This window comes from Gorilla gorilla, chromosome 9, assembly GCF_029281585.2.
Source record: "Gorilla gorilla gorilla isolate KB3781 chromosome 9, NHGRI_mGorGor1-v2.1_pri, whole genome shotgun sequence".
NCBI lineage: Eukaryota > Metazoa > Chordata > Mammalia > Primates > Hominidae > Gorilla > Gorilla gorilla.
The window spans coordinates 74,399,387-74,662,716 of record NC_073233.2 but is presented as its reverse complement, the minus strand read 5'-3'; the positions used below and the strand labels follow the sequence as shown (position 1 = coordinate 74,662,716).

The window sequence follows — 263,330 nt, the reverse complement described above, 5'->3', positions numbered from 1 at the left end:
GACCCTTCCCTCGGCCGGGAGGGGCGACGGTGACGGCGCGGGGCTTCCAAGCGGATTCGTGACCCCTCCAACAGCCTTGCCTGCTGCGGGGGCTGCCCCAGGCCAAGCCCCGGGTCCCAGACTTAGCAAGGAAAAAGACGGCCAATTAAAATTGAATTTCATATAGACAGCGAATTTTTTTTATAACCATACACATATCTCGGCAATTTTGGGGACATATGCTAAAAAATTACTAATCTGAAATTAAAAACGACGCCCTGGGCCGGGCGCAGTGGCTCACGCCCGTCATCCCAGCACTTTTGGAGGCCGAAGCAAGTGGATCACCTGAGGTCAGGAGTTCGAGACCAGCCTGGCCAACATGGTGAAACCCCGTCTCTACTGAAAATACAAAAATTAGCCGGGCGTGGTGGCGGGCGCCTGTAATCCCAGCTACTCGGGAGGCTGAGGCAGGATAGTTGCTTGAACCTGGGAGGCGGAGGTTGCAGTGAGCCGAGATCGCGTCATTACACTCCAGCCTGGGCATAAAAAGCGAAACTCTGTCTCAAAAAAAGAAAAAACGACCCCCCGTCTTTTACCTTCCAACCAGCCCCAAGCATCTCCCAGCCTAATCCAGGGGTACCAGCTTCCCCTGCAAAGGTGGGACCTGGGAGTCGACCCCTCCATATCCAGGCCCCTTTCTACGTTTGACTCTGCACTGAATGTGCCAAGACCAGGAGCTGGCTTTTCTGGTCTCTGGCTGACAAGAGAAGCTCTGGGGTTTCCCAAGTGCATTCCTGGCTGGAAGAAGGTGGTCCTGCAGAGTCCCTGCTGCTGCTCTCTGCCAGGTTCCGGGAGGGGCATGGTGACAGGGGCTTAAGCCCATAACTGCTGGTGATCTGACAGCCAAAAGAAAACCCTGATGAGAGATTCCTGCCTGGCAAAGAGTTGCCCAAGGAGAAGGGTGGGACAGGGTGTTGGCTGCTTTCCTTCAGGAAAAATTCTTCCACCCCAGCTCTAAGACGCCAGGATTGGACAGAACAGGCTGGCGAGCTGGCAGAGTGCCTGCCCAGTACACAACCTTGGTGCTACTCCAAAGAACATTGTCTATCGAGACCTGAATCATACCCTTCTCGAGTCTATGCTCAGCGCTCCTCCCCATTCCTCCCCATCTCAGTTGCTCACAGGTAGACCTATTGGAGCAAGGTAGCTTTTATTTCTGGAAAATCCATCATAACCATCAAACTTGATAAACAGCTGGCATTTGAGGAATCATTGGAGTCTTCCTTTCATTCCCCCCACACCCCCCGCAGAGCTCCCCATCCCCACCCCCAGTCTCTTGTCCTTTTTCAGAAGAGGAGTTGCCAAGGGGAAGGGACCAGTAACATTATTGAATGACTGCTTGTTGTCGGACCCCACTAGCTCTTTACATAAATGATGTCATCCTCTCAACTATCTTGTAAGAAAATTGTTATCGTCACTATTTTATGGGTGAGAAACCAAGGTATTGAGGATGGTTCTTTAAAATATTTCCCATTGTAGCCGGGCGCAGTGGCTCACACCTGTAATCCCAACACTTTGGGAGGCCCAGGTGGGTGGATCATTTGAGGTCAGGAGTTCGAGACCAGCCCAGCCAACATGGTGAAACCCCACCTCTACTAAAAATACAAAAATTAGCCAGGCGTGGTGGCATGTGCCTGTAGTCCCAGCTACCTGGGAGGCTGAGGCAGGAGAATTGCTTGAACCCGGGAGGTGGAGGTTGCAGTGAACTGACATCACACCACACTGCACTCCAGCCCGGCTGACAGAGTGAGACTCTGTCTAAAAAAAAAAAAAAAAAAAAAAAATTATCATTGTGAGTGTTGGCCCAGCAGAAAATGCTCCACCTTGAGAATGGCATTGAGAATGAAGATGAGTTGGTTTCCTAGCTTCCAGCCCTTGTCCTTGGAAATGAGCCTCTAGCTTTCAGCCCTTGTCCTTGGAATGAACTTCAGAGATAAAGGTGTAATGGAGCACCCAATACCACCCTAGAGGCAGTGGAGGCCTCTCAAAGGTAGCCAGGGACACAGCTGTCCTCCCTACTGGACATAGGGAGAAGCAAGGAGGGAAGCCTTCGATATGAGGGTTTGCCATCAGGACTTCCGTAGCGTAAACCCATGTATTCAGGCAGCATGCAATATAGGCTTGATATATGGTGAGAATCCACTCTGTGCTAAGTGCTCCTCACTTTTTCTTATTCATCTTAAGCAGTTCTCCCAATTTTGTAATCTTGTAAGAGAGATGTTATCTTTGTTTTAGAAATGATAAAAATGAGAATCCAAGAAGAAGTTGTATGAATAAATCAGGCATGGTGGCTCATGCTTGTAATTCCAGCACTTTGGGAGGCCAAGGCAGGAGGATTGTTTCAGGCCAGTAGTTTGAGACCAACCTGGGCATTATAGTGAGAGCCTGTCTCTACAAAAATATTTAAAAATTAGCCAGGTACAGTGATGCATGCTTATAGTTCTAACTACTTGGGAGGTTGAGGTGGGAGGATCTCGAGCCCCTCGAGTTGGAGGTTGTGGTGAGCTATGATTATGCCACTGCACTCCAGCCTAGTGACAGAGCAAGACCCTGTCTCAAAAAAAAAATTAAAATTTTAAAAACGGTTTTTTGCTCAGACCCCATCCTCAGAACACTAGAATGTTAGAGCCAGAAGGGACTTTGGAAATTATCAGTTATCTATTAAGATGAAGAAATTTGAAGCCCAAAGAAACTAAATGACCTGCCTTTGGTTAAGGTCACCTTAGTTAACTAGGCCAACCAAGGAGGCTTTGAGTATGGCTCTCAATATTTTCAGCCCTGGCCTTCCAGGTCTCATTTATTGGCAGTGTCTGTAGGGAGCCAGTTATTTCCAGTCCTTAGACTGGGTGACATATTGATTCTGCTTCCATTTCTGCACCCACCTCAGAATTTAGATTACTGTTTCATGTTGTATTAGTTCATTCTCATGCTGCTAATAAAGACATACCCGACACTCGGTAATTTATAAAGGAAAGAGGTTTAATTGACTCATAGTTCATCATGGCTAGGGAGGCTTCAGGAAACTTAGAATCATGGCAGAAGGGGAAGTAAACAGATACTTATTCACATGGCAGCAGGAAGGGGAAGAATGAGTGCCCAGTGAAGGGGGAAGCCTCTTATAAAACCATCAGATCTCTTGAGAACTAATTCACTATCAGAAGAACAGGATGGAGGAAACTGCCCCCATGATTGAATTATCTCCACCTGGTCCCTCCCATGACACATGGGGATTATGGGAACTACGATTCAAGATGAGATTTGGGTGGGGACACAGCCAAACCATATCACATGTCTACTTTGGATATCCTGTTTATTCCAAAAAGAAACCGTCTGTCTGAGACACGCTCCCTGCCCTCCATAAGAAGAGCCCAAGACTGATTCTGACCCAAACTCAAGGGTTTGAGTGGAACCAGAACATCCTAGGGAATGCTGCCAGATGAACAATGACATTTTAGGGACTGTTGAGCTTTCTTTCCTTTTGAATGTGCCCTCTCTGTGTCTCCTAGACACTTCTTAAGGCCCCACCTTGTTTCTTAGGCTCCCCTAGAGCTTTCAAATGCCCTGAAGAGGCTGACCCTAGGAACTTAAGTAGGAAATATCCTTGAGGTCCGCCTTCCCAAGCTGATGCAAAAGGAAGTCCATTTGAAGACTCCCTCCCCTGGGAAAGAACCAAGCAACTATTAAGCTGTTTCCCATCCAGACAGTAGGAAAGGGTTAACTGCTTCTCTCGGGTCCTGAGCAAAGTCTGTCCCCTACCAGTTCCCATAACCGGGTTTCCTGAAATGGAGCAGGTCCCAGGTGACTCTCCACTAATCACATCCTTGGAAATGGGGCCATGAGGCTCAGATTAGCTCATCCCTTCACCTTCTTGAGGCCTTCTCCACCTGGAGCACAGAATCTGGGGCAGCTTCACCACTCACCTCCCTCTGCTTTCTTATCAGGGGTCAGACAGGGATGTTCTAGCAGAGGAGTATTATTGGGCTAATGGGGGCAACTAGAGGCCATAATGGTGCTGACTTTTGTGCAATTCTTGGACTACAGCATCTGTTCTTCCCCTTTCTAAGACTTAGGGGAAAAGAGAGATTCTTTTCCTGGGACAGTACCAAAGTTTATATAACTAGAGTATTTCCTTCTTCACCCCCATTCCCTGTTTTCTTCCTCTCCTTGAATAACTGACTATGATACTGACTAACTTCCTGTTCTTCCTGGCCAAGTCACCCTTTGCACAAAGTCTGATTTCTCATCCACCAGTAGCAGGTGCTGGGCCAGCCCAGGAGATTTCATTCCTTTCCTATTATTGTCCAATTTTTCCTCTGCCTAGATAGCCAATAAAATCTACATCACAAAGTGGTTCTGCCCTGTGTAACTGGCTTTATTTTGAAGGAGTTTTGTTCTTGTTGCCTGGGCTGGAGTGCAGTGGCATGATCTCGGCTCACTGCAACCTCCATCTCCTGCGTTCAAGCTATTCTCCTGCCTCAGCCTCACGAGCAGCTGGGATTACAGGCATGCATCACCATACCTGGATAATTTTTGTATTTTTAGTAGAGACAGGCTTTCACCATGTTGGCCAGGCTGGTCTCGAACACCTGACCTCATGTGATCTGCCTGTCTCAGCCTCCTAAAGTGCTGGGATTACAGGCGTGAGCCACTGCGCCCAGGCTATAATTGGCTTTTTACCTTATCTCTAAGTAGGGCTGGATTTGTCCTGCCAGCTGATGTCCACTGGAAGAGAAGTATTCTTTGTGACTTAGAAACCTTGGGAATGCAAACAGCAGTGTAATGTGGTCACATATGGCCAAGTAAACCTATTGATCCAAAGACCAGATGATCAACTGTATTTGAAAGACAGGTAGGCTAATTGAGACAAAAATTCTTCCAGCAGCCTCATTAAAGAGGACATTGACTCCACATATTCTAAAACTCTCAGATTGTTTCATAGACATTATTTTAACTATATTCCTGGGAGAATTTTCCTATTTTAGCTATGGAAAACTAAAATATAACACCTAAAGAGAGGTAAAATGGGAAAAGAATTGAGACATTCTGACTGTGTGTGATTACAGTACTCTGAAGCACTTTGCCAGGGATACAGGTGTACAGTCTTTAAAGCTAGTTATCTGGAACCTTAGTTGAGCTGATTTTTCACCGATCTCTAAAAGTTGACTTGGCTGTGCACAGTGGCTCACGCCTGTAATCCCAGCACTTGAGGAGGCCTAGGCAGGAGGATTGCTTGAGCCTAGGAGTTGGAGACCAGCCTGGACAACATAATGAGACCCCATCTTTAAAAAAATTAAAACTTAGGCCCGGCACGTTGGCTCACGCCTGTAATCCCAGCATTTGGGGAGGCCAAAGTGGGCAGATCGCTTGAGCTCAGGAGCCCAAGACCAGCCTGGCCAACATGGCAAACCCTGCCTTTACAAAAAATAAATTAGGCAGGCATGGTGGTGAGCGCCTGTAGTCCCAACTACTCATTAGGCTGAGGTGGGAGGATTGCTTGAATCTGGGAAGCAGAGGTTGCAGTGAGCTGAGATTGGGCTGCTGCACTCCAGCCTGGGCAACAGAGTGAGACACTGTCTCAAAAAATAATAATAATGGCCAAGCGCAGTGGCTCACGCCTGTAATCCCAGCACTTTGGGAGGCCGAGGCAGGCAGGTCATGAGGTCAGGAGATCGAGACCATCCTGGCCAACATGGTGAAACCACATCTCTACTAAAAATACAAAAATTAGCCGGGCATGGTGGCGAGCGCCTGTAGTCCCAGCTACTCAGAAGACTGAGGCAGGAGAATTGCTTGAACCCGAGAGGCGCAGGTTATAGTGAGCTGAGATCACACCACTGCACTCCAGCCTGGCGACAGAGACAGACTCCGTCTCAAAAATAATAATAATAATAATTTAAAAATAATAAAGTCAACTTGATTTTCATCTGTTCTGGCATTAAGGCCACTTCTGACTTCTGTTTCCCCAACTTTCATTCTCACCAGTTGGAAAGAGACTATGGGATCAAAGGTCTGAAAGGGTCAGGATGTCTCTATTCTTTTCCCATTTTACCTCTTTCTTTAGGTGTTATGTTTTAGTTTTCCATACCTAAAATAGGAAAATTCTCCCAGAAATATAGTTAAAATAATGTCTATGAAACAATCAGAGTTTTAGAATATTTAAATTAGAAGAAATCTTTTTTTTTTTTTTTTTTTTGAGACCGAGTTTTGCTCTTATCGCCCAGGCTGGAGTGCAGTGGCGCGATCTCAGCTCACTGCAACCTCTGCCTCCCGGGTTCAAGTGATTCTCCTGCCTCAGCCTCCTGAGTAGCTGGGATTACAGGCATTTGCCACCACACCCGGCTAATTTTTGTATTTTTCATAGAGATGGGGTTTCACCATGTTGGCCGGGCTGGTCTCGAACTCTTGACCTCAGGTGATCCACCTGCCTCGGCCTCCCAAAGTGCTGGGATTACAGGCGTGAGCCACCGTACCCGGCCTAAATTAGAAGAAATCTTAAAGGTCATTTAATCTAGTATTTCCCAGCCAGAGAAGCAATATTTTTTTCAACTCATTTCCTTTCTCCCCACCTCTTCTCCTGATTAGCTTCTCTCTACCTCCTTCCTCAACCTCTTTCTAGTATCCAAGGTAGAGTGTTGGTCCAGTTTACATAGTATATTTAGTGTGTTTAGGGTTGGGAAACACTGACCTACTTCACCTCTCTATTTCATGCAGTAATCAGTCTAACAGTCATAACAAGTTGGTATCTAGCTTTTACTTGAATATCTCGTGTTGGGAAATTTGCCGCCTCAGAGGCAACCCATTCCAGCTTTGGGCAGCAGTGGTTTTGTAGAGAGTTTTTCATTATATCAAGCTAAAGTCTACTCCCTCTCTCTGCCCCATGTCTTCCACCCATTGGTCCCAGATCTGCCCGTTGAACCCACAGAGAATCCATCTAATCCCTTTATAAAGGGGCGTGGAGAATACCCAGGAGTGTAATTGTTAACTTGTCACAGTGGCTCAGACCTGGCCTGAATGATTGTATTATAGATATCCTGTGCTTTGTATGCTAGCTGTGTTCCTAAAACATTGTATAAGCCAAGTTTTGTATGAATCAAATCATTTTAGACATACTGGGAAGTTGACTGTTTAAAAGAAACCCTGTTATCAGTTCTTTCATAAACTGAAGAATCCTTTTGTAATGCAAATAATCTCCCCCTTTAACATTTTATGCAAATCTAGATTTTCGTACATTATGCTTTACCTAAGGCAAGGTTTGCCTACATACAAAACAAGTAAAATAATGATAACAGTAATAGCTAACACTTATTGGGCCCTTATCTGGTACCAGGTGTCATGCATCTGACAAGCACTATTTAATTTCTCATCACAACTTCCTTCTGTAAAATTATCCCTGATTTACAGATGAGGAAGCTCATGCTTAGAGAAGTTAAATACCTTGTCCAAGTTCACACAATTAGAAAAAGATGAACCAGAATTCAAACATGGTCTGATATCTTCACACCCTGGAAGTTTCAGAAGCCATAGTAGTTGACATGACTAGCTATTAGCTGTGCGCCACAGCACAAGTAAATTAGGCTGAGATACAGAAAACTGACCTCAAATGTCTATAGCTTCAAAGATGTACACAAAACCTATTCTTCTCTGAGTGCCCTGGGTTTTCTAGTACAACTCAGTTTCTAGTGCAATTCAACTGAGGAACCCCGAAGCCTTCCCCTCAGTTATTAGTATTAAACAGATGCCATCAAGCAGATGAGTGTAATCAGACACTTTTTCTTTTCTTGTTTTTCTTATTGCTGCTGAACAAATTAAGACACTTTCTCAAAGGTCTGTGTATTCACAGGGGTTAGTGGCATGAGCTTCTTGGAAGAAAAAGTGGTTCGTTATTGACTGATAAAGTCAAAGGTATTGAGAATCATGGTTGGTCCCAGACTGCTCCCAGATGAGTCTGAATCATTCATATGGGCCCAGTTTTTAATGGCATTTAGGTTTGCAAGTTAAAAATAGTTTGAGAGGGATCGTCCATAAATAAGTGCTGGTTTGAGTCCCACCTGGAGAAAGATAAATGGATGTAATATTTCCATGTTCTCAAATCGGTTCTACTTTCTCCGATTTCATCAATAGCAGCATGCACTCACAGCATCGCTCAGCTTAGAACATCCCTTGGGGCTCTGAGAACCCACACTTTTCTACACTGTGTAAGGGAGCTCAAGGCATGATTGTCTTCAGTCCTCTGTACCCCACCTCCACCTACCCCCACCTATTAGAATTCCCCATCTGATGTGGCACTTTATCTTGGCTCATTTGCAGACTTTTGCTTTCGAATACTTGATTATCCTTTGCAAACCATGCCCCAAGCTGGCCAAGACCAAGCTGACTTCATGGTCTGAGTAATCACAGGAAATCAGGTCAGTCCTCGGAAGGTATCAAGCTCCCCTAGCAAGCCACCTTTCTGACCTTTACTTGTGCAGCATGCTTGTTTACAATTTCAAGTCATAGACTCAAGTGAGGAAATATGTCATTTTCTTTATTTCTCAACTTAGTTCGTCAGCTCTTATTTCTACTGATAGCTAAAAAAGAATTAACTTCACCAATCAAGATAACGCAATCTGACATTTTGAGCTGGATGATTAAAAAAAATAAATAATGCAATCGTTGCAAGTTTGGTTTTTTGTTTTTGTTTGTTTGAGACAGGGTCCCACTCTGTTGCTCAGACTGGAGTGCAGTGGCATGGTCATGGCTCACTGCAGCTTCGACCTCCCAGGCTCAAGCAATTCTCCCACCTCTACCACCCAAGTATCTGGGACCATAGGCATACGCCACCATGCCCAGATAATTTTTAAAGTTTTTGTAAAGATGGGGGTCTCACTATTATTGCACAAGCTGGTCTTGAACTCCTGGCCTTAAGTAATCCTCTTGCCTCAGCCTCCCAAAGTGCTAGGGCTACAGGCGTGAGCCACCACACCCAGCCGTCAATCATTGCAAGTTTTAAACTCAGTCTCTCAGTCTCTTAGGATTCTCCTCCCAGCCCCCTTCTCCTGATTTTTTTTTTTTTTTTTTTGAGACAGAGTCTTGCTCTGTCACCCAGGATGGAGTGTAGTGGCGCAATCTCGGCTCACTGCAACTTCTGCCTCCTGGGTTCAAGCAATTCTCCTGCCTCAGCCTCCCAAGTAGCTGGAACTACAGACATGCGCCACCACGCCTGGCTAATTTTTGTATTTTTAGTAGAGACAGGGTTTCACCATGTTGGCCAGGCTGGTCTCCCACTCCTGACCTCAGGTGATCCACCTGCTTCAGCCTCCCAAAATACTGGGATTACAGGCATGAGCCACTGTGCCCAGCTCTCTGCTATAGATTTTAAAGGGTCTAATAAAGGGTTCCAAAGTGAAGAATTTAACTTTGATCTCTCCGTATCATCCCTATGCAGAGGGCAGTGCATCTACAAAGCACTTACTTGCTGTTGCCGTTGCTGCTGCTACTGCTGCTGCTGCTTAAGTGATGGAGATAGATTAGGGATAAAAGAAATGGGAAATACATCATTTGATATGAAAACATTTTGTTTCATCTACTGACAATAAGGACTCCTCTTCTCTCCCAAGGTCTTTTCTTCCATTCATTAGTTTATTGCACAGATATCTATATGTTTGCTCTGCTGAAGATACAACTGTGAAATAATTGTGTTCTCTTCCCTCATGGCGCTTATGCTCTAAAAGAGAACACAACCAATGGGCAGCGACAATCCAGTATGGAGTGCTCTCAGAATGCCCCTGTCCCAGACTTGGAGCTCAAGGAAGGCTTTCCAGAGGAAGTAACATCTAAATTGATACCTGAAGGATGAGTAAACATTGAGTGAATGGAAGAGGAAGAGTGATTCCAACCAGAAGGAAGAGCATGCTCAAAATCCCATAAACATTGGGGAAACTCCAAGAGGTTCCTTATGGTGAGGACACAGAGTACCAAGTGCAGAGTGGTGAGAGACCAGGCTGGAGAGGTAAGCAGGGTATGCAAACTTTGTTAAGAACTTTGGACTCTGTCCCAAGGGCAGTGGGGAGCCACTGAAGGGTTTCCAGAAGAGGAATGATCTGTCTGATGTATTAAAGAGACTACTCTAGCCGCACAGTAGATAAGATGGCCCAGGAAGAGTGCAGAGAATAAGAAAAGGCCTAGACAAAACACCACCATCAACAACAAAATTAAGCGACAAGCAGAAAAGGAACTCACAAAAGAAACAGAGAAGGGACCACAGGGGTTGAAGGAAAACCAAGAGAATGGCAACCCCATAACAAAAGAAGAAAATTTCAAGAAGCAGGGCATAATTAGAGTCAATTGCTGCCAAGAGGAGAAGTAAGACAGCAATTGGAAACTAACAGCTGGATTTTGCAATAGGATTATTGACAACCTTGTTGAAAGCAGCTTTAGAGTGGAAGTTCTATTGCATTGGATTAAGTCAATTGTATCAATGCTCATCTATCCCCTTCAATTACCATCTATTTCTACACTGATATATTCCAAATGGGTATCTTAAGTCCAGACCTCCCCTTTAAAGTCCACGCCCATATACAATTGACTACTCAATATCTCCACTTGATTGGTTCAAAGATACCTCAAACCTAGGTTCCAAAACCAACAATCTCTCCACCCAAACCTGGTTTTCCTGGAGTATTCCTCATCTCAGCAAATAGTAGCTCCATTATTCCAGTTGCACAACTCATCCTTGACTAACCCTTTTTCCTCACCACCACCCCTGAATCTATCCCATCACCACATCTGGTTAATTCTTTCAACCTGTGCACTCCATCTCCACTGCCAGCAACTGAGTTCAAGCTACCATCTTCTCTGTCACCCTACCCACAGTGGTAGCCTCCTAACTGGTTTCTCACACGTCTTTGCACCCCTCCATAGCAGCTGGAGTAACCTATTCCCCCCATAGCAGCTACAGTAACCTTTTTAAAATACAAAGTTGATCCTATCACTTCCTTATTTCAACCTTTCAATAGTCTCTCAGGGCTCTAAAGGTGAAAATCAAAATTCTTTAAATAATGACATAAAAAGCTCTGCATGATCTAGCCCTTGCCTATCTCCCCAGTCGCAATTCTCTACACATTCCCTCTTCCCCTCTGTTTTCCCTGCACCCTGGTCTTTTCTCCATTTCTTTTGTATTGTTTTTTTTTTTTTTTGGTTGGTTTGTTTTTTGAAAAAGAGTCTCATTCTGTCCCCCAGGCTGGAGTGCAGTGGCACAATCTCAGCTCACTGTAGCCTCCGTCTCCTGGGCTCAAGAGATTCTCCTGCCTCAGCCTCCCGAGTAGCTGGGATTACAGGCACTTGCCACCACACCTGGCTAATTCTTGTATTTTTAGTAGAGATGAGGTTTCACCATGTGGGCCAGGCTAGTCTCGAACTCCTGACCTCAGGTGATCCACCCGCCTCAGCCTCCCAAAGTGCTGGGATTACAGGCGTGAGCCACCGCGCGCGGCCTCTTTTCTCCATTTTTTTTTTTTTTTTGAGAGACAGAGTCTTGCTCTGTCACCCAGGCTGGAGTGTAGTGGAATGATCTCAGCTCACTGCAACCTCTGCCCCCCGGGTTCAAGCAATTCTCCTGCCTCAGCCTCCCGAGTAGCTGGGATTACAGGCGCATGCCATCACGCCCAGCTAATTTTTTTGTATTTTTAGTAGAAACGGGATTTCACTGTGTTAGCCAGGGTGGTCTCAATCTCCTGACCTTGTGATCCGCTTACTTTGGCCTCCCAAAGTGCTGGGATTACAAAGGCGTGAGCCACTGCACCCGGCCTCTTTTCTCCATTTCCTATGTACACCATGTGTCCTGCAACATCAGGCCTGTTAGCCATACGCTCTGTGGCTAAGAACATGGGTTCAAGGGTCAGATTGGGTTAAAACCCCAGCTCTACCCTTGCCTGGTTTGATGACCCTGAGTAAGGTACTTAATCTCTCAATGTCTCCATTTCCTCATCTGTGAAATGGGGTTAATACTTACCTCTTGGAGTTGTTATAAAGGATTAAATGAAATGTTATGTGTAAAGTATTAGAAATACAGTTCCACGTTAATGTTATTAACAGCTATTATTATTCCCCACTCTGTCTGGTTAATGCTTCTCATATTTCAGATCTCAGCTCAGGTGATCTGAGGTTATGACTCTGTTCAATTCTCTCTTAACATCCTGAACTTTTCATTCATAACACTCATTATACTTTGTGGTTATATATCTGATGGGTTATTTTATTAATGTCTGTCAATCCCACCACAGGCTCTTCCAAGAGAAAACAGACAGTATCCATTTTACTCATCATTATATCCCCAGATCCCAGCACAGTGCCTGGCATATAATTAGCCATATAGTTTTTGCATAAATATTTGATTGAACAGGGGCGAGGAAGTGAAGCCAATGAGTGCAAATGACTCAGGAAGACTGTGAACATAAAGAGCAAGGGGAATGCATGGAGGGAGATCAGGGCTTCTTGATTATTTTTTAAGCTGGCAAATGCTTGAGCATGTTTAAATGCTGATGGGAAGGAGCCAGCAGAGAGAGAGCAGTGAGGGCCGTGAGGCTGCGGAAGGGGATGAGACTTAGCATAGGAGCCAGAAGAATCCATCTTAGGTGGAAGGAGGGACACCTCTTCCCTGGTATTGAAACAAGAACTGAGAATTCGGCTATGTATGTATGTTTGGTGGGCAGACCCAAAACCTTTCCATAAATCTTGGTAATGTAAGCAGCAAATGTGGATTCACTGAGAAGCTCAACAAACTTGGTGGATATCATTCCATTCACTTTTGCAACTCAAATAAGAAGGAACCAGATGTTTTCTTCATTATTGACTGTACTGGTTCACTACAGAGCAAAATAACAAGTTTCCAAAGCAACCCAGTCACAAAGCTGAGATAGGCAATCTCAGTGTTCTCTTTATTCAGCGTGCTTCCTCTCCAAATCAGGAAACAGTATGGGAAATAATATGGTAAAATCATAACAGCTGATACTGATTAAGTGCTTACTATGTGCTGCATATAATTCATTTACCTGCAATAATTCATTTGATGTTCCCCACATTATGGTGCCATTTTACATGTAAGGAAACTGAATCCTAGGGAGGTAACTTGCCCAAGGTCACACAGTCAGTGGGTGGCAGAACTACGTTTTAAACCCAAGGAGTCTGACTCCAAAATCAATGCTTTTAACCATTCTGCTATACTCCCTGTCTAGCAGAGAGGAAAGAACATATTAGGATTCAGAAGACCTGGAGTTTCTACCAGGAACTAATGCTGTGAACTTGTACATTCACTTAGGTGTCTGAACATCAGTCTATTCATCAATAGAATAAGAATGAGAATGTTTATCTTACAAGGCTTCTTGAAGGATTATGAAATGCTGAAAATAGGAAATTACAAAAGATATTATTTTGCTAATCATAAGACTTAATACCCTTGACTTCTAATTGGGTCACGATATTAGGCTGTCATTGAGACCCTCAGTTCCCATAACCAGTACAGCAGCAGCAGCTTGGTGGTTCCAGTTCCTTTGGCAGGGCAGCTGATTCTCTATTTTTTTTTTTTTTTTTGAGATGGAGTCTCGTTCTTGTTGCCCAGGCTGAAGTGCAGTGGCACAATCTCAGCTCACTGCAACCTCTGCCTCCCGGGTTCAAGCGATTCTCCTGCCTCAGCCTCCTGAGTAGCTGGGATTTCATGCCCACCACCACGCCTGGCTAATTTCTGTATTTTTAGTAGAGAAGGGGTTTCACCATGTTGGCCAGGCTGGTCTTGAACTCCTGACCTCGTGATCCACCTGCCTCGGCCTCCTAAAGTGCTGGGATTACAAGGGTGAGCCACTGCGCCTGGCCATGGGCAGCTGATTCTCATCCCATCGGCTTTAATGTCCCTGACCAAGTGTCCCTGATGACCGTCATGCACAGGTTGGTGCCTCCTTCCCCCGAACCAACCAACACATAATCCTACCTCTGGGAAGAGTTGCAGTTTATGCCCTTGTTTCTTTAATGCCATTGCCTGAAAGAGTGGCTATTAAAAATAATAAATAGCCTCAGGCCTGGCACGGCAGCTCATGTCTGTAATCCCAGAACTTTGGGAGGCTGAGGCAGGCAGATCACCTGAGGTCAGGAGTTCAAGAACAGCCTGGCCAACATGGCAAAACTCCGACTCTACTAAAGATACAAAAATTAGTCGGGCATGGTGGCATGCACCTGTAATCCCAGCTACTCGGGAGGCTGAGGCAGGAAAATTGCTTGAACCCGGGAAGAGGAGGTTGCAGTGAGCCGAGATCAAGCCACTGCACTCCAGCCTGGGTGACAGAGCACGACTCCGTCTCAAAATAATAATAATAATAAATAGCCTCAAATGCAGCTAACTGTGAGGTACACACCAGAAAGCCAGTTCCAGTTTCGTGGTAGAAGCACAGATATCAGAGCTAGGAGAGAACTTCAAAGTAATCTTTCAGTGGAACTCCCCAACCCTCCTCCCAACCCATTTTATAGACTAGGAAAACCAAGGCGAGGTAGATGACACCACTAGTTAGGGTTGTCAAAACCATATCTGGAAAGTACTTCAATTGCACATATTTGTTTCAGTATGCATACCTTTTCAGAAAGGAGCAAAATCCTAAATTACCCATAAATCTATTATAAAACCTTAAATCCAATAATTCACTCAAAGCCCATTCTTTGAGTGCCCTTACTTGGCCATTTCAGGCATTCCCTAGATAGAAACGGGCCCACATCTTCAGGGGCAGTACATAACCTAACGGCTCTGTACAAAGCTCACCCTGTTACCACTGGCTCATCTCTGAGCTGAGTTCTCTAATCTGGAAGAACAGCACCTACTTCTCAGAGCTGGAGTGGGGGTGGGAGTGTCACATGAGATGATGCGCTTTTAGCACCCACCTGGCACTCTGTGAGTTTGTCATGATTTGGGCATAATTCCTTCCTCTCCTAAGCAGGCAGCAGTTCACCTTGGTTAAGGACCTTGGACCTTAGACCACTCAGACGCTAACAAACCAAGGAGAAACCCAGCCGTGTCAGGCCTAGAAATGTCTGCCCCCACCCCCACCCCCCTCAAGACGGTGACTAGGCCGGAATTCTCCTGGTTGATAAATGAGAGGAGCTGAGAAGCGCTGAGATGCCTGTTTGGAGCATCTGATCTGTAGAAGGCGAATCTTCACTGTGCCATGGAGATGTTCTGGGAGGGAGAGCCGGCCCAGCTGCCTGAAGGAGGACGCGAGAGCGAGGGGACGGGTGAGAGGAATGCTTAGCGGAGACGGACTGGAGGTGCCCAGAGAGGAAAGGGGAACGGAGGCTGGATCTCGGGAAACCTCGTCGTCAGTGTCATTAGAGGAAGGATCGCGTGTCTCGGGGATACGGATTTTGGAGGAAAAGCAGAATAGGGACAAAGGTGAGGTGTCCGAACCGGGGAGATCAAGACCTGTAAGCTGTGGTGGGGGACCCAGGGACCAGCGAGGACGGGAAGGCGGGGTTTTGGGGGGAACCCGCACGGAAGGTGGCTGGGGGTCGGCAGCCGGCCTCGGAGCTGCCGCCGCGTTCGCCCCGGGGCAGGTCAACTACCCCGGGCGGGGAGCGGCGGGGAGCGGCGGGGAGCACCGAGAGGGGCCTCGGTTGCCATGGCGCTGGGCGGGGAAGGGGCGACTCGGGCCCCGCCCAGAGCCCCGCGGGGCCGCCGGCTCCAGATGGTCCCGGGCCTCCCGCGGGAGCCGGCGGCCTGCGGCAGGGGGAGGCTATTGTCCTCCTTCCGCGGCGCCGCAGTCCCGCCGCTCGCGCCCGCGCGCCGCCGCCACGCGCCCCGCCGCCGCCCGCCCCGCGCGCCCCCCGCGCCGCCTGCGCCCCGTGACAGCGCCCGCCCGCCGCCCGCCGTGCGCCCGGCCGCTGCCTGCAACCGCCCGTCGCGGCCGGGCTGCGGGCGCGGCAACTACCGGTGCGCCCCCGCCCGCCGCGCCCCCGCCCGCCCGGCCGCGGCTCCGCGCCGAGGTAGGTGCCGGCGCCCCGCCCGCTTTGTCCCGGCTCGCGGGGCGGCGCGCTTTGTCCGGCCGCGTGCGGTCGGCGGGGTCGGGGTCGGGGTCGGGGTCGGGTCCCGGCGGCCGGGGTGAGCCGGGGCGGGAGCAGGCGGGGACGGGACGGAGAGGGTCCCGTGCCAGCCACACAGGTACCGGGATGAGGGCGGTGGGGGCCAAGGCCGGGGGAGGGGGGGGGGGACTCGGGCCTCTCTGGAGCCGGGAGAAGAGTCTGGAACAGTTAGGGCTGACGGACACGTTCGCGGCGAAGCTGGGAACGGGTCTGACAGCGCCGGCCCCTCGCGTCGCCGGGGCTGCGGGGCGGACGGGCCGGCGCCGGGCCAGGTGCTGGGGGCGCGCTCGGCCGCCTCTGCCCGGCGGACTGCGGGAGCCCGGCTCCCTCCTCCCCGGAGCCGCGTGGGCTCCTCCTCGCCTCTTTGGCAGCTGGCTCCACGCGCTCCCTTCTGTTCCCCCACAGTGTGTGGGAGAGGGGCACGCGGTTGGCTGTGGTGGCCGGAACTGGCCCGGGGAGAACGCAGACGCTTCGGGCGGCGGGGAAGCGGCCGCGGGCGGCGGGGAAGCGGCCGCGTGCGGCGTTTCTGTGGCCAGGAAGCTGATAGGGCTGTGCGGTCCGCCCCGCACGGAACTACTCAGCAAGGCCTGCTCTTGGGGGTGTTCCAGCTCCGGTGCCACAGTCGTGATTTACCTTCCACTCGCTTGGAACTTTACCCCATTGACCCCAGGACATTGCATGCTTGTGTGAGGTGCAGGTTTGCCCCGGTCTTAACCTGCTACATGTCGTCTGCCCTCCCCCTCTCGGAGCAGCCACAGTTCCAACGCTGGAGAGCCCGGGGGTTTCAGGCATGGGCAGAGGTAGCAACAAACCAGTTTTCCTTGAAGGTGAAGAGGGGCAGAGTGAGTTCCAAATATGTGTCTTAGCTTGAGGTGTGGGGCAACCTCTTGGCTTATTCAGAAAGGCAAAGGATTGGCCGAGGAGAAGGTAGGATGGAGTTTACATTCTTCCCTTAGAGAAATTGATGTGACCCCGGGTTGGGGAAGGGAGATAGCAAGGGAGTGAAGAATCTGAATATTTGAATAAATCTGCCATAACTGGAGGATTCTAGAAGAGAAAATAAAATTTCAGTCCCCCTCTTCAGCCCAGTTCCTAACTTCCTCCGAGGGAATTGATCAGGAACACAGTCTGAGAGGTGGGTCGGGGTTTTGCTGTTCCTTCCTTCTGCCCTGGGCCCATCTTTCTCTTGCCTTCCTGGGGGCCCTGAGCTGATTTGTGACTTCTTTTTCGTTTTATCTCTCTGCCAGTCCACCCATTTATACTTAGAAGCAAATAAGATTTGAACTTTGCCGAAGTCACCATTTCTTCTAATCTATTATTCATCTCACTGTCATTTGTTCAACTCTGCCTTCCGGTGACTTCTCTAGCTCTGCCGTTCTCCTCCCGCATATCTGCGGTTCGCTGTTGGGGCATCTGCACTGTTTCTTTCATTACCTGTGGTACCTACTCCATCTTCATCTTCCTCTCCCATCGCCTGAGCTCCTGAGGGGAAGTGATATTTGAGTTTAGTGTGGGGTAGGGCCTGAGCAGACCTAGAAGCTAACCCTGGGTCACACTCACCCCTGAAACTTTGTGTCTTCTCAACACTCATGGCTCCTCTAACCAATTCCAGCTGCTTCTCATCTTTGGACAAGGGTGGCCCTCAAAGTGTGGTCCCCAGACCAGTAGCTTCAGTGTCACCCGGGAACAGGTTAGAAATGCACATTCCCAGGTACCACCCCAGAAGTACTGAATCGGAAACTGGGGGATGGGGGGGTGACCTGTGATTTAACAGTCCTCCAGGTTGTTGTGATTCATGGAAGTTTGAGAATCCCCAGACCTGAGCTGTTGAGCTCAACCCTGAAAGTATTCCAGCCCAGGAGCAGGTCTTCTCCAATCCCGTGTTCATTCTTTCCTTGAGCTTCTCTCTAGTCCTAAGAAAGACATTAATTCCATGGCCAAAAAAAATGAATTGTAGTCAAGTCATTCAATATCTCTTTATTGAATATCTATTGTACTGAGTCTGGAAAAACACCAAAACGAGTAAGACAGCCCTTGTCCTCAATGAGTTAAATGTGGAGCGGGCAGAGGGACACGTAAACAACTAACCGTAATGCGATGTGATAAGTACAATACTAGCTGCATGCCGAAGTGCCCTGGAAGCACAGAGGAGGGAATGATCAACTCTGAGGGAGGGAAAGAATTCATCAGGAGCAGGATGTGGTGAGAGGAAGAATTAGGATACAAGGCAGTCTGTAGCCCAGGGTATAGGATTTCTAGCTTAACATGTCAGCTGAAAGAGAGGAAAACTGCCCTGGAGGATCCGCACGGTGAGCCTAGTCTGCCTCCAGCAGCGCCTGGAGCACATTCCAGCAGGACCCCAAGCCTGCAGCCGGCGGGGGTTGGCATTCTTCTAGCACTAACAGTGTAAGCTACTTGGGCCTGGCCTTGAGGTCAATTGCTAAGAATAAGGTATGATGAGACTGTAATCTGGATTAGCTACTGCACCACCCTATTGCCAGACCTCAGGAGTCTGTGGAAGAGAGGACGATTGAGGATTCTCCGGCTTCAAGAGAGACAGGGGGTCATGAAGCTGGGGGTCTGCTGGCCGACTGAGGAAATGTGAGCATGGAGACCCTGGTCATAGGTGAGGAATGATCTACTCAGTGGCAAGAAACCAGCACTGGATATGTGTAGGAGAAAAGCAAATAGAAATCAGTGGGAATCTAGAGATGGCAGCAGGGGACACAAGCTGAGAACACAGCATATTGTCCAAAAGGCCAGGGAGCTACAGAGCCAGAATGCTTGGAAACCAAGACCTAGAGACACAAAGGTAGCAGAGCCTCAGAGCCACATGCTGAACAATGCCAGAGAGCACCATTCACATGGAAGGCTGTGGAGTTGCAACATGGTGGCCCTGTGGGGGTCTGTGATCTAAGGACACCAGTGCCAGCTTGGTTCCTGATCCATATCACAGCATTTCTGGAAACTCAGGACACACAGCATGCATGCTTCAAATTCAATTTGGGGAGAGGAGCATTTAAGTGGCTGAGGTTTTATTTGGGGGAAGAGGAGGTTCTAGCTCCATACTTTCTCCTGGTAATGGTAGGAATCCGCAGAGACATTCTAACAGTTGGACTTCCCTGGAGGGTCTGGCTCCCAGTTGGGACCCTTTCTAACTTTAACAAAACCCCCAATTCTGCATTTCTCCTGAGCCCTACTTCCTAGCACCAGGGCTGTGGTCTTGGCAGTCTCTGGTTCTGGAAAGGAAGGAGGTATGGAGAAGAGAGAAGTGATGGGTGGTGAGCCTCGGGTAGGTAGGGAGGTGTGTGCCCATGGACACACAAAGGCAGAACCTTTCTGGCTTCCATCATTAACTGGTTCCATGAAGCTGAACCTGACCTGCTTGAAGGCCAGGGTTGTCTGCCCCTCCCCTTGGGAGGACCAAGTTGGATCCCCAAAAATAAGCCTAAGCAGTCCATGTTTAGGTTCTGTGCAGCTTACAGGGGCCTCAGAGCTACTGTGGTTTGGAGACAGGGTCAGATGGTTAGCTTCTTTGAGTTTCTGCTGTTTGTGGAGTACAAAGATATGAGGCAGGGTTTGCAAACCTCAACAGTTGGGGCCAGGCAGGTAACATAGATATGTGAAGTGGCTGAGTCTGTAGACCCATCTAAAGGAATCCAAATCAGTCTTTTTTTTTTCTGAGACAAATTTCACTCTGTCATCCAGGCTGGAATGCAATGGCACAATCTTGGCTCACTGCAACCTCCACCTCCTGGGTTCAAACAATTTGACAGCCTCAGCCTCCCGAGTAGCTGGAACTACAGGCACCTGCCACCATGCCCAGCTGATTTTTTGTATTTTTAGTAGAGACGGGGGTTTCGCCTTGTTGGCCAGGCTGGTGTCGAACTCCTGACCTCAGGTGATCTGCCCGCCTTGGCCTCCCAAAGTGCTGGGATTACAGGCGTGAGCCTCCGCACCCGGCCAAAAAAATCAGTCATTTAAAAATAGCTTATTGGCCCAGCAAAACACTCCTGGGGGCTAGCCTTGGTAAGTTTGTGACTCCTAGTAAGGGGTCATGGAAACCGAAGCGGGGGCAGGGTGGAACTTGGGTGTAGGCATTTTTGTGGGCAGGTCTGTGCAGAGAGAGTTTGAGTGCTGGAGATGTCCATCCCAGAGCTGAGCTTAAGTGTGGCTGCTGGTTAGGAAGCACTAATCTGAGAGGCCGAGAGAAATGGAATTACACTTGGTCCTGAGGTGTGGACTATTTTCCCGTCTAGAAGCTGAGAGTATTAGGTGACGCTAGTTCAGGTCATGCCTTGCCCACAGCACTCTTTACTCAGGGTGATTCAACTCTGCCCTAGAATATATTTTTATATAAATATTTACAGAACAAATCCAGAGAATCTGTGGGGAGAAATGGTGGATTTTGAATGAGAAGAGTCCTAGACCTCGTAGAAATTAAGCTCCCTTTCCTTCTACGGGGAATTAAAGCCCAAATCTACAAGCCTTAGACCTTAGCTCTCTTGCATCTCATTAATGCTCCTCCCAAGAAAAATCTTTGTGCACGTTTTCTCTTTAGGAGAAAGGGGAGGGGCAGACAACCCTGACCTTCAAGTAGGTCAGGTTCAGCTTCATGGAATCAGTTAATGATGGAAGCCAGGTTCTGCCTTTGTGTGCCCATGAGTCTCACCACCTACATGAGTCTCACCACCTACCTGAGTCTCACCACCCAGCACTTCTCTCTTCTCCAGACCTGCTTCCTTCCAGAACCCGAGACTACCGAGACTACAGCCCTGGTCCTAGGAAGTAGGGCTAGGAGAAATGCAAAATTGGGGGTTTTGTTAAATTTACAGACCCAGTCCCCTCCCCCTCTCTTGAATGCTGCTGAATGCTAAATTACACAAGAACTTTGGACGGTAGAGGTGTTTTTTTTAATCCCCAGCAGATATTCTGAACCTCATTTTTTAGTTTTGAGGACAGAGTGTGTTTGCGTAAGTTAGAGCCGTAAGTAGTGCTGGTCCACATTTCCCCAGCCTGGGCCCTAGGCAGGAGCCACGGCTGCTCATCCGTCTGGGATGAGCCTCTAAGACGGTTGAGGAACCTGTGTATGTTCTATGTTCAAGAGGCTGCGATTAAGAGCGTGTCCCCCAGAGTCAGAAAGAAGTTTTCAAAACCCGGCACTGTTTCTTCCGGCTGCGTGACCTTGAACCAGTAACTTAATGTCTTTTTTTTTTTTTTTTTTTTTTTTGAGGCAGAATCTCACTCTGTCTCTCCCAGGCTGGAGTGCAGTGGCGCAATCTCAGCTCACTGCAGCCTCCGCCTCCTGGTTTCAAGTGATTCTCCTGTCTCAGCCTCCCCGGTAGCTAGGACTACAGTCGTGTGCTACCATGCCCAGCTAATTTTGTATTTTTAGTAGAGATGGAGTTTTACCATGTTGGCCAGGCTGGTCTCAAACTCCTGACCTCAGGTGAGCCTCCCGCCTTGGCCTCCCAAAAGTGCTGGGATTACAGGTGTGAGCCAATTCCCCCAGCCAACTTAATGTCTTTTTTTTTTTTTTTTTTGAGACAGTCTCATTCTGCCGCCCAGGCTGGAGTGCAATGGCGCGATCTCGGCTCACTGCAAGCTCCGCTTCCTGGGTTCACGCCATTCTCCTGCCTCAGCCTCCCGAGTAGCTGGGACTACAGGCGCCCACCACCACACCCAGCTAATTTTTTGTATTTTTTAGTAGAGACGGGGTTTCACCGTGTTAGCCAGGGATGGTCTCGATCTCCTGACCTTGTGATCCGCCCGCCTTGGCCTCCCAAAGTGCTGGGATTACAGGCGTGAGACACCGCGCCCGGCCAACTTAATATCTTTTGTGCAGCTTCCTCATCTATGAAATGAGGACAACAGTGGGCCCTCACCCCACAGGGAGTTATGGTGACGTGATGCATGTCAATGGCAGGGACATCTCACAGCCGACATTTATTGAGTACTTACTAACATACTCTGTGGCAAACCAAAGGAAACAAAGCGGAGAGAACCATACTGTGTCCTCCTTTGAACTCCTGGGCACTTGCCAAACAGCGTATCAGTCTTCCTGGTGTATCATAGCTTTTTCTTAACTCTAGCAGAATCTAGGTCTTTTTTTTTTTCCTACAAGTCTCACTCTAAGGTGCGCCCAGGTTCAAGCAATAATCCTGCTTCAGCCTCCTGAGTAGCTGGGATTACAGGCGACTGCCACTACGCCCAGCTAATTTTTTGTATTTTAGTAGAGAAAGGGTTTCACCATGTTGGTCAGGCTGGTCTTGAACTTCTGTTCTCAGGTGATCCACCCACCTCGGCCTCCCAAAGTGCTGTGATTACAGACGTGAGCCACCGCGCCCAACGAGTCTGGGTCTTTTTCTCTCAACTTGCCTACAGGGTATAGTAGGCCATCTTGGGTTGATCATGGGCTCAAAACAGTTTGTAGAAGGAAAGAATGCCACTTTCTAGTCATTATTGCCCACGGGGCCCCATATATGCTGCCTGCATTACCCTGGGCTGCACACTGCTGTCTGAAGCACTGAAGCCCATCACCCCTTTCCTCACCCCGCAAACCCGTCCCTCTCTGGCCCGAAGCCGTTGGAGCCTTTCCTGACCACCGCATTGCTCTGAGCTGCTGCTGCATTCCTCCTTCACTTTCTGTGCTTCTGATGTATTCCCGTCCCCAGGCTTCCCAGGTGGCTTCCCCTCTTCCCCTGGGGGCTGATTTCCACTGAGTAGCCAACCGCAGCCTCTGGCCACAAGGAGAGCGGAGCACAGGTAGGGCAAGAAGACAGAAGGCCCCGGTGGTGAGTGGAGGGCTTGGTGGTCCCTGGACACCCTTCACTGGCCACATTCTCCTTGCAGGAGCAGGAAGCCGCCTACCACCATGAGCAGCACACTGTCACCCACAGACTTTGACAGCTTGGAGATCCAGGGCCAGTACAGTGACATCAACAACCGCTGGGACCTTCCTGACTCGGACTGGGACAATGACAGCAGCTCGGCCCGCCTCTTTGAGAGGTCTCGCATTAAGGCTCTGGCAGGTGAGGTCAGAGGAGGGTCGAGGTGGGGGGATGCTGGAGGAGGCTTTGTCAGCTCGTCATGAAGAGCCCTTTAACTTTATGGGAAGACTGACTTTTCTTTCTAAGTGGGAGACCCAGAGCACTCTATCAATTCCCTGGTCCCCACATCCAGCCTCAAGAATAGGCTCCAGGCCATTCAGAACTTTCCCCAGCTCCTCCCCCCAAGCATAGAGACGCTTCACTGGCCCCTGGACTGGCTGAGCTGACTAAAACAGCTTCCCTCTCTGGCCTCAGCCCCCGGGTCATGTCCCTTCATCCTTCGGCACTCTCCACTCTCGCTCTTGCCACTCCTTTCTCCGCCCACCTCTCCCTTACCTGTCATGCCCTTGTTGTGTCTTCTTTGATTTCCACTGTCATTTCCCACACCTGTTCCCAGTCTATTATCCCATCTGCTCCCTCCCCACCTGTTCCTTCCACCTGCCGCCTGTTACTCCCATTATCTCATCTGCCTGTTCCCTGAAGCAGGTTCCCTCCACCCGCTGCTGCTGGTTTCTGCAGCCGCCCATTCTCCCAGGTGTGCTCTCTGCCTGCCTTGGCCCCTACTCTTCCCTACAGCCCAGGGCCTGGGCTCTCCGCTCTGAGCGGAAACTTGTCCAACGGCCTCCCTGTCTTCCGGGGGAGGAGTTGCCATGGCAACAAGAGTGTGGCTGCCACCTGACACCACCAGTGGCTGGCATGGGGCTGACTCACCCACACACCCCAAGGCCACCCACCCCGTCTGGCTTCCTCCTCCATCCCACCCTTGTCATTGCCATTGACCTGCCGGCTGCCCAGCCCAGCCCAACCCAACCCAGTCTGAGAGGCCCCAGCTACTCTCACCGAGAGGTGGTGCTCTGAGTGGGGGTGGGGGTTGGCCCCTAGAAGAAGAGAGACTCCAAGGGAGAGGTTCCCAAACCTGGCCACATGTTTTACAGGATCACCCAGGGATGTTTTTTACAAATACAGGTTTCCAAGCCCCTCCCTAGACACAATAAGTTAGAATCTTTGTCCAGAACTCAGGATTTTTCAAAAGCTCCCCAAGTGATTCTTTTGAGCCAGCTCAGCACCAGTCTGAGGACCCCCTTGTGGCAGCCATAGCTTCCCAGGACCCCTTCTCATTTTCTCCTGGGCCTCTCTGTCTTTCTGGTTGGGTCTTCAGGCCGGCTGTGAAACACTCCTACCAGTGCGTCTATACATCAGAGAAGACAGAAGGTGTGGGTTATGGAGAATGTCATGTTTGGGGAAAATGTTCCTGGCACTCTGGTTTTGGATTCATGTAGCCTCTAGAACTGTCATGATGTCTATGTGTGTACAACATGTGCCACCCACCATGTTTGCACACATGACAACTGCCATCCAGGACTGTCACCATGCCTGTGTACATAGGACACATGCCTTCCAGGACTGTCACCATGCCTGTGTACATAGGACACATGCCACCCAGGACTGTCACCATGTCTGGCTGCACATAACTCGGGCCACCCAGCACTGTCACCATGTCTGTGCACACATCTGTGCGACCTCGTGCTCTCATTGGGTGTTTATCTCCACCACTAAACTGGGCTCTCCTGAAGAGGCAGCTCTGCATGGGATTTGCCTAGCACTATGTCTCCAGCCAGTAGGTGTCAAATAAACACTGAATGAATGAAGATGGGGAAGGGCAAGTGTAGGCTGCACGTGACAAACGCTGAAGCCCAGAGGAAGGGCGCCTGGTATATGTGCCCAGCAACGGGGCGTCTGGGGGCAGGGATGGCCTGGTGGAGGATGGCCCTGGTGGGCCAGAGGGCAGGGAAGGGGCTGGCACTGGAGGTGGTGATAAGCAAGTGGAAAGGATGGTAACAGCCCCTGTTTCACAGATGAGGGAGTGAATGAAAATGCCTCGCACGGTGCCTGGCTTTTCCTCTTTGAGGATTTCCTCGTTTCCAGATTTCTCTTTGTCTGTTTCTGAGCTGGGGCTCAAAGCCCACACATCCTGGAGAAGGACCTCCCAGAGTCACCCAGAGAGGGGTCGCCCTCGCTGTTCCTGCAAACCTCTGGGAAACAGGAGTTTGCATTGGGGGCCCCTCTCGTGGGTCCTGTGCATTGTTAGGTAACTTGGGGCCTGATGGGCGGGTCTTGAAGGCGCTGGCAGTGCCCTCCTCCGCCGCCCCGCAGGGCCTGGCCCTGCCCCTGCCGGCCACGCTCCGCCTCTCTCCCCTCCCCAACACTGTCCAACCTGTTTGTCTGGAGCCGCCTGTCTCCTCTCACCGCAGCCAGGCGTGCCCCCACTCTCTGTCTCAGGAGTTCGGGACACCCCGTAACTCTTTTTGCCACTCCTTGAAATTCCCACCATTCTTGAATCCCCTGACCCTGGACTCCAGCCTGAGGTTCCACTGGGGAACAGAAACTGGCCCCCTGCCGGCAGGGAGCATGGACTCTGGGCCCTGGGCTCTGTAACTAGCAGCTGGCAGCATGAATGGGAACGGAGTGAGCAGGGTGCACGGGAACGGCCTGCACGAGGCCGGTGAGTTTTACTATGAGGCTGTGGAAGGGGCCCACAACCCCGGGGGCCTCCTGCTTTCACCAGCTGCCTTCATCAACCCTGCTCACTATGCCAGCGTGCTGGAAGGACGCTTCAAACAGCTGCAAGGTGAGGCCTGGGGGCCTCCTGTGGGGACGACTGCACCTGGGCGAGAGGGACCTGGGTGTGGGGAGAGTGGTCGGAGCTCAGGACCTGGCACGGGACGCGGTGTGACTCCAGTGTTTGTGTTGGGAGACAACGTGATGCAGCTTAGAGGGGATAATTACAAGAGGCCGGAAAATACACAGATGTCAACGGAATGGGGAAAGGCTTGGACCTGCTGGCAGGGACCGTGTATGATGGCATGGGTGGGTGTGACTGCCGGGCCTTGGGGTGCTGCATGGAGCAAAGGCAACCAGCCATGGAGGGCGTGGGGGTGCCAGCACCCGGGGAGGTGCCAGCAGTGCCTCTGCGGTGGATCCAGATCTGGCGGTGGAGCGCTCGCCAGGACAGTTAGGGAAGGCGGAGGGGTGAGCCAGGCCCAGGGACCTGGAGATTGTGTTTTCCAGGCTTCTGAGCGTGTGTCTGAATGTGTACAAGGGGGCAGTGTGTGTGGAAGCAAAGGGAGTGTCTCAAAGGAGAGGATCTGTGCAAACAGGCCCAGGTGGATGTCTGCGCAGGTGTGTGTTCACTCTGGCACAAGCACTTAGGTGTGTTTTTGGGAATCACTGTTGTGTGTGTGTGTAAGGATCTAGGGATGCTGTGGGCGTCTTGTGACGTGACACTTGGTTTCTGGTGCTTGGCTTTGCCCATTTTCCTCCTAGTCGCCACTAATTCTGTGTCTTCTGCCTGTGTGCCAAAATGGCCTCACCCTAGGGTGCCCAGCAGTAGGGCAGTGCCCCTGAATCCAGCAATGACCTGTGACCCAGGCTCCTCCTGGCTCAGATGGGGCCTGTAGACCTGCCGGGAGGCCCCAAGGCACCTTGGTTTCACGGGTGCTGGGGAGCATGGGGCTGTCCCATGTTATTAGGACCCCAGGTTTGGTGCCGGTATAGTGGCTGGAGGTGAAAGACACGGAGCGACGTGGGTGTGTTGCTGTGTCTTATGGGTGAGGTGCTTAGGAATGTGAGATTAAGGGATGAGTCTTTCCAGTTTCTGAGATGCTGGTGCTGAGACGGAAGCAAAAGTGACTCTTCAGACCCCAGCCACTTGGGTTGGGTCCTTGCACAGGGCTGTCTGTGGGAAAGTGGCAGAAATCCTCATCACCAGAGCAGTTTCTGATGCTTTCACTTTGTCACTTAGAACGTTCTTAATTTTTATTTTCCTACGGAACCTAGTACTTACTTCCCCTCTTCAGTAGCTCCCCTCCCCTGTGGGCTGGGCAGCAGGGCATTGCCTAACTTTTTTTTGAGATTGGTACCTAACTCTGCCTGGCTTTCTTCCCCCCATGTTTCCTGGCCTCACTGTTTTCCCAGTTCCCAACTCTCAACATCTTGTTCTTCTGAGCAATGGGGTGTTTATGTCCTGGAACTGGATCCCCTTGCAGCCAGCTGAATGTACCGTCCCCAACCCCCAGAAGCAGAGGAGCCTGCCTTTTCTTTAAGTTATCCAAGGACAGTAAGCTGACTCAGGAGGCCTGCAGCCTCTATACCATCAAGTCCTAATGACCGCTTGGAAGAGCCACTGCAATAATTTTAGCCCACACCCTCTCCTTTGTCCGCAACCAAAAGAGAACAGCCATACCTCCCACCGGCCTGGGCAGCTCTTGCTCTCCTTCGGGCCAGATCACACCACTTTATAACAGCAGCTCACCAAGGAGCCATTTTGTGCCAGGCACCAACTAGTTGTTTTATATACCTTATCTCATTTAATCAACACAATGACCTGTTGAAGTAGAAAGTGATGTTCCCATTTTACAGATGAGACATTGGGGCTCTGATGGATGAAGTCACTTGACCAGCATTCCACTGCTTCCACGACTGCCCCATCCCAGCCCCTCCCTGCATGTCCCATGGTTTCTGAGGATGAAAGGTCTTCATCCTTTCTTCTCAAAGCCTATTTTCTTTTCTTTTTCTTTTCTTTTTTTTTTTGAGACGGAGTCTCGCTCTGTCGCCCAGGCTGGAGTGCAGTGGCACAATCTCGGCTCCCTGCAAGCTCCCCCTCCCAGGTTCACGTCATTCTGCCTCAGCCTCCCGAGTAGCTGGGACTACAGGCGCCCGCCACTACGCCCGGCTAATTTTTTATAATTTTAGTAGAGACGGGGTTTCACCATGTTAGCCAGGATGGTCTCGATCTCCTGACCTTGTGATCCACCCGCCTTGGCTTCCCAAAGTGCTGGGATTACAGGCGTGAGCCACCACACCCAACCTTCAAAGCCTATTTTCTGTCTTTCATCTTTCTTCTTTACCTTGCTTATGAGCTCATTGCAAGTTACGGGCTTTCCTCCCGGTCATCTTCCTTCCCTTCCTCCTCCTTAGAGGACCCCGCTTCCCATCTCTCAGGCTTCTCCATCCCCCACCCCTGCCAACTGGTGTTTAGAAGCAGGCATACTGAACTTGAGGGACAGAAATAAACCCATGTTGCCACCACAGATGAACGAGAAGCCGTGCAGAAGAAAACCTTCACCAAGTGGGTAAACTCGCACCTGGCCCGGGTCACGTGCCGGGTGGGGGACCTGTACAGCGACCTCCGGGACGGACGCAACCTGCTGAGGCTCCTCGAGGTGCTCTCTGGAGAGATACTGGTGAGCTGTGGTCATGAAGGGAAGTGGGGGGCCTCAGAAAAGTGTCCAAGGGGACCAGCTGGAAGAACAGCCCTCAGAGAGAGTGACAGCACAGGGCGGGAAGCAGTGGCTCCCTCTGCTCAGAGGATGGGTTCATTTCGAGTGCCTTTGCCACTTAGATTACATAGGAGCATTGCTTCATGGAGACAGGAACAGTGGCCCCATTGAAAACATTTCTTTTCCCACCTACTCTGGGTGCAATTAATTCCCTTGGGAATCTTAATCTGCCCAAGCCTCATCTGTAACCTCAGCTCTGGCTCCAGCCCTGGGGCTGTGCCTGTGTTCCTGAGGTAGGTCATGGGGAAGGTGTGCAAAGCTGGGCCCTGCGAAGGCTGGGGAAGAAGGTGGAAGCCCACAGTCCCGTGCCATTTTGCCCCCGTCCCTCCACAGCCAAAGCCTACAAAGGGCCGCATGCGAATCCACTGCCTGGAGAACGTGGACAAGGCACTGCAGTTCCTCAAGGAGCAGAAAGTGCACTTGGAAAACATGGGCTCCCATGACATTGTGGACGGAAACCACCGACTGACCCTTGGGCTGGTCTGGACCATCATCCTTCGATTCCAGGTACCCCAGCACACTGTCACACAGGGTGTGGTTCCTGCCCTGGCTCTGCACCGCAAGCCGTTCCTGCTGGCCCATGACACAACAAACACAAAGATGGAGGATCTAGAACCTTATGTAGCAGCTGCCATGGCGGTGCTATCCAAGCACCAGATCAGTGGACTCCCCTCCTTCAGCAGGGTAGAAACCAGCTTGGGTGAATGTCACACCCCTGTGGCAAATTCCCTGTGTTCTGGTCTGTGTATTGGTCATGTGCAATAGGACCAGGACCACAGGTTGGTCTACAAGGGACTGGAAGTTTTACCTACTGGTCCTTCACCACAAGGGATTTGGGAACTTCTAGAGGGTCTGGTCACTGGCACCAATCCTCTGCCATAAACTCTGCCTGCCTCCCCCAGTGGAACAGTCACCCTCCTCCTCCTCATGCCCCAGTGTCCTCATGCCATCACAGCATTCCTGATCACCCCCTTCCTTCCCGGGTTCTGTCGGCTTCACCTTGGAGAGCCAGCTTTTAGAGACCTTGGAGAGCCAGCTCTCAGAAAATGTTCACTCTTCCGCCTGCAGTTCCCCACCTGGAGGGACCAGCACCCTCTACTCAGACACACCCATTCTTCAGCATCTTACCCTAATCTGCTGCCTCAAATCCCTTGCACCCAGTGTTTTGTGGTCCATGGCTTAGGTTGAAAGGACCTCAGGCTATGCCTGTCCACCCCATTACCACAGTCTAAAGAGCAGTTTCTTGCCATTTATCTGAGCATCTCTGATAACACCAGGAGTTCCTGTCCAGGGAGTGAGGGCCCTGCTTGCTTCCTTCCTAGATCCAAGACATCAGTGTGGAGACAGAAGACAACAAGGAGAAGAAGTCAGCCAAGGATGCCCTGCTTCTGTGGTGCCAGATGAAGACTGCAGGGTGAGGACACCCTGGGCATGTGACACTGGAGGGTCAGTGACCCCCAGGCTGTGCTGGGCTCCAGGAACCATAAGCTGGTGACTGCCCTGGAGTCATAGACCAGGGCTTAGCCCTACTCACCATTTTCTGAATCTCTGTTTATAGTTATCCCAACGTCAATGTACACAACTTCACCACCAGCTGGAGAGATGGACTAGCTTTCAACGCCATCGTGCATAAACACCGGTGAGAAGATGGGGTTAGCAAACGCAGCAGAGCTGCTGGGTCGGCTAATGACCTGGGGTGCACACATGGAGACAGAGATGAGATGAGCTGCACAGCAGTCAGAAGGAAGGAATAGCACTCGGAGCAGAACCAGAACATGGGGGTGCAGGGCTGCGCAGAGCACTTGTGATGGGAAGCAGGGGAGGCGGTGTGGGGAGGGGCTGTGAGCAGCAGTGTGGGTTTGGGATGCCTACTTCTGGACAAAATTGGGTCGGTGACTTAGGGATAAAGATTGGTGTGGGTTTCCTCTTCCTCTTTAAGATCTCACATGTTTCTGATCCCTTCTGTCTTGCCTCCCCACCCAGGCCAGACCTGCTGGATTTTGAGTCTCTGAAGAAGTGTAATGCACACTATAATCTGCAGAATGCATTCAATCTGGCTGAAAAGGAACTGGGACTTACCAAGCTGCTGGATCCCGAAGGTGGGGCCAGAGCTATGTGAAAAAGAGGTGGTAGGGTAGAGACAGGAGGTGGACCAGTGGTTGCCAGGGCTTGCGGAGGGGGAAGACATGGAGTAACCACCAACTGATACAGGGGCTTCTTTGGTGGGGGAAGAGAATGTTGTGGAATTAGAAAGTGGTGATGGTTACACAACCTTGTAAATATACTGAAAAACACGTGGTTGCTCACACCCAGCACTTTGGGAGGCCAAGGCAGGAGGATCACTTGAGCCTAGGAGTTTGGTACCAGCCTGGGCAACATAGTGAGACCCCATGACTACCCCTCCCCCCAAAAAAAAAATATATATCTTTACACTGAAAACCACTGAATTATATACATTGAAAGGTTGAATTTTATGGTATGACAATCATTTCTCAGGTTTTTTTTTTTTTAACAAAAGACTGTAGGTAGGAAGAAAGGCAGCCCAGTGACAGAAAGAGCCCTGGACTGTGGGTTGTGTCCCAGGCAGAGCACAGAGGAGCTCTGTGACATACAGCCAGTGGCTAGCCTCTCTGTGGCTCAGTTTCCTCATGTCTTAAAAGAGAGAATTGGTCTCTAAGGGCTCCTCTAAAATTCTAGGATTCTAAATTAAGCTACACGTTGCTGGACACGGTGGTACCTGCCTATAGTCCTAGCTGCTAGTGAGGCTGAGGCGAGAGGATCACTTGAGCCCAGGAGTTCTAGGCTGCAGTGGGTTATGCTGATTGGGTATCCACACTAAGTTCAGCACTGGTGACCTCCTGGGAGGAGGGGACCAGCAGGTTACCTAAGGAGGACTGAACCAGTCCAGGTCAGAATGGAGCAGGTCAAAACTCCCACACTGATCAGTAGTGGGATCACACCTGTCAATAGCCACAGTACTCCAGCTTGGGCAACAGCGAGACCCGTCTCTATTTTTTTAAAACAAATTTTTAAGAAAAAAAATTAAGCTGCATGACCTTCCACTCTCACCCAGAACTGGCCTGTGGTCAGCTGACCTTGCTGATTGGTTCCTGTGGTTCTGGTCATAATGCCGATGAGATCGATGAGACGATGAGATCAGTAACAGCGACTGGGCTCTTTTATTTATTTATTTTTTTTGAGACAGAGTCTCACTCTGTTGCCCAGACTGGAGTGCAATGGCGCAATCTCGGCTCACTGCAACCTCCGCCTCCTGGGTTCAAGCAATTCTCCTGCCTCAGCCTCCTGAGTAGCTGGGACTACAGGCGCATCCCACCATGCCCGGCTAATTTTTGTATTTTTAGTAGAGATGGGGTTTCACCATGTTGGTCAGGCTGGTCTCTAACTCCTGACCTCGTGGTCCGCCCACCTCGGCCTCCCAATGCGCTGTGATAACAGGTGTGAGCCCCCGCGCCCGACTGCGATTAGGCTCTTATTTGGTACCTGGTTCTGCGCTTGATGTGCTTTAATCTTCACAACACTCCTTTGAAATCAGTACTGCTGTTATCCTTAGTTTATGGAAGAGAAGATGGGGGCCTATAATGGGTAAGCAACTTGCCCAGGTCCTCCGGCAGATGGAGCTGAGATTGGCGTTCAGGCAGCCTGGCTCCAGAGCCTGTTTCCTCCGCTGCCTCTGGGAAAGTGGAGACGAATCTTGGTGCAACCAGAACAGGGAGGAGAGAAAGGCTTGCCTGCTGGAGGTGCTCCTTAAGTTCACTGGGTGGATGTTCACTGGTCTTGGCCATTTTCTCCCTGTTTTTCATTCTACCTGTAGCCCTATCACCTGGGCCTTTTTACTGCAGAATGACAAGTGTCAGCGAGCTAGCAACAGACATAGGCTTCATGCAGTGCTCCTTGGAGAGCCTCTGGGCAGCATGGCTGTAATTCAGAACCTGGAAATAAAGCTAAGCATTCTGTAACTTTCCGAGATGACTTCAGTGGCTCCTGCCTGCCCGTGTGTTTCCAGAAATAGGCAAGAGGCTTCTGGTCTCATAGTCTTACCTTTAGGATAAAATCTGGCCTATTTAAGAGAACCCACAGATTTCAAGTTATGGTCAGCCTCAGTTGTGCGCTGGAAGCCAATTCAGCTTGAAAGACACTCCCCTCCTTGGGCCCACAGCTGAGCTTTAGGATTGAGGTTAGAAACGGCGTGATCACACCTGGAGATGGTGCTGAGAGCTGGCCTCTGTCCCCACTGAGCTGCAGGAATCACAGGGCCCATCGCTCTGAGCATCCTAGGTTCAGGAGGCTTAGTTCATACCTTCCGTCCCGCTGCCCCTCAATCCATTGACTTCTTAAGCATTATTCCAGCCTAAAAGTCCATGATCCATCCCCACATAGCAATGCTGTTTCTTTTCTTGCTTTTCTTCCCCAAACAACTGATTTTGGTCTCCACGGGGAACTCTGGGTAAAAGCTTCCTTGTGCTTCTGGGGTTTGTGCTCTGCTTGGAGGGCCCTTCTTGTTTCCAGGAGAAGGGGAAAAAAAGATGAGCTTTTTGGTGCCCTTTTCATTTGAATGGCTAAGTTGTCATTTTGCTCTAAAAGGAGATGGAGAGATGTCAGCCTTGGAGGACTGGGCAGGCCCAGGGTTTGGGGTAAGTGATGCAAGTTATGGATGAACTTCTGGGAGGCCTGACCCAAATGGTCCTCTCTTGCAGACGTGAATGTGGACCAGCCAGATGAGAAGTCAATCATTACCTATGTGGCTACTTACTACCATTACTTCTCCAAGATGAAGGCCCTGGCCGTGGAAGGCAAGAGAATTGGCAAGGTACTGTCCATGGGCAGTAGGCATAAAGGCCAGAGGAGGCCCGGCTGAAGGGTCTTACTCCCCTAGTGCAAGGGCAGGGTGGAGCTGCAGGACTGGGCCAGGGACCCTGTGGCTGGGACTGTCACGTCCCTGTCTTCTGCCTCCCAGGTGCTGGACCATGCCATGGAGGCAGAGCGCCTGGTGGAGAAATATGAGTCCCTGGCCTCGGAGCTGCTGCAGTGGATCGAGCAAACGATCGTGACCCTCAATGACCGGCAGCTGGCCAACTCCCTGAGCGGGGTCCAGAACCAGCTGCAGTCGTTCAACTCCTACCGCACCGTGGAGAAGCCGCCCAAGTAGGTGTCCCTGGGGCCCCACCCTTCCCTGAGCTGTGCTCCCACGAGAGGAAGCCTAAATTAGCACAGCCTTCAGGGAGGGAAATTTGGCAGTACATAAATGCAGTGGAGATTTCCCTCACCAGAAGCATCCAAACAACATAGTTGATACAAAATAAAATTTTTTAATGATTAGTCGTTTTTAAAAATCATGCTGTGGGCCGGGCATGGTGGCTCACGCCTGTAATCCCAGCACTTTGGGAGGCCAAGGCGGGCGGATCACCTAGACCAGTCTGGCCAACATGGTGAAACCCCATCTCTACTGAGGTCGGGAGTTCGAGACCAGCCTGGCCAACATGGTGAAACCCTTTCTCCACTAAAAATACAAAAAAATTAGCTGGGCATGGTGGCACACGCCTGTCATCCCAGCTACTCGGGAGGCTGAGGCAGGAGAACCACCTGAACCCGGGAGGCAGAGGTTGCAGTGAGCCAAGATCACGCCACTGCACTCCAGCCTGGGTGACAGAGCAAGACTCCGTCTCAAAAAACAAACAAACAAACAAACAAACAAACATGCTGTGGAAATGATTGCTATGATGTGTTGAGTCAGTGCGATCCATCAGATAAGATTACTGATCAGGTGTCATGGCAACCCAATCCTAGCATAGGATAGAGGGGACTGGACCTGACAGGCAGGTCACAACTGGCAACATGAGTGTGGCTGGTAACGTGAGAATTGCAGAGGTCCTTATCATTTCAGTATTTTAGCAATTAACTGTTCCAAGTATGTGATTGCTGTTAGGCAATTCTGTTCAGTACCTGCCAAAATGTCTGTGTTTATGCTGTCATGGAGTTCTTTTGGAGTTAATATATATCAGCTCTGAAACTAATATTAGTCCAGAAAACAATTGTTTCTATACATTCCAGGGAATGATTTAAGGTGTACCCTTTAACCTAGGAAGTTGTCTTCTGGACATTAAACAAAGATGTAGCTTCAAGGATGTTCATCAACACAACCACTAGAAAAGAAAAATAAGTCATGGGCAGCCACTGAAAATAATATTAAAGAAATGCATTTATTGACATGGAAAGATGTTCGTGAAAAATAAGTGGGGGAAATAGGTTACAAAAGAATTATTTCGGCTGGGCACCGTGGCTCATGCCTGTAATCCCAGCACTTTGGGAGACCGAGGCAGGTGGATCACTTGAGGTTAGGAGTTTGAGACCAGCCTGGCCAGCATGGTGAAACCCCGTCTCTACTAAAAATACATAAACTAGCCAGGTGTGGTGGTGCATGCCTGTAATCCCAGCTACTCGGGACGCTGAGGCAAGAGATTGGCTTGAACCCGGGAGGCAGAGGTTGCAGTGAACCCAGATCACACCACTGCACTCCAGCCTGGGTGACAAAGCAAGACTCTGTCTCAAAATAAAATAAAATGATGTTCTTTTGGTTAGCCCATATTTTCTGGCTTCCACATAAAAAGTTTACATTGCTTTTGTAAGAAGAAAAGCAACACAGGACACCCATTTGGAAGAGTAAAGAGTCCTTGTGACCCTCGTGGGCTTTAATTCTGACCCCAACCCGGCCTCCTGCCTCAGGTTTACCGAGAAAGGGAACTTGGAAGTGCTGCTCTTCACCATCCAGAGCAAGCTTCGGGCCAACAACCAGAAGGTCTACACGCCCCGCGAGGGCCGGCTCATCTCGGACATCAACAAGGTCCGTGGCTGCCCACAGGCCACCCACCCTCAGGGCAGCCCCTGGCCCAGATGCCTTGCACACATCCCCAAACCCGGGGCCATGTCGACCTTCACCAAGTTCTACTATCTGCTGCCCCAACTGGAAACTCGAGCACTCTGCCCAGCTGCCCACACTGTGCCAGATGTGATTCTCCCATCCTCTCAGGCACACGGCTCCCTGTCCCTTTGTCTGACTCTCCATACGAGGTCACGTAAGGAAATTATGCCCCAAGTTCCTCAGCTTATTAAACCTGTCCCCAACTCACTATCCCTTCTTTTATTTTTTTCACAATATTGTAAGATTACTAAAAGTAAAAATAAGGTTCGCACACAGTCCTGCCAACACAAAGGAATCAGATGGTTTCCACTGTTCCTGCTCCCTCCAGTCCTTTTCCAGAAGCTTCTACATGGCTTCACAGACTCCCAGCGCTGCCCTGTTTCCTGTTTCCACGCCCAGGCGTCTCACCCACTGCATTCCACGGATCCACCAGACCAAGCTTCCATGGGACTTACCATGTGCCTCCAGCCCTACTGAGCCCTCCCCGCCCTGTCCCTTCCACTAACCCTGTCCTCACCCCATAGGCTTGGGAGCGGCTGGAGAAGGCGGAGCACGAGCGTGAGCTGGCCCTGCGCACCGAGCTCATCCGCCAGGAGAAGCTGGAGCAGCTGGCCGCCCGCTTCGACCGCAAGGCTGCTATGCGGGAGACCTGGCTCAGCGAGAACCAGCGCCTCGTGTCCCAGGTAGGACTTGAGGCTCCTAGGATGCTTAGGCTGGTCAGAACTGGGAGAGAGACGGGGTGGATAAGAAGCCCCGCGGGGTGGAGAGACAATGAAACACAAAATCCGTCACCTGGGTAAAAAGGCCTAGAGGTCTGGGAGCCAGGGGCCAGAGGCTGGGACAGGAGAGAGGGTTGGTGAGACAGGATGGGGGTGGGATAGAGAGGGAACTTAGAGCCACCGCATGGAGCTGGGATCTTGCAGGCCAAGTGCCCTGCAGGACAGAGGAGCAGGCAGAGGCACTGTCCCTTGGTCCCCACACCTCCTCTCCCTGCCCCCGACACAGGACAACTTTGGGCTGGAGCTGGCAGCTGTCGAGGCAGCAGTACGGAAGCACGAAGCCATTGAGACAGACATCGTGGCCTACAGCGGCCGGGTGCAGGCGGTGGACGCTGTGGCTGCAGAGCTGGCCGCTGAGCGCTACCACGACATCAAGCGCATCGCCGCTCGGCAGCACAACGTGGCACGGCTCTGGGACTTCTTGCGGCAGATGGTGGCCGCCCGGCGGGAGCGGCTCCTCCTCAACCTGGAGCTGCAGAAGGTGTTCCAGGACCTGCTCTACCTCATGGACTGGATGGAAGAGATGAAGGTACCAGTGAGGCGTGCTGGGTGGGGTAAGAGTGATCAAGAGTCGAGGGGGCCCCACAGTGGGTGCGTCCGCCCGTCTGCTCGGCTGATCTCTGTGGAGTGTGAACCAGCACAGGGCCCTGTCCCCAGTTGCAGGGAACAAAGTAAACAGGGCCCTGTCCACATGGGGTTCGTGTTCTAGATGGAGGAGGCTGATGACAAAACCCACGGACCTTTCCGTAAACAAAAGAGCAGGGGCCATAAAACCACTGATGAAACTGGAACAGGGTGGTGTGAGGGGCTGGTCAGACAAGGCCTCTGAGAAAATGCCATTTAAGCCGAGACCAGAATAGTGCCAAGAGCCAGCACAGAGAGCTCTCAGGAGAGAACGTTCCGGGCAGAAGGAACAGCCGGCACAGGCCCTCGGCCTGGATCAGCATGGTGTGTTCAGGATCAGAAGGAAGGCTGGTGGGCTGTGAGCATGAGGAGTGGGGGCCGTGGACTGAGATTTGGGAGGGCACGGCCAGCCCACTAGGGCCTTACAGGCCTGGTCAGGGAATTTGGATTTTATTCAAAGTAACATGGATCCTTTAAAGTGATTTGAAGGGGCCAGGCGCAGTGGCTCACACCTGTAATCCCAGCTCTTTGGGAGGCCAAGGCAGGCAGATCACTTGAGGTCAGGAGTTCAAGACCAGCCTGGCCAACATGGTGAAACCCCGTGTCTATAAAAATACAGAAATTAACCAGGTGCGGTGGTAGCGCATGCCTGTAGTCCCAGCTACTCAGGAGGCTGAGACAGCAAAATCGCTTGAACCCAGGAGGCGGAGGTTGCAGTGAGCCGAGATTGCACCACTGCACTCCAGCCTAGGTGATAGAGCAAGACTCAGTCAAAAAAAAAAAAAAAAAAGCAGATAGGCAAGGTGGCTCACGCCTGTAATCCTAAGACTTTGGGAGGCCGAGGCGGGCGGATCACCTGAGGTCAGGAGTCTAAGACCAGCCTGGCCAACATGGCGAAACCCCATCTCTATTAAAAATACAAAAATTAGCTGCGTGTGGTGGCACACGCCTGTAATCCCAGCTAGTCAGGAGGCTGAGGAAGGAGAATCGCTTGGACCTGGGAGGTGGAGGTTGCAGTGAACTGAGATTGTGCTACTGCACTCCAGCCTGCACTACAGGAGCGAGACTCCATCTCAAAATAAATAAATAAATAAATAAATAAATAAAGTGATTAGAAGGTTTTGAGAGGGGGAGAGATTTGATTGTACCTTACGTTTGTAAAAAAGTAACTTTGGCTACTCTGAAGAAGGCCTGTGGGCAGGCAGCATGACAGTGAGACCTGTTCGAGGTTGCTGCCGTCTTCCAGGCAGGCAGCAGCCAGGAGGGTGGATTGGGGAGAGATGTGGAAGGAAGGCTGCTGGGTGCTGGGGCGGAGCGGTGGCGGCAGGAGGGTGTCGATGATTCTGAGGCTGAGAAGATTAGTCACAGCAAAGCTTCCAAGAGCAAGAGTTAGTTAGAACATTGTTCCACAGCAGGGGAGTTCAGGATAAGGAGGTCGGGGTGCCAGGGCAGAACTGGGGTATCTCAAGTGTGTGTGAGCAAGCAGGTTTCTCACCTGGGTGCAACACCCGGGGCCGTGGAGAAGTTGGAAGAAAAATGCAGCCAGGTTAGCGCATGCGTGCTCAGGCGGGCATGTGCACTCCATGTGTGCCTGGCAGGGCCGGCTGCAGTCTCAGGACCTGGGCAAGCACCTAGCAGGAGTGGAGGACCTGCTGCAGCTGCACGAGCTGGTGGAGGCAGACATCGCCGTGCAGGCCGAGAGGGTGCGGGCCGTCAGTGCCTCTGCCCTGCGCTTCTGCAACCCAGGGAAAGGTGAGAAGTCAGCGAAGGCACTGGAGAGGGAGGGGCTGGGAAGGAGCACATCAAGAGCCGAGGTGGAAGGGTTGGGAAACCTGGGGACGGGAAAGATGGTGGCCAAACGATGGTGACTGAGCTAAAGCCAGGGAGGGAAGTCCAAGAGAGTGTGGTGGCAGGGAGCAGCCGGAGGGCTGGGTTAAGGCTCTGACCCTCTCCTGTGACTTTCTCAGAGTATAGACCTTGCGACCCGCAGCTAGTGTCGGAGCGGGTGGCCAAGCTAGAGCAGAGCTATGAGGCGCTGTGTGAGTTGGCAGCGGCGCGGCGGGCCCGGCTGGAGGAATCACGGCGGCTCTGGCATTTCCTCTGGGAGGTGGGCGAAGCTGAGGCCTGGGTGCGGGAGCAGCAGCACCTCCTGGCCTCAGCCGACACGGGCCGAGACCTGACCGGTGCCCTCCGCCTGCTCAACAAGCACACAGCCCTGTGCGGCGAGATGAGCGGCCGGCTGGGGCCCCTGAAGCTCACTCTGGAGCAGGGCCAGCAGTTGGTGGCCGAGGGTCACCCTGGGGCAAGCCAGGCCTCTGCCCGTGCAGCTGAGCTCCAAGCCCAGTGGGAGCGGCTAGAGGCCCTGGCTGAGGAGCGTGCCCAGCGGCTGGCCCAAGCCGCCAGCCTCTACCAGTTCCAGGCCGATGCAAACGACATGGAGGCCTGGTTGGTTGACGCACTGCGCCTGGTGTCCAGCCCCGAGCTGGGGCACGACGAGTTCTCCACGCAGGCTCTAGCCAGGCAGCATCGGGCCCTGGAGGAGGAGATCCGAAGCCACCGGCCAACCCTGGACGCCTTGAGGGAACAGGCAGCAGCCCTGCCCCCCGCACTGAGCCGCACGCCTGAGGTGCAGGGCCGGGTGCCCACCCTGGAGCGGCACTACGAGGAGCTGCAGGCCCGGGCAGGCGAGCGAGCGCGGGCCTTGGAGGCAGCCCTGGCGCTCTACACCATGCTCAGCGAGGCTGGGGCCTGTGGGCTCTGGGTGGAGGAGAAGGAGCAGTGGCTCAACGGGCTGGCCCTGCCTGAACGCCTGGAGGACCTGGAGGTCGTGCAGCAGAGGTAGGCCCCTCAGGCTCCTAGTGGGACCAGCCTTGGGAGGTGGGGGTGGGGGGGCCAGGATGTGGGTGGTGAGTCCCTCCATAAACTGCCTGCCTCACCCCTTTGAGTCTTAATGGTTGTCCATTTCTAGTTTTAACAAAAAATGTTAACCATACTCACAAGTAGAGACATTTCACCACAAACCCCTCTACACCCGTCACCCAGATTCAGTCATTGCCAACATCTTGCTCTATTTGGTTCTCTGCCCTTTTAAAAAGCAAATCCCCAAGATTAGCACGTCCCTCCTACCTTCTTCAGGGTGTGCCCTTTAAGAAATACAAGGAAGCGGCCAGGCACGGTGGCTCACACCTGTAATCCCAGCACTTTGGGAGGCCGAGGCGGGCGGATCACGAGGTCAGGAGATCGAGACCATCCTGGCTAACATGGTGAAACGCTGTCTCAACTAAAAATACAAAAAAGTAGCCGGGCACGGTGGGGGGCGCCTGTAGTCCCAGCTACTCGGGAGGCTGAGGCAGGAGACTGGCGTGAACCTGGGAGGCGGAGCTTGCAGTGAGCCGAGATTGCGCCACTGCACTCCAGCCTTGGCGACAGAGTGAGACTGTCTCAAAAAAAAAAAAGAAAAGAAATACGAGGAAGCATTCTTACCTACAATATATTATTTTCAAATTGTCTGTGTGGACTTAAAATAGCTGAGGCTTTGAAGTTATAAACCTTTTAGAGACACTAAAATAGTTTTATTTACAGAATAAATCTTCAAATCATTTATTCAATAATCTTAAAAATTTTTTTTATAGAACCACAATACCATTATCACATAGAACAAAATTAGGAATTTCTTTTTTTTTTGAGATGGAGTCTCGCTCTGTCACCCAGGCTGGAGTGCAGTGGTGCGATCTCGGCTCACTGCACGCTCCGCCTCCCGGGTTCCAGCGATTCTTCTGCCTCAGCCTCCCAAGTAGCTGGGACTACAGGCACCCACCACCACGCCCAGCTAATTTTTTGTATTTTTTTGTTAGTAGAGACGGGGTTTCACCATGTTAGCCAGGATGGTCTTGATCTCCTGACCTCGTGATCCACCCGTCTTGGCCTCCCAAAGTACTGGGATTACAGGCGTGAGCCACTGTGCCGGGTCAGGAATTTCTTGATATGATCTATGATCAATGTGTAATCAAATTTCCTGGTGTTTAAAAAAATGTAATTAGGTCAGGCCTGGTGGCTCACACCTGTAATCCCAGCACTTTGGGAGGCCAAGGCAGGAGTATCACTTGATTCCAAGAGTTCATAACCAGCCTGGGCAACATAGTGAGACTCCACCTCTACAAAATTTTTTTTTAATTAGCCAGGCATGGTGGCAGGCGCCTGTAGTCCCAGCTACTGGGGAGGCTGAGGCAGGAGGATTGCTTGAGCCCAGAGGTCGAGGCTGCAGTGAGCTGAGATCGTGCCACTGCACTCCAACCTGGGTGACAGAGTAAGACCCTGTCTCAAAAAAATAAATAAATAAAAATAAAAATGTAATTAAAGATTTTTTTTAGTTTTCAAGGTATCCTAATGTAGAGGTTAACCACACCTGGCAGAGACGAGGTTTCACTGTGTTAGCCAGGATGGTCTCGATCTCCTGACCTCGTGATCCACCCATCTTGGCCTCCCAAAGTGCTGGGATTACAGGCGTGAGCCACCGTGCCTGGTCTGTAAATAAAGTTTTATTGGAACAGAGCTACACTTGCCCTTTTGCGTATTGCCCGTGGCTGCTTTCAGGCTGCAGCAGCAGGGCTAAATAGTTGCCGTGGCAGCTGCATGGCTCACGAAGCCTATAATATTTACCATCAAGCCCTTCACAGAAAACATTTGCAGACCCTGCCCTATTAGAACATAAAATGTCGGCCAGGCAAGGTGGCTCACGCCTGTAATCCCAGCACTTTGGGAGGCCAAGGCGGGTGGATCATGAGGTCAGGAGTTCAAGACCAGCCTGGCCAAGACAGTGAAACACCCGTCTCTACTAAAAATACAAAAATTAGCTAGGCTTGGTGGCGGGCGCCTGTAATCCCAAGCTACTCGGGAAGCTGAGGCAGAGAATTGCTTGAACCCAGGAGGCGGAGGTTGCAGTGAGTCGAGATTGCACCACTACACTCCAGCCTGGGTGACAGAGCGAGACTCCATCTCAAAAACAAAAACAAAACATAAAATGTCCCTGGAAGAAGTTATCCTTCACATTTTCATCACTCAGACAAATATTTTTGGTTATTACTTCATTTTCTAACACATATTAGTGGGATGAGACCCAGATAGGCAGCTAAGGGGGAAGTCCCAGGAGGCTGAGCAGCTCTGATAAAGGGTTGGCCCCATGCCAGGGTCTAGTTTGACTTGTGTGTCTGTTCCTGACCTTTACCTTTCACCATCTTTTGAGCATTTCTAGCGATGACAGTTATTCTGCTTGTTTTGGGGGAGTTGTGGATTCCTTCCTTGACGCACAAATACTATGAACCTCATAGGAGGCAGAGAGACTCCTGCAGATAAGCCTCCTGGTGAAGGAGACACCCTCCTGGGTGTTTAAGAGAGGTGGACTTAGGTGGACTGGGCACATCGCTGCCTCCCACAGTTCACGCCTGGCTCTTCCACCCTCTCAGGTTCGAGACCCTGGAGCCTGAAATGAACACCCTTGCAGCACAAATCACCGCAGTGAATGACATTGCCGAGCAGTTACTGAAGGCCAACCCCCCAGGCAAGGACCGCATTGTCAACACCCAGGAGCAGCTCAACCACAGGTGGGTTTGGGAGGGCAGGACCGGGAAACTGACAGAAAAATGAAGCAATGGGGATGGCAGTGAGAGGCAGGTTTTGTAGGGCCTGGAAGGGTGGCTACAAAGGAGGAAGCAAACCAGTCTGGAATATGTTGGGGAAGGAAAAAGGATGAAAGAGATGAGAGAGGGAGTCAAGGTAGTCTGAAGCGGCTGCTGGCCAGAAAGGGAGGAGTGAAGGGGAGCTACCAAGAGAGAGAGAAGCAGGGAAGAAGCTTCCAAACAGGCCTGGCCAGGGCAGGAAGCTGAACCTTCCCCCTGCTCTCAGGTGGCAGCAGTTTCGGTCCCTGGCAGATGGCAAGAAGGCAGCTCTCACCTCAGCCCTGAGCATCCAGAACTACCACTTAGAGTGCACGGAGACCCAGGCCTGGATGAGAGAGAAGACCAAAGTCATCGAGTCCACCCAGGGCCTAGGCAACGATCTGGCTGGGGTGCTGGCCCTGCAGCGCAAGCTGGCCGGCACAGAGCGGGACCTGGAGGCCATCGCCGCCCGGGTGGGCGAACTGACTCGAGAGGCAAATGCCCTGGCTGCCGGCCATCCCGCTCAGGCAGCGGCCATCAACGCCCGGCTGAGAGAGGTGCAGACCGGCTGGGAGGACCTCAGGGCCACCATGCGGCGTCGAGAAGAGTCGCTGGGGGAGGCGCGGCGGCTGCAGGACTTCCTGCGCAGCTTGGATGACTTCCAGGCCTGGCTAGGCCGCACTCAGACTGCTGTGGCCTCTGAAGAAGGGCCGGCCACCCTGCCTGAGGCAGAGGCCCTCCTGGCCCAACACGCAGCCCTGCGGGGAGAGGTGGAGCGGGCCCAGAGCGAGTATAGCCGGCTGCGAGCCCTGGGCGAGGAGGTGACCCGGGACCAGGCTGACCCCCAGTGCCTCTTCCTACGACAGCGACTGGAGGCCCTGGGAACTGGCTGGGAGGAGCTGGGCCGAATGTGGGAGAGCCGGCAAGGTCGCCTGGCCCAGGCCCACGGCTTCCAGGGATTCCTGCGGGATGCTCGTCAGGCTGAGGGCGTGCTCAGCAGCCAGGTGAAAGTCCAGGGCAAAGTCCCAAGCAGGAGGAAGAGCAAAGTAGGGACCCGGGGAAATGTGAAGGAGCAGGATGGGCAGGAAGGACATGCTAGCAAAATGGGGCAGCGCAGTGGTTCACACCTGAAATCCCAGCACTTTGGGAGGCCAAAGTAGGAGGATCACTTGAGGCTGAGAATATCCAGACCAACCTGGGCAACATGGCAAGACCTTGTCTCTACAAAAAAAATTTTTTAAGAAAATAGAAGAATTTTTTAAAAAGAAAAATGGGAGCCAGACAGGATGGCTCACACTTGTACTCCCAGTACTTTGGGAGGCCGAGGCAGGAGAATAACTTGAGCTCAGGAGTTTGAGACCAGCCTGGGCAACATAGTGAGACCCCCATCTCTATGAAAAAAAAAAAATTAGCTGGACATGGTGGTGCGTGCCTGTAGTTCCAGCTACTGGGGAGGCTGAGGCTGGTGGATCACTTGAGCCAGGAGTTTGAGGCTGCAGTGAGCTATGATATGCCACTGCAATCCAACCTGGGCCACAGAACGAAACCCTGTCTCAAAAAAAGGAAAAAGAGAAAGAAAAATGAGAATGAAAAAGATGTGAATATAATTTACTAAAACTGACTAGAAGAAATAGAAAACCCAGTTTGTCATGTAACTGTTAAATGGAATCAGGAGCTAGAAGTGAGATAGAACAGGATTTGGGCTGGGGAATGGAAGGTCCTTCCCACCCAGCTTCCCTGTGACTTTCTGAGGCTCCCACGCTGGCTGGCAGCCTCCCTGTCTTCAGAGCTCTCTGGGCTACCCTCCCTGTCCGCTTGTTGGTCCCTACCTCTCAGATTTGCCCCTGAGTGGGTCCCTCCTAGGGGGGTGAATTGTGCTGGGGAAAATGAGCTGAATGTCATCCCTCCCACACAGGAATATGTTCTGTCTCACACGGAGATGCCGGGGACACTCCAGGCTGCTGATGCTGCCATTAAAAAACTGGAGGACTTCATGAGCACCATGGACGCCAATGGGGAACGGATCCACGGGCTCCTGGAGGCTGGCCGCCAGCTGGTATCTGAAGGCAACATCCACGCCGACAAGATTCGAGAAAAGGCAGACTCCATCGAGAGGAGGTCTGATGAGGACAGTCCATGAATTAGGGTTCCCAGGGGGGAATCGGAGAAACAGGGTGACTTCAAAGATAAACGTGGCACAGGAAACCCACAGATGGGGCAGGAGCTGACAGAGAAGTAGAGGGGAAGAACCAAGTGGTTGGAGAGGGCTGGGAGATTCCACCCCCAACAAGGGCCAAAAGGAAGTCAGGATTCCTGGGTAGCCTCATTGTGCTCCCGGAAGGCGTTATTCCCCTGGAAGAAATGGAGGCCCCTAGGTTAGCCAAAGGGTCACAATCCTTTCACAGCAAATTCTAGAGTTTCACAAGAGGGTGTCGTTCCAGGCACAAGAAGAATCAAGACGCAGCGCAGCAGTTTCTGGGCCGTCTTCGGGACAACCGGGAGCAGCAGCATTTCCTGCAAGATTGTCACGAGGTGAGGCTCCCTGGGGCCCCGGGATATTCCCTAGCCATCCCTTTCTCACCTTGAGCCTAGAATAAGTCCAGCACAAGGTACCGGAGACTGTGAGCCCCTTCATGGCTTCTTCCCAAGGCGCCCACTTCTCCTGGCTCACTGTGGCCCTGCTTTTATGCCCCCCTCTCCCCTCCCTTGGAAATGTCCCTTCTCCTTTGTCCCTGTTTTATGTTTGGTCCAGCTGAAGCTCTGGATCGACGAGAAGATGCTGACAGCCCAGGACGTGTCCTATGACGAGGCCCGCAACCTGCATACCAAGTGGCAGAAGCACCAGGCATTCATGGCCGAGCTGGCTGCCAACAAAGACTGGCTGGACAAGGTGGACAAGGTGAGCAGTGCTGTGGGGGCTGCCTCTGGGCAGAGTCCCCCACGGTACAGGGGAGGGCCTGGCTCCAGGACGTGGTTTTTGTCATGGTTAGAGATTGTGGGGTTCTGGTGCCACAGCTCCACGGTGGAAAGTTATGGCCTCTGGGAAACAGACGTCTTTGTTGGAGACAAACAGTGGGACAGTGAGTCCAGAACCTTGATAAAGTACAAATTAGCAGGTAGCGAAACTGCAGCCTGGATTTAACACCGTAACTGTTCTTGAGTTCAAAGCAGGATGGCGCTCTTCAGCAGGCTCTGCAAACCTTGTCTGGAAAGGGCTTGGGCTGGATGGTCAATATTTGAGGCTTTGCAGTCCAAACAGTTTCTACTACAACTACTCATCTCTGTCGTTGTAGTGCAAAAGCAGCCTCAGAGAATAAGTGAATGAATGAACATGGCTGTTTCCCAATAAAACTTTATTTGTAAAAACAGGCAGTGGGCCAGATTACCCCGTGGGCTGTATGTAGTCTGCCAATCCTTATTTTCGAGTCTTGCCATCCCTGGTTCTTGGTCTCCCACCCAGCTGCTCCTCAAGAGTCAAGGACAGATAAAGCTTTATATCTGCTCAGCAAGTATCCCTACAGAACATGGTACGTGCTCAACAGTCTGCGAGGCACTGCAAGGTCTACGAAAAGACACTTTCCTTCCCTCAAGGGCATGATGGTTGGGACAAAAGGAGACCAGTGTGCTTTCAAGTGTTTCCATTCGTTCAGCAAATATTTACTTGGTGCTACTATATCCAAAGCATTGTATTAGGCCCTGCGTGGGGTCCGAAAGGGATCCCATGGTAGGCTCCACCCTGAAGGAACAACACTGTAGCCAGGATATGAGGCATATATGCAGGTAGCTAAATCGAATCCAGAGCAGAATCTGATGAGTGCTGTGAGAGTGGCCCCGTTGAAGCCTGGGGAATAAGGAGAGAGGAGATATGGAAATTCTAGAAGCAGCAACATCCAGGGCAGTCCATGGAGGATGAGTAGAATTTGGACAAGTGGAGATATTGAGGAAAAGATGTTTCCAGGTAGAGAAAACCAAACAGAAAACCAGTGGTAGGCAGTGCCTGTTTGGGAGCAAGGGGGTGAGTGAGTCCAGCAGCAGCACAGAATGTGTGCAGGGCCCCATGGAAGAAGAGGTGGGAGAGAAGCCCCGGAAAGTCCTGACCACCACATGCCTGTGCTTCCAAGTGTGGATTGTGCTCAAGGTTGTGAAGCTACCCAGGCAGTGCTAGCCTTTGATGCTCTCCATCCTGATAGCCACAGCCACCTGCAAAATGGCCTGAAGGCAGTGTCTGGGTTTGTGTTCCCCTAGAAGCAGACCCTGAAACAATGATTCTAGGGAGGTGTCCCCAGGAAGCATCAGTAGGGGGGTGGAGCCATGAGAAGGGACAGAAGTCATGCCAGTTACCCCCATGGGCATCAGGAGCCCAACCCTCATGGGGCATTCTGCGGGGGTGTAGATGGAACACAGAACACAGCACTCTCACAGCCATGGCACAAGGATGCTGCGTGTTTATCCATCAGCTTCCTGTCTGTCACTGGTTGAGGGCTGCTTCTGGGCTTGTTAACTCTGTGGCTCTTCCAATTTGCCTTCCACACAGTTCAAGAGAGCACACTTCCCTCACCACCCCAGACACACAAATCCTCAAGCAGAAAAGCTGGAAGTGGGGAAACCAGGTGGGACTCACTTGCTATCACTGAAGTGAAGAGTAATGAGTTGAGAAATACAAATGATGGCAAATAACTCAAATGTGCAGTGTGGTGCCAGAAACCACAGGCACCAAGGAACCCAAACTAAAGAGAGTGCAAGGGCTTCCTCGTTGAAATGCTGTTTGAGCTGGGTCTTGAAGGAGGAGTGGGGTTCATCAGCAGTGAGGGAACAGCAGTTTAGAAGGGATTTTAAACCTCCGTGAAGAGTGTGTCGATAAGAACCCACAAGGACTTGGAATTATTGCCCACACTTCAGGTCTCTACTGCCCGTAAGGCCCCTGGTCTGCTCTCAGCCTCTAAAGTTCAGGCTAATTTGGGCACTTTGACATTCTCTGTCCTGCCTTCCAGGAAGGGCGAGAGCTCACCCTTGAGAAGCCAGAGCTGAAAGCCCTGGTGTCGGAGAAGCTGAGGGACCTGCACAGGCGCTGGGACGAGCTGGAGACCACCACCCAAGCCAAGGCCCGCAGCCTCTTTGATGCCAACCGAGCTGAGCTGTTTGCCCAGAGCTGCTGTGCCCTGGAGAGCTGGCTGGAGAGCCTGCAGGCCCAGCTGCACTCGGATGACTACGGCAAGGACCTCACCAGCGTCAACATCCTGCTCAAGAAGCAGCAGGTGTGCTGTGGGCCTTTGATGGGGATGGTGAACAGCAGAAGAAAGGGGTCTGCAGCTTTCAAGATTTAGGAGGCCAGCTAAGGCCTGGCAGTTAACACCTTCACTAGCATTTCCCAGAGTCATTTCTTTGGGCAGCCAGTATCAGAATCTCTAGGGATATGTCGCAGTCAGGGTTAGAGTTAGGAGACAGACCCCCTAATAATTTGACGTTGAGAACTTCAGTAAAAAGAAATATTAGTTAGGCCAGGCACAGTGGCTCACGCCTGTAATCTCAGCACTTTGGGAGGCCAAGGCAGGCAGGTCACTTGAGGTCAGGAGTTCAAGACCAGCCTGGCCAACATGGTGAAACCCCGTCTCTACTAAAAATACAAAAATTAGCCAGGCGTGGTGGCACACGCCTGTTATCCCAGCTACTTGGGAGGCTGAGGGCTGAGGGAGGAGGATAGCTTGAACCCAGGAGACAGAGGTTGCAGTGAGCCGTGATCATGCCATTGCACTCCAGCCTGGGCAAGACTCTGCCTCAAAAAAAAAAAAAAAGAAATATAAATTAGTAAAAGGTGGTAAAGAAAACTCTATAGCAGGGGTCAGAAAACTTTTTTCAGTAAAGCGCCAGATAGTAAATATTTGGGGCTTCATGGGTCGTAAGGTCTATGTCACAGCCCTTCAACTCTGACCTTGTAAGGTAAAAGCAGCTGCGGATTATATGTAAAATAAGGGGTATGGCCAGGTGTGGTGGCTCACACATGTAATCCCAACACTTTGGGAAGCCGAGGTGGCCAGATCACTTGAGTCCAGGAGTTTTGAGACCAGCCTGGGCAACATGGCAAAACCCCATCTCTACAAAAACTACAAAAACTAGCTGGGCATGGTGGTGGTGTGTGCCTGTAGTCCCAGCTACTCAGGAGGCTGAGGTGAGAAGATTGTTTGAGCCTGGAGAGTCGACGCTGCAGTGGGCTGTGATCGTGCCACTGCATTCCAGCCTGGGTGGCAGAGCGAGACTTGTCTCAAAAAATTTTTTAAAAAGGGGTGCAGCTGTGGTCCAATAAAAACTTTATAAGGCTAGGCAGTGGGCTGGACTTGCTGGTCCCTGCTCTGAAGAATGCAGAATGGGAAGTGTAGGGAGCAGCTGACACCTCTGGGGTCGAGGAGTGCCCCAGGAAGGAGCAAGATGGCTGAGTCTCAGACCTCCTTGGAGAGGGCAGAGGCCCACTGAATGGCCTGGAAATTTGCTGGGGTATCACAGGCCAGAGCATGTCTGAAGCCAGCAAGCCAAGGCTGGCCAGCAGGAAGTGGCCACTAGAGTGCAGCAAAACTTGCCAGAGAGTAAGAGCCACCGGATCTCTTGCGCACTGTGGACAGTTGTGCTGTAGGAGGAAGAAAAGCACCTTGGAACCGTGGAATGCCCCGCATCTGCTAGGCATTGTGGTGTCCCTCCAGCGCCCTCTGCTGACAAGGCCTAGATTGTGCCTGCTGGCAAAGGAGGAATGTTTCCAGGGGCCAGTTCCAGTGTCTCAAAGCAGGGCCACGATGGATTGGGGATGGAGAGACAATGAATTGATAACGGGCACAGTTATCACACTACCCTGGATTTTTAAATTTCAATCTTTTAGATTCGCGGGTGTGGGTGCAGGTTTGTTATAAGTTGTATTGTGTGATGCTGAAGTTTGGGGTATAATTGAACCCATCACCCATGTAGTGAGCACAGTACCCAATAGGGATTTTTTCAACCCCTGCCCTTGGATTCTTGTGCATATAAAGTTCGAGATCCACTGATCCAGCCCATGAGGGGATGCTCTCCCTGGGTGAGCTGCAGTGATGAGCAGCCACAGTGGGCTGGATAGAGACTGGTTGGTGTCTCTGCTGGGCATGAAGGCGGAAATGCACAGCTAACATGTCCTTCCTCCTGGTGGTTTGCAGATGCTGGAATGGGAGATGGCTGTGAGAGAGAAGGAGGTGGAGGCAATCCAGGCCCAGGCCAAAGCACTGGCCCAGGAGGACCAGGGTGCAGGGGAGGTGGAGAGAACCTCGAGGGCCGTGGAGGAGAAGTTCAGGGCCTTGTGCCAGCCCATGCGGGAACGCTGCCGGCGCCTGCAGGCTTCTCGCGAGCAGCACCAGTTCCACCGCGACGTGGAAGATGAGATTGTGAGTCACTGGGGGCAAGGACGGCAAGCCGCCCCCAGCCACGTGGCTCTCTAGCCTCCCTCCTGGATGCCAGGGAGATGCCAGCAGGGCTCTGTTCCCTCTTCTCTTTGGCATTGACCATCTCCCCTGTAGGGAGACTTGGAGATGCCTCCCAGAACCAGAGATGACCGTTCCCCACACACAGGGCGGTAGCCCCAGGTGTCCCCACTCCCACTAATCAGTCCCTGCTGCTTGCCTTGCCCTCTGGGCCTCCACTGACCCCCTCTTCCTCTTCCAGTTGTGGGTGACAGAGCGGCTGCCCATGGCCAGCTCCATGGAGCATGGCAAGGACCTGCCCAGCGTCCAGCTTCTCATGAAGAAAAACCAGGTGAGGCAGAGGCTGAAGGCAAAAGAGAAGTTCCCAGGAGCCTGCCCAGACTTGGACGTGTTTTTTCTTAAGACCAGGCCCCCCTCGATACTGAGTGTAACCCTGGACTTCAGTGGCTGTCTTTCCTCACCTCGGGAGGGTGGGTCCTCTCAGTGGGAGATAGTGGGGGCTGGGGGGCTGACGGGTGTTACCATCGCACCCCCAGGCTAGGAGAGGGAGCAGAGGACCCAGGAAGGAGAGAGGCACAGGGATGAAGGGTGGTCTCCGGGAGCACGTGGGGCTGGGGCAGGACTTTCAGCATTTTCTCTTCTGTGGTCACGGGCAGACCCTGCAGAAGGAGATTCAGGGCCATGAGCCCCGGATCGCGGACCTGAGGGAGCGGCAGCGTGCTCTAGGTGCAGCAGCAGCAGGTCCAGAGCTGGCTGAGCTGCAGGAAATGTGGAAACGCCTGGGCCACGAGCTGGAACTTCGAGGGAAGCGACTGGAGGAGGCCCTGCGAGCCCAGCAGTTCTACCGCGATGCCGCCGAGGCGGAGGCCTGGATGGGCGAGCAGGAATTACACATGATGGGCCAGGAGAAGGCCAAGGTGAGGGCCAGGACAGAGCCCAGTGTATGTGACCAGTTCTGCCCTCCCCCGACCTGATGCTGGATGCCACTGTCCCTTCCCCCAGGATGAGCTGAGTGCCCAGGCAGAGGTGAAGAAGCACCAGGTGCTGGAGCAAGCCCTGGCCGACTACGCACAGACCATCCACCAGCTGGCAGCCAGCAGCCAGGACATGATTGACCATGAGCACCCAGAGAGGTGGGTGCAGTGGCAGCCCGGCCCAGCCTGGGGGTGGAGCCGGCTGCAGGAACAGGAAGGTGCAGAGAATGTGGAGCCTTCAGTGCTGTGTGCACGGAGCCTTCTAGAAAGCTGGAACACAGGGTGGGCGAGCTGTTGGGAGACTCAGAGGGACAGGGCTCCACAGAACAGACCGGAGGTCAGAGCTACACCCCTAAGTCCCACAGTGCCTCCCTCATTCTTCTTGCAGCACTCGGATATCCATCCGCCAAGCCCAGGTGGACAAGCTGTATGCCGGCCTGAAGGAGCTGGCTGGAGAGCGGCGGGAGCGCCTGCAGGAGCACCTCCGGCTGTGCCAGCTCCGCCGCGAGCTAGATGACCTGGAGCAGTGGATCCAGGAGCGCGAGGTGGTGGCGGCCTCCCACGAGCTGGGCCAGGACTACGAGCATGTGACTGTGAGTGTAGGGAGGGCACCCAGCTCAGATCAGCCGTGGGAAGAGTGGACGACCCACAGGGAGACTAGGACCTCGTCCCAGGCAGAGCACTGAGGGGCTAAGGGGCAAGACCAGGCTGAGCAGGCACTGTCCTCCTGGTTTTGAGGTATATGATTTGAAGAGGCTGGGCATAGGCTCACACCTGTAATCCTAGCACCTTGGGAGGCTGAGATGGGAGGATTGCTTGAGTCCAGGAGTTCAAGACCAGCCTGGGCAACATAGTGAGACCCCCATCTCTACAAAAAAAAACTTTTTTTATTAGCCAGGCACAGCAGTGCATGCCTGTAGGCCCAACTACTTAGGAGGCTGAGGTGGGAGGATCTCTTGAGCCTGGGAGGTCGACACTGCAGTGATTGCGCCAGTGCACTCCAGAGCAAGACCCCATCATCTCTAAATATATATACACACACACAATTTGAAGAACTGTACAGAAAGGGGACATGAAGCTGAGCTGAGACAAGGGCAAACAGGAAATTATCACTCACACTTTTCAACAGAATTCAACAAAACGGAGTATGATCCCCCCCACCCACAGTTTGGGGGCTTGGACCCTCAGTCGTACAGAAATATGGACCATAGTTAGGGTATCCTTGTCTGAAGCCTAAGGGTCCCAAGCACCTCGAAACGCCTTTGCTGGGGGTGGAGGGAGTCTGTCAAATACAGGGTCAGTGGGAAGCAGCTGTACCTGCTCCTTAACCATGGGGAAGAAACCTGTCCCGGCCCCCGTGCAGTGGGGAGAGGTGGGTTCTGAGTTTGGAGTGGAGGACTCGCTCCATCAGGCGGGACCACATCCCCTAACATCACAGCATGGTCTGTCCATCTGCTTCCTCTACCAGATGCTCCGAGACAAATTCCGAGAGTTCTCCCGGGACACAAGCACCATCGGTCAGGAGCGCGTAGATAGCGCCAATGCGCTGGCCAATGGGCTCATTGCTGGGGGCCATGCCGCACGGGCCACCGTGGCCGAGTGGAAGGACAGTCTCAACGAGGCCTGGGCTGACCTGCTTGAGCTGCTGGATACACGGGGTCAGGTGCTGGCCGCGGCGTACGAGCTGCAGCGCTTCCTGCACGGGGCACGCCAAGCCCTGGCGCGGGTGCAGCACAAGCAGCAGCAGCTTCCAGACGGGACTGGCCGTGACCTCAACGCTGCCGAGGCCCTGCAGCGCCGACACTGTGCCTACGAGCATGACATTCAGGCCCTCAGCCCCCAGGTCTGACCCAAGCGTGAGGAGGTGGGGGAGGCTTAGAGGAGGCCATGGGGGAAATGCCGGGGAGAGTTCCCAGGAGCTAGGGTAGAGCTCAGAAATGCTGGGAGGATGGCACTCTTTCGAGGGCCATTTCGAGATGAGGAAATTGCTCCAAGAAAACATCTCTGTTTGGCCAGGCGCGGTGGCTCTCGCCTGTAATCCCAGCACTTTGGGAGGCCGAGGAGGGCGGATCATCTGAGATTGGGAGTTCGAGACCAGCCTGACCAACATGGAGAAACCCCTTCTCTACTAAAAATACAAAATTAGCCAGGCGTGCTGGCGCATGCCTGTAATCCTAGCTACTCAGGAGGTGAGGCAGGAGAATCACTTGAACCCGGGAGGCGGAGGTTGCAGTGAGCTGAGGTCACTCCACTGCACTCCAGCCTGGGCAACAAGAGCGAAACTCCGTCTCAAAAAGAAAGAAAACATCTCTGGCAGGGAACATCTAGCCACTGCATTCACACTTTTGATGACAAGCCCCCTTGAGAGCCCATGATGTCTTCAGGGGTTCCCAGTGGCCAGGAGACTCTTCATGCTGCGCTAAATCTGCCTGTTGGTGCTTCCCAGGCTTGAGCTCTAGGCCCACACTCAATAAGCATGGATCCTTCCTTCAACCACTAAAACCCATCAGCCCCTGCCTGAATCCCCTTTTCAGGCTAAGTATTGCGTTCTAGCAATCTCCAAGGTCTATCACATCCTAGACAGGCCTCTGAAAGTTCACCTGGCCAATGGCTCTTTTCCAGATCCTCCCCCAGTTAAGCCCAGGTGTCTAGATGAGACCCAACAGGGCAGAGTGTGGCCAGCCCCTGCCTTCATCTTTCCCAGCACCCCCACTCCCTGGCTCCTCCGCCTGCTTCTTTGGCTGTGAGACAGGCAGGAGGTGAGAGTGGCAGCCAGGGCTGAGGCAGGCTGCGGCTCCTTGGAGTCCCCCGCTCTGCCTGACTCTGACCCGGGGCTCCGCAGGTCCAGCAGGTGCAGGACGACGGCCACCGGCTCCAGAAGGCCTACGCTGGAGACAAGGCTGAGGAGATCGGCCGCCACATGCAGGCCGTGGCCGAGGCCTGGGCCCAGCTTCAGGGAAGCTCTGCCGCTCGCCGGCAGCTGCTGCTGGACACCACGGACAAGTTCCGCTTCTTCAAGGCTGTCCGGGAACTGATGCTCTGGATGGATGAGGTCAACCTGCAGATGGATGCCCAGGAGCGTCCCCGGTGAGAATCCCAGGGCCCAGGGCCTCCACGGGTTGTGTGGCTGGGCTGTGATGGGGCTGTGGGCAGCAGGTGATGCGGTTTCTGCCTCCCCCCAGGGATGTGTCCTCCGCGGATCTAGTCATCAAGAACCAGCAAGGCATCAAGGCAGAGATAGAGGCCCGGGCAGACCGCTTCTCCTCCTGCATCGACATGGGGAAGGAGCTGCTGACCAGGAGCCACTATGCGGCCGAGGAGGTGGGTGAGGCCTGGGTGGCCGGGCCATTCTCACTGTGCAGTGCTGAATGCTGACTTCTTGGCGGCTTTCTGCTTCCTCTCATTCTCTCTTTGCAAGAAACCTTTCATTCTCTCCCCTCAGTGCCATTCACGGGTTTCTCGCATTCTGGAAATCTCTCCCCAGAACCGTCTGCCTCTTGACATTAGAAATCACTGGTCCTGGGCCAGGCATGGTGGCTCACGCCTGTAATCTCAGCACTTTGGGAGGCCCAGGCGGGCAGATCACCTGAGGTCACGAGTTCGAGACCAGCCTGGCCTCCATGGGTTGTGTGGCTGGGCTGTGATGAAACATGGTGAAACCCCGTTTCCACTAAAAACACAAAAATTAGCCGGGCGTGGTGGCGGGCACCTGTAATCCCAGCTACTCGGAGGCTGAGGCAGGAGAATTGCTTGAACCTGGGAGGTGGAGGTTGCAGTGAGCTGAGATTGTGCCACTGCACTCCAGCCTGGGTGATAAGAGCGAAACTCCATCTCAAAAAAAAAAAAAAAGAAAGAAAGAAAGAATCTGTCCCCCTGGGTGACTCCCCAGGGGCCGTGGAAAGATCTCACATCCTGGTGCTAACTCATATCTCTGCTCCTCGCCCCCAGATCTCAGAGAAGCTGTCTCAGCTGCAGGCACGGCGCCAGGAGACAGCTGAGAAGTGGCAGGAGAAGATGGACTGGCTTCAGCTGGGTGAGCTGCCAAGGGGGCTCCAGGCTCTGTGGGGAGTGGGGGGCATCCTGCACCCTGTGGGTTCCAGAGTAGGTGAGACTAGGAACCCTGGGTGTGAAACTCACGATGCCCAATCTTCGCGCTGCCTGGCACAGCTCTGGGGCAGTGGCTTTCTCTGTGTCCCTGTTCTTGAGGTTGCCATGGCCACTGTGCCCTGCCAGTGGCCACTCTGACCCACCATCTTCCTGCAACCCCTGATCCTGCCAGTTTTGGAGGTGCTTGTGTTTGGAAGAGATGCAGGGATGGCAGAGGCCTGGCTCTGCAGCCAGGAGCCGCTGGTGCGCAGTGCTGAGCTGGGTTGCACGGTCGACGAAGTTGAGAGCCTCATCAAGCGGCACGAGGCCTTCCAGAAGTCAGCAGTAGCCTGGGAGGAGCGATTCTGTGCACTGGAGAAGCTTACTGCGGTGAGGGACACAGGACCCCGGATGCCCACCCCAACCTGCTCCCCCGACCCGTGCTGGCTTCTGCTTGGAGAAGACATGTCTTCTGTCTTCCCACTGCACCAGTGGCCCCCAGATGTGAGCTGAGAGTGCCATTGTCACACCTTTAGGAGGTGTCAGTTCCCCTGGGTGATGCTGAGACACCTTCTCCCGCTTTGTTTCTTGTCCCCACCGTCTTCTCAAATTCTGTTCTCCTTTTATCATATTTCATCAAATTAGAGTTGAGACATTTCACCTCTCCCTGTTTCCCTGGCCGTCTTACACGCGACCTTCTACACGCTGAATGCAGCATTTTTTGACAGCTAGAGGAGCGGGAGGAGCGAAAGAGAAAGAGGGAGGAGGAGGAGCGGAGGAAACAGCCGCCTGCTCCCGAACCCACAGCCAGTGTGCCTCCAGGGGACCTGGTGGGCGGCCAGACAGCTTCTGACACCACCTGGGACGGGTGAGAGCCAGGATGCCTGGGGTAGGAGGAGGCGGCTGAGCCCAGGCCACCCAGGGACTAATGATTCTGTGTTGCCTTTGGTCATCCCAGAACCCAGCCACGGCCACCACCATCCACACACGCACCCAGTGTTAATGGAGTCTGCACAGATGGAGAGCCCTCACAGGTGACCCCACTGTCCCTCTGTGCCCCCATCGGAGTCGTAGCCCCTCCACCCCGCACATCTTTTTACAGATTCTTGTCCTTGCAGCCCCTGCTGGGCCAACAGAGACTTGAGCACAGCAGCTTCCCCGAAGGGCCGGTGAGTTCCCCTGCAAGTGTGGTGTTGATAACTGTGAGGCGAAGGGCCCAGAGGGGGTAGTGAGTGCGGGTGGGGGAGTACTGGGGATGGGATGGGAGAGGGCAGAGGCTCACAGGCAGCTTGGGGGCAGGAAGACCAACTCCTGGACACGGAGCTTCCTGGCACCCAGGTTAGGGATCTCCCGTCTCATCCTTTGACACTGACACTGATTCCCCCCCAGGGACCTGGCTCAGGGGACGAAGCCAATGGGCCCCGGGGAGAGAGGCAGACCCGGACTCGGGGCCCGGTCCCATCTGCAATGCCCCAGAGCAGGTCCACCGAGTCAGCCCATGCTGCCACCCTGCCGCCTCGAGGCCCAGAGCCATCTGCCCAGGAGCAGATGGAGGGGATGCTGTGCCGCAAGCAGGAGATGGAGGCCTTCGGGAAGAAGGCTGCCAACAGGTACAGCCTCTCTGGAGCCTGCCCTCAGAGGGCACTTCCCCAGAGCCTCTGCCCAGATAGAGGGAGGGATGCCCTTTAGAGTACATCTTCTGGGCAAAGGGTAGGACTTAGGACCAGAGCGGGGCCTCAGGGGAGGACCAGAGGGTGTGAAGACCGTGGCCTAAAGATGGGAGCAGAACTGGAAGTCCTAGGACACCCAAGAGGGCTCCAGGTTGCAGGCGCCACTGAGGCCGGCCAGTCAGCACCGCGTCCCTCGCAGGTCCTGGCAGAACGTGTACTGTGTCCTGCGGCGTGGGAGCCTCGGCTTTTACAAGGATGCCAAGGCAGCCAGCGCGGGAGTGCCATACCACGGAGAAGTGCCTGTCAGCCTGGCCAGGGCCCAGGGCAGCGTCGCCTTTGATTACCGAAAGCGCAAACATGTCTTCAAGCTGGGGTAGGAACAGGGAACAGTGCTCTCGGGATGGGAGGAGAGTTGGGAGTGACACAGGTGAGCCATGAGTCAGGTCCAGAGGGAGGGGAGTTCCTGTAAGGAGCCTGAGTGGAGTAACCAGGCCAGCCACTTGGGGATTAGTGTAGATGAGGGAGGCGGAGATTCTGGTTGTCTCCACACCAAGGGGAGCAGGAGAACCAAGACCCAGGCCTGACGGCTGCCAATGTCAAGGTGAAAAATTACCCAGGGTGGGAAATCCAAAGGCAGGGATCTGGCAAGACCTCCAGGGGCCTGTCCCTGCCTGCCAGCAAGCAGCTGGAGCAGGAGGCCCGGGCTGGGGTGGAAGTGAGCTCCCCCTGCCTCTGCGGCCAGTCAGAAAGGATGTGCTTCTGCACAGTCTGGGGAGGCTGAAGAATGTGCAGAGCGTGTCTGGTCCGGCTCTGAGGGCTGCAGCCAGATGTCCCAGCCCGGTGTTGGGTCATGATTACGCTCTCACCAGCAGCTACCTGGCAGATCCGGATTCTCAGCTCTGCCCTGTGGCCTCTCTCTCCCAACAGCTTACAGGATGGAAAAGAATATTTATTCCAGGCCAAGGATGAGGTGAGCTGTCCTTCGTGTTCCTCTCTGTCCGTGCCATTCCAGAAGCTTCCAGCTGCAGACTCCCCTTCCTTCCCCGTCCTCCCTCTTTTTCCTGGTCTTGTCCTTTGTGGTAAGACTGGATGTGTGCGACGGCCGCACCAGGCCGCACTCCCTGTCTAAGCTGGCCACATTCTCCTAATAGCATGAAACAGTCAGCTCACTTTCTGCCTCCTCCTCTTACACTTCCCTGCTGTCCACTGCGGCCAACTCAGCACAGTGTCCTTGAAGCTGACTGAGGGTCTTTCCATCCACAGGCAGAGATGAGCTCGTGGCTACGGGTGGTGAATGCAGCCATTGCCATGGCGTCTTCTGCCTCTGGAGAGCCTGAAGAGCCGGTGGTGCCCAGCACCACCCGGGGCATGACGCGGGCCATGACCATGCCCCCAGTGTCACCCGTCGGGGCTGAGGGGCCTGTTGTGCTCCGCAGCAAAGACGGCAGAGAACGAGAGCGAGAAAAACGCTTCAGCTTCTTTAAGAAGAACAAGTAGTTGGGGGCAAGGTCCCAGGCCAACTCCCTCCCTCCGTTCAGGAAACTGCCAGGGACAGTCGACAGGGACCGCCCTCTTGTCAGGACAACTGCCTGCTGCTAGGGTCTGTTGCCAAGGTCAACCCATCACCAGGAACTGTCACTGGGGACAAGTCTATGTTCCCAAGGGCAGCCCTTCTCTTCTGCTGTTTAATTCCAGACTGGTGGTGGGACCCAGGCAACCCCCTCCCACCCCCGCCGACTTCTCCCCTTTCCCCAGCCTCGTGCCTCTGTCCCTCACGGTGTGGACAGTGCCGCACCCTCAACATAGGCCATGTGGGGAGTGGCTGCCCCTGCCTCAGGGTCATTCTCCTGCCACTGCGAGGGCACTCGCCTTCTGCCTTCTGGTTCCTCACCCCTCGGACCAGCCAGGAACCTCTCAGAGCTGAAGCAGGCCCTGGGGGCAGAAGTGCCAGATGACAGTCAGAGGCGCAGGAGCCCTCCCTCCCCACCCCCACCCTGTAACTCCAGCTGCCACTCCATCTCCAGCTGCTCTCAATGGCTTCCAAGGTGTGTTGTTCAGGGACAGCCACCGCCTTGAGTCTGGCCAAGGAGGTGATTAAACAGCTCAGCTTCTCTCACCGCCTCTGGGTGTCTTTGCTTTCCTGACCACAGCCTCTCTGCCCAAGCCTGTGTCCTCTCGTTCGGTTCTGGTCTCCTGCATCTCACGTTTCCCCAGCCTCCAAGCTCTTGAAGAGCCGTGTCACACTGAGAGCTTCCCTGACCTGGTCTCATTTCCCTCTGACAGTGACCTCCAGTGTGCTGGGTTGACCAATGCCAAGCCTCTTTTTAAACCAAAGTAGTTCACCATGGGTTGGGATGATGTCAACAAGCAGTATTCATGTTAAAAAGCAATGAGGGACTCCTTCCCTGGTGCACAATTTTCTTCACTTGTGATCTCTAAACTGTTTTCAAATTGGAAGACTGGGAAGCATTGCTACAGCCCCAGCCAGTCTCAGCCACTGCTCAGCCCAGTGGTGGAAAGCTGCGCACACAGCGGGTGCTTACTGCCCTCACTTGCCGTCTGCTCTCCAGTAGATCAAGGGACCTCAGACAGGGATCTGAGAAGTGGCAGGTTCCAATAAACTGATCAACAGAATGAAGTCACTCTGGGAAGCCATGAGGTGACTTTACAGCCCAAGCATGTAAATATACACACAGAGGATAATATATATTCTTTTTTTTTTTTTTTTTTGAGACAGAGTCTCACTGTCAGCCAAGCTGGACTGCAGTGGCGCAATCACAGCCCATTGCAACCTCCACCTCCCGGGTTCAAGCAATCCTCCCACCTCAGCCTCCCGAGTAGCCTGAACCACAGGCACATGCCATCACACCCGACTAAGTCTGTTTGTTTTTTGTAGAGACGGGGTCTCACTATGTTGCCCAGGTCGGTCTCGAATTCCTGGGCCCAAGTGATTCTCTCACCTTGGCCTCTCAAACTGTTGGGATTACAGGCGTGAGCCACCATGCCCAGCTGACACTACCTTCTGGATCTGAGGAAGTATTAGAAAGGAGCGGGTGCCTTCTCCTTTGTCTCTGGTTTGGCAATCGGAGCTTTCAGGGCACAGTGTTTGTCTCCAGATGTTGATGGAAGTGGGCACTCCTTGGTGGCCTCCAACAGGAAAAGCATGTTCTTTCATTGTTTCCTATACACACAGACAACTGTTTTTCCAGGAAGCCAGCCCCATCTTTAGTCATTGACTGCGGGCCTATCATCAGTCATGACGAAGACCGAGTCAGGTGTGTGCAGGCCCAGAACTAGCACATCACAGCCCCAGAGTGGGCTCCAAACCGGAGACCTGGTAGACCAGAGAGCCTGCAGGATAATTTCCCCCTTAAGATGGGTAGATTTACTGTTCCACAGCCAACAGGTGGATACATGTAACTAGAACAATCTGTCATGGGACTAAGTGGAAGAATCCATCAGCACTACACAGGCATCTTTTCTTCAAATACAACTGTAAAATCTCCACTGAAGAGACAGTCATACCTTGGGGGTGCTCAGGGAATCTAGGTATTTGCACTCCAAGCTGGCAAGCCTGGGGGCACTGAAGGGAAACAATAATTGGAAATGTCAGAAGGAAATGTATATGGAGAAATTAATGGAGAAATGATTATTTTAACATGACACGTAAGTGTAAATAGGACAGCCAATTGAAGCAGTCCTGCAGTAGGGGCAGGCATTGTGAACGGAGAGATGAGACTGAAGACTCCGAGCAGCATCTGCGTATGCGGCAGCAGGACTTCAGGGCATGATTCCTTAAGAACAGGACACAGAAGAGGGGAAGCATAGTGTCAGGAATTAAGTCAGAAAACACTTCAGCTGTGAGTGGAAGAAAGAAAAAATTCCAGGAAAGACAACAGGATGGAATGGGGCGGTGAGGGCTATGAGACAAGTTAGACACAAAAATACAATAAATGCAGGCAGCACAAATCAATGGAGAGAGATGGCAGATAAAAATGGATTACTTGGCCGGGCATGGTGGTTCACGCTTATAATCCCAGCACTTTGGGAAGCCGAGGTGAGTGGGTCACTTGAGCTCAGGAGTTCAAGACCAGCCTGGGCAACATGATGAAACCCCATCTCTACAAAAATTAGCCAGGTGTAGTGGCATGTGCCTGTAGTCTCAGCTACTTCGGAGGGTGAGGCAGGAGCATTGCTTGAACCTGGGAAGCAGAGGTTACAGTGAGCCGAGATCATGCCACAGCATTCCAGTCTAGGCAATAAAGTGAGACCCTGTCTCAAAAAAAAAAAAAAAATAGGATTATGTAGAGAAAAATATATTTGCATTCTTAACATCACCTACAAGAGTGGACTTTAGGTCCATGCTGTCCACAGCAGCAGCCACCCAGCCATGTGTGGCTACTGAGATGTAGCCAAACCAAGTGTGTCATGACTCTGAAACACCAGGTATGAAGCATGGAAGAGGACAACTTTAAATACCTTAATTTTTATATTGATTATGTGTTGAAATAATATTTTAGATATATTGGGTTTCAAAAGTATCATTAAAGTGAATTTCAACTATTTTGATTACTTTTTTAATGTGTTTGCTGGAAATTTTAAAATCGCATATGTAGCTAACATATTTTTATTGGATAGCACTGCTATAAATGGGCTCCAGACCTAAATGCAAAAGGTAAAAAATATAATGTTAATAGGCCGGGTACAGTGGTTCACGCCTGTGATCCCAGCACTTTGGGAGGCCAAGGCGGGCAGATCACCTGAGGTCAGGAGTTCGAGACCAGCCTGGCCAATATAGTGAAACCCTGTCTCTACTAAAAATACAAAAATTAGCCGGGCGTGGTGGCACACACCTGTAGTCCCAGCTACTCGGGAGGCTGAGGCAGGAGAATGGCCTGAACCTGGGAGGGGGAGGCGGAGGTTGCAGTGAGACCAGATCACACCACTGCACTCCAGCCTGGACAAGAGTGAAACTCCATCCCCCAAAAAAACAAAAACAAAAACCTAACGTTAATAGAATAAAATGTAGGAGAATATCTTGTGACTAAGGAGGCTACAAAAGAACATCTTATACAAAAGTTCAAAAGCAGGCCAGGTGCAGTGGCTCACCTGTAATCCCAGCACTTTGGGAGGCGAGATGGGAGGATCACTGGAGCTCAGAAGTTCAAGACCAGCCTGGGCAACACAGTGAAGTGAAACTCTATCTCTACAAAAAAAATTTCTTAAATTAGCCAGGCATGGTGGCATGCACCTGTAGTCCCAGCTACTTGGGAGGCTGAGATGGAAGGATTGCTTGAGCTCCGGGGGTTGAGGCTGCAGTGAGCCATGATCACACCACTGCACTCTAGCCTGCGCAACAGGCTGTCTCAAAAAAAAAAAAAAAAAAATTCAAAAGCACAGCTTTAAGATAAAAATTAATTTCATTGCACAAGAAATAAGGATTTCTGTTCAATGAAGGACACCATGGACAGAGTTAATAATTAGTGGAATGAGAGATGGTATTTGAGACCAATAAGAGATTAGAACATATGAAAAAGCCTTACAAATCAACAATAAAAAAGGAGTCTACAACCTGAAAAGAAAGATGGGCAAAAGATATGAACAGGAAATTTACAGAAGCATAAACTCAAAAATTCAAGAGGCCAGGTGTATTTGCCTCACACCTGTAATCCTAGTGTTTTGGGAGGCTGAAGTGGGAGGATCACTTGAGGCTAGGAGTTTGACTAGCAACATAGTGAGAACTCGTCTCTACCAAAAACAAAAAAATTAGCTGGGCATATAGTTCTAGCTACTTGGGAGGCTGAGGGCTGAGGGCTTCAGCCTCCTGAAGCAGGAGGATTCTTTGAGCCCAGGAGCTCGAGGCTACAGCAAGCTATGATCATGCCACTGCACTCCAGCCTGCATGACAAAGCAAGACCCTTTCTCAAAAAACAAGTCTGGGCACAGTGGCTCACGCCTTTAACCCCAGCAATTTGGGAGGCTAAGGTGGGTGGATCACCTAAGGTCAGGAGTTCGAGACCAGCCTGACCAATGTGAAACCCCGTCTCTACTAAAAATACAAAAATCAGTCAAGTGTGGTGACACGTGCCTGTAGTCCCAGCTACTCAGGAGGGTGAGACAGGAGAATTGCTTGAACCTGGGAGGCAGAGGTTGCAGTGAGCTGAGATCACACCACTGCACTCCAGCTTGGGCGACAGAGCAAGACTCCGTCTAATAAAAAAAAAAAAAAGGTTGTGCGTGGTGGCTTACACCTGTAATCCCAGCACTTTGGGAGGCCGAGGTGGGCAAATCACAAGGTCAGGAATTCAAGACCAGCCTGACCGATATGGTGAAACCTCGTCTCTACTAAAAATACAAAAATTAGCCGGGCGTGGTGGTGGCACACGCCTGTAATCCCAGCTACTCAGGAGGCTGAGGCAGAAGAATCGCTTGAACCCAGGAGGCAGAGGCTGCAGTGAGCCGAGATAGTACCACTGCACTCCAGCTTGAGCAACAGAGCGAGACTCCATCACACACACACAAAAAGACAACAAGAAGGGATGCTTAAAATCATTAGTAACCAGAGAAATACAAATTAAAGCAACAATGAAATATCACTTTATATCTATTAGACTGACAAAAATTAGAAAAGCGGATAATGTCTATCACTGGCAGGGACGTAGAGATACAAGGCCCCTCATATGCTACAGGTGGAAGAGTATGCTGGTGCAGCTTTTCCAGAGAACAATTCAGTGCTACTTAGACAGGTGAGTTCTACATATACTCTATGACCCAGCAATTCCACCTCTGGGTTTATATCCCCCTAAATTCTCACACAGAATTAGGGCACATACTTAAGCATGTTCACTGCAGCCTTGTTTATAATGACAGAGAGCTGGAAGCAAGCTGAGTGCCCTATGCCCAGAGATGAACAGGTACAATATGTGATTGTACACCACAGAGGACTGCGTTACTCACTAGTTAGACATCATGCGGCGACATAGCCCTTAGTGGAAAAATAGTAAGACACAGTCAGCTATACAACTCAAAACACACCATTTACATAATGCATACAAATGTACAATGTTTAAGTCCAGATTAGAAGAAATCAACTGTAAAAAGACATTTGTAACAATCCAGGAGCAATTTGGGCATAAACATTAGATGATATTAACATAGGATAGTGCTATTTTAAATTAGCAGCACATAGTAAGCCAGGTGCAGTGGCTCACACCTGAATCCCAGCATTTTGTGAGACTGTGGTGGAAACATCTTGAGCCCAGAAGTTTGAGACCAGCCTGGGCAACACAGTGAGACCCCCATCTCTACAAAAAAAAAAATTTAAATTAGCTGGATGGGGTGGCCCACACCTGTGGTCCCAGCTGCTCCAGAGGCTGAGATAGGAAGATCACTTGCGCCTGGGAGGTCGAGGCTACAGTGAGCCATAATGGTGCCACTGCACTCTAGCCTGGACAACAAAGTGACACCCTGACTCAAAAATAATAGTAATAATAGTTAAGGGCCGGGCGAGGTGGCTCACACCTGTAATCCCAACACTTTGGGATGCCAAGGCCAGCGGATCGCTTGAGGTCGGGAGTTCGACACCAGCCTGGCCAACATGGTGAAACCCTGTCTCTACTAAAAATACAAAAATTAGCTGGGGGGTAGCACACGCCTGTAGTCCCAGCTACTCGGGAGGCTGAGGCAGGAAAATGGCTTGAACGCAGGAGGTGGAGGTTGCAGTAAGCCGAGATCGCACCACTGCCCTCCAGCCTGGGGGACACAGTGAGACTCTGTCTTTAAAAAGTTAAACAAAAAATAAAAATAAAATAAAATTGGAAGGACAGTGCCTCTTCTGAAATGGCTGAGAAACAAAAAGAACTCAGGGAAAGAACATATCCAAGTAGCTGGGGTGGAAGAGGGCAGCCTGGGGAATGTGTCCCAGATGGTATCAGAAAGCCATTATGGAGCCACTACAATGAGGAATAGTGGCTGACAACCTCCCTGGCAGGCTCTACTAGGAGATAAACCCAATCCATCAATCTCCATAAAAGGCTACTCTTTGTTGGAAGGTGACAGTGGGGAATCAGGCTAAACTTCTTTTTTTTTTTTTGAGACCGAGTCTTGCTCTGTCACCCAGGCTGGAGTGCAGTGACGCCATCTCGGCTCATTGCAACCTCCGCCTCCCGCGTTCCAACGATTCTCCTGCCTCAGCCTCCCGAGTAATTGGGATTACAGGCGCCCGCCACTACGCCCGGCTATTTTTTGTATTTTTAGTAGACACGGGGTTTCACCATGTTGGCAAAGCTGGTGTCGAACTCCTGAACTCGTGATCCGCCCGCCTCGGCCTCCCAAAGTGCTGGGATTATAGGCGTGAGCCGCCGCACCCGGCCCGCCTAAGCTTGTTTTTACCGCCAGGAGGTGCCCTTGGACCACAGCTGAATTTTGAATGCTAGACAGTCGGGAAACTCAGCTGCCTAGACTTCCAGGTTGGTGTGTACGAGGAGACCCTGTCCCACCCAAAACTAGGGACCTCGCTGGGCCTCTCCACCAAGTATTCCTCTGGTGTGCTCACCACAGACCAGGACTGTGATGGACACACAATGAGTGAGAGAGAACCAGACCACGGATACTCACGAGCAAACAAAACATGACTAAGCGTAGCCTGGGTAGCAATACCTCTTAGGCCTGTCCCAGTTCTGCCAGGTTATCTTTCTGCCCCTTGGTTCTCAGTTTCCGTACCAATAAATAACACCTCTGCAATGACAAACTTTAAAATAATGTTTAAAGCGCTACAAAACAATGACTAGTTTTGCTTAAAATGTGGCGCACCTGTATTTTTGAAATGTTGCCCCAAGCTGCCACAGAAGCCGGCCAGCCCGCTACAAAAGCCCCTTTTTAGGGCCCTCGGGGAGATTCCTCTTTGTCACTAGCTCCCCGCTCCCCTCAAAGGGCCCAAGAGCAGGACCCATTGTGATGGTGAGTGACTCCCCAAGGCCTCCGCTTTTCTAGGCAGTGCTTGCGTTCAGAGCCCCTCTGACGCAGCAGTGGCGACCCTTTCCAGAGTGGTGACTGGCTGGCTGGGGCTGGGGGTGGGCTGACCTCCGCGGCGCCGAGCCGCCACCAACAGGCCCCGCCCCCGTGCTGCGCGGTCATTTGTATGCAGCCTCGGGATTGGTCACTCGGCTCCCGCGAGGGGAAGGGGAGGGAAGCAGCGCGCACTCGCGCGTGCGTGAGCTGGCGCGCGAGGAAGGGCCAGGTCGCGTCGAGGCTCGAGCGGCCGTCGCCATTTTGTAGGGTTCTCTCTGACGTGGGAGCCGCCGTCGCTGCCGCCACCCGGAGGTGCGAGGGGGTCGTGTGTGTGTGATGTGGGGAGCTCGGGGGCGGGTCGGGCCGGGCCTCCGGCAGACTGCACGGCCCGGATTTGGGTTTCTCATTTTGCAGCGGGAGGTCCGGGAAGACAACGGGAGGAGGCGGGGCCGGGTCTCCGGAAGGAGGCGGGGCAGGGGTCGGGTCGAGTCTTTGTTGGGGCGAAGAAGCTGGAGGGTGGGCCGCTGGGGGGCGAGGTGGTTGGTCCCCGGTTTTGGGGAAAGGGGACTTTTTTCTTTTTAGAGTATCTTGAAAGGCGCTAGTGCGCGCAGGAGAGGTACACAGATTTCCCTCCAAAACCTTGTTACCAGGCGCACTGCGATTGATGCCCCTTGCCTTTGCTTGGGCTTTTCTCTTTCCTCGTTTTAAGACATGAAGCAGCTAATTCTGGTATTTCATTGCGCCCCACTTCACGGAGATGATAGACTGGGCTATGCATGCTGACCCTCGACCTCCTGTTTGCATGTCACGCATAGCTCGCACTTCTCGAGAACAAACCGCCCTTCTTCTATTGAGGAAGAATAATGAATGTCTATACGAGGGTCTTGAAGGTGCAAGAACTTTGGAGGATTAGACGAAAATGCTGCAGTGCACCGAAATTTCCCACCACACCCCTGACTTTTGAAGTCTTGTTTTTCTCTCCCAGGCTCTTGTCAGAATGGTGAAGCTGTTCATCGGAAACCTTCCCCGGGAGGCCACAGAGCAGGAGATTCGCTCTCTTTTCGAACAGTATGGGAAGGTGCTGGAATGTGACATAATTAAGAACTACGGCTTTGTGCACATAGAAGACAAGACGGCAGCTGAGGATGCCATACGCAACCTGCACCATTACAAGCTTCATGGGGTGAACATCAACGTGGAAGCCAGCAAGAATAAGAGCAAAGCTTCAACCAAGTTACACGTGGGTAACATCAGCCCCACTTGTACCAACCAAGAGCTTCGAGCCAAGTTTGAGGAGTATGGTCCGGTCATCGAATGTGACATCGTGAAAGATTATGCCTTCGTACACATGGAGCGGGCAGAGGATGCAGTGGAGGCCATCAGGGGCCTTGACAACACAGAGTTTCAAGGTGAACTGCTCTGGGCCTGGGTAGTAGCGCCGAGTGGGGTCTAGCTCAAAACAGGCAAGAACACAAGACTATAGAACTTGCTGGGTGGTCTCTTCCATTCTGTTTTAGCTGGAAATAATAGATTATGTTTACCGCTCTTAAGCATAATTTACCCCTGGGGAAGCAAACACTTCCCCTTTTCAGGTTTGCTAAGATGTTGCTCACCGACTGCAGAGAATCACAAACTGTGGGTTACTTTATCCTGCGGGATTCTTGCATTGATTCGAGTGCTGTTGGAAGTGTAATCTGCTTGGGGAAACTACCTCATGAGAGAAGGGAGCATAAAGGTCCGTGGCTTACCTGCTTCTTTAGTGATGATCAGGAAGCCTTATATTTGAAGGTTTAAGTGCTTAAGATTTATATTCTTTACTGCTTTGGGTGGATACTGGTGGGAAAGAAGAAAAAAGACATCTAGAGGAAGCCCTATATTATAAATCTGGGTGGCAAGTCTGGATCTGCGGGAGTATCTTTTTGTTGCTGAAAGTTGTGCAGTCTCTTCAAGCAGAGTCAAAAAAACATGCCATGGAGTGTTCCGCTCCACCTGTTTATTTCACCCTCAGAAAAGGAAATTTCTAAATATATCAGACTCAATGGGAATGATGGTCCCGCTTCTGAAGAAATTCCAGTACAAGCATCGTAGAGCATATCATACTATTTATACCGATAATAAAGGTACATATGTTGTCATTAATACCACAAGAGGTTGTCAGAAGACTCTAGAACTGTGCTAATATGGTAACCACATGCGGCTTAGTAAATTGAAATTAACAGATTAGATAAAATTTAAAATTCAATTTTTCAAGTGTATACCAGACACGTTTCAAGCACTCAGTAGTCATGAGGCCTGTGGCTACCGTATTAATAGAGACACAGAACATTTCCATCATCATAGAACATTCTTTTGGATAGCACTGTTCTACAAGTGTTTTGTTAACAGTATCGTCTTGGACCTCATGTTCATAGCCACTTTTGTGGTTCCTAAGTCAACACCTTTTTTGCCCTGAGTGTCAGTAAAGGGGTTGTTAAGAAGTACTTTTGGGTCCTCTATTAAAACTAAAAAACAGAATGAGAAAAATAATGGGAGAAGAGGAAAAGTTGACCAGAGAAGGGTAAGAAAGTTTGCATAGTGGAGATTGGTAGAGGAGCACCATCAAGTATCTCTAGCTTCAGCCAGTGATGCCTTGGCCTTTAGCTGCTCTTTAAAGCATAGGGCAAAGGTTGCAGATACTTCCTACCATTAACTAGTGTGTGACCTTGGACAAGTGTTTTAACATTTCTCTGCTTCATTTTCCTCACTAAGATTGTCCCCACTTATGGAGTTAATGATCCCTACTGTACCTCCCTCACAGGATTGTAGTGGGGCTAGAATGAAGAAATCAATGTGAAAGTGTTTTGATAGTAAAAGCTCTATATGATGACAGGTGATTGCTCTTTGCAACCATGAGTGTTTCTATTCTGGTTAGAAAATTATTGAAAGTGTGATAGTGAAGCTTTCCTTATTCGTTTGCTTTTCTTACATTTGTTTTTCTTATTTTGGAATGTTGTTGCATTTTCAGCTTTTAAAAGTATCTTAACTGTTTTCATTTGATGGGGGAAATCATCATGATGGACAGTGGAGACTGGGGAAGGAGGGTTTTCTCCTGACAGGTGATGAGCAAAATGTAAAAGAATGTAAAGTTGGGTACAAACTGCAGAGGTATTCTAGTAATGTCATACAGAATGCCCTTGCCTTTTAAATATATTTAATACAGGCAGGGTGCGGTGTCTCACACCTGTAATCCCACCACTTTGGGAGGCCAAGGCGGGTGGATCACCTGAGGTCAGGAGTTCGAGACCAGCCTGGCCAACATGGTGAAATCCCGTCTCTACTAAAAATACAAGAAAACTAGCAAGGCATGGTAGTGTGTGCCTGTAATCCCAGCTACTCGGGAGGCTGAGACAGGAGAATTGCTTGAACCTGGGAGGTAGAGGTTGCAGTAAACCAAGATTGTGCCACTGTATTCCAGTCTGGGCAACAGCGAGACTCCTTCTCAAAAAAGAAAAAAAAGAAAAAAAAACCCATATATATATTTAATACAACTGAATAAAAGGAAAAGGACAGTCCGGGTGCTGTGGCTCACGCCTGTAATCCCAGCACTTTGGTAGGCCAAGGCTGGGGGATCACGAGGTCAAGAGATTGAGTCCATCCTGGTCAACATGGTGAAACCCCGTCTCTACTAAAAATACAAAAAAAAAATTAGCCGGGCATGGTGGCAGGCGCCTTGTAGTCCCCGCTACTCGGGAAGCTGAGGCAGGAGAATAGCGTGAACCCGGGAGGCAGAGCTTGCAGTGAGCCGAGATCGCGCCACTGTACTCCAGCCTGGGGGATAGAGCAAGACTCCATCTCAAAAAAAAAAAAAAAAAAAAGAAAAGAAAAAAAAGAAAAGCTACCTGAAGTTAATAAAAAAAGAAAAAAAAATCAGTTAATTGGGGGGAGTTGGCTTAGGATGAATATGTGTTTTAATAAGGCAGGTATAATTACTTTAGGATGTGAGTATCTGAATAATGCAGTGGATCCATAAGATTTTTAAAAACATCACTTCCTTAGAAAGTGCAAACACTAAAATGAATTGGAAAAGAAAAATCCTGTATTTGGTTTTCATGTTCTTAACTTGGCTCCTCTGGAGATAGCACTCTCCTCCTAGTTATAGAGACATTTTTATAACCAGCTCTGGTTTTTTTTCTCCCAGATGATAAGAGCAAGCTTAGCACTGGATAGTAAGTTGTAGTTTTACAGAAAATACAGTCTGGATACCAGTTTGACACGTTTCAATTTAAGTTATTTTCAGTTGTCTACTAATGAAGGTGGCCTCTTAAAAGGGCCACTTGAGCCCCGGTGAGGTGGCTCACTCCTGTAATCCCAGCACTCTGGGAGGCCAAGGCGGGGGTGGATCACCTAAGGTCAGGAGTTCAAGACTAGCCTGGTCAACATGGTGAAACCCTGTCTCTACTAAAAATACAAAAATTAGCTAGGTATGGTGGCACACACCTGTAATCCCGGCTACTCAGCAGGCTGAGGCAGGAGAATCACTTGAACCCAGAGGTGGAGGTTGCAGTGAGTCAAGACCGTGCCACCGCACTCTAGCCTGGGCAGCAGAGCAAGACTTAGTCTCAAAAATGAACAAACCAACAAAAAAGTGCCACTTGAACATCTTTTGAACCTTTATTTCTATATGTTAATGGCTGCCATTGAGGCTTTTTGCATTATATGACTTCTAAAAGGAAGTAGCGGAATCTGAGTTTACCTTACTCTTTCAGGATCTGTTTCCTTTCTACAGCCAGCAGTGAACTCAACTTATTTCCTTAGCACACATAGTTTGTATTGGAAGACCTAAAGAAGCTATTCCCAAATAACAATCAGGCAGCTTAATTGGGAAGAATATGTGAGAGTTCAGGTGTCTTGTTTTTTTTTTCCCTATATGTAAACAAGCATTAAGTCAGAATACTACTCTGTATTAGCTACATCCCCAATCTTATCTGGATCATGGCACTTGATAGGTGCTCAGAAATTAAGACCCCAAGTTTCCCACTTCTCAGCATTTTAATGCTCTTTTCTGTTACAGCTTTCAAAATAAAACACTTATTGGGCTGGTTTTCTGGAAAATGTTGGCAACAAACTTCAGTAACTTTTGGAAGTCTCAGGAAATCTTGAAGCTTTTGGCCTGTCCAAGTGTAGTAGAGTAGAAGAATTAATCTTTCATTTTTCTTTGCCCTGGTTCCTTAAGGTATTATAATAGAGAGGCATAGTCTTTTTCAATTACTATAAAAACTTTAGGGTATTTAAATTTAAAGGCTAGGCTGGATGTGGTGGCTCATGCCTGTAATCCCAGCCCTTTGGGAGGCCGAGACAGGCGGATCACCTGAGGTCAGGACTTTGAGACCAGCCTGGCCAACATGGTGAAACCTCGTCTCCACTAAAAATAGAAGAAATTAGCCAGATGTGGTAGCGTGCGCCTGCAGTCCCAGCTACTCGGGAGGCTGAGGCAGGAGAATTGCTTGAGCCCAGGAGGCAGAAGTTGCAGTGAGCCGAGATTGCGCCACTGCACTCCAGCCTGGGCGACAGAGCAAGACTCTGTCCCCCCCAAAAAAAAAAATTAATAAAAATAAATCAAAAGGCTAATTATAACCGTTGGAAAGACTGGTTGTTTTGTTTTGTTTGTGGGTTTTTTTTTTTTTTTTTTTTTGAGATAGTCTTGCTCTATTGCCTAGGCTGGAGTGCAGTGGCACAATCTCAGCTCACTGCAGCCTCCGCCTCCCGGGTTCAAGTGATTCTTGTGCCTCAGCTTCCCAAGTAGCTGGGACTGCAGGCATGTGCCACCATGCCCAGCTAATGTTTTGTATTTTTTTAGTAGAGAGGGGGTTTCGCCATGTTGGCCAGGCTGGTCTCGAACTTCTGGCCTCAGGTGATTGGCTCGCCTCAGGTGATTGGCTCACCTCAGCCTCCCAAAGTGCTGGGATTACAGATATGAGCTACCACACCCAGCTTGGAGAAACTGTTTGAAAATTTTTTTAAACCCGTCACCCCTATTATAGATTTGTTTAGTTCTAGGTTAAAAAATTGGGCCAGGTGCAGTGGCTCACGCCTGTAATCCCAGCACTTTGAGGGGGCCGAGGCGGGTGGATCACGACATCAGGAGTTCAAGACCAGCCTGGCCAAGATGATGAAACCCCATCTCTGCTAAAAATACAAAAATTGCTTTAAAACCACACCAATGGTGGCAGGTGCCTGTAATCTCAGCTACTCGGGAGGCTGAGGCAGGGAATTGCTTGAACCCGCGAGGTGGAGGTTGCAGTGAGCCGAGATTTCACCACTGCACTCCAGCCTGGGCGACAGAGCAAAACTATGTCTCAAAAATCAAACAAACGCAACAAAAAAATTGATACCTGCATCCTTTTCACAACTACACAGAGGTAGATTTTGCCACAGATAAACTTGATTTCCCACCCTCTAAATAAAAGCAGGAATGAAGATTGGATTTAGTTAAAAAACATCAAGGTAAAATTGCTTGGTTTTGTTTCTCCAAAAAATGGACCCAGAATCTATAAAAGTAAAGTGCAAATTTAATTGAATTTTTTTGTTAAAAATGTTACTTTTAGGTCTCTGGATTGGCTCCTTTTTAGACTGTCGTGGTCACTCTGACTTCACAATTGGAGCATAGTTTGTGTCTGTCACATAGCTTAATGTCACCATGTATATTTGAAAGCCAAGTCATTTATAATCTTTTAGTCTAAATTATAGGGAACTATGCATTTGAGATATAAATTGTGGCAGAAATCTGTGTTTCTGTTCAAAGCACAGTTAGCATTGTGGCCCCTAACATCTAACAATTAGGAGCATTTAAATCTCTGAAAACAATGGGATGGCAAAATGCTTTTAGAGATTTAGTGCCATTTTGGGTATCTGCTGACTCTGTTGGTGATAGTGGATGCTGCCTGTCTCCTAGCAGTTGGAGGTATAAAGCCTGAGCACTTTTGTTTCTGCTAGAAACTGGAGTGATAGGACTCTTTGACATTGGGCAGAAGGAATTTGACTAAAGTGATATTGCTGCACTAACCCACTCCCCTCTCAGGGTCAGTGCATGGCACTGTTCTGGCTGCCGTCCTCAATAGGGCTATTTCCAACAGGATGGTGGAGCACAAGGCTTCCTCTCGCATAGCTGCATCCAGAAGAAGGTCTGTTAGAGAGCAACTTGCTGATTGCAGAGGGGGGATTTGTTCTCAGCAGTTCTTAAGAGTAATGAGAAGCCCTGTTCTTTGTATCTGTACTGACTGCGTTTTCCATTTTTTTTTTTTTTTGAGATGGAGTCTCACACTGTTGCCCAGGCAGGAGTGCAGTGGTATGATCTCCACTCACTGCAACCTCCACCTCCCGGGTTCAAGCAATTCTCCTGCCTCAGCCTCCCGTGCATTTTCTTTTGGCTACAATTTGGAAAGCACTGACTTGATCTCCAGGAGAGTCTTGTGCAACCTGGGACTAAATAATGCCAGGAATACTCCTTTTCTTTAACTGCTTTTAAAGACTTCAGATGCTTTCATCAGTAAGGGTCCATGGGTTTGGTGGTTCACAATCCCTGGGCAAAGATTGTTTTCTTCTCTTAGCTGTTCCTCAGTGCTGGTCATTTCCTGGAAGCCGAAATGGATGTGGCCCATTTGTGTGGGTTCCTAGAGGTCTCTAGGCAAATGCTGCATTTTTCTAACTAGTTGTTAATCCCTATAAACAATTGTAAGTTACATGGCAGGATGAAATGCCAGTCATTTCATTACATGTCAAGACACTGTCCCTAAGAAACCAGTACTGTTTCAAGATCTAATTCTTGTTGTTGAGAGACCTTGGTCAGGTAGCTTTCCACAGTAACCTTAGGGGGGTGGGCTAAGCTGAAATCTGAAAGGTCTTGTAACTCCCAGAGATACTAGAGATGAAGCAGATGACAAGCCAGGTATGGTTTGTGTACCCATCATTGGAGCCTTCTGGTGACATCTGCAAAAATAGCTGGAGGAAACAAGATGGATGGACGATTGATATGGTTTTTAAGCAGTAGTAAATACTCAGGCCTTAATCCTTAGTCAATCAGTGAGAGATGGGCAAGATGCCTTCCAAATCTGGCTTAACTGAGGTTTTGTTGGTTGATTTTGGAAGTATTGGCAGAATTTGAATCATTACAAGTAATAACAGTCTTAGCAGTGAGAAGTGGAAACTTTTCCAATTGTTGTGTATAAGGGGAAAAAGGAAAGTTGTGGAGACAGAAGCAGGAGGGAGTCTGGTCTATTCCTGGCCTAAATACAAAGTATTGACTGGTCTCTGAGGAATCAAATTTTCTAGCTCTCATCTGTATTAAACTTCAACTACTGGCAGGGTGCAATGGCTCACGCCTGTAATCCCAACACTTTGGGAGGCCAAGGCGGGCGGATCACCCGAGGTCGGGAGTTTGAGACCAGCCTGACCAACATGGAGAAACCCTGTCTCTACTAAAAATACAAAATTAGCCAGGCATGGCAGCGCATGCCTGTAATCCCAGCTACTCGGGAGGCTGAGGCAGGAGAATTGCTTGAATCCAGGAGGTGGAGGTTGCAGTGAGCTGAGATTGTGCCACTGCACTCCAGCCTGGGCAACAGGAGGGAAACTCCGTCTCAAAAAAAAAAAAAAAAAACTTCAACTACTTTTTAAAGGAGGTTGCTGAAATAGGGTCACAGGTGTGTGCGTCTATGTGTCTTATGACAACTAGTTTACTTTCATTTGGGGAGGAGAGGAAAAAGAATGTCAAGTGAGTTAAAATAAATTTTCTTACATCTGTTCCCTCAAGGCAAAAGAATGCATGTGCAGTTGTCCACAAGCCGGCTTCGGACTGCCCCTGGTATGGGAGACCAGAGTGGCTGCTATCGGTGTGGGAAAGAAGGGCACTGGTCCAAAGAGTGCCCAGTAGATCGTACGGGTCGTGTGGCAGACTTTACTGAGCAGTATAATGAACAATATGGAGCAGTTCGAACACCTTACACCATGGGCTACGGGGAATCCATGTATTACAACGATGCATATGGAGCACTCGACTACTATAAGCGATACCGGGTCCGCTCTTATGAGGCAGTAGCAGCGGCGGCAGCGGCTTCTGCATACAACTACGCAGAGCAGACCATGTCCCATCTGCCTCAAGTCCAAAGCACAACTGTGACCAGCCACCTCAACTCTACTTCTGTTGATCCCTATGACAGACACCTATTGCCAAACTCTGGCGCTGCTGCCACTTCAGCTGCTATGGCTGCTGCTGCAGCCACCACTTCCTCCTACTATGGAAGGGACAGGAGCCCACTGCGTCGTGCTGCAGCCATGCTCCCCACAGTTGGAGAGGGCTACGGTTATGGGCCAGAGAGTGAGTTATCTCAGGCTTCCGCAGCTACACGGAATTCTCTGTATGACATGGCCCGGTATGAACGGGAGCAGTATGTGGACCGAGCCCGGTACTCAGCCTTTTAAAAACTGGAGGTGAGAGATGGGTGGGAATGGTTAAAAGATTCCATTTAATTCCCTTGAAAGAGACCCATGCTTCATAAAAGAGGCTAGAGCCACCTGTTTGCTCTCCGGACAGTATCCAAAAGGTGCAAATTACATGTTAGTCTTCAATATTTCTCTAGCTTAGGCCACAAGTTCCATTTGGCCTGTCAAGGTGTTAGTGTATGACTCCAACCAACTTGTTCCTTCTGAGAGAACAACAAATTCAATTTGTTAGAACATTCTTTAATCAGTTGTAAGCATATTTGGGTTACAGAAAAACATTTGAGAGATCTAACATTTGTTATGTGCCCTCTGTATATCATCTATACGATAAGACTGAAATATTTTATTCTTTTACAGAGAAGGGAACTAAAGCTCAGAGAGGTTAAGTACTTTGCCCAAAGTCATTTGGTAAATGAAAGGTAGAATCAGAATTCAAATTCGGACCTGTCTGATACCAAAACCCATGCTCGCTCTACTACAGAAGTACTGTAGTGGTAAGCTGAAGGGTACAGGTTCAGGGGTTAGTAATGAATATCACAGTGAGAATTTTAACTATTACTTTAGGCTTATAGTTTGCTAATAAAACTGCTACCTGAAGGCAGAGGCAGTGGCTCACTCCCGTAATCCTAACACTGGGAGGCTGAGGCGGGAGGATCACTTGAGCCCAGGAGTTCAAGACCAGCTTAGGCAACATAGCAAGACCCTGTCTCTACAAAGAAAATTAAATTAGCAGGGTGTGATGGGGAGCACCTGTGATCCCAGCTACTCAGAATGCTGAGGTTGGAAGGATCGCTTGAGCCCAGGAGTTAAAAGAGGCTGCAGTGAGCTATGATCACACCACTGTATTCCAGCCTGGGCAACAGAGTGAGACTGTCTCTCCTTTATTTAAAAAAAACAAAACAAAACAAAAAAAACCTACTTCTTGGGTCATTGTCCTTTGTCAAAGGAAACTCTTCTAATATCATACCTACATGCCAGAGGAAGTCCTATAAATTTTAAATGTTTACTTCCAAGACATTTACTTGAAAGTTGAATGTTTTGATGTTCTGTCCCATGGGGTCCTTATTGTAATCTAGACCATCTTGTTCTAGATGGGCACTTAAGCCCTGTTTCTTCATAGCCTGTTATGCTGTCATTTGGACCTGGATGCTTCCTGTTTCTTCCAGCAATTTTTGTTTTGTGTTTTTTGTTGTTGAAGAGAGGAACATTTAAGGAGTTAGATAAACTGGTAATTTTCAGATGTGTAGAAAATTGCATAGGTGGTGAAAGCCAATGCCATAGGCTCTGAAATTTTACTATTTCCTACATCAGGAAATGTGTACCAAAAGTGCTAAAATGCCAAGAATAATTTTGAGTATCTAAAGATAGATAAATCTTTTCATCTGAGTGGAAATGGCATTATGACTTTATATTCTCATGGTTTTCCTTGTACCTTGAAATTGAGCATCACTTGAATTGGAGCCCCAGAAGCAAGGTTAAAGTGAGTTACTACTGAGTTTCTGGTGTTCCTAACTTATCCCTTTGGTATATATGTAGAAGATAACAAAGCAGCTGTGTACAGTGGCTTGTGCTTGTAGTCCCAACTATTCAGGAAGCTGAGGCTGGAAGATCCCTTGAGCCCAGGAGTGAGAGACTGCAGTTAGCCACTGCACTCCAGCCTGGGCAAGAGTGGCTCCTCTCTCTCTTAAAAAAAAAAAAAAAAGAAAAAAAAATTAAAAAGCAAAGCCACAGCAATTTGCTCTTTTATGTGAATTGAGAAGCAAATGTTATGAACCTGTAATAAGTTGTATCCTATATGCATGTCAGCAAGACTTGAGATCTCTTGAGACCACCATGCAGCTAGTCTGTGTTTATGTGTGAAGCAAATGATCTTAAAATTTATAGTTTGCCATTAATTTTTACTTTTAATGCAGCTGGATCTAGCATGAGGTGGGATATGCTTCCGAAGTAAGCTGGTATAAATCTATCAGATAACCTGTCTCTTATGTTTCAAAGTTAAATATTAAATTCATATATTGTGGTCTTCAAAAGGTATTGCTAGGACATTTTAAAATGAATTTTGACTGCAAGCAGTGGTTGTTCAACTAACCTCTTTTTAGCGATGACTTTTAAAGAAACTTACCTTCCAGGTGTGAACCTCAAATGGACTGAATAACCCTGAGTTGGTTGCAGTCCCAGGAGCCTGATGTTAATGAGGCTGCCAGGATGAAATACTCCAGAACTGTTGGGGATCCAAATTCGGGTCTCACCCTAGCAGAACTGATCCAAGAACGTCACAACTTTTGAAGTCGATTGGCACAGATCAAGACCAAGATTTGGCCCTTTGTCTGTAATAAGTAGAGGAACTTGGTGTGAGTTAACTTTTTTTTTCCCCCAGCCATTGGTGTCTGGAGTTCCCATCATCAATAGAAGGATTAGAGAATTCTAGGAATGATTTCTTCTTTTGATTTGGCAAGGGAGATTTGGTCAATTAGGGGAACTACTGGAACTGTGGCTCTCACTCTGTGACAGTGTGACATGTAGGTGTGTTGGAATTGGGTGAATGACTGGCTGCTCCTTGATATCCTACCCCTTGTGACCATCATTTCTGAAAGCTTGTTTACTGTGAAAGATTAAAACAAAACACATTTAGAATAGTGCAATTCGCCATATATGACATCTCAGCATCTTCTGCTTTTCCTGGACTCCAAAATTAAATTGCAGTTCTTGAAAATGTATGTATGCCCTTTGTTACAGCAACAGTAGCCTTCTGTCACAGGGGTTATCTTGCCTAAAAGATGGATAAGAAAGATGTATTTATCACCAACACATTCTTCAGCTAGATTGCATCTTGTCCTATATATATAGCCATAAGTAGATTCCTATATATAGCTATTGATAGACTCCTAAATAATTACATGGGATATGAGTTAGATCCAGTCTGACTTGGTTTTGTTTTTTTTCCCCCCCCTGGAATACAGGACGGGACCCAGGGCGCTTGTACTCGGAGCCAGGCTGCTCTCCAGGCATTGTGTAAGCCTCTTGTGTTGTGCTCTCTTTCAGGTAGGATAATTGCGGACTGAACCCTCGGGCTGCGGTCATATATGAGAACTTGCTCCGCGCGGTCCCCTTTGCCGGGATGTTTCCATTGCTTCATGTTTCAGTAAACAAAAGGAGTTTGTGACCAACTATGTTTTCTTTCTTAATTCTTCTAAGTTGACTTTTCTTTCCTCCTGAAACTAGTCTCTGTAGCCTTTCACTCTGTTCCTTAAATTCTCAGCCTCTGAGCAGCCCTAGGTAAGGATTATGCTGGCATCCCCTTTTTCCTGTGTAGTGGAACCCCTCTTATCTTGCTTTCCCTAGGAGTCGAATCCTTCTCCCTGCCTACCTGCAGCATCTCCTTTCCCTTTAAAATGACCATGTAGTGGCAAGCAGCCTTTTACTCTTCTGTTAGCTCTGGACTCTTAACACTGAAGTTACTCTTCTGAAATTGCTAGGACCATTGGGGGTTTTGTTGTTTTGTTTGTTTGTTTTTTTATGTCCGACCTGTGATCGTGGTACAGCATTAGCTGAAATTTACCCTTGTTTTACTCCACTCCTCCCTTTTTTTTTAAAAAATTTTTTGACAAATAAACGTTTCTAACACTTAAATATCTTTTTATGTTTGTCTTTTTATTCTCTCCTAGTTCTTAAGCTACAAACTTCAAACTAATAGATGTCAGAAATTTAGATATAGAAGGAAGGATTTAAGCCCGGGCATGGTGGCTCACACCGGTAATCTTAGCACTTCGGGAGGTTGAGGTGGGCAGGTCACTTAAGCCCACTGAAGTTCAAGACCAGCCTGAGCAACATGTTGAAACCCTGTCTCTACCAAAAATAAAAAATTAGTTGGCCAGCTGGGCGTGATGGCTCACGCCTGTAATCCCAGCACTTTGGGAGGCCAAGGTGGGTAGATCACCTGAGGTCAGGTAGACCAGCCTGACCAATATCGTGAAACCCCATCTCTACTAAAATACAAACATTAGCTGGGCGTGGTGGCAGGCGCCTGTAATCCCAGCTACTCAGGAGGCTGAGGCAGGAGAATCACTTGAACCCAGGAGGCAGAGGTTGCAGTTAGCCAAGATTGCGCCATTGCACTCCAGCCTGGACAACAAGAGCGAAACTCCATCTCAAAAGAAACAAAAACAACAAAATTAGTTGGCCAGGCATGATAGCTCACGCCTGTAATCTCAGCACTTTGGGAGACCGAGGCAGGCAGATCACCTGAGGTCAGGAGTTTGAGACCAGCCTGGCCAACATGGCGAAACCCTGTCCCTACTAAAAATACAAAAATTAGACAGGCGTGGTGGCGAGTGCCTATAGTCCCAGCTACTTGGGAGACTGAGGCAGGAGAATTGCTTGATCCCAGGAGGCAGAGGTTGCAGGGAGCCGAGATGGCACCACTGTACTCCCATCTCAAAAAAAAAAAAAAAAAAAAAAAATAGCTGGGCATGGTGGTGCATGCCTGTAATCTCAGCTACTCAAGAGGCTGAAGTGGGAGACTCTTGAGCCCAGGAGGTTGAGGCTGCAGTGAGCTGTGATCATGCCACTGCACTCCATTCTGGGCAACAGGAGGCCCTGTCTCCAAAACAACAAAAAAGGATTTAGGTTAGTGCTGTGGCTTTAGTAATAGGTGGTGGGAAGTTAGCCAGATTCTTGAGACACTGCTAAATTTGCTACAGCTGGTGGTGAGGCTACTTTTCTCTAACCAGAGCTGCTCTTAAACCAGTTTAAAGGCTAACAGACTCAGATTAGTAGTGCTAGGAGTAAGCCCTGCATCAGAAAAAGGCTGAGCCAGATTCTCTCCAAGGACCTATCACATTAACTAAATTTGACTTCATAGTTTTCTGGCTCATATTTAAAAAACAAAAAGAAAACATATATGTGTGTGTATATATATATGTGTATATATATATATACACACACATTTTTGCCTAGTTACCACCCCTCTCCAGTGTTTCTCCTTTTTTAATTTTTAAAAAACAATTAGGCCAGGCACGGTGGCTCATGCCTGTAATCCCAGCACTTTGGGAGGCCAAGGCACACGAATCACGAGGTCAGGAGATCAAGACTAAAATACAAAAAATTAGCTGGATGTGGTGGCGGGCACCTGTAGTCCCAGCTATTCGGGAGGCTGAGGCAGGAGAATGGCGTGAACCAAGGAGGCAGAGCTTGCACTGAGCCGAGATCATGCCACTGCACTCCAGCCTGGGTGACAGAGCGAGACTCCATCTCAAAAAAATAAAAAATTAAATTCACTTATGAGCTATTAAAAGAGGGCTGTCTTCCCAAGGTGCTAATATTCTGCTAGGATTAGGCTTTGGCTAAAATATTCATACATAGTACTTTGAGCAGAAAAGCAAATCACATGTTAATGATTAGCAGTGACATTTTGCAGTAAAGTATGTCTTCTAGATTATGGACATCTTATTTATCTTTGTTTAGATCCCCATAGAACACATTCAATGATGGACTCAACCCTACTTAAGCTTTATTGTACTTTATATGGAAATGTTGATGTGTAAATTCTGACTACATGTGAAATTTTACCTACAATAATAAAGCATTTACCTCACATATTTTATACTTAATCTTGACAGGTGAAGCAAAAATTTTCCCTTATTTCTTAGGGGAATGGTCTGACAAATATACAGAAGTTAACCTGTCCATCCATGCACACATTCCAACCAGTGGTGATGTACATAAGGCTCATGTTAGCGTCAGTATTCCCCAAGGAAGCAAGACTGTCTCTGTTTTACAAAAGGGAAAATAAGGCAAAGATGCTGGGATTTTCTTATGATCTGCAAGGCACTATGCAGAGCCAAGAAAAAAAATTTGCAGGTTTTGCTGGCCTCAGCAAAATCTCTGGTGGTTCTGTGCTAGGTTTCAACCAACTTAACATAAGAAGTTTAACATATGCCGGGTGCGTGACTCACGCCTGTAATCCTAGCATTTTGGGAGGCTGAGGCAGGTGGATTGCCTGAGCTCGAGAGTTTGAGACCAGCCTGGGCAACATGGCGAAACCCCATCTCTACTAAAAATACAAAAAATTAGCCGGGCATGGTGGTGTGCACCTGTAATCCCAGCTACTAGGGAGGCTGAGGCACAAGAATCGCTTGAACCCAGGAGGCAGAGGTTACAGTGAGCCAAGATCACGCCAATGCACTCCAGCCTGGGCAACAGAGTGAGACTCTGTCGCAAAAAAATAAATAAATAAATAAAAGTATCTTGATTTCTATGTCATTGGCACAAGAAAAATTTTCTGCAAAAGAGTTCTATATCATCACTGCCCAATAGCACTCCTGGCAGTGATGGAAGTGTTCCATATCTGTGCTGTCCAATTTGTGGCTACTGTGGTTACTGAGTACCTGAAATGTGGTTTATTCCACTGAGAAACTGAGTTTTTTATTTAATTATAATTAGCTACATGTAGCTAGTGGCTACTCTATTGGACAGCAGTTTAGATAGTAAAATAAGCTGCTCATAGGTGGAGAAAAAGCCCTGCAGAATTGCATAATTTTTATTTTAGAAAACCTCTCACACCAAAAGAGTACTGTTGAGTAGGACAAATGTATTTTTTTGTTTTGAGATGGAGTCTCGCTCTGTCACCGAGGCTGGAGTGCACTGGCATGATCTCAGCTCACTGCAACTTCTGCCTCCCAGGTTCAAGCAATTCTCCTGTCTCAACCTCCCCAGTAGCTGGGATCACAGTCGCGCGCCACCACGCCTGGTGAATTTTCATATTTTTAGTAGAGATGGGGTTTTACCATATTGGTCAGGCTGGTCTTGAACACCTGACCTCAGGTGATCCACCCACCTCGGCCTCCTAAAGTGCTGGGATTATAGGCGTGAGCCACCACACCTGGCCAATATTTTTATTCCTAAACCTTACTTCTTATATGATAAATTGCATATTGTGAATACAAAATTCCTTTAGTTCACCAAGTTTCTCACTATAGACCATTTCAGAGTCCCATGAGGCCTCTCAACGCTAAAACCTCCTGAATTCATTTATCAACTGTTTGAATTCCTACTATGAGCTAGGATGTGGGAACATGGTGATGAATGAGGCATATGTGGTTTCTGTAGCCTCAGATCTACCCCCTTCCTCAGGTTTCCAGATAGTGAAGCTGGCATGGCACAGAAAGACACTAGGCCCTCAGGGCACTCAAGGTGCTGTTAGAAACTTGTCCTAAGGGCAGAAAAAGGTTGGCTGCCTGCAAGATGGACCAGAAAAGGGAAGCAACTTGCCCCAGATTGGTTTCATAGCTTGTCAGGATTTTGCTTACAAACCTGGTCCTCAGGAAGTCACCTGGCCTAGGAGATTTGGGAAAAGGAAGGAGGGGAGAAATAAATATTCCTGGGAAGAGCTGTCAGTTTGTTGGAAGATCAATCTCGGCTTTCTTCAGACCAGAGCTAGGCTCTGCTGCTGAGGAGAAATGAAATGCAAGAAATGATAGAATCAGCTCCAGGAACTTGCAGGGGAAGAATGAAAAATCTGACGAGATGAATTCAATCTGAAGTGCCTTAGGTTTGCAGGGCCTTTGAGAATCCAGGCCAAATTCAAACCGTGTATCTGTCACCCCTGCAAATCCACAAGAACCCAATGAGGTAGCATCACTGGCTCTCCCAGCAATTAAGGCTACTGAGATTTAGAAAGTTTAGGCCGGGCATGGCCGAGCGCAGTGGCTCACGCCTGTAATCCCAGCACTTCGGGAGGCCGAGGCGGGTGGATCACGAGGTCAGGAGATCGAGACCATCCTGGCTAACATGGTGAAACCCCGCCTCTACTAAAAATACAAAAAAAATTAGCCGGGTATGGTGGCACATGCCTGTAGTCCCAGCTACTAGGGAGGCTGAGGCAGAAGAATGGCGTGAACCCGGGAGGCAGAGCTTGCAGTGAGCTGAGATCGCACCACTGCACTCCAGCCTGGGCGACAGAGCAAGACTCCATCTCAAAAAAAAAAAAAAAAGTTTAGGCTGGGTGCAGTGGCCTACCTACACCTGTAATCCCAGCACTTTGGGAGCCGAGGTAGAAGGATCACCTGAGGTCTGGAGTTTGAGACCAGCCTGGACAACATGGCGAAACCCTATCTCTACTAAAACTACAAAAAAATTAGTCAGAAGCCTGTAATTCCAGCTATTCAGTAGGCTGAAGTAGGAGAATCACTTGAACCCAGGAGGCAGAGGTTGTAGCGAGCCAAGATCGCGCCACTGCACTCCAGCCTGGTTGCAGAGCAAGACTCTGTCTCAAAAAAAAAAAAAGAGACTCCCATCTCAAAAAAAAAGAAATTGTGATAAGTACCACAAATTACACAAAATGGGTCCAATGGCAGGGAATAATGGGAGGACATATCTACTAAGCTACAGGTGGTTTGGGAGGGCATTCCAATACTTGATCCTGAAGCTAAGACCTGAAGATAAGTTAGCTCTAAAGCAGTAAAGAGAAAGGTCCCTTCAGATTTAAAAAAAAAAAAAAAAAAAAAAAAAGAGGCCCTGAGGCAGGAAAGAGCTCAGTGTATACAAGGATCTGAAAGGAGAGTCAGTATGGTCAGAAAAGGATAGATAAGCAGGGAAAAGGGCCTGAGATAATAAAGTGTGACAGAGGAAAGGCACGTTCAAACTAAGGGATTGGGCATTTTACTTTAGATAAAATGGGAAGTTGCTGAAAGGTTCTAAGTAACGAAAGAAACATCTGATTTACATACATTTCACAAGATCATTCTGGCTATTAAATGGAGAATACTTTGAAGACCCAAGGGTAAGAAAAAGATGGACCTGGAGGTCACTGTAGTCATCTTGGTGGGAGAGGATAGCATGGTCTAGACTATGGCTGTGGCAAAGACATGGAGAAAAGAGGCAACATGTGATATAAACATGATCAAGAGCTGCTAATGGTTGGGGAGGGCGTAATAATGACTAGCAGGAATCTGGCTGAAAGAGAGAATGGTATAAGGAAGACTGAAGGAGAAATGATTTTAGAGTGGGGAGTCTCAGGAGCTCTATCTCAGATATACCAAGTTTGAGGTGTATTAAGACAACCAGCCAGGTGCAGTAGCTCATGCCTGTAATCCCAGCAAGTTGGGAGGCCGAGCCGGGCAGAACCCGAGGTCAGTAGTTCGAGACCAGCCTGGCCAATATGGTGAAATCCTGTCTCTAAATTTTGTATCTAAGGATACAAAAATTAGCCAGGTGTAGTGGCACGTGCCTGTAGTTCTAGCTACTCAGGAGACTGAGGCAGAAGAATCACTTGAATCCGGGGGGCGGAGCTTGCAGTGAGCCGAGATCACACCACTGCACTACAGCCTGGGCAACAGAGTGAGACTCCATCTCAAAAAAAAAAAAAAAAAAAAAAGAACCAAGAAGAAATGTCAGCTAGGTGTCCAGATCCCTGAATCTTGAGCACAGAAGACAGGTTTCAAACTGGAGATATCAAGAGTCTTTAGCACCTGGATCAGTGTTACGTAACAGAAATACAATGTGAGCCACAAATGCAAACCACATAGGGAACTGAAACAGGTGAAATTAAATTGTATTAATTTTATTTTCCCCAGATAGTCTGGTGGTTAGGAAAAAAAAAACAATTTTAATGTATTTTTACCCAATATGTGCCAAAAAATGACCATTTCAACATATAATGAGCATTAAAAACTGAATATATTCTTTTTTTTTTTTGAGAGACACTCTTGCTCTGTTGCCCAGGCTAGAGTGCCATGCACGGCCCAATCTTGGCTCAATAGAACCTCCGCCTCCCAGGTTCAAGCAATTCTCCTGTCTCAGCCTCCCAAGAAGCTGGGACTACAGGCACGTGCCACCACGCCTGGCTAAGTTTTGTATTTTTAGTAGAGATGGGGTTTCACCACCTTGGCCAGGCTGGTCTCAAACTCCTGACATCAAGTGATCTGCCCGCCTTGGCCTCCCAAAGTGCTGGGATTACAGGCGTGAGCCACCGCGCCTGGCTTATATTAATTTTTTAAATCCCATAGGTATTTGGTACTCGCAGCACTGTATGTCTCTGGCTACCACACTGAACAGCACAACTCCATATGGTATACAAAGCCAAAGCAATGAATGAAGTCTTGAAGAGGATTTCAAACTTGGCACTAGTGATAACTGGGAAAGGTGCCCCTCCTGTGCATTGGAGGATGTTTAGCCACATCCCTGGCGGGAGAAACCCCCTAAATTGTGACAATTAACAATGATTTCAGGGAATCTCTGAGCCTATTCTAGTTGCCCATTTAAAACAAAACAAAACAAAAAAAAAACAAAAAATGGTCAGACTAGGCCAGGCACAGTGGCTCACGCCTGTAATCCCAGCATTTTGGGAGGCCGAGGCAGGCGGATTACCTGAGGTCGGGAGTTCAAGACCAACCTGACCACCACAGAGAAACCCCATCTCTACTAAAAATACAAAATTAGACGGGCGTGGTGGTGCATGCCTGTAATCCCAGCTACTAGGGAGGCTGAGGCAGCAGAATTGCTTGAATCCAGGAGGCAGAGGTTGCACTGAGCCGAGATCGTGCCGTTGCACTCCAGCAGCCTGGGCAACAAGAGCAAAACTCCATCTCAAAAAAAAAAAAAAAAAAATTTTAAAAAAGGGTCAGACTAGGTGGCTCACGCCTATAATCCCAGCACTTTGGGAGGCTGAGGCAGGCAAATGGCTAGAACTCAGGAGTTCAAGACCAGCCTGGGCAACATGGCAAAACCACAACTACAAAATACAGAAATTAGTTGGGCATGCTGGCGTGCGCCTGTGGTCCCAGCTACTCGGGAGGCTGAGGTAGGAGAATTGCTTGAGCCCGGGAGGAGGTGGAGGTTGAACACGGCACTCCAGCCTGGGTGACATAGGAAGACCCTGTCTCAAAAAAAAGGTGGGGGAGGGGGCAGGCGAGGTGGCTCATGCCTATAATTTTTTTTTTTTTTTTTTTTTGAGATGGAATCTTGCTCTGTTGCCCAGGCTAGAGTGCAGTGGCGCTATCTCATCTCACTGCACCCTCCACCTCCCGGGTTCAAGTGATTCTCCTGCCTCAGTCTCCCAAGTAGCTGGGACTACAGGTGCGCACCACGACAACTGGCTAATATTTTATATTTTTAGTAGAGACGGGGTTTCACCATGTCGGCCAGGCTGCTCTCGAGCTCCTGACCTCAAGTGATCCACCCCCTTCGGCCTCCCAAAGTGCCGGGATTACAGGTGTAAGCCACCGCGCCTGGCCTAATCTTAGTAGTTTGTAAGGCTGAGACAGGAGTATAGCTTGAGCCAGGAGTTCCTAACCAGCCTGGGCAACATAGGGAGACCCCATCTCTACCAAAAGATAAAAATAAAAAATAAATTAGCCAGGTGCAATGGTGCATACCTGTGTAGTTCCAGCTACTTGGAAGGTTGAGATGGGAGGACCGCTTCAGTTCAGAAGGTCGAGGCTGCACTGAGCCATACTCATACCACTGTACTCCAGCCTAGGCAACAGAGCAAGACCGCACCTAAAAAAAAAAAAAAAAAAAAAGACTAAAAAATTGATCAGGGGCTGAGGATTAACTACAAAGGGGCACAAGGGCTTTTTGGCTGACAAAAATGTTCTGTATTTTGATTGCAACAATGGGAACAAGATTGTAACCATCAGTTACCAAAATTACCAGTACATTGTCAAACTGGGCATGGTGGCTCACGACTGTGCCTATAATCCCAGCACTTTGGGCGGCCAAGGTGGTGGATCACCTAAGGTCAGGAGTTCAAGACCAGCCTGGCCAACATGGTGAAACTCCGTCTCTGCTAAAAATGTAAAAATTAGCTGGACATGGTGGCATGCATCTATAATCCCAGTTACTCAAAAGGCTGAGGCACAAAAATCGCTTGAACCCGGGAGGTGGAGACTGCAGTGAACCGAGATCATGTCACTGCACTCCAGCCTAGGCAATAGAGTGAGACACCATCTTTTTAAAAAACAAAACAAAAGGCCCCCCAAAAAAGTACACTGTCACAATGTGTCAAATTGTTTTCAAAATTGGTATATTTTATTGTTTGAAAATAATACTTCAGGCCGGGCATGGTGGCTCACGCCTGTAACCTCAGCATTTTGGGAGGCCAAGGTGAGCAGATCAACTGAGGCTGGGGGTTCGAGACCAGTCTGACTGACATGGAGAATCCCCGTCTCTACTAAAAAAATACAAAATGAGGCCAGGCACGGTGGCTCACACCTGTAATCCCAGCACTTTGGGAGGCCGAAGCGGGCGGATCACAAGGTCATGAGATCGAGACCATCCTGGCCAACACGGTTGAAACCTCGTCTCTACTAAAAATACAAAAACAAAATTAGCCAGGCATAGTGGCAGGTGCCTGTAGTCCCAGCTACTTCAGAGGCTGAGGTGGGAGAATGGCGTGAACCCAGGAGGTAGAGCTTGCAGTGAGCTGAGATTGTGCCACTGCACTCCAGCCTGGGCGACAGAGCGAGACTCCGCCTAAAAAAAATATATATATATACAAAATTAGCCGGGCATGGTGGCAGGCACCTGTAATCCCAGCTACTGGGGAGGCTGAGGAAGGAGAATCACTTGAACCCGCGAGGCGGAGGTTGTGGTGAGCTGAGATTGCACCATTGCACTCCAGCCTGGGCAACAAAAGCAAAACTCCATCTAAAAAAAAAAAAGAATACTTCAGGGCCATCTCTTCCTGGTTCTTCCCAGAGTCAGGAAAAACTGGGTTGAAAGGGTGTTTAAAAAAAAAACTCAGAAAAGCTGATTTTTTAAAAAAGTAATCACATTATGACACTGCTTAAAAACCTACAAGACTAGTTGACTCAGAGTGAAGGCCAGAAAGGCCCTAGAAGATTAACTACTAGATCTGCTAACTACCTGACCTCTTCTGCTCCTCTCTCCTCCCACTCACTCTTGCCACTGGCCTCCTTACTGTTAGAACACTCCCACCTTAAGACCCTTGCTCAAGATATTCTCTCTACCTGGCGTACTTTTCCCCCAGATACCTGTTGCTAACTTACATCTAATTCAACTCATTGCTCAAATCTCACTTTTTTAAAAGAGGCCCAGGCCGGGTGCAATGGCTCATTCCTATAACCCCAGCACTTTGGGAGGCCGAGGTGAGAATCACTTGAGCCCAGGAGTTCAAGAGCACCGTAGGCAACATAGCGAAACCCCGTATCTACAAGAAATACGAGTGGGATGTAGTGGCATGCCTGTAGTCTCAGCTACTCGGGAGGCTGGGGTAGGAGGATCAACTGAGACTGGGAGGTGGAGGTTGCAGTGAGCCAAGATCACCCCACTGCACTGCAGTCTGGGTGACAGAGTGAGACCCTGTCTCAAAAAAAAAAGAAAAGAAGTGCCGAGTGCAGTGGCTCATGCCTGTAATCTCAACACTTTGGGAGGCCAAGGCGGGTGGATCACCTGAAGTCAGGAGTTCGAAACCAGCGGGGCCAACATGGTGAAACACCATCCCTACTAAAAATACAAAAATTAGCCAGGCATGGTGGTGCATGCCTGTAATCCCAGCTACTGAGGAGGCTGAGGCAGGAGAATCGCTTGAACCTAGGAGGCAGAGGTTGCAGTGAGCCGAGATCATGCCACTGCACTCCAGCCTGGGCAACAAGAGCAAAACTCCATCTCAAAAAAAAAATTTAGCTGGGCGTGGTGGTATGCGCCTGTAATCCTAGCTACTCAGGAGGCTGAGGGAGAAGAATCACTGGAACCTGGGAGGCGGACGTTGTAGTGAGCCGAAATGGCGCCACTGGACTCCAGCCTGGGCCACACAGAGAGACTCCATCTCAAAAAATAAAAAGAAATTATCTGTAGGCCGGGCACAGTGGCTTACACCTGTAATCCCAGCACTTTGGTAGGCTGAGGCAGGATGATCGCTTAAGCGCAGGAGTTCAAGACTAGGCTGGGCAAAATGGGAAAACCTTGTCTCTAAAAAAAAAAAAAAAAAAAAAACACAAAATTAATCAAAACTGAGCTGGGCATGGTGGTGCGTGCCTGTAGTCCCAGCTACTCAGGAGGCTGAGGCGAGAGGATAGCTTCAGCCTGGGAGATCAAGATTGCAGTCAGACATGTTGCACCACAGCACTCCAGCCTAGAGGACAAAGTGAGACCTTGTCTCAAAAATAAAAAAAAAATTTTTTTTTTTGAGACGGAGTCTCACTTTGTCACCCAGGCCGGACTGCAGTGGCACTATCTCGACTTGCTGCAAGCTCTGCCTCCCAGGTTCACGCCATTCTCCTGTCTCAGCCTCCCGAATAGCTGGGACTACAGGCGCCCGCCACCACGCCCAGCTAATTTTTTTTTTTGTATTTTTAGTAGAGACAGGGTTTCACCATGTTAGCCAGGATGGTCTCAATTTCCTGACCTCATGATCCACCCACCTCGGCCTCCCAAAGTGCTGGGATTACAGGTGTGAGCCACCACGCCCGACCAAAAATAAAATTCTTTTAATAGTAGGATTTGGTGGCATATGCCTGTAGTCCTAAGTACTTGGGAGGCTGAGACGGGAGGATCATTTGGGCCTGCGAGCTACGGCTGCAGTGAGATAGATAACACCATGGCACTCTAGCCTGGATGACAGAGCAAGACCTTGTCTCTAAAATAAGTAATATTTTTAGAGAGGGTCTTGCTGTTGTCCATGCTGGACTTGAACTCTTGGGCTGCTCAAGCGATCCTTGCACCTCGGCCTTCCAAGTACCTGAGACTACAGGTGCATGCCATTGTGCCCTGCTTATTTTTTGCCTTTTTAATTGAGGCATATATTCAAAGTGTGATTCCCTATCCTGGGCGACAGAGCAGGACTCTGTCTCAGAAAAAAAAAAGAAAAAAGAAAACCCATGTATAATTTTTGACTTCCCAAAACTTAGTAGCCTGCTGTTGACTGGAAGCCTTACAGGTCATACGTCAATTAACATATTTTGTGTGTTATATGTATACTGTATTCTTACAATAAAAGCTAAAGAAAAGGTTGGGCGTGGTGGGTCACACCTGTAATCCCAACACTTTGGGAGGCCAAGGCAGGTGGATCACCTGAGGTCAAGAGTTCGAGAACAGCCTCACCAATATGGTGAAACCCTGTCTCTACTAAAAATACAAAAGTTAGCTGGGCGTGGTGGCGTGTGCCTATAGTCCCAGCTACTCAGAAGGCTGAGACAAGAGATTTGCTTGGACCCAAGAGGCAGAGGTTGCAGTGAGCTGAGATCGCATCACTGCACTCCAGCCTGGGTGACAAAGCAAGACTCCCTCTCAAAAAAAAAAAAAAAAAATCAGTAAGTAGAAGTGAATCATCATAAAGGTGTTCATCCTGATAGTATTCATGTTGAGTAGGCTGAGGAAAAGTAGGAGGAGGGATTGATCTGGCTGTCTCAGGGGCGGCAGAGGCAGAAGAAAATCCATGTATTAGTGAACCTGCACAGTTCAAACCCTTGTTGTTCAATGGTCAACTGTACAAAGGAAGCCCCAAACTCAGTTTGGTGTCAATCTTCCTTACGTTGTGAAACTGAGAAGTCCCATCTTGTTGCATATCTGAATACAAACAATTCTGATGTTGGACAGAGGAACTCAAAAGAAACCATCAGGCACACACAACCCTCAATGGAAGCACCAGCCCCCAGTGGACAGAGTACTCAGCCTCCCTGTTAGTTGTGACAACTTAAGACAAAAATGAGAGCAGTTAATAAAATGCTCAATTCACTCATCACTAGCTACGTACTTTCTCCTTTGGTGTCTTGCCTCCTTAAGGGACAGGAAGCACCATCCCTGTTTTGGTGGGGGTGCGGGTGGGGTTGTATGTTTCGGACAGGTCAGGTCTCACTAGGTTGGCCAGGCTGGCCTTGGAACTCCTGTGCTCAATCTTTGCACCTCAGCCTCTGTAGTAACTGACACTACAGACATGCGCCACCACGCCCGAAACCATCCCAATTTTGTATCTGAAGGGTGCTATTTACCTGCCATAAAGTAACACAAGTCCCTATTCCTGTCAGATTTGCATCTGGTGAGAAGCTGGAAGGTTCACTCATGTTAAGCCATCATAATCTGGCTTGACAAAATAGAGTTGTTAGCATGACAAAACTTAATAATGCAAGAACATGGTTTAACAAAGCAAATATTAAGGCTTCAAAAAGTCCCCTGGCCCCACCTTCCCCAGAACCCAACTGCTTTTGCCTTTTTAGCTGTTTTTTACCTTTATTTCTGAATAAGATGTTCATAATCCATTTGCCACTTTTAAAAATTTCCTCATTTCGGCCAGGTGTGGTGGCTCACGCCTGTAATCCCAGCACTTTGGGAGGCCAAGGCAGGCGGATCAAGAGGTCAGGAGATCGAGATCATCCTGGTTAACACGGTGAAACCCCATCTCTACTACAAAAAAATTAGCCGGACGTGGTGGAGGGCGCCTGTAGTCCCAGCTACTTGGGAGGCTGAGGCAGGAGAATGGTGTGAACCCGGGAGGCAGAGGTTGCAGTGAGCCGAGATTGCACCACTGCGCTCCAGCCTGGGTGACCAAAAAAAAAAAAATTTTCATTTCTATGAGTTTTGCTCTTATACATATTACCCACCCATCCCCACTTCATCAGATTATTATTTTAATATTCAGAGCTGCTACGATCATAACTAGGTAAATATCACACACAGTTGAATCTTGCTATAGTTTTGAGTGTTTGTGTCCCCCCAAAATTCATGTTAAAATCTGAATCTCCATGGTGAAAGTATTAGGTACACTTTTGAGAGGTGATTATGCCATAGAACAGAGCCCTCATCAATGGGATTTGTGCCCTTATATAAAAGAAACCCCAGAGAAATCCCTCACCCTTCCTGCCTTGCAAACTCAAGACAGAATCCAGACACCAAGTCTGCCACGGCCTTGATCTCAGCTTTCCCAGCCTCCGAAACCGTGAGAAATAAAATTCTGTTGTGTATAAGCCATCCAGTTTATGGTCTTTTGTTACAGCAGCTCAAACGGACTAAAAAAATCCTCATGTTGGTGGGGCATGGTGGCTCACGTCTGTAATCCCAGCACTTTGGGAGGCCGAGGCAGGCGGATCAAGGTCAGGAAATCGAGACCATCCTGGCTAACACGGTGAAACCCTGTCTCTACTAAAAATACAAAAAAATTAGCCAGGTGTGGTGGCGGGCGCCTGTAGTCCCAGTTACTCGGGATGCTGAGGCAGGAGAATGGCATGAACCCGGGAGGTGGAGCATGCAGTGAGCTGAGATCGTGCCACTGCACTCCAATCTGGGTGACAGAGCAAGACTCCGCCTCAAAAAAAAAAAAAAAAGTGTACTTTCTCTTGCTACAACCTGGACTACTGTTCTCCAAATCCACTGCAGAAAGGAGTCCTGGGACTTCCCATCACCATCATCCTGGGAATTTCCTTTACCTCAGAATGAGATCATGTGTAAGAACACACAAGTACTGAGAGCAAACTGACCTGGGTAATTTGAAACAGCACTTAATACTAGGCCAATGATCAATGATCTCACTCTCACTACTCCATTCCCCCTGAGTCTACTTTAGTACTGATGTGTAGCTCTAGGGTAAGGAGCCTGGTTTAATTTAGCATTCACCCAAAACAACCCCAATTTTGAGGATGCCTGGGAAACTTTTGAGACGGGATCCCACTGTTACCCAGGATGGAGTCCAGTGATGCCATCTCTGCTCACTGCAACATCTGCCCCTGGCATCAAGCAATCCTCCCATCTCAGCCTCCTGAGTAGCATGACCAGCTCATTTTTAAATTTATTATTATTATTTTACTTATTTTGAGACAGAGTCTAGCTCTGTTGCCCCGGCTGGAGTGCAGTGGCACAATCTCAGCTCACTGCAAGCTCCACCTCCCAGGTTCATGCCATTCTCCTGCCTCAGCCTCCCAAGTAGCTGGGACTACAGGCGCCCACCACCACGCCCGGCTAACTTTTTATATTTTTAGTAGAGATGGGGTTTCACCTTGTTAGCCAGGATGGTCTTGATCTCCTGACCTCGTGATCCGCCCACCTCGGCCTCCCAAAGCACTGGGAATACAGGCGTGAGCCACTGTGCCCGGCCTATTAAGACAGACTTTCACTCTCCTTGCCCAGGCTGGAGTTCAATGGCGCAATCTCGGCTCACTGCAACCTCCTCCTCCCAGGTTCAAGCAATTCTTCTGCCTCAGCCTCCCAAGCAGATGGGATTACAGGTGCCCACCACCATGCCCGGCTAATTGTTTTGTGTTTTTAGTAGAGATGGGGTTTCCCCATGTTTGACAGGCTGGTCTTGAACTCCCGACCTCAGGTGATCTGCCCGCCTTGGCCTCCCAAAGTGCTGGGATTACAGGCGTTGAGCCACCACGCCTGGCTGGAAAACTTTAAAGGCAAAGTTAACAGGGTTAACATCAAGTTAAACTCCAAGATCACCCTGAAAACTCTGCCCTCATAGGTCCTTTGACCCATGCAGAATCAGGCCGAGGCACATGTCATCAATACAAAATAGTATGACCATTCCCACCCCGAACTGACTTCCAAGGCCATACCAGTTATTTGTACACCCAAGGCCCAGACAAGCAGCAGCTTGTGGAGGCACAGTGAGGACAGGTACAATGCCCTATTCATCTTTGTATTCGCCACATGGTAACCTAATTGCAGGTAATCAGGGAGTACCTAGCGAAATACAAAGCCAGCTAGACATTTACTAGACAGAATGAACAGTGAAATGCTATGGGGGAAAAAAATCAGTTTATTAAAGCATTACTCTTGAAAAACTACATTTTGGCCAGACGCAGTGGCTCACATATAATCCCTGCAAAAACTCTGGGAGGCCAAGGCGGGAGGATCCCTTGAGCTCAGGAGTTCAAAGTTACGGTGAGCTACAATCATGCCACCACACTGCAGCTTGGGTGACAGAGCTAGATGTCTAAAAAACAAAAAGCAAGAAAAGGTACTTTATTACTCCTAAAGAGTGGCAGCATAACCTTGTCAATTACACAGAGCCAACTATGTGGCTTCAACTCAAAGATACACTTGATTGGAAGCATAAAAACCACTTCATAATACATCGATGTTGAAAATCAGTGAGTTATAGTCCATCTTTTCAAATCACCTCTTAAAAATAATTCGTCTTGCTCTGTCACCTAGGCTGGAGTACAGTGACACAATCAGCTCACCACAGCCTGAAACTCTTGGGCTCAAACTATCCTCCCGCTTCAGCCTCTTAGTAGCTGGAACTTCAGCTGCGTATCACCACACAGAGCTAACTTTAAAATTGTCTTAGAAATGGGATCCTACTATGTTGCCTAGGCTGCCATTGTTCTTGATAGAGTTTTTCCTCTCAACAAGTCAATAAATAGCTTAAGGCTGGGTGTGATGGCTCATGCCTGTAATTCCAGCAATTTAGGAGGCAGGCGGATCACTTGAGTCCAGGAGTTTGAGACCAGCTTGGCCATGGTGAAACTCCATCTCTACTAAAAATACAAAACTTAGCCAGGTGTGGTGGCAGGCGCCTGTAATCCCAGCTACGCAGGAGGCTGAGGCAGGAGAATCACTTGAACACGGGAGGCAGAGGCTGCAGTGAGCCAAGATCATGCCACTGCACTCCAGTCTGGGCAACAGAGAGACTCTGTCTCAAAAAACAAAAACAAAAACAAAAGCAATAAATGGTTTAAAAAAGAGAAAATGCAAAAGCATCTAGTATGAATATAGCATTAAGCCAGGCCAGATTCTGAGTCATGAAAAAACTACTCTTACATTGTCTGTTACAGGGAGATCAGGATCTCAAAGCAGAAAGCAAAAATGACTTGCTCTAATAGAATCAAGAAATTTAAAAAAAAAAATTTTTTTTTTTTTTTTTGAGAGAAGTCTCGCCCTTGTCCCCCAGGCTTGAGTGCAATGGCTCCATCTCAGCTTACTGCAACCTCCACCTCCCAGGTTCAAACGATTCTCCTGCCTCTGCCTCCCAAATAGCCAGAATTAAGGCGCCTGCCACCATGCCCGGCTTTTATATTTTTCAGTAGAGATGGGGTTTCACCAAGTTGGCCAGGCTGGTCTCGAACTCCTGACCTCAGATGCTCCACCTGCCTCAGCCTCCCAAAGTGCTGGGATTACAGGTGTGAGCCACCGCGCCTGGCAAAAAATTTTTGAGACACCCAGGCTGTAGTGCAGTGGCCTGATCTTAGCTCACTGCAGCCTTGACTTTCTGGGTTCAAGTGATCCTCCCACCTCAGCCCTCTGGAGTAGCTGGGACCACAAATGCGCACCACTATGCCCAGCTAATTTTTTAATTTTTTGCAGAGACAGGGTTTCACCATGTTGCCCAGGCTGGTCTTGAACTCCTCAGCTCAAGCAACCTGCTTGCCTCAGCCTCCAAAAGTGCTGGGATTACTGGTGTTGAGTCACTGCACCTGGCCAAGGAGTTAAAATTTTATAAAATAATTTTTTGAGGAGTTTTGCTCTTGTTGCCCAGGCTGGAGTGCAATGGCGCAATCTTGGCTCACTGCAACCTCTGCCTCCTGGGTTCAAGCAATTCTCCTGCCTCAGCCTCCTGAGTAGCCGGGATTACAGGTGCGTGCCACCACACCCAGCTAATTTTTTGTATTTTTAGTAGAGACAGGGTTTTTCACCATGTTGGTCAGGATGGTCACAAACTCCTGACCTCGTGATCCACCCACCCTGGCCTCCCAAAGTGCTGAGATTACAGGCGTGAGCCACCATGGCCGGCTGGAGTTAAAATTTTAACTAGTTTTGTAATGCAAAAATATATCATATCCATGTTTATCATGTCACTTCTGAAAATCCTTCACTGACCATCCCCATCTAAACAGAATTCTCTACTTGACATTTCTGCATTTTCTCCTCCCTCAGAATAGAAGCTCCAGAACTGTATGTATCCCCAACACTTAAAACACCACCTTCCAGAGTATCACTCAATATTTGTTGAATCAATGAATACTGTTAGTCTCCAATGTTTGAAATTTGCCAACCCTACCCATCAGATCAAAGGGTATACTGACAAGCGTAAAAATGGCATTCAGTGGTGGGTCTGTCCTTTAGAGAAAAAGAAACCAAAGTTAGGTATGTACGACCCTCCAAGAGAAATGGCAGAGAACCAACCCAGCCAGGAAAGGAAAAACTAAAGGAAAAACATTTGCTGGGAAGATTAAATGAGAACACATGAAACACCCAGCACAGGCTTCACATACAAAAATATTCAATAAATTACATGTTGTATAGAGCTGTTCAAATCTTGGTCATCTATGATTAGAAAGAATCTAACAGGAGGAAACAATTAATTAAAAAAAAAATCTGAGAAACCATCGAAGTAAAGACCAGCTTCTTTATCTCCCCATCATCATAACCCAACTTCCCTGAAAGGGTAATGCCTGGCATACAGTAGGTGCTCAGTATTTGTTGAATGATTCTGAGAAATGCTCTGACACAGTCCTGTATCTGTAGAAACTGGAGCAAGAAGGTACAGACCAAACATATGGAAGACAAATAACTGTTTCAAGAAAAATGTGAGGCTAAGAGGCGGCAGTTCTTGCACTCAGCCCCATCATTCAACAAGGTATCTAAAGCCTCATATGTTGGGTCATTTCTCCATGCCTGTGATTTAAAGGCTGCAAACCCAAGTAATGAGGTGCTAGGGGGACCATTCAGGCATTCTTTGGATTTTGGCAGAGCTAAACAAATAGATGGTGAAAGGCATCAACACATGTCACTGGCCTACAGTTAGCAAAGTACTCTTGGAGCCACAGCTTCATTTTTTCACATGGCACGAAGAGCGAAAACTGACTTCCTCTTCCCCTAAACCCCTCCTTTTCCCTGGAAATTAAGTTAAGCTAGATACACTGACTGGGTGATTGGAATGGTAGTCTTAAGGGAAGGTGGTGACTGTTTCTCTGGAAGAGAAGACCTACATCTGTAAACTAAAAGTAGTTGGTTTTATAACAAAGGTGGACCAGTGGGAAAAGTCTTCATTGGAATAAGGCTGCCTGCCTGGGCTTCTGTATAACCTCGTTCCTCTGGCACCTACAAGTCCTATTTACAATGAACAAAATAACTACAGTGATGTTCACCCAAAGCTGAGTATCTCAAAACTTTATACCCTCCCCTTCAAGGTACAAATGAACCCCCAAACAAGCCCAAGCAAGAAGTCTCTCAAAGCACACATACCCTAAGTTGAAAAACCATTTATTTCACCGGAAAGAAAAAAAGTGATCCAACTCTATAGGTCTAGCCTTTGGACCAAAAAGAGACCCTGGAGCAGTGAGACTCTCACCAAGGTCATTCCCAAATCCAACAGCCGCAGGAGGCAGGGAGGAGACAGCACAACCCCCACCACAGTTTCTGCACACAATGAGGCCTGCTGGGAGAACAGAACATGAATGGGAAGCTACAGAAGTATTGAAGGACAGAAGAACAGGAAAATGGGCAGGAGAGGAAAGGAAAGGAAAAGAAGGTCTGAACTTAGCAAGGTAAATTAAGGTCCACGGTTCCTGAGGGACTGAACGCACAGAGCCGAGAACGTCCCGGAGATGGGGTACCACGAAGGGTGTATTCTCATGCACAACCGCAGCTCGGAATTTCAGCCCACACACATCCCACCTGAAAGAGAGCACAATACAGCGGCTTTACAGCAAAGCTCAAAAGGGCTTTCCCATTTAAAACTTCAACATCTTTACAAAGTCTGATAACTTGACACTCCTTTTAAGTTTACTTGTACCCTTCTCCCCCAGTATCACAGTAATCTCTAACAATGAAAAGAGCTTGAAGGCCAGAGAGTAACTGGGGAGGCTAAACAACCTCAGACTAAGGTCTTAAATTAACAGCAAATCTTGTTTCATAAAAGTAGGCAAAGAGACATTCCTTGCTCTTGATGATGTTAACATTAGCATTCCTCTGAGAAGGTAATTCCACATCACAAGCTGTCAGCAGAGGACAGGAAAAATGGAAAGGTTCCAATTAGCTCCCTGAGGTTTAAAAAAAAAAAAAATTAACAGTATTTTCTATCTAGGAGTTACTGCCAAGGTCCGAGTTAAAAATCATTCAAAGTCTAGATAGAAGTAGCATCAACTGCACAAGTTTTAAGACCTGAGGACATCCAATTCCAACTAGGGAAGAAACTAACTTTGGAAAGAAGGTGCAGAATGGCATGTATAAGCTACACATGAAGTCACTGAAGTCTCTTTTCCAGCCCAATCAGTGACTGCCTACCCAATGACCCTGGGAAAGCCACACACCTTCTGCCCTAACTGCAAAGATGACAGTTATCTATCACTCACACAGTTACTATAATTAAGGATCAATGGTAATGTCTGGGACATACTGGGAGCTATTCAAAACTAAGGGCATTGAGATTTACCCTTAAGTACAACAACAATCTCAAACACCTAGAGCCCAAAGCTGGCAAGTATCAGAAGAGAATATATTCAAGGAGAGCCAAATGGATCATGGGGCTCAAAATGTATGACAGTGGAAAAAGCCAGGGGACTCAGGGTAGAGCTGCTGGCTCAAGAGTATTAAATGCCCAAAACAGCTAGTGAGAAGAAGAAGAAGGGAGTGATTTGCTTATGGCAAAGCTCCCAACCCTGGATTTCAACATTACCAAAGGAGTAAAATTAACAGGTGTGCCTGCATTCTTAAAACATATACCCCGAGAAAGTAGATGATGTCAAAACTAGAACTGTGGGAATAGTTACTTAAAAAAAAAAAAAACCCTAAGTAAGTGACAGGCTGGGCTGTTATAGGACAGACTGAAAGATATAGCAATGGAGTGGGCACTCTATTCAGGGAATAAATCTGAGCTGGGCAGAGAAGGTGAGTGTTAGCATCTATGCCTGGACTTCCTTGTGGAACTTTATAAAAGATAAGTTTTGTATTTCTCTCCACCCCAACTTACCATCAAATAAGTTCTATAAAACTCATAAGGGTTGAATGGTTCAGGAATGTCAGAAATACACTTCAAGATTAAGATGATGCCATTTTGGTAGTCTTCTTAGTAACTGGGACCTGAGCAGTGATGACCAGTTAACTACAGTTATGGACTTTATCATCAGGGGTCATATCACAACTTTCACACAGCACAAAACAGAATAGGAAACTTGAAGACCTTAGGAATGTCGCACACCTAGGAAACTTAACAAAGGCTCTAAGAAACAAAACACCTGAGCCTGAACATGTGGGTCCCCAGGTAAGGTTCAATTATAGTATAGTACATAGGTGACCCAAGATTCACCAGCACATCATTCTTTATTTTTCTAGAAACAAATAGAATCAAATTGACTCCCACTACCAGAAGCCCTGAAAAATAGCCATGAGGGCCAAGGAACTCTATGTATTTTAAAGTTAAGCAGTTAGGACTTCTCTCTAGCCTGTGAGCCATCCTAGTAACCTTCCCCTAACCCTGCAAAAGCAAGCAAGCAGGGCAGCCTAATTGGAGCCCTTTAGGCTGCAGGAGGGATGGCAAAACCAGAAGAGGGAACACCCCACCCCTCTCACCTCAAGCTTTAAAAGGCTGAGTACCGCGCCCGATCGGCATACTGCTCCCGCTCATACCGGGCCATGTCGTACAGAGAATTCCGCGCGGCTGCTGAAGCTTGGGACAACTCACTCTCATGCCCGTAACCGTAGCCCTCTCCAACAGTGGGGACTGGGGCTGTAGCGCGACGCAGGGGGCTCCGATCCCGCCCGTAATATGAAGTGGAAGCTGCAGTAACAGCAGCAGCGGCTGCTGCTGCAGCAGCAGCTGTGGCAGCAGCTCCTGAGGTCGGCAACAGGTGTCTATCGTAGGGATCGAGAGAGGTGGAGGTGAGGTGACTGGCCATGGCTGTATTCTGGACTTGTGGCAGCTGGGACAGGGTCTGCTCTGCGTAATTATACACGGAGGCAGCTGCAGCTGCCACTGCCTCATAGGACCGGGCAGCACGGCAGCGCTTGTAGTAGGCATCGAGCGCTCCGTACGCGTTGTTGTAATACAATGAATCCCCATAGCTCATGGTGTAAGGCGTACGCACTGCTCCGTATTGCTCATTATATTGCTCGGTCAAGTCTGCCACGCGGCCTGAACGATCTATCGGACACTCTTTGGACCAGTGCCCCTCTTTCCCGCACCGATAGCAGCCGCTCTGGTCTCCCATCCCGGGCGCAGTCCTAAGCCGGCTGGTGGACAACTGCACGTGCATTCGTTTGCCTTGAAGAAACAGACGCAAGAAGGGTTGCTATCACTCTTAGTCATAGCCCCAGCCCCTACCCCAGACACTGGTCATAGCAATGGCTTTATCTAGACAATTCTAATGCAGGACTCATCTTTACGAAAAGATAAAAAGGAAAAAAAAAAGACTCAACATATAGATTCAGTATAATGACCTGATTTCAGGAAAAGACCACTTAGATGAAGAAATATTTCAGCTATAACAACAGTTTAAATGCTTAAGAAATAAACTACTCTTGCTCCAATCATCTTCAAACAGGTAAAAATCATCTCCAAACAGCGGCTCAAAGTCAAAAGAAGTCAAAGTAAGAAACAGTGCCCAAGTCTTTTCTGACACCTCCAATCCTTACTAGCAAGATGGATTTTCATTAAGCAAAGGAATGTAAGTAAAGGCCAGTTCTCCACCCTCAAAAAATTTAAAAGAATCGAATAAAAGACTCCAATGATTACCACTATTAAAGAATGATCTAGACTCAATCCACAGCTGAATGTGGCAAGCAAATCTCAAAGTACCTCTCTGGAAAAACCCTCATGAACTGGGGAGACAGAGGGGCACAACAAGTTGAAGGACAGCCTTCTCCCTTAACTGGGCCCTTTAAACTGCTGGTTCTGATCATTGCTTTAACGAGGATTCTTTACAATCTGACAGTTAATTTTAGTGACCCTCTACTAGGGTCAAAGGCAAACAGGGCAAAAACAGGACAGATTGTTCTCAAATGCCTGAAATTTTAGAATACTGTAAAAAACATGGAAGAAAACGTGGCTGAGGAAAGTGGAGAATAACTAGTTATACTAGTCAGTGGACCAAACTGCTCAGTTTAAGCAGAATTAAAGTACTTCTCCTGAAACTACATATCTGAGAGCGTAACTAAGAACATACACCTAGTATTTTTCCTGAAAATTAAAATTTGCATTCTGGAAATGAAAAGTATTACTTCTGAAAATGTAATAAAAGCAGAAACTTTTCTAGAAAAGTTAAAACTAAGTTTTAGTAAGTCTCTACAGAAGCAATTTCTACCTAACATGATCTACCAGCTTACTGGTAAGCAAAATTCAGAAGAGATCCAAATCCTGCAAAAACTTCCCAATGCAATTGGTTATGATGCACCTAAACATATACCTGTCAAAGGAGTAAATGGTCAAAAGCAAGGGAGAGTCAACAGATGGATCCTCTAACATTAGAGAAAGTGGTAAACACACAATTTTCCTTGCAAAATTAATGTTAGATTCTAGGAGACCGGAAAACACAATAGGGAAACGGGGGTGGAAGGAACAAAATATCAAGGAGGTCTACACAGCTGGAAATTTAGGTTGCAGGTTATTAAAAGAGAGTAGATATGCAATTATGCACTTAAGTGCCTTAAAGTGCTAGCTTGTCTCTGGCATTTGCCCAGGGGGCCACTTTGGCACCTAACAAAACCAGAGAAAACAAGTGCAACTAAGAAAGCAACTATGCACATTCCAGACATAAAGATCATTAATAATCGCCTTAATCTAAGGATCTGTTGGTTCTAATGCCAGAAAAAGAAGTTAAATTTTAAAAAATATCTAAAAGAGATTTTAAGTGGGCAAGCAATAGAGAAGATATCCAACACTGAGAAACGGAAAGGAAAAAAGACCACCCTAATAACTACTGCTCATCAATATACATCTATAACTCTACCAGAACAGTATTAAGAAATGAGAAACGCCAATATTACATAAAATAAGGTAAAAATAACTAAGCATAGGTTAGTGTCAGGGGACCTAGGGTTCAGACACCCAGAGTTTTATATAAGGATAATTTGTCCTCAATCAAGACCACACTGTCCTCTCCTTAAACCTAACTGCTACAAGCAGACACCACCTCTTCTGACTGGGCTAAAGTGTGAGAAACAGTCCAAAAATCAGGTATCACACCACAAACCCTCCACAAGAGCAACCTTTGCTCTCAATTAAGTTGTTGACAAAATAATTCTCAACTTGCCAATTAAAAAAAAGAAAGCAAACTAGACCTGAGAGACCTGTGTCACTTTTCTTTACTAACGCACAGCAATGCCCATGACACAGGGCACCCATTACTAGGGGAAATAATGATCAGACCCACAGCTCTAAAAAAGCCCAATTTAAGGGAAATGGACGCCAAAGGCAGCAGTAATGACTCTTAACAAAGGGAGTACCCAGAAAAAGAATCGGCAACTACACTGTCAGAACACAGGTTTGAAATATAGCAAGGAGTCACGGAAATACTCCATAATTTGGATAACGCTTTTTTTATTTTTTATTATTTTTGTTCAGTCCTGCTTAACTAAGCTAAAAAAGGACACCACTCTTTTTGATACTGGGAACCCAAAGGAGGTGAGAGAAGAGTTCAGATAGCAACTCACCATGATCACCACCCCTGAACTGCCACTGTTGCATCAGACCTCAGATTTTGGAATATTTGCGTTCTACGTACCATTTTAGCATCCCAAATCTGAAAATTCAAAATCCAAAATGCTCTAACAAGCATTTCCTTTGAGCAACATGTAGGCATTCAAAATGCTGGGGATTTGAGATGCTTCCAAACGAAGTGACAATCCACATAATCACCCATGCTGCCCTCCAGGCACAAAAGATTCATTTGGTTAAGACTCCAAGATAACACAAATCTAAGTGTTTATAAGATTCACCAAAATCTTATAAAGTCCAGCCCCCCAAACCAATGAAAAGACAGTCATTACTGCCCCTAAAACCCCAGTGCCTCCTCCCCAGGAAGTCCTAAAATCAGCCTTGTAATTCTAGAGTGGCCTTATACTCAAAATACAATCCCTTGGTACAGTTATAATATAAAAGCAACAAGAGCTGTAACCCTTTAAACAGTCTGTGTAAGGTAGGACAGCTTAACAAGGATTCTGGTCCTGTAAGTGTCGCTTGACATGTTTTTGCGAGGTTCTTCATGTAAAATGCAGAATTCTGATCCTGTGCTGAGGGCAATAAATTCAGAGTGAGGAACTCTGAACTGTGCTCTACTACAAAAAAAATAAAAAATAAAAAATAAAAAAGGCCCAGTAACTCAGAAAGCCTTCAAAGAAAAGGATTTCTGCACTGATGAGCACAAAAGCCGTAGGGGCTCCAAATAAAAGGTGAGTGGCTTTTCTCCAGGAGACATTTGCCTAAGGTAAAGCCCCTAAGTCCCATGCATTCTACACCTTAAGAAGTCCATCACCCATACTTATTTCTTCATCACCAGCCAGCCAACAGCTGTTATCTTTACCAAACCTCTCCTTTTACTTATCCAACCATTTTCTGCACATAGCCTTGCGTTCAGCCCTCTACCCAAAGAGGGTGGTTCACCTTGAAACTCTGTGTTATCAAGGCCCCTGATGGCCTCCACTGCATCCTCTGCCCGTTCCATGTGTACGAAGGCATAATCTTTCACGATGTCACATTCGATGACCGGACCATACTCCTCAAACTTGGCTCGAAGCTCCTTATTGGTGCAGGTGGGACTGATGTTGCCCACATGCAACTTTGTTGAGGTTTTGCTCTTATTCTTGCTGGCTTCCACGTTGATGTTCACCCCATGAAGCTTGTAATGGTGCAGGTTGCGTATGGCATCCTCAGCTGCCGTCTTATCTTCTATGTGCACAAAGCCGTAATTCTTAATGATGTCACATTCCAGCACCTTCCCATACTGCTCGAAGAGTGAGCGAATCTCCTGCTCTGTAGCCTCCCGGGGCAGGTTTCCGATGAACAGCTTCACCATCCTGACAAGAGCCTGGGAGAGAAAAACAAGACATCTGACAAAAGACCTCAGGCCCACATCCGTTCACAAAAAACAACGACTTTCACTCTAATGTACATTTCCAGTTTTCTCTCACACGCCTGCACACACACCTCCACACAATAATCAAATGGAAGTGGGAGTGAACTAAGGCCTGCTATAGTAGCCGCCATGAACCTGTAAAAATAAGAAGACGTCTGCAATAGGGAGGTCCTTAGTAGACAAAGGGTTTGGTAAGAACCGATACCTTCCAACAGAAATGGGCATGTAAGACAGCATATGAAGAAATGGGGGTACTAGGCTTTTCTATCCACTAGGAGGACAACAGAAAACAAAAGTCTACTAGGCTTGCTGACTGCCTGCCTGAAATTATCAACAGGCTTTTCCTCACGTAGGAACCAAAGCAGCCATCATTTCCGGGAAAATAGGCCTTGTAATAGCTACATTTGAGTTTCCTTTGGAAGTAGTGAACGCGCGACTCGGATCAGACAGCGAGGAGTGGAAGATAAAGGAAGTACTGGAGTGGGGAACGCCTCTCTCGGGGCACCGTCCTAGCTCCTGCCGAACACTGAAATGCGTGGCCGCGGAAAAGAGCTTCAGATTCATTAACCAGACGATGTCTCACGGCCCGAGAAATTCCCGAAACGGGGATGTAACTGCCAGATATAAGGGAAAGGGGGTTATCCCAGTGGAAATCTCGAGGCTTCCAAGAGCAGCCGCGTCGGGCGCGGGACAGGGTGGGCGAAAAAAAGCAAGGTATTCTCAGGGGGCGGTGGGGGAAGGGCTGCTCCCGGCTTACCGCGCAGTGCCGAGGACCGAGGTCGGCTCTCAGTGACGGGTGTGGAGGCTGCGAACCTACCAGGACAAGCCCGAAGCCCAACGGAGTGAGAGAAGATTTAACACAGTACAAGAAAGGCAGTGGAAAGGCTCGGAGTCTCACCCGCACAGAAACCAGCAGGGCCTCCTCCTCGCGGCGCGGACGCTTCTGACAAAACGCTAAAATGGCGGCGGCCGCAGCACTGCTCTGGGTAGAAGGGGGAGGTGAGCCTACAACCGGATTGGCCACTCAAAAAATAAAAGGCCGGCGATCCCGCAGATCCTCTTCCTGATTGGTTACCACGGACGCCAATTACCTAAGAGGCCGGCAAGAGGTGGAAACGTCTGTAACCTCGGAGCTTTTATGCGAAAGCCAATGGGCACCAACCTCGCGAAGCCGAACACACTGATTGGGCAAGAGATCAGCGTGAGGGCGGACCTACAAACGTCGGCTTCGCCGGCGGGGTGCGGCCCGCCATTAGGCGGAGCGAGCTAGAGCCCCGGGGTAGCAGTCTTTAGCTTCATGGCGCCAACTTCGTTAAGCTTCCACATTTCGCCACCTCCACGTGCACAGCCAGACAGTATTCCGCGCTCCATTTTGCCGTTCACTCTAGGTGTCTCCCTCTAACCTCCCAAGCACCACCCCCCTCGCGGCCAGGACGCTGTGGAAATAGCTTATGCAGGCACATGCCAGGGAAGAAAAACAACGAAGACCCCCCCAACCCACCACCCACCACTTCAGGAAACCAACCTTCTCCTTGGGCCAGTAGTCCACACTGTAGCCTTGAGAGTCCCGGAGCTCCCCCAAAATCAAACCTCTCACAGGTGGTGAAAGGACCTCTGTAATGGCCTTCCAGAAGTAGGCCCGGCAGGAGGCTGCACTGTCCAGGAGACGCTGAGGACAAGTTCCCTCTGGGAACCAGCCTCCCAGGGTCCGCGATGAAGAAACCTTTCTGAGATCATGGAGATTCAAAGTATACCCCGACCCCACCCTGAGAAAAAACTGGAGCAGCAAAGGTTTTTTTGTTTTATTTTATTGGGCGCCATCAGCCAGAGCTGTTTTAATCCCCTAGAACCGACTTTAGAGGAAAGAGCTTAGTCACAACCAGCTGTAAATAAAATACAAAGTAACATTCTCCAGACGGTCCAGCTGCTGCCTCGTTTTCTCTCATCCTTAGGCTGCTTCATATTCATTAAGCAAGCAACTTTAGTCAAGACCCTTTGCGAAGCAGCTTTTGAAAAGGGTTAAAAGGTGGAGTGCAGGGACTGGATGGAAGAACTTATAACACGAACAGGCTAAAAGCAGTGCAGAGTTTATGAGGAAAGGGATCATCAGGAGTGAAGATGACACAAGTACCACACACCACCATCCAAAACAGCTTCTTCACCACCACCCCCGCCCCAAAAAGAGAACGGTTTCATAAAGAGAAAGGTGAAGTCAGAGTTTGGGGGAAAAAAAAAAGAGTGGGTTTTAAAACCCAACACGAGGGCCAGGTGCGGTGGCTCACGCCTGTAATCCCAGCACTTTGGGAGGCCGAGGCGGGCGGATCACCTGAGGTCAGGAGTTCAAGACCAGCCTAGCCAACATGGTGAAACCCATCTCTACTAAAAATACAAAAATTAACCGAACGTGGTGGCAGGCCCCTGTAATCCCACCTACTCAGGCGGCTGAGGCAGGAGAATCGCTTGAACCCGGGAGGCAGAGGTTGCAGTGAGGGAAGACAAGAGTGGCCTGGACGACAAGAGTGAAACTAAAAAAAAAAAAAAAAAAAAACCCCAACATGATTCAGGAATCTGACTGCAGAAAACTGGTCAATAATTTATCCTAGGGTAGAAAAAGCTAAGGAACTAAAAAAAGAAAATATAACATTTACAGATGTGTTGGTCACTAATCTTGTCCACTTCATTGTGGATTCTGATGCACCTCTGAGCCTGTGTAAAGGCCACGGGATCAGTGATGAAGAAAATCAATTTCGTCTCAGCTGCCACGTGCCCTTCAGAGGTGGCCAGCATTAGAAGGTAACGCATATGGTATAGAAATCCTCTCATCTCCTTCAGTTAGATCTCTTGTCTCAGCATGTCTGGGGATAAAACTTTCTTCCAAAATACCAAAGTATAACAAGGATCAACTCACTGTAAGTAATAATCTCTCCAGATTGAAGCATAAATCTCAGGATCACAGTTCAAGCCCAGTGTGCGGACATCAAAACTACTAACCACCTCCGCATGCAGCCCAAAACCTAATTACCTGATTTGACCTCTGAAACCCAACTAGGTCTAGTTAGCTATGTAACACTTTACAAGCTCATCCTGAATGAACCACATTAAATAATCTCCCTGCCTTTTTTGGAGACAGTTCTTGCAATGTCACCCAGAGTGGAGTACAGTGGCACTATCCATAGCTCACTGCAGCCTGGAACTCCTCAGCCTCCCAAGTAGCTGTGACTACAGGTGCGTGCCACCAGGCCTCGCTATTTTTTTAATTTATTATAGAAACGAACTCTTTGTTGCCCAGACCGGTCTGAAATGCCTGCGCTCAGAAGCAATCCTCTCGGCCGGGCACGGTGGCTCACGCCTGTAATCCCAGCACTTTGGGAGGCCGAGGTGGGCAGATCACCTGAGGTTAGGAGTTCGAAACCAGCCTGTCCAACATGGTGAAACCGTCTCTACCAAAAATACAAAAAAAATTAGCCAGGCATGATGGCACGCGCCTGTAATCCCAGCTACCAGGGAGGCTGAGGCAGGAGAATTGCTTGAACCGTGGGGGCGGAGGTTGCAGTGAGCTGAGATCACGCCACTGCACTCCAGCCTGGGCGACAGAGTGAGACTCCGTCTCAAAAACAAACAAAACCCACAAAACTATGGCAATTGTTAACATATAATAAGCAAGGATGATGAGAATAGTACTTGGGGTGGTTTAATTTAGAAAAAGGGCTGGATAATAGCCAATAAATTTCCTGCCTTTTTTTTTTTTTTTTAAAGAGACCAGGTCATGCTGTCACCCAGACTGGAGTGCGGTGTCACAATCACAGGTCACTAAAGCCTTGATCTCCTGGGCTCAAGTGTTCCTCCTGTCTCTGCCTCCCAAGTAGCTGGGATTACAGGTGTGTGCCACCACACATGGCTAACTTTTTTTTCATTTTTGGGAGATGAGGTCTCTATGTTGCTCAGGCTGGTCTTGAACTCCTGGGCCCAAAAATAATCCTCCCACCTCAGCCTCTCAAAAGTGTTGAGATTACAGGCCTGAGATTACATGCCCAGACTTGGCTTTAATTTTTTTTTTTTTTTTTTTTTTTTGAGATAGAGTCTCACTCTGTCGCCAAGGCTGGAGTGCAGTGGTGCAATCTCGGCCTCCCAGGTTCAAGCAATTCTCCTGCCTCGGCCTCCTAAGTAGCTGGGATTACAGGCGCACACTTCCACGGCTGGCTAATTTTTGTATTTTTAGTAGAGACGGAGTTTCACCATGTTGATCAGGCTGGTCTCCTGACCTCGTGATCTGCCCACCTTGGCCTCCCAAAGTGTTGAGATTACAGGCATGAGCCATCGCATCTGGCCTAGTTTTTTTTTTTTTTTTTTTTTAAGGCAATTGAAATAAATTCAAGTGGCCAGGCGCGGTAGCTCACGCCTGTAATCCCAGCACTTTGGGAGGCTGAGGCGGGCATCACCTGAGGTCCAGAGTTCGAGACCAGCCTGACCAACATGGAGAAACCCCGTCTCTACTAAAAATACAAAATTAGGCGGATGTGGTGGCGCATGCCTGTAATCCCAGCTACTCCAGAGGCTGAGGCAGGAGAATGGCTTGAACCCGGGAGGCGGAGGTTGCTGTGAGCCGAGATGGCGCCATTGCACTCCAGCCTGGGCTACAAGAGTGAAACTCCATCTCAAAAAATAAATAAATAAATTCAAACTCCTCTTCTTGCACCGTTAAGACCTTACCCCTATCTGGTTCTTGCTGGAATTTCCCAATATGTTTCTAACAGCCACTGCCCTTGACCACCAGCTGTGCTCACCCCTTCAGACATACTGGCCTTATCCCAAGCTCATTTAGACTAGAATATTCTTTATTCAGGTTCTTACACCAGCCACCGATCTAAAAACATCACCCACCCCAACCCTACCTTGGAACTCTATCCTATGACTCCATGTTGTCTTTCTGAATACTACCACTTGAAATCCTATACTTATTCTAAAAAAGCCTATTATTAATTCTATATTATATCCTCAGTGTTAGAACTGTACTTGGCACATAGTAAGACCCTCAAATATTTGTTGACTAAGTTAACAAGTAAATGAATGAATGAATGTATGAGTTAACTTCTTGATAGCCAAAAGGAGGGAAATGACTTCGGATCTTCAGTCACTATCGGGTTAAAAACCTGGACACTTATCAGTACTGAAAACACGCACCTTTACTCATCACCTAGTACATGTTCCAGTCTTCCTCAAAAAGAAAAGCAGGTACCCAACAGCCAGAGGTAACCCAAGCTAACAGATTTTGATCACCACTTTGACAACTGGAACAAAATGAAGCTTTAGGTAGAGAAGTTTGTAGTTCAAGTGTCTTCATACTGATATACACCTACCTGTATTTTACTGAGTACTAAAGGAACTTAATGCTTGCCCCTTAAAAAAAAATATTTTTAACTAAAAGGCCAATTAATCCGGGCGCAGTGGCTCATGCCTGTAATCCCATCACTTTGGGAGGCCGAGATGGGCAGATCACCTGAGGTCGGGAGTTCGAGACCAGCCTGACCAACATGGAGGAACCTCGTCTCTACTAAAAAAAAAAAAAATACAAAATTAGCCGGGCGTGGTGGCGCATGCCTGTAATCCCAGCTACTAGGGAGTCTGAGGCAGGAGAATCACTTGAACCCAGGAGGCAGAAGTTGCAGTGAGCCGAGATCGCACCACTACACTCCAGCCTGGGCAACAAGAGCAAAACTCTGTCTCAAAAAATAAATAAATAAATAAATAAATAAATAAATAAATAAATAAAGGCCAATTAGAGAGATCTGATCCAAATCCTCTGCCTTACCAGCTCAACTACAGAGAATGACATCAAAAGAGATGTTTTATTTATTTATTTATCTGAGAAGGAGTTTTGCACTTGTTGCCCAGGCTGGAGTGCAATGGCACTATCTCGGCTCACAGAAAACCTCTACCTCCGGGATTCAAGGGATTCTCCTGCCTCAGCCTCCTAAGTAGCTGAAATTACAGGCATGTGCCACCATGCCTGGCTAATTTTGTATATTTAGTAGAAGAGGGGTTTTGCCATGTTGGCCAGGCTGGTGTCGAACTCCAGACCTCTGGTGATCCACCCGCCTCAGCCTCCCAAAGTGCTGGAATTACAGGTGTGAGCCACCATACCTGGCAAAACGGATGTTTTAAAACCACCTTGTTGGTCGGGCACAGTGTCTCATGCCTTCAATCCCGGCACTTTGGGAGGTCAAGGCGGGTGGAGTTCAAGGCCAGCCTGGGCAACATGGAGAAACCCTGTCTCCACTAAAAATACAAAAAAATTAGCTGGGTGTGGTGGTGCGCACCTGTAGTTCCAGCCACTTGGGAGGCTGAGGTGGGAGAATCACCTGAGCTCAGGAGGCAGAGGCTGCAGTGAGCCAAGATCATGCCACTGCACTCCATCCAGCCTCAGCAACCAGAGAGACCATCTGAAAAAATTAAAATAAGTAAATAAAAGCACCTTGTCTGGAACACGGTAGATGCTATTTTGGTGATTCTTAATTTGCTGACTAGGCTACCAAGCTCCTCAGAGGTAAAGTGACTTGTCCAATCATCTAGAAAGCTGACATTTTTTCAGAGCCAAGAATAAATATGTAATCTGGCTGCCAATCTTCAATAAAAAGGGCAGTGTATACAGAAATATAACTGAGAAATAAGAGATGAGACTCTTGGAAATGAGGGACAAATACAAACTTAGGGGTAAACACTGGTGACAGTGAAAACTACTTAGACATAAAAATGCAATCTATGAGTTTTTTTTTTTTTTTTTTTTTTGAGACGGAGTCTCACTCTGCCGCCCAGGCAGCCGTACAGTGGCTCAATCTTGGCTCACTGCAACCTCTGCCTCCCAGGTTCAAGCGATTCTTATGCCTCAGCCTCCCGAGTAGCTGGGATTACAGGCACACGCCACCACGCCTGGCTAATTTTTTGTATTTTTAGTACAGACGGGGTTTCACCATGTTGGCCAGGCTGGTCTTGAACTCCTGACCTCAGGTGATCCGCCTGCCTCAGCCTCCCAAAGTGCTGGGATTACAGGCGTAAGCCACCATGCCCAGTCCAATCTGAGTTTTACAGGCTCAAGGACAAATATGTAACTTAAACATCTTAATATAACTTATACATCTAATAAATAACTCTGGCTCCTGGTCCAGAAATGAGTTACAGTTCTGCTAAGGGTGCAAACTAAAAATCCAGCATTCTCCAGAGATGTTCAATGGGAATCAGGCAGAAGGCTTCCTAGGCCTCCAACCCTACAGCCAATGACAACCTCTTAGCCTTCCTTAATGTCTTTGAAAGTCCCCTACACTATCAATAACCTTTCTTCTCCATATCCACAAGAATTGCTCCCAGGACACAAAATAGTATTGCCAGAGACTGGAGGTGGCCAAAATTGATGTGGTACAGTAGCCAAATCACTTCTAGGTATCGCTAATTACAAATATTCACTGCCTTCACTATTAGAAGTGTGTGCTGCACTCACACCTATATCCAAAATCTTTGGATCAGCTGTGTGCTGCTCCACTAGGCCATCCCAGTGTCCCCAGAATGTTCTCATTTATATGAGATGGCTAACATTTCATGAGAAGTGACTATATACACGTGTCACATGTTCTCATTTGACTCTCCCAACAGCCGTATAGCATAACGATTATAAACAAAGCCCTAGATGGTTCCAATGTCTGGTTCAGTTCCTTGAGCCACCAACTTTGTAGCCATTTGATCTTAAGAATGGCCAGGCATGGTGGCTCACACCCGTAATCCCAGCACTCTGAGAGGCCGAGTGGGAGGATCATTTGAGGTCAGGAGTTCGAGACCAGCCTGGCCAATATGGTAAAACCCCATCTCTACTAAAAATAGAAAAATTAGCTGGGTGTAGTGGTGCATCCCTGTAGTCCCAGTTACTCAGGAGGCTGAGGCAGAATTGCTTGAACCCAGGAGGAGGTTGCAGTGAGCCAAGATCGCACCACTGCACTCCTCCCTGGGTGACACGAGACTCCATATCAAAAAAAAAAAAAGAATAGTCACTTAACCAACAGCCTCAACTCCCACATTTCCAAAATAGGTTTAGAAATAGCTAATGTTGGCCAGGCGTAGTGGCTCACGCCTGTAATCCGAGCACTTTGGGAGGCCAAGGCGGGCGGATCACGAGGTCAGGAGATCGAGACCATGCTGGCTAACACGGTGAAACCCCATCTCTACCAAAAATACAAAAATTAGCCAGGCGAGGTGGTGGCAGGCACCTGTAGTCCCAGCTACTCGGGAGGCTGAGGCAGGAGAATGGCGTAAACCCGGGAGGCGGAGCTTGTAGTGAGCCAAGATCGCACCACTGCACTCCAGCCTGGGCGACAGAGCAAGACTCTGACTCAAAAAAAAAAGAAATAGCTAATGTTGGCAGGGCATGGTGGCTCACACCTGCAATCCCAGCACTTTGGGAGGCCGAGGCAAGTGGATCAACTGAGGTCAGGAGTTCAACAGCAGCCTGGCCAACATGGTGAAATCCTGTCTCTACTAAAAATACAAAAATTAGCTGGGCGTGATAGTGGGCGCCTGTAATCCCATCTACTAGGGAGGCTGAGGCAGGAGAATCACTTGAACCCAGGAGGCAGAGGTTGCAGTGAGCTGAAATTGCGCCACTGTACTCCTGCCTGGGTGACAAGAGCAAGACTCCATCTTAAAAAAAAAAAAAAATAGCTAACACATGTGAATTGCTATGAAGATTAATATAATTGTGTTGGCTACACTAATATAAATTTAGTTTGTTGTATTAATATATTTAATTTACTGTAGTTAGCTATTATCCTCATTTTATAGGTAACAAAACAGAGGCAGCGTTCCTAATATGTCCAAGATCACACAGCCAAGAAGAGGGAGAGCCAGGATTCAAATTCAGGAAACCTCCTGTACTCCCAGCTACTTGGGAGCCTGAGGTAGGAAGATCACTTGAGCCACGTGTTCAAGTGTAGCCTAGGCAACATAGTGAGACCCTCTTAAAAAAAAAAAACAAAAAAAAAAAAACTTAAAAAAACTGATTAAAGAGACAGTCACTCTTGTCTATACCAAGTCGGTTTACTTTTTTGTTGTTGTTTTTATGTTTTCCTCAGACGGGGTTTCACTCTGTTGCCCAGGCTGGAGTGCAGTGGCATGATCTTAGCTCACTGCAAACTCCACCTCCCAGGCTCAAGAGACCCTCCAGCCTCAGCTGGACTACAGGCACTACTGGTACGTACCACCACGGCTGGCTAGTTTTTTATTTTTTGTACAGACGAAGTTTACCCATGTAGCCCAGGCTGGTCTTGAACTCCTGGACTCAAAAGGATCCGACCACCCCGGCCTCCCAAAGTGCTAGGATTACAAACGTGAGCCATGTCACCTGCCCCAAGTCGGTTTTTAAATCAAATCATTTCTCCAAAAAATTTAACTACCTGGGATTACTGCCACATCCTCTCCCTCCTTACCTACCATATGCCTATCAATACTTATTCATATAAACTCGCTCACTGAGGTAGGTCCTGCCTCCCAGACAATAAATCCCTCAAGGTCAGCCCAAAGCCTCCCTCAGCTAGCTGAGCAAGGCATTTGTTTGTTTGTTTATTTATTTGAGACAGGGTCTTGCTGTGTCATACAGGCTGAAGAGCAGTCGCATGATCATAGTTCACTATAACCTCCAACTCCTGAGTTCAAGCAAACCTCTTGCTTCAGCCTCCCAAGTGGCTAGGACTACAGGTGCATGCCACCACAGCTGGCTTTTTTTTCTTTTTTCTTTTGGTAGAGACAAGGTCTCACTGTATTGCCGAAGCTGGTCTCAAAATCCTGGCCTCTAGCAATCCTCTTGCCTCAGCTTCCCAAAGCGCTGGGAATTACAGGTGTGAGCTACCACACCTGGCCACATTTGAAGCACTACAGACAGATACATGATTTAAATCTAGACATGAAACCCAGTTTTAAGAATTATTTTCTGGAAAACTATAGACTTTTACCCTTTATGATCTTTCAAAGGTACCTATAGATTGTAAAATTCAGTTTTCCATCTGTTGCATAGTATATACGAGGTCCATAAATCCAGTAAATCTGTTTTCATGATGACCTCATCCATCCCATGATGTCCACCTATTTGGCTTAATAGGACAATATGCCTGGAGGACCAACCGTCTGTGCAGACTGTGGCAGAATTTAAGTGATGGGTATGACTACAACGGTAACCTACCTGGATAGACTGAACCCCTCAGTGATAGTCCCATTACCTCCATTACGAGAGAGTCTCAAGCCCACCATGCACACAATTTAAAACAAGGTCCAAACCTCAGAAGAGGGCGGGCTGACAAGGCTAAAAGCCTCTAGGTGGTCTTGTTCCAGGAATAAGCCAACTAAAACTTCTCCAATGAAGACCAAGTTGTAGAGGTGATAGGTGGAGAAGTTGAATAATCTGAAGATAAAGAGTCCATTTTTCCAAAACACACATTCAGTGTCTGTCCTCCCATTCACTCAACCTAACTTTCCCCAAGTTATAGAACTTGAAATCAGCAATCCACAAAGCAAAGAAGCAGGCTATAGGATTAACACAGGTGGCATAATTAAAATAAAAGAGGGGAGGGAGATTTTAAAACAATCTGCAAGAGAAAAATGACAAATGATTCGGCTTTGTAGCTCCTTCTGGCTTGAGCAGTTAGGAGCCTGAGGGCTGAGGCAGCAGGGGCAGCAGGACCTAAAGATGACAAGCAGGCAGAGCTCATCTGGGCCAGGTCACTTTCAAGAGCTGGGGCTGCGACAGAGAACATCACCACTGGCCCTGAGAGCACATTTAGCTGTTTTTTGCAGGAACCAAGGGATTGAGACAGTGGCAGAACCCTCACTGGAGAAAAAAGATGATGACAGAAAGCCACACTGACAAACACTGACAAAGAAAAATTGCAAATACACAGGCCACAATCATAACCCTACCATCAACCCTCAATTTTCCAGGGTAATAACCAAAGGTAGGCTTATTAACTTGGCCCTCAGACCACCCCATCACCACGCAGAGAACAAGAAACTTATCAAAATCCTCCTCCCATGCTTTCCCAGTCCTGCAAAGAAATAAAAAGGAACAGCTAAGCACCTGAAAGCAAAGCAGTGAGCAGAAAGAGAAGCAAGGGAAAGAGCCATGGCCCCAGTACTCCCTGAGATTACCCCAGTTAGCATCCACAAATAAGAACTCACGGTCATAAGATCGAATGCTTTTGCATGATGGCAAGAGGGAAGAGGACATCTAGGGCAAGATATTGTCACAGGCAAGTTCACATGAAGCCAGTGAAGGAGGCAGAAGATAACCCACCTGACCTCCACTTGACTGACACGTACACCTCCCCAAAGTCGCCTTGCCCCAGTAGGCCCCCAAATCGAGTCTTTAAAGCCCCTTTTCCCAAAGGAGCATCAGTAAGTTCTCCCATTATCATCCCACTCAACTAGTCTTCCATTTACCCATCATTAAGCCCAAGCCTCCATTTTGTCCCTGGTTGGAAATGTCATATTTTTTGCCCAGATCCTCGATCCCCAGCCCTACAATAAAAGCACAGAAAGAGTCCTCAATTCCCCACCCAACCCTAGCATCCCTATTTGGTTAGCTTGCACCCCACCCCTTCCCAGATTCTATACCTTCAAATATAAACCCAGCGAGAGGACATCTGAAAACCCTAACAGATAGGGATAGGGAAAGGAGTCTCCGGTGACTATAATGGCAGGGGTTGGCAGGACACAGGAGGATGCTCCATGGTACAGCTCAACAGGCAAAATACGAGCTCTATGGCCAGAATGCCCCATACCTGCTTCAAGTTTTCTCTGCCCTTCCTTATTCCAACCATAGGGCAGTATCAGGCAATGCCATTACCCCCACTCCACCACTGGTTCCTTTCTGGGTCCCAGCCCCAGCACTCATTCCAGTCTACTGCCTAAAGGATCTACTAGCCTGTAAATACCACGGCAGCCCATTCCCCACTTCCTAAGAGGCCAAACCCCAGAACCATCCCATTGGAACACAGGTTATTCCTGAACTGGAGAAAAGTCAGTGAAAATGGTCAAGCACAGGCAGAGGAAAAATGGGCATTATTTACTGCATTTTGGTGTGACTAACTCAAGTTGAGGGCTGAGACCAGGCCACCTGCCCTGGAAAGTCTCAAAGATGGCAGGCTAGCAGGACGACGATGAGCTAAATCCTTCTGGGCCACAGGGCAATCCTTCTAATTCCCACATTCAAACCCCTTTCCTCACCAGTCCTGGGTTCTCTGACTGCCTTCCCTTTAGCTATCATGTCTTCCTGGATGTCAAATTGGCTCCTTTGACACTGAATGCAATCAAGACAATGACAACCAGGTTTCCAAACTGCAAATTGCCCCAAGTTTTATTTGTAGTCCATACAAAAGGGAAAAAAAATTAAGGTTTTCTAACACCACCTACTTGGGGAGATGGGGAAGTGGGACTGTGCCGCTCACCATCAGCTAGAACATTAGTGGTCAGCAGGGACTTGGATACATACCAACTGACTGTCCCAACAGGAACTCAGTCTCAACAGTCTACAGAGGGACAGTCAGGGTACCCTGGACTGCTGGCACAGCTTGGCACATAGGAAATGGTTAAGCTGACCCTTTCCTGGCCTCCTTCCCATCTAAAAAGAAAAAGGCGCCGGCGACCTCAGCTGCAGGTTGCTTCCCCATCCAGACGACCTTAAATATCGCGCACAAAAATAAAAGGGAGCCAGGAAAAAAATAAAAACATAAAAGAAATTCCCATTCTGGGGAGACGGGAGGCAGGGTAGAGGGGAAACCGCAGATCTAGAGCCAGTAGCAAGATTTGCTGCTGAGGCGAAGGAACAAAGTAGGTTACTGCCGAACACTTAAAAGGATCATTTCCTGGGGAAGGCCCACATGGTAGAGGGGATGAAAAACCACAACCAGGAAAGGTATGGGCCAGAGTAGTTATAACCTGGATCTGTAACCCTACCCACCTCTTTTCTCCCTCCCTCCCTGTGGTGCCCCATCCCAGGATGGCCCTACATGCGGCGCTGGTAGCCAGAGTGCATCTGAGCCGCCCGCAGGTAATCATTATAGGAGCCCGAATAGCGTGCGTAATCGGAATGGGCATCGGGCAGGCGACGGTAATCCAGCGAGGACTTTGTCGGCGAGCGGCGGAACGAAAGCTGCGACTCTGATAAACGGCGGTAATCAGAGAGCTCGGCTAAACGCCGGTCGGAACCATACCTAGTCGAGAGAAGAAGACAGTTGGTGAATGAGACAATTGAGGGGAGGACTCCAGGTGGGCATTGGGGAGATGCCAATGGGGACAGGGAGGGTGTGATCACAGTGGTCTCCAAGAGATTGGTCTCCTTTTGTCAAAAGGCTCATCACCCTATCCAGGCCAAAAAAATCAAGCCTGGCTTCAACTCAGTGGGAAATCAAACCCTCCACTGAAGTCCTCCCCTCTGAACTAGCCAAGGTGGATTTTGGTCTACATTCCCACACCACAGCAAACTATCTCCGCCCCTGGGCCCTGCAGAGAAAGACCTTGGTTGTTTATCAACAGAACGGCGGATGAAAGCGAGGTCCCCAACTTCCCAGAGTGGACGCACCTCGTAAACTTGCCTTTTGCCAGTGAATGCCAAAGGGACTACTCTTTAACCCACATCCCTGCCAAAGCCAGGACAACCACGTAATAGGCTTAAGGATCCTTGAGACAATGGGAAAGGATATGGGCCACGGTCCTGCAGGCAGTAGCTCCAATGACACTTGGGCTAGCCTAGACAGGTGACACTGTGCCTGGCCTGACTAGCAGGTACCACCCCAGGCTGAGCACTATGCTCCACCTGAACCCTGGTGACCAGGAAAGTTCATAGACACTGCTCCCCTCGGCCTCTGGACATCCCACAGAAATAGAGAAGAGAAGACCGAGGGAGGGGCCGATGCCTCCAGTTTCCCTCCCATGCCAACCTCAGCCCCTTGCCCTAAGCCCCAGCTGGGGGCAGAGGCGGGGGGGCATACAGTACCTTTTCGACATGGCGACAGCCTTTTTGTAGGGATCGTCGTAGCTGGCCCGGGGTGGGGAGAGGCGGGTACGCTCATAGGGCGGCGGGGTGCTGTTGGCGTTGGCAACGGCCCCCTGGGACATGGACAGGTAGGCTGCAGACGGCTGACCTGCCCCATCGTAGGCATTGCCTGGCTGGCCGCGGTAGGAGGCAGCAGCCTGGGGATGCTGCTGGGCAGCATAGGAAGCAGCCAATGAGGCTGATGACTGAGTGCGGTAAGGAGCTGCCAGGGTGGCAGAAGGTTGGGCCCCGTAGGCTGCTGCAGCACCATAGGAGCCAGTGGCCGCAGCAGCCGACTGAGCCCCATAGGAGCCTGAAAGGCCCATTGACGCTTGGGCCCCGTAACTATTCAGCTGGGTCTGCACAACCGGCTGGGCCCCATAGGAGCCAGCCATTGGGGTAGTGGCTTGTGCGGCATAGGCTGCTGGCTGGCTGGCATAGGCAGCAGCTGTGGCTGGCTGTGCCACATAGGCAGCAGGTTGGGAAGAGTAGGAAGCAGCCTGCTGTGCAGCATATGGGGCAGACTGGGCATTGTAAGAGGCCGAGGGCTGGGCATTATATGAAGCTGCCTGGGCTCCATAAGCTAGTGAGGAGGCTGCAGACTGGGCCCCATAGGAGGCTGCCTGAGCCCCGTAGGAGCCTAAGGAGGAAGCTGCTCCCTGGGTGTTGTAGGAAGAAGCAGCTGCACGAACCCCATAGGAAGAGGCAGCCTGGGCGCCGTAAGAGGATGGCTGGTTACCATAGGAGGCAAGGGAGGAACCCTGAGCCCCATAGGAGTTGAGCGAAGAAGCCGCAGCTGCCTGACCCCCATAGGAGGAAAGGGCTGAGGCTGAGGGCTGGGCTCCACCATATGGGCCGAGTGAAGAAGCTGCAGCAGACTGGGAGCTAGGACTAGCCAGCTGGCCCCTGTATGGTGCCCCAAGGGAGACAGAGGGCTGAGCGCGGTAAGAGGCTGCCTGGGCTGTCATGGGCTGAGTCCGATAGCCAACACCCAAAGAGGCAGAAGGCTGGGCCCTGTAGGCAGCTCCCAGTGACACTGACGGCTGGGCCCGGTAGGTAGCTGGCTGGGCCGTCAGAGGAGCCACATAAGAGGCTCGGGGAGGTGAACGGCGCAGAGGGCTGCGGTCGCGACCAAAGAAGGGTGGTGTGGGCTGACGGGCTTGCCCATCAAAGCCACCAGTGCTGTTGCCAAAAGCCTGCTGGTAGTCGAAGGTGGCAGAGAAGCCACCAGTTCCAGGGAAGGCCGTATCCCCAGCCCCTGGTTTCTTGGTCTTGTCCCCAGACTGGACAGCCAGGCCAGGCCCCTTCTTCTGACCCTTGGTGGAGAGTTCCACGTTGATGCGCTTGCCCTTCACTTCTTTGCCGTTGAGCTGCGCGATTGCGGCTTTGGCATCTGCTTCCTTCTCCATGTGAACAAACGCGTAGTCTGATAAAGCAGCAGACAGAGGGTTAGCAATTAGGGGGGCAGGGCATGCTACCTGATGGGTCCCAAATTGGACACACAACAGCACCCAGCTGTTGCCAGCTACCTCCAAGGCCTCCAAACCCTCCTCTCCAGGAGTATGTCATAAAACGTAGCTCCCATATAACAAAGCTTCTGACTGTCCCAAGCAGTCATCTTTGCCTACAGCCTTCTTCCCATTCTCCCCTTTACAAACCCTGCCACCTCACCCAACTTCCCGGTGAGAGAAGGAGCAAAGATGAACTGCAACACAGGATAAAAATCTTCACATCTCCTGTAAGTACAAACCAGCAGAAGAAAATGCAGAAAGCGTTCCTAGATCACTCCGTTCTTCAGTGTTCTCAACCCAAACTCACCAAACAGCTTTGAGGCCTGGCTCACTTTTGCGGCCTAACTCTCAAACACTGGAAATGACCACTCACGTTTTGGTATGACCCATCTCTCAGCCCACGTCCAATTAAGGCAAGAGAGTTAGACTGCAACAAGCAAGCAGTTCACAACATTCCAATATGATCTCTCCGCTTTTTCACAGTACTTCCCAAGTTTTCAAGGCACTCTTAGGTACAGGAGGACCTCATTTGGGCCTCACAATCCTGTGAGGTAGGCAGGGCAAAGAATCAGTACCTCCATTTAACAGGTGAACATACATGCTCAAGAGTTTTTATATGGCTTGCCCCACTCAAAGTGTGTTAGAGTCAGGACCAGAATCACAGCTCTTCCAATGCCGCTTTGCTACACAATCTATCCCTGAGAAGTCAAGGTATAAGGCAGGACTGTGTAATATGACTACAAATTTAGGCTTAGAAGCAGAGAAGATGGACCCTGTGTAAGCCAATGAGGTATGGGAATACAAACTAAGCCTACTGGCTGAGTTCATGCCCAATCCCCCTGTCCCAGACCACACTGCATCCTCCACTGTTTCCTCTTTAAGGGACAGAGGTATACCTTACACCTTGGGCTTCTGTTCACACAGCAGACTGCTTGCCAGAAAGATCTGGTTTCTCACCTATAAGGTATGAAGCTGCAATTACTGCAGCTAACAGGCTCTGCTAACCAGGTTACCCCTGCAGCTCTCATTATGACCTGAATAAGCTGCGGTAGGAGAAGACAGGATGCTGGTCTCAAAGCTATACTTATCTACTACACAGAAGGAGAAAACTTCAGGGAATGAAGGAATGGAAAGAAATTCTCATGTCCACACTCACAAAGCACAGGCAGAATCTGAAGGAGAGAATCCTGCCCCTAGGAAATAAGGCTCTGAGCTTAGCTCCATTCTCGATCTGTGGCTACTCTTAGATAGCATCCAAGTACCAGGATGCTATCTGTCACATCAGTTTAAGAAACAAAGAGCTACCCAGATGACAATACTAAGATAAGAAACATTCTTAATAACCTCCAAACAAGGGTCCTCATTTTTAGAAACTTTCGTACTGGGATGCCTTATCTAGCTGCTCCTACAGAACAAGTCATTTCCCTGGATTTGAAGACAATGACACAAAACTCAGGATAATGGGGGAAAAAATGCAATCAATAAGTAGAAGTCAGAAGTGTGGCATAGCACAAAAGGGATCCTTAATTAGGAATTCAATGGTCTCAGTTCCAGACCCAGGTTATCACTGACTTGTTATAAGATCTTAGGAAACTTACCATTTAGGCAGGTACAGGGGCTCATGCCAGGGCTTTGGGAGGCCAAGGCAGGCAGATCACCTGAGATCAGGAGTTCAAGATCAGCCTGACCAACATGGTGAAACCCTGTCTCTACTAAAAATACAAAAATTAGCTAGGTGTGGTGGTGCACACCTATAATTCCAGCTACTCGGGAGGCTCTGGGGCAGGAGAATCACTTGAACCTGGGAGGTGGAAGTTGCAGCGAGCCGAAATGGCACCACCGTACTCCAGTCTGGGTGACACAGCAAGACTCCATTTCAAAAAAAAAGAAAAGAAACTGGCCAAGCACGGTGGCTCACGCATGTAATCCCAACACTTTAGGAAGCCCAGGTGGGTGGATCACCTGAGGTCAGGAATTCGAGACCAGCCTGGCCAACATGGTGAAACCACGTCTCTACTAAAAATACAAAAATTACCAGGGCGTGGTGGCTGGCACCTGTAATCCCAGCTACTCCAGAGGCTGAGGGAGGAGAATCACTTGAACCCGGAAGAAAAAGGAGGAGGTTGCAGTGAGCCAAGATCACTGCACTCCAGCCTGGGTGACAAGCGCAAAACTCCGTCTCAAAAAAAATAAAAAGAAACTTACCATGTATTTCCTCCAACACATCTATCCTACCTACCTCAAAGAGGTTCAAGAGAAAAGACAAAAGTACCTTGTAAGATATGAACAGCTACAGAATAAGGAATTATGATTATTCAAACCTAGAAATAACCAGAGATTTATTTCCCTATAGAATATTATCTTTCATCTCAAGCAAAACACAACGCCATGCAAACCTAGAAGCTGGCACAGACGATAAAAGAACACAATGAGACCAGGCGCAGTGGCTCACACCATAATCCCAGCACTTTGGGGAGGCCGAGGCAGGTGGACCACCTGAGGTCAGGAGTTCAAGACCAGCCTGACCAACAAGGTGAAACGCCGTCTTTACTAAAAATATTAAATTAGCCGGCTGTGGTGGCATGTGCCTGTAATCCCAGCTACTCAAGAGGCCGAGGCAGGAGAATCACTTTAACCCGGGAGGCAGAGGTTGCAGTGAGCCAAGATTGTGCCACTGTACTCCAGCCTGGGCAAAAAGAATGAAACTCCCTCTCAAAAAAAAAAAAAAAAAAAAAAAAAAAAAACGAACAAAATGAATTATCACAACTCTGTCCTCAACACTCCCATGGCCAGAGCCTTATCTACCACCTGTGAAAAGCTACGTGTTTCCTTTGGCCTAGCCATAAGGCACTAAAGTTGTCCTGTGATCCTTCATCTCCACTTTGAATAGAGTAAGCTTTAAAAAAAAACAACCAGCATGTGGCCTAAGAGCCCTTTAAAAGCAGAGGCTGGGCCAGACATGGTGGCTCCCTCCTGTAATCCTAATAATTTGGGAGACTGAGGTGGAAGGATGGCTTGAGCTCAGGAGGTCAAGACTACAGTGAGCTGCAATCACGCCACTGAACTCTGTCCTGAGCAACAAAGCGAGACCCTAAAGAATGAATAAACATTTTTTAAAATCTTCAAATAAAAAATAAAAATAAAACCAGAGGCTGAGGTAATCCTCGGGAATGGCAAAACCACCTAGAGATGGCAAGCAGAAAGGCCCCAAGTGAAGAGGAAGCAGAGTTGCTGGAGCTCATAGGCACTTGTTGCAGGGAGGGGCCTCCAGACATTCTGAGGGAATATTAAGGAACAATTCTAACAGTCCTGATTATTCTATCCACAACTTCCTGACACTAGAATGAGACAAAAACTTCCATGGGCTTACAAGAGCATTTGGACATCCCATTGTCTGTTTCCCTCCTTAGTGAGTTTTATTCAGACCAAGTGGTGAAATCTGAAAATTGAGATTTCACATGTATGATTCAAATGACTACCCAAATGAGTTTTGTAACTGATCAAAAAATTTAAAAATCCAAGCCGGGCATGGTGGCTAACACCTCTAATCCCAACACTTTGGGAGGCCGAGGCAGGAAGATCACCTGAGGTCAGGAGTTCAAGACCAGCCTGGCCAACATAGTGAAACCCTGTCTCTACTAAAAATTCAAAAATTAGCCAGAGGTGGTGGCCTGTAGACCCAGCTACTTGAGAGGCTGAGGCACGAGAATTGCTTGAACCCAGGAGACGCAGGTTGCAGTGAGCCAAGATCTCACCACTGCACTCCAGCCTGGGCAACAGAATGAGACTCTGTGTCAAAAAAAAAAGTAATAAATATATAAATAGCATAAAAATAAATACAAAATTTAAAAATCCATCTGATAAAAGTATAACCAAATTGTATCAGGAAGTTTCTAAGCCTGACATTGGAGGGGAAAGTGTGAATAGGTTGCCCAGCTAACTCAACTGCATCCCGTAGTCATAAGCCCCATCACAGTAAGTGCAAAGCACAGACCTAGCTAGATTAAAGATGCCCTAACACCCAAGTACTCCTAAGACCATTAAAACCAGAGATCTGAAAAATTCCAGGAACGTTCTTGCCCACAGATCTAATTCAAGGAAACTCTGAAGGAAATCACTGCATTGGGACTATCAAGTAATGTTTTACAGAGATCTCCAAATGGTCTGGTGGCATCACAACTCCTCCAGTAACAAAGTTAAGTGAATCCAGAAAAACAAGTTCTCCTATCTTAAGACTAAAAATCTTAAACTTGAAGGCTAGGCACGGTGGCTTGCGCCTGTAATCCCAGCACTTTGGGAGGCTGAGGCGGGCGGATCACAAGGTCAGGAGATCGAGACCATCCTGGCTAACACGGTGAAACCCCGTCTCTACTAAAAATACAAAAAATTAGCTGGGCGTGGTGGCGGGCGCCTGTAGTCCCAGCTACTCGGGAGGCTGAGGCAGGAGAATGGCGTGAACCCAGGAGGCGGAGCTTGCAGTGAGCTGAGATGGCGCCACTGCACTCCAGCCTGGGCGACAGAGCCAGACTCCGTCTCAAAAAAAAAAAAAAAAAGAAAAGAAAGAAAAAATCTTAAACTTGAAACTACAGAGCTCTGTATAGGAAAAAGAAACAGTCACTCACAAAAATGAAGAGAAGATATTTTCCTCTTTTGTCTTTCAGATCTCCCCACAAGTCTGAACATGTTTCCGGAAGCTGTTCATCTTTGAACACCCAATAGGAGGAAGCTGTGGAGTGGTTACAATCCACTGTTGCTATTGAGATTTCTGTTCTACAAATCCTATCTAAGCTCCTGGAGTAACCAAGCAACTATGTTGTCTTTTTTTCCTGTGAAATAAAACAGAGCTGGTTGTCTGGTGCAACACCAAGCTTCTGTGCTTTTCAAAGCCCTGTCAGCCAACACAAGGAGACTCAATCAAATGACCATTCCCAGCACAAGAAATGAGTACGCTCTTTAGAGAGCCAGTCGCTTCTGCTACACTCCCAACTTTCAACCCTCACTTTCCGTCATCACAAACATAAAAAGACATCAGTGGAGGATATGATGTTCAAATCTTTCCCAGTCTCTTACATCGAATTATGTCAGGAGCTCTGTTACACAACAATGTAACTGCAAATAGTTGACCACCACTCCCGGAGTAAGTCAATGCATTTTTGCTAATCAAATGTTTACAAAGGAACAAAATGCACAAAACTCCCTCTAACTCTCACAAGGAGTCAGCCAGGAGTTCTAAAAATTCATGTGCAGTTATGCACTTCACCCGCATTGTCACTTGGTGTTGGGTCCCAAGCAAATTTCAGGCAAATTTTTGACTTTCTCTACCACCTGAAAGCCAGCAAGAAGCCTAAGTTCCAGGGAGACTGTCCCTTCAGATGTTTGACTCTAGACTCTCAACCTAGTAGCCACTCTACCTAACAACCACAAAAAAAACTTGGTAAGTCAATTAAACACAAAACTCTCACAAATGAGACTCATATACCCCATCCTTTTGCTGGACAAGTACCCAATCTGAGACCCTCCCCCACCACTCTTTTACTCTAAACAAAAGCAAAAATCCATGCACCATACAGCCTGCCTCAGAGCACCCAGCAGGAAAGCCCGATTCCGGATAGTCGTGGACTTGTATAACCTGAGTTGAGGAAAATAGAATGCAGTATTAATGCAGAACAAGGACTTGTTCCTAGTAGTGGACACTATGACCCTTTATATTTCCCCCACTTAAAGGACTAGGAATGGCCCCAAACATGTGCCTTTCCAGGACAGCAAATGAAATATCTTGGAGGGATAAATAAGCACTTGCACCCACATTTATTTCCTATCCCTGAAACTTCTCACACAGGGTATGAGCAGGTATGAACCCACCAGGAGTAGGGCATCAGATACTCCCAGGCTGCATCTTCCAAAATGACAGGGCAAAGTTAACTCTGATCTGTTCCCAAGTGGAGCAGAGACTGGCCACATACACAAGGGCTGTCCCACCAAATCTTGGCAATGTAAAAGATAAAGAGGTTAAGGGATAAAAACTCAGGCTATGAAAAAGTCAGCTGGGTCCCTAGTCAGGCTTAAATTATGGTGACACATTTTTCTCGAAGAAAAGGCACCGGGATCTGCCCTGAGAATCAGACTACTCAAGCAATGACTACTACTGATTCAGTAAACCGTGTTTAGCCACTGTTTAATGAAGAGCTCTCACAGACCCCTCCCCAGGACCCCCTCAGCCAGAGTATGCCCCCCTGCAAAGTCACCAAGCTTATAAAAGAATGACACTGCCCTAGGGCACTGGCTTGGCATGTAAAGACTACGCAGAAAGGGACTTCATAAAACAAGCTTTCTTGCACATGCAAAAGGCTGGGGTTTCCAGTTGACAGATGTAAAATCGAGCCCAAAGAAAAACCCCAAGTTTGAGGGAGGAGAAAAGCACAGAGCTGCCACGCCTAACCTACCTAATACTTAAAGGCCAAAGTCATTCGGAAGGGGCCCCTCTCGTACCCACGTGTAACTGTGCCCATGAGTAGACCCATGCCAAACAAGACTAAAAGACCCCAGCCCGAGAAACGTCCAAGGGCCCCGTTACCTTCCGCTTGAGCACATTCATCGGGAGGGAACAGAAGGGCGGCCTTGGGGCGTCAGCCCCCACCTTTTCCCTCTTCCCTTGCTCTGACCGACGTCTGGAGAGGAAGTGGGGAAGTGGAGAAATCTTCCCCGCTTCATGATCCGGCTTGTGCCCGTCACTTCCCAATTTCCGCTGGGTGCCAGGCCCAGGAGACCAGGAGAAGGCGCGCCCCCGGTACACTCGCAAGGCTCTCAGGCGCGTCCCCGGCCCCGTAGCTTGGCTCGCAGTGGCCGCCGCACCCACCCAGAGCCGCTTCCTCCTACTTGGTGGACGGTTCCTGGACCGCAGGGGAGGAGGGTGGCTCTACCCAACGCGCCCCCAACACCTCCGACCTGCTCCCGCGCACTTCCCCACCCCTCCCAACCGCGCAGTGACCGACCCCCGGGTAAGGGGCGTGGCTAACAGGCAGAGTGCCCCGAGCGCGCCCCCGCCCCCGAGCGCGCCCCCGCCCCCCGAGCGCGCCTCCGCGTTACCTTTCACCACGTCACACTCGATGACGCGTCCGCGGCGCTCGAAGAGGCTGCGCAGTTCCTGGCTCGTGCATGCAGCCGACACATTGCCCACGAAAATCTTCCAAGTATTAAGAGGCCTTGGGCGCGACATCTCCACCACGAGCGCGCGCCCCGGCCGCAGCTCGTGGCCGTGCAGGGCTTCGATGGCGCGCAGCGCGCCCGCGTTCTCGCGCATGTGCACGAAGGCGAACTGTTTCATGACGGCGCAGCTCATGACCGTGCCGTAGGGCGCAAAGAGGGCGGCCAGCTCCTCCGGAGTCGTATCCGCCCCGTCGACGTTGCCCACGAATATCTTCATTTTGTCGCCGCAGCCACCTTCCTGGAGAGCCCGGACCTCTCCTCCAGCGACAGGCAAGACGTCCGAACGACCGGCAGTCCTCCCCAGGAATGGCTGGCGACCGAGAACCCCGCCGCGCAGGCGCCCTGGCCTAGCCAATGGGGACTCGCATCCCGCTCGTCCAGCGACCAATCAGAAACGCTGAGGGAAGATGTGCTCAGGCACAGCCAATCCCAGAGGGCCTAGAGCCCGCTCGTTAGCTGAGGGGGTGGGAAAGGGACGACCAACCGCCACAGCCCGTGGCTGGAGGGGGGGTTGGGAAGAAGAGGGAAGGGGGGTTGGGAAGAAGAGGGAGGGCTGAAGAGAGGAGACCGCGCGCGAGCGGCGCCGGCAGCAGAGAGGCCTAGTCTGTAAGGCGGCCTCTGGCCCGGGTGGGGCTGGGACCGGCGGGCTCCCAGGAGAACTTTGTTCAATTGGAAGTCAGGGCTCCTCCCATTCTGGAAGCCCTGTCCAAACCCGCGCCTGGAGGTGGCCGCGTGAGTGTACGGGGGAAGGCCGGGCCTGGCGGGAGAAACCAGGACAGGCGCCTTGAGTCGGCAAACGGCTCCCAGGACTGTGCTGAGCACCGCGAGGGGACCTGAGGCAGGCCCCGGAGAAGCCCTCGTGCCATTAATTGATTCTTTGGAAACATTCCCTGGGGTTGCTGAGGTCCTGGCAGCCGGTGAAAAATCAAAGGCCTCTGCCCTGATGGAATTCCCAGTCAAGAAATAATGGAATGACGCTATTGTATGTTGAAGGTTTTCATAATAAACAGTTTAATAAACGAGAAAATTAATTCTGCAGGAAGCAAAAGTTGAACCTTAAAAAAAATTTTAGTCCGGGAGCGGTGGCTCACGCCTGTAATTCGAGCACTTTGGGAGACCAAGGCAAGCAGATCACCGGAGGTCAGGAGTTCAGGACCAGCCTGGCCAACATGGTGAAACCCCGTCTCTACTAAAAATACAAAATTAGCCGGGCGTGGTGGTGCGCGCCTGTAATCCCAGCTACTTGGGAGGCTGAGGCAGGAGAATCACTTGAACCCGGAAGGCAGAGGTTGCAGTGAGCCAAGATCACGCCACTGCACTCCAGCATGGGCGACAGAGTGAGATTCCGTCTCAAAAATTGTTTTAAACAGATTTGAGTATGTAAATAAGATTGTTGCATGGCAGACAACATCAAAAACATAGACATGTGACAAACTCAGGGAAATATTTGCCTACGTGTTCAGTCAACAAATAGCACCTACCATGTGGACACCACCAAGAATATAGCAGTGAACAAAAAAAAAAATGACAGAAATCCCAACCTTCTTGGGTCTTATGGTGGGGAGAGACAGGCAAGAAATAAGTAAAACATAAGCGTGTTAGATGGTGATGAGGACTTGGAGTAATCAAGGGAACTAAGCCATCCTCTGAGGGAAGATCATGCCGGCCAGAAAGTACAAGTCAAAGAGTGCTGGGGCAGAAGCAAATCTGGTTCAAGGAAGAGTCAAGAGCCAGTATGGGCCAGGCCCGGTGGCTCACGCCTGTAATCCCAGCACTTTGGGAGGCTGAGGCGGGCGGATCACCTGAGGTCAAGAGTTCGAGACCAGCCTGACCAACATGGTAAAACCCTGTCTCTACTAAAACTACAAAACATTAGCTTTGCGCAGTGGTAGTATCATAGCCAATGAGGTTTATCCGAGGCGCAATTATTGCTAATTGAAAACAAAACATTAGCCATGCATGATGACTGGCACCTGTAATCCCAGCTACTCAGGAGGCTGAGGCACTAAAATCGCTTGAACCCAGGAGGTGGAGGTTGCAGTGGGCTGAGATCACGCCACCACACTCCATCCTGGCCAACAGAGCAGGACTCTGTCTCCAAAAAAAAAAAAAAAAAAAGAGCCCAATATGGCCAGAGCCTGGAACAGAGAGCAGAATAGGAGGGTGGGAGTTGTGTAGCACAAGGCCATTGAAATGGCATGTGCTTGGGCCAGGCGAGGTGGCTCACGCCTGTAATCCCAGCACTTTGGGAGGCCGAGGCGGGCAGATCGTGAGGTCAGGAGATGGAGACCATCCTGGCTAACACGGTGAAACCCCGTCTCTACTAAAAATACAAAAAATTAGCCGGGCATGGTGGCAGGGGCCTGTAGTCCCAGCTACTAGGGAGACTGAGGCAGGAGAATGGCGTGAACCTGGGAGTTGGAGCTTGCAGTGAGCCGAGATCGCGCCACTGCACTCCAGCCTGGGCGACAGAGCGAGACTCCGTCTCAAAAAAAAAAAAAAAAAGAAAGAAAGAAAAGGGGCACTACTCTGGTATCTCCTGAAATCCAAACTGCTGGCAGTATTCCCAGAACAGGATATCAGGAAACCCCTAGCTACCCAGTAAAGATAGCCATTTTATTTATTTATTTATTGAGACAGAGTTTCACTCTTGTCACCCTGGCTGTAGTGCAGTGGTGCTATCTCGACTCACTGCAGCCTCCGCCTCCTGGGTTCTAGCAATTTTCCCTGCCTCAGCCTCCCGAGTAGCTGCGATTACAGGCACGCACGCCACCACGCCCGGCGTAATTTTTGCATTTTTAGTAGGGGTTTCAGCATGTTGGCCAGGCTGGTCCCGAACTCCCGACCTCGTGATTCGCCTGCCTCGGCCTCCCAAAGTGCTGGGATTACAGGTGTGAGTCACCCCACCTGGTAGGTAGGGTCTTACGTTAACACAGTGAGACCCATAGGTGCTTTTAATTTTTCTAGTAGCCTCATTTTAAAAGGTGAAAAGAAACAGGTGAAACTAATTTTAGGCTGGGTGTAATCATGCCTCATGCCTGATTACAGGCTCATGCCTGTAATCCCAGTGCTTTGGGAGGCTGAGGCAGGTAGATCGCCTCAGCCCAGAAGGTTGGGGACAGCCTGGGCAACGACCAAAACCCATCTCTAAAAAAATTTTTTTAAAAATTAGCCAGCAGCCGGGCGGGGTGGCTCATGCCTCTAATCCCAGCACTTTGGGAGGCCGAGGAAGGCAAATTACGAGGTCAGGAGTTCGGGACCAGCCTGGCCAACATGGTGAAACCCCGTCTCTACTAAACATACAAAAAATTATCTGGGCGTAGTGGCGTGCGTCTGTAATCCCAGCTACTCAGGAGGCTGAGGCAGGAGAATTGCTTGAACCCAGGAGGCGGAGGTTGCGGTGAGCTGAGATTGTGGCCGCTGCACTCCAGCCTGGGTGACAGAGTGAGACTCCGTCTCAAAAAATACATACGTACATATTTGTGTGTGTGTGTATACACACACACACACACACACATACGTATATCTGCGGGTGGTGGTGCACCTGTAGTTCTAGCTACTTGAGAGGCTGAGGAGGAAGGAATCGCTTGAGCCCAGGATTTTAAGATTATAGTGAGCTGTAATGGTGCCACTGCACTCTAACCTGGGCAAAAGAGTGAAACTGTTTCTAAATACATAAATTAATTAAATAGATGTAAAGAATCTTGCCAAATTTCACAGATCTGGCAAATCAGAATGCTGGGGCTTGAATAAGGATCTGACTCCTTGATCTAGAATAATGGAAAGAGCATTAAATTAGGCCTAGTTCAGTTTTATGGTCCAGGTGGGCAACCCTCTTCGCTCCTGCAGCCCTCACTGAGTTTCTCATCTGTAAATTGTCTAGCTTGGCTTGGCTGATCTCAAAGAAAAGTTTGCAGGTTTTTTCTTTGTTGTTGTTGTTTGTTTGGTTTGGTTTGGTTTGGTTTTTTGGAGACAGTCTTGCTCTGTCGCCCAGGCTGGCGTACAGTGATGAAATCATGGCTCCCTGCAGCCTGGACCTTCCGGGCTGGTCTTGAACTCCCGACCTCGTGGTCTGCCCAGCTCAGCCTCCCAAAGTGCTAGGATTACAGGCATGAACCACCATGCCCAGCCACCCCCAGATAAGTTTTTAATTTTTACTTTGTAGAGACGGGGGTCAATTTGTTGCCCTGGCTGCTCTCAAACTCCTAGCCTCAAGTGATCCTCCAGAATCAGTCTCCCAATGTGCTAGGATTACAGGCATGACCCACCACACCCAGCTAGATTCTTTACACATATGAGTATCATCTTACCTACAAAATAACTGGCTTTACCACATTTTTGTTTTTAGGTTTAAGAGTTTTTTAATTGTAAATTTGGGGATGGGTGTGGTGGCTCATCCCTGTAATCCTAGCACTTTGGGAGGCTGAGGCAGGAGGATCACTTGAGCTCAGGAGTTCAAGACCAGCCTGAGAAACATAGACCCCCATCTACACGAAAAGAATTTTAAAAATTAACCAGGTGTGGTGGTGTGTGCCTGTAGTCCCAGCTACTCTGGAGGCTGAGATGGGAGGATCACTTGAGCCCAGGAGGCTAAGGCTGCAGTGAGCTGTGATCGCACCACTGCACTCCAGCCTGAGCAACACAGTGAGGCCTTGTCTCTAATAAAAATTTCTCTTGGCAGGTATGTATGAAGGATAAGGCCATTTTGAGCAATAACAAGTGTTGAACACAATGTAAGACACAAAGTAAGAAGTTTGGCCAGACGCAGTGACTCAATGCCTATAATCCCAGCACTTTGGGAGGCCAAGGCAGGAGGATCACTTGAGCCCAGGAGTTTGAGACGAACCTGGGCAACCCAGGGAGACCCCATGTCTCAAAAAATATAAAAATTAGTCCCAGCGCAGTGGCTCACACCTGTAATCCCAGCACTTTGGGAGGCCGAGGTGGGTGTATCACTTGAGGTCAGGAGTTCAAGACCAGCCTGATCAACATGGTGAAACCCCATCTCTACTAAAAATACAAAAAATTAGCTGGGAGTGCTGGCGCGTGTCTATAATCCTAGCTACCTGAGAGGCTGAGGCACAAGAATTGCTTGAACCCGGGAAGTGGAGGTTGCAGTGAGCCGAGATCATACCACTGTGTTCCAGCCTGGGTGACAGAGTGAAACTGTCTGAAACAAAAAAAAAAAAAAAAGAAAAAGAGCAATTAGCCAGGCATGGTGATGTGCACCAGTGGTCCCAGCTGGGAGGCTGAGGCAAAAAGCTTGCTTGTGCCCAGGAGTTTCAGGTTGCACAGACCTGTGATAATCATGACACTGGACTCCAGGCTGGGCAACAAACTAAGAGATCATGTCTCAAAAAAAAAAAAAAAGAAAGAAAGAAAGAAAAAAAATAAGTCGGCTGTGGTGGCTCACGCCTATAATCCCAGCACTTTGGGAGGCCAAGGCAGGCAGATCACTTGAGGTCAGGAGTTTGAGACCAGCCTGGCCAACATGGCAAAACCAATCTCTACTAAAAATACAAAAAAAAAAAAAAAAAAAAAAAAAAAACATTAGCTGGGCGTCATGGCACATATCTGTAATCCCAGCTACTCAGGAGGCTGTGTCAGGAGAATCACTTGAACCCAGGAAGCAGAGATTGCGGTGAGCTAAGATCATGCCACTGCACTCCAGGCTGGGCAACAGAGTGAGACTCCGTCTCAAAAATAAATAAAGAAAATAAAAAATAAGTTAGCTGGACATGGTGGTGCATGCCTGTAGTTCCAGCTACTCAGAAAGCTGAGGCAGGACTGCTTGATCCCATGAGATGGAGGCTACAGTGAGCTATGATCACACCACCATACTCCAGCCTGAGTGACAGAGCAAGACACCATCTGAAATATACATAAGTAGTGATTTTTCACCTACAAGGGTATCCTGTGGGCTATTTGGTGCAGGACTATCCCGCACATTGAAGGTTGGTAAGTATCCCTAGTCTTCCCCCAATACCAGCAGCATCCCTGCCCCCACCTAGCATTGTCACAGCCAGAAGAAATAGCCCTCACAAACTTCCATAGGGCCATACCATCCCCACTGAGAACCACTGATCTAAATCAAATTTTGTAAACTTAGGTAAACTTAGTTTTGGGTAAAAACAATCTCTGTAATAAAGCAATCTGATAAGTAAAGTCCTTATCTCTTTACAACGAATGGAGAGAAAGGCTAGAGAGAAATTCTGTCATGGAAACTGGAGTCCCGTCAAATTTACTTATGAGACCTTTTCCTAAGTTAATTGTATCAATTTACCTGTGGTTTACTAGGTCACTGTAGCAGGTTTATTAATGGCCTCCAAAGATATTAGGTCCTAATCCCTGGAACTTGTGAATGTTACTTTATGTGGCAAAGTCTCTGAAGATGTGATTAAATCAATGGCCCTTGCTAAGAAGAGATTATCCTGGATTACTCTGGTGGTGTTAAATGCAATCACATGTATCCTTGTAAGAGGGAGGCAGAAGGAGATTTGACACAAATACACGGAGGAAAAGGCCATGGGAAGACAGAGCAGACTGAGTGGATGGTGCTGGCCCTGAAGATTGGAGTGAGATTCGGCCACAAGCCAAGGAATGCCAGCGGCCACACAAAGCTGGAAGAGGCCAGGAAGGGATGTTTCCCTATAGTTTCTGGAGGAAGCAAGCTCTTGTCCACACCTTGATTTCAGCCCAGTGATACTAAGTTTGTACTTCTGGCCTCCAGAACTGTGAGAATAAATTTTTGTTGTTTTAAGCCACAGTTTGTGGTACTTTGTTACAGCTGCCACTGTTACAAAGGAAACTGATTACAGGAAACTGATATGAATTAGTAACAACACAGATAAAGACGTTTTCACAGCTAACTTTCATTATTCCATTGCATAGGTGTTCTTCTCTGCTAGAAAGGAGCTTTTCCCTTTTTGGTCTCCTTCCTTCCAGCTTTCCACCCTATCATGTGAATGTGTGACAGTGGGAGGCATGGTGCTGTGGTAATCACCCTTGCCACCAAAAGGGGAGAGGGGACATGAAGAGAAGCACACAGTTCATGATGACAGTATCCTGACGTTGCCACACCACTGGACCTGCTCTGAATCCTCAAATCTCCAGACTGTTGATCTGGTGACATAATTAAATGTCTTAATTGCTTTGGCCACTATTAGGACTGTATTACTTACTGCAGAATTCATCCTAATATAGAATTCCACAGACAATATCAAGACTGAAAATAAGAAACAATGACACAGTCATGTTATTTAAAAATATGGAGGTATAGGCCGGGTGTGGTGGTTCACACCTGTAATCCCAGCACTTTGGGAGGCCGAGGCGGGCAGATCACAAGGTCAGGACCTGGCTAACATGGTGAAAACCCATCTCTACTAAAAATACAAAAAATTAGCCGGGCGTGGTGGCATGCACCTTTCTTTAGTCCCAGCTACTCGGGATGCTAAGGCAGGAGAATTGCTTGAACCCAGGAGGTGGAGGTTGCAGTGAGCCAAGATCACCCCACTGCACTCCAGCCTGGGCAACAAGAGAGAAAATCCATCTCAAACAAAAAAAAAACTTTTTTTCGGAGATGGGGTTCTTGCTATGTTGCCCAAGTTGGTCTCGAACTCCTGGCCTCAAGTAATCTTCCCATTTTGGACTTAAATTTTCCTTTTCATTTATTGATTTATTTTTGAGACAGGGTCTCACTCTGTCCCCCAGGCTGGAGTGCAGTGGCACAATCATGGCTCACTGCAACCTTGACCTCCTGGGATCAAGCAATCCTCCCATCTTGGCCTCCCAAACTGCTGGGATTAAAGGCCTCTTTTTTTTTAAATTATTTTTATTTTTTTAGAGACAAGGTCTTACTCTCTCAAGCAGGCTGGAGCAGAGTGGCATGACCATGGCTCACTGCCGCTGCACACTCCTAGGCACAAGCAATCCTCCTGCCTCAGGCTCCTAAGTAGCTGGGACCATAGGCCTGTGCCACCACACTCAGCTAATGTTTAAGTTATCATCATCATCATCATTATTATTATTATTATTTTGAGACAGAGTCTTGCTCTCTCGCCCAGGCTGGAGTGCAGTGGCACGATCTCCGCTCACTGCAAGCTCCGCCTCCCGGGTTCACACCATTCTCCTGCCTCAGCCTCCCGAGTAGCTGGGACTACAGGCACCCGCCACCACGCCTGGCTAATTTTTTGTGTTTTTAGTAGAGACGGGGTTTCACCATGTTAGCCAGGATGGTCTCGATCTCCTGACCTCGTGATCCGCCCACCTCAGCCTCCCAAAGTGCTGGGATTACAGGCGTGAGCCACCGCGCCCAGCCTTTTAAATTATTTTTTGTAGAGACAGGGTGTTGCTTTCTTGGGTAGTCTGGTTTCTAACTAGCTTCAAGCAGTCCTCCTGCCCTGGCCTCCCAAAGTGCTGGGATTACAGGCATGAGCCACTGTTCTGGCCAAAACAGAGCATCTTTGCTTGCAGTTCCACTTCTGCTTTGCAAATGAAGCTTCAAGATGTTTGAACAGTGTCCTGTGATTTAAAAATAAACTTTGAAAAACCACACAGCCAGAAGTTCAGAAGGAAAGCTAATGAGGATGTTGATCTTTTTTTTTTTTTTTTTTTTTGAGACGGAGTCTCGCTCTGTCGCCCAGGCTGGAGTGCAGTGGCACCATCTCGGCTCACTGCAAGCTCCACCTCCCGGGTTCACGCCATTCTCCTGCCTCAGCCTCCCAAGTAACTGGGACTACAGGTACCCGCCACCATGCCTGGCTAAGTTTTTGTATTTTTAGTAGAGACAGGGTTTCACCGTGTTAGCCAGGATGGTCTCCATCTCCTGACCTTGTGATCCGCCCGCCTTGGCCTCTCAAAGTGCTGGGATTACAGGTGTGAGCCACCACGTCTGGCCGATCTCCTTTTTTTTTTTTTTTTTGAGATAAGAGTCTGGTTCTGTCACCCAGGCTGGAGTGCAGTGGTGTGATCTCGGTTCACTGCAACCTCTGCCTCCTGGGTTCAAGCAATTCGCCTGTCTCAGCCTCATGAGTAGATGGGATTTCAGGCACTGTAATCCCACTACACCTGGCTAACTTTTGTATTTTTAGTAGAGATGGGGTTTCGCTATGTTGGCCAGGCTGGTCTCAAACTCCTGACCTCAAGTGATCCACCCACCTTGGCCTCCCAAAGTGCTGGTATTACAGGCGTGAGTCACTGCACCCAGCCTGCAGTGAGTCTTGATTGCACCACTGCACTCCAGCCTGGGCAACAGAGTGAAACTCTGTCTCAAAAAAAGGAAAAAAAAAAAAAAGAGGCTAATAGAGTCGTGTCATGGTGAACTGTTTAGGCTTAAAAAGGTTAAAACCCAGGCATCATTCCAGAATGGAGGTGAGAGGATGTCAGGGGTTAGCTGTGGGCAGAATCCAGGATGAATTTCTGCAATGACCTGGAAGTGGGGAAAGACAGCCTGAGTCTGGGCTTAAAAGGGTTTGGCTCCCAGCAACCACAGGGAGCTGGAAAAGAACCAGCATAGGTTTGGCAAGAAAGAGCAGAGTCCAAGGGTTGGGGCTAGAGGTGGAACCCACCCACAGCCTTGAAAGGGAAAACAGACAGGGACTGGGGAACGGGATCCGAGCCAGGGGCTCTGCCTCGAAGCCAAGGACAACTAACTGCGAAACCACCCACCCAGTTCCAAGCAGGCAGTGTAGGGACAACGTTTGTAGTCTGCCAGCTTGGGGCAAAGTTTGTAGTCTGCCAGCTTACCCTGTCATAAAAGCAGCTTTGTCAAGGATGAGCAAGGCACCCCATGGGGGTGGGGGTACAGGGAAATAATAGACGAATAGGGAGGCTCTGAACCCGAGGCCCCACAAACTGTACCCTGGTTAGCAGCTCATCCAACCATAGGAAAGGGGAGCTTGGCTAGGGCTGCCTCCGAGGGTCCCACGCAGCCTCAGAATCATAGCTGCTGCTCCCTTAACTTTATATGACAGGCTGTGTGCCAAGCACTTCACTTATGTTAATTGATAATTTTTACTTATGACTGAAAGGAATAAAGTCAGATTTTTTTTTTTTGTTTTTGGTTTTGTTTTTTTTTTGAGATGGAGTCTTGCTCTGTTGCCCAGGCTGGAATGCAGTGGCGTGATCATGGTTCACTGCAGCCTCAACCTCCCAGGCTGAAGCGATCCTCCCACCTCAGCCTCCCAAATAGCTGGGACCACAAGCATGCACCATCACACCCAGCTAATTAAATTTTTTTTTTTTTTTTTTGTAGAGACAGGGTCTTACTCTGTTCCCCCAGCTGGTCTCAAACTCCTGGGCTCAAGAGATCCTCCCGCCTTGGCCTTCTGAAGTGCTGGGATTACAGGTGTGAGCTACCGTGCCCAGCCTCAAGCCAGATTATCTTAACAGGGGTATGCATTAGGAGGATTCAGGAGCATCTCTTCAATCCCAGGCAGGAGGCAGCTGGCCTCACGAAAGGCTCAGAGAGGGGACTCCAGAGTGACTGGGATTCTCCAGCAACTCTTAGATTCTCCCTGCCTCATTTTTCCTCCTTAGCCGACTGGCTTTTTCTGATGCTCAGTCAATAAGGCAGGGAGAAGAGGGTCACCAAAACTTCCCATATTCCCATGTTATGGGTCCAACCACAAGAAAAAACTAAAGCTGGATCTGCCCTGATTTCTCAGGGAAAGCATGGACCACAATGGCTCAGGTGTCCATTTTGGTTCCAATCAGCCATAGTGAGGGGTGGGGGGAGGCCACAAACAGAAATTTGACCGTAGTGGCTCTTCATTAGGGCTCCAGGGAGGAAGATGGGGACTTCAGTGTGTGTGTAGGTTTGAATTCAGGTTTGTTTGGCTCCAATGCTAAGGGGTGGCCCTGATACAAAGGGCAGAGGCAGAGCTATGTTCACCAAGCCCATAAGGGGCATGGAGACAAGCACAAAACACCAAGTCCCAAACGAAAATAAAACTTTCATTTGCCAAGGGAACACCACAGCAGCTCCTGCCCTGTACTGAGCTCTCCAAAGACTGGGCAGGCAAAGTCCCTCTGGCCCCCTCTGGAAGTGGAAAGTGCTCGCCCTGGAGGACAGCAACAGAGCCAAGGTGAGGTCCTGCTCAAAGGTGGGCAGGGGGCTGGGCCGACTCCTTTCGGCCCTTGCCAGCGATGGGCCGGCCTCGCTCTTCCCAGATGGTGAGGCCATCGCAAGAGCAGATCTGCTTGGGGTTCTGGAAAAGGCCAGCGGAGCGTGCAATGATGCCACAGGCCAACCTGCAGAAGAATGTGTGGTCAGGGGTGGGTACCTGTTTGGCCCCCACCCCTGGGTTCCTCATGCACCATCCACAGAGCACAGCCTCCTGCAGGGGCCGACACCACTCACCTCTCCCCGGAGTTCCCTGTGATCTTGGATAAGGGATGGCCTCCCCGGCCCAGGTCATCTTCTCCCTCATCAATAATCAGGCTGCGGCCAATCACATCCCATACCTTTGAGGGGAGACGACAGCTTCAGATGATGGACCCTGTTAGGAAGGGTGCCCGCCTTCTTTTCCACCTTACCTTCAGCTGCTCATCCTCCATTCTGAAGATGGCGCGGCCGTCAGCATCAGCATGGACATTGCCCAGGTCTCCGCGGTGCTGGAATGAGATCCAGTGTGTGTATAGGGGATGTGTGCCACGTGGTGCCAAGCTGCTATCTTCTGATTTCCTGATTCCGATGCCTCTTCCTGCTTCCCTAAAGTACCCATTTCCTCCTGTGGGTACCAGTCTAGTAGGATCTGAGCTCCCCAAGGACTGGGCAGGCAAGGTCCTCTTGGCCCTGTCTGGAAGTGGAAAGTGGTCCAGGAAGTCCTGGACCATCTGAACCCTCCCTCCCTGGAACTGAAATCCTGGGCAGGATGACAGTGGGCTGAAAAGAGCCAGTGGAAGTTTCCCCTGCCTGTGCAGTCATTCCCATTGGATCAGACTTTTTCCGGCGAGGCAATTGCCCAGCTCTGCTTCTCAGCCTCCAGTTAGCTCAGTTGTGCAGCCTCCTGATGGCTCTGTGAGCCCTTGGCTGTCTTCAATTCCTATAGGCTTAAGTTGGCCAAGCTTGGCTTCCCTGACCATCATAGGCAGCCAGTGTCATTTCCCTGACTCCCAGATTCCAGGAACAGAAGGAAATGCAAGGAGCAAAGGGCCTGTCCTAGCCCCTAGAAGCTGGCTCTGCCCTCCTTCTCCTTTGACGGTAATAAAAATTGTCATAACACACCTATGAGCACCTCCTAGGTCAGAGACACTACCCAACATGGCAGGGATTATGCAGGTCACCATCCTCAAGGGACTCAGAACATGGTGGGGGCCCAGATACAGAACAGACTAGGGGTGATGACACACAGGGTGAATACAACAGTTGATGGGTTTTGGGGTGACAAGGCCTTACTAGTGAGCCACAGAAACCCACATCTGTGCAAATAAATTGTCCCCAATCTGACATTTTGGGCAGAAACCAGTGCCTGTGCCAGTAGTACAGGTGGGCTCCCATGACCTTGCTGCTGAGTAACCAGGCATCTCACTGTGCCACCAACTGATGGGCAGGAAGAAGTGGCAGTTCTGCTTTATCTCGTTTTCCAGAGGGATATCTGCTGCCTGCACCTGGTACTTTTTTTTACACCCTGCGTTGGAGATTTGAACAGTAGAAAGATCAAGAAGGGGGAGGGGATACAGAGCCCTGAAGAGCGGTTTTTTTTGCTTGTTTTGTTTTGTTTTGTTTTGATACGAAGTCTCATTGCAATGCCCAGGCTGGAATGCAATGGTGTGATCTCGGCTCACTGCAATCTCTGCTTCCCGGGTTCAAGCAATTCTACTGCCTCAGCCTCCCGAGTAGCTGAGATTACAGGCACGCGCCACTACGCCTGGCTAGTTTGTGTATTTCTTTTAATTAATTAATTAATTAATTTATTTATTTATTTATTGAGACAGAGTCTCGCTCTGTTGCCCAGGCTGGAGTGCAGTGGCGCGATCTGGGCTCACTGCAACCTCCACCCCCCAGGTTCAAGCAATTCTCCTGTCTCAGCCTCCCGAGTAGCTGTGACTACAGATGCACGCCACCATGCCTGGCTAACTTTTGTTTTGTTTTGTTGAGATGGAGTCTTGCTCTGTCGCCCAGGCTGGAGTGCAGTGGCGCGACCTCGGCTCACTGCAAGCTCTGCCACCCAGGTTCACGCTATTCTCCTGCCTCAACCTCCCGAGTAGCTGGGACTACAGGCGCCCGCCACCACGCCTGGCTAATTTTTTGTATTTTTAGTAGAGACGGGGTTTCACCATGTTAACCAGGATGGTCTCGATCTCCTGACCTTGTGATCTGCCCGCCTCGGCCTCCCAAAGTGCTGGGATTACAGGCATGAGCCACTGTGCCCGGCCCAACTTTTGTATTTTTAATAGAGACAGGGTTTCACCATGTTGGTCAGGCTGATCTCAAACTCCTGACCTCAAGTGACCCATCCGCCTCAGCCTCCCAAAGCCCTGGGATTATAGGCATGAGCCATTGCACCTGGCCTAATTTTTGTATTTTTAGTAGAGACAGGGTTTCACCATATTGGCCAGCCTGGTCTCGAACTCCTGAACTTAAGTGATCCATCCGCCTCGGCCTCCCAAAGTGCTGGGGTTGCAGGCGTGAGCCACTGTGCCCGGCTGGAAGAGCGGCCTCAAGGCAGGGGGCAGCCTGGACAGTGTGGCTGGAGGCATGACCCAGCAGGAGTTCAGGGAAAGGCAGCCTTTCCAGGCTGTTTCCTCAGCAAACAGGCAGGGGCAATAGGCCAGGGGAGTGGGGCATTGAATGTCCACATCAAGAAGCTAGGCCCAGCTTGTACTCTCAGGCACTGGGAGCCAAGACAAGTTTCAGGCAGGGGCATGGCCTGGTTACTCCAGGCTTCAGAACAATCCTTCTAGTGCAGTCTATGAAAAGTAAAGACTGGAGCAGGGTGAGGAGAGAACAGAAGGGAGCTTAGAGATCAGTTAGGAGATGTGCAAGGGACAACCAGGCTTGGATGCAAATTCCCACATGGAATTATTTTCCACCTGGGAAAAGCAGATGCTAAAACCCAACAGCAACTTGCCAGTCACCGTGGCCTTGGCTGGTCAGCTCCTGCTCAGTTCTTCCTTGTCTAAGTTAAGGGATTGGGTGAGGTACAGCTGCTGATGCCAGCCCCTTCTGATTCCCTGCCCCACCTGGGGCCCAGGAAGAAAACACAGGTCACAAGGCAGGCTCCTGCCATTCCATGCCTCGAGGGCTTTGCCCGGACAGTTTCTTTTGCTGGGCTTGCCAATCCCACTCTTACCCTCTTCAATGCCTACTTCCTGCCCATCATCTTTCAAGGCTGCATGAGGCGAATGGCCTCTATGATGCGCCTCCCTTGAGTGTGGGCTGGACCTAGTGTCACTTCTAAGATTAGGTTACAAAAAGAATGTGGCTTGAGTCTTGGACGCCCTCTCTCAATCTCAATCTCTCTCTCTCTCGCTCATTCACTCTGAGAGAAGCCAACTGCCGTGTTGTTAGCTGCCCTAGGGAGAGACCCATGTGGCAAAGAACCGATGTCTCTGGCCAACAGCCAGGGAGGACCTGGGGCCTGCCAACAGCAACATGAGCAAACCTGGAAGCAGATTCTCCCCACGTGGGGCCCTGAGATGACTGCAGCCCCGAGAGAGACCCTGAGCTGCAGGCACCCAGCTAAGTCACACACAAATTCCTGCCCCAGAGACAGTATATGTTTGTTGTTTTAACTCCTAACTTTGGAGTCATTTGATTTGCAGCAGCAGATTACTAATCACTGAGCATAAGCATGGCACTGTGCAATGGACTCTATAGAAATGCCTCTCCAATTTCCCAGAACAGGGAGTAAAAACTTTTGATCATTAGAAATGTGACAGGGTGGTCGGGCACAGTGGCTCATGCCTGTAATCCCAGCACTTTGGGAGGCCAAGGCAGGCGGATCACTTGAGGGTGGGACTTCAAGACCAGCCTGGCCAACATGGCAAAACCTCGTTTCTACTAAAAATAAAATAAATAAATAAATAAAAGAAATGTGACAGAGGCCAGGCATGCTGGCTCATGCTTATAATCCTAACACTGGGAGGCCGAGGAGGGAGGTCTGCTCAAGCCCAGCAGTTTGAGACCAGCCTGAGGAATATAGTGACACCCTATTTCTACCACCAAAAAAAAAAAAATTAGCTGGGCATAATGGTACATGCTTGTGGTCCCAGCTATCAGGTGAGGTGGGAGGATTGCTTGAGCCCATGAGTTCAAGGCTGTAGTGAGCCATGATCGCAGCACTGCACTCCAGCATGGGCAACAGAGTGAGATCCTATCTCGGAAAGGAGAGGGGAGGGGAGGGGAGGGGAGAAAGGAAAAGGAAAAGAAACAGAAGAAAAGAAAAGCATGATAGGTAACAGAGCTGTGAAAAGTCCAAAAAATCAGTAACATGCATTAAGCAACACATACCATGGTTTCAATTGTTTTGTGGCACAAGGTTGCAAACCCATCAAGATAGAAAATAACCCAGTCAGAGCCGGGCATAGTGGCTCACGCCTGTAATCCCAGCACTTTGGGAGGCTGAGGTGGGTGGATCACTTGAGGTCAGGAGTTCAAGACTGCCTGGCCAACCTGGTGAAACCCCATCTCTACTAAAAATACAAAAATTAGCCGGGTGTGGTGGTGTGCACCTGTAGTCCCAGCTGCTAGGGAGGCTGAGGCAGGAGAATCATTTGAACTTGGGAGGCGGAGGTTGCAATGAGCTGGGACTGCGCCATTGCACTCTAGCCTGGGCAATAAGAACAAAACTCCATCTCAGAAAATAAAATAAAAAAACCAAATGATTGAGTAACTAACAATACAACTAGTACTCAGATAAGGCAAAAATCATTAAGGCAACACAAAATTCCCTGAAGATTGGGAAATGATTCTCTGCTGAAAAGTGAAACTCCAGGACCGGGGTGTTAGGGAACGCCAGGGACAGCCTTTTCAGTTTAGGTAAAACGCTCAACTTCCATATTTCACTTCCTCCCACTGCCCCTGCCCCTCAGGCAGATGAACTATTCACTGTGAGCTCCAGGACCTCTTGCAGGCTCCTGCAAGGATGATCTCACTGCCTGGAAACCATGGAATTCAGTAATCTCCCCCAGAGACTGTGTGCTCCTTGGGTCAGGCACTGGGGCTGTAATCTATTGTATCCCCTGGGCCTTGATCACAGAAACTGTCAACAAATGTTTCCAAACTCAGCAAAATAAAATGAGAGGAAAAGACTCCACCAAAAAGGAATCACACTGTTATGATCCCAAGAGCTGCCTGCCCTGCCTCTGAGACTTTGGGTTCTCTCTCAGCCCAAGCCCAAACCCAGACAGACACTTACCCGGTCAGAGTCCTGGGGGCCCCCATGAGATGCTCCATCAGGGTTAAAGTGGTTCCCACAGCTAAGAAAGAAAGGAAACAGGTGGGCAGGAAAGCAGCTCACAGGCCAGGTGCTCTACCCTCTCATCTATTTATATTTGCTTCATTCATTCATTCATTCATTCATTCATTCATTCAACAAACAAGCCTACTCTGTGCTGGGCTTAGGGTAGAGGGCACCGAGAAGAATCAGACATGGGTCCTGTCCTGAATAAGCTTCTGGCTCACGGGATTCACAGATGAGTAAACAACTAGTTATATCACAGCATGACAAACACCATGGCATGGGGACCCTTCCTTTGCTGTGTCCAGAAGTCCCCTTCCATCTCAGAGGCAGTAAGGTGGTTATAAGCAGGACCTTCAAGATCAGATTTTTTTTTTTTTTCTTGAGACAGAGTTTTGCCCTGTCACCCGTGAGCTGGAGTGCCGTGGTGCAATCTCAGCTCACCACAACCTCCACCTCCTGAGTTCAAGTGACTCTCCTGCCTCAGGAGATTACGGGCCTCCCTAGTAGCTGGGATTACGGGCATGTGCCACTGCGCCTGGCTAATTTTTTTTTGTATTGTTAATAGAGATGGGGTTTTACCATGTTGGCCAGGCTGGTCTTGAACTCCTGACCTCAGGTGATCCGGCCATCTCAGCCTCCCAAAGTGCTAGATTACAGGTGTGAGCTACTGTGCCCAGCCAAGGTCAGATCTTGACTCAAATCCCAACTCTACCTTTTACCTGCTCTGGACCTTTGGCAAGTCATTTAACCTCTGTGAGCCTCAGTTTCCTCATCTGGAGGTTGTGCCTGTGTGTATGTACCTCATAGAGTATTGGTGAGGGCCAAGTGTGAAAATGTGTAGCTGAGAATGCTACTGGGGAGACTTCAGACAACTCACCTGTTGCAGTTGTTTGTAAGGTCCCCGTACTGATGGACGTGGAGTCCATGCAGCCCAGGCTCCAGGCCGTCAATAGTTCCCTCGATGAGGCAGCGCTCAGGGGTCAGCTGCAGGAAGCGCACCACCCCCTGCACGGTGCCAGGCCCCCCCAGGATGGCCACTGCTGCCCCCAGATTCTCTGCAAGGTATTAGACACTTGGGCTGGCTTGCCACCTCACCCAGCACACCTCTTCAGCAGCTCGGGAAGGGCGGGGAGTCTCACATAATTTTCACACCTTCCTCAAAGCCACTCCAACCCAGAGCCCAAGAATCCTATGATTAGATTTGTACCAGCTCTGAGCCACCTCCCTCCCAGAGGGGCCAAGGCCACAGTGGTCACTCACGCAACTGGCCACTGCCCATGCCCTTGAGTACCGCCTGCCGCCCTGTGCCTTCCAGGAGAGCCTGCACCTCCTGGCTGGGCAGAGTGGTGTGTACCAAGACCATCTGGTCCTCCAAGTGCACCTCCACATCCTGGACACCTGGCAAGAGAGAGAGGGAAGAGGGCAACAGAGGCTGGCACCCAGTGCTGGCAGCAGGGAACAGAAAAACAGACAGCAATTCTCCATCCCCATTTCCACCAAACTTCCCATGGTCAGAGGCAAGCTACTTTGTAACCGTGTAACCCTGAGTAAGCCTCTTCACTTCTGAGTCTGTTTCTTTTCATATAAATGGGGATAATGCCACCTTGCCCCCAGGATTTCTGTGAGTTCTAATACACTCCAGGCATTATTTATAACTTTGGAAACATACATCATTCTTTTTAAGGCAGTGTTTTTTTTTTTAAGTGGGCTATGCATAGCGGCATTATTCACAATAGCCAAAAGATAAAAATAACCCAAATGCCCATCAACTAATGAACAGATAAAATGTGGTATCCATACAATGAAATACTATTCAGGAACGAAGTGCTGATACATGCTACAACATGGACGGACCTTGAGACATTATGCTACAAGAAGGCCAGTCACAAAGCCACATATATAATGCCATGTATATTAGATATCTAGAATAGGCAAATCCACAAACAGAAAATATTCTTTCTGTAGGAGATAGCTTAAAAAAAATTTTTTTTTTTTTGAAACAGAGTCTCTCTCTGTTGCTCAGGCTGGAGTGCAGTGGCACGATCTTGGCTCACTGCAACCTCCACCTGCTAGATTCAAGTGATTCTCCTGCCTCAGCCTCCCAAGTAGCTGGGACTACAGGCGTGCACCACCATGCCCGGCTAATTTTTGTATTTTTAGTAGAGATGGGGTTTCACCATGTTGGCCAGGCTGGTCTCGAACCCCTGGCCTCAGGTAATCCACCCACCTTGGCCTCCCAAAGTGCTAGGATTACAGGCGTGAGCCACCATGCCAATGCACTCCAGCCTGGGCGACAGAGCAAGACTCCGATACGGAATAAAACAAACAAAAAGAACAAAATAGGCCAGGTGCGGTGGCTCACGCCTGTAATCCCAGCAGTTTGGGAGGGCGACGTGGGTGGATCACCTGAGGTCGGGAGGTTGAGAACAGCCTGGCCAACATGGTGAAACCCTGTCTCTACCAAAAATATAAAAATTTGCCAGACAAGGGGGTGCGCACCTGTAGTCCCAGCTACTCGGGAGGCTGAGGCACAAGAACTGCTTGAACCCAGGAGGCGGAGGTTGCAGTAAGCTGAGATTGCACCACTGCACTCCAGCCTGGGTGAAAAAGTGAGACTCCATCTCTAAAATAAAATAAAAGGAAAGGAAATCCTATATCCCTTAGCTATCACCCTCCTATTCTCCCACCCCTGCCACCAATCTATTTTCTTTCTCTATTTTTTTAAATTTTTTTTTTATTTTTTTGAGATGGAGTCTCGCTCTGTCACCCAGGCTGGAGTGCAGTGGCACAATCTCAGCTCACTGAAACCTCCATCTCCCGGGTTCAAGCGATTCTCCTGCCTTAGCCTCCCAAGTAGCAGGGACTACAGGCACACACCACCACCATGCCCAGCTAATTTTTTTGTATTTTTTTCTTTTAGTAGACATGGGGTTTCACCATGTTGGCCAGGCTGCTCTCGAACTCCTGACCTCAGGTCATCTGCCTGCCTCAGTCTCCCAAAGTACTGAGATTACAGGCATGAGCCATCACGCCTGGCTGTGGCCTAGGATTTCTTTATGAAGTGATAAAAATGTAAAACTGACAGTGGAGAGATGGTTGTACAACTCTGAAAATACTACAAACAGATGAACTGTATCCTTTAAATGGGTGATTTTTTTTTTCTTTTTTTTCTTGAGACAGAGTCTCGCTGTGTCACCCAGGCTGGAGTGTAATGGCACAATCTCGGCTCACTGCAACCTCAGCCTCCCAAACTGTTGGGACTACAGGCGTGAGCCACTGCGCCTGGCCTAAATGGGTGATTTTTATAGTACATGAATTATATCTTTTTTTATTTTCGAGATGGAGTCTCGCTTTGTCACCTAGGCTGGAGAGCAGTGGCATAATCTTGGCTCACTGCAACCTCTGCCTCCTGGGTTCAAGCAAGCCTCCCAAAGTGCTGGAATTACAGGCGTGAGCCACTGTGCCTAGCTGCCCAGCCTATGAATTATATCTTTTTTTTTTTTTTTGAGACAGAGTCTCACTCTGTCGCCCAGGCTGGAGTGCAGTGGCGCCATCTGGGCTCACTGCAAGCTCCACCTCCTGGGTTCACGCCATTCTCCTGCCTCAGCCTCCCAAGTAGCAGGGACTACAAGCGCCCGCCACCAAGCCCGGCTAATTTTTTGTGTTTTTAGTAGAGACAGAGTTTCACCGTGTTAGCCAGAATGGTCTCGATCTCCTCACCTCATGATCTGCCTGCCTCAGCCTCCCAAAGTGCTGGAATTACAGGTGTGAGCCACTGCGCCCAGCCGAATTATATCTTAATAAAGCTATTACACGCATAAAAGGCAGGGACTATTGCCATCATTAATAGAGCTAACACTTACTGGGCATGGACAGTGAGTGAATCCTGTGTTTTACCTGTCTTAACATATTTGGTACTCCTACTAAGCCTCTAAGTTAGGTACAATGATCCCCATTTTACAGATGAGAAAACTGAGGCACAGAAAGATGAAGAAACTTGCTCAAAGTCGCACTGTAGTAAGTTGTGCAACTGGACCTCTGACCATGCAGCCTAGCTCCAGAGCCCCAGCACTTAACCCAGATATTGTACTCACCCTAGGAAGCAGCCCCTAGGCTCCAAGCTGGGTTAGGACCACACCCCTTGTGGTCCTGTAGCAGCTCACATTCCCCCTCCTGTAATTCACATTGCACTGACTACAATCCTCTGTTTCACTCCTAGGCCGCCAGCTCTGTGAGGGCAGGAGCTCTGTGAGGTCCACAAGGGTCAAGTTCAAAAGTCAGTTGTCGGCCGGGCGCGGTGGCTCATTCCTGTAATCCCAGCACTTTGGGAGGCCGAGGTGGGTGGATCACAAGGTCAGGAGATCGAGACCATCCTGGCTAACATGGTGAAACCCCATCTCTACTAAAAATACGAAAAAGTTAGCCAGGCATGGTGGCGGGCGCCTGTAGTCCCAGCTACTCAGGAGGCTGAAGCAGGAGAATGGCGTGAACCCGGGAGGCGGAGCTTGCAGTGAGCCGAGATTGCGCCACTGCACTCCAGCCCAGGCAACAGAGCGAGATTCCGTCTCAAAAAAAAAAAAAAAAAAAAAGTCAGTTGTCAGATGGCCAGGCGTGGTGGCACACACCCATAATCCCAGCACTTTGGGAGGTTGAGGCAGGTGGATCACATGAGGCCAGGAGTTGGATACTAGCCTTGCCAACATGGCAAAACTCCATCTTTAGTAAAAGTACGAAAATTAGCCAGGCATGGTGGTGCACACCTGTAATCCCAGCTACTCGGGAGGCTGAGGTGGGAGAATCAAATGAACCGGGAGGTGGAGGTTGCAGTGAACTGAGATGGTGCCACTGCACTCCAGCCTGAGCAACAGAGCAAAACAAGACCCTGGCTTTTATGTGCAAAAGCTATTAGAGGGGGCAACAGAAGCAATGGGGAACCCATCAAAGGATGAGGTTCTTACACAGGCTAGGGAGAGGTGGGGTGGCCTGGAGCAGTGTGGAGGCCTAAGTATGTTTTGGACACATAGCAGATAAGATGTCCTGATGACAGGCCTCAGCATAGGAGGGTTCCCAGACCCTCAGGTCTCCAGAGAAGAGCTGATTCTCTGCTCCTGAAGTGGGAAGTTCCTTGTCACTATGTACCTCCTGAATTATTGACTGAGTCTAAACCAAGAGGGAGGCTGGTACCTTAGCTAAGCAGCCATTCAGTTTGCTCCTTGAGTTAAGACTGGTAGACCTTGGAATGTAGCCAGGCCCACCCTTGGTTGGCTCAGAGCCCAGTGAGAGAGAAAACAGAAGGCCACAGAGAACACCAGGGCAAGTGATAGAGATTCAAGGGGGTGAGCCTTGGGCTGGGGGCTCCTCCTGCTTACCTCCTGAGAAGGCCTTCCCCCAGGCCTCCTGAGATGGCAACTCTCTTTCTCTGTGTGTGTGCATTCTAGAAAACTACAGCTTCCCTCCCTGGCCCCATGAGAAAGCCAAGCCGGACCAGAAAACACAGAGTCACCACAAGTCTTTATCTGTTGCCTAAGAAACATGCTGAGGGCTGAAAACTGCTCCGGGTCCAAGAGAAAGGCCAGCTGTCTGCTCTCCTGGCAAGCAAGTTGTACGGGAAGTGGAGGGCCCACTCACCACCCAAAACGCATAGTCTAAGCAAACCAGCTTCAACATTGTCCCCTCCAGCCTCCTTCCATCCAGATCACCACCTGTAAGCCCTTCTTCTCATAATCCCCTAGGATTTACTGGGCTGTTATTACATGCCAAAGACTTTTCTAAATGCTTTTTTTGTATTAACTCGGTTACTCTTCAGGACAATCCTCCAGATTAGCTTCTATTATCATCCCCCATTTAACATGGAAGAAACAGAGACACAAAAAGTAACATGCATGAAGTCTTAGTGCCATTAAGTGGCAACGAGGGGGTTTGAACTCTAGAGCTCATACCCCTAATCACTTTACAGAGTCCACCACTACCAGGGTCCCAGCTTCAGAAGCCATCTTATCTCATTCCCTCTCACCACTGCTCTTTCCACGAAGCATTCTGCGAATGCCATCCAGGCAACGCTTGCATGCTCATTTCCACCTGAGTGCAGGGGATGTGCCGATACCCATGTGAACTCTTCTCCCTAAAAAGCCCCAGTGTCTGGTCCATACCTGCCGAATGACTGGGTGAACTTGTTTTTTTTTTTTTTTTTTTTTTTGAGACAGGGTCTCACTCTGTCACCCGGCCTGGAGTGCAGTGGAGTGATCCAACTCACTGCAGCCTCCACCTCCTGGACTCAAGCAATCCTCCTGCCTCGGCCTCCCCAGTAGCTGGGACTACAGGAGTGCACCATGACGCCCAGCTAATTTTTGTATATTTTATAGAGGAGGGTTTTCGCCATGTTGCTCAGGCTGCTCTCAAACTCATGGACTTGAGCAATCTACCTACTTTGGTGTCCCAAAGTGCTGGGATTACAGGCATGAGCCACTGAGCCTGGCCTGGATAAACACTTAACAGAATCAAAGGAAGCCAGTTCCCAGAGCCATGCTGGTGGCTGTACCTTTGCAGATCTTTCTCATTGTGCCAGGTCACCTCCAGACCAGCTGGCCTTTTATTTATTATTATTTTTTTGAGACGGAGTCTCGCTCTGTTGCCCAGGCTAGAGTGCAGTGGTGCGATCTCGGCTCACTGCAAGCTCCGCCTCCTGGGTTCACGCCATTCTCCTGCCTCAGCCTCCCAAGTAGCTGGGACTACAGGCGCCCACCACCACGCCCGGCTAATTTTTCGTATTTTTTAGTAGAGACGGGGTTTCACTGTGTTAGCCAGGATGGTCTCGATCTCCTGACCTTGTGATCCACCCACCTCGGCCTCCCAAAGTGCTGGGATTACAGGCATGAGCCACCACACCCAGTGGTATAGAAAGCTACCCAGGATGGTATAGGGCCTGCGCTGCTGTTTGCTTTGTCAAGATTATGTTGTTTCCCAAGCAAAAACTGCCTGTTTTCCAAGGAACTTCCTCAGCCTAGCCCCTCAGTCTCTGGGGCACCTGAGGTTCAGGACAACAAGACAGGCAGTTACAATCTGTCAAGGCAAGCTGGACAGCTGTACTCTAGGCTCTGCCTCCAGGTGTGTGTGTAACTCTGAGAACATGCCTTTCACGCTTTGGGGTTCAGTTTCTGCATCTGTAAAATGGGAGTAAGGTTCGCCTAATAGATTCGCCTGGTCCCTCCCAGAGGCTTCTGGACTCTCTGCAGAAAAGTTTACCCTGTTCTTACCTGCCACCCCTTGCAGGGATTTGCGCACCGCGTCCACACAGCTCTGACAGGTCATCTGCACCGCGAACTCCAACTGCAAGGGCGGCAGGGACCAACCGATGATCGCTGGGGAAGTGCCTTGGTATGACTTTGTTTCACCACCTACTCTATGACCACCCCAAGGGTCTGGGAACAAGCCCCACGTAACCCCTCTTCAAGCACCTTCTTCATGATCTCTCATGACCATTCCAGGACCATGGGAGTCACCCCCCAACACTCACGCAGGGTCCCTGCTACCCTCGCACCCTAGTTTCATCCCATGGCCCCAGGCCCCAACCCAAGTGCCCACTCCTTCCCCTCTTCCCAAGGTAACGATCACCCCAGGGGCCGAGGATCTCTGCCAGGCGAGGCTCCACACGAAGCCTCGACCCTCACCGTGCAGAGGGTCCCCTGGTTCCCCGAGTCCGAAGCCATTCTAGACCCAGTCACCACCCCGAGACGCAGAACTTCTCCGGCGCAGGAGCACCAACCAGCGCGGCGTCGCGGGGACTGAGCCTCTAAAGCCACCCTTAACTCCTCCTCCTAGTGCGTGCGCACGCAAGGCCCTGCTTCGTCAGCCACCGGGTGGCGGCCGCGCAGGCGCACTCGGGCCGTCGGGCTCCTGGTTGCCTTAGTAACCCTTCGGCTTTCTGTTCCTGGACGGTGGCGGCCGCCGGTTCTAAGATGGAGCCACCGAAGCCCGAGCCTGAGCTCCAGCAGTTTTACCACCGGCTGCTGCGTCCGCTATCGCTCTTCCCCACTAGGACGACGTCCCCAGAGCCTCAGAAGCGCCCCCCGCAGGAGGGCCGGATTCTGCAGTCCTTCCCTCTCGCGAAGCTGACGGTGGCGTCGCTGTGCAGCCGGGTGGCCAAGCTGCTGGCCGGCAGCGGGATAGCAGCGCGAGTGCCTCCTGAGGCCCGACTACGTCTCATCAAGGTCATCCTGGACGAGCTGAAGTGCAGCTGGCGGGAGCCGCCCGCCGAACTTAGTCTGAGCCACAAAAACAACCAGAAGCTGCGGAAGCGGCTCGAGGCCTACGTGCTGCTGAGCAGCGAGCAGCTCTTCTTGCGCTACCTGCACCTGCTGGTGACCATGTCGACCCCCAGGGGGGTCTTCACTGAATCAGCCACCCTCACCCGGTTGGCCGCCAGTCTCGCCAGGGACTGCACACTTTTCCTTACTAGTCCCGACGTCTACCGTGGCCTGCTCGCCGATTTCCAGGCCCTGCTGAGGGCAGAGCAGGCCTCTGGAGATGTGGACAATCTGCGCCCTGTCTGCCCCGCTGGGACGTTCAAGCTGTGCCCTATCCCCTGGCCTCACAGCACTGGCTTCGCCCAAGTGCAGTGCTCTAACCTCAACCTGAACTACCTCATCCAACTCAGCCGTCCACCAGAGTTTCTCAATGTGCCAGGAAGGATGGATCCAGTGAAGGAATTGAAGTCCATCCCTCGGTTGAAGAGGAAAAAGCCTTTCCACTGGCTGCCCTCCATAGGAAAGAAGAGAGAAATCGACATCTGTTCCTCACAGATGGTGTCGCTGCCCGGCTATCCTGTGGCCCCCACCAGCAAGGCTTCCCCCTCGTCTTTCTACCCTGAGCTCCGGAGAGGCCAATCCATGCCCTCCCTGCGTGAGGGCTGGAGGCTGGCAGATGAGTTGGGCCTTCCTCCACTCCCATCTCGCCCCTTAACCCCGCTGGTCTTGCCTACAGAGAGCAAACCAGAGCTGACTGGGCTCATCGTGGCTGAGGATCTGAAGCAGTTGATAAAGAAGATGAAGTTGGAGGGGACTCGCTACCCACCACTGGACTCAGGCCTGCCTCCTCTCCTGGGGGTTGTGACCTGTCACCCAGCTGCAGGGCATCGCCTGGAGGAGCTGGAGAAGATGTTGAGGAACCTCCAGGAGGAAGAAGCCTCTGGGCAGTGGGACCCCCAGCCCCCCAAATCCTTTCCACTTCACCCACAGCCAGTGACCATTACTTTGAAGCTTAGAAATGAGGTCGTGGTCCAGGCGGCTGCCGTACGGGTCTCTGATAGAAACTTCTTAGACTCTTTCCACATTGAGGGGGCCGGAGCCCTGTATAACCATCTGGCTGGTGAACTGGATCCCAAAGCCATTGAAAAAATGGATATTGATAACTTTGTTGGCAGTACTACCAGGGAGGTCTACAAGGAGTTGATGAGCCATGTCTCTTCTGACCACTTACATTTTGATCAAGGGCCCCTAGTTGAGCCTGCAGCAGATAAAGACTGGTCGACCTTCCTGTCCTCAGCCTTTCTACGTCAAGAAAAACAGCCTCAAATCATCAACCCTGAGCTGGTTGGACTTTACTCCCAGAGAGCAAACACTTTACAGTCCAATACTAAGAAGATGCCCTCCCTCCCATCACTCCAAGCAACCAAAAGCTGGGAGAAGTGGTCAAACAAGGCCTCCTTGATGAACTCATGGAAAACCACCTTGTCTGTGGATGACTACTTCAAGTACCTCACCAACCATGAAACAGATTTCCTTCATGTCATCTTTCAAATGCATGAAGAAGAGGTTCCTGTGGAGATTGTGGCCCCTGTCAGAGAGTCCCTAGAGATTCAGCACCCTCCCCCATTGCTAGAAGATGAAGAACCAGACTTTGTGCCAGGTGAGTGGGATTGGAACACTGTGCTAGAGCACAGGCTAGGAGCTGGGAAGACACCCCACCTGGGAGAACCCCACAAAATTCTGAGCCTGCAGAAGCGTCTGGAACAACTGTGGTCCATGCTTGAGGTCCCTGACAAGGATCAGGTGGACATGACCATTAAATATAGCTCCAAAGCCCGCCTGAGGCAGCTGCCTTCACTGGTGAATGCCTGGGAGCGGGCCCTGAAGCCCATTCAGCTGCGGGAGGCATTGCTGGCTAGACTAGAGTGGTTTGAGGGACAAGCTTCCAACCCCAACCGCTTCTTCAAAAAGATCAACTTGAGCTCCAGTCACTTCCTGGAGGAGAATCAGATCCGAAGCCATCTCCACAGAAAGCTCAACTTAATGGAGTCTTCTTTGGTTTCCCTCCTGGAGGAGATAGAGTTAATCTTTGGCGAGCCAGTGATCTTCAAGGGGCAGCCCTACCTGGACAAGATGAAGAGCGACAAAGTGGAGATGCTCTATTGGCTGCAACAGCAGCGGCGGGTTCGCCACCTGGTCTCGGCCCTGAAGGATCCCCACCAGTCAACCCTGTTCAGGAGCTCAGCAGCCAGCCTTTAGTAGCTCCTGGGAATACCCCTATTACGCCTTGACCAGGCCCAGTGCCCTCAAATGCCTCCCTCACCCCTAAATGGCCAGCAGCTCATCTAGACCTCTTTACTGCTTTGGAAGAAGAAATATTTGTCTATATCTGGGAGTGGAGGGTTCAGGAACATTATGCTTCCAACTATGAAGGGATTGAGACTAAAACTATTGTTTTCTTAGTGAAATTCTCATGAAAGAATCCCCAAGTCTAGTAGTCCCATTATGTCAAGCCTTGCACAATACAAGCCAAATCTCCTGTATCAAAAGAACTGAGACCTTGGAGTTAATTGTAGTGGGAAAGGTCAGAGGCAAAGGTGATCTTTGGAACAACTCACTTTAGCATTCCTATCACACTACATTAAATTGTCACCTCTTTTAGTTCTCAAACACTATTAGGAAGAAGAAAATTCATTAAATTTTTACCAGTTACGTGCACATGGTACAAAGTATACCAGGATGTGTACTGAAAAGTAAGCCTTCCCATACCCACCTCCAATATCTGTTTCGTGCTGTGGGGATAAGTGTTACAATTTTTAAATTTAATTTAATTTTTATTTATTTATTTATTTATTTATTTTTTGAGACAGAGTCTCACTCTGTTGCCCAGGCTGGAGTGCAGTGGTACGATCTCAGCTCACTGCAACCTCTGCCTCCCTGGTTCAAGCGATTCTCCTGCCTCAGCCTCCTGAGTAGCTGGGATTACAGGCGCCTGCCACCACGCATGGCTCATTTTTGTATTTTTAGTAGAGATGGGGTTTCACCACGTTGGCCAGGCTGGTCTCAAACTCCTGAGCTCAGGCGATCCACCTGCCTCAACCTCCAAAAGTGCTGGGATTACAGGTATGAGCTACAGCACCTGAATTTTTTTTTTTTTCAATTTTAGAGACGGGGTCTTGCTCTGTTGCCCAAGCTGGAGTGCAGTGGCCTGATCATAGCTCACTGCAGCTTGAACTCTTGGGCTCAAGCAATCCTCCTGCCTCAGTCTCCTAAGTAGCTGGGACTACAGCTGCTCACCACTGTACCTGGCTAATTTTTTGAGTTTCTTTAAAAAAAAAAAAAATATATATATATATATATATATATATATACACATACACATACACACACATATATATGTGTGTATATATATATTATGTGTGTATATATGTATGTGTGTGTATATATATATATTTTTTTTCTTTTGAGAGGGAGTCTTGCTCTGTCGCCCAGGCTGGAGTACAGTGGCGCAATCTCGGCTCACTGCAAGTTCCGCCTCCTGGGTTCATGACATTCTCCTGCCTCAGCCTCCTGAATAGCTGGGACTACAGGTGCCCACCATCACGGTCAGCTAATTTTTTTTATTTTTAGTAGAGATGGGGTTTCACTTTGTTAGCCAGGATGGTCTTGATCTCCTGACCTCGTGGTCCGCCCACCTCAGCCTCCCAAAGTGCTGGGATTACACGCGTGAGCCAACGTGCCTGGCCCCAAATATATATATATGTATATATATATATATTTGAGCTAGGGTCTTGCTCTGTTGCTCAGGCTGGAGTGCAGCCTTGAGTGGGGGATTTCATTTCATTTTCATTCATTCATTCATCCATCATATATTTGATGTACATTGTCTATGGGTGTGGCAATGTGCTAGGCACTGAAGAAGCAGCAATCAGGAAAGCTGAGAAATCTCTGCCCTCAAGGAGTAGGTTCAGACAGAGCCAATAAACACATACAGTGGAAATAATGGGGGAAAGAGGCATGGGGAGGCCTGTGGATCACCCATGACCTGCAGCCTCAGAGACATTCCCTTCCTCCCATGAGAGTCTCGGCTAAGTATAGATTCTACCTGAGCCTAACCAAGCTCTGTGATCTGGCCTTTGTGTTTCTCACCTCATTATAGTTTTATCCTATACCTACAAGACATCATCATGCTCACTTCACAGGTGAGAAATGCTCAGAGAAGCAGAGCAATTTGCTCAAAATCTTAGAGACCAGGTCCTTCTCTGTCATCCAGGCTGGAATGCAGTGGTGCAATCATAGCTCTCTGCAGGCTGGAACTCTTGAGCTCAAGCCATCGTCCCACTTTGCCCTCCCAAAGTGCTGGGATTACAGGTGTGAGCCACTGCATCAGGCCTGCTCAGGTCTTACAGTTAATAAGTGATAGATCAAAATGTAAAACTTGTGCTTCTGTGGACACCATCAAGCAAGTGAAAGACACAGAATAGGAGAAAATATCTGTGATCATAAACCTGATAAGGGAATCGTATCTAGAATATATAAATCTTAACAATTAAGAAAGGCAAATAACTCAGTTTTTACATTGGTGAAGGATTTGAATAGATATTTCTCCAAAGAAGATATACAAATGGCCAATAAACACATAAAAAGATGCTCGATATCATATTTACTAAAGACAGGCAAATCAAAACCACAATAAGATACCACTGCACACACACTAGGATAGCAATAGTCATAATAAAAAGGACAACATGGAGGCCGGGTGCAGTGGCTTACAGCTGTAATCCCAGCACTTTGGGAGGCTGAGGCTGGCAGATCACCTGATGTCAGGAGTTTGAGACCAGCCTGGTCCACATGGTGAAACCCCATCTCTACCAAAAATACAAAAATTATCTGGGTGTGGTGGTGCACGCCTGTCCCAGCTACTTAGAAGGCTAAGGCAGGAGGATCCCTTGAACCTGGGAGGCAGGGGTTGCAGTGAGCAGAGATTGCACCACTGCATTCCAGCCTGGACAACAGAGCAAGACTCCATCTCAAACAAAACAAAACAAAACAAAACAAAATCATGCTGAATGAAAGACACCAGACACAAAAGATCACATATTGGATGATTCCATTTATATGAAATATCCAGAATAAGCAAATTCATAGAAATAAAAATTAGATTAATGGTTACCAGGGGCCGGGGGAGGTTGAGGGAAATGAGAGTGACTGCTAACAGGTATGGGGTTTATTTTTGGGGTGACAAAAATACTCTAAAATTGATTGTGGTGGCCGGGCGCAGTGGCTCACACCTATAATCCTAACACTTTGGGAGGCTGAGGTGGGCGGATCACTTGAGCTCAGGAGTTCGAGACCAGCCTGGGCATGAGCTGGTAGATTTCGGGGGTCTTTGTGGGCATTAATGAGCAGAGGTATGGGAAACCCCCTGCTAGGCACAGTGATTGGGCTGCTCAGCACATAGCAGTTGCCCAATTTGTTTTTTCTTTTTCTTTCCTCCCAGGCCAGTGGCCTAGTCTCTTAGCTGAGTTCATGGTTAAAAGCTGACAACAATTAGGAGTCTACAGGACAGAAGACTTTAATGGTTGGGGCAAAGTGGGGCAGTGGGGCTCTATGAGTAGGCAGTGAGCACAGGGCCATGGCAGAAGATGAGATGGAACCAATGTCAAAAAGGACCTCCTGGCCGGGCGCGGTGGCTCACACCTGTAATCCCAGCACTTTGTGAGGCCGAGGCGTGTGGATCACCAGAGGTCAGGAGTTCAAGACCAGCCTGGGCAACATGGCGAAACCCCATCTCTAATAAAAATACAAAAACTAGCTGGGCATGGTGGCGCACACCTGTAATCCTAGCTATTCGGGAGGCTGAGGCAGGAGAATTGCTTGAACCTGGGAGGCAGAGGTTGCAGTGAGCCAAGATCGCACCACTGCACTCCAGCCTGGGCGACAGAGCAAGATTTTGTCTCAAAAAAAGGACCTCCTGTGCCTTGTTCTCCCTTATCCCCATGGTAGCAGAAAGACACAGGCTTTGGAGTCACCCAATTTCTACTATTTATTTATTTATTTATTTATTTATTTTTGAGATGGAGTTTTGCTCTTGTTGCCCAGGCTGGAGTGCAATGGCACGATCTTGGCTCACTGCAACCTCTGCCTCCCGGGTTCAGGTGATTCTCCTGCCTCAACCTCCCGAGTAGCTGGGATTACAAGCATGCACCACCACTCCCGGCTAATTTTGTATTTTTTTAGTAAAGACGGGGTTTCTCTATGTTGATCAAGCTGGTCTCCAACTCCCGACCTCAGGCAATCTGCCCACCTCAGCCTCCCAAAGTGCTGGAATTACAAGTGTGAGCCACCGCGCCTGGTGAGATTTCTTTTTAAAAATATTTTTCTTGTTTGTTTCTGAGACAGAGTTGTACTCTGTCAGCCAGGCTGGAGTGCAATGGCACGATCTCGGCGCACTGCAATCTCCACCTCCTGGGTTCAAGTGATTCTTGTGCCTCAGACCCCTCAGAAGCTGGGATTACAGGCATGTCCCACCATGCCTGACTAATTTTTGTATTATTAGTAGAGATGGGGTTTCACCATGTTGCTCAGACTGGTCTTGAACTCCTAAGCTCAGGTAATCCACCTGACTCCCAAAAGTGCTGGGATTACAGGCATGGACCATTGTGCCCAGCCCTTGAGATTTTTAAAAATTATTATTATTATTATTTTTTAAAATGGAGATGGAGGCCGGGTGCGGTGGCTCATGCCTGTAATCCCAGCACTTTGGGAGGCCAAGGAGGGTGGATCCCAAGATCGAGACCATCCTGGCTAACATGGTGAAACCCTGTCTCTACCAAAAATACAAAAAATTAGCTGGGCTTGGTGGCGGGTGCCTGTAGTCCCAGCTACTTGGGAGGCTGAGGCAGGAGGATGGCATGAACCCGGGAGGCGGAGCTTGCAGTGAGCTGAGATCATGCCATTGCACTCCAGCCTGGGCAACAGAGCGAGATTCCGTCTCAAAAAAAAAAAAAAAGGAGATGGAGTCTCTGTCTCTACAAAAAAAGAAAAAAAGAGAGAGGCAGAGGCAGAGAGAAATATGTTGCAGGTGCGACTGGCTGGAGCCAGTGTTGTGGGCAGTAAAAGAATTTACGAAGACAATCATGGGGAAAGAAAGGCAGATTTATCAGAGGAAAGTACGTTGCAAGGAAGCAATGGGCAGCACAGCAGAGAAGGGGCTGTCTGCAAAGAGGCAGGGGCTGGAGGGAAGTTTTACAGGGTTGTCCTGGAGGGGCTACATGCGAAGTGAGGTATTGGGGAACAGAAGTTGTACCAGTGACTTGTCTGTGATTAACTGTCTCTTGGAACAATTGTTCTCCCCCACCTGGGACTCCTCTCTTGTTGCTTACTGATTTTATAAGTGTAAAAAGTAAAGTAGAGATTCCTCTTCAAAGAGATTTTCCTCCCTGTCTAATTAGGAATAAATAGTAACTTCTCTTAGAAGCAAAATGTATTCAAATATCTGTGCTAACATTCTTAGATATCTGCTAGCTGTAATAAAAAAATCAATGTGCTTTGTGTTCTAAGCTCCCACAATTTAGCCTAAATACTTGCCCTGGCATGCTTATACTGGTCCAAGCAAGCATTAGGTCATAGCCTGTTCCTCCTCCTTATTTGGAGGTGTTTTTACCTTTCTCAGCATTCCACAAGTTACTTCCTTCTTCCTTTGTTCTCTGCCTTTGCCTCTTTTAGAAAGTTCTAAGTTGCTAGCCAATCGGGACAAATACAGAATGTGAGGTCCCCTTCCAGCCAGTGGAAATTGGACACAGCAGTAGGGTGGATCCATCAGGTTATAAACAACCCAGTCTCCTTTGTTCGGTGCACTCTTGTGGCAAAACTGCTGGTGGGTATACCCTTTCTGCGGGAAGTAAAAATGGCCTTGCTGAGAAAATTAAATTTATGTTCAAGTGCTATTTCTTTGTGGCACTGGGGAAGAAGCATTTCTAACATCAGGACTCCACAGATATAGCAAAAACAGAGAGAGAGAGAATTTATAATTATTCCATTTTCTTTAAGAAAATTTTTTTGGGCCGGGCGTGGTGGCTCACACCTATAATCCCAGCACTTTGGGAGGGCCGAGGCAGGTGGATCATAGGTCAGGAGATCAAGACCATCCTGGCTAACAGGGTGAAACCCCGTCTCTATTAAAAATACAAAAAATTAGTCTGGCGTGGTGGCGGGCACCTGTAGTCCCAGCTAATCAGGAGGCTGAGGCAAGAGAATGGCATGAACCCGGGAGGCAGAGTTTGCAGTGAGCTGAGATCGCGCCACTGCACTCCAGCCTGGGCAACAGAGCGAGACTCCATCTCAAAAAAAATAATAATTTTTTTGTAGGCTGGGCACAACGACTCAGGCCCATAATCCCAGCACTTTGCGAGGCTGAGGTGGGGTGGATCACTTGAGGTCAGGAGTTTGAGACCAGCATGGGCAACATGGCGAAACTCCATCTCTGCTAAAAATACAAAAATTAGGGTGAGTGCAGTGGTTCACACCTGTAAACCTAGCACTTTGGGAGGCCGAGGCAGGTGGATCACTTGAGGTCAGGAGTTCGAGACCAGCATGGCCAACATGGCGAAACCCTGTCTCTACTAAAAACTCAAAAAATTGGCCAGGTGTAGTGGTGCGTGCCTATAGTCCCAGCTACTCGGGAGGCTGAGGCAGGAGAATCGCTTGAACCCAGGAGGCGGAGGTTGCAGTTAGCTGAGATGGCACCACTGCACTCCAGCCAGGGCGACAGAGTGAGAATTTAATCTCAAAAAGAAAAAAATTTTTTTTTGTAGAGACAGAGTCTCACTATGTTGCCCAGCCTGGCCTCAAACCCCTGACCTCAAGCAATCCTCCCACCTTGGCCTCCCAAAGTGCTGGGATTACAGGCACGGGCCCTCCACACCCGGCCCAAACAGATTTCTTGCAGCTCTTGCATCACAGGCTTCCACACTTCTCCCCACCCCCACCCCACAGATGGTGGTGTTAGTCCAGGTGTGTGTCTAGCTTCAGGTTTTAAATCAATATACGTAAATCTGACCAAACCTCCAAATGACGACTTGCCAGCTGGTTAAGGCAGGGATTTAATTGTTAAGATGTCATGCCCTCCTAGGTCTGCAGGCCTCAGACCACCTAAGATGACCTTTTTAAATTAAAAGATAATTCCTGAGAAGGATTTTGCACTGAGCCCAAAGCAAGGACTAGCTGAGTATTATTATGATTGTTGTTGAACGTCTCCTCTGAGTTATGCAAAGGTGAGGTGAGTTAGAAGTCATTCTGGGATTATGGTGTAACAGGAAGCTTTTGGAAAGCTCTAAAGTGCTATAGCCTGAGATCTTGGCAAAGAAGTAGTGAGGAGGATGTGAATCCATTTGTGTATGAGGCCCTGGGGCCTTTAGGGGTGGGAGTGGAGGTGGGGAAAGTCAGTATCCCAATCTAACTCTTGACGTGATTCAGCAGGAAAATCTGGAGGTGGATCAGAGCTGCCCACGCAAGGCTGAGGGACAGTCCCTGAGGTGAATTCAGTCCAGGAAAGAAGTCTGGTCTCAAAACATGAGGCCCATGGCCGGGCGCGGTGGCTCACAGCTGTAATCCCAGCACTCTGGGAGGCCAAGGTGGGCGGATCACCAGGTCAGAAGATCGAGACCATCCTGGCTAACACAGTGAAACCCCATCTCTACTAAAAATACAAAAAATTAGCCATGCGTGGTGGTGGGCGCCTGTAGTCCCAGCTACTTGGGAGGCTGAGGCAGGAGAATCGCTGTTCAACCTGGGAGGCAGAGGTTGCAGTGAGCCGAGATTGCGCCACTGCACTCCAGCCTGGGGCCTGGAATGTCTATCCTTCTATCCATCTATCCATTCTATCCATTCATATGCCCATCCATCCCCATCCATTTATTCATTCTACAAATATTAGGGCAAACCAACTAAGGGCCAGGCCGTGCCATTTTTTTTACCCTTGTTGACCTTAGTCCCTCTTGGGAGACCCAACCTTATCATACTTGATCAAATTCACCTATACCCCATCTTAAGTAATGTGATATTGTAAATTTTTTTTTTTTTTGAGATGGAGTCTCGCTCTGTCGCCCAGGCTGGAGTGCAGTGGCACAATTTCGGCTCTCTGCAACCTCTGCCTCCCGGCTTCAAGCGATTCTCCTGCCTCAGCCTCCCAAGTAGCCGAGATTACAGGCGCCCTCCACCATGCCCAGCTAATTTTTTGTATTTTTAGTAGAGACAGGGTTTCACTATGTTGGCCAGGCTGGTCTCAAACACCTGACCTCGTGATCTGCCCACCTCGGCCTCCCAAAGTGCTGGGATTTCTGGAGTGAGCCACCGTGCCTGGCAGTCGTTGTTTCTGAGGCAGAGTTTTGCTCTCTTGCGCAGGCTGGAGTGCAGTGTTAGGATCTCCCCTCACTGCAACCTCTGCTTCCCGGGTTCAAGCAATTCTCCTGCCTTAGCCTCCCCAGTAGCTGGGATTACAGGTGTGCGCCACCATGCCCAGCTAATTTTTGTATTTTTAGTAGGGATAGGGTTTCACCATGTTGGCCAGGCTGGTCTTGAACTGCTGACCTCAGGCGATCCACCTGCCTTGACCTCCCAAAGCGCTGGGATTACAGGCGTGAGCCACCGTGCCCGGCCGGTTTATGTTTAAGGAGGTCCCTCCAGCTGTGGCCTGCAGAGGAGCTTGTTGGAGGCAGGAGTGGATTCGGTCAGGCAAGCAATGGTGAGGGCTTGGTCATGAGCGGCAGCTGCGGGAATGGGGAGAAGTGGACAGATTGGAGAGATATTGGGGGGAGGGCTGGACTCCAGGGCACTTGGAGATGGGCTAGACGTGCGGCATGAAGGCAAAGGAAGAATCGATGACATTTCCAATTCTCTGGACTGAAGAGCTGGGGGAATAGTGATGCCATATGCTGGGATGGGAGATTCCTGAGGACGGGTGAGGATGAAAACAATACGCAGCTCTGGCTAAGTTTGACATCCAGGCGTTGATGCTATGTAGGTGGTGTGAAGCGCAGGGCCCAGATCTGTCCATTTTAACTTTTAGCCACACGTAGGGGATGTAAATTAAGGCTGATTTTTATCCGGTGATGCCAAACTCCTCTCTGGCCGTGCCTCCCTGACTCAGTGGCTGCGCTTCGGAGTGCAGTGGCTGCGTGGGAGGTGAGAAGCCTGCAACTTCTTCCAGGGCTCCTAACACTCGGGAATGCGCAGGACCGAGCCTCAACAGCGCCACCGTGTGTCGATAATCATGACCGCCGTGGACCCCCGACTCCAGTTGCTCCGCCAGCACCCTCAGAAACCAGTCCTCCCTCACTCCCCTGCTCTTTCGGATTCTGGAACGCTTAGTGGTGGGAAGAAGGGGTGGCCTCAAAAGAAAGACGTAGGCCGGGCGCGGTGGCGCACGCCTGTAATCCCAGCACTTTGGGAGGCCGAGGCAGCGGATCACTTGAGCCCAGGAGTTGGAAACCTGCCTCGGCAACATGGCAAAACTCCATCTCTACTAAAATAATAATAATAAATAATAACAATAATAATATAATAGTGTAATATTGGCCGGCCGCAGTGGCACACGCCTGTAATCCCAGCATTTTGGGAAGTTGAGGCAGGTGGATCACTTGAGGTGGAGACTTCCAAACCAGCCTGGCCAATATGGTGAAACACCGTCTCTACTAAAAATACAAAAATTAGCCATGTGTGATGATGCTGTGTACCTGTAATCCCAGCTACTAGGGAATCTGAGGCAGGAGAATCACTTGAACCTGGGAGGTGGAGGTTGCAGCAAGCAGAGATCGCGCCATTCCACTCCAGCCTGGGTGACAGAACAAGACTCCATCTCAAGAAAAAAAGAAAGAAAGAAATCTGCATTTCCATATGCACAGCCTTGGTCAGGATCACACTAGAAGACATCTGAAATGGTCATTGTGAAGTGAGACTGTTCTCTTTTTTGTTTTCTCTTCCTTCCTTCCTTCATTCCTTCTTTCTTTCTTTTCTTTTTTCAGATGAAATCTCATTATGTTTCCCAGGCTGGTCTTGAACTCCTGGCCTCAAGTGATCCTCCGTCTTTGGCCTCCCAAGCAGCTGTGATTACAGGTGTGAGCCTGGCTTGGGACCACTCTTAAATACAGACTGACACAGGCATGTTAACTTCAGAGACATGATCTTGTGAATGGTGAATGACTCCTTGTAAAGATCTGAACTCATGTAAGGAAAATTCTTTTGATTTACATTTAGCTACATTCCTGGAAAATTCAGTATATACTAAAACTGTGTATATAATATAATGTGTTTACATAACTAACAGAGTTAGGGTTTTCAGTTCATAACTATAAACAGGTTTTCCACTCATGTAAATAACTTATAGGACATTAGAAAGTTGTGCAGTACATGGAACAATGATCTGTTTTGCAGGACTGTCCCAAACACTGCAGGGTGTCCAGCATGCCTGGCTCATGTCTACTAAAGATCAGAAGAGCCTAATCAGGCCAGGTGCTCTTTCTGTATGTACAAATAGGCTCCAAAAACAAAGTAACTTGCTCATGGTCACATAGTCAATTTGAAGAGGCAGAACCAGAATTAGAACCCAGGTTGGTCAGTCTGACTCCAAAGGCTATGATTTTACCCTCTTCTTAAATTTTTTATTTAAGAGAGATGCAGGTTTCTCTGTGTTGCCTAGGTTGGACTTGTGGGCTCAAGCAATCCTCCTGCCTCAGCCTCTCAAGCAGCTGGGATTAGAGGCACCCACCACCACACCTGGCAACTTTTTTTTTTTTTTGAGACAAAGTCTTGCTCCGTCTCCCAGGCTGGAGTGCAGTGGTGCAATCTCGGCTCACTGCAACCTCTGCCTCTTGGGTTCAAGTGATTCTCCTGCCTCAGCCTTCTGAGTAGCTGGGGTTACAGGCGCATGCGACCACCCCTGGCTAATTTTTGTATTTTTAGTAGACGCAGGGTTTGCCGTGTTGGCCAGGCTGGTCTCGAACTCCTGACCTCAGGTGATCCACCTGCCTTGGCCTCCCAAAGTGCTGGGATTATAGGCATGAGCCACCGTGTTTGGCAAGACCCTGTCTTTAAAAAAAAAAAAAAGAAGGCCCAGTGTGGTGGCTCACGCCTGTAATCTCAACAGTTTGCAGCAGTCTGGGAGGCCGAGACGGGCGGATCACGAGGTCAGGAGATCGAGACCATCTTGGCTAACACGGTGAAACCCTGTTTCTACTAAAAAAATACAAAAAATTAGCTGGGTGTTGTGGTGGGCGCCTGTAGTCCCACCTACTCAGGAGGCTGAGGCAGGAGAATGGTGTAAATTAGCGAGACTCCCTCTCAAAAAAAAAAAAAAAAGAGAGAGAAAGAAAAACAAAATAAATTAAACTTTACTCCCATGTAAGCGTCTCATGCTCTACCGACTGAGCTTGCTGGGCCCTCCACTCTCTTGTAAAAATTGCTGCAGATTTTCATGCGCGTCCATGTGAAGAGACCACCGAACAGGCTTTGTGTGAGCAACATGGCTGTTTATTTCACCTGGGTGCAGGCAGGCTGAGTCCAAAAAGAGAGTCAGCAAAGGGAGATAAGGGTGGGGCCGTTTTATAGGATTTGGGTAGATAAAGGAAAATTACAGTAAAAGGGGGTTGTTCTCTGGTGGGCAGAGTGGGGGACACAAGGTACTCAGTAGGGGAGCTTTTGCTGGTTCTAGGACAGGTAAAATGGGGGAATTGTAAGGAGAGTTTATAGGCTTTAAAAGGCCATGCTGTAGCAGGCGAGTGATAACAGGCTTTAATCCTTTTAAAGCGTGCTGTGGGATGGGATCTTGGCATTGAGTAGGGTAAGGGTTATTCGGTTTTAATGAGATGGTAAGGGGTGCGTGATTGGTCTCCAATGAGGAAGTAGAGGTATCTTATACTTGTGGGTTAAGGTGGGGGGATACAAGAGGAGGACGCAAAGGAGGCTTTGGATTGGGAAGAAGGGCAGCAATGAGATGTAGTTGTAGTCCAGGAATAGTCAGGGAAGCAGATAATTTAGTTAAAGTGTCTCGGCCTAATAAGGGAACTGGGCAGGTGGGGATAAGTAAAAGGAGTGCTTAAAAGAGTATTGTCTAAGTTGGCACCAGAGTTGGGGAGTTTTAAGAGGTTTAGAAGCCTGGCCGTCAATACCCACAACAGTTACGGAGGCAAGGGAAACAGGCCTTTGAAAAGAAGGTAATGTGGAGTGGGTAGCCTCCGTATTGATTAAGAAGGGGATAGACTTACCCTCCACTGTGAGAGTTACCTAGAGCGTCTGTGATGGTCTTGTAGGCTTCCGAGGAGATCGGGCAGTGTCAGTCTTCAGCTGCTAAGCCGAGAAGATCTGGGAAGGAGTCAGTCAGAGAGCCTTGGGCCAGAGTTCCAGGGGCTCTGGGAGTGGCTTCCAGGTGAGTTGAACAGTCCGATTTCCAGTGGGGTCCCACACAGATGAGACGCGACTTAGGGGGAATCCCGGGCTGCGGGCATTCCTTGGCCTGGTGGCTAGATTTCTGACACTTGTAGCAAGCTCCTGGGGAAGGTGGTTCTGGAGGAATGCCTGGCCACTGCGGTTTAGGCGTTTGGAAGTTCTTGTGTGCTGGAGATGTGGCTGGGGTTTGTCTCACAGTGGAGGCAAGGAATTGCAACTCAGAAATATGTTGCTACTTGGCTGCCTCTATTATTGTACACCTTGAAGGCGAGGTTAATTAAGTCCCGTTTTGGGGTTTGAGGGCCAGAATTTAATTTTTGGATTTTTATTTAATGTTGGGAGCAGATTGGGTAATAAAATGTATATTGAGAATAAGACGGCCTTTTGACCTTTTAGGGTCTAGGGCTGTAAAGCGTCTCAGGCTTGCTGCCGAATGAGCCATGAACTGGGCTGGGTTTTTTATATTTGATGAAAAGGAGTCTATATGCTAACTGATTTGGGAGAGTTCGGATAAAGAAAAAGGAGCATTAACCTTGACTATGCCTTTAGCTTCAGCCACCTTTTTAAGAAGAAATTGCTGGGCAGGTGGGGGAGGGCTACTCACGGAATGAAACTGTAAACCGGACCAGATGTGAGGAGGGGAGATGATAAAAAGATAATAGGGTGGAGGAGTGGAGGCTGAGGAAGAATTGGGACCTAGCTCCGCCTGGCAAGGAGCAGCCTGGGGAGGGGGGAGGAGGGAAGAGGTCAGATGGGTCTGTAGAAAAGGAAGATTAGAAAGACTCAGCGACACTTGGGGTTGGGACTGAGGGGACAGTTGGGAGAGAAAGTCTCTGTGCACTGGGCACAGAGACTAGGGAGGGACCGATGTGTAAAAGAATGCCTGGACGTCAGGCACCTCAGACCGTTTGCCCATTTTACGACAAGAATTATTTAGATCTTGCAGGATGGAAAAATTGAAAGTGCCGTTTTCTGGCTATTTGGAACCACTGTCGAGTTTGTATTGGGGTCAAGCGGCACTGCAGAAGAAAATAAGGCATTTAGGTTTTAGGTCAGGTGTGAGTTGAAGAGGTTTCAAGTTCTTGAGAACACAGGCTAAGGGAGAAGAAGGAGGAATGGAGGGTGGAAGGTTGCCTATAGTGAAGGAGGCAAGTTTAAAGAAAAGGGAGAGTAGAGACATGGAGGGAAGCGGTTCGGGGGTTCTTACCCTCCAGAAAAGCAGGAAGGGGGTTGGGGCACAGATACGAGGTCGGGGCATGGAAATAAGGGATCAGGGCGCAGAGATATGAGGTTGGGGCGTGGAAATAAGGGATCGGGGCACAGAGATACGAGGTTGGGGTACTTGCCCTTCCCCCAGAAAAGCGGGACTTGCCACTAAGGGTGAAGGAGAAGGGGTTGAGGGGTTCTTGCCTCTCCCCCAGAAAAGCAGAGAAGGGGTAGAGACAAAGAGAGAAGGGGTTGGGGTACTTGCCCCTCCCCCAGAAAAGCAGGACTTGCCGCTAAGGGTGAAGGACTAAGGCAGGCATCCCTGCGTGGTCTGACACCTCTGAAACGTGGGTGAATAATCAGAGAGGCATCCCTGCAATGATTAAACACAAGGGAAAGCTGCCTTCCCAGTCCGTGACCGGCGCCGGAGTTTTGGGTCCACGGATAAAATGTGTCTCCTTTGTCTCCACCAGAAAATAAAAGGAACTGAAATTAAGAGAAGGGAGAGATTGAAGAGTGGAAAGGAGAAAGTGGTTGAGGGATAGTGAGAGAGGTTGGAGAAGAGAGTAAGAAGAGGCTGCTTACCCGATTTAAAATTGGTGAGATGTTCTTTGGGCTGGTGGGTCTGAGGACCTGAGGTCGTAGGTGGATCTTTTTCACAGAGCAAAGAACAGGACAGGGGATTGATCTCCCAAGGGAGGTCCCCCGATCTAAGTCACGGCACCAAATTTCATGCGCGTCCGTGTGAAGAGACCACCAAACAGGCTTTGTGTGAGCAACATGGCTGTTTATTTCACCTGGGTGCAGGCAGGCTGAGTCCAAAAAGAGAGTCAGCGAAGGGAGATAAGGGTGGGGCCGTTTTATAGGATTTGGGTAGATAAAAGAAAATTACAGTCAAAGGGGAGTTGTTCTCTGGCAGGCAGAGTGGGGGTTGCAAGATGCTCAGTGGGGGAGTTTTTGAGCCAGGATGAGCCAGGAAAAGGACTTTCACAAGGTAATGTCATCAGTTAAGGCAAGGACCGGCCATTTTCACTTCTTTTGTGGTGGAATGTCATCAGTTAAGGCGGGGCAGGGCATATTCACTTCTTTTGTGATTCTTCAGTTATTTCAGGCCATCTGGGCCTATACGTGCAAGTCACAGGGGATGCGATGGCTTGGCTTGGGCTCAGAGGCCTGACACAGACCTTTTTTTTTTTTTTTGAGACAGAGTCTTGCTCTTTCACCCAAGCTGGAGTGCAGTGGCATGATCTCGGCTCACTGCAAGCTCCGCCTCCTGGGTTTGCGCCATTCTCCTGCCTCAGCCTCCCGAGTAGCTGGGACTTCAGATGCCCACCACCATGCCCAGCTAATTTTTTGTATTTTTAGTAGAGACGGGGTTTCACCTTGTTAGCCAGAATGGTCTCAATCTCCTGACCTCGTGATCGGCCCACCTTGGCCTCCCAAAGTGCTGGGATTACAGGTGTGAGCCACCCCGCCTGGCGGACTGTAACATTATTATGCAGATGAAGCCTACAGGTAGCAAGCTTCAGAGATAATAGATTGTAAATGTTTCTTATCAAATTTAAAAAGATGCCAGAGGCCAGGCATGGTAGCTCATGCCTATAATCCCAGCACTTTGGGAGGCCGGAAAGCCGAAGTGGGTGGATCACCCGAGGTCAGGAGTTCAAAACCAGCCTGACCAATGTGGTGAAACTCCATCTCTACTAAAAATACAAAAATTAGCTGGGTGTGCTGGCACATGCCTGTAATCCCAGCTACGAGGGAGGCTGAGGCAGGAGCTACTAGGGAGACTGAGGCAGGAGAATCGCTTGAACCCAGGAGGCGGAGGTTGCAGTGAGCTGAGATGGCGCCATTGCACTCCAGCCTGGGCAACAAGAGTGAAACTCTGTCTCAAAAATAAATACATACGTACATACATACATACATACATATATAAGATGCCAGATTCGGCTGGGCACAGTGGCTCACCTTGTAATCCCAGCACTTTGGGAGGCTGAGGTAGGCAGATCACAGGGTTAGGAGTTTGAGACCAGCCTGGCCAACACAGTGAAACCCTGTCTTTACTGAAAATACAAAAAATTAGCCGGGCATGGTGGCAAGTGCCTGTAATCCCAGCTACTCAGGAGGCAGAGGCAGGACAATCGCTTGAACCCAGGAGGCGGAGGTTGCAGTAAGCTGAGATCGCACAATTACACTCCAGCCTGGGTAACAGAGCGAGACTCTGTCTCAAAAAAAAAAAAAAAGCCAGATTCTTAGTGAAGTAGCTCCTGGATCAGGAAAAAGACCTAGAAATGGAAAGGGACTCTGGAGAATGTAGATTTTCCCCACAGGGACAGCTTTGCAGGGCCATTTCAAAGTATGTCAAATAAGTATATTTTAGGGTAAAATACATCAATTTCTTTCAGGGCCTACTATCTATCATGTGATACTATACTAAAGTCAGGATGGTGTCTTTTTTTTTTGAGACAGTCTCACTCTGTCGCCCAAGCTGGAGTGCAGTGCCGCGATCCCAGCTTACTGCAACCTCCGCCTCCTGGATTCAAGCCTCAGCCTCCTGAATAGCTGGGGTTACAGGCACTCGCCACCATGCCTCGCTAATTTTTGTATTTTATTTTATTTTATTTTATTTTGTAGATGGAGTTTCGCTCTTGTCACCCAGGTTAGAGTGCAATGGCGCAATCTCGGCTCACTGTAACCTCCGCCTCCTGGGTTCAGGTGATTCTCCTGCCTCAGCCTCCTGAGTAGCTGGGACTACAGGCATGTACTACCATGACCCACTAATTTTTTTTTTTTTGAGATGGAGTCTCACTCTGTTGCTCAGGCTAGAGTGCAGTGGCGCAATCTTGGCTCACTGCAACCTTCCAGGTCTCGGATTCAAGCAATTCTCCTGCCTCAGCCTCCTGAGTGTCTGGGATTACAGGCGTGTGCCACCACGCCTGGCCAATTTTTGTATTTTTATTAGAGACAGGGTTTCGCCATGTTGGCCAGGCTGGTCTTGAACTCCTGACTTCAGGTGATCCGCCTGCCTTGGCCTCCCAAAGTGCTGGGATTACAGGCATGAGCCACCGTGCCCAGCCAAATTTGATGTCTTATTGCTACATTCTTGAATGTATTGCAAAAAAGTCTTAAGATCTCTGGCTTTTTTTTTTTTTTTTTGAGACGGAGTCTTGCTCTGTCACCCAGGCTGGAGTGCAGTGGCGCAATCTCGGCTCATTGCAAGCTCCGCCTCCCAGGTTCATGCCATTCTCCTGCCTCAGCCTCCCGAGTAGCTGGGACTGCAGGCACCCGCCACCACGCCCGGCTAATTTTTTGTATTTTTAGTAGAGATGGGGTTTTACTGTGTTACCCAGAATGGTCTCTATCTCCTGACCTCGTGATCCACCTGCCTCGGCCTCCCAAAGTGTTGGGATTACAGGCGTGAGCCACTGCGTCCGGCCCTTTTTTTTTTTTTTGAAACAGGGTCTTGCCCTGTCACTCACACTGTAGTGCAGTGGCATAATTATGGTTCACTGCAACCTCAACCTCCTGTGATTAAGAGATCCTCTCACTTCAGACTCCCAAGTAGCTGAGACTATAGGCGCACACCGTTATGCCTGGCTAATGTTTGTATTTTCGTAGAGATGGGGTTTTGCCATGTTGCCCAGGCTGGTCTCAAACTCCTGGGTTCAAGTGATCTTCCCAACTCTGTCTCTCAAAGTGTTGGGATTATAGGCATGAGCCACCATGCCCAGCCTAAAATCTCTGTTGTAATGTTAATGCTGGTCAGTTGTGCCTCAATTCCAAAGGGAGGAGAGTATAATGAAACATGCCTAACTTCCACTTCCCATTATGGCCTGAACAATTATCGTTGTTGAGGTTAACGTTGGAATGCCTTTGACTGGGAGGAAGGGTCCATTCAGATGGTTGGAGGGGATTAGAATTTTATTTTTAATTTACAGAGGGAAGAGCATAATCAAGGAGAGATTAGTATCTACTGCAATCCCTCAGCTCCTCTCCTCTCAGACCTCAGCTGGCAACTGGAAGCATTGAGATGGCTCCACTCTGGCTCCAGCACTAATGTCTGAGTAGCTGGAATGTCACTTTGTCTCTCTAGACCTCTGCTGCTGTAGCAATTCTGGTTTGAACTAGATGATCTTGTAATCCCCAGATGGGTTCTTCCTGCCTACTGCACAAACAAAATCAATTCAGAGACCATAGCATTGCAGAAAAGAACGAGTTTAACTGACACAAGACCTGCCATGAGGCCGGGAGCGGTGGCTCACGCCTGTAATCCCAGCACTTTGGGAGGCCGAGGCAGGCGGATCACGAGGTCAGGAGATCGAGACCATCCTGGCTAACACGGTGAAACCCCGTCTCTACTAAAAATACAAAAAATTAGCCGGGCGAGGTGGCGGGTGCCTGTAGTCCCAGCTACGCGGGAGGCTGAGGCAGGAGAACGGCGTGAACCCCGGGGGGCGGAGCCTGCAGTGAGCCGAGATCGCGCCACTGCACTCCAGCCTGGGTGAAAGAGCGAGACTCCATCTCAAAAAAAAAAAAAAAGACCTGCCATGCCACACGGGAGACAGGGTTATTAATCAATCTCACTGAAGGCTTGGAGGTCAGGGTTTTTCAAAGATAGTTTGGTAGGCAGGCGGCTAGGATATGGGTGCTACTGATTGCTTGGGGATGAAATCACAGTAGTGTGGAAAATGGCCCTCCTGCACTGAGTCTGCTTCTGGGTAGGGGTCACAGGACTGGTGGAGTCACACGTCAGTGTGGGGCCATTCCATAGTCACAAATGCAAAAGCCTGGAAGAGATAGCTCCAAAGATCAGTCTTACGTTCCATGATAGTGATGTTATTTACAGGAGTAATTGGCAAAGTTGCAAATCTTGTGACTTCCAGAACAATGGCTGGTAATCCTTTAACTATGCCTACATCTTAGTAGAATTCAGGCCCCTCTCATCCTCCTAACTTGGTGGCCTTTCATTAGTTTTACAAGGGTGGTTTAGTTTTCAGGAAGGCGTATTCTAATTTAAAGTATAAGTTAAATTTATCCGAAAGTTACCTTGGCCCATGCCCAGGAATGAGTGAAGACAGCCAGCCTGTGAGGCTAGAAAGCAAGATGCAGTCAGCCATGTCAGATTTCTCTTACTGTCATAATTTTGCAAAGACAGTTTCAATTTTTTTTTTTTTTTGAGATGGAGTCTCACTGTCTTACCAGGCTGGAGTGCAATGGTGCGCTCTCAGCTCACTGCAACCTCTGACTCCCTGGTTCAAGCGATTCTCCTGCCTCAGCCTCCTGAGTAGCTGGGATTACAGGCACGTGCCACCATGCCCAGCTAATTTTTTTGTATTTTTAGTAGAGACAGGGTTTCACCATGTTGTCCAGGATGGTCTCCATCTCCTGGCCTCGTGATCCGCCCACCTTGGCCTCCCAAAGTGCTGGGATTACAGGCGTGAGCCACCGCGCCCGGCCTAAAAATATTTTTAGTAGTGACGGGGTTTCACCTCGTTGGCCAGACTGGTCTCGAACTCCTGAGCTCAGGTGATCTGCCCGCCTCGGCCTCCCAAAGTGCTGGGATTACAGGCGTGAGCCACTGCACCCAGCCCATCTGTCGTTCTTCTCTCTAGACTGTGAGCTCCAAGAACGCGGCACTATGCCTGTAATGCATCTGTGCATGCTTTCCCTTGGTAGACCCTGGAACACAGCAGGTGAATGCTTGAAGGGACAGTCTCAACCCTGTGCACCCTGCCTTAGTGGTTACTGAATGCTTGCATGATTGCATTTGAACCTCACAACAGCCTGAGACGCTGCCAGCACTCAAAAAATTACCTGCCATCTCGCTGTTGAGAAGAGGGGCCTGAAAGAGGCGATCAAGCTGCAAACCCAGGCTCAGAAGCCAACTGCCTGGATTTAAGTTCAGCTCAATTCCTTACCAGATATTTGGCAAGCCACTTAATATTTCTCTCTCTCTCTTTTTTGAGACGGAGTTTTGCTCTTGTCGCCTAGGCTGGAGTGCAATGGCGCGATCTGAGCTCACTGCAACCTCTGCCTCCCGGGTTCAAGTGATTCTCCTGGCTCAGCCTCCCAAGTAGCTGGGATTACAGGCGCCCACCACCACGCCCAGCTCATTTTTGTATTTTTAGTAGACACAGGGTTTCAACACGTGTGCCAGACTGGTCTCAAACTCCTGACCTCAGGTGATCCACCCGCCTTGGCCTCCTAAAGTGCTGGGATTACAGGGCTGAGTCACAGAGCCCGGCCACGCCATTTAATCTCTCCAAGCCTCTTTTCCTCCACTGCACGATGGGGATAGCACCTACTTCAGAGATTGCTACGCCGAATAAAAGGAGCTGGCATATCATGCCTAACATATAACAAGCACGTGATAGAGGTCAGTGATTAGCTTTAGCCTCAGGCCAGCAGCCTCCAGCTCTCCCTACCCTGCGCGCCCCACGTGCCTCCTGTAAACAAGAGAACGCGCAGGCGCCGCAAACCAGCGCCCATTGGTCGGCGCGCCGTCGCCCCGCTGGAGGGAGGACTCAGGCCCCGCTGGCCGCGGGCTCGGTACCCGGTGGGTTGGTGGAGCGTCTGTTGGGTCCGCGCGTCCGGGCCGCCGGCTTCGCCCTCGCCATGGCGCCCTGGCTGCAGCTCCTGTCGCTGCTGGGGCTGCTCCCGGGCGCAGTGGCCGCCCCCGCCCAGCCCCGAGCCGCCAGCTTTCAGGCCTGGGGGCCGCCGTCCCCGGAGCTGCTGGCGCCCGCCCGCTTCGCGCTGGAGATGTTCAACCGCGGCCGGGCTGCGGGGACGCGGGCCGTGCTGGGCCTTGTGCGCGGCCGCGTCCGCCAGGTGAGGACGCGCCGGGGGCGGGGGCGCCAGGCCCGGGTCCAAGGGACAGGAGCTTTGACCTAACATTGGGGTGGGGCCTGCCCGCTGGACGAACCGATCTCTGGTGATCGGGAATGGGCAGCGCCGCACGGGCGGGGCCTTGGGCGCCGTCAAAGGCGGACCGTGCCCGCCTCACCTACTCCTCTCTGCAGGCGGGCCAGGGGTCGCTGTACTCCCTGGAGGCCACCCTGGAGGAGCCACCCTGCAACGACCCCATGGTGTGCCGGCTCCCCGTGTCCAAGAAAACCCTGGTGAGTGATGAGGCTCTTGGGGTTCCCCGCCCCGAGGCCGAGTAAAGCAGCAGTTGGATGATGACGGGTCAGGTCAAGACGCAGGGATCTGAGGCAGCTGCTGCCCCACCTTGAGCCACTTCCCAGGCCCTGAGGGCTGGAAACCAAGATGCTATGAAGGGGAGGATGCCCCGGTGCAGGCCGTGCCTCACTGTCCACTGTGATGGGGTGATTGCCTTAGGGGTGGCTCTCATCTGAGGAGCCTCCAGCTCCATCTTGGCCAGATCTTGCTCCCCAGATCCAGATCCAGGCCCCCAGAGCAGCTTCTTCCTCTCCCTCCAGCTCTGCAGCTTTGAAGTCCTGATTGAGCTCGGAAGACACGTGCTGCTGCGGAGGGACTGTGGCCCAGTGGACACCAAGGTTCCAGGTGCTGGGAGAGCCCAAGGCTGCTGGGGAGCCCAAGTCAGCCTTCACTCAGGGCTCAGCCATGATTTCTTCTCTGTCCCAACCCCATCCAGACAACAGAAACGAGACTTTCAGCTCAGTCATTTCCCTGTTGAATGAGGATCCCCTGCCCCAGGTGAGGAGCCCTCAGCTTGAGGAGCCAGCCGCTGCCTCATCGCCCTTCTCCCTTCCCTCTGGAGTGGGTTTCTCTGGTCAGCCTAAAGACTGGTCTGCCTATCCAGGACTTGCCTGTGAAGATGGCTTCAATCTTCAAGAACTTTGTCATTACCTATAACCGGACATATGAGTCAAAGGAAGGTGAGGACCCAGCCTTGGCTGTACCTGTTCCTATCAGAACGGGACTTTCCCCCCAACTTGGCACCTTGGTGTGTGGGAGGAGAAAGACAAGAGGCAGTGTACCTGTTCAAGGACCCCATAATTCCTGAGCTCTCCCTAAGCCTTCCCAGCCTGGCAGCCACCCTGAGTACCTGGCCCCTTCTCCCACCTTATCTTCCCGCTCAGAAGCCATGGGTCTTGGCCGGGCATGGTGGCTCACCTCTGTAATCGCAGTACTTTGGGAGGCCGAGGTGGGCAGATTACCTGAGGTCAGGAGTTCAAGACCAGCCTGGCCAACATGGTGAAACCCCATCTCTACTAAAAAAAAAGTACAAAAATTAGCCAGGTGTGGTGGCGCACACCTGTATACCAGCTACTCGGGAGGCTGAGGCAGGAAAATCACTTGAACCTGGGAGGCGGAGGTTGCAGTGAGCAAAGATTGTGCCACTGCACTCCAGCATGGGTGAAAAGCGAAAACTCTGTCTCAAAAAAAAAAAAAAAGAAGCTCTGCGTCTCCATCACTCTGGCAGGGTGGGATGGGGCAGAGGCTGGATTTTTTGTGCTGGAGAGTCCTTGACAACATGGCCTTTCCCCACCACCTCTTGTGGGTGGTGTCCTTTAGACCCCATTTACTGCTTTTGCACCTGGGAAGTCATCACTTCAGTTTGGCCCTAAAGGTTGATCAGACCTCCCACTCCATCACTTGCATGTCTGGCCCCCACCCCTACCTGCTCCCCGGGGAAACCCCTGCCTGCTAGCCCCAATTGCCCTTCCTTTTATCTGCCTGGGGTCGAACCCCTCCTCTTCTCCTTGGTCCTCAGAAGCCCGGTGGCGCCTGTCCGTCTTTGTCAATAACATGGTGCGAGCACAGAAGATCCAGGCCCTGGACCGTGGCACAGCTCAGTATGGAGTCACCAAGTTCAGTGATCTCACAGGTAGGGATAGTGGCCACAGTCCTCATGGAGCCAGGAAGAGATAGGACCTTGCTCGCAAGGCCTCTGATCAGGTCTGGCTTAGAACACTCTTCCTCCCCATGCCCTGCCCACCTTTGCCCGCAGAGGAGGAGTTCCGCACTATCTACCTGAATTCTCTCCTGAGAGAAGAGCCTGGCAACAAGATGAAGCAAGCCAAGTCTGTGGGTGACCTCGCCCCACCTGAATGGGACTGGAGGAGTAAGGGGGCTGTCACAAAAGTCAAAGACCAGGTTGGACCCCTGGAAGTGAGGGTGGGACATGGGCACTGCACTGGGCTGACGAAGGGGCCCAGCTCTGACTCCAACTCCACCCATCTCTTGTAGGGCATGTGTGGCTCCTGCTGGGCCTTCTCAGTCACAGGCAATGTGGAGGGCCAGTGGTTTCTGAACCAGGGGACCCTGCTCTCCCTCTCTGAACAGGGTGAGCATCTCGCTCTACTCCTCTGTCCCCAGCCTAGCCCCTCAGGAGGGCTTCTTGGGACCAGCCTTCTGTCTCCTAGAGCTCTTGGACTGTGACAAGATGGACAAGGCCTGCATGGGCGGCTTGCCCTCCAATGCCTACTCGGCCATAAAGAATTTGGGTATGCATTAATGGGGTCAGGAGGGGCAACCGGAGCCACTTCTCCCTGTGCAAGAAGTTACTTTATAATGGGGGGGAGACATGAGCATGAGAGTCACACAGAACTGGGTCCAAGTCTTAATGCTGACCCAGCCAGGCGTGGTGGCTCATGCCTGTAATTCCAACACTTTGGGAGGCCAACTTGGGAAGATCACCTAAGGCCAGAAGTTCAGGACCAGGTTGGGCAACATAGCAAGACCCCATCTCTACAAAAAATTAAAGACATTAGCCAGGCATGGTGGCTTGCATCTGTAGTCTCAGCTACTTGGGAGGCTGAGGCAGGAGGATCGCTTGAGCCCAGGAGGTTGAGGCTGTAGTGAAGCATGTTTGTGCCACTGTACTCCAGCCTGGGTGAAAGACTGCTGGGATGAGCCCTTGGTGAGGAGTCAGAAGTTGGAGTTGAGTTCTGTCTCTGCCACTTTTCTTGCTGGCTACTGGTCCCTCCTCCCCATCTCTCCCAGCCTCAGATGTGTCATTTCTAGAATGAAGACATTCTTCAGAGGGGATGGCCTGTGGCCTGGGGTGGACGAGGAATGTGAAACCTCGCATAGAGGGCTTAGTCCATTTCTGGCTGTGAATGGCAAATGGGAGCCTGCCCTTCTCTACTCACCCCCACCATTCCCCAGGAGGGCTGGAGACAGAGGATGACTACAGCTACCAGGGTCACATGCAGTCCTGCAACTTCTCAGCAGAGAAAGCCAAGGTCTACATCAATGACTCCGTGGAGCTGAGCCAGAACGAGCAGAGTGAGTGAGGGGCGGGGTGAGGTGAGGTCAGGTGGGGCCGGGGCCTGGGTGCCTACTGATGCCACCCCTTCCCATCTCAGAGCTGGCAGCCTGGCTGGCCAAGAGAGGCCCAATCTCCGTGGCCATCAATGCCTTTGGCATGCAGGTGAGGCCCTAGCCCCACTGTCCCTGCCCCATCTCTTGTTGACCTCCCCGATCTCTTCTTGGAGTTGATCCCCTACTCCTTCTCCATCTCCAGTTTTACCGCCATGGGATCTCCCGCCCTCTCCGGCCCCTCTGCAGCCCTTGGCTCATTGACCATGCGGTGTTGCTTGTGGGCTACGGCAACCGTGAGTTCCGCTGCCTGTCCTGCATCCAGCCAGGCCACAGGCAGGGGTGGGATCACAGCATCTCAGGTCCTCTAGAGGGGAAATAGGGGGAATGCCTAGGAACCCTGTCCTTACCCACCGCCTGGGCCATGACCAGGTGGGCATCATCTCTCCTCTCTATGGAAGGGAAGCTGAGCTGTGGGAGGGTAAATATTGATGGCCCAATAACCTGCAAGAGGCGGGTGGGTGCGTGCTTCCTCCCTGCCCCAGGGCTTCTCCCTGAGGCTGGTAGGTGGGCCCCTCGCTTTCTGCTCTTTTCCTAGTCCCTGTCACACAGTAGGCCCAGTGCAAGTATTTGAAGGGTGCAAAGTGATTAAGGCTCTGCCTGGAGAATTAGGGACCCTGATCCTTGCGCTCTGCACTGCACCCCAGGCTCTGACGTTCCCTTTTGGGCCATCAAGAACAGCTGGGGCACTGACTGGGGCGAGAAGGTGAGTCTTACCGGCTTGGCCCCTGGTCCTCCAGCCGCCGTCCTACCCTGGTGCCCTCACCAGCTCCCCCTCTCCCCCAGGGTTACTACTACTTGCATCGCGGGTCCGGGGCCTGTGGCGTGAACACCATGGCCAGCTCGGCGGTGGTGGACTGAGGAGGGGCCCCCAGCTCAGGACCTGGTGCTGATCAGAGTGGCCGCTGCCCCAGCCTGACATGTGTCCAGGCCCCTCCCCGGGAGGTACAGCTGGCAGAGGGACAGGCACTGGGTACCTCAGGGTGAGCAGAGGGCACTGGGTTGGGGCACAGCCCCTGCTTCCCTGCACCCCATTCCAACCCTGAAGTTCTGCACCTGCACCTTTGTTGAATTGTGGTAGCTTAGGAGGATGTCAGGATGAAGGGTGGTATCTTGGCAGTTGAAGCTGGGGCAAGAACTCTGGGCTTGGGTAATGAGCAGGAAGAAAATGTTCTGATCTTAAGCCCAGCTCTGTTCTGCCCCCGCTTTCCTCTGTTTGATACTATAAATTTTCTGGTTCCCTTGGATTTAGGTATAGTGTCCCCCTCCATGTCCAGGAAACTTGTAACCACCCTTTTCTAACAGCAATAAAGAGGTGTCCTTGTCCCGAGTGTGGTATAAATGCTCAGTCCCCGGGGGTGAGGAGAGATGGCAGGGACTCCTGGCGGGTCAAGGTGGGATAGCTGGTCCTGCCCAGGAGCCTGAGGGGCCAGCTTCTGCTTCAGGAACTAAAAGGAGATGGGGAGAGACCCACAGAGGGATCTTTATTCAGAAGCACTTAGCTGGCTGTTCTCTCAGGCCCTTGCTCCGAGGGACGGATGGGATCAGCCACAGGGTGCACCCTCTCTCCATCTTGCATAGAGAACCTCAGTGGTTGGGGTCAAAGGTCACTCTCCCCATAGAGGGCACTGGAGAAGGCCACGTAGTCCAGGGCTCCAGCCGGGGCCCCGGATCCCTTGTAGGGCACCATACGGCGGATGCAGTACTCGGCCTGCTTGGCAGGGAGCTCGCGCCGCAGCTCCTCGGGGGTGATGTAGTTCTGGGGAGAAGAGGCGTTGAGGACCCACAGGTCCCGTGCCCTGCCCTAGCCCACCAGCCCCTCCACCGCCTGGGACTCACCTTGTCTCCTGCCAAGATCTTGAAGGAGGCTACAACTTGCTCAGTGGTGTCAGTCTCGGCTGTCTCTCGGGTCATGAAGTCTATGAAGGCCTGGAAGGTCACCACCCCAGCTGCGTTGGGGTCCATCATGGTCATGATGCGAGCAAACTCCACTTCCCCCTGCAGGGATAGAGGCCAGGCACTATGCCCATGAGCACTAAAGCCAGGAGGGCTCCCGGTGTCCCCTCCTGGGGACTGTCCAACCTCAGCTAGCAGAGCCCCAGTAACAAGGGTGTTCCCTTCCTCCAGAGACCTTAGCCCTGGCTGTAGGAAGTCCTTTATGGTAGGCTGAAATCTGCATCCTACCCACAGCAGGAAGCAGATTTGTTCCCTGGTCCTGATTTTTTTTCCAGGGCCACACCCGTTTCTGTAGTGCTGTTTCCCTACAGGTAAAAATGTTGCAAGCTCAGACTTTGGGTCCACACAGAACTGGGTCCAAGTGAGTTTACCTCCCTGAGCCTTGCTAGCCCCTGTGTGGATGTAATGAAGATGCAGGGGATGGTGTATGTGAAGATGGGAGGTGCACAGTAGGTGATCAGCACAGAGGAGGGGGTACTTTGGGACTCCTGGGAAGGAGCTGGGGAGCTCTCACCAGGTCATAGCCCATGGAGATGAGGCAAGCTCGGAAGTCATCAGGCTCCATCATCCCATTCCGCTTCTGTAGGGGGTGAGTGGTTATCAGGCTTGGTCTCCAGCCTCCACCAGCCCCCAAGTGTCTTACCCCACAGGGCCAGGCCCCTGCTGACCCTGTCAAAGTGGTTGAAGGATGCTCGGAACTCGTTGAGCTGCTCCTGGCTCAGTCCCTTGGCGTCTCGGGTCAGTACCTGGTTCTCCACTTCATTGATGGTGCGGGCAATGGAGGTGAGCAGCTGCTCCCAGCCCACGCGGATGTGCTGGCGGTCAGGGGACAGGCCACTGTCAGTGGGCGGCCAGTGCCTGGCCACTGGCTCTAGCTCCACATCCAGTTCACTGAATGACCCTGGGCAAGTCCTCCCCCTCACTGGGCCTCCATCCCCATCTGGAGGCTCCACTGAGTAACCCACCCCCACCCCAGCAGTCCTCCCTGTCTTTTGATAACCAGCTATGGCCAATCTTGGCCTGGTTTTGGACGGCTTTGTGGCTCTGGAAGGGTCACTTTCCATCGCTGGGTCTTAAGGGACCTGGCCAAGCTGAACTGGGGACTCTGCTGGGACACACATGCTCTGTCCAGCTGTGATCTCCCTGGGCCTCCTCAGCCAGTGCTGCCTCCCCTCTCTCCTGAGAGGGTGTGATCCCACCTCCATGCTGTAGACGGTGTGCTTATTGTCGAACACCAGGCTCTCCTGCAGCAGCTGGTGGTCACCCTCCAGCCGGTCAATGTTAGTCTTGTAGTTGATAATGTTCTGCTCCTGCTGCCGTAGCCCAGCCATCTGCTCCTCCAGAGAGCCAGCTAGCCCTGCTGCCAGCCGCCCCACTTCCTGCAGGGGTTCCCAGGCAGCATGAGGGCTCCCAACTCCCTGTGGCCCAGCCCTGGCCCCATCCCCCCAGGTTGGACCCACTATCCCAGCCCTTACCTCCACCTTCGCCTGGATCCAGGGTCCAATGGCATTGGCCTGGGCCGCAAACTGTCGCCGGAGCCTCTCATTTACCTGCTGCCGTGCCAGCTCCTCCTGCAGTGTCTGGTCACGGCTGGGCACCAGCTTTCGGACCTGGGAGGAGGGCAGTTATGCCAGAGCCAGCTCTGGGGGCTGGGAAATGGCTTTAGGGGAGATGGGCTCCAGCCCCTCAAACCTCAGCCCCTGTTGCTTTGAGCCAACTTGTCTGGGATATACGAGAAAGCTCTTGGGCAAGTCACTAACCCATGTGGGCTTCAGTTTTCTCATCTGCAAAATGGGGCTGATGGCATCATTTATAACTAATATGGGTGGATTTATAAAAGATGTCCACACACAAGGCTTAATTCTACTTCATATCAGTCCTGACAGGAGAATGCTGCTGTTACAGCTCATCATATACAGATGAGCCCAAGACAGACAAGGCGATTTATCCAATCCCACGTGGAGTCTGTGGCAGACCCCACATCTGAAGATGGACTTTATTCTCCATATCTTGGGCCACCCGAGATTTCAGGGTGGTCACAGTATGCAGGAGGGGGTGGGAGGAAGGCTGCAGGTGGCACTGACCATATCCCACTTGGTGTTGATGTCCTGCGGGCTGAGGGTGATGTAGGGATTGGTGGAGCAGGGCCGCAGCCCATACGTCTGGCAGATCTTCTGGATCTCACCCTGGATGCCCATGATGGCACCTTGCTCTCGGTCAGCCTCGGGCAACGTTGCCTTGAACTGATCGTGCGCTGTCAGCAGACTCTGGGGACGACAGGCAGGAAGTGTCAGCTGGCGTCCCCCACTTACCACAAGCAACAGGGCAGCAGTGTGCCCCAGGCCACCCACCAGTCCTGGGCAGTCCTGACACAAGAACCCCGGCCTCCTGTCTTCCAGCCCAGCACTCGGGAACCGGGGTTTTCCTCCCATCCCTATGCCCCAGGAGCCTAAAGTTGTGGGTGGCAGAATTTGGGGCCAGCTTTCCTGTCATCCTATCCATCCCCTGCAACCCTGGCACCCACCTGGGTCTCCTCCACAGAGTGTACCAGCCACACGTCCTGCAGGTCCTCCACGGCACCATCCAGCCAGTTGTTGAAGGGCGCGGCCCGCCGGGCAAACTCCAGTTGCAGCTGGTCAATGGTCTCCAGGAGCTTCTCCATCCGCTAGAGGTGGGGGGCGTAGTGGGTGAGAAGCCTGCCCAGCAGACCTGGCCTCACCCACCTACCCACCCCCCAGCTCCCCGGCCTCCAGCCCCACCTCTAGCGCATCCCGCCTCTTCTGGGTCAGGGTGCCCAGGTTGTCCCACTGATCGCAGATGGCCTGGCAGCGGCTATTCACTGAGGCCGCCTCGTGGTAGTCCAGCTCACTGGGAGCGAGAAGTAGGGCGAGTGTGGGGCCAGCCCCAGCCCAGATGTCCTAACTGCACTCCCAGGGCTGGAACCTGCTCCCCAGATGGGGGTGAAGGCGTGCGGGAGTCAGGGCAGGTGGTGGGTAAAGCTGGGTGCTTTCCAAGAGGGGCGGTACCGGCGCATCCCTCTGGGCAGGTGGGCGCCCGCGGGTCCTTAGCTGCAGTCCATGGAGGTGCTTGGGTGGAGGGGCGGGGTTGCGCAAGAAGGGGCGGGTTCATGAGAGGGCGTGGCCAGGCCAAGGCTGATGGGGAGGGTTTGGAGCAGTAAGCCGGGTGAAGAGAGCGGGCAGGTTAGAGGGCAGGTCACGGAGTGAGACAGGTCAAGCGCCAGTGGGAAGAGTGTGAGCAGCAGAACGGGGTCCGGAGGTGGGGGTGGGGTTCCAGGAGGGGCGGAGCGAATGGGACCTGGGTACCACGGCGGGGTTACAGAACCCGGGAGAGCCTAGTGTCTTGAGAAGGGCAATGGGGATCAGGGTGGGGCTCGCCACCGGGGCGGGGCCGGGGGTGTTGGGGGCGGGCCCCGCGAGGCCCCGCCTACTTGAGCTCCTGGGCCAGCGCGGCGATGTGCTCCACGCGGTCCTGGTGCGCCGCCAGGTCGCTCTCAAAGGCCTCGTGGCGCCGCAGCAACGCCCGCACCTCCTGTAGCGAAGCCGAATCGTAGTCGCGCTGGCTCAGCATCTCCTCCTTCCCTGCTCAAAGAGATGCCGGCTCCGGTCACCCAGTGGCGGCAGGGGCAGGGGTGCGCTCCAGGCTGCGTGACCGTGAAGCCTCATCTGCTAAGGTGGCGATCGCACCGGCTTAGCCCGTCCTAGGGATTTGCTCTGCGGCGTCGGTGTAATAACGTAGGTGAAAGTCCTCTTCCGTGGCGTGATCCGCAAATGACATCAGCGTCCCCTGAGCGAGCTACGTCCAGGGGGCCCTTGGTACAGTTTTAGCATAATTTGACCTTAAAATAGCTCTCAACGATTCTGTAACCCCCATGAGCCCCTGACCCGGCCTCCTTTGTTCACTACAGAAATCCTCAACAGAACAACGAATGGATGTTTCTATCCAGAGTAATATATTTGACTCGTGCAATATTTTAGCGTCAGTATACTTTGAGTATGACATAAGTGATGTTAGGGTGAGGAATGGACTCACCTTTGAACACCTGATACATATAAAATAAAATGCTAAATTGAATTAGTCAGAGCAGATCTACAGAAGACCAGAGCAGGGCTGGGGGGTGAGGGGGAAGGCTGAGTTTATAGAAAACAGTCGGGTGTGCGGTGGCTCATGCCTGTAATCCCAGCACTTTGGGAGGCTGAGGTGGGTGGATCGCTTGAGTCCAGGAGTTTGAGACCAGCCTGGGCAACAAAGTGAGAACCCATCTCTATAAAAAGTACAAAAAGTTACTGGGCGTGGTGGTGCACGCCTGTGGTCCCAGCTACTTGGTTGGCTGAGGCAGGAGGATCGCTTGAGCCTGGGAGGCAGAGATTGTAGTGAGCCGAGATTGTACTAGCCTGGGCAATAGAGCAAGACTCTGTCTCAAAAAACAAAACAAACAAACTGTGGCCCACAGAGGGGCAGTGGCCAAAAGAGAGGCCTAGGTTGCACCACAGCAAGTCAGGGTGGGACTAGAAATCAGTCTCTGGCTTTCCTGCAGAGCACCTACCCTTGTCCTGTGCATTTTGCCAAGAACCTCCCCTCCTGCCCCTGCACACCAATCTCCACCCCAAGAGACAGTCCAGCCCCATGAGGTAGGTCTACCTACCCCGGGTCCAGGCTTCGTGCAGGGAGGCCTTCTGCCGGAACTTCTCAGCCAGGTGCTGGAGTCGCTGCAGGCGCCGGATCTCCGAGAGCAGCCAGTCCTCATAGCCCTTTTCCACCTGCTCCAGCCCCCGCCAGGCGTTGGCGATGTCCTGTGGAGCAGGCAGGGGTGCGCTCCATCACGGTTTGCCCATTGTACAGATGGGATACGGACCCCAAGGTCACCTAGGGAATGTGTGTAGAGCTCACCGAGACCAGCTTGCCCTCGGAGGGCATGAAGGCAGGCCGGTGGCTGAGCCGCAACTTGGTCTGCAGTGTGTTGAAGTTGATCTCCAGCTGGCACTTTTCCTGAACGCGGGGCGGCTTGTGCAGACGCCGGTAGTCCCGAAAGTCCTCTAGTTTGCGCTGCATGGCACTCATGCTGGGCTCACCCACACGGTTCTCCAGCCATGGGACAGTGCGGCGGATCCACTCCAGCAGCTGACAGGGCCAGGCAGGGGCAAGGCAGACAGCTCTGAGCTGACCTGCCCAGCTCACCCACCCCTCTCCACCCACACCCAGGCTGTGGCCAGAGTGTAGGTGGGGGTGACTTTGACAACTACGAAAGCAGGATGGGGTAGTCCCCATGAGTCAGAGAAGAAGTGGGATGGTTGATTTCTGAGTCCAGGGGCTAGTATAGGTTGGCACAGAGCAGAGGGCCATGTGACTATCTAAATACGAGTGAATGGATCGATGCTGAAGTAAATGGATGAATGATGAGTGAATCAATGACTGACCAGGAGCATGGGTTGGCAGAAGGGCAGGTGATGGGTGGGGATGGACAGGAGGAGGCTGGGAGGAAGCCAGGGCTACTCTGAGCAGAGGGAGGCTCTGCAGTCCCACGCTTGGGGTTAGCAGGGTTGGGAGAGCCAGTAGGGCTGGGGTGGGGAGAGCACGGTGGGAGCCCAGCCTCACCTCACTGGCAAGCTTCTCATACTCCTCCATCAGCTTCTCGTTTTCCTGGTTCACTGCCAGCACCTTGCAGATCCTGTTGGCAGCTGTCTCTGCCTGTGGGGGGAGTGGGCAGAGGGCTGGCATTAAAGCAAACTGCTTCTGTAAAGCCCTTAAAACCCAGAGTCCCGCCGGGCGCGGTGGCTCACGCCTGTAATCCCAGCACTTTGGGAGGCCGAGGCGGGCGGATCACAAGGTCAGGAGATCGAAACCATCCTAGCTAACACGGTGAAACCCCGTCTCTACTAAAAATACAAAAAAATTGGCCGGGCGTGGTGGTGGGTGCCTGTAGTCTCAGCTACCTGGGAGGCTGAGGCAGGAGAATGGCGTGAGCCTGGCAGGCAGAGCTGGCAGTGAGCCGAGACCGCCCCACTGCACTCCAGCCGGGGCGACAGAGCAAGACTCCGTCTCAAAAAAACAAAACAAAACAAAACACAAACAAACAAACAAAAACAGAGCCCCTAGCTGGGCGTGGTGGCTCATGCCTGTAATCCCAACAGTTTGGGAGGCTGAGGTGGGTGAGTTACTTGAGTCCAGGAGTTCGAGACCAGCCTGGGCAACATGATGAAACACTATCTCTACAAAAAGTACAAAAATTAGTCAGGTGTGGTAGCACGTGCCTGTAGTCCCAGCTACTGGGGAGGCTGAGGCAGGAGGCTGAGGTCAAGGCAGCAATGAGCTGTGATCACGCCACTTCACTCCAGCCTGGGTGACAGAGTGAGACTCTGTCTCAAAAAACAAACAAACAAAGAATGGAGTCTCTGCAAATTGGGAAAGGGATGGGGGGAGCACGGCTTTTAGGTAGGGAGGGAGTTTCCAAACCAGGGTCCTCTGCTCCTGCTGAAGACTGAGTGTGTGCAGCTGGCACAGTGGCACTCCAACCTCCGTGGTCTGGCGCCTCCAATGTTGGACTACAGCCAAGGTTGGGCCCTTGGGTCCACAAGCCCAGGCAGCAGCAGTTGGGCCGCCTTACCTGCTCAGCCCCGGCAAAGGCATGGTAGAAGCAGGACACATAGGTCATGATGGCCTTCTCATCCGGCTTTGGGGTGTTCACAATGTCTAGGGGAGGACAGCACGGTGTCTACTGGCCAAAGCCAGGGGTCCCTCCCCAGGCAGAGAACTCTCTCTGGGTGGGAGGGCTGGAAGCATCCAGTCATGGCCACCAGCAGCCAGCCACCCAAGCCCAGTGTCTTCTCTTCCTTGAAGCTCTCTCTCCTTACCCCAGGGCTCAGCAACTTCCCCATCTCCCCACCTTGGGGTGAGCAAAGTGTGAGGGACTGGGTGGGTGAGTGTGAGTGGGCAGCCACTGTGGCCCTCGTGAGGGACTGGTCCACGCTGTCTCGTGCCTTGAACTATCCTATACCTCCCTCGGTCTGTGTGTCTTTCCCCCAAGTCCACAAGCTCCTCAGGGCAAGAAAAAGTTCTTCTCCAGCAGTGCCCACACAGCCTGGGCATCATGCATAGTAGATGCTCAGAAAGTGTTTGCTGCTTCAGTTGACTATTGCCTTGCCTAGGCATGGGGACCACAGGCAGGATGTGCCCCAGGGGAGCTGCCAGTCTTGGGGGACCAACATCCCAGGTAACCCAGGTAACTGGGATGTGAGGCAGAAGGTAGGGCCATTACATAGGGGAGAGGTGGGAGAGGCTGGTCCTCTTTGGGGGATGGGGCATGGGACAAGATAGAGGACTCCTGGAGAAGGGGGACTGTGACCAGGGAGTGGTGTGGGGGCGGTCGGAGCATCCCAGGAGGAGGAAAGGGCCGTGCAAAGGTGTGGAGGTTGTACCAGGCCCAGTGTGGAGAATGTGGGGTCTTCCCCTGGGCTAGCTCACTCTCACCTTCTGCATCCAACATCTTGGGGATGTCCAGGTATTTCTCTGCCACCTCAAAGGCAGTGTTCAGGTTTCCAATGGGGTCATCCTAGAAGGGTGTAAGGGAGGAGGGTGAAAGGTCAGCTGCAGGCAGAGGCCTTGGGCTGGGGTGGCGGGGGCCTCTACCTTTCGCAGTTTGGCGTAGTCGATGAGGTCAGGGCGGTGTCGGTGGATGAGGGCACAGAGGGCCAGGCCATCCTTCCAGCTGCACAGAGAGAAGAGGGGGGTCAGGCCTGGGTTCAAGCTGGGGCCCCGTTCTCCCCTCGTCCCAGGAGCACCCCCTAGAAGGACAGCCTTATCTGTAAAATGGAGTAAAGTACAAATCCCTTAGCTTGGCGTTTGAGGCCCTTCATGACCAGATCTGGACCATCTCCTGCTAGCTCATCACAATTCCGTCACACACTCATGCTTAGGCCCGACCAGTTTCTAGATGTTTTTGGCCTCCAGCTTCCCTCTGGCTGGAATGGCCTTCCAGGGAAGTCTCAAACACTCCCTCCTCCAGGAGTTACTGGAACCCTCCTGGATTCAATTCCATTCCACTCAACAGTTTCTGAGCCCTCTTTTCAGACACTGTTCCAGGAACTGTGACCTTTTCCTTCCCTGTGGCTTGTGACAGGGACCAGCTCAGTGCCCTTCACTGACCAGGGAGGGCTCCTCTCTATGCCCAGTACCCCACAGAGGCCCACACACATTTGGTAACCAGCTGACAGACCTGGTGTGGAAGTTCTGCACATTGACGTTGCGGTATGGTGCTGTCTTCCGCTGGCACCACAGAAGCAAGCCTTCCTTGGCTGAGGTTTCTAGGTGGCGGGGGAGGTGGGAGAATTCATTGGGAAGGAGTCCAGGTCAGCCCTCTCACACTCCTTTTTTTTTTTTTTTTTTGAGACAGGGTCTTGCTATGTCATCCAACTGGAGTGCAGTGACACGATCATGGCTCACTGCAGCCTCAACCTCCCAGGCTCAAGCGATCCTCCTACCTCAGCCTCCCTAGTATCTGGGACTATAGGCACATGCCACCGTGGCCAGCTTTTTTTTTTTTTTTTTTTTTTTGTATTTTTTGTAGAGATGGGGTTTCACCATGTTGTCCAGGCTGGTCTTGAACTCCTGGGCGATCCTTCAAGTGGTCTGCCCGCCTTGACCTCCTAAACTGTGGGGATTACAGGCCCCAGCCACTGCACCTGGCCCCAGCCTCCTTTCCCATTGCTCACCTTCCACAGAGATGTCCTGGATGGCGAAGCGAAGGATGATGGTCCAGATCATGCCTAGGGTCATCTTCAGGTTCCCGTCGACAATCTCTGCAGGGCAGGGGTCAGGGGACAGATTTGCCTGGCATTCAAGGTCTGTGCTATCTGGCCTTAGCTTACCTTCCCCTCTGATCAGCCCTCTGGCCCTTGTCTCCCATTTCAGGGCTGGCACCTAGTAGGTGAGCACCTAGCAGGTGCTCAATAAGCATCTCTTTTTCTTTCTTTTTTTTCTTTTTTTTGAGATGGAGTCTCGCTCTGTCACCCAGGCTGGAGTGCAGTGGCGCAATCTCTGCCTCCCAGGTTCACACCATTCTCCTGCCTCAGCCTCCTGAGTAGCTGGGACTACAGGCACCCACCACCACACCCGGCTAATTTTTTTTATTTTTAGTAGAGAAGGGGTTTCACCATGTCAGCCAGGATGGTCTCAATCTCCTGACCTCGTGATCTGCGTGCCTCGGCCTCCCAAAGTGCTGGGATTACAGGCATGAGCCACCATGTCTGGCGTCTTTTTCTTTTCTTTTCTTTTCTTTTCTTTTTATTATAATTTTTTCCCATGGAGTCTCCCTCTTTGCCCCAGCTGGAGTGCAGTGGTGCAATCTCAGCTCACTGCAACCTCCGCCTCCTGGGTTCAAGTGATTCTCCTTCCTCAGCCTCCCTAATAGCGGGGACTACAGGCTGCACCACCAAACCCGGCTAATTTTTTTGTATTTTTAGTAGAGATGGGGTTTCACCATGTTGGCCAGGCTGGTCTCGAACTCCCGACCTCAAATGATCTGCCCACCTCAGCCTCCCAAAGTGCTGGGATTACAGTCGTGAGCCACTGCACCCAGCTGCATCTATTTTTTGGGGGGTGACAGAGTCTTGCTCTGTCGCCCAGGCTGGAGTGCAGTGGTGTGATCTCAGCTCACTGCAACCTCTGCCTCCCGGGTTCAAGCAATTCTTCTGCCTCAGCCTCCCGAGTAGCTGGGACTACAGGTGCATGCCACCATGCTCAGCTGATTTTTGTATTTTGAGTAGAGATGGATTTCACCGTATTGGCCAGGCTGGTCTCGAACTCCTGACCTCATGATCTGCTTGCCTTGGCCTCCCAAAGTGCTGGGGTTACAGGTGTAAGCCATCACCCCTGGCCCGCATCTATTTTTTTGTTTAGTTGGTTGGTTTTGGGAATTTTTTGAGATGGAGTTTTCTCTTTGTGTGTGTGTGTGTGTGTGTGTGTGTGTGAGAGAGAGAGAGAGAGAGAGAGAGAGAGAGAGAGAGAGAGAGAGAGAGAGAGAGAGACAGAGTCTCTCTTGTCACCCAGGCTGGAGTGCAATGGTGCAATCTTGGTTCACTGCAACCTCCACCTCCCAGGTTCAAGGGATTCTCCTGCCTCAGCCTCCCGAGTAGCTGGGATTACAGGTGTGCGCCACCATGCCCAGCAAATTTTTGTGTTTTCAGTACAGACAGGCTTTCACCATGTTGGCCAGGATGGTCTCAAACTCCTGACTTCAGGGTGATCCATTTGCCTTGGCCTCCCAAAGTGCGAGAATACAGGCGTGAGCCACTGTGCCTGGCCAAGATGGAGTTTTGCTATGTTTCCCAGGTTGATCTCCAACTCCCGGGCTCAAACAATCCTTCCGCCTCAGTCTCCCAAGTAGCTGAGACTACAGCGCTACCATGCCTGGCTTGTTATTTAGCAATTATTTCACTGAACTCTTACTAGGGTTCGGGGGCTGAGCTGGCATTTTGGGTATATTGGCTTTTCTTTCTTTTTTTTTTGAGACGGAGTCTAGCTCTGTCACCCAGGCTGGAGTGCAGTGGCAAGATCTCAGCTCACTGCAACCTCGGCCTCCTGGGTTCAAATGATTCTCTTGCCTTAGCCTCCTAAGTAGCTGGGATTACAGCCACGCGCCGCCACACCCAGCATATTTTTAGTAGAGACAGGGTTTTACCGTGTTGGCCAGGATGGTCTTGATCTCCTGACCTCGTGAGCCCCACACCTCAGCCTCCCAAAGTGCTGGGATTACAGGTGTGAGCCACCAGGCCTGGCCGGCATTTTTTTTTTTTTTTCTTTCAGACGGAGTCTCTCGCTCTGTTGCTCAGGCTGGAGTGCAGTGGTGTGATCTCGGCTCACTGCAAGCTCCACCTTCCAGGTTCATTCGATTCTTGTACCTCAGCCTCCCAAGTAGCTGGGATTACAGGTGTGTGCCACCACACCCAGCTGATTTTTGTATTTTTAGTAGAAATAGGGTTTTGCCATGTTGGCCAGGCTGGTCTCAAACTCCTAGCCTCAAGCAGTCCACCGGCCTCGGCCTCCCAAAGTGCCGAGATTACAGGCGTGAGCCACCGTGCCTGGCTGGTACACTGGCTCTTTACAGGCTCTCTTGCGAGGCAGGGATTATTCTCATTGCTGAGATGAGGAAACTGAGGCTCACAGAGGTGATTTGCTGATGTCAAGAGAGGCCCCCGTGCCCTGCCCAAGACCCTTCCTGCCACCTCCTCACCTTCAGCACCAATGGACACCAGTTTAACCCCCTTGCTGGCAATGAAGTCCAGGGCCTTGTTAACGTTGGCGATTTTGTGGAAGCGCATCTTGCCTTTATCTGGCCTAGGCAGCCTCTCACCTGGGTTTAAGAGGAGAGGCCAAGGGCCAAAGGTCATGAGAGGCAGCTGAAGCTATTGTCCGCAAACTCTCCCCTCCCCACCAAGTCCCGTCCAACACTCCGCCACCCTATTCCCCCTGCTGTCCAGATGTTCCTGGGTCCTGGGGCCCAGGTGCACTGATTTGCCATCCTCACCTGAAATGACCTCCAGGAGCAGCATGAGTTTGAGGCCATTGCGGAAATCTTCCTCGATGTTCTCTATCTGGGTGCCTGCCTTGCGCAGGTGTGAGTTGCACCAGGCAGTGAAGGTCTGGGGGCAGAGGACAGCACTCAAACCCTACGACTGGCTCTGGGGGATGTGGGGCACAGTCCTGTCTCTTCAGTCAGGGTAGGTCTCAGAGCCTTGTATTTCTGGATTCAAGTCTCAGCTCAGCTCAGCCACTGACTTGCTGTGCATCCTGGGCCAGTCCCTTTCCCTCTCTGAGCTTTCATTTTCCTGAGAGGGGAGAAATGGGGTCTGTGACCCATGCAGGTCCCAGTTCAGACTCGGGGCACCCGGCCACCAGCACCCCAGCCTTGGGGGTCTTAAACACTGGAGGGCCCTTAGAAAATGTTAACACATTCAAAGTGTGGGGCCCTCTGAGGTTTTGAACCATAGGAGCCAGTGCAGGGTGATATTGCCTTTCTGAAATCTGAAAACTCCTGGACTGAAGCACATCTGGCCCTCAGGGTTTTGCCTAAGGGACTGTCTCTGTGTTTCTGTTTTCTCAGTGCTACTGACCTTCTAGGGTTGTTGTAAATTGGCCTCCAAGTAGACCCTACATGAGTAAGGACTCTGAGGGCTGTTGGAGCATCAGCTGGCACTCGGGCCCAGCCTGATCTCATTTTGTTCTTTTAGAGAGAGACGGTCTTACTATGTTGCTCAGGCTTGTCTCAAGCTCCTGGGCTCAAGTGATCCTCCTGCCTCGGTCTTATTATGTTGCCCAGAGTGGTCTCAAGCTCCTGGGCTCAAGTGATCCTCCTGCCTTGGCTTCCCAAAGTGTTGGGATTACAGGCATGAGCCACCATGCCTGGTCTGATCTCATTTCTGGGGGTGACTGCCCACCCCTTCCCCAAAAGTCAGCCTCAGCCTCAGCCTCCTTCTGAGATGGGAGGGATGGTACAGGGCTGTGTGTCTGTTGGGGATAGGGGTGACACGACACTTGGTACACAAGTTTCTGCCAACCTACCGCCCTTCAGGTCCTGAATTCTGCCTTTCCATAGACTACTTGGTAGAGTCAGGGTGGGCTCCAAGGTCAACTGAGCCACTCATGCTCTGTGATCTAGGGTCAGCCCCTTTCCCTCTTCGGGGCTTGGTCTTCCCATTTGTGTAATTAAAGGATCAGAATCTATGATGTCTCAGGTCTTTCTTCTTCCAACCTGGCAGGATTCTTGGATTCAGAGCATCCCCACACCACAAAGCAGATACTCCTGGGAGGTGGCCCTGGGAGCCATTTGGAATTCTTCCCCTCAGCCACCTTTCCTTCCTCAGACCAGCTTGCCAGATGCCCTGGGAGCTGGACATGGAAGATGATGCGTTAAATACTTGAGGGGCTGTCATTGCTAAGGAAAGGGAGTGAGCTTTCCATCACTGGAGGTATGTAAGTAGACACTGAGTACAAGTTGATGGGAACCTAAGCACTGAATAGGGCAGTTAGATTTCCCACAGTTCCCTCCAACCCTGGAGTCTAAGATACTTTGAGTTTGGAAAGGGCAGGGGGATAGGCAGGTCTGGGTGGTGCCAAACATGACTCTTTTTTTTTTTTTTTTGAGACAGAGTTTCGCTCTTGTTGCCCAGACTGGAGTGCAATGGTGCGATCTCTACTCACTGCAACCTCTGCCTCCCTGGTTCAAGTGATTCTTCTGCCTCAGCCTCCCAAGTAGCTGGGATTACAGGCATGTGCCGCCACGCCCTGCTAATTTTGTATTTTTAGTAGAGATGGGGTTTCTCCATATTGGTCAGGCTGGTCTCGAACTTCCAACCTCAGGTGATCCGCCCCCCTCCGTCTCCCAAAGTGCTGGGATTACAGGCATGAGCCACCACTCCCGGCCCAAACAAGACTCTTAATGAGATGTGGTTCCTGCCCTAAGGGAGCTCACAGTCCATCCAAGAGTCATTTTGGTCTGAGAAGCGCTGTAAGAGGTTGCCAAGGAACTTATGGGAGGGACGCTGCGGATCAGGGTGGGGGCCTCTTGGGGAAGGCGAGTATTTGATCAGAGCTGTGATGGGCAGGAATTATTCAGGAAGGGAAGGGCAGGCAAGGGCATTTCAGGCAGGGGCTGCCATGCAGGCAAGTGCTCGGTGGCTGTGAGAAACACTTGCTACATTTGTCAGACTACAAGGATCTGGGCACTGCTGGAATGGAGCTGGGGTTGTTGGGGTATAAGTGGTGAGAGGCAGGCCGGAGGGGCAGCAGGGGCCAGGTCATGCGCGATCTTGGGTGCTAAGCTGGGGAGTTAAAATTTGATCCGGAGGGCAACAGAGAGTCAGGGAAGCCTCAGGCAGGAGGGAGGTGGGCAGAACTGTCCATGCTGGTTGCAGAGTGGAGATGAATGGCTTGGTGTGGCAGAAGGCAGAAGTGAGGACGCAGTCACTGGGATCAGGGCAAGAGAGGAAGGGTGTCAGTGTGGGGGACAAGGCAGGATTGGATGGATGAGACAGAAATGTTGGAATGTAAGCTCCCATGGCAGGGGCTTTATTTTGTCTGCTGCCGAATCCCAGCACCTGAAACAGCGCTGGCACATGGTAGGACATCAGGTGGGAGGAGGCAGCGTGCTGCTCCAAGACTGTGTGAAGGAAGCCCTTGGATGGAGGAGTCACTGGGGAGAAAGGGAGCACAGAGCAACAGGGAGGGGTCAGGGCTAAAGCTGAGCACAAGGATGTTTATTACCACCTTGCAATAAACAACGCTGGACGAGAAAGAAATGAGCCAAATGTCCAACTACAAGGGATGCTGATTGATTTTCAGATCCTCTATGCTGTGCAGCCATTGAATGAGTAGATGAGATGGTGACTGCAAGTTGGGATGAACAGATGTTCCTGATAATTTGTTAGGTGACAAAGGCAAGTTACAGACTGGCACGTGTCATATGGGGGGCACGCAGACCTGGATCTCGGAGAGGCCCGGGTGGGTGGGGGTAGGGATAGGAGATGTTGCAGAACAGGTGGCAGCTGGAGCCAAGGACAGGGATGACACCACCGGGAAATTGCCGAACCTGGGACTGCAGCCGTGCTTGGAGACAGGTGCAGGGGGAGCCTAAGGGGAGGCCTGTCACCCAGGGCACCCCAGCCGAGTCAGCGGAGCCTCTCGGCGCTTGGGGTCATCTCCTGTCATCTAACCCAGCAGAAGTACTCTGATTCTAAATTCTGGGACTCTCAGATCCTTTAAATTCCACTGAGTACCCCAGTACCCTGCCCTCTCCTGGAGTCGTACAGTGTTGGCACATGCTGAGCAGGGTCCAATGGCCTCATAGTGCCCTCCTGGTTGCCCCTGGCCTGCCACTCTCCAAAGTATTCTCCCTCTGGCCTGGATCATTTTCCCTTTGGGAACCCAGGTGTCCTGCCCCCTCTACTTGGGAAAGTCTGGGAGTGAAAATAGCTCAGGGAGGGAGGGGCCCTGAGTGCCCAATGGGCTGGGCCTGGGTAGCAGCTGCCCCTGTGCCCCTCTTCGGCGCCCCCGAGGTGCTGCCTCAGCACTAAGTGTCCATCTGGCTGGAGAGTCAGGTTACTGCGTAAGGGGCCCCAGGTCTCCCCTCCTCCCCGACCTATGGCCTTTTCAGCAGACTCAGGGCCCCATGCCTGGGGTATCTTGGGAAAGAATGGGGGTGGGGAAAAGGGTAAAGATCCTCAGGTTGCGGGGCTCCTGATGTCTGACAGTCTGTGATGTGGGGCCTGTCTGTGCTCTTTCTGGGCTTCAGTTTCTTCAATTGTTAAATGAGATACAGCGACTATGGACCCCACCCCGGAGACGAGGTGGGGTGGGGTCTGAGAGGACCCTTCTCACCACCCCCACACTCCCAAGTCCACTAGTTGCCTGACTGCAAGCCTTCAGGGTGGGGTCTGGGAATATTTAACTAGAAGAAGATTCTTCTTCCTGAACCCCCTAACTTGGATCTCCTGGGGTTTGCCCAGCCTGTTTTCAGCAGCAGAAGTGGGGCAGTGGGCCCAGGGGAATGAACCCTGGTGGGGGTGGGGAGCCCAGAAACTCTCTTGTCATTTTAAACCCCTCTTGAGGGCTCCCAGCCCTCTCCTTCAGCCCTGGGGACAGCAGGCAGCTGATGGGCAGAGCCTGGGCTGGGGATTAGCACTCTAGGTTAAAGACAAGCTCTGCCCCTGCACTGCTGAGATGCCCAGGACAAACCGCCCGGCCTCTCAGGCCTCGGTTTTGCTGTCAGGAAATGGGCGAGCACTCACTTTCCGCTGCTGCTTCTCCCAGGCCGGGTCCAGCAGCAGGTCGCGGTCCCAGTCTTCCTCCTGTTCCATGTACTCGCCGCCCCCGCCGCCGCCCGCGAAGCGCCCCTCCCCGGCCCCCAGACCCTCGGGCTGCATAACCATCATCATCTCGATCGGGCTCCTGGCTTCGCTCCGCTCGGCGCGCTCTCGGACACCCGGGCCCCATTAAGTAGGGCCCAGCCCAGCCCCAGATCGAATTCGCACTAAATATGGGTGAGGAGGGAGGGGCCGGATGGGGGTGAAGGAGCTCGGGTTGGACCTGGCAAGGGGTTGTCCTGAAGCCGGGAACTGCGGGACTCGGGGGCGCCGGGGTGGATCTCGCGGCGGAGATCCTGGGTTTGCATTGCTGCTCCGCTGCTGGGGCGCTGTGTGACCTTGAGAAATCCACGGGACCTCTCTGAGTCTGTTTCCTCCTCTCCACAATAGAAAGGCCGATAATAATAGTGGCCGCGGGCCGCTCTAGAGGCTGCCCTCTGGAGCTCCTCGTGAGCCTCTTCCAGCACCTCGCTGGTGGGACACAGAGACCTATCCCCATTTCACAGTCAGGAACACAGAGGCGCCGAGCTGTTTTGCATGTTTTCTGGGGTGATGAAGGGAGACACCCGGGCATGGGGAACGGCTCTGAGCCAGCTGGATGGGCTGCGGCAGGGCTATTAATATCGGGGCGGCTGGGGGGAGTAGGGGAGAATGTGCTGAGCCGGGAAACCCCGACACCACCCCGGCTGCAACTCAATCCCCCGAGCACTCCTGGCCCCCGCGCCAGCGGGCGGGACTCCGACGGGAGGGGAGGGGCCTCCAGGGTGGGCGGGTCAATCACGCCGCGGCGTCATCCGGGCTCCAGCGCCGCAGGATTCCGAGCGCCTCCACTGCTGGTCCGTTGGCCAGATCAACTCGCCGCGTGGGCCGGCCGTTCCCTGAGAGTCTGAGCGCTCGCCGCACCCCCCTTCCGAGCTTCTATTGGCCGTAGCAGACGTCCGTCTGCCGCTATCTCCGCCCCAATACGGAAGCAGCCTAGTCCTCCGGCTCCGACAGCTGGGTGTCCAGGCCATGGGGCAGCCCTGGGCGGCTGGGAGCACGGACGGGGCGCCCGCGCGGCTGCCTCTCGTGCTCACCGCGCTGTGGGCCGCGGCCGTGGGCCTGGAGCTGGCTTACGTGCTGGTGCTCGGTCCCGGGCCGCCGCCGCTGGGACCCCTGGCCCGGGCCTTGCAGCTGGCGCTGGCCGCCTTCCAGCTGCTCAACCTGCTGGGCAACGTGGGGCTCTTCCTGCGCTCGGATCCCAGCATCCGGGGCGTGATGCTGGCCGGCCGCGGTCTGGGCCAGGGCTGGGCGTGAGTGGGGTGCGGGATCGGGCGGGGAGAAGTGGGAGCCTTGGACAGGGGGGAGGGGCCCCAAGACCTGAGATGTTAGAACCGGGTTACATTAGGATCCAGATTGTTAGAATCAGAAATTTTTTTAGAACCTGGGATGGAAGAGCTAGAATTGAGTGTTATTTATTCACTCGCAAATACTTATTGGGCGCCTACTAGGTGCAAGGTTTTGTTACAGGGACGAAGGGTACAATAGAACAAATCCCTGATTTGAGGGGGGTGCAGATGAGAAACTAGAGGAATAATAAGCAAATCATATAGAATGCTAGAAGGTGATAGTAGTTTGGAAACAAGAAGTAGAGCAGGGTAAAGGGGTTGCAAGTTTCAATATTAAATAGGTGGTTAGGCCGGGTGCGTTGGCTCACACCTGTAATCCCAGCACTTTGGGAGGCCGAGGCCTGCGGATCACTTAAGGTCAGAAGTTTACCAGCCTAGCCAACGTGGTGAAACCCCGTCTCTACTAAAAATATAAAAAAATTAGTCAGGCATGGCTGCACGTGCCTGTAATCTCAGCTACTGGGGAGGCTGAGGCAAGAGAATTGTTTGAACCTGGGAGGCGGAGGTTGCAGTGAGCCCAGATCGAGCCACTGCACTCCAGCCTGGGTGACAGAACGAGACTCCCTCCGTCTCAAATAAATAAATACATAAATACATAAATAAACAGGTGGTAAATTCTCATCACAAAAATATGGGTGTTTGAGGTAATGGCTATCCTAATTAGCTTGATTTATTCCAAGCTGTACTGATAAATCATAACATCACTTGGTATCCCATAAGTATATACAACTGGAATTTGTCAATTTATAATTAGAAAAAAAAATTACACCAGGTACAGGCTCTACACACACATTTTATGCCAGGCAGAGGCTTTCGCTGAGGCTGAGGCTGTAGTGTGCTATGATCACACCTGTGAACAACCACTACACTCCAGCCTGGGTAACGTAGCGAGACTCTGTCCCTAAAAATTTTTTTAAATTAATTTTTAAAATAATATACATAAATATGTGGTCAAGGTAGACCTCATAGAGAAGGAGGCATTTGAGCAAAAAACTTGGAGGGGGTGGGGGGCGGTTAGCCATGTGGGAATCTGAGGGAAAGGTGTTCCAGGCAGAGGTAACAAGTGGTGCAAAGGCTCTGAGGCAGTTGTGTACCCAGCATGTATGTTCCCAGAACAGCAAGAAGGCCAGTGTGGCTGGAGTGCAGTAAGAGAGGGGAAGAGATGTCACAGATAGAAGGATGTTGTAGGACACTGAAGGCTTTGCTTTTTACTAGAAATAAATTGGAGAACCACAGGAGGGTTTTAAGCAGAGGAGGGTCAGTTTGGTTGCTGGGGTGAGACTGTACGAGGTGGGGCAAAGGTGGAATCGGAGACCAGTCAAGAGGCTATTGCAGTAATCCAGAGAGTTCCTAGTGACCTGGACAAAGGGGTGACTGTGGAGGAGGGGAGAGATTTGCTGCTGGATGTCAGTGGCTTGAGAGAGGTCTCAGGACTGGGGATGTTAGGGCTGGAAGAGACCTCAGACCTGTAGTGCTAGAACTAGAAGGGCCTGGGACATCTTGTTTAGCCTGCATTTACTTGTAAAGAAATTGAGGCTTAGCCAGGGCAAATGGCTGTTGCCACTTCCGCAGGATGGGCTCTGGGGCAGCCCTGTGCACAATATGGGGCATCTGAGCTGCTGGGGGAACTGACCCTGTGGTTCCTTCCTGCAGTTACTGCTACCAGTGCCAAAGCCAGGTGCCGCCACGCAGCGGACACTGCTCTGCCTGCCGCGTCTGCATCCTGCGTCGGGACCACCACTGCCGCCTGCTGGGCCGCTGCGTGGGCTTCGGCAACTACCGGCCCTTCCTGTGCCTGCTGCTTCATGCCGCCGGCGTCCTGCTCCACGTCTCTGTGCTGCTGGGCCCTGCACTGTCGGCCCTGCTGCGAGCCCACACGCCCCTCCACATGGCTGCCCTCCTCCTGCTTCCCTGGCTCATGTTGCTCACAGGTGGGGAGCCTGGGAGGCCTCTGCACAGAGGCAGGGGCCCTGGTATTGGGCTGGGGAGTACAGCCCATTCTGGTGGGAGACGGGCTTTCTGGCCTGGGGGACCCAGCTCCAGTGTCAGTGATGGCCAGTAAGGGCAGCTTGGTATTCACCCGGGGGTGCAGTACGGAAACTGGTGTGTTGAGACAAGTGCAGCGTTCTGGCTGGAGAATTTGGAGATTCCTGGAGTTGTTGAGAGAGGAGAAAGACTCGTGGGAGTCTGCATGGTGGGATGTGGAAGTGCATTCTAGGAGCATTTCTAAGTGAGAGAAGCAGCAGGAACAAAGGCTTGGAGAGTGGGCAGGGAATTGTGAGAATTAAGGCCAGATTGGTAGGGGAGGCTTGGCTGGTGGGGTCCTGAGAACTGGTGTGAGGAGATGGCTCCTATTTGACTGGACAGTGGGGAGCCAGTGAAAGTGACAGGCAGGGGAAGGCCCAGTTATGGGAAGCTGGGGAGGGCAGACTTGGATCAGCAGGCTGCCTGAGATGCCATGTTCTAGACGACACATATGTTCCTCTTCCCCCATCTACAGATAGAAGCCTCGCTGGTCCTTTTTACTCTTTGTTCTCTACCCCCAGAATGCTTTGGCCTTTCTCGCCCCCATTCCTTCCTCCTGACCTTTCCATGGTTCCCTCTGTCACTTTGATCTGTGGTTGAGGAACCTCCCCGGCTACTCCGGGTAGTCACTGTGCCTCCTCATCCTATCCAAGCCCAGCTCTGTGCATGGACCCCACCTACAGCCCAGGGGAGGCCTCGGGAAGCGGCCCACTGGGGTTATCAGAGTCTTCATCTGCCCACACCAGCTTCCCAATGGGTCCTCCTCTGCCCTCTTCAATGATCCCTCCCTCCATGAGTCCCGGCCCTCCAGCCGCACTGCCCTACCACCTTGTGGTCAACACTCACTCCCCTCAGTCACGGAAGACTCTGGCTCCAGTCACAGACTCTCTCTTCGCCCTGGGCCCTGTGGAAATCAAAGGTGTCTGGAAGTTTGCATGAACAGCCCCCTCAATGCCTGGATGGCTTAGCTCTTGGCCTCCTCCTTCATTTTTCCTTCCTTCCCCTCCTCCCATGTCCACACCCCAGTCCTGGTCAGAATCCAAAAATGAGTCACCCCCACAAACCACCCATCTTCCTCTTTCTGCTGCCCACCTCCTCTTCTCTCCGTCTTTTACTCCTCCACGCCCTGGCACCTGGTCCATGAGCCTGCAGGCTCGTGGCCCTCACCGCCCGTCTGTGCCTTTCCACCTTCGCCACCGACGTCCAGCTCAGAGCTCATCCCTCTCACCATTCTCCTGCCAGCATCGCAAACTTCCTCCCTCATCTTCCTTCCACAGTGCCTTCCTGGCTTCTCTGTGTCTGCCTCTGGCTGCTGAGAGCCAGAGGCATTGGCAGTCTGTGGCAGGTTGATGCCATGCCATGTTCATGGCTGCTGACCTCAGCAGGCCCTCGGCTATGCCTGGCCTTCCCGTTTGCTTGTAAGCTTGCTACCCCCAGCGACAGCAGCTCAAACCTTCCCTGCTCTCCCACATTCCAAGCTCTGGCACTGAGAAAGTGAGACATCAGCTGGCACATCCCAAATTGTGCTGTCCTCAACTCCCCGAGCCCAGCTGACTGCCCCCAGCTTCTTGTATTTGGTGCCTACCTCCCTGCTTGGAGGCCTCAGGCTGTGGCGTCTGCCTCTTCTGCAGGCCAGGCCTCCTCTGCCCTCCTGGTTTCCCACCTTGGACAAACCCTCCCTTGCCCTCATATCCTCCTCCAGCGCTTGCCCTGCTCTGAGCTTCCCAAGGGACTTGCCCAGGCTCATGGCTGCTCATTCCCTGCCTGCTCCAGCCTGGCTTCTGCCACCACCACTCACCCAGGGATCTGTCTCCACACACTCCAGGACACTTTCTTGCTTTATGAGACCTTTTAGACTCATGACACTGCTGGCCCCCAGCCCCCGTGAAGCGTTCTCCGCCTGGCATCACCAATGGCTGGGACCTTGGTGCGTTCACCTTCCTTTCTGGTTGCCCTTTCTCATCTTATATCTGATCCCTAAGAACCGATTTCCCCGTGCTCCTGTCTAGGCGCCATTCCCCCCTCACTCTACACACTTTGGCAGGTCTAGCTGCGCCCACAGTCTCAGGGCTGCCTTGCACCCCCTACTCGCAGAACTGTTTGTCCAGCCTGGGCTTCTCCCTGTGCTTGCAGACCTGCAGACCGTCCACCTGCTTGTCTCACAAGTGCCTTTGGCCTGCCTCAGGACCTTCAAACAGAATGGTTTTTTTTTTTTTTTTTTGAGATGGAGTTTCGCTCTTGTTGCCCAGGCTGGAGTGCAATGGCACGATCTCGGCTCACCACAACCTCCGCCTCCCAGGTTCAAGTGATTCTCTTGCTTCAGCCTCCCGAGTAGCTGGGATTACAGGCATGCGCCACCACGCCCGACTAATTTTTTGTATTTTTAGTACAGACAGAGTTTCTCCATGTTGGCCAGGCTGGTCTGGAACTCCTAACCTCAGGTGATCCACCTGCCTCAGCCTCCTAAAGTGCTGGGATTACAGGCATGAGCCACCACACCTGGCCCATTTTCACTATTTTAAAGTGTACAATTCAGTGGCTTTTAGTACATTCATGATGTAGTGCAACCATCACCACTGTCTAATTCCAGAACATTTTCACCCTAAAAAGAAACCCCATACCCATTAGTGGTCCCTCCATATTCCTCCCTAATCCCCTTAGCCCCTGGCAACCACTAATCTTTCTGTCTCTGTGGACTTGCCTATTCAGGATGTTACACATAAGTGGGATGATAAACATGTGACCTTTGGTGCCTGGCTTCTCTCACTTAGCGTAACATTTCATGGCCTCTCGTAGTCCATTAGTTCAGCAGGTACTTGTTGCTGACTGTGGGCCAAGATGGCACAGGATACTGGCTTTTCTGCGGCAGCACACATTAAGTAACTGAGAATGGCTTTTTTTTTTTTTTTCTCACTCTGTCACCCAGGCTGGAGTGCAATGGCGCAATCTTGGCTCACTGCAGCCTCTACCTCCCGGGTTCAAGCGATTATCCTGCCTCAGCCTCCTGAGTAGCTGGGATTACAGGCGTGCGCAACCACACCTGGTTAATTTTTGTATTTTTAGTAGAGACGGAGTTTCACCATGTTGGTCAGGCTGGTCTGGAACTCCTGACCTCGTGATCCACCCGCCTTGGCCTCCCAAAATACTGGGATTACAGGCACCAGCCACCGCGCCCGGCCTTTTTTTTTTTTTTTTTTTTTGAGATGGAGTCTCGCTCTGTTGCCCATGCTGGAGTGCAGTGGCGTGATCTCAGCTCACTGCAACCTCCGCCTCCCAGGTTAAAGCGATTCTCCTGCCTGAGCCCCCCAGCCTCCTGAGTAGCCAGGATTACAGGCGCCTGCCACCACATCTGGCTAATTTTTGTATTTTTTAGTAGAGACGGGGTTTTACCGTGTTGTCAAGGCTGGTCTCAAATTCCTGACCTCAGGTGATCTATCTGCTTCGCCCTCCCGAAGTGCTGGGATTACAGGTGTGAGCCACCGCATCCAGCCAAGAATGGCCTCTTTAATGTCTGTGAGCTCCCCAAGGGCAGAGACACCCTCTAGTGCCTGGCACCGCCTCCAGGGCTGAGGAGGTGCTCACCAAGTCTGTGATGCAGGAATGAAGCCGTATCCCAAGTAGGGGGCTGCGTCTGCCCAGTTTACCAGTGCGTTCTTGTCACCCAGCACGGGCTGGCCAGCGAGTATCGACACAAGGGTTTGCTGAGCGGAGGAATGAGCCCTGCTTTGTGGTGGAGGGGAGCGGGTGGAAGGAAAGCCGGACCCCACTGCCCCTCCCTGACCCTCTCTGCTCTTTTATTGCAGGCAGAGTGTCTCTGGCACAGTTTGCCTTGGCCTTCGTGACGGATACGTGCGTGGCGGGTGCGCTGCTGTGCGGGGCTGGGCTGCTCTTCCATGGGATGCTGCTGCTGCGGGGCCAGACCACATGGGAGTGGGCTCGGGGCCAGCACTCCTATGACCTGGGTCCCTGCCACAACCTGCAGGCAGCCCTGGGGCCCCGCTGGGCCCTTGTCTGGCTCTGGCCCTTCCTGGCCTCCCCATTGCCTGGGGATGGGATCACCTTCCAGACCACAGCAGATGTGGGACACACAGCCTCCTGACTCCAGGAAGAGCCAGAGCTGTACAGGGAGGAAGGGGTGAGAGGGGGGCCCCCACCCCTAGACTCAGTAAGGAAGTAGGGTTGGACCTTAACATCTGCATTGGACAACTCCACCTCTTCCTTGGCCGTGCCCCTGCCCACCTACACTCCTACGTGTCCAGGGCTTGGGCCGTGACTTAGGCAGAGGAGTGCAGAGGAGGGTCTGGCAGGGGCTGCTCACGCCGCCTAGCTGCCCCTTTGCCAGGTTAATAAAGCACTGACTTGTTTCTCAGCCTCCCTCCATCTTTGCATAGTTTCTGGCCCCTCACTTTGTTGCTGGGGCTGTTTCTGGGACCCTCTGTAGGGCCTGGAAACCGCAGGATGCCTGAGGGTCTCAGGGGCTGGGGCTTTACCTCCCCTGGCCTGGGTGAGTTGGGGGTGGGGCACCAGCAGGCCAAGGCAGTGTCCTACTGATCCAGGCTATGAGAATCCAAACATTCTTTCCCAGGTTTGGCATTTTATAGTTAGAAGTATGTCTGCAACAGCAGTTTCATGGAACCTCTCTTAGCTAACCTGGTCCATGGGGCAGCAGTTACGCTCTGAGAATCCATGTGGTAAGATCATGGTGCGGCAAATGGAGGCAGGGTCCAACCCAGGTCTTTGTGCTTTTGCCTTTACCCTTGCACAGCTGGAGGAAATGAGTAGGAAATAAATCAAGGTAAAGAAATGCGCTGGGGCTGTTTGGGCATCTGTGGAGGGTGGTGCTGAGAGGGCTAGGCCTGCACCTCTCTGGACTCCTCAAGAGCTGCTAAATGTTTCTGTGTAAATAGAGTGAATAGAGACCGCCATTTCCACATGGCAGGCCTAAACACGTGTTCGTCTCAGTTTTCTCTTAGGATCTCTCTAAGATGATAGTACAGAAAACCAAAAATATATACAAAGGGAAAGAAAACAGGAGGGAAGACAGTAGAACACAAAGCCTGACCACATTTTCTTTTTTCTCACTCTGTTGCCGGGGCTGGAGTGCAGTGGCACAATCTCGGTTCACTGCAACCTCCACCTCCCGGGTTCAAGTTATTCAGCCTCCCGAGTTGCTGGGATTACAGACACCCGCCACCATGCCCGGCCGATTTTTTTTTTCTTTTTTGAGACAGTTTTGCTCTTGTTGCTCAGGCAGGAGTGCAATGGCGTGATCTCGGCTCACTGCAACCTCCGCCTCCTGGGTTCAAGCGATTCTCCTGCCTCAGCCTCCCGAGTAGCTGGGATTACAGGTGCCCGCCACCATGCCTGGCTAATTTTTGTATTTTTAGTAGAGACGGGGTTTCACCATGTTGGCCAGGCGGGTCTCAAACTCGTGACCTTGTGATCCGCCTGCCTTGGCCTCCCGAAGTGCTGGAATTACAGGTGTGAGCCACAGCGCCTGGCCGTGCCCAGCTAATTTTTTTGTATTTTTAGTATAGACGGGGTTTCACCATGTTGGCCAGGCTGAATTTGAATTCCTGGCACCTGCCTCCACCTCCGTCTCCCAAAGTGCTAGGATTATAGGCGTGAGCTACCGTGCCTGGCTGACAATTTTTTTTTTTTTTTTTGAGACAGACTCTTGTTCTGTTGCCAGGCTGGAGTGCAGTGGCACGATCTTGGCTCACTGCAAGCTCCACCTTCTGGGTTCACGCCATTCTCCTGCCTCAGCCTCTCAAGTAGCTGGGACTACAGGTGCCTGCCACCACGCCAAGCTAATTTTTTGTATTTTTAGTAGAGACGAGGTTTCACCGTGTTAGCCAGGATGGTCTCGATCTCCTGACCTTGTGATCCACCTGCCTCAGCCTCCCAAAGTGCTGGGATTACAGGTGTGAGCCACCACTCCTGGCCGGCCAGGATGGTCTTGATCTCCTGACCTGGTGATCTGCCTGCCTTGGCCTCCCAAAGTGCTGGGATTACAGGTGTGAGCCACCGTGCCCGGCCGCCTGGCTGACATTTTCAAAGATGGAAAGTGGATGGAGAATTAAGAGCTGAAATTATGTGTTCCCAAAAGGTGGGGCCAAAAGGCAAGTGGAATTACCTGCCAGAGCCCCGGAGGGGCTCAGGAACTCCACCAGGACCATGGAGGGTGAGGTGAGGCTTCGGCCAACAATGGGGACCGATGGAAAGTCTATGTAAGGATCAGTGGGGTGCCGCTCCCCCACATCCCACCCACACCCCACCCACATCATGCAGCCAGCAGCTACACCTCTGGGTGGGGTGGTGTGACGTGAGGATTATTTGAAGGATAAATGGAACCAGAGAAGCTTCGGGTCTTAGGCGTACTGGGGAGGGGTGGGTGAGAGGCTAGACCAAAAAATGGGGTTAAGTGAAAGTCCATAGATACTGCTGGGGGGCCTCCCATGAATGAACATGCTTGACCCCCAAGAACCTTCAGAGAAACCCACCCTCTGACAGGCTCTGCCCATGCCCACAAAGATCTGAGCTGCTTGGCTGGTTGTTTTTGTAACAGGCATGCTCTGTTGCTATTTTTTAATGACAGGAGGAACTTGGTGTGCCTGGCACTTTGGGCTGCACAGACGCATTAGCAGACTCACCTTATCCTGTTTCATCCTTTGCCCTCCACAATTTCTTATTTTCTTTCTTTCTCTTTTTCTTTTTTGAGACAGAGTTTCACTCTTGTTACACAGGCTGGAGTGCAATGGTGCGATCTCGGTTCACCAAAACCTCCGCCTCCCGGGTTCAAGCAATTCTCCTGCTGCAACCTCTCGGTAGCTGGGATTACAGGCATGCGCCACCATGCCCGGCTAATTGTTTTTGTATTTTTAGTAGAGACGGGGTTTCTCCATGTTGGTCAGGCTGGTCTGGAACTCCTGACCTCAGGTGATCCACCTGCCTCAGCCTCCCAAAGTGCTGGGATTACAGGTATGAGCCACTGCGCCCAGCCCACAATATCTTATTTTCATATTTTTTTGTGTGTTTTGTTTTATTTTTCGAGATGGAGTCTCTCTGTTGCCCAAGCTGGAGTGCAATGGCGTGATCTTTGCTCACTTCCTGGGTTCAAGCGATTCTCCTGCCTTAGCCTCCCAAGTAACTGGGATTGCAGGCACCCGCCATCATGCCCTGTTAAATTTTGTACTTTTGTAGAGATGGGGTTTCACCATGTTGGTCAGGCTGGTCTTGAACTGCTGACCTCAGGTGATCTGCCCACCTTGGCCTCCCAAAGTGCTGGGATTACAGGCATGAGCCACCATGCCTGGACTCGTTGTTGTTGTTGTTTTTAATTAGTGAGGAGCTACAAGAACACATTTATAAAATTAAGAGGAAACAACAGCCCCACTGCATTTGAGAAGGTTACCATTTCCTTCGAAGTTCCTGCTGTTGCCCCTCCCTGGTGGGGGAGACACTGTCCTGTTTCAGTCATTCCGTTGCTTTGCTTTATAGTTTTATTAACGTGTTTGTGTTGGCTTTGCATGTTTTCAAATATATGAATGAAATCATGCCGAGTTTATTCTTTTACAGTTTGCCTTTTCACTTGATTATGTTCCTGAGATTTATCCGGATTATTGTGTGTAGCTGTATGGCATTCCTTTTCCCTGCTGCCTAGTGATCCATTGAAAATACCATAATTGATTTTTCTATGTGGTTCCACTGGTCATTTTTCTGCCCCTGTGCCCTTTGGGAATCATCTCCTAAACTCTAGTCTCGGCCCTTGCTCTTCCATGTAACCTTGAGAATCAGCTTGTCAAATTCCCCCCAAAAACCCCTTGAGATGTAGAATGGAACCCAGCTGAATCTATAGATCAGTCTGGATAAAATCAGCACCTGTGTAAAATTGAATTTTCCCATTCATGAGCAGGGTTTATTTCTGCACTCAATGTTTTCAATAAAGTTGTATACCTTTTCCCATAAAGATCATGCCTTTTTAAATTGGATTAATTCTTAAGTATCTGATATTGTATGCTATTATACATGCACTATCAAAATAGACTGTGAGCCTGGGCAACATAGTGAGACCCTGTCTCTGCAAAATACAAAATTAATGGGGGCTGGGCACTGTAATCCCACACTTTGGGAGGCTGAGGCGGGAGGATCACTTGAGGCCTGGAGTTTGAGACAAGCCTGGACAACATAGCGAGACCCTGTGTCTTAAAAAAAAAAAAAAAGCCTTGTGTGGTAGTGCGTCTGTAGTGTGGGGGATGGGGGTGGGCTGAGGTGGGAGGATGGCTTGAGCTCAGCAGGTCGAGGCTGCAGTGAGCTGTGATCGTGCTTCTGCACTCCAGCCTGGGTGACAAGAGCTAGACTCTGTCTCAAAAAAACTAAAACAAAAACAAAAGTTGTGTCCAGGCCAGGCGTGGTGGCTCATGCCTGTAATCCCAGCACTTTGGGAGGCTGAGGCAGGCGGATCACCTGAGGTCAGGAATTCAAGGCCAGCTTGGCCAACATGGTAAAACCCTGTCTCTACTAAAAATACAAAAATTAGCCAGGTGCAGTGGTGCATGCCTATAATCCCAGCTACTCGGGAGTCTGATGGAGGAGAATCACTTGAGCCCAGGAGGCAGAGGTTGCAGTGAGCCGAGATCACGCCAGCACACTCTAGCAGATCACGAGGTGAGGAGATCGAGACCATTCTGGCTAACACGGTGAAACCCCGTTTCTACTAAAAATACGAAAAATTAGCCGGGCATGGTGGCAGGCGCCTGTAGTCCCAGCTACTTGGGAGGCTGAGGCAGGAGAATGGTGTGAACCTGGGAGGTGATGCTTGCAGTGAGCCGAGACCGCGCCACTGCACTCCAGCCTGAGCGACACAGTGAGACTCCGTCTCAAAAAAAAATAATAATAAAATAAAATAAAATAAATGAAAAAAATCTTTAAAAACTCTAATGACTTTTTTTTTTTTTTTTGGTAGGGACAGGGTCTCACCATGTTGCACAGGCTGGTCTCCAGCTTATGGGTTCAAGTGATCCTCCTGCCTTGGCTTCTCAAAGGGCTGGGATTACAAGTGTGAACCACTATACCCGGCCTCTAGTGACTTTTTTTTTTCTTTTCTTTTGAGACAGAGTTTCGCTTTTTTTTTTTTTTTTTTTTTTGAGACAGAGTTTCGCTCTTGCCCAGGCTAGATTGGTGTAGTGGCGCGATCTTGGCTCACTGCAACCTCCACCTTCCTGTTTCAAGCAATTCTCCTGCCTCAGCCTTCCAAGTAGCTGGGATTACACGTGCCTGCCACCATGCCCGGCTAGCTTTTGTATTTTTAGTAGAGATGGGGTTTCACCATGTTGGCCAGGCTGGTCTCGAACTCCTGGCCTTGTGATCTGCCTGCCTTGGCCTCCCAAAGTGCTGGGATTACACGTGTGAGCTACCACGCCCAGCCAGTTTCGCTTGTTTTGCCCAGGCTGGAGTGTAGTGGCACAATCTCAGCTCACTGCAACCTCCGCCTCCTGGGTTCAAGCGATTCTCCTGCCTCAGCCTCCCAAGTAGCTGGAACTACAGGTGTCTGCCACCATGCCTGGCTAATTTTTGTATTTTTAGTAGAGACAGGGTTTCACCATGTTGGCTGGGCTGGTCTCAAACTCCTGACCTCAGGTGGTCCACCTGCCCCGGCCTCCCAAAGTGCTGGGATTACAGGCGTGAGCCACAGTGCCCAGACTTCTGGCCATGACTTTTTAAAGAAGATATTTGAGGATATGTTTCACCAAATGAGGGTGAACTGAGAAATAGGAAGCCATCAGGCCCAGGAATCACGATCTAGCCCAGGAGAGAGGCAAAGGCAATTTACCTGGAAAACAAACAGTCCTCAGTGAAGCAGGGGATGAAGGGAAGTGTCTAGAAAAAAGAGGAGCTGTCAGATGGTGGGGGAAGAATTAGCAATCGGTCCATCAGAAAACAAAGTAAATGAGAAACTCAGGGCAACTCATTAACTCCATTAAAAAGAAAGTACAAGGAAGGTAATTTAATTATAGTCCAACTCTTGGCTCCGCAGTTAATAACTTTCACATAGTAATAGAAATAGTAATCTGAGTATTTTTTAACCTAATAACTAGGGATGGGGGAGGGGTGCTGACAAAAGAGAGCTAAAGCCTCATGTATGACAACAGGGAGTCAACAGGTAATGTCTAAGATTGATATATCAAGCAAGAGTCATATAAGCACATTTTAAAAATAGCTGAATGAACTGGAAGTGACTGCTGGGTAGGGGAGCAGTACTAGAGAATGGGAGAGACTGTTTTCTTGTTACAAACTGTGTAATTCCACATTAGTAAGTGGGTATGTGTTTTTAAATAAGTATGTTTTAGAAAGACACCAATTCTCCTTGTCCTTAATGTTCACAATTTCTCTCTAGTGTGTGCACTGGGCACCCTGCACTGTTTCTTGCTTCATGTTGCTTTATGAACACTTACTGTCCTCATGGCGCGGTTCATGTATTTCTTAGTGGTAGGTACATAATATTACATTATATAAATTTACATCAGGTGCTGGGCATATGTCTCCCATTTCATCCTCAGAAATAGCTATGACGAGAAAGGCCCCGCCTTTCCTGCTAATTCTCACGATGTGACCACTGCCCTGGGAACTTCCCACCCACATGACTGATTTGGGCTCCAGGACGTAGAAGGGCATCTATATGGGCAGTTCTGGACTTCTGCCTCCCATGGCACTTCCCTGGAGCCCCAGAAACGCCTCTCCTGGTGCGCCTGGCCCTGGCTCTGCTCTGTCGCACTCTGCCTTCCTTTCCTGGGCTTTCTTTCTGGGCATGAGCATCCCTGTCAGGAGCAGCTGCTGTGTGATCTTTAGGAGCTCTAGTGGGGCTGGAGCCACCAGCTCCCTGCGGGGCACCCTCTGCCTCCTGCACCCCCTTCTCCCTGAACAACCTTTGTGTGGCATCGTAGGCCTAAGACTGGCTAAGTCTAAGATTTCAGAGAAGTTTCCTGGGGAGAGGAGGGCTATTCCCTGGGTTTGCTCAGCTGACAAGGAGAGAGGAGAGCACGTATTTTGCCCGCAAGCTGAGTGGGCTGCAGCCCAGCCTCCGGAACTCCAGGGAGCAACAGGAGGCTCAATCTCACCCAAGAAGAGCTTCTGATTTCCCTGGCCAGGACTAGCCCAATTTTGGCCTTGGCCTGCAGCAGGAGATGAGTGATGTGCATGAGGGACGTGGCAGTGGAGAAAGGCTGGGCCTGTCCTGCTCAGCTCACTTTGACCGCTTCGGAGCTCTGATCTGAGCCTGGTATGGTTTCTGGAAAAGGCTGGGGAGGGGAGGGCGTAGTAGGACTTCAGTGGGACCATGCTGGGTTGGTGCTGTGGGAGGAGTTGAGCCGCCCTAGGTACTCACTAATCTGCTACTATAGGCCCAGCAGTGGGGGTGGTGAGGAAGGGGGCGCTTAAGAGAGGGGAGACGAGCTGTCACCCCAGCACACTGCTGCATGAGGAGTAGGCCTGGGGCCACTGAACCCGCCCAGTTCTCCCTGGCTGATTGCGCAGGGGCTTTCACAGCAGCCCAGGGCTCAGGCGGCTGCCAGCCCCTCGCTCCCAGGCATGTTGACGTGGGCACTCAGCAGGGGTGCACTTTGGCCTTCTCGAAGCACCAGCACCTATGGAGGAGTGGCCATGGCAGCAGGGGGCATACACCCCTGACCCCTTGCCTGGTCTGCGCTGGCCCTAATGACAGGCCACAGGGCTCCACTGTGCAGATACCCCCACCCCCACCCAGGAGCCCCCCAAGGTCTTTGTTGGCACTCACCCTTACTGTCCTCCCCAGGGTCCTGCTCACCTTCCACGTAGTACAAGTGCGGGGCCTACCTTGATGATGTCTGAGATGCCCTTGTTACTGAGACTCTCCACAAAGGTCTCCAGGGGGTAGTTGAGCCCTGGCACCAGCAAGGGTACCTAAGTTTGGGGACAAAGAAGTAAGGAAACCAGCCCTCATGCCAGTGTTTGGCATATTCCAGTGCATTCAGGCCCGCAGTCTCTGCTGAGCCTCAGCACCCCTGCAGGGTGGGCAGGACAACTGCTGGGTGGAGGAGGATGCAGGTGTGGTGGGGAAGTGAATGGCCTAGGGTCACATGGTGAGTGATGAAACCTAGACCTCTGGACTCCCACCAAGTCTGGGGCTGTTTATTGCATATTTCAGCCTTTCGCAGTTTCTGGTCCTCCCAACTTGGGGTCAGACCTGGGCCCTGGGGGAAAACCAGGCCCTTCACACTCTGGGGTCTCCCAGACCCTTCTGGGAGGTGTAGGTGGGGTTCAGGCTCTAGCAGTTTTCCCAGCACCTTCTGTATGGCTCGTGGAGACCCCTCACAGGCTGCAAGAAAAGCAGCAGAAGCAGGGCTTGGGGCTCCCTCCAGAGGCCCCTACTGGGGCCTTGGCCTGGTCTGTGGTGGGAGAGTAGGTCTGCTGGCCACCTGGCAGCCACCCGCACGCTCTGACCCTGACCTGGCGGGGCTCTGTGGGCATCTCATCAGGCCCCTGCCCTGGCCTTTTCCACTCCATATCTAAGTGAGGAGCATCCAGTACCTTGAAGAAGGCCCGGGGCAGGGAATAGAGCGCCTCGTTGTACAGGAAGCAGACCAGCAGCCCCAGGACAGGACGGGTTGTTGAGGTGTTCTGCAGGTGAAGTGTGAGCTTAAAGGTGGGGCCAAGGCCCTGAACCTATGGAGGGGTTGGGTGGAGAAAGCCCTTAGGACCTGGCGGCCTTGGGCATGGAGTACAGTGTGCTCTGCCTGCCTTCCACCAATGCCCTCATGTCCCCTCCTCCTACTCAATCTGCCTCCCAGCAGACACAGAAGACCAGAAGGGGCAGAGGGATCAGAAGAGGCCAGAGAGGGCAAGAGCCTGAGGGAGGCCAGGCAGCAAGTCAGAGGCAGAGCTGGCCTGGGACTGCAGGCCCCGACTCTCACCTGAGCCCCTCACCCCCACCCCCTGCCTGTTCCACCTCCCACTCTCATCCTAGGGTAGCTTGATCAGTTCATTTTTCTCCTGCTTCCCCGGAGTTGCCTTGTAGCCTCTTCCTCCTCTGCATCTATCCACTCTTTAGGAAAAGAGAACTCAGAACCTGGTTGGGTCAGATGCCACACCTCAGGGACGCATTTAGGGCTGGTCGGAGCCCTGCTGACCCTAAGTTCATTTGCGTCTGAGCCTTGCGGGGTTCCTCCTTTTGCCCGTGCTGGTCTCGGTGCTTGCGGGTGAGGCCGGGATGGCCCCTTCCCTGTACCCAGCAGTCCTAACATGTTGGGCTGCCCACAGTTACCAAAGTGACAGCTTTCTTCCTTGTATGATAGCTGTAAGGATCCCTTCAGGTTCTTGGGAAGAAATGTCCTAATATGACTACTCTGGGGGCCTATCTGAGCTGGAGAGTGTCCCACGGCATGGCCAGCCGAGGGGAGAGGTGGCACAGGAGGGTGGGAAGGTGAGGGCTGCTCTCACAAAGGAGGACATGAGACTCGGTCCCCAGGTCTGCGGGAAGGTGATGGGGAGCACGGGCTGAGTTGGCTTGGAATTGGCTCTGGGGCTTAGCTGTGTGGCAGAGGGGTTCCTGCGCATCCTGGCCTCTGCCCCTCTGGCCCTGACTCTGCCCTCACCCAGATGCTCACCATGGCGTGCAGCTTGAGTGGCTCTCGGGCTGTCGCGGACACGGGGCTCAGGCTGGACTCGAGGGCCTGCAGGTAGGCGCGGGCAGCACGCAGGCGCAGCAGGTATAGGTCTGTCTGGAAGGCCCGGTGCATGGCTGTGGAGAAGGGTCCCAGAGGCGGATGGAGGTGGGGGGTGGCAGGGAGGAGGCAGCAATGGGGCACTCCTGCTCAGGTTGGTGTGGGGAGGGTGCAAGAGGAGGGTGCTGCGGGAGAAGTCTGCAGGAGCTGGGGAGGAGGGAAAGAGCCCAGCCTTCTGGCAAAACTCGACGCCGTAGCCTCGCCCTGCCTCTTCTCACTCTCTTACCACCTCCCTGCCTGCACTATCTAGCTCCTTCACTGGCTTCTCTGTCCGGCCCTAGAGGCCGGTGTTCTCCTGAGTCTGGTCCATGGTCCTCTTCTCATCCTCCATCTTCTTCCCCCAGACAATCCATGTCCTGCCACAGCTCTGACCACCACAAAGAGGAGTCCTCGGTGTCCACGCTCGATATTGTGCATGTGTCTCCAGCAGCTTAGTGAGCACCCTCGCCTGCCTCCTGCTCATCTCCACAGGGAGGTCCCATCAATACCTCAGGCTCAATGCTGCGGAAACCAGCCTCATGGTCCTGCCTCCGTCACTGCCTCCCTGTCCATCAAGTCACCTAGGTCCACCCCTCACATCTCACCGTTTGCAGGATCACATGACTCTTCCCCAGGCCACGTCCAGGGCCCACCCCGCCCCCACCCCACTGTCCCTCCTCTTCCAGACTGGGCACCTCGGTCCCCCAGGCTGGCTTCGCTCTTCCGTTTATGTGTGAAGTGGCTTCTGCCATTCAGGAGTTTCACATTTTATGTGCTTTTTCTCCAGTACTTCTACAATTTATTTTTAATCTATCCAGAACTAATTTTTGTGGCTGGTATGAAGAAAAGGTCTGATTTTCTTCCTTTTTTTTTTTTTTTTTTTGAGACAGAGTTTCACTCTTGTTACACAGGCTGGAGTGCAATGGCGCGATCTCAGCTCACTGCAACCTCCGCCTCCCGGGTTCAATCGATTCTCCTGCCTCAGCCTCCCGAGTAGCTGGAATTACAGGCATGCGCTGCCAAGCCTGGCTAATTTTTTGTATTTAGTAGAGACGGGGTTTCACCATGTTGGTCAGGCTGGTCTCAAACTCCGGACCTCAGGTGATCTGCCCACCTCGGCCTCCCAAAGTGCTGGGATTACAGGTGTGAGCCACCGCACCTGGCCAAAAAGGTCTAATTTTCTTTTCTAGAAGCAAGTTGTCCTGATTGTGTGTTTTTGGACAGTCTCACATTTCCCTGCCAATTCAAAATGACACCTTTCTCACACTCTGACTTTCCACATGTTCAGGGTCAGTTTCTGGACTTCCTAATCCTGCCCCGATCTCCATTCTATTTCTGCATCCACACCACAGCTTCTGATTCCCACAGCTTGAGTTCATTTTGCTACCTGATAGGGTAAGTCCCCTCATTCTTATTTTCCCCAATCTTCTTAGGTTTACTCTTTGAATCAACTGGCCAGGTCCTTAAAACAAACCCCACTGGGATTTTAACTGCAACTTCAAGCTTTACAGCATTAGGTCTTCCCATCCTGCAACTTGGTAACTCTCTCCACTTAAGCATTCTTGAAGGTGGTCTTTTCTGTTCTTGAAGATAGTTTTACAACTTTATTAGACTTTGTACATTTTCTTTTTCTTTGAGACGGAGTCTGGCTCTTGTCACCCAGGCTGGAGTGCAGTGGCGTGATCTTGGTTCACTGCAACCTTTGCCTCCTAGGTTCAAGTGATTCTCCTGCCTAAGGAGATTACAGGCGTGTGCCACCATGCCCAGCTAAATTTTGTATTTTTAGTAGCAAGGGGGTTTCACCATGTTGGCCAGGCTGGTCATGAACTCCTGACCTCAGGTGATCTGCCTGCCTCGGCCTCCCAAAGAGCTGGGATTACAGGCATGAGCCACCGAACCGGGCCTGCTTTCTTGAATCCAGGTCAACACCCTGTGCCTCTGCCTATATTACCCTGCCCTGCCCTGTCTGGGGGTCTGGCTATCATCTTTTAGGGTGAAGCCCAAAGTCACCTCACTCTGAAGCCTTTCCCAAGCTTCCCAGGCAGAAGTCCTTACTCCCTCTGTGTGCTCCAAAAGCTCTTTGCAGAAACCCTTTCTACACATGATCATGAAGTTGGCCCCAGGTAGACTGAGTTCCTAAGGTAGGGACTATTATTTATTCTTTTTTTTTTTTTTTTTTTTTTTTTTTTTGAGACGGAGTCTCGCTCTGTCACCCAGGCTGGAGTGCAGTGGCACGATCTTGGCTCACTGCAACCTCCGCCTCCTGGGTTTAAGCGATTCTTCTGCCTCAGCCTCCCAAGTAGCTGGGACTACAGGTGCATGCCAACACGCCTGGCTAATGTTTGTATTTTTAGTAGAGACAGGGTTTCACCACATTGGCCAGGCTGGTCTTGAACTCCTGACCTCATGATCTGCCCATCTCGGCCTCCCAAAGTGGCGGGATTACAGGTGTGAGCCACTGCACCTGGCCCAAGGTAGGGACTATTCTAATTAAAGGCACCTGGCACAAGGCCTGGTGTCATCATAGGTACTGAATGAATGAATGAATGAACGATGAATGAATGAACAAATAAATGGGCAGGAAAAACTGGACAAGATGACACTGGTCAAATTCTACTTTTCTCTTTCTCTCTTTTTTTTTTTTTTGAGAAAGAAGTATCATTATGTTACCCAGGTAGGTCTTGAACTCCTGGGCTCATGCTGTCCTCCCACCTCTGCCAAAATGTTGGGATTACAGGCGTGAGCCACCATGCCCAGTCAAAATTCTGCTTTCCTCATGAGAATTCCTGCGTTTGGAAGTGACTGCTCCCTTCCCTGAATTCTAAGGGCTCTTGCTGTCACCCACAGCACCTTCCAGCCTGAGGAACAGTGATTTGCAGGCAACGTGTACCTCCTAGGCTGTCCCTGGATTTGCAGAGGTGAGTGACCTACCTAGTTGGCCGAGATCTCCTCCCAGTGCACAGGGAGGCTGGGCAGCATTCCCCCAGCTTTGCTGTGTAGGAGCAATGGAGGAGGAAGAAGGGAAAGGACCCAGTCTGAGGCTCACCGGTGCCAGCCTCCCGCTCTCGCAGTGTCTGATCCACGTAAAGCCGGGTCTTTCGGGGCACATTGAGTTTCATGGCCTGGGCTGGTGGGGGACCCACCTCACTTCCTCCCTCTACAAACACTGCTGTACGCTTCAGGATCTTGATGATCAGGCCACCACCTAGGGAAGTGGACAGTGGAAATGGATTTGTCCTCCCTAGTTCTACCCACATTCCCATTCTTTCTTCCCCAAACAATCTGCCTCCTATAGAGTTGCTTCTGTACACATCCGTCTTCCAGACGAGACTGTTTCTGGAAGTAACAAAGTGCATCTTAATAGTCTCCCATCATTAATTCATTAATCCACTTAGCAGTTATTTGTGGAGTACTGTGATGTTCCTGGCATCGTGGCAGGCACTGGGGATGCTGGGTGAACTAGAAAGATCGAATCCAGCCCAGGACCCAGCCCTTGGGCTGTCCCAGTGGAGGCCTAGCTCCAGAAGGACACTTCTGTAGGCCTTGCTTTCCACACCCAGGTCCACCCATGCTTCATTCCCACCACCTCCTCTTTCCCCAGAAGCAGGCCTGTCCCTTCACTCCTGACTTCAAAGCCCTTGCCAGGTCTGACTCCACTCACCTCGAGTGGTCATGATGAGGGTGTTGTCCTCCCGCCCGTACCGGCCAAAGCAAAGGCTGGTCACTGCATCCTATGTGGAGATGTCAGAGTTTAGTTGGGGAAATATCTTGGAGAGGAAAGCAAGACAGGGGATGGGTAGGGAAGGCCCCAGATATAATAGGTGAGAAGTGATAGAGACAGGCCTGGGGAATCGCTGCCTCTGAAATATTTCCTATATTTCTCATCTCCCCTCCAATCTCACTACCTCAGTTCCAGACCAAATATCACTGGCCCTCACTTTTGGGGTCAACCTCCTAATAGATCTCCCAGACTCGTCTTTCGGGTCTTTCTCCCCAGTCTGTCCTTCACAATGCTGCCTTTGCTACCTTTCAAAAACACAAATATGTCTGGTCTCTGATAGAAAGCCTCCAATGGCTTTTGTTCTCTTTCTTAGGACACTGAAGGCCTTCCACATTTGACTCCAACCCGCCTTTTCTGTCAGTTCTCTCCTCTTTACCCTTCTTTCAACGAGCATACCACCGGCCCTCCCAGCACCTATGGCCCAAGCCAGTTGTTTGCAAATTTTATACTGTGACACAGGACAATTTACACGCACCCACGCACATACACAGTTTCACTTGTGACATACTTTTTTTTTGAGATGGAGTCTCACTTCATTGCCCAGGCTGGAGTGCAGTGGCGTGATCTCCAGCTCACTGCAACCTCCGCCTCCTGGGTTCAAGTGATTCTACCTCGGCCTTCCCAGTAGATGCGATTATAGGCATGCACCACCATGCTTGGCTAATTTTTCTATTTGTATTTGTAATTATTTATTTATTTTTGTTGTTTTTATTTTTTTGTTTTGAGACAGAGTCTTGCTCTGTGGCCCAGGCTGGAGTGCAGTGGCATGATCTCAGTTCACTGCAACCTTTGCCTCCCAGGTTCAAGTGATTCTTCTGCCTCAGCCTCCCAAGTAGCTGGGATTACAGGTGTGCCATCACACCCGGCTTTTTTTTTTTTGAGATGGAGTCTCGCTCTGTCACCCAGGCTGGAGTGCAGTGGTGCGATCTCGGCTCACTGCAAGCTCCGCCTCCCGGGTTCACGCCATTCTCCTGCCTCAGCCTCCTGAGTAGCTGGGACTACAGGCACCTGCCACCATGCCCGGCTAATTTTTTGTATTTTTAGTAGAGACGGGGTTTCACCGTGTTAGCCAGGATGGTGTCGATCTCCTGACCTTGTGATCTGCCTGCCTCGGCCTCCCAAAGTGCTGGGATTACAGGCGTGAGCCACCGTGCCTGGCCCATACCCGGCTAATTTGTTTATTTTTGGTAGAGATGGGGTTTCACCATGTTGGCCAGGCAGTTCTAGAACTGTGATCGCCTGCCTCAGCCTTCCAAAGTGCTGGGATTACAGGTGTGAGCCAATGTGCCTGGCCCTCACTTGTGACATACTTTGAATTTACTATTCTATTTTTAAAAATGTTGCTGGTTGTGATCTACTAAACTGATTTAATGATTCACAACTTAAGAGTCTGAAAACCTCTGATCCAAACTCATAAAATGACCTGGATTCCTTAATCAAGAGCCTTCATACTTCTCAGGCTTTGTGCATGCTATTCTCTGTGCAGAATGTTCTTCCTCCATTTGTCCACCTGACAAACTGTTCTGAGGCCCAGTTGAACTGTCACTTGTTCTGTGAAGTGTCCCATGGAGTCCATCCCCATTTATCTCACCCCTGACCCTTGTCACTCAGCACCCTCTGCGCTTTTTAGCACTTTGCTCTGCTTCAGTCGGCCCTGCTTTTAAATTTGCTGTGTCTCTGGCTGGCTGTTACCTTAGACTGTAAGCCTCCTGAAAACAAGGACTTAGTCATCATTTTACCCCCCACCCCTACCAATATGGTGACTGGTACATATGAGGTGCTCAACACTTTTTTTTTTTTTTTAAGATGGAGTCTCGCTCTGTTGTCCAGGCTGGAGTGCTATGGTTTGATCTTGGCTCACTGCAACCTCCGCCTCCCAGGCTCAAGCGATTCTCCTACCTCAACCTCCTGAGTAGCTGGGATTACAGGTACGCGCCACCATGCCTGGCTAATTTTTGTATTTTTAGTAGCAAGGGGGTTATGCCATGTTGGCCAGGCTGGTTTTGAACTCCTTACCTCAGGTGATCTGCCCACCTTGGCCTCCCAAAGTGCTGGGATTACAGGCATGAGCCACGGTGCCTGGCCTCAACAAATGTTTTTGAAATGCATCAATGTGTGGTCGGAAGAGGCAGCTAAGAAGCCCCAGAGGTGAGACGAGGGCAAGGAAGAGTGAGCGGCAGATGCCGGAGATGGGGCTCACCGGGGTGTGGATGACGTTGAGCAGGGCCTTGTCACGATAAATGCGGACCTCTCCATTGGCCAGCCCAGCCATGACGGCCTGCAGGCCCCGGGAATGCTGCTCCAGGAGGTTCATGGCCAGGATGGCTGCGGGCATCTGCACTGTCCACAGCTTCTTCCCCTGGTAGGGAACAGCCAGTGTCTGTGAAGGGCTCAGGGCTTACAGTGGAAAGAACAGTTTCTGGGGTGGGGAAGCCAGAGGACTCTCTTGCCAAGTGGGGGCTAGGGACATAGGTGTGGAGGGGCTGCTGCTTGCTGGGGGCTGCACCTTGTGGGTGAAGCCATGCAGACTGTCTTGGGTGCTGCCCACCACTAGGACCTTGTGTACCCGGATAAGTCCCACAGGCTGGGCGCTCAGCTCGATGCAGTACTTGGGGTGCTTGGAGTCTCTGTGGAATAAACAACACACTGTCCGGCCCCAGAGAAATCCTCTCCACTTCTATGGCTGACCCTCCTCTGTCTAAACCCCATGGACTCACCTGGGAGGAACACTGGCCCCAAAGCAGATGACCCTGGGATTATTTCCACTTCTGCCACCTTAGTAAATGTGTGGCCTTGGAAAACATCAAGTGTGTCTTCCTCCCACCTTCACTATGGTGTCTTGTCTTCCTCCCACCTTCACTATGGCGTCTTGTCTTCCGCCCACCTTCACTATGGTGGCTTGTATGATCATCTGGCATTTAACAGAGTTTTCAGTGAGTTTACCTTTGGCTGGACTAGCCAGGACAAGTGGACTTAGGCACTTTATTATGAGAAAAGGATGAAGAGCTTTGCCCTGTGTCAATGCAGTTTTTAGTTTACTGGCCTCTCAATTTTAGTTTCCCTTTCCAGAAAGTACAGTTAGTTCCTCTCTATTCGAGGAGCACACGCCAATGTCTTTCCCACTTTGAGTTGGCCTACAACACTCTTCCCGACTTTCTCACCAACTGGTTCCTTCTTAACTTTCAAGCCATCTCCACAGAGAGGTGTTCCTGATCACCCTTACCTGTTATTTTTCCCCATTGAGCTTGTATTTTTTCTCCATAGCACTCATCCAATTTGTAGTAACATCTTGGTTTCTTCACTTTAATACATCTGTCTTCGCCATGAGGACAGGGACCACATTTATCTTGTTCATCAATATATCCCTAATACCACACACTGCATAATGCATAGTAGGTGCTCAATAAATATTTATTGAATTAAAAAAATGCATGTTAGGCCGGGTGTGGTGGCTTATGACTGTAATCCTGGCAGTTTGGGAGGCCGAGGCGGGTGGATCACAAGGCCAGGCGTTCGAGACCAGCCTGGCCAATATGGTGAAACCCCGTCTCTACTAAAAATACAAAAATTAGCTGGGTGTGGTGGCACGCACCTGTAGTCCCAGCTACTTGGGAGGCTGAGGCAGGAGAATCGCTTGAACCCAGGAGGCAGAGGTTGCAGTAAGCCGAGATCGTGCCACTGCACTCCAGCCTGGGTGACAGAGTGAGACTCTGTGACTCTGTCTCACAAAAAAAAAAAAAAAAAGCATTTTATATGGAATATTAAACTAATGCATAAACAAGTGTCATGTCATGTACCCTAGAAAGTAACAAATATGGGAAATTTTTTTTTATTTCTTCCCATCTGTTTTCTTTTCTTTTTTTTTGAGACAGTCTTGCTCTGTGCCCAGGCTGGAGGGCAGTGACGTGATCTCGGCTCACTGCAAGCTCCACCTCCCGGGTTCACACCATTCTCCTGCCTCAGCCTCCCGAGTAGCTGGGACTACAGGCGCCTGCCACCACGCCCAGCTAATTTTTTGTATTTTTAGTAGAGATGGGGTTTCACTGTGTTAGCCAGGATGGTCTCGATCTCCTGACCTCATGATCCACCCACGTTGGCCTCCAAAGTGTTGGGATTACAGGCGTGAGGCAATGCACCCGGCACCCCCCTGCTTTTTTTTTTTTTTTTTTGAGACAGAGTCTCGCTCCGTTACCCAGGCTGCAGTGCAGTGGTGTGATCTTGGCTCACTGCAACCTCCGCCTCCTGGGTTCAAGCGATTCTCCTACCTTAGCCTCCCGAGTAGCTGGGGCTAGAGGCATGCGCCACCATGCCCAGCTAATTTTGTATTTTTAGTAGAGACGGGGTTTCACCATGTTGGCCAGGCTGGTCTTGAACTCCTGACATCAGGTGATCCGCTTGCCTCGGCCTCCCAAAGTGCTGGGATTACAGGCGTGAACCACAGCGCCCAGCCTGTCCTCTCATTTCTGATCACTCCTGTACTATAGCCACCCAGCCTAGTCTCTCACTGTGCCAGCCCCTATCTCACAAGCCTCCAGGTATCCTCCCCTGTGTTTGTGGGCTCAGCCTCCTTTATGAAGTTCTCAGCTCTTTGCATTTCCAAATTCCAGCCTTAAAGCCCACTCTCATCTTGCAAGCCTCTGAAGCCACCAGCTTTCTGAGATATTCCTCCTGGCCCCGGAGACCACGGATGTGGCTACCTTCTCAGAATATAGATGTTTCCATTGCGGCAGGCCGCGGCAAGCCGGAACTCAACATCAAACTGGCCGGAAACCTCTAGGAAGACGGGGACGCTGGGAAGGCTCATCTGCAAAGAAGAAGCGCAAACACTCCAATTTCTCTGGAGCCCCCGTCCCTCCCTGCCCTGTCAGTAACTCCTCTGAGTGAGTGCCTGGTCTAAAGTCCCAATCTCCTCACTTACACCCAGTTTAAACTCATAGTTTTTCAGGAGGGAAACTTGGGGCAACATTTAGCAAAAGCCTTTTAGTCTGTGCCTTTTGACTAAACGATGCCACTTCTAGGACTGCATCCTAAGGATGTACTTAAACAACCATGCAGCTGGGTGTGGTGGCCCACACCTGTAATCCCAACACTTTGAGAGGCTGAGGCGGGTGGATCGCTTGAGCTCAGGAGTTCGAGACCAGCCTGTCCAACATGGCAAAACTTTGTCTCTACCAAAAGTACAAAACTTAGCTGGGCGTGGTGGTCCCACAGATGAGAAGATGAGGTGAGAGGACTGCTTGAGCCCAGGTGGCATAGGTTGCAGTAAGCTGAGATTGTACCACTGCACTTCAGCCTGGGCAAGAGAGCAAGATTGTCTCAAAAACAAACAAACAAGCATGCAAGGATACTTGGGTAAAAAGGTCTGTAGCATTGGTATTAATAGCAAAAAATGAAAAACAGTTTAAATGTACAATAGGTGGCAGGATAAATAAATTATGGTACCTCAATATGATGGATATTGTGTGGTCTTTAAAAAGGCTGATGTGGGGTCAGGCGTGGTGGCTCATGCCTGTAATCCCAGCACTTTGGGAGGCTGAGATGCAGAGATCACTTGAGGTAAGGAATTTGAGACCAGCCTGGCCAACAGGGTGATACCCCATCTCTACTAAAAATACAAAAATTAGCTGGGCGTGGTGGTACATGCCTGCAGTCCCAGCTACTCAGGTGGCTGAGGCATGAGAATTGCTTGAACCCGGGAGGTAGAAGCTGCAGTGAGCTGAGATAGAGCCACTGTACTCCAGCCTGGGTGACACAGCAAGATTCTGCCTCAAAAACAAAAAACAAAACAAAAGAAAATAAAAGGCTGATGTGGTTTTATAGATATAGAAAGACACTGATGATATACTGCTACATGAAAAGAACATGTTACATGATCCTCCTGCTTTTATTTATTTATTTACTTATTGTTTTTAGAGACAGGGTCTCACTCTGTCGCCCAGGCTGGAGTGCAGTGCCACAATCATAGCTCACTGCAGCCTCAAACTCTTGGGCTCAAGCCATCCTCCTGCCTCAGCCTCCCAAAGCACTAGGGTTAGAGGCATGGGCCACCACACCCAGCTAATCCTGTTTTTATAAAGAGAAATATTTACATAAAGTTATATATCTATGTCTAAATATGAAAATGTCTAGAAAGACCTATGCCTCAACTTTAACAGTATATATCCATAGGCAGTAGGATTTTTGGATATATATCTTTTTTTATGCTTATCTAGTTTCTAATTTTTCTACAAGGAACATATATATTACCCAGAACTAACTGTGGAGCATGGGGAGAGAATGCAGCCTGGGCCTCCAGTGTGCCCAGGGCTAGACCTGACACTGACCTTGGCTAAAATGGTGAAGGCCTCGGGGTCAAGCACCAGGAGCTCCTTGTTCTCGGTGCCCAGCACCAGGCAAGACACAGCATCCTCGTCAGCCAGGTTCTTCTTCAAGGTGGTCATAGTGGTGATGACTGTCTACAGAAGGACTCCAGGGGTCACCCAGGGAACCTCCACACACCTCCCCCAAGATACTCCCAGAATGCCACATGAGGGAAGAAAGAGGGCAAAGGAGGATGAAGAGGAAATATCAGAGATGTGACAGAAGATTTAAGTACAAAGGTGTTTATTGCAACAAATCTAACTTTCTAACAAAACAGGATTGTCTAAGTCAATTATGAGCCATCTATATGATCAAAAACTATGCAGTCTTTTTTTTTTCTTGAGACAGGGTCTCGCTCTGTCGCCCAGACAGGAGTGCAGTGGTACAATCTTGGCTCACTGCAACCTCTGCCTCGCAGGTTCAAGCAATTCTCCTGCCTCAGCCTCCCAACTAGCTGGGATTACAGGCGCACGCCACCGTGCCCAGCTACTTTTTGTATTTTTAGTTTCACCATGTTGCCCAGGTTGGTCTTGAACTCCTGACCTGTGATCCACCTGCCTCAGCCCCCTAAAGTGCTGGGATTACATGCATGAGCCACCATGCCCGGCTGCAGTCATTTCTTAAAAGTCATATTTTAAAAGAATATTTGGGCCAGGCTCAGCAGATCATGCCTGTAATCCCAGCACTTTTGGGGACCAAGGCAGGTGGACTGCATGAGCCCAGGAGTCCAAGACCAGCTTGGGCAGCAAAGTGAGACCCCAACTCTACAAAAAATAAAAATAAAAAATCAGCCAGGTGCGATGGCGTGCACCTGTAGTCCCAGGTACTCAGGAGGCTGAGGCAGGAGGATCCCTTGATCCCAGGAGTTCGATGCTCCAGTGAGCTATGATCCTGCCACTGCATTCCAGCCTGACTGACAGAGTAAGACCCTGTCTTAAAAAAAAAAAAAAAAAAAAAAAGAAAAGAAAAGGGCTGGGCGTGGTGGCTCACACCTGTAAGCCTAGCACTCTGGGAGGCTGAAGTGGTCAGAAGTTCAAGACCAGCCTGGCCAAAATGGTGAAACCCCGTCTCTACCAAAAAATATGAAAATTAGCCAGGCATGGTGGCATGCACCTGTAATCCCAGCTACCCAGGAGGCTGAGGCAGGAGAATCGCTGGAACCCGGGAAGCAGAGGCTGCAGTGAGCCAAGATTGCACCACTGCACTCCAGCCTGGGTGACAGAGCAAGACTCCATCTCAAAGAAAAAAAAGAAAAAAAAAAAAAAGAAACCTCATCTGTACAGAATACAACCATTAGCCAGGCATGATGGCGGGTGCCTGTAATCCCAGCTACTTGTGAGGCTGAGGCAGGAGAATTGCTTGGTCCTAGGAAATGGAGGTTGCAGTGAACTGAGATCGTGCCATTGCACTCCAGCCTGGGTGACAGAGCGAGACTCCGTTTCAAAATAAAGAAAAGGCAGGGTGCGGTGGTTCACGCCTGTAATCCCAGCACTTTGGGAGGCCGAGGTGGACGGATCACGCGAGGTTGGGAGTTCGAGACCAGCCTGACCAACAGGGAGAAACCCTGTCTCTACTAAAAATACAAAATTAGCCGGGTGTGGTGGCGCATCCCTGTAATCCCATCTACTCGGGAGGCTGCGGCAGGAGAATCGCTTGAACCCAGGAGGCGGAGGTTGCGATGAGCTGAGATTGCGCCATTGCACACCAGCCTGGGCAACAAGAGCAAAACTTCATCTCAAAAAAAAAAAAAAAAAAAAAAGAAAAGAAAAAAAAAGTGACGTTAGTATAATCCTAGTTTTAAAAATATGTGAATATAGGCCAAATAAGGTGGCTCATGCCTGTAATCCCAGCACTTTGGGAGGCCCAGGTGGGAGGATCACTTTAGATCAGGAGTTTGAGACCAGTCTGGGCAACATGGTGAGATCCCATCTCTTAAATAAATAAATAAATAAATAAGATGGGCGTGGTGGCTCACACCAGTAATCCCAGCATTTTGGGAGGCTGAGGCAGGCAGATCGAGGTCAAGAGATCGAGACCATCCTGGCCAGCATGGTGAAACGCCGTCTCTACTAAAAATACAAAAATTAGCTGGGCGTGGTGGCGTGCGCCTGTAGTCTCAGCTACTTGGGAGGCTGAGGCAGGAGAATAGCTTGAACCCAGAAGGTGGAGGTTGCAGTGAGCTGAGATCACACCACTGCACTCCAGCCTGGCGACAGAGCCAGACTCTGTCTCCAAAAAAAAAAAAACGGACAAAAATTCAAAATAAAAAATACATGAATGCAAAAACATGTGGAAGGCTAAACCCTTAAACAAACACTAGTTATTGTTAGACAATGATATCACAAGTGATGTTTAATTTCCTCATGATGCCTATCGTTTCTACAGTGGGCACATGTTTCTTTTGTAATTATAATTGGAGGGAAAACAAAAAAGATCCCCTTGTAAGGAATTTCTCCTACAGAAATTAGCAGAAGCAAAATGTTTTTCTTTTTTTTTTTTGTTTTTTGTTTTTTTTTTTGAGATAGAGTCTTGCTCTGTCACCAAGGCTGGAGTGCAGTGGCGCAATCTCGGCTCACTGCAAGCTCCGCCTCCCGGGTTAACGCCATTCTCCTGCCTCAGCCTCCTGAGTAGCTGGGACTACAGGTGCCCGCTACCATGCCCGGCTAATTTTTTGTATTTTTAGTAGAGACGGGGTTTCACCATGTTAGCCAGGATGGTCTCGATCTCCTGACCTCGTGACCTGCCCGTCTCAGCCTCCCAAAATGCTGGGATTACAGGCGTGAGCCACCGCGCCTGGCCAAGATGTTTTTCTTTAGATAAAGGTGCTCACTGTGTGATTATCATCAAGATTGAAAAAGACAGCTGGGCACAGCAGCTCATTCCTGTAATAGCACCACTTTGGGAGGCTGAGGTGGGAGGACTGCTTGAGCTCAGGAGTTCAAGACTAGCCTGGGCAACATAGTGAGACTCCACCTCTACAAAAAATAAAAATAAAAAAATTAGCTGGGCATGGTGGCATGCACTTGTAGTCCCAACTACTCAGGAGGTTGAAGGGGGAGGATCACTTGAACCCAGTAGTTTGAGGCTGTAGTGAGCCACGATCACACCACTGCACCCCAGCCTGGGTGACGGAGGAAGACCCAGCTCCCTACCCTTCCCCAAAAGAGATTAAAAAAGAGGAATGATTTTCAGTGCCTAATGGAAGGAGAAAGCTTACAAAAATGTGGACAGATATTAGTGGTAACTATTCCCATCCCAAATGTTAATGATAACTCAAAAATGTGAGTGGTTGGCGTGGCACGATGGCTCACATCTGTAATCTGAGCACTTTGGGAGGTCAAGGTGGGCAGATCACCTGAGGTCAGGAGTTCGAGACCAGCCTGGACAACTTGGTGAAACCCCGTCTCTACTAAAAATACAAAAATTAGCTGGGCGTGTTGGTGCATGCCTGTAATCCCAGCTACTTGGGAGGCTGAGGCAGGAGAATCGCTTGAACCCGGGAAACAGAGGTTGTAGTGAGCTGAGATTGTGCCACTGTACTCCAGCCTGGGTGACAGAGCAAGACTGTCTCAAAAAAAAAAAAAAAAAAAAGCTGTCACTACTAACTGGAATGTGGAAGGCACTGCAGCTTTATGACTACACACACATGGCATGGCTGGAAGGGATATAGCAAAGAGATACTGGTTGGGTTTGCTTATAGAATTTACCACTGATGTTAAGTGGTCTTTTAAAAAAATGTAAATTTTTTTACAGGGAAATAAAAAGAGAAGGGGGTATTACCTGCCGCTTGATGGAGTTGGACTTGTGTTGGTTTACAAATGCCTCCATTTCACTTAGCTCCAGCTGCAGAAACCTAGACACACAGAGAACTGGCATCTGCAGGCCCCGGCCTCGCTGCATTCCTCCATCATTCTGGCATATTCTGGCGGCTGCTTCCTCTCCCTGGAGCCTCCCAAACCCTGGCCCTCCACAGGGTCCTTACCTGAGTGACTGGATGGACAAAGGCTCCTCTGCCGTCTCCCTGCAAGGAAAGGGGCCAGCATGGCAGCCGAGTGGAAGAATGGGGCCCTGGGGCTCAGATGGGATGAAGGAGTGAGGGGGGGTATGAAGGGGAAGGCAGCCTCTCACCGGATGCTCTCCAGCATCTCCTTCAGGGTTAAGGGGTCGATTCGGTCCTGTGACAATGTGGGAAGAGAGCCTGTGAGCTCAAGCCAGGCAGGAAACCCAATGTCTACACCCCCAGACAGCTCCACACTTCTAGGGGTACCTCTTGGTCTCTGCCTCCCTGCCAGCCTACCTCTGCACTGAGCACCAAGCTCACGCCCTTTATCTGAATCCAGTCTCATGGCCATGTACATCATCCCTCCCCAAATCCATGCCTCCCCAAATTCCCCTCCTCTCTTGGTGTTTCCAGTCCTCCTTCTTCTCTGATAGGCCCCTACCTTCTTTGGTTTCATCTTCCTCAAATTTGGGCAGGGATGTGGCTAGTGCAGAGAAATTTTCTGGGTTCCACTCTCCAAGAGAACTGGCTCAGTGCCTCTCTGGGAGCCATGCTGAGTAGCCAAGCACAACACCTTGTCCAGAAGTGCCATCACTAGGCTGGGCACGGTGGTTCATGCCTGTAATCCCAACACTTTGGGAGGCTGAGGCGGGTAGATCATATGAGGCCAGGAGTTTAAGACCAGCCTGGCCAACATGGTAAAACCTTGTCTCTACTAACACATACAAAAAATTAGCCAGGCGTGGTTGCTGGTGCCTGCAATCCCAGCTACTCAGGAGGATGAGACAGAAGAATTGCTTTAACCCGGGAGCCAGAGGCTGCAGTGAACCAAGATCACGTCATTGCACTCCAGTCTGGGCAACAAGAGTGAAACTCCGTCTCAAAAAAAAAAAAAAAAAGAAAGTGCCATCACTGCTGCTGTCAGAGATGGACTATAGCTGACCTCCTGCCACCAGCCCACCTTCTTCCCAGGAGCCCAGCCCTCCTCACCCAGTGGCTGCCATCTTTGCCTTCTGGTTCCCAACTCCCATGTTATTTATTTACCTCTTTGGCCTGGTTCCAAAGGTCTTGTTCCAGAGGATTTGGAGGCAATTGGGGCAGGCTGAACTTGAAGTAGGGTCTGAGATTCTTATACACATAGACACAAGGGCCTGAAGCAAGTGCCAGAGCTGGGGTCCGGGGCTCATGTTGCTCCATGAGGAAGGTGGCAGCAGCAGATGGCAGAGCAGGTAGCGGGCTTTCGGTCATCACCAGTGGTCCTTTGAGCACCTTCAGGCGGGGCTGCTGCCCACCAGGGCCAAGGTCCCCTACCACCAGCTGCAGGGAGAGGATGGCTCATTCTAGGCTCAGGGTCTGAAGACCTCTCCACTGACCCTCTTCTTGCCTTATTGCTGGTGCACGTTCATTCATTCCTGCACCAATAAAGGCTTTGCCCTCAGACTTTCAAGCTGCCTGACCTTGGGAAAGTTGACTAACCTTTCTGAATCTCAGGTTTCCCGCTTGCAGAATGGTGATACTTTCATGGTATGTGGTGAAAATCAAGTGAGATAATGAGTTACAGAACCTGGTAAGTGCTACTGAGGAATAAGTGGCAGTTGATGTTTTTATTATTCATTCAGCAAACATTTCTTCCACGCCAGGCACTTCTAGAGAGACACTGGGACAGTGGTAGAGGTCAGTGTGGGAGGGGACGGGGACACCCATATCTGGGCTGCTGAAGCCTGGTTTCCAAATGCAGGGCAGGATGTGCTCTGTGGACACACAGAGGGGAAACAAGCTCCTTGATCTCTCAGCTTTCCACCCTCTAATCCATCTTCCAAGCTGCTGGAGCTGCCACACAAGCCCATTTCCCTGAATGAGGCCTGGAAGGCCTCTCTGATCTAGTTCCCAACTTGTTTCCTATCACCCTTCCCACTACTGTGCTCCAGCCAGAAAGAGGGTACCCAAGAACGCCTGGATACTGAGCATGCAGTATATGCCAGGGACCACATCAGAAACTGCATGCATCGTTTCATTTAACCCTCTCAACAGTCTTATTATTTTTAAGAGACTGGGTCTTGCTCTGTCACCTAGGCTGGAGTGCAGTGGTGCGATCATGGCTCGCTGCAGCCTCAAACTCCTGGGCTTAAGCAGTCTTCCCACCTTAGCCTCCCAAGCAGCTAGGACTACAGGTGTGTGCCACTACACCTGGCTTTCAACGTTATGAAGTAGGCACCATTATTAGCCTCATTTCTCAAATGAGGAAGCTGTGTCTTAGAGAAGTTAAGTAAAAGTCATACAGCTATTAAGTGGTAGAGCTAGTTCTGTCTGAATCCAAAGCCATAGTCTTAACTACTATTTTATGTGGTAGTTATTTTATATGGGTCTCAACTTTCTAACTTCACATTTATTCTTTCCAAATATGCTATGAACTTCTAAGTCTCTGTCCTTCTGCTTGTGCTGTTTCTTCTACCTGAAATGCCTTCCCCATCCTCTCATCCTTGACTTCTTGATAGACTTCATTCATCCTTCAATGCCCAGGTCACACATTACTACCTCCTGGTGCCTCCAGACAGAATCCATTGTTCTTGTTGGTGCTCCCGTAATACTATCTACATGTTCAATTTTAGCATCTACTCACTTCCCCACAAATATTTATCAAGTACCTACTTTGTGTCAGGTACTGGACTAGATGCTGGGACTCAATGGTGAATAAACTAGCCATTAAACATTCTATTATGTGAAGATATTTAACATTTCTTTTTTTTTTTTGAGATGGAGTCTCGCTCTGTCACCCAGGCTGAAGTGCAATGGCGTGATTTCGGCTCACTGCAACCTCCGCCTTCTGGTTTCAAGCCATTCTCCTGCCTCAGCCTCCCGAGTAGCTGGGATTACAGGCGCCTGCCACCACGCCCGGCTGATTTTTGTATTTTTAGTACAGACAGGGTTTCACCATGTTGTCCAGGCTGGTCTCAAACTCCTGACCTCGTGATCCACCCGCCTTGGCCTCCTCCTAAAGTGCTGGGATTACAGGCATGAGCTACTGTGCCTGGCTAACATTTCTTATTAGCTACTGTGTCTGTGGTTTCTCTTCCCTCACTATTGTAAGCCCAGAGCCAAATACAAACTAGGTATTCAATCAATATCATGGAATAATTGTCGACAGTGTATCTCCTCCTGACCACATGCTGATGCATTTCTGAGTGTAGTGTCCCCACAATGCCTGACACACAGTAGGGACTCACTATACACTTGCTGAATTACTGAATACATTATGGATAGGAATTTGGGGGCAAAAACCACTGAGTCCTATTGCACTCTCTGTGTGGGGTGGAATTCCAGGACTATCTTCTAGCCACCCACATGATATATCCATCGTGGTGTTGTTGCCCGTGGTGAGGGCTGAGCTTTGGTAGAAAAAGCACAAAACTTGGAATCAAACAGACCCAGTTACAAATTCAGTAAACTTCATCTCTTTGAAACTGTTTTCCCATTCACAAAATGGGAATAAATAAAATCTATGTTTATGTGCCTCCATGGAAGGTCTAGTCCAGAAATGGACACTGAATCCACGCTAACTTCCTTTCTTTTATCCCAATATATTTCTCTACCTTTAAAAAACTTATATCTTTTTAAATTTATTTACATTTTTATTTAAAATTATATATATATATATATATATATATATATATATATATATTTTTTTTTTTTTTTTTTTTGAAACGGTCTCACTCTGTCATCCAGGCTGGAGTGTAGTGGCATGGTCTCAGCTCACTCAACCTCCACCTCCTGGGTTTCACCAATTCTCCTGCCTCAGCCTCCCAAGTAGCTGGGATTACAGGTGCCCATCACCATGCCCGGCTAATTTTTGTATTTTTAGTAGAGATGGTGTTTCACCATGTTGGACAGGCTGGTCTCGAATGCCTAAGCTCAAGCGATCCACCCACCTCAGCCTCCAAAAGTGCTGGGATTACTGGCCTTAAAATTAAATTTAAAATGTAACATTTTTACTATGGAAAATTTTCATTCACATACAAAAGTAGAGAGACTCATATAATGAGTCCCCATATATCCCATTATCCAGCTTCAAAAATTGACAGCTCATGGCCAATCTTAAAATCTTTTGATAAACATCAAACGTTCACTTCCCTCCTTTTTACTTTCCCTCCAGATTCTAGTGCCCACCCCCAACCAAGGGATTTGCCCTTCCAACAAAGAAATCAGGTTAACTAAATTAAGAGTCTTTGTCTTAGTAGAATGCCCAGAAATATGTGATCTGCTTTACTTTCTGCAGTCTGTATTATGAAATCAATAAGTTCTCTTCACTTTCCATATAAAAACAAAATTTAACGCTAAATGTGCTTTTTCACAGTATATGTGAATTCCAGAGTATGCTGGGCCTATTTTCAGCCGTCAGGAAATCTCATTTCTGGGTACACCCCCCTACCCTCAACTCTCCTGGCTAGGGTGATATGCTTACCTTGTATTCCCCATCCCCATGTAAATCTGCCAGCGCTGGAAAACAAAAGGGCCAAAACCAGAGTCTCAGAATCCCAGAGGCTTCACTACAGGACCATTGTCTGACTCCCCATCCCACTAGAACCCAGGGTTCCTGGTTCCAGAGACTCACCTAGGCAGGCAGAAAAGGTGTGGATATTGGCCATTGGGTCGTAGTGCGCATCCAACCACTTCGAATTGGCCTCATTGCTGGAAGTGGGGGAAAGACAGTTGGGGAGTGAGTCCCATGGGAGGGGAAAAAATACTTTGAGGAAGCTGGTACAGGTCACTCTGAACATAAGGTACAGAACGTCTGGGTACAAGTCCAGGCTCCGCCACTGGCTCACCGAGCGACCTCCAGACACACATATGCACATCTTAGGCCTCGGTTTCCCTATCTGACCTCTTAAGAGTCCTTCCAGACTGCCCGAGAACAGCAGGAGCCCAGAGCCCGGGGACCAAGGGACCCTCTTTACACGGGTGGGAAAAGAGGCCTTGAAGAGCCCCGCCTTCACCTCTCAGCTCCGCAGGCGTCGGAATCCGATGAGGACGCATCTGCCATCTTCGCAGGCGTCGTCCTGGCAACCGGCCCCGCCTCCGCGTAACGCCCAATAGTGCCCGAGCACAGGGAAGCGCGAGTACAAAGGTTCCGGGCGCCAAGCTTTCCCACCCAGGCTCAGGAGGACGCGCTGGCCACCTTCCTGGGTTGAGGAATCTGTCTCAGCTTATTTATCTTTGCTCCTTCCCAGTCAGAGCCACCTTTCCAGGCGTCTGGGTCCTACAATCTCTGGGTCAGCCACAGAGCCCTCTGGCTTCCAGGGTTGGAAAGAAGCCCCTTCTAGCATTTATGAGCAGCAAAAAGAACTCCTCCTGTCTCCATCTTCATGGTTACCCAGTTGAAAAGGACCATGTCCTGCCTTGCTGCGTTACTGTAGAGGTCCAGGCCCAGAGAAACAAAACACGAGGGTTATGGGACAAATGCAGAGGATTCTGACTGAAGTTGAGTTTGTAGGTTCCCAGAACTTTTTTTTTTTTTTTTTTTTTGAGACGTAGTCTCGCTCTGTCGCCTGGGCTGGAGTGCAGCAGCGCGATTTCGGCTCACCGCAACCTCCGCCTCCCGGGTTCCAGGGATTCTCCTGCCTCAGCCTCCTGAGTAGCTGGGATTACAGGCGCGTGCCACCATGCCCAGCTAATTTTTTTATGTTTTAGTAGAGGTTTCACCATATTGGCCAAGCTGGTCTCGAACTCCTGACCTCGTGATCCCCTCGCCTCGGCCTCCCAAAGTGCTGGGATTACAGGCATGAGCCACCGCGCCCGGCCCCAGAACACTTAAAAATGCAAGGAATGCCACAAGGGAGAGCTGCAAAAATTGTGCTATGTTCAGCTCTGTGACTGTGTATCCTCATCTAGAGATAATGTCAACATCCTGTTGTGGAAGGGAGGCTAAAAATGGCCCTCCTTGCCCCCTCCCCAGGCCTTGAGCCCATCACTCTGCTGGGAGTAAATGAGAAGACAGGCAAAGGCAAGGAGGAGCCACACACGCCGCAAAGATGGTGGTTGTCTTTAATATTTATTTGTCTGGTTATAAAATTAATATGTGAGGAGCATTGGATTTGGTGAGAACGTTTTGAACCCTAGCTGTCACGTGCCACCTGCGGGATCTAGACCAGTGACTTCTCAGAACTGCCATTTCCTCATCTGGTAGACAGGATGGTAAGCCCTGTCTTGCTCACTCCACATATGGCAGTGCAGATGAAATGAGATCACAGAGGGGAAGCAATTGGCAGGCTGGAAAGTGCTGACAAATGGAAGGGGTTGTGTCACCACCCTCAGCTGAGGTAGTACCAAGGTCCAAGCTCCTGCCCCTCCCCCTCCCCAGCCCCTAAATACACACACGAATGGAGGGCCACTTGCAGCCTTGGTTTGATGGAGTTGGGGGCAAGGCCACACATCTTCCTCAAGCTTGGCCAGATGGGGCCTCACTGGGGCCCTTCCAGAATCGGGCATCGGCTGTGGCCAGCTGTGTGAGGATCTCCTCCAGCTCGGGTCCATCCTCTGGGAAACGCTCAGAGAAGGATCGGATGAGGCCAGCAGCTGAGGCCTCGTATTCCAGAAGCTGCACGTCTGAGCCTGGGGAGAAGATGGAGAGAAAACAGCAGGGAAAGGTCTGAATAGGGAAACTGAATCATCATAAAAATCTTAATAATCACAATTACAGCAGCAGCTGTTTCTTACTGAGCTCTGCCAAAAAAAACCTGTGCTCTACGTTTTAGGTTAATTACTTAATTTACTCTTTACAGTAACCCTGTGAGGAAGGAAATACTACAGGGGGAGTATTAAATGCATTGCTGCTTTCGTTCATTCAGTCAATCAAATAAATAAAGATTTAGGCTGGAAATGGTGGCTCATGCCTGTAATCCTAGCACCTTGGTAGGCTGAGGTGGGAGGATCACCTGAGGTCAGGAGTTTGAGACCAGCTTGGCCAACATGATGAAACACTGTCTATACTAAACATACAAAAAAATTAGCTGGGCGTGGTGGCATGAGCCTGTAGTCCCAACTACTCGGGAGGCTGAGGCTGGAGAATTGCTTGAACCTGGATGGCAGAGGTTGTGGTGAGCAGAGATCGTGCCACTGCACTCCAGCCTGGGTGACAGTGAGATTCCACCTCAAAATAAATAAATAAATAAATAAATAAATAAATAAATAAATAAATAAATAAATAATAAAAGACACCAGGTGCCACACTAGGTGAAACAGATACAGTCCTTGGTGTCCTGAAGCTCACAGTTCAGCAACGACTTCATCTGTCTACTGTGGGACCTGGGGCAAGTGTTGCAACCTCCCAAGCTTCAGTCTCCTCATCTGTAAAGGAGCTGCAGTGATGACATAGTCACACATCGAGGGGGTGGCTCAACAAATGCTAGCCACCATGGCGTCATTATCTCCGAACCTGTTTACTGATTTATTAAATGGGCTGTTCTGAGGGTCCCCTGAATACTTCCGGGAAGCACTGCCCTCAAACACACTTCAACTGCTCTACCCTCTCTCTGCACCTTGTCGTGTTCCATGACATCACAAGCTGTACAGCAGCAAAGAGCACAAGCTCTGGAGTTCAAGTTCTGGCTCTGCCACCCAACAGCTGTGTGACCGCAGGCAAATACACAGCCCCTCTGTGCCTCATTTTCCAGATGAAAAATGAGGATAATAGCCATTTCTCTCTGGGTTGTTAGGAGTTAAGCCATAGAAAGCTTTTACAGTGACCTGGCTGGGTGTGGTGGCTCACACCTGTAATGCCAGCACTTTGGGAGGCTGAGGCGGGTGGATCACTTGAGGTCAGGAGTTCGAGATTAGCCTGGCCAACATGGTGAAACCCCATCTCTACTAAAAATACAAAATTAGCTGGGCATGGTGGTGGGTGCCTGTAATCCCAGCTTTTCGGGAGGCTGAGGCCGGAGAATCATTTGACTCGGGAGGTGGAGGTTGCAGTGAGCCGAGATCTCACCACTGCCTGCAGGACAGAGTGAGACTCCACCTCAAAAAAAAAAAAAAAAACTTTTTACAGTGCACTACCATCACAGCCTTTGAAAATCCAACCTGTTCTTCAGATCTAGTGGGAACCACCCCTTCCTCCCCAGAACGTTCTCGGATACTCTTGAAGATGGATGCGATCTTACCTCCTCTAAGTGTTCAGAGTTCTGTTTATATGTTTTGGCCACTCGTTAACACTTCCCTTGTATGATGATGATGATGATTATTATTATTATTATTATTTTTTTGAGATGGAGTCTCACTCTGTCACCCAGGCTGGAGTGCAGTGACGCAATCTTGGCTCACTGCAAGCTCTGCCTCCTGGGTTCAGGCCATTCTCCTGCCTCAGTCTCCTGAGTAGCTGGAACTACAGGCGCCTGCAACCATGCCCGGCTAATTTTTTGCATTTTTAGTAGAGATGGGGTTTCACCATGTTAGCCAGGATGGTCTCGATCTCCTGACCTCGTGATCCACCTGCCTCGGCCTCCCAAAGTGCTGGGATTACAGGTGTGAGCCACCGCGCCCGGCCCCCTTGTATGATTATTTATCTCCATATCTTATCATCCCCAGTGAGCTGCTATCACCTCCGGATCCCTAGTGGCTCCCCCATGGCTCGCACAGGGCTGGACATATCAAAGCAATTGATAGTACTGTCCATGTGGCTGGCATGATTTATTAATGCACTCATTTGACAGTCACTGAGCAACTCCAGTGTGCCAGGCTGTGCATGAGGCACTGGGGTATGCTGCTCCTCCCATCATGAGAAGTGACCACCAAGAAAATGGGCAAGCGTGATGGGCGCTAGAAGAAAATTAAACTGGGTGGCAGAACAGAGAGGGACCGAAGCAGTTACTTTAGGTGGAGGGGTCAGAGACAACCTCTCTCACAGGGTGCCGTTTTAAAAGGAGTGGAAGGACAAAAAGAACCAGACAGGCAAAGATCTGGAGGAAGATCATGCCAAGCAGCAAGAACAGCTTATTCAAAGGCTGTAGGAGTGGACCGAGCTCAGTGGGTAGAAGAAACAGAAAGGTCGGGAGCCTGGAGTACAGTGAGCCAGAGAAGAGGTGGTGAGGCTGGCAAGGGTTGGGGCCAAATCCCAGGAAGCCTCTGAAGGGCATGGAAAAGCATCTAGAATGAGCGTCTTAATAAATGCTTTTTCCGGCCGGGCACGGTGGCTCACGCCTGTAATCCCAGCACTTTGGGAGGCCGAGGAGGGTGGATCACCTGAGGTCAGGAGTTCGAGACCAGCCTGGCCAACATGGCAAAACCCTGTCTCTACTAAAAATACAAAAATTAGCCGGGCATGGTGGCACGCACCTGTAATCCCAGCTACTCAGGAAGCTGAGGGAGGAGAATCGCTTGAACCCAGGAGGCAGAGATTGCAGTGGGCCAAGATCACGCCATTGCACTCCAGCCTGGGCAACAAGAGGGAAACTCCGTCTCAGAAATAAATAAAATAAAATAAAATAAAATAGCCGGGCGTGGTGGCTCACGCCTGTAATCCCAGCACTTTGGGAGGCCAAGGTGGGTGGATCACGAGGTCAGGAGATCGAGACCATCCTGGCTAACATGGTGAAACCCCGTCTCTACTAAAAATACAAAAAATTAGCCAGGCGTGGTGGCGGGTGCCTGTAGTCCCAGCTACTCGGGAGGCTGAGGCAGGACAAAGGCGTGAACCCAGGAGGTGGAGCTTGCAGTGAGCTGAGATCGTGCCACTGCACTCCAGCCTGGGCGACAGAGCGAGACTCCGTCTCAAAAATAAATAAATAAATTAATTAATAATAAATAAATAAAATAAAATAAATGCTTTTTTCCACCAGGCATGGTGGCTCACGCTTGTAATCCCAGCACTTTGGGAGGCCGAGGAGGGTGGATCACTTTGAATTCAGGAGTTTGAGACCAGCCAGGCCAACATGGAGAAACCCTGTCTCTACAAAAAATACAAAACTTAGCCAGGTGTGTAGTCCCAGCTACTCGGGAGGCTGAGGCTGCGGAATTACTCGAGCCGGGGAAGCAGAGGTTGCAGTGAGCCAAGGTCGCGCCACTGTACTCCAGCCTGGGTGACAGAGTGAGACCCTGTCTCAAAAAATATAAAAAATTAAAAAAAATAAAAATAAACAAATAAGGCTGGGTGCGGTGGTTCACGCCTGTAATCCCAGCACTTTGTGAGGCTGAGGTGGGTGGATCACTTGAGGTCAGGAGTTCGAGACCAGCCTAGCCAACATAGTAAAACCCCGTCTCTACTAAAAAAAATACAAAAATTCGCTGGGTATGGTGGCGGGCGCCTGTTATACCAGGTACTCGGGAGGCTGGGGCAGGAGAATCGCTTGAACCCAGAGGTGGAGGTTGCAGTGAGCCGAGATTGTGTCACTACACTCCAGCCTGGGCGACAGAGTGAGACTCCGTCTCAAAAAAACAAAAACAAAAACAAAAAAAAAACCAACCCAAAAACCAAATAAATAAATGCTTTTTCCTCACCAATAATAGGTAATGACTTTTTGCAAATATTATACTATGTAACCCTCACAACTGCCCAGGACAATGCTTTTTTTTTTTTTTTTTTTTAAAGAGTTGAGGTCTTGCTCTGTAGCCTTGAACTCCTGGGCTCAAGCGATCCTCCTACCTCACTCTTTCAAGTAGCTGGGACTATAGGCAGGGGCCACCATGCCTGACTCAACCACTCTTAATTTGACTCTTGGCTCCTCCACTAAAAAGCCATAAGCCTTGTGCAAATTACTCTCTGTGCCTCAGTTTCCTTACCTGTAAAATGGGGATAACAACAATACCTACCTTATTGGGCTACTGCAAGGATTTAAAAGGTTAATCCCCAGAAAGCACTTAGAAACTCTAAGAAGGAATTCAGGTTCACTATAATATCAGCAAGCAGTCCACACTGCCTTTATGAATGAAGACACCAAAGTCTAGAAATGTCAGGTGACTAGGCCAAAGTCACAGGGTGGTTCTGAAGCTGGTGCTCTAACCTCTCCATAACACACATCATCTTAGGCATCTCAAGTGACAAGTAGCAGGAAAGATGAGTCAAGGGGTGAGAGGAAAGTGAAGGCAGTAAAGGGCTGGAACCCCAGGGGGTCTGAATACGAAAGATACAAGCACCGTGTGGCCAAGGCTCTGGAATTGTCGCTTGAGAAGGAAGCGGGATGATGCAGCTGTTGATCACCATCCCGGATGCGACCAAGTCACACTGTCCCCTGGGTTTCACTAGGCTTGCTGGATCCCAGCTCCCTCCTCACCTGACCCCCAGCCTGGGTACCCAACAGGTCTAATTTGGTATGAATGCCTGGCTTCCCCCTAAGTCTGCATGTTCTGCTATCCCCTGCTCTGGTGGTCTTCTTCAAATCTTCTGTCACTGTCTTACAACTTGCATGACTGTGTGTGTGTCGGGGGGGGTGGTGGGTGGTGACAGATACCAAGATAAGGGCCTGAGGTTTGGCATGGGAAGGACCTTGGCAGAAAGGGAAGGGCCATCCCAGGCTGGGTTGGGTTCTTATTGAGCCCTGGGATGGGTTCTTATTGCTTCCCAGAGGGCCCTGTGTGGTGCTCATCAAGGGAGCTCAAGAGCTCCCTCATTACCTCATTACCTTCAAGGCGAGTGTTGGGCTGAACAATGAGCTTCCGAGATTCCTTACGCAGCAGCACCGTGTCCCTGAGGGTGAGGAAGCACTCGGGGGGCGCATCAGTGACCGCCGCATACCCCTTGTACAGGGTCCGCCCTCCGGCCACATCCCCTGTGGACTTCAGCACCTGTGAGAAGGATGGAGTAAATGTCTAGGATGGGCAGTTAGCCGGTGTCCACAGGGCTCTGCCACAGGCCACAGCTGATTGTGGTCAGCCCTGGACAGTCTGTGCTATGGTTTGAATGTGTCCCCTCCAAAATTCTGGTGTTGAAACTTATGGTTAAGTTTCAACTTAACCATTAAGGCTCCTTCCTCGTGAATGGGATTAAGGCCCTTATAAAAGAGGCTTCAGGCTGGGTGTGGTGGCTCACACCTGTAATCTTAGTACCTTGGGAGGAGGAGGCAGGGGATCACTTGAGCCCAGGAGTTTGAGACCAGCCTGGACAATATGGCAAGACCATATCTCTATGGAAAAAAAAAAGGCCAGCCATGGTGGCTCATGCATGCAATCCTGGGCACTTGGGGAGGCCAAGGTGAGAGGATTGCTTGAGCTCAGGAGTTTGAGACCAGCCTGGTTAACATAGTGAGACCCCGTCTCATCTCTAAAAAAAAGAAAAAGAAAGAAAGAAAAAGGAAAACAGTCTTCATGCCTATTTGGCCCTGTTGCCATTTTGCTTTCCACCATGTGAGGCCACAGCATTCCTCCCATTCCTCTCCTACAAATAAGGTATCTTCAACAAGGTATCATCTTGGATGGAAGAGGAGAGCAGCCTTCACCAGAAAACGAACCAGCTGGTACCTTGATCTTGGACTCCCCCACCTCCAGAACTGCCAGAAATAAATTTGTGATCTTTTTTTTTTTGAGACAGAGTCTTGCTCTGTCACCCAGCCTGGAGTGCAATGGCGCAATCTTGGCTCACTGCAACCTCTGCCTCTCGGGTTCAAGCGATTCTCCTACCTCAGCCTCCCGAGTAGCTGGGACTACAGGTGCGTGCCACCACGCCCGGCTAAATTTTTGTATTTTTAGTAGAGATGGGATTTCACCATGTTAGCCAGGATGGTCTCCATCTCCTGACCTCGAGATCCGCCCCGCCCTGGCCTCCCAAAGTGCTGGGATTACAGGCGTGAGCCACCATGCCTGGCCAATTTCTGTTCTTTATAAATCACCCAGCCTCTGGTATTTTTGGTGTGTTACAACAGCACAAGACAGACTAAGACACTCTGCAAAATGCTGGGCCCTGTCACTTACAGGCAGTGTAACCTTGGACAAGTTACTAAACCACTCTGATCTGTTATCTCTAAACAGGAATAGTTCTGCTCTCTCATAGTGTTACTGTGCTGAATGAGTGAGAAACACAGATCAGTGATTAGCATAGAGTAAATGCCCACAAAATTAAAGCTAATGTTTCTCGTTTGATTATCTCATTTGACATGTAGACAAGGCAGGTATGACCATTACCCTTTATAAAATAAAACATTTCTGGCTGGGCACGGTGGCTCATACCTGTAATCCCAGCACTTTGGGAGGCCGAGGCAGGCGGATCACCTGAGGTCAGGAGTTCAAGACCAGCTTGGCCAACATGGTGAAACCCTGTCTCTACAAAAATATAAAAACTAGCCAGGTTTGATGTTGGTGCCTGTAGTCTCAGCTATTCAGGAAGCTGAGGTGGGAGAATCGCTTGAACCCAGGAGGTGATGGATGCAGTGAGCCAAGATTGCACCATTGCACTCCAGCGTGGGTGACAAAGTAAGACTCCATCTCAAAAAAAATAAATAAATAAAATAAAAATAAAATAAAACATTTCTTACACATACAAGATACAGTATGTATACTGTAAAGAATATTAAAACAAACACTCGGGCCGGGCGTGGTGGCTCATGCCTGTAATCCCAGCACTTTGGGAGGACGAGGTGGGCGGATCATGAGGTCAGTAGATCAAGACCATCCTGGCTAGCACTGTGAAACCCCGTTTCTACTAAAAATACAAAAAATTTGGTTGGGTGTGGTGTCTCACGCCTGTAATCCCAGCACTTTGGGAGGCCGAGGCGGGTGGATCATGAGGTCAGGAGATCGAGAACATCCTGGCTAACATGGGGTGAAACCCCATCTCTACTAAAAAATACAAAAAATTAGCCGGGCGGGTGCCTGTAGTCCCAGCTACTCGGGAGGCTGAGGCACGAGAATGGCATGAACCTGGGAGGCGGAGCTTGCAGTGAGCTGAGATCACGCCACTGCACTCCAGCCTGGGGCGACAGAGTGAGACTCGGTTTAAAAAAAAAAAAAAAATTAGCTGGGCATGGTGGCACACGCCTATAATCCCAGCTACTCGGGAGGCTGAGGCAGGAGAATCTCTTGAACTCGGGAGGCAGAGGCTGCAATAAGCCAAGAACTTGCCACTGCTTTCCAGCCTGGGGGACAGAGCGAGACTCCCATCAGAAAAAAAAAAAAAAGACAGACACTCATACAACCCCCACCTCACCTCAGAGTTAGTTCAGCTGCTTCTGCTTGACTGCACTCTGTGGCTGTCCCCATCTAAGGAAACCACTATCCTTGATACTGTACTTTCTTTTTTTTGAGATGGAGTCTCGCTGTTGCCAGGCTGGAGTGCAGTGGCGTGATCTCGGCTCACTGCAACCTCCACCTCCCAGGTTCAAGCAATTCTTCTGCCTCAGCCTCCCGAGCAGCTGGGACTACAGGTGTGCACCACCACGCCCAGCTAATTTTTGTATTTTTAGTAGAGACGGGCCGCCATGTTGGCCAGGATGGTCTCGATCGTTTGACCTCATGATCTGCCCATCTTGGCCTCCCAAAGTGCTGGGATTACAGGCGTGAGCCACCGTGCCCAGCCGATATTGTAGTTTTTAAAAAATTCTCTTGCTTTCCCTGAGTTTTACTCTCAATCATATATTAAGTTCTTGCCTGCTTTTTTTTTTTTTTTTTTTTTTGTAGACAAAGTCTCGGTCTATTACCCAGGCTGGAGTGCAGTGGCAGATTATCAGCTTACTGCAACCTCCACCTCCCAGGTTCAAGTGATCCTCCTGCCTCAGCCTCCTCTGTAGCTGGGACTACAGGCACCTGCCACCATGCCCACCTAATTTTTGTATTTTTAGTAGATGTGGGGTTTCACCATGTTGGACAGGCTGGTCTCGAACTCCTGACCTCAGGTGATCCTCCCGCCTCAGCCTCCCAAAGTGCTGGGATTACAGCGGTGAGCCACTGTGCCCGGCCGGTTTTTGAACTGTATATATTGTGATTTTCTTTTTCTGCTAGGATTATGTTTGAGATTCATTTGTGCCAAAACATTCAGCTATAGTTCCCCTTCTCACTGCTGTGTATGTAGTCTTTTACTTATAAACACACAACTTCATCTCCTCTACTGTTCATGTGTAATTTGGTGCTTTTTTTTTTTTTTTTGAGACGTAATTTTCACTCTTGTTGCCCAGGCTGGAGTGCAGCAGCACGATCATGGCTCACTGCAATCCCCACCTCCTGGGTTCAAGTATTCTCTTGTCTCAGCTTCCCGAGTAGCTTGGAGTACAGGATGCGCCACTATGCCTGGCTAACTTTTTTGCACTTTTTTTTTTTTTTGAGACAGAGTCTCACTCTGTCGCTTGGGCTGGAGTTCAGTGGCACGATCTCGGCTCACTGCAACCTCCACCTCCTGGTTCAAGCGATTCTCCTGCCTCAGCCTCCCGAGTAGCTGGGACTAGAGGCAAATGCCACCATACCCGGCTAATTTTTTATTTTTAGTAGAAAAGGGGTTTCACCATGTTGGCCAGGCTGGTCTTGAACTCCTAACCTCAGGTGATCTGCCTGCCTCGGCCTCCCAAAGTGCTGGGATTACAGGTGTGAGCCACCATGCCCAGCCTTTTTGTACTTTTAGTAGAGATGGGGTTTCACCATGTTAACCAGGCTGGTCTGAAACTCCTGACGTCAGGTGATCTGCCCGCCATGGCCTCCCATAGTGCTGGGATTACAGGCGTGAGCCACTGCACCCGGCCGGTGCTTTTTGCTAATAATGCTGCTGTGAACATCCCTGTATGTCTCCTGATGAACAGATGCAAGTTTTTCCAGAACTGATTCTGTGTCGGTGACAGGAGTGCTCAACTTTAAGAGATGACGCTGCTGTTTCTTAAAATTCGTATGTAATTCAGCCTTCCAAAAGCAGTGGATGGCAGTCCTCATTGCTCAGTCTACTAAGTGGATGCTGGCAGTTGTTAATTTCTGCCATGCTGGTGGGTATCAATTGTAACTTATGCAGCTTAGGTTGAGGTTGCCTAATTACTAACAAGGTTGAGCATCTTCCCTTAGTTGATCAAGGGCTATTCATTTTCCTCTTTTGTTCATTTTTGCTTATTTTCTGTTGGGTTATCTTTTCTCCTTCACTTTTTAAAAAAAGTTTCTTCTTTCTTTATTTTTTGAAATGGAGTCTTGCTGTATTGCCCGCAATGGAGTGCAGTGGCATGATCTTGGCTCACTGCAACCTCCACCTTCCGGGTTTGAGCAATTCTCCTGCCTTAGCCTCCTGAGTAGCTGGGATTACAGGCACCTGCCAATACGCCCGGCTAATTTTTTATGTTTTTGGTAGAGACAGGTTTCACCATGTTGGCCAGGCTGGTCTCGAACTCCTTACCTCAAGTGATCTGTCTGCCTTGGCCTCCCAAAGTGCTGGGATTACAGGTGAGAGCGACTGTGCTCGGCTGAAAAGTTCTTTATTTATTTTAAATATGAACCCTTTGTTAGTACAGTAGTCCCCACATATCCATGGAGTATATGTTCCAAGACCATGTAGTGGATGCCTGAAGCCATGGACAGTACAGGGCCCTATATATACACTGTTTTTTTTCACCATACATACACACCTATGAGAAAGTTTAATTTATAAATTAGGCACAGGAAGAGATTAACAATAACTATTAATAAAATAGAACACCTGTAACAACGCAATAAAAGGTGAATATAGCCTCTCTCTCAAAATATCTTTTTTTTTTTTTCTTTTTGAGGCAGTGTTTCGCTGTGTCACCCAAGCAGGAGGGCAGTGGCACAATCTTGGCTCACTGCAACCTCCAACTCCCAGATTCAAGCGATTCTCATGCCTCAGCCTCCTGAGTGGCTGGAATTACAGGCACCTGCCACCATGCCCAGCTAATTTTTGTATTTTTAGTAGAGATAGGGCTTCGCCATGTTGGCCAGGCTGGTCTTGAACTCCTGACCTCAGGTGATCAGCCCGTCTGGGCCTCCCAAAGTGCTGGGATTACAGGCGTGAACCACCACACCCAACCTAAAAATATCTTGTTGTATTTTACTGTGGCTAACTGTAGCCGCATAAAGCAAAACTGTGGATAAGCGGGGCCTAATCATATGTGTTATAAATATCCTATCCTGGTGTAAGACCTTTTTTTTTTTGAGGTGGAGTTTTGCTTTCGTTGCAGAGGCTAGAGTGCAGTGGCGCAATCTCGGCTCACTGCAACCTCCGCCTTCAGGTTTAAAGAGATTCTCCTGCTTCAGCCTCCCAAGTAGCTGGGATTACAGGTGCCAGCCACCACGCCCAGCTAATTTTTTTGTATTTTTAGTAGAGATGGGGTTTCACCATGTTGGTCAGGCTGGTCTCGAACTGCTGACCTCGTGATCCACCCGCCTCGGCCTCCCAAAGTGCTGGGATTACAGGCGTGAGCCACTGCGCCCGGCACCTAGTGTAAGACTTGACACCTTCTTTATGGTAACTTTTGATTAATATGTTATCTTTTCTTTTTCTTTTAGAGACAGAATCTAGCTCTGTCACCCAGGCTAGAGTGCAGTGGCGATCACGGCTCACTGCAGCCTCTACCTCCCATGCTCAAGTGATCCTCCCATCTCAGCCTCCTGTGTGGCTGCGACCACAGGCGTGCATCACCACACTTGGCTATTTTTAAAATTTTTTGTAGAGATGAGGTCTCGCTATGTTGCCCAGGCTGGTCTTGAACTCCTAGAGTCAAGGAATCTAGCCTCCCAAAGTTCTGGGATTACAGGCATGAGCCATCACGCCAGGCAAATTGAGCAGTTTTATTGGTGTACAAAGTTCATATTGTATATTTACTCTCAGCATCACTCAGCCATATATCTTATGGCTTATCAAACCTTCTCTCTGGGGCTGTTTCTTTTTCCTAAATTATATCCTGTAGAAGTGTTGTTACTGAGGGTTTATTAATGGTAAGCTGTTTTTGTTTGTCCAAAAATGTCCTTCATTCTTAAAAGATGTCCTGGCTGGGCACGGTGCCTCACACCTGTAATCCCAGCACTTTGGGAGGTCAAGGTGGGTGGATCACCTGAGGTCAGGAGTTCGAGACAAGCCTGGCCAACATGGTGAAACCCCGTCTCTACTAAAAATACAAAAATGAGGCCGGGCCCGGTGGCTCACGCCTGTAATCCCAGCACTTTGGGAGGCCGAGGTGGGCAGATCACGAGGTCAGGAAATCGAGACCATCCTGGCTAACACGGTGAAACCCTGTCTCCACTAAAAATACAAAAAATTAGCCGGGCGTGGTGGCTGGCACCTGTAGTCCCTGCTACTCGGGAGGCAGAGGCAGGAGAATAGCATGAACCCAGGAGGCGGAGCTTGCAGTGAGCACAGATCACGCCACTGCACTCCAGCCTGGGCAACAGAGCGAGACCCCGTCTCAAAAAAAAAAAAAAAAAAAAAAAATTAGCCGGGCGTGGTGGCGGAAGCCTGTAATCCCAGCTACTCGGGAGGTTGAGGCAGGAGAATTGCTTGAACCCAGGAGAAGGAGGTTACAGTGAGCCGAGATCACGCCATTGCACTCCAGCCTGGGCAACAAGAGCAAAACTCTGTCTAATAAATAAATAAACAAACAAATAAATAAATAAAAGATGTCCTTACTCTTTTTTTTCTTTTAGAGATAGGTTCTCACTCTGTCACCCAGGCTGGAGTGTAGCGGTGCAATCATGGCTTACTGCAGCCTCCACCCCTCAGGCTCAAAGTGATCCTCCCACTTCCGCCTCCAGAGTAGCTGGAACTACAGGTGCGCACTACCATACCTGGCTAATTTTTGTATTTTTTGTAGAGACGAGGTTTTGCCATGTTGCCCAGGCTAGTCTCAAACTCCTGAGCTCAAGTGATCTGCCCTCCTTGGCCTCCCACAGTGCTGGGATTACAGGCGTGAGGCACCCGGTGCGCTTACATGTTTACTGGCTACCTTTCCTCACTGCAGCATAAGAAACTGCTCACAGCTTATTCTCCGTGCCTGGTAACACTCAGTGCCCCTGGAGAGGTTGGTGGGGGCCCACCCAGACGAGAGGCCTTTGCTTACCTGAAGTCTCCGCAGGAAGCGCTCTAGAGCAGGCTTGCCCACAGACCGGATCTTGCTGCGGTCGAGGCGGACCCGGGCATCTGGGCGCCCATCGGAGCCTGTGGTAGGAGTGATGGTAACAAGTCCCTCGCCAGCCTCCAGCAAGACTCTCAGGATCACAAACCGGGCCTGCATATGGGCCTGCCGGAGCAGGGGAAAGACAGCATTTGTAGCCCGTATCGAGTGCTTGGTCCTAGGCTTGGTCCTTGGTCCCAGTTGCCCATTAACTGGCAACTGTTATTGTCATTCTCCCCCACCCTGCGGGTCCTTTTCTGCTTATTCTCCTCCCCTCAAATGCTTCCTCCTTCCTCTTCTCACAGAGAGGGCAGGCTGCCCTAGGAGACAGGGAGGCCATTTCCAGGCGAGACCTGGTGCCCATGCTCCCCATGTCACCCACTGTGATCCCTGCTGCTCCAGATCCCCTGCTGAGGACAGCAGCTACCCCCTCCAGGGTCCCCAAACACTTTCTCCTCCACAACCTTGTTTGTGCTCAAAAGGGGAACCAAGTAGGCATCATTATCCCCAGTTTACAGATGATAAAACAGAGGCCCAGAGAGGTAGAGGGACTTCCTTAGGGGCACACAGCTAATAATGGAAGAGGCAGGACTCAGACCCACATTTCTGGACCCTAAATGACGTCACATCGCCTCCTCAAACCACACCTATTTGATTTTGTCAAAAAGTTTCTATTGCTGGTGGGATGCGCTGGCTCACGCCTGTAATCCCAGCACTTTGGGAGGCCGAGGCGGGCGGATCACGAGGTCAGGAGATCGAGATCATCCTGGCTAACACGGTGAAACCCCATCTCTACTAAAAATACAAAAAATTAGCTGGGCGTGGTGGCGCATGCCTGTAATCCTAGCTACTCGGGAGGCTGAGGCGAGAGAATGGCGTGAACCCGGGAGATGGAGCTTGCAGTGAGCCGAGATGGTGCCACTGCACTCCAGCCTGGGTGACAGAGTGAGACTCCGTCTCAAAAAAAAAAAAAAAATACAAAAAATTAGCCGGGTGTGGTGGTGTGCCTATAGTCCCAGCTACTCGCGAGGCTGAGGCAGAATTGCTTGAACCCGGGAGGCGGAGGTTGCAGTGAGCCGAGATCACGCCACTGCACTCCAGCCTGGTGATAGAGTGAGACTTTGTCTCAAAAAAACAAAAACAAACAAACAAAAAGGTTTCTATTGCTTACCCCATATCCAAAGGACACATAACTGAGCCGTGGCACCGAATGGCCCTGGAGGCACTGTATGGATGCGAATCCTGGCTCTGCCACTTAGTGGCAAGTTGCTTCATCTCCTTGTGCCTCAACTTCCTCATCTCTAAAATGAGGGTAACAATAGCACCTACCTCCTGGGGTAGTTAATTCATGGAGGGCGCTTAGAATTGTGTGTGGCAGAGAGTACGTCAACTGTGAGGAGTCCTAATAAAGTCACCTCATCTGATTCACCGTGAAATGGTGGCCGGGGAGAGTCCTACTCCCATTTCACAGAGAGGAACTCTGGGGCTCACAAGAGTGATGTGACTTGCCCCCCAAACAGTGGAGTCTGGCATTAAACCCAGTTCATCTGCCTTAAAGGTACAGTGGTCCCATCCTTGCACCCTGATCTTGGCACCCACTGCAGGCTCCCTTCCGCCTCCAGGGGGCTCCACCCAGGCCCTACCTGTCGCCAGTTGAAGGCCTCAGGTGTGTAGAACTCCAGAGCGAGCAGCCCGGCCCGAACCATGTTGAGCCAGTTCACGTAGATCACGTCCTCCGCATCAGCCCCCTCAAAGCCAAAGATCCTGTGAGAGGGGCAGGCAGGTGGCAGGATGGTCAGAGGCTGCCCTGTCCCCATCCCACTGGCCACTACCACCCACCCTCCACGCCCCCAGGGCTGGCCACTGCACCGGGACAGCCCGCCCCTCGGCCCTGCTGCTCTTACTCCAGCACTTGCGGGTGGAGACAGAGGTAGAGACCCACGCTCTCAGCCCGGCACTCTTCGTAGCTGGAGGCGATGGTGCTGAACTTGCTATCCCAGGTCTCCCCGCTCCGATACCAGCTCTGAATCTGGAAAAGGAGCTCCACTGTCGGGCTTAGGGTGGCCACTGCCCCACCTGTGCCCACCCTCCCAGTACCCTGGGGCTCTGCTGAGGCCTCCCTCACCTGCTCGCCCGTCTCTGGGTTGATCACTGTTTCCTGGTCAAAGTTGAATGCTCCTTTTTCGTCCTGCAGAACACATGGTGGGTGAGGGAAAGGCGCCCCCAACTGGATCCAGGCCTCCAGCCCCAGAATCCACGGGCCAGAAAGTGGCTCAGGAAGGCAAGCGGGAGCGCAGGAGCGGGCGGCGGGAGCAGCAGGTCTGTCCACACACTGACGCCTGCACAGCCCTGAGCCCTGTGACTCTGGCTGCCTCCTCAGAGCCATCAGGAGCGTGAGAACCTGAGCTGCCTACCCCACCACACAGAGAGGAAAACTGAGGACCAGACAGTCGAGGGACTTGCCCCAAGTCCTGTGAGGACCCAGATCTGGTGTCTCCAGACCCCAGTGGGAGATGCCCCAATGGGTAGGCCAGACAGCCCAGCTGTGCCCACCACGGGCTTCTGGCCCGGCTCCTGGCACTGCCAGAGGAGGTCACGGCGTCATTCTCACCCTCCCACTGCATGCCATGCGTCTTTCATGCAGCATCCTTTGAATCCTCACAACCATCTTCCGAGGACAGTGCTACTATCACCCCACTTCACAGATGAGGAAACTGAGGCTCACAGCCTAAGAGCCCCACACTGGAGTCAGAGCACACAACCTCCGTGGACACTGTCTCTCAACACTAACACCTGTTTGCTGTCAGGGCTTACTGTGTGTCAGGGCTTACTGTCTTCACCTTTAGTCCTCACAACAGCCCACACAGCAGGGGTCAGGAATCTCATTTTACAGATGGGCCAACTGAGGCTCGGTGAAGGTGCTGACTTATCCAAGGCCACACACAGCCTGGATAAAGTCTGGACAAGACGTTTCGCCAGACTGCTGACCCAGCAGCTGTTCTGCGAATCCTCCTGACCCCAGGGCCCAGTTCCAGCCCTTCCTGATCCAGGGAAGCAGCCCCACACCCCGAGAAGCAGGACCCACCTAGAACCCCACCCTCGGAGGGGAGGGGCCACACCTCACCCCATTTCTGGTCATCTTCATGCTGGGGGTCCACATCAGCTTTTCAGCCCCCCATAAATGATTGTCTGTGTTTCCATATTCCCTGGGTAGGTATGGAGGGGGCTCCAGCCACTCTGGCCGGCTGGCAAGAAGGGGCTGCTCTGGGGAGAAGTGGCTCCCTACGATACCCGGAAAAGCCCAGGCTCCAAGGAACAGCAGCGCAAACAAAGACAGCACTGCTGCCTCAGATGGGAGCACCCAGAGATGCCCCCTGCCCCAAGTGTCTGTCCTGGGGCTGCTGGAGCCACGCCCTTAGGGTGTGCTTCCTTAGCCTGAGCCAAACAATTCCTCCTGGTGCGGGGAACAGCAGCTGAACTGTCCCGAAGGGCCCTCTACATCCAGGCTCTATACCAGGCTCATCCCTGAGCCCCAGATGTACACCCAGGCTCTACATCCAGGCATCTGAGCTCCTGGGACATCTTGAGGGAGGGCAAGACAGGGTCTTCTCTGCCTAAGGGGCCATTTTCCCCACTCAACCCATAGCTCCTGAGGGCAGAGGCTGGAGCAGCTTCACCGCTGGGTAGGGCAGGTTGTGGGGAGTGGAGCTGTAGGCTGGGGTGCCAGGGCTGGCCGCTGCCTTCTCACCTGTACGAAGAGCTTGCCACTGCCATGGCCCAGCAGCTCGTGCAGGCCCACCTGCACATCGAAGGAGGGCCCCTTCCAGAGGATGTACAGGTCCTGCCAAGACAAGCAGAGACCCGTGCTGTCCACTGGCCGGCCCTGGCTATACAGCCTGTCAGCCTCCCCTCCCCTGGGCCATGGACCCATCTCAGTGCATGTGCTTGGTAAAGGCCAACTGTGCTCCACCCCACAGCCCATTTCATCCTTGCAACAACCCAGGAGGAAGGGAGGGATGCCTCCCTAGTGTGACCCAAGAGGAAACTGAGGCTCCAAAGTCCACACGGTCACATGGTTGGGAAGTGGCAGAGCCAGGACTGAAGCTGTGTGCTTTCCTCTCTACTGCTCTGGGCTGTCTCTCTTCCTGAGTCTGCTGAGGAAGGTGAGGCCCAGCCCCAACCCTCCGACTGCTGGCGCCTACCTTGTCATCCTCCTCCAGAAAGGTGAGCTTCTCCCGCTGTGTGGCATAGGCCACAGCCAGCACATTCCCCAGAGACACGTTCTTAAAGCCTTCCGTCTGCCTCAGGTCATCGTCTGGAGAAGGTGGAGAAGGACCACAAAGAAGAGGTGAGGGTCAAAGGTAACAGACAAGAGGCACGGGGCAGTTTGTGGAGGGTATGTGTGTGGACAGGGAGGGGCGACTCTAAAAGGAGGTTTCTGGGGCTCGGGGGCTGGGCCTGAGACACTCACAGTTGGGGATGTTGATGCCGGCAGGGATACCGGAGCCAGCGAAGGTGAGAACATCCAGGGAGGTAAAGTCAGGGGTGAGGAACTTGTCCTTCTCAAAGGTTGGGGGCCAGGGCAGCTCCTTCAGCAGCTGCTCTGCGCTCGCCACCAGCCGCTCAAACTTGGCACTCATGGCCTTGTTCACCACAGCTACGAAACCTGCAGGGGAGGGAGGGGGTTGTGGCTTGGCAGGGTTCCAGGAGGGCTCCCACTTCACCCTACTCCAGCCATCACACATGTACTGAATGCCTACTGTATGCAGTCACCCTGGGCTGGAAGATGGGGATAGCAGTGACCCAGGCCTGGGCCCTACTGGGTCAGGACCTGGACAGGAAAGATGCAGCTGCACAAACCCGTCTCTCCCTCAGGCCCCTGGGCTGCCTGCCCCTTCTTCCTGGGCCTGGGTCATCCCTGAGCCCCAGCAGGTGTGTGCTCTCCTCCCAGGCTAATCTCTCCAGCTTTAGCAGGCAGATGCTCAGACTCTTCTAAATCCAGGGGCTGGGGAGGATTAGGGCAGTCAGAGAAGTGGCTGAATCCTCAGGCTGGATGCCCTGCCTTGCACAGGTGGGTCCCCTGGGGAAGGGGGTGGGGGCCGCGGCAGCCTGCCACCAGCCTGGGATGACAGCCCCGGGTCAGGTCCACAGTCACAATGTCCATCCTGCTTCCAGCCACTGAGTGCAGCAGTCTGCATCCTAATCACATTGGTGCTCAGAGGTCTGGCTATTTGGCCCAAGGTCACACAGCCTAGGAGTGGTAAAGCTGGGCTTGGGAGGCACATGGCTACCTGGAGCCTGTGCCCTGATCAGACACCAGAGGCAGCACAGCAAAATAGCTCAGAGCCAGGGTTCCTGGGCCACCCCCCAATTGTGCCCCAGTGCCCACATCTGCTAAGTGAAGATAAACATCCTCATGGGATGATGGACTCTAAATTAGTTAATATAGCTAAGCTTCTTACAACAGTGCCCAATACATTGTAAATGGTGTTTATTTACCATGGCTGTTCTTATTGTTATGGTTATGGCTGAGCGGGGGTGGGGAGAACCATCAGGGGACACTGGAAACGTGGACTTGGATGTGGGGGAAGGGACTGTGACTGACCTCCTCCCTGAGGAAGTTACCTTCAAATTCTCCTCGGGAACCAAAGGGGTCGCGGTAGCTCTCGATGAACCCGATGTAACTGGGGGAGAGAAGGGCAGAGGTGGAGGAGGGGCAGGCAGGAGGGGGCGGGTGGGGTGGAGCTGGCGCCTCACCTCTCCACGATGGGGCCTTTGTCCTGGATCCAGAAGCGGGAGCCCCTCTTGTGGGCCTCGATGGAGCCCTGAGTGAAGCTCTCTATATACTGGGCCAGCATCTGCCCCTGGTGGCTGTTGGCTGCATACGCCTGAGGTGAGCGGGGGTCGGTGAGCCTCGGGCCACCCACCCACCTCCACACCCGCTCTGCTGCCCAGAGGGGTCCTCAGCCCGCACCCCTCAGCCCCCAGCCAGTCCAACCTTGGCTTTCTCCAGCTGCTCCACCACCTTCTGGAGGATGGGCGCGTAGTCCCCCCGGGTCACCTGGAAAGGGCTTCCCCGGAATTCGTAGCTCTTCAACTTGGAAGTCACCTCGGAGTCCAGGGAAGGCTCTGGGGAAAGAAGGTGTCACTCAAGAGAAAAGGCTGGAGTAAGAGGCCTCACTCAGAGAAAAGGCCTGAGTAAGACACCTCAGCTGGCTTTTCCCCATAGCACTATTTCACTCTAAGATTTTCAATGGCTCCCTGTAGCCAACAGACATGAGCATAAACTCTCAACTTCAAAAAAATATATATCAGCTGGGCATGGTGGCCTACGCCTGTAATCCCAGCACTTTGGGAGGCTGAGATGGGCAGATCGCCTGAGGTCTGAAGTTCGTGACCAGTCTGGCCAACATGGTGAAACCCTGTCTCTACTCAAAATACAAAATTAGCTGGGCATGGTGGTAGGCGCCTGTCATGCCAGCTACTCGGGAGGCTGAGGCAGGAGAATCGCTTGAACCCGGGAGACAGTGGTTGCAGTGAGCTGAGATCATGCTTGCTGCACTCCAGCCTGGGCAACAGAGAAGAGACTCCATCTCAAAAAAAAAAAAAAAAAACAAAAAAAAAACCAAAAAACCAAAACAAAACCCAAAAACTAAAAAACAAAAGTATATGTATCACATAACATGTGCTTTCCGTGTGTTAACTCCTTTAAGCCTGACTCCAACTCTGGGAGGGGGCGGACATTATCATTTCCATTTCATCGATGGGAAACTAAGGCACCAAGAGCTTAAGTGGATAGCAAGTGGCAGACTGGATTTAAAAAGACAGCCACATCCCAAATGTAATCGACAGTCCCACGGGGAGACAAGAGGGTGACTGGGAGGAGGAGCTGTGACGATAGCAGAGGGGAGCTGGAGTGAAGTTGGGGGGCTGGACAGCCTGCCAGAAGCTGGAAAAGGCAAGGAGGCAGGTTCTTCCTGAGACTCCAGAAGGAATGCGGCCCAGCCTTGCTTTTAGACTCTGGACCTCCACAACTGTAATAGAATAAGTTTGTGTTGTTTTGTGCCACTAAATTTGTGGTAATTTGTTACAGAAGCAATGGGATGCTTACACACTACTGTATTTTCCTTGTTGTCTCTGATCAATAAAATATACTTCAAGGCTATGTAAAAACAAACAAACAAGCAAAAATAGCCACAGTATTTCCTGTCTTACTGCTTTTTTTTTTTTTTTTTAATTTTAGATAGGATCTCGTAAGGCTGCCCAGTTGATCTCAGACTCCTGGGCTCAAGCGATCCTCCTGGCTCAGCCTACTGAGTAGCTGGGATTACAGGTGTGAGCCATCATATCCAGCTCAACTGTGACTTTGCCCATGGAGATGTGGGATCTGTGTTCCCTCCTCCTGAAGCCAGGAAGGCTGTGACTTCAGCAGCAGGGACACCATGTGCTTAGGCCAGGTCACACAAGGTGAGCAGGCTTCCGCCTGGCTCTCCTGGGATGCTCACTCTTGGGGCCCAGCTACCACGAACAATAGGAGGGTGCCACATGAGGTATTTTAGTCAACAGCCCAGCTGGGTTCCAGCCGGCAGCCAGCACCTGCGTGTGAGCCAACAAGCCTGGGGATGCTTGCGGCCCCAAGCTGTCATCTTCCCAGCTGAGGCCCCAGACATGGTCACCCAGCGACCAGCTGTTCCTACTGTGCTCCACCTGCATTCCTGACCCAGAGTCCATGAGCATGAAAAGGCGGTTTTGTATCACTAAATTTGGGGAGCATTTGTTCCACAGCAATAGGTTATGACCCACTCGGGCAGTCCGGCTCCAGGGCCACATTCAACCACTGCCCGAAACTGCATCTTGTACTCTAAATATAGGCCCAGCTTATGTTCCAGTGAGATCCACTCCTGTTCCTCTGAACCCACATCTGCCATCATCTCCCCAGTGGATGCTCGGATCCACCAAGCGCTAGGCACCAGGGAGACAACAGTGGATGTAACACACAGGCCCTCCTCTCAGGGAGCTTGTAGTCAGGGAAGCTACTGAATGTGCCGACGGGAAGAAAGAAGGGCACAGACTCAGTTATGGGAAGATAGGGAAAGGTCCTGGGGAAGGCAAGTCCATGCATGGCCTAGAGGATGGGGAGGAGGTGGCCAGGGGACAAGGAGAGGCTGGAGGGGGTTCCACATGAGAAGCAGGGAATGGATTGTGCAAAGACCTGGACAGGGGCCAGGCGCGGTGGCTCACGCCTATAATCCAGCACACTGGGAGGCCGAGAGGCAGGCGGATCACCTGAGGTCAGGAGTTCAGGACCAGCCTGGCCAAATGGCGAAATCTCATCTCTACTAAAAATACAAAAATTAGCCAGGTATGGTGATGGGCACCTGCAATCCCAGCTACTGGGGAGGCTGAGGCAGGAGAATTGCTTGAACCTGGGAGGCAGAGGTTGTGGTGAACCAAGGTCACACCACTGCACTCTAGCCTGGGCACTCCAGCCTGGGCGATACAGCAAGACTCTGTCTCAAAAAACAAAAACAAAAAGACCTAGAGAGGGTCCATCAGAACTGGATGCTGTCGAGCATGGCCAGAGCACAGAGTCTGAGTGGGAGGATGTGGAGATGAAGCAGGGGCTGGGGTGCGAGTGGGGAACAAAGAGCCAGGTGGCAAAGGTCTTCATAAAGGCGTGGACACTTCTGTCCACACTATCTCCTCTCTCCTGGGAATGGACCCCAATTTCCCCTTGAGAATACCGCCCCAGGCCCCACTACTACTACCCCAAGTGCAGGTGGTTTGGGAAGGGCCAGCCTCTTTTTTTTTTTTTTTTTTTTTCTTGATCTGGAGCTTCGCTCTGTCACCCAGGTTGGAGTGCAGTGGTAAGATCTCAGCTCACTGCAACCTCTCCCTCCCAGGTTCAAGCGATTCTCCTGCCTCAGTCTCCCAAGTAGCTGGAATTACAGGCACACGCCACCAAGCCCGGCTAATTTCTGTATTTTTAGCAGAGATGGGGTTTCACCATGTTGGCCAGGCTGGTCTCGAACTCCTGACCTTAGGTGATTCGCCCACCTTTGCCTCCCAAAGTGCTGGGATTACAGGTGTGACCCGCCATGCCCGGCCTGAAGGGCCAACCTCATCGCCTGACTCCAGGGTAGGCTTGAGACCAGGTTGAGCCAATCAGAGACCTGTCCCTTGTCAGCCCTCAGGGATTGGTTCACAGACAAATAGGGGACTGAGATAGAGAAACTAGAGCCATTCCCAGGACTTATGTAGAAACTCCTGGGAGAGAAGGATGCTCTTTCTGCAGGAGTGGCAGAGTTGGCAGGACCTGAGCCACCCAGGTCCGGAAATGTCCGGGAGGGAGCAGAAGGGAAGCCTGGGGCTAAGCTCACCTGAGCCAAGCACAGAAGCCAGCCGCACCTCGTAGTGGGGCTTCCCTTCTCCATCGACCTCTTTGAAGAGCCGGGTGTTGTAGGCACTGAGGTTCTAGAAGAGACCAGGGCACGGGTTAAGAGTGAAGTCTGGAGAGGGCAGTGGGGTGGGAGGAAGGAAAATGGGTCACCCCTAGGGGAGAAGGCATGGAGGCAAAGCAGGCTGGGCCTTCTGGGTTGGCTGGGAGCAGGAGTGGGAGAGAGTGGGAGTGGGCAGCCCAGGGCCGACTCTCCTGCTCTGCTCAGGACACTGCACTTCTACTAAGCACTGACTCCAACCACTGTGCCAGGCACTGCACAGCCTCTGCGAACCCAGGGCTACTGGAGGTGGGTACCACTTCACAGACATGGAAACTGATCACATGGCTGGTGAGTGGCTGAGCTGGGAGCACCACTGACACATGGACCCCGGAGCCTCACACCCCTGTGGCCTGAGGTCCTGGTTCCTCGCCCTGCCCTGAGGCTGTCATTAGGCTCTATAGCCTGGGGTGGGCAGGGGTCGCGCCTTCCCTAGTACACAGGGAGTAGTCAAGCAGAGACCCAGGAGTGGTCACCAGTTGTGAGGGGGCTGGGACTAGGAACCCCACCAAACCTCTGCTACCTTGAGCTCCCCTAACCCCAAACCTGTGAGTCCAGAAAGTCCTGGGCCAATTTGGCATCTTCCATGGTACAATTCCCAGAGAAATAGGTGGTGATTCCCTGTTGGGGAAGACAGGGGACATGAGAAAGAGGAGTTGCCGAGGTCAGGGCTGCAGGGACGTCCTCTTCCCAGGCTTGCCGCCCCTCCCTCCTTCCAGCAGCCTCTACCCCTTACCCCTCCATCTACCTCCAGGGGTAAAATTATAAAACAAACAAACAGATGCTCATCTCCAGCGTTGCTGCAGCCCTGCCCAGGCCTCTCTCAGGCTGGCCCACCCCTAAGGCTTGCCAAGGTCCTCATCCCATGCAATGGATGTGGCCTCCAGAGGTGGGAAACCTGGGACCCCCCTCCTTCCCTGCCATCCCCTCCTCAGCTCCCTCCACCTCCAGCCTTCCTCTCCTTCCCTCCATCAGCACATGGCATCCTGTGTACAGAATGTCAGATCTGGGAGGGCATTCAGAAAGCATTCGACCCAACCTGCTTACCATTCTACAGATGACAAAACTGAGGCCTGCAGTGGGGAGCAGCATTGCCTCAGGAGTGTGAGACAGAGCCCACTGCCTCCCCATCCCGTGTCCTTCCCTCCTTACCAGGTGGCCTCGAAGGATTCCCTCCACTCCCTGTCCCCTCGGGGGAGTCAGGGGCCTCACCTCCTTCCCCAGTCCGAGGTGTCGAAGCCTTGGCTCCAGAGAGAACATAAGCTCCCCGCAGGTCTGCCAGAGGCCCCTGACTTCTTCTGGGTGCTGCTGAGCAGCCTCACTCCCTAGGATCACCCGTTCCAGCTTTTCCTGCAAGGAAAGGGAGGCCAATGGCCCAGTCACACCACCCAAACCTGCCTTCCAGAGCCTCCCTACCCACTCCCAAGCTCTTCTCCTATGATCTAAGAGCTCTGGCTCATTGTGTGGTCCATGGACCAGCAGCACTGGTAGGTCCTGAGAAATGTCAAGCCTCCATGTGTGGTGGCTCACGCCTATAATCCCAGCACTTTGGGAGGCAGAGGAGGGAGAGATGCTTGAGGCCAGGAGTTCAAGATAAGCCTGGGCAACATAGAGAGACCCCATCTCTACAAAGAATAAAAAAAATTAGGCCAGACGCAGTGGCTCATGCCTGTAATCCTAGCATTTGGGGAGGCCAAGGCATGAGGATTGCTTGAGCCCAGGAGTTCAAGACCAGCTTGGGTAACACAGTGGGATTCTGTCTGTACAAAAAATTTTTAAAAATTAGCCAGGTGTCATGGTGGCAGGCATCTGTGGTACCAGCTACTCTGGAAGCTGAGGAGGATCACCTGAGCCTAGGAAGTTGAGGTTGCAGTGTGCTGTGTCCGTGCCACTACCCTCCAGCCTGAGTGACAGAGTGAGACCCTATCTCAAAAAAAGAAAAGAAAAGAAAAGAAAATTTAGCTGGTGTGGTGCTGCATACCCATATTCCCAACTACTTGGGAGGCTAAGCCAGGAGGATCACTTGAGTCCAGGAGGTTGATGCTGAAGTGAGTCATAATCACACCACTACACTTCAGCTTGGGTGACAGAGAAAGACCCTGTCTCAAAGAAAAAATGTCAAATCTTGGGTCCACCACAGACCTGCTGAATCAGATGCTGCATGTCAGCATGACTGCCAGGTGACTTGTGTGCATATTGAAGTCCTGGCTCTTATACCTGCTGTAAGAACCACCTCTGCCCGAGATAGGCTCAAGTCTCATAACCCTGGGAGGGATGCCCCCGGCCCAGCACTTCCCGCTGTCCCTGGTGATGACCAACAAGCTCCATTTTTGAGAGCACCTAAAAGTTCACAGAACACTTCCACATCTCGCCCTTGTTCAGCCTGCAGATCAGCAGTCAGGGTGAGCGGTGCTTTTCCTTTATACACGAAGAGGCCGCAGCACCCAGTGAGGCTGGTGACACCCACAGTCATGCAGGGTGGAAGCGACAGGGTCCATGCTCTGCTCAGGGCTTCTGACACTCCAGTTGGGGCTCCTTCTACTGCATTCTCCATCCCTACCCCACCAGCCCCCCATCCCCACCTTCCCCAACCCTCCCTTGGCTCACCTTGGGCAAGTTGGGAACAAACTTGGTGTCACCAAAGGACTTGTAGTTGCCCATGTTGGAGTAAACACCCGCGGCATAGACCAGGAACGCCTGAGGGGTAGGCAGGCATCAGAGACCCAGGAAGCACAGCCTCCCTGACCCCAGTGACACCTCCTCCTGAGATGCGAATGCCCCAGCAGAGCCAGTGTGGGTGAGGCTTGGAAATGTGTGGGCAGGACCTAGGTCCTGGGAAGCCCCAATCTGGCCCACACTCACTTCCACAGACCCATTTTCACACCACCGTTGTCTGGCCTAACTGATCTTCTGGGCAGTTCCCAAACACACCCAAGCATTCGTCTGCCTTTTCCCTCCCCACCCCAGCACCCTCTCAGCCACCTGAAGCTACTGTGTCCTTTAAGGCCCGGTTCCAGCACCACCTCCCTCTTTCTCCAGAGCCTGTCCTCAGCCTCTGACCTGTCAGGCAGCTGGCCTTGGAAGCATCACATGTTAGAGCCGGAGAGGCCTTAATCATCTGTCTATTCTATGGCTTCTGCTGGCCCCAGATCTTCCTCTGGTAACAAGACCTCAATCCTCCTTTTGTGGGTGGGAGGGTGGGGTGGGGGATCTCCCTTCCCCCAGCTCCAGGGGTGGGCATGTAACCTGGCTCAGTCAGTCTGAGAAACCACCATCCTTGGCTACAGGATGGACACAAGGCTCAAGCTGGCATAAGAGAGCTACCCAGGACATTTCCCATTGGCAAAGAGCCTCTGTACACCAGGGATCATCAGGCCTGGAACTCCTGGAGCTCCCCTCCAGGAGTAAGAAAAGCAAGCAAGCTGAGAGACGAAGACTGCATCCCAGTGGTAGCACTGAGTCCGAGTCCAGCCATGCCTGAAACTTCCTCTAGACCTGGACTTTTCAAGCATGTGACCCAACAATTCTCCTTTTCATGTAAGCCAATTTGAGCTGGGTTCCTGCCACTTGCAAACATATGAATTCCCCTAAATGGCCAGGCGTGGTGGCTCACGCCTGTAATCCCAAGCACTCTGGGAGGCCGAGGCGGGCAGATCATGAGGTCAGGAGATTGAGACCATCCTGGCCAACATGGTGAAACCCCATCTCTACTAAAAATACAGAAATTAGCTGGGCGTGGTGGTGCATGCCTGTAATACCAGCTACTCAGGAGGCTGAGGCAGGAGAATCGCTTGAACCAGGGAGTTGGAGGTTGCAGTGAGCTGAGATTGTGCCACTGCGCTCCGGCCTGGTGACAGAGAGAGACTCCGTCCCCCTCCCCCAAAAAAAAGAATTTCCCTGAAAATAATAACGCTTGGGCTGCACCTTTCTGTTTATAAACATTTCCATGGATATTAGCTCTTTTAATGAGTAAGCCAAGGCCTCAAGATGGGAAGTGAATGCCCAAAGTTCAAAAGAGGTAGAATAAACAGTACATCAGCTCAGAGAGAAACAATCCAATCCCTTTATTTCACATATAGAAAAACAGGCCATATTCTTGTACATTCTTGGTGGGAATATAATGCAGTGAAGCTTTTTTAGAAGATGATTTAACAGAATCAGTCAATTGTAAATGTACAGAGCCTTTGACCCAGCAGTTCTCCTTCTAGAAATAGATCCTCCTCACATGTGTGCAAAAGTATGCTCACCATGGCACTGTTTGTAAGAAAAACGGGACAAGCTAAATGTCCAGTAATGAAGATTAAATTGATTATAGTGTACACTGCTGTGGAATGCTTTACAGTCAATAAAAAAGAATGAGGTACATTTAAATGTACCCCATTCTCCAAGTTCTCCAAGACATGGCATTCAATGGAAAAAGCAGGACACAAAGCAGGAAAAGAACATTATCTCATTTCTATAAAAGAGAAAATAAGGAACTGATTCACCATGCATATACACATAAAGGTATGTAATACACAGATGGGATTGAAAAGGCTGTAACCAAGAATGGGCACGATGGTTCACGCCTGTAATCCCAGCACTTTGGGAGGCTAAGGCAAGTGGATCACTTGAGGCCAGGAGTTCAAGACCAGACTGGGCAACATGGTGAAAACCCACCTGTACTAAAAATACAAAAATTAGCCCGGCGTGGTGGCACATACCTGTAGTTCCAGCTACTTGGGAGGCTGAGGCATGAGAAGTGCTTGAACCTGGGAGGTGGAGGTTTGCAGTGGGCCAAGATTACGCCACTGCACTCCAGCCTGGGTGACAGAACGAGACTCTGTCACAAAAAAAAAAAAAAAAAAAGAGAGAGAGAGAAAGAAAAGGCTGTATCAGCCTCAGTGGGTTACCTCTGAGGAGGGCACTGAGAATGAGTGATCTTTGTGTTTTCTTTTGTGTCTTTCTGCATTGCTGCAATGCACTAAGAATTTGTGTATTACTTGGCCAATACATCCAAAAACAAAAACCAAGGGACAGGCAGAACATTCTGCCCAGGGCCACACAGTGTGGTAGAGAAGAACTGGTCCTGAACTCAGACCTCCTGATACCTACTCTGGACTCCTTCTTCTGCCTTCCCTGAATCTCCACCACAGTTTCTTTTGTTATAATCACAGCAGCCATCATTTATCTTGAAGTCAGGCACTGTTCTAAGTGGGTCATCACAACACTAAGAGGTACAGACATCTCACATGCATATTTTACGGGTGAGAAGACTGAGGCTCCAGAGAGGGGAAGTGCCTGAATTTGTAACCTTTGGTCTAATCCTCCACCTACCCCTTGAAAGAGACAGACATTTGCATCCTGGTCTTTCACACCCAGAAGCCACTCAGGTAATGTGGGTTGGCCCAAGAGAACTGACCTGATACTCCTCCTCGGTAAGGCCCTCAGCCAGGGCATGTTGGCGCAGCTGGTCGGGGTCCTGGGCGCGGAAGAGGCGGCTGAGCAGAGCATAGATGTAGGGGGCCTCAGGGGAGGTCTGAAGCAGCACAGCCAGGCCTCCGTACCAGGCGGCACGGGACAGGTGGTGGGCATAGAGGCGCTCTGTGGGTGACAGCAGGCGGAAGGCCTCACGGCAGTCCAGGCTAGACACGCCGATGTCATTGGGCAGGATGTACTGGGTGTCCGCCATGGGCCCTGCTGAGAACCATCACTGTCATCACAGCTGTTGTTTACCCCATACCAATTGCATACCTGGCTCTGAACTCTTATGATCTCATTTAATCCTCCCAAAAGCCCATGTGGAAGGGAATACTATTGTACCCATTCACCAGATATGCTAACTGAGGCTTAGAGAAGGTGAGATGACTCACCCAAGGGGTCACAAAATACACTGGTGGACCATATTTGGTCTGTAGTCCCTAAACCTTAAAGATTGACTCTAAGGTCAGGCATGGTGGCTCACACCTGTAATCCCAGCACTTTGGGAGGCCAAGGTGTGTGGATCACCTGAGGTCAAGAGTTCAAGACCAGCCTGACCAACATGGTGAAACCTCCTTTCTACTAAAAATACAAAAATTAGCCAGGCTTGGTGCCAGGCACCTGTAATCTCAGCTACTGGGAAGGCTGAGGCAGGAGAATCACTTGAACCCAGGAGGTGGAGGCTGCAGTGAGCTGAGACCGCACCATTGCACTCCAGCCTGGGCAACACAGTGAGACTCCACCTCAAAAAAAAAAAAAATTGATTGACTCTAACTACCTAGTATTACAGATGGGGAAACTGAGGTTCAGAGAGGCTAAGAGCCTTGCCTAATCCCACAATGGAGACATCAGCAGCAGAAATCCTCATCTCTAGGCTCCCAGCCCAGGCCCCTCCCTGCTTCCTTGTTCAGTATTCTTTTTTTAAGATGGAGTCTCACTTAGTTGCCCAGGTTGGAGTGCAGTGGCATGATCTTGACTCACTGCAACCTCCGCCTCCCGGGTTCAAGCGATTCTCCTGCCTCAGCCTCCAAAGTAGTTGGGACTACAGGCGTGCATCACCATGCCCAGCTAATTTTTTGTATTTTTGATAGAGACGGGGTCTCGCTATTTTGTCCAGGCTGGTCTCGAACTCCTGGCCTCAAGCGATCTGCTTGCCTTGACCTCCCAAAGTGCTGGGATTACAGGCGTGAGCCACCGCGCCTGGCCTTTGTTCAGAATTCTTTACACTTTCCACTGTGCTCACAAGGATAAAGTGCCAGGCCGCCAGCTGGAAGGCTCAGCCTTTAGCCAGGACTCCGCCCCAGACTCCTCAAAGTCAAGTCCATTGCTTCACTTTTCTGTACCTCCGTTTCCTTCTCTATAAAAGAGAGAATAACCCCAATATTACCAGGTGGGTGCGCTAATCAGATGAAGTCGCCCTGGACGGAAAGTATCCACAGCAATAAATGATTTTGCTTGAAACTGTCCCATTCTCATACCTCTAAATGCCTTTTCCTTGGCCCTCCATTCTCCTGCTCGCTCCCTGTGCTCCACCAGGGAAGCCACAGAAGTTCACAACCAGAAGAAAACCCATTTTACAGATAGGGAAACTGAGGCTTGGAAAGGCCAACAATTTACTGAAGGTCTGACAGCCCCGTTGGAACCCGGGGATTCCCCAACCCCGGGCATTCTCCCCGCCACGCCCCGTCCCGGCTGGGACAGTTTCCAGCCTCCCCGCCCTGCCCCGGCCTCCAGAAGCCCCGCCCCAATAGCACAGCCTCAAGGTTCGGAAAGGGCTGTTAACTCTTTGCTCCCCGGAGCACTCCTTGGCCTCGAGGGCGGGGTGAATGTGGAAGGGGTACTGGAGAGTGGGCAGAAAGGGAACGATTTTGCGCTCACTACGGATTCGCCTTGGTCCCCCGGGATGACACGCTTTGACCCCAAAAGCCCAGGCGCCGCGCCTCACCTGCAGCAGCTGCTCCGTTCGCAAACTCACTTCCTGCTTCCGGCTCCCCCATTCATTGGGGCTCTGCGAACCCCGCCCCCCTTGGCCAACTGCCTGGCCTCGGGGTCCGGATGGGCGTCAGTACCAGCCAATAGACGCGCCAAGACGAGCTTCTCGGCTCGCCCGCTCCCGCCCCCAGGCGCTACGGGGTGGCGCGCGGATTGGCCCTGCGGGCTCGGCCTTTTGCCAGCAGGCCGCACACGCGCCGGACCGGGTACCGCTGTGCCCGGCCTGGCCGCGGCCTAGTCCCGGCAGACGGGACTGACGAGGTCACCAAGCCCAGGCCGAGACGGCGCGGATGTCAGGGACTTGGGAATCCGCCTCCCCCAGTCCCGATCCCGCTTTCCTTTGGGGTTTCACCTCAGAGGACCCGACATCACTCTTGCAGGTGGGAACCTACACAATAGGAGTAATGTGGCTCCACCTTCCTCTCGGGACTCGGGACCTGGGGGTGGAGACTTGGAAGTTGCAAAGCTCTCGGTGCCGGGAATCGGGGCTACGGTCGAGTGGTATCGGGCCAGGGCTGAGGTGGTCCCACCCGTGTAGGGGCGCGGAGAAACGCCTCGACTGCTTCACTGTACCACCACCCACCCGCCACGGGCCTGGAAGCAGCCGCTAAACATTCCTGAGCCTCAGTTTCCTTAGCACAAACAGGCTGGCAGTTTCCTGGTGCTTGCCAGATGCCTGATGGATGAGAAAGCCTCCTGCGGCCCCGAAAGGGAGTCCAGAGCAGAGGCGGGCCCGCGGTCCACTTTTA

At 50.5% G+C, this 263,330-nt stretch overlaps 11 protein-coding genes and 1 pseudogene across 47 annotated transcripts; 6 read left to right on the top strand and 6 right to left on the bottom strand.

The window, feature by feature from the left end:
• The first annotated feature begins 14,926 nt into the window (after positions 1-14,926).
• SPTBN2 (spectrin beta, non-erythrocytic 2) lies at positions 14,927-58,789 on the top strand. Of its 5 annotated transcripts, none has more exons than XM_004051612.4 (38): positions 14,927-15,445; positions 22,806-22,896; positions 22,984-23,162; positions 28,272-28,423; positions 28,853-29,026; positions 29,842-29,933; positions 30,078-30,158; positions 30,503-30,618; positions 33,235-33,347; positions 33,495-33,682; positions 35,261-35,378; positions 35,981-36,139; positions 36,462-36,764; positions 38,458-38,611; positions 38,827-39,697; positions 42,322-42,459; positions 42,761-43,517; positions 44,429-44,631; positions 44,955-45,045; positions 45,266-45,412; positions 47,505-47,768; positions 49,686-49,910; positions 50,188-50,277; positions 50,603-50,863; positions 50,949-51,079; positions 51,309-51,513; positions 52,389-52,763; positions 53,763-54,007; positions 54,103-54,241; positions 54,869-54,953; positions 55,200-55,396; positions 55,735-55,874; positions 55,965-56,040; positions 56,125-56,175; positions 56,396-56,616; positions 56,876-57,049; positions 57,604-57,646; positions 57,940-58,789. In XM_004051612.4, the coding sequence occupies exons 3-38, from the start codon at positions 23,006-23,008 to the stop codon at positions 58,171-58,173; spliced, it is 7,170 nt and encodes a 2,389-aa protein (XP_004051660.2). In that variant the 5' UTR covers positions 14,927-15,445; positions 22,806-22,896; positions 22,984-23,005; the 3' UTR covers positions 58,174-58,789. The 5 variants fall into 5 exon arrangements, with proteins under 5 accessions (XP_004051660.2, XP_018892828.2, XP_055210540.1 ...); XM_055354565.2 differs by lacking the exon at positions 14,927-15,445 and adding an exon at positions 15,908-16,035; XM_019037283.3 differs by lacking the exon at positions 22,806-22,896.
• Positions 58,790-65,856: 7,067 nt separating this feature from the next.
• Positions 65,857-78,792, top strand: RBM4B (RNA binding motif protein 4B). Of its 5 annotated transcripts, none has more exons than XR_008669433.1 (5): positions 65,857-65,997; positions 66,671-67,094; positions 74,474-75,150; positions 77,292-77,513; positions 78,205-78,792. XR_008669433.1 is itself a non-coding variant. In XM_019036495.3 (4 exons), the coding sequence occupies exons 2-3, from the start codon at positions 66,683-66,685 to the stop codon at positions 75,139-75,141; spliced, it is 1,080 nt and encodes a 359-aa protein (XP_018892040.1). In that variant the 5' UTR covers positions 65,857-65,997; positions 66,671-66,682; the 3' UTR covers positions 75,142-75,150; positions 78,205-78,792. The 5 variants fall into 5 exon arrangements, 3 of the variants coding, with proteins under 3 accessions (XP_018892040.1, XP_055210548.1, XP_018892039.1); XR_008669432.1 differs by having other exon boundaries at positions 78,123-78,792; XM_019036495.3 differs by lacking the exon at positions 77,292-77,513.
• Positions 75,163-127,592, bottom strand: RBM4 (RNA binding motif protein 4). 19 transcript variants are annotated; one of them, XR_010129132.1, is made up of 4 exons: positions 126,274-126,702; positions 103,655-104,078; positions 77,285-77,932; positions 75,163-75,365 (listed from the first exon to the last, which is right to left on the bottom strand). XR_010129132.1 is itself a non-coding variant. In XM_063693257.1 (4 exons), exons 1-3 carry the CDS (start codon positions 126,292-126,294, stop codon positions 99,636-99,638), a joined length of 1,128 nt encoding a protein of 375 aa, XP_063549327.1. In that variant the 5' UTR covers positions 126,295-126,682; the 3' UTR covers positions 97,589-97,734; positions 99,628-99,635. The 19 variants fall into 19 exon arrangements, 13 of the variants coding, with proteins under 13 accessions (XP_063549331.1, XP_055210545.1, XP_055210547.1 ...); XR_010129131.1 differs by lacking the exon at positions 75,163-75,365 and adding an exon at positions 75,387-76,845; XR_010129133.1 differs by lacking the exon at positions 75,163-75,365 and adding an exon at positions 86,535-86,658 and having other exon boundaries at positions 75,387-77,932; positions 126,274-126,692.
• Positions 127,593-128,779: 1,187 nt separating this feature from the next.
• LOC115936429 (uncharacterized) lies at positions 128,780-128,906 on the top strand (annotated as a pseudogene).
• Positions 128,907-137,837: 8,931 nt separating this feature from the next.
• Positions 137,838-151,206, bottom strand: CCS (copper chaperone for superoxide dismutase). Of its 2 annotated transcripts, XM_004051604.4 has the most exons (8): positions 150,979-151,206; positions 150,565-150,637; positions 144,572-144,709; positions 144,189-144,366; positions 143,267-143,327; positions 138,441-138,518; positions 138,265-138,368; positions 137,838-138,155 (listed from the first exon to the last, which is right to left on the bottom strand). In XM_004051604.4, exons 1-8 carry the CDS (start codon positions 151,015-151,017, stop codon positions 138,002-138,004), a joined length of 825 nt encoding a protein of 274 aa, XP_004051652.1. In that variant the 5' UTR covers positions 151,018-151,206; the 3' UTR covers positions 137,838-138,001. The 2 variants fall into 2 exon arrangements, with proteins under 2 accessions (XP_004051652.1, XP_018893035.1); XM_019037490.3 differs by lacking the exons at positions 150,565-150,637; positions 150,979-151,206 and adding an exon at positions 147,406-147,633.
• A 60-nt stretch (positions 151,207-151,266) lies between these two features.
• On the top strand, positions 151,267-154,106 carry CCDC87 (coiled-coil domain containing 87). Its single transcript, XM_004051603.5, has one exon. The coding sequence runs from the start codon at positions 151,267-151,269 to the stop codon at positions 153,811-153,813; it is 2,547 nt and encodes an 848-aa protein (XP_004051651.2). The 3' UTR covers positions 153,814-154,106.
• Positions 154,107-173,692: 19,586 nt separating this feature from the next.
• Positions 173,693-178,840, top strand: CTSF (cathepsin F). Its single transcript, XM_019037581.3, is given in 14 exon segments — positions 173,693-174,030; positions 174,222-174,320; positions 174,642-174,746; positions 174,748-174,879; positions 174,986-175,061; positions 175,901-176,014; positions 176,138-176,283; positions 176,377-176,473; positions 176,553-176,633; positions 177,298-177,417; positions 177,498-177,562; positions 177,656-177,746; positions 178,158-178,216; positions 178,297-178,840. Coding segments are annotated over 14 exon segments (1,473 nt in total). The 5' UTR covers positions 173,693-173,817; the 3' UTR covers positions 178,372-178,840.
• A 134-nt stretch (positions 178,841-178,974) lies between these two features.
• ACTN3 (actinin alpha 3) lies at positions 178,975-196,076 on the bottom strand. 3 transcript variants are annotated; one of them, XM_004051591.4, is made up of 21 exons: positions 195,264-196,076; positions 191,006-191,120; positions 190,712-190,831; positions 188,193-188,279; positions 187,697-187,784; positions 187,111-187,189; positions 186,952-187,033; positions 186,089-186,174; positions 185,080-185,172; positions 184,375-184,605; positions 184,130-184,277; positions 182,915-183,065; positions 182,226-182,334; positions 181,991-182,131; positions 181,551-181,733; positions 180,942-181,076; positions 180,666-180,845; positions 180,135-180,281; positions 179,981-180,046; positions 179,350-179,508; positions 178,975-179,269 (listed from the first exon to the last, which is right to left on the bottom strand). In XM_004051591.4, the coding sequence occupies exons 1-21, from the start codon at positions 195,408-195,410 to the stop codon at positions 179,111-179,113; spliced, it is 2,706 nt and encodes a 901-aa protein (XP_004051639.1). In that variant the 5' UTR covers positions 195,411-196,076; the 3' UTR covers positions 178,975-179,110. The 3 variants fall into 3 exon arrangements, with proteins under 3 accessions (XP_004051639.1, XP_055210527.1, XP_063549324.1); XM_055354552.2 differs by having other exon boundaries at positions 195,562-195,936; XM_063693254.1 differs by having other exon boundaries at positions 179,945-180,046; positions 195,264-195,443.
• A 58-nt stretch (positions 196,077-196,134) lies between these two features.
• On the top strand, positions 196,135-215,405 carry ZDHHC24 (zDHHC palmitoyltransferase 24). 3 transcript variants are annotated; one of them, XR_010135366.1, is made up of 4 exons: positions 196,157-196,630; positions 198,380-198,657; positions 212,853-213,882; positions 215,335-215,405. XR_010135366.1 is itself a non-coding variant. In XM_004051596.4 (3 exons), the coding sequence occupies exons 1-3, from the start codon at positions 196,350-196,352 to the stop codon at positions 202,848-202,850; spliced, it is 855 nt and encodes a 284-aa protein (XP_004051644.1). In that variant the 5' UTR covers positions 196,135-196,349; the 3' UTR covers positions 202,851-203,120. The 3 variants fall into 3 exon arrangements, 2 of the variants coding, with proteins under 2 accessions (XP_004051644.1, XP_063566771.1); XM_004051596.4 differs by lacking the exons at positions 212,853-213,882; positions 215,335-215,405 and adding an exon at positions 202,555-203,120 and having other exon boundaries at positions 196,135-196,630; XM_063710701.1 differs by lacking the exon at positions 215,335-215,405 and having other exon boundaries at positions 212,853-213,963.
• On the bottom strand, positions 208,743-231,725 carry BBS1 (Bardet-Biedl syndrome 1). 3 transcript variants are annotated; one of them, XM_004051595.3, is made up of 17 exons: positions 231,620-231,725; positions 231,238-231,314; positions 231,088-231,122; positions 227,673-227,945; positions 226,757-226,803; positions 226,611-226,649; positions 226,409-226,481; positions 222,592-222,723; positions 220,966-221,072; positions 218,775-218,895; positions 218,469-218,627; positions 216,149-216,218; positions 215,534-215,692; positions 212,392-212,525; positions 211,316-211,450; positions 210,602-210,688; positions 208,743-210,393 (listed from the first exon to the last, which is right to left on the bottom strand). In XM_004051595.3, the coding sequence occupies exons 1-17, from the start codon at positions 231,664-231,666 to the stop codon at positions 210,307-210,309; spliced, it is 1,782 nt and encodes a 593-aa protein (XP_004051643.1). In that variant the 5' UTR covers positions 231,667-231,725; the 3' UTR covers positions 208,743-210,306. The 3 variants fall into 3 exon arrangements, with proteins under 3 accessions (XP_004051643.1, XP_063566768.1, XP_063566769.1); XM_063710698.1 differs by lacking the exon at positions 231,088-231,122 and having other exon boundaries at positions 231,620-231,672; XM_063710699.1 differs by lacking the exons at positions 226,757-226,803; positions 231,088-231,122 and having other exon boundaries at positions 231,620-231,674.
• On the bottom strand, positions 209,426-210,088 carry LOC129525261 (uncharacterized). The gene has a single exon (XM_055354563.2). The coding sequence runs from the start codon at positions 210,086-210,088 to the stop codon at positions 209,426-209,428; it is 663 nt and encodes a 220-aa protein (XP_055210538.1).
• Positions 231,726-232,655: 930 nt separating the features above from the next.
• On the bottom strand, positions 232,656-262,767 carry DPP3 (dipeptidyl peptidase 3). 4 transcript variants are annotated; one of them, XM_019036535.3, is made up of 18 exons: positions 262,535-262,767; positions 260,531-260,808; positions 257,737-257,826; positions 256,342-256,479; positions 255,676-255,750; positions 255,013-255,106; positions 251,631-251,761; positions 251,390-251,520; positions 251,258-251,316; positions 250,104-250,298; positions 249,835-249,947; positions 249,381-249,473; positions 247,758-247,820; positions 247,537-247,661; positions 247,276-247,396; positions 245,579-245,758; positions 238,227-238,397; positions 232,656-233,234 (listed from the first exon to the last, which is right to left on the bottom strand). In XM_019036535.3, the coding sequence occupies exons 1-18, from the start codon at positions 262,584-262,586 to the stop codon at positions 232,782-232,784; spliced, it is 2,562 nt and encodes an 853-aa protein (XP_018892080.1). In that variant the 5' UTR covers positions 262,587-262,767; the 3' UTR covers positions 232,656-232,781. The 4 variants fall into 4 exon arrangements, with proteins under 4 accessions (XP_018892080.1, XP_018892082.1, XP_030871931.1 ...); XM_019036537.4 differs by having other exon boundaries at positions 238,235-238,397; XM_031016071.3 differs by having other exon boundaries at positions 260,531-260,805.
• Between the last annotated feature and the right edge of the window lie 563 nt (positions 262,768-263,330).

Bases quoted from the DNA above. Each gene is read 5' to 3' on its own strand.
- SPTBN2 (XM_019037282.4), top strand. From the start codon at position 25,632: ATGAATGGGAACGGAGTGAGCAGGGTGCACGGGAACGGCCTGCACGAG. The intron at 50,864-50,948 runs GTGAGGGCCAGG...CCCTTCCCCCAG, and splicing joins TGGGCCAGGAGAAGGCCAAG to GATGAGCTGAGTGCCCAGGC. The intron at 55,875-55,964 runs GTGAGAGCCAGG...TGGTCATCCCAG, and splicing joins TCTGACACCACCTGGGACGG to AACCCAGCCACGGCCACCAC.
- RBM4B (XM_019036495.3), top strand. From the start codon at position 66,683: ATGGTGAAGCTGTTCATCGGAAACCTTCCCCGGGAGGCCACAGAGCAG. The intron at 67,095-74,473 runs GTGAACTGCTCT...TGTTCCCTCAAG, and splicing joins TGACAACACAGAGTTTCAAG to GCAAAAGAATGCATGTGCAG.
- RBM4 (XM_004051597.3), bottom strand. From the start codon at position 127,122: ATGAAGATATTCGTGGGCAACGTCGACGGGGCGGATACGACTCCGGAG. The intron at 119,615-126,785 runs GTAACGCGGAGG...CTGCTTTATCAG, and splicing joins CGAGTGTGACGTGGTGAAAG to ACTACGCGTTTGTTCACATG. The intron at 117,368-118,149 runs GTACTGTATGCC...TCTCTCGACTAG, and splicing joins GCTGTCGCCATGTCGAAAAG to GTATGGTTCCGACCGGCGTT.
- CCS (XM_004051604.4), bottom strand. From the start codon at position 151,017: ATGGCTTCGGACTCGGGGAACCAGGGGACCCTCTGCACG. The intron at 150,638-150,978 runs GTGAGGGTCGAG...CCGCCCTTGCAG, and splicing joins ACCAGGGGACCCTCTGCACG to TTGGAGTTCGCGGTGCAGAT. The intron at 144,710-150,564 runs GTAAGAACAGGG...CTCTCTTGCCAG, and splicing joins ATCCCTGCAAGGGGTGGCAG to GTGTCCAGGATGTGGAGGTG.
- CCDC87 (XM_004051603.5), top strand. From the start codon at position 151,267: ATGGAGCCACCGAAGCCCGAGCCTGAGCTCCAGCAGTTTTACCACCGG.
- ACTN3 (XM_055354552.2), bottom strand. From the start codon at position 195,912: ATGCCCGGGTGTCTCCCTTCATCACCCCAGAAAACATGCAAAACAGCT. The intron at 180,282-180,665 runs GTGGGATCACAC...CCTGACCGCCAG, and splicing joins ACACCGTCTACAGCATGGAG to CACATCCGCGTGGGCTGGGA. The intron at 179,270-179,349 runs GTGAGTCCCAGG...TCTTCTCCCCAG, and splicing joins AGATCTTGGCAGGAGACAAG to AACTACATCACCCCCGAGGA.
- ZDHHC24 (XM_063710701.1), top strand. From the start codon at position 196,350: ATGGGGCAGCCCTGGGCGGCTGGGAGCACGGACGGGGCGCCCGCGCGG. The intron at 196,631-198,379 runs GTGAGTGGGGTG...TCCTTCCTGCAG, and splicing joins GGTCTGGGCCAGGGCTGGGC to TTACTGCTACCAGTGCCAAA. The intron at 198,658-212,852 runs GTGGGGAGCCTG...TTCTTCCCCCAG, and splicing joins CTGGCTCATGTTGCTCACAG to ACAATCCATGTCCTGCCACA.
- LOC129525261 (XM_055354563.2), bottom strand. From the start codon at position 210,088: ATGGTCCCACTGAAGTCCTACTACGCCCTCCCCTCCCCAGCCTTTTCC.
- BBS1 (XM_004051595.3), bottom strand. From the start codon at position 231,666: ATGGCAGATGCGTCCTCATCGGATTCCGACGCCTGCGGAGCTGAGAG. The intron at 222,724-226,408 runs GTAATACCCCCT...GTCCTTCTGTAG, and splicing joins CCAACTCCATCAAGCGGCAG to ACAGTCATCACCACTATGAC. The intron at 211,451-212,391 runs GTGAGCATCTGG...ACCCCTCCATAG, and splicing joins CACTCAAGCTGCACGCCATG to GTTCAGGGCCTTGGCCCCAC.
- DPP3 (XM_019036535.3), bottom strand. From the start codon at position 262,586: ATGGGGGAGCCGGAAGCAGGAAGTGAGTTTGCGAACGGAGCAGCTGCT. The intron at 245,759-247,275 runs GTAGGGCCTGGG...CTGCTCCGGCAG, and splicing joins AGGCCTTCAACTGGCGACAG to GCCCATATGCAGGCCCGGTT. The intron at 238,398-245,578 runs GTAAGCAAAGGC...TCCTTCTCACAG, and splicing joins GCTTCCTGCGGAGACTTCAG to GTGCTGAAGTCCACAGGGGA.